Raw genomic sequence first — 281,389 nt, 5'->3', positions numbered from 1 at the left:
GCAGCTGCACATATACACGCTGCCTATGACTGATTGGTGTACAGAGTGCCGGCTTCCTGGCGGGCTGGATTTGAACATGCCCAAGCACATCGCTAGTGGAGAGCAACTTCACACTAAAGTAGTAGTAATTTCACACTTTAGTGTGAACAACTTCACACTAAATTTGCTCTCTGAAGAGCAATCTGCATTTGGATCACTCATTAAACAGGTGGTGTGGAGGAGTTGTATCTTCTCACTGCCTATTTGAGCAGCTAGAATGCTGCAACCCTGTGCATTGCCAATGGTTGCAGAGCAGTCCCATTTAACTTGAAAGGAATAAGGGATATATTTCTGTTGCACAGCATTGTGGCATGTGTACATCCTTGGCTGCTGCCTCTAAAGCCTTTAGGTTAGGTTCACTCGTATGTGGCTGCCATTTTAGTGCGGGAGTCTGGTGATGTTCTGTTCACTAGTTCAGGTGCAGATTTTTACCTGGAATCGTACCTGAACCAGACCCAAAATTGCACAGGACTTTGTTAAAACCGTATCGCGGCCGCCCAAGACATGTGAGAAGGCTGCCGGTTCACTTTATGCAAATTTAATGTAGTTCAAAACGCATCTTCCATGTATGTGAACTGAGCCTTTAGAATATTTTGCCTGATGGGTTTGAATGGATATCTACTATGCAATTAGAGCAGGGGAAGTTGGATTCCCTCTTGACATTATTTGCATGGGGGATGGGTACAAAGTGTAGTGTAGGTTCCTACAAAATGTGTTTTCTGATTTGACTACAAAGCAATCTCTCTGGACCCAACATCTCAATTTCTCCTTTCATCCTTCCAGGACGGCCTACATTTGGTAGATTGTGGCTCCGCCTCACAGGAAACACAACTAATTTGCAGCTGTTTAAAAGGGTCCCACCCATCCTTAGCTCCAGTTCAGTTGTGTTTCCAACCTCACATCGGAACGTTTGTTTTTTTACTAACCTGAGGCAAATAGCTGGCCAAGATGGTACCCCTGGAAGGCAGCTTCAGTCGGCCTAATAGCAGGTTCCTCCCTAGCTGTGTCCTTGAAATAGGAGCTTTCAGGTTGCCAAACATACCAGGTAGTGCGGTTTGCCTTATGGTGAAGGTCCCTCATACCTGAAGTCCTGCTTGTCTCTGCAGGAAGTCTCCTCCATTAGCTCCTCTAAAGCGGTAAGGATTTCGCCGGTGAAAAATTTTCCGCCAAGGAGCGCGCCGCAAGCCTCGCTGTGAAGACCGGACAGCGATGCCTGGGAGAGAGCGCTGCATGGAGGAGACGCCGGGTCCATGTGATGTTCATGGCAGAATCTCCGGCTACGAAGGGGCTGTAAATTGCCCAAAAAGAGACCAAAGCACAACGCATCCCGTAGGGGTATAAGTCGATGCACAGGTGACTGCAGGGACATAAGACCGGGTAAGTGAAATTTACCGGATAATGAGGCCTACTGCTGCATACGATCTAGGATCAGCAAGCCTTTAATTGTTCCCTTAAGGCCCGTACACACGTACCGATCGTCGTCATACAAACGTTCGTCTTTTCTCCCTGGGATGTCGATGTCTGTTGAAAAGTGCAAAGACAGCACAAGAATTTTGTCCGCCGACTTCAGCTGACTGCAGAAGTGATGTCATGTAATGGTTAACTTTCCCTGTGTTTTTTCTTTTCTGAGCATGCCCAGTCTTGCAAATCTGCGGTCTGTCGGCTGATTTCTGTACTGACTGGCGAACAATCGTCCGTTCTGGTGTCGGCATACAAAAATTTTTGTTTGCAAGAAAGACTCTTGTGCGCAGACAGCTGTCGGAGGCACCATACTAACAAGCGTACAATCGGCAGATCTTTCGTCCGCCGACGTTTGTATGACGACGATCGGTACGTGTGTACGGGGCTTTACTGACAGCCCTGTTAACGATCTGTGTCTGGGAGTAGCACATATGTTAAATAAGAGAGCGAGTTAATCACTTTGTTTCTCTCTTTTATTGTTGCAGGTCGTTCCTCGGCCCAGAAGGCCTCTGTCAGAGCCTCCTCTACTTTAATAGCACAAACATGCTGGAAGTGCAGTACTGTGGAGTAGTCTGTTTTAAGCCTTGCACACAAACCCTTTGAGCCATATATGTGTTGATAAATTGGCTGAGAGTATCTGTTTTAATGAAATTTTTCTTAAATCAGTGCAGGAGGGTTGCCTAATCCAGTCCTTGTGGACTACAGCTGCTACTCATCAGAGCTTAACGCTTGTGATCACAGATTAAGATAGTCTGTCTGCTCTGGAATGTATGTCTCTAGAGCAGGACTCTTTCCACTTTTCAGAATCTCAGACATTTCCTCTGCAAACAAGGAATAAACGAGATCCAAGGAAAGACACTAGCCAGCCCAGGTCCTTACTAAGTAAGGAGGGCTCGGGCGGTAACAGATTTAAAGAGAAAAAATGTTCCAAAATAAAGGACAAAAATCTTTTTCCTGGAAACTGTGGTGTACTGGGCTATGCTTGTAAATAAAAAATTGTGGGGTCATGAGCCAAGACCCAACCAGGCTCAACACTTTCAATTTGTATGCAATGGCAGGCCCTTGCACTACATTGAAAAGGGTAAATCTGAAGGAAATCTACCAACAAAAGTTGGATGGTGTGTGTCAGCTTTAGACTGACTGGGTGTGATGATATCTTGCACAGATCCTCTGATTCATTATCTTGATCAGCTGTAGCTGCAAGTTAACCATCCCCACCTAAAGAGGAGTAATCTCCCCTAAATAACTTCCCACGTACGAAGTATTTAGGAAATTAGATCTTTTAAATGCTGGTCACAATAAGGACAGAGCACTTGTTAATAGGAGGCATGAATTGCTAATTCTTATTATGTGGTTACAGCTCTAGCAGACACCTGCTTACTATCTGGCCAAAAAAAATTTTGAATTCAGGAGCTTACTGAGTTTATCTCGGTAATTAAAATCTCACAAGACATCGTAAAGTTTCCTATCCATAGGGGGGGGGTATGATGTCGTACTTAACAGGCTGTTCAGTCAGTTATAGCCTCTGCAAGAACAGCGGCTCTCATGAATACTGCTAGGAGAGCAGTGTGTGCAAAGTTTATGAAGGATATGTCTCTTCCAAGTTAAGACTTTGTGCCTGGCCTGGCAAAGGATCTTTTTTGTGGATCAGGACCTGAAGGATGTCTATCTAGATCCTCAGGGAACAGGTTATCCCAATTTTTTTCCTGCAATGGAAAAACATCTCAACCAGCCCGATGTCCTCCAGATCATTCAGAGAGAATACAGACTGAAGTTTTTCTTCTCAGCCAGTGGCAGAGATAACTGTATCATATCCCTCAAAGAAAACCCCTGTTAAAGGGGATTCAAGAGTGGATGGAGCAGAGGGTAAATACCCCTGTACCGTGAAATCAGGTCTTCAAAGATTTTTTGATTCTCACGCATTGTGGTACAAACCCGCAAGTAGATGCCGTCGTGTTGTATATCCCAGATTTTATGACTACTCTGGATTGAAAAGACGCTTACAGGCAGGTTCCAATTCATCTGGAACTCTAAGCATTCCTAGGATTCGCAGTGGGGACTGCAAATAGGACAGCGTCATCTGCAGGGCCCAATATGGATCCCTTATCTGGGCTATAAGTTGACCCTTTCAAGATCAGCAAAACAGGCAGACACACAAGTGATGTCAGTCCTACAGCCGGCAGGGTGGTGGATAAATGTGGAGAAATCCTCAATAGAACCGGCTCAGGTTCAAGTTTGCCTGGGGTATAAGATAGATTTCAAAGAAACTGTTTTTTTTCCCAGAGGAAAAGTGGTCTCGGCGGTGGAAAATGTCTGTTTTCATCCTCTGTGTTTACAGGAGACAGATCATGAGGATGTTTGGTCGGATTACAGCTTGTATCCCAGCTGTAGAGTGGCCCAACTACACTCACGAGACCTTCAATATTTCCACCTGCTCTCTTGTCTAGGGACTTCTGTCTCTTGTTCAAAAAGTCACCATGGACGCAAGTTCCAAAAGGGGGGGGGAGCTCACCTGGAGGTGGCTCATACCCGGAGTACCTGGGATATCAGGCCTCACCCAACTACAGAGAGCTAAAAATGGTGGAAAAAGCCATAAAAGCTTTCGGAAAGGACATTTTAGAACAAAAGGATATGGTAGGCTTGGATACCCTAGCACAGCCATGGCACGCTAGGCGAGCATATGCCTTTCCTCCTCAAAATCTGATTCCAAGAATCATACAGAGACTCAGTGGATGGCTGCAACTGCGTCTCATAGTGATTGCCCCTTGGGGGCCAAAGAGAACGTGGTTCGCGACTGATATCCCCATCAGTGACAGCTCCTTGGAAACTAACAGAAGTTCCAGATCTGTTAATACAAAGGACTCTTATTTCACCCCAGGCCACAGGTAAAACAGCCTGGGTAGTGAGCGCCAAGTCCTGAAGGAGAAAGGTTGTTCAGACAGAGTCAGTGATGCCCTCCTTTCAAGTAAGCATCCTAGGAGCAGTCCGCCATGTGTTCATCTGGTCCAGTCAAGATACATTCCTAAAACACTATTGTGTGGAAGTACTGTCGCAACAAGACCTTGCCTTTGGCAGAAAGGTTTTACAGGCAGTGTTCCCGCCCTAAGGTAGGCCAGTATGGATTCCTTTATTATCCTCCCAAATGTAGGCCGTCCTGGAAGGATGAAAGGAGAAAACTTACCGTTAGTTCACCGGTAACGGCTTTTCTCTTCAATCCTTCCAGGACGGCCGGCCTACTTCCCGCCCTATGTGGTGGTGAGTTCTAAAAGAATATGTATATATAAATGTATATGTATTTATATGTAGCTGTTTGACTATATTCCTTAAAGTTCGGTTGGAAACTACTTTCCTATTACTGGAGCTAAGGATGGGTGGGACCCTTTTAAACAGCTGCAAATTAGTTGTGTTTCCTGTGAGGCGGAGCCACAATCTCCCAAATGTAGGCCGTCCTGGAAGGATTGAAGAGAAAAGCTGTTACCGGTGAACTAACGGTAAGTTTTCTTTCATGTACCTCCGTGGTACAGATCCGAGCACTGGTGTTGATTTGCTAAAGTCAAATAGATTGTGTAATTTGCAGTTGCACTCTGCAAGGGCATTTGCTGCAGAGCTTAGTAAATGAGATGAAGCTTCACTTTGCAAAGAATACCCAATCACGTGCAAGCAATGATGGAAGGCTGCAGAGCTTCCCCTCATTTACTATGCTCTAGAGAGTGCAACTGCAAAGTGCACAGTCCATTTCCCTTTAGTAAATCAGCCACACGGTATAGGTGTGTGGAGAGTTGGATCTCTGGTAATGTGAACCACTTCCTGCTGCCACCTCCCAGCCCTTTAAGAGCTTCTAAATGCCAGGAGGTAAGCATTTGAGTCTGGCCAGACACATGATCAGAAAGCTCCCGCTCACAAGTATGCAATCGGAAGCTTCCTGGTCCCTGCTGGTAACTGTGCTGGGAGTGCTCTCTCGGCCCAGAAAAGTGTTTACGTATCAGACTCCCCCCCCCCCCCCCCCCCAATACTTGCCTGAGCCCTATCTCTGTCCAGTGATGTCCACGAGTCTCTCGGCCGTCTGAGACTCTCTCTCCTAATTGGCTGAGACACAGCCGTAGTGGCATTGGCCCCCGGGGCTGTCAATCAAAGTCAGCCAAACAGGTGAGAGGGGGTGGGGCCGAACAACAGCTATGTGTCTGAATGGACACATGGAGCTGCAGTTCAGCTCTGGTGCCCCCATAGCAAGCTGGGTCAAAGGGGTGTGTGGAGAGCTGGATCTCTAGTAAAAAGAAAAAATACATACACTAGAGATCAAAATTTGAGAACAACCTACAATTTCCTAAATGTCAAGGTCACTGCTCAGTCCTATCTGAAATGATCTAAACAGGAATAAAAGAGCGGTTTTGTTAGGCATGTATTTTGAAACACCGAATAAAAAAAAAAACTTCAATGAGTTTTGAAAAGAAACATTGATCAAAATTAGAGAACGCTTTTAGATACCTCCCAGTTATTGGTGTTAACTACTCTGGCACCTTATACTAATTTCTTTATCTGACAAACCCTATTTAACTGGCAGCCTATCTTTCCAGTTTTCATTTACTTTGCAAGATGGTGAGCCATTCTAAATGAACTGAAACCTTCCGGCAGCAGGTTGTCCAGATGAAGGCCAAAGCGATGACCCTTTCAGCCATAGCAAGAGAAGTTTGTCATTCTAAATCTGTGATTTTTAGAATATTGCATCTCTGTAAGGTCACAAACTCATTTAAGTCCCCCCAAGAAAGCTGGTTGGCCACGAAAGACAAATGCAGGATAGGAGAGGATAATGTAAAGAATCCTAATGGGCAATCGGTTTAACACTGTAGTTGTGATTGCTTGCCAGTTCGGCGCTGAACAGAGTTAACCACTTGCCGACTGCCTAACGCTGATCTACGTCGGCAGTCAGCCCCTCACAGGCAAAGTGACGTAGGGCTACATCACTAGCTTGTGAGGGTCTAGGGAGCGAGCGCGTGCCCCCGGAGGCGCGCTCCCGCGTGGTCACGGACCCCCCCGCGCGTGTGACCAGCGGACCCGATGTCCGCCGGTCACTCGGCGATCGGCGGGGGGGGGGGGGGGGGAGGAGGGAGAAAGGCAGGCAGCTTGTGTAAACAAGCCACCTGTCATTCTCCTCGGTGTAAAGACACTGATCACACAGATCTACTATGTAGATCCGTTGATCAGTGTCCTTACAGCTCAAGCCACAGCCAATCACAGTAGAAAGCACGCCCCTAGGGACACACACAGCCCCTCCCTCCCAAATAAAGTTAACCCCTTCACTACCAGTGTATTTTTACAGTAACAGTGCACATGTATAGCACTGATTACTGTAGAAATGTCACTGGTAACCCCAAAAGTGTCAAAAATGTCAGTCAAGGGTCCGATCTGTCCGCCCCAATGTCGCAGTACCGCAAAAAAAATCGCAGATCGCCGCCATTATGCGTTAAAAAAAAAAACAACAAAAATGACAAAAATCTTTCCCTTTGTTAGTAAACGCGATAACTTTTGCGCAAACCAATCAAAATACGCTTTTTGCGATTTTTTTTTTTTAACAAACATATGTAGCATAAAACAAATTGGCTGGAAATGTTAAAAAATTTTGATTTTTACATTTTTTTTGGGGGGAATTTCATATAAAAAAATGTGAAAAATATTGCTATTTTTGCAAAATTGACGCTCTTTTTTTGTTTATAGCGTGTGATCAAAAAATCACACAGGGGATCAAATACCACCAAAAGAAAGCTCTGTTTGTGGGAAAAAAAGGACGCCAAATTTGTTTAGGTACAGCGTCGCACGACCGCGCAATTGTCCGTTAAAATTCACGCAGTGCCGAATCGCAAAATACCCCCTGGTCGGAATGGGGGTAAAATCTTCCGGGGCTTAAGTGGTTAAGCTGGATACACACTATACAATTTCCAGTAGATTTTTTCCTTTAGATTTACCAAAACCATATAATGAGGTCAAACCCAAACACTTTCAATTTGTATGCAATCAGGCAGGCCCTTGCACTACATAGTTGAAGGTAAAGGCCCGTACACACGTACCGATCGTCGGCATACAAACGTCGGTGGACGAAGGATCTGCCGATTGTACGCGTGTTAGTATGGTGCCTCCGACAGATGTCTGCGCACAATCCGCGGACAAAAGTCTTTCGTGCAAACATGAAAATATTTGTATGCCGACACCAGAACGGACGATTGTTCGCCTGTCAGTACACAATTCGGCCGACAGACCGCAGATTTGCAAGACTGGGCATGCTCAGAAAATAGAAAACACAGGGAAAGTTAACCATTACATGACATCACTTCTGCAGTCGGCGGACAAAATTCTTGTGCTGTCCTTGTGCTGTCTTTGCACTTTTCAGCAGACACCGACATCCCGGGGAGAAAAGAGGAACATTTGTAAGCCGACCATCGGTACGTGTGTACGGGGCTTAAATCTAAACGAAATCAGCCAACAAAAGTTGTATAGTGTGTATCCAGCTTTAGGATCTGTCTCGCTGTTTAAGAGAATTTGGACTGAAAGCCCACTCTGCAGTGACCAAACCTCTCATTAGCAGAAAGAATCAAAAGGCTAAACTAACCTTTGCCGAGGAGCATGTTGTGTGGACAGAGGGGAGCTTGTCCAAAGTTCACTTTAGTGATATCAAGCAAGTTTAATTTATTTGGGTCCAATGGGAAACATGTTCGTCCTTAAACTGGGGAAAGACTGAACCCAACATGTGTGAAGAAGTCAGTGACAAGAGGAGCTGGAAGCATTATGGTTTGGAGGGTGTTTGCTGCATCAAGAGTTGGCCTCTTATACAGCTACATGGTAGAGTGAATGCTGAAAGGAGAACACAGGTGCCACACTAAGTGAGTACCTTTTCATTGGCTAACTCATAATAAATCTTGATATACTGCACTTAGTGTGGCGCCTGTGTTCCCCTTTCAGCTCGCCACAAGCCCCTTCTACTTGTCATCAGAGCAGCCTACGGAGTGTGGTGGTTTGAGATTTATGCATATGGACTTTTAATACAGCCACCATCATGTTGCTGTTTTTATTAATTTAGCACATGTTTGTATGCCCATTATTGGAGTCTGTGAAGTCTTTTGGACACCCCTTCCCCTGTTGTGCGCCAGGTTCACCCTTTTTTTGGTAGAGTGAATGCAAATGTTTATTAGAACCTTCTTCGACAACTTGCAGTTCCTTCCATGCATGCGTTCATCACCTAATCAGCCAGCAATTTTCTTGCACAGCAAGGCCCCCTGTCACAGCAAAACGGATACACAGCAGTTCTTTGGAGCTGAAAACATTGAAATAATGAAATGGCCAGCCCAAAGTCCTGATCTAAACCCAATAGAAAACCTCTGGAAAGTCCTTGGAGACAAAGTTATGGTCAAGAAACCCACTACAGTCACCAAACTGTGGAAGAGACTGCAAGAAGAGTGGAACAAAATAACACCAGAGCAGTGTGAGAGACTAGTGATGTCCGGTGGCCTCAGATGTGCTGAAGTCATTCAAAGCGAAGGCCTGTGCACTTCCTACGAATTGTTTTAACTTTCAGAATTTTAGTTATAATCTTTCTCCGTGCTACAGTGAGTGCTGTTCTCTAATTTTGATCATTGTGTTTTCTACAAAATAAAGGTGCCTTGGTTATTTTGAAAAACGCTGTTCTTTTAGCATGGTATTGCCACAACAAACATTCCATTGAATGTTGAGCAATGAAGATTACATTATTTCTGAAAAAATCAAGTGTTCATAAATTGTTCCCTAATATTGATTGCTAATTCAAACTCTCAATTGTTTCTTCTTGTTTCTTTAAAAGTCCTGTGCATCTTTAGTCTACATAAATACCTTAAATTCATTCCCAATATCCCAATCTGCATTCATGTATTTTATGCATGCAGCTACAATTTATTTTGCTCTCTCAATATCTCTTTGTAAGCCACCTATTCACATAAGCAGAGAGTGGAAGTGATAAGCCTGAGTGAAAGAGCACATCCCTGACAATTGTTTAGATGAGCATGTCCCTCACTGTGGGCCACTGGGTGGCGCAGACCTTAGCTGAATAACTGTTCAAGATTTAGATCTGATAGAATTGAATTAACTGATAGGCAGACTGTTTAACTAAACTCTGCAATATCCAGTAGCCAGCTCCATCCCCCCGAAACATGCATCTCTAAAGGGTGCCTGGAGATTTGTTTTTTCACCTTTGCAATCAGCAGGAAGCAGGTGTATCATCCCCTCAGCTGGCTGTTATTAAGAGCTGGAAATGTGTAAAAACTGCAGCTACAGGGATAGACAGAAGGTTATGCACACTGATGGGTCACAGGGAATACTCATGGGAAGCTTCCTCATAGATCTACAAAAACACTCCCCAGTCCAGCTGCAAAGCCAGCAGGGTCATCCTTCACCCATCATGGTGGGCATGCCCTATAGTGCCTTTAGGGACTTGACCTCCCCCTTTGGGTGGATTACTGCCCTGGGATCTGTATAGCACCCTGCCAGTAAAATGCACTGTACACTGGAGGTCACTGCCTACAGGATCCAGAGCCGACCAGCAGATGTTACAGGCTGTACCCACTCTTGTATGTGGGGCCTGGGTACAGTCCCTATTGGCCTGCTGGCCATAGTGACCTTACCTGGATAAAGCCTACTTCTGCCTCACTACCATGTGAGCGTAAAGCCTCGTACACACAATCAGATTCCCGTACGATAGAATTCAACTTCAGAAGTCATGTGTTGAATTGTTTTGTATGTATTCTTTCGTTTCTGAGCATGCCTAGACTTGCTCTTACGATTTTTTTCAGACTAATGCCCCGTACACACGTGCAGATTATCTGCAGACTTTTGTCTTCAGATTTACCTTTTCTATGTAGTGCAAGGGCCTGCCGGATTGCATACAAATTGAAAGTGTTTAGGTTTGACCTCATATTATATGGTTTTGGTAAGTCTGCAGATAATCTGATAGTGTGTATGGGGCATAAGTTTCAGGGTTAAATAGCACTTGTGTTCATTTTGACACATAACAAGAAGCAGTAAACCTCTGTATACTGATTCCATTTCATTTCATCATCCTCTAGTTGTGTTAAATGAGTGCGGGGGGCGCGGCAGCGGCGGCGCGGAGTTCCACCTCCCTGAAATTAGTTTTTGCAGGTTGGGATGCCTGGGTTTTATGTAAAGCGAAATCAATGGTAAGTTGTAGATTTCTCTCTCTGCTGGAGATGTGACTGTTCCCAGATGACGCCACTAGATGGCGCTCTCCCCTAACACTTCCCATACTTGCTGCGGTTGGGGCTGTGCATCTCAGACACGTGACTCTGCTAACTTCCCCAGTATAGAGCTGACTGTGCGACGTGCTGTAAAGGAAGTGCTCAGTGACGTCATGGTGGTAAGTTCTCGAGCAGTTCTGCTTCAGAAAGTAATGGCTGCAGTAATGAATGCTGGCAGTGACATTGCACACAATTCTGTCCAGTAAATGTGAGATAGAGCAGACAATGGTGAGCATTGCTCACAGCTTTCAGTATTAGGGTCAGTGTCTGTACACAGCATGGGGGGTTCTGCAGGTTGCAGTGCAGGAAGACAGCCAGACATGCAATGATAGTGGTAGTAGTAATATTAGGTATATAAATTGCATTCAATGTTTTCCCAGCACTTCCCATAATATGTATTCACATCAGTCCCTGCCCTCAGGAGCTTACAATCTAAGGTCCCTATCTTGCATACAAATACTGAGGCCATTTTTACAGGCGACTACCTACGATTATGTCTTTGGAGTGTGGGAGGAAACCTGAATACTTGGAACACCCGTGCAAGTACAGGAAGACCATGCAAACTCCATGCAGATATCTTCCTGGTTGGGATACAAACTGGGGACCACAGATCAGCCCAGCTGTGTTGGGACACAAGTCCGAAACGGTCTGAGCTATCACGCTTGGAAGCTGTCAAAGCCAACAGCCAATCATAGGTGGAGGAGGGATTCCCTGCCTAGCAGCTGCACACATGTAAGTAGTGTGTAAACATGCTAACCACTAAAGCCTCGTACACACGCGTCAAAATTCGCCAGGGAATTTTCGTCCGACGACCGATCTGCCGATTTTCGGCTTGTTAGTATGATAATCCGACAACCGACTCCGACTTTTCGGGCCGAAAAAAATCTGGTGTGCAGGCTATAAAATTGTTGTCCGTTGTCAAAACACGTCCGATTTTCGTGCAGTCAGTACAGATTTTGACAGGGAAAAATCTAATGAGCAAGACTAGGCATGCTCAGAGAAGAAAGAACACAAAGAAAGCAAACCAACACATGGCATCACTTCTGAAGTATAATTTTGTCGGGCGAGAAAATTCGTGTGCAGTCTAGGCACATTCCAACCAACAAAACACCACTCTGGACAAAAGACGGACGACTGGTCGGCGGAAAATCGTTGCGTGTGTACTAGGCTTAAGTCATTAAAGAGGAAGTAAAGTCCAAAAAAAAATCAGAGGAAAAAAAAAGCCCTGTAAAGAGAAAGGCATAATGAGCTAGTATGCATCGCATACTAGCTCATTATGTAGTACTTACCTTAAAACGAAGCCCCCGCCGTGCCGCCACCTCAGCGACAGGACGGCGACATGTCCTGCCGTCCCGCTTCCGGGTTCGCGTCCTCCGGCCATCTGATTGGCCGGAGGCGCGATTACATCACTCCCGCGCATGCGCGCGGGAGCCGCTGTTCACGGCACTGAGCTCTGAAGGAACGGCACGGGTGGCCGTTCCCTCAGAGCGCCTGCGCCGATGACGTCATCGGCAGTTTGCGCTGTAAATATCTCCTAAACGGTGCAAGTTTGGGAGATATTTATAGCACCTATAGGTAAGCCTTAATATAGGCTTACCTATAGGTAAAAGTTATACAAGAGGGTTTACAACCTCTTTAAGCAGATCGGTCCTCACTATATGGGCTTATTCACACAGATGCTGAGACTCATCCGCCATGCTGAGCCGCTTTCAGCTGCATCTGTATCCACCTCAGAGCCGCATGCAGGCAGCCAATAGAAGTGGATGCAGACGCATGGACACAGTTGTATGTCAATATCTGACTTGGGGGCAGGAGCAGGTGCACAGATCTGAACACAGAAACAGGAACATCATAATACCACCGGTGAGCGCAGTTAAAATTTGCTGTGCTTTATTCACTGTCATTCATGTTTATAATACAGCAAAAGTTTAAAGCGGAGTTCCGCCCTCCCAAAAAGAAAAATGTAAAAGTCAGCAGCTACACATACTGTAGGTGCTGACTTTTAATATTGGGACACTTACCTGTCCTGGAGTCCAGCGATGTCGGCACCGCAGCCAATGTTTACATCGGCTGTCGGGTGCTGCCGCCGCCAATGCCGGTCAGTGAAGCCTTGCGGCTTCACGGGCGGGTCCCTACTGCGCATGCGCGAAGAGCGCTGCGCATTTGGATTAGCTCGGTGGCGGGGGAAGGAGGAGGGGGCCAAACTTCAGAGGGACGGCGCCATCTCCCGGAAGTGGGGAAGGGTACCTGTCAAAAACAGGTACCCGTCCCCCCCTCCCCCCTGAAAGGTGCCAAATGTGGCACCGGAGGGGAGGAGGAAGCAAATGAGCGTAAGTTCCACTTTTGGGTGGAACTCTACTTTAAAGTGGAAGTATGGGGCCAAATAAAAAAAATATTACCTATATGATACAGTCTGCCAGTAGCATTAATGCAGCAATGTTCTTTTTTTTTTATTCCCCCTTGTAACATAGTTTTATCCTTTATTGATCCCGCCAGTAAATCTTTTATTTTTTCCACTGTAACAGACCAATCGTTCCAGTTAAAATAGAACTAAAACCATTGCTTTAATAGTTTCAAAAAGCAGGTACATTCCCGGAATCCCAGAAACTTAACTGTCACATTGCTTGTTCTCTCAACCAAACTGTCAAACTATTTAATGGCAGGGTTCATAACTGATCGCATGTGCAGCACCATGAGCGTTGCAGATGAAAGATGGCAGCTTCCTTGGCTGGAAACGATAGGAGGTTTTAGTTCCGCTTCAAAGTGACACTTACCAGGGTTGACCCTAACCATAAATCACTGCAATGGTGCTTCTAATGGTCGGCTTTATTCATATGGTTTATCATTTTTTTCCCATAAGAAAAGGTTGCAGTTATTGCTTTAGGGCCTCAGTGAAATGGACATTTGAGACGTTTGATGTAAAGTGCGTAAATATGTCTGCACCTTGGAGAGACCTCTGCATTGGTTGTGCAGTGTCCGGGAATTTGTAGTGCTTGCAGAAACACACATGGGTGTAAATCCTCGAACAGAGATGTATGTCTGTGTGTTAGTACACGTAAGCATAGCATACACCTGTACAGCCATTCATTACTATGCAGAGTTATAGGCTATGTCTTCCGGTTGTGGAAATACACCTTCAGTTTATGTCTGATGCCTGAAGGTGTCCGTGTCATGGGGCCTTATAGGTTTTGCAAACTGAAATATAAACCTTTAGGGCCAATTTAAGTCTTTCTTTTGCGACAACACAAACGTCATCGCAGTGCACAGCAACATACATGGACACACTGCAGTGTCCTTTATTTTGAATAGCACCCCAACACACTAAGGCAACACACTTGCATTGTGATGTGCTGCAATGCATGGAAACACTACAGTGTATTGCAATGCATTGCAGCAAAAAAATTGTCCAATTTTCCAGGATATTTTGATACAATTGTATTTAGTGGGCTGCCTTAGAGCCCATTCACACAGGGGCGACACGACTTGCCGGGGAGACCTGTGAAGTCGTGGTGCACAGCGTGCACCGTGACCTTGGCGCGACATGCACGGACTTCATATCATTGAAGTCAATGCAAGTCACCTCCAGGTCGCCCCAAAGTAGTACAGGAACCTTTTTCTAAGTCGGAGCGACTTGTGTCGCTCCTATTAGAACGGGTCCTGTGCTAATCTATGGCAGGCGACCCACCGCGACTTGTCAGGCGACCAAGTCGCCTGACAAGTCGCGCTAGTGTGAATGGGGGCTTAATGCAACGCACATTAATGCGTGATTTAACACACAATAATTAGCGCACTTCATAACTGTAAATGTGCCCTTTAAGTAAACCCTTCATGGAAAAAAAACAGAGGTCAGCATTGATCTACTGTACATCTGACAATGCTAGTTGCTTGACTGTTGTGCCAATGCTCTAAATTCAGTACTTTCTGAGTCACTGAGCTGGAACAAGTTTGCAAAAAAGTTGGTAAAAATTCCTTCCAGGATTGGCAATGGTTGCTTTAGCCAACGTTCACATTGGGTTGATTTGACGTGTCAAATCGGAGCCTATTGCCGGCAATGGCACCGTCCGAATCGATGAGACGCTGACTTTGCGGCGCCGCACCGATTCCCAAAAGTAGTTTCTGCACTACTTTTTGCGACATCAGTGGGCGATTTCAATAGACATCTGTGCATGAACCCGCACAGATGTCTGTCTAATTGCCCCCGAAGTTGGATTGAAAATGCCAATTTGAAATCACTCGAACAATTTCAAACCCACCCTCAGTGTGAGCCTACACTTAATGTTTCCCTTATCTTAAGAGGAGATGCAAGTGTGAAACAATGATATATTAACCCCCATCCCACCCACCACTGCCCTAACATGGTTATTAGGCAATGGACTTCCTGATCATGTGACCGCTGTGATTGACTATCCCAGTCATCACATAGTCAGGAACCTGTCCTGCTGACTTCCAATGATGCCTAGATACTGGGAGCTGTCAGTGACAGCTCGTTTACTATACTAGGAACTTGCAGTGAGCATGCTCTCAGCTGCCATGGACACAAATGTGTGGCATGTGGGCATTAGGGCCCACCCGCATTGTCGCAACTTTGGATTGTAAGCTCTACAAGAAGGGCCCTCCTATTCCTTCTGTATTGAACCGTATTGTAGTCGTACTCTCTCTCCCTCTTACATTGTAAGCTCAAATGAGCAGGGCCCTCTGATTCCTACTGAATTGTATTGTAACTGTGTTGTCTGCCACCATGTTGTAAAGCGCTGTGCAAACTGTTTGTGCTATATAAATCCTGTATAATATTAATAATTAAGGTTAAACCGAAACAAAGGGAAAAAACTCTTCCTTCTGCAAGAAGTGTTTTCAAGTGCCCCTTCTACTGTTGTGTCCCAAAATATAAAACAAACTAAAAATCCAGGAAGAGAGAAATTTGATCATGAAGTGAGTTCTCCTCAGTAGAGTTCCTGGGAAGTGCTTGTTAGAATTCTAACTCTCCAGCATCTATCAAAGATGGAAATTGTCTCTCTGCTATGTCTATGCAAATTCCGTCATACTTTCTTTATCTTTCTCCTTCATGTAGAAATTTGCACTACAGCTCAAGGCCAATCTTGAGAACATCACCCGGCTTCGGCCTGTAGGAGATGACTTCCGCTGGTTTCTGAAGGTGAGAGAATACAAGTATTGGTGTCACCTATTTAGAAATGTAATACAGTGCAGTAATACCTTGGTTTGCGAGCATAATTAATTCCAGCAGCATGCTTGTTATCCAAGACACTCGTATATCAAATCAAATTTTCCCATAAGAAATAATGGAAACTCAGATAATTCGTTCCACAACCATTTATTGTTATAAATAAAGATATGCTGCTATCATATCTAAAACACAGTACTGTACAGTATAAGCATGCCATCCCCTCTGTTAAATAACATTATGTGTCTGTACTGTATTTAAAAGATGCTGATCCCTGCTGTATCAGAGCGTCTCCTGGCGCTCACGTGACTCTTCGGCTCTCTACTTCTCTCCTCCCCGGATGATGTCAGCGGGAGTGCTCGGCCCCGCCCACCGGGGAGAGCAGAGAGAAGAGGAGTCACGTGAGCGCCGGGAGACACTCTGATACAGTAGAAGTCAGCATCTTTTATATACAGTACACATGATGTTATGTAACAGAGGGGATGGCATGCTTGTACTGTACGAAACCACTTTAGCATTGTTAAACCACTTTAACATTGTGAGTCTAATACTGCTCGTATATCAAGGCAACATTTTTAAAAAAAATGTTGCTCGTCTTTCAAAACACTCGTAACCAGGTTACTCGCAAACCAAGGTATTACTAAAACTGTATTTCATCAGTGGGCAAAATTCCTTGTTTTAGTATTGAAGTTGCAGGTTTCCTGGCTAGACCAGCACCTTGGAAATGCAGCCTGTCAATTCTTTTAAAATTAGTGAGACTGTGGAAGAGATGTGTTCTCTTGACTCACACCCATGGACACATTTTTTGGTACCCCTACAGCTCATTGAAACAATGCTGCATTACTGAACAGGGATTAAATGTAAAAGCAATTGTCTTATCTATACCTGCACACCTTTGGAATGCTGTAGAGCAGGGGTGTCCAAACTATGGTCCTCCAGCTGTTCAGGAACTACAATTCCCATGAGGCATAGTAAATCTCTGACATCCACAGACATAACTAGGCATGATGGGAATTGTAGTTCCTGAACAGCTGGAGGGCCATAGTTTGGACACCCCTGCTGTAGAGTAAAGCAAGTTATGCCAATTGGAAGATTTCCTTGATATTATTTTTTCTGGGAACAAACCAAAATTTGGGTTTTTCTTTTACTTTCAGTGATAACAGTAAATAAGACAAATAGAGAGGGTGATCTCCCCAATGAGGGCACAAACTACAAATATATAGGCCTGGACAGATTTGGTGGCACCCCTACACCCCTAGAAAAGATTATAAATCATTGGATCTTAGTGATTTTTCAAACTGTTTTCCACAATTAGTCACACGTATCTTGTAATTAGTCATTCAGCCTATTTATTGGAGAAAAGTGAGAGAAAACTGGAGCTTTTTGGTAAATCACATCATCTCTAGGTTCACAGATTAAAAAATGATCTGAAGCCTATTGAACATCTGTAAAAAGAGCCGAAACATGCATCCTGGAGAACCTGAGACAGCTGGAGCAGTTTGCCTAAGAAGAGTCGGCCAAACTACCTGTTTTGTCTCATTAGAAAAATAATGTGTTCCCCCCCCCCCATGTGGAATTGGGACTTTAATGGCAAACAATGCACCAATACAAAGATATAAAATGTAAAAATGTATTTAAACATCTTTAAAAGGATTTTTAGTCAAGAAACCAATCTATACACACATGTAACATAAAAGCAGCTAATCCATACAAACATCTGAGTAATAAAGTAAACATTTGAAGAATGCTGTCTCCATTCTACCCGACGCATTTCAGGTATATAACCTTTCCTCGGGGGTTTTTTTTCGAAGGAGATGCTTACATTCAATGTATTCTACAAGAAAAGGGTTTGACATTGCAGTGATAATCAGTACAGAGCATACACATAGTCAATTTACTCAGATGTTTGTATAGATTAGCTGTTTTTATGTTACTTATGTGTAGGCTTGTGACGGTATCAGATTTTCATGCTGCGATTAATTGATTAAGGTTTTGCCACGGTATACGGTATTATCACGGTATTCTATTATTAAATTTAAATTATTAAATTTCCACCTCACTTCAATTTCATTGCTGAATTTAGGGGCTTTGGTTCACTTATGCACATTATTATATAGTCAGTCAGTACAGACTCTGTGAACCAGGCCTAAAATAGGTCATCAAGCAGTGTCTGGCCTACCTGGTGATGACTGGTCCTGGCGCTCGGCTCCGATCCGATGGCCTGGTCATTAAGAGGGCAAATCCTTGTGGTCAAGAAGTGGTTAAACCTGAAGGAGGTGTTGTTTATAAATTACTTTACTATTGCTTTAGGCCTGGTTCACATGTATGCGGGTTGGTGGTTCACATGTATGCGGGTTGGCGGTTCACATGTATGCGGGTTGGCGGCCCACATTTGCACAGGCATAGCACCCCATTGATTTGAACGGGCTGCTATGCCCTCATTTTCCGCAGAAAAAAGGTGCATGCAGCATTTTTTTTAAATTCAGTGGCCTTGAAATCCATCCTGCTTTTGCACCATGCGACTAACCTGCAGTTCCTGCTCTGACAAGCTTTATGCATTTTTTGTATACGTGGGCACGGCATTTAAAAACAGTTTGCGTGTGCAGCAACGGGAGGTAAGTCGCATTGGTGCAAAAGAAGGATGGATTTCATGGCCACTGCATTTTTTTAAATTCTGCATGCACCTTTTTTCACCCGCATACATGTGAACCAGGCCTAAAGCAATAGTAAAGTCATTAATTGGTTAAACCTGCAGGAGGACCGGTGTTTTTATCTATTTATGACTTTACTATAATTAATATGACTTTACTTCACTATAATAATGTAATGTGGGCTGCTATGCGTGTGTGTGTGTGTGTATATATATATATATACATATATTAGAGCTGCACGATTCTGGCCAAAATGAGAATCACGATTTTTTAGCTTGGAATAAAGATCACGATTCTCTGTGTAACAAAAAAAAAAATTGGGATAACTTTACTGTTACGTTTATTTCTTTTTTTTTTCATTAAAGTCTATTAATTGCGTTTGAAAGACTGCTGCGCAAATACAGTGTGACATAAAATATTACAACAATCGCCATTTTTTTCTGTAGGGTCTCTGCTAAAAAATATATAAAATGTTTGGGGGTTCTAAGTACTTTTCTAGCAAAAAAAAACTGATTTTAACTTGCAAGCAACAAGTGTCAGAAAAAGGTCCAGTCTTTAAGAGGTTAAACTTCCTTTCTCCCTGGCAGAGGGAAGGAAAAGATACAATGTAATCATTTTTGTTTATAGTTACTGGCAGACTTAATGCTGAAAGGCTTAGCTGTGTGAGTGAATGAGTCATCCAGCTCACTGAAATGTATCAATTCACAAGTCAGACCCAGGAGCAGAGAAACTCGGTATTTTAAAAATGCCACAATAACAATACCGTGGCTATGCAATACCGCGATATATCGAATTACCGAAAACCAGAATATGTCTACTTATGTGTATATATTGGTTTCTTGTGTAAAAATCATTTTAAATATGTTTAAATACAGTTTTACATTTATATCTTTTTATCCGTGCCTTGTTTGCCACTAAAGTCCCGATTCCATATGGGGGATACATTTTTTTTTATTGATTATGGGGATGCTGGTAGACAGGCACCTGACTTATTAAGGGTGGAAAACTTCAGCCACAGAGATTGCTTGTTTGCAGTTAGAAAATATAAGGTTGCGCCCCTCGTTTTTGTCCATGCCATTTTCATTTGTTTTATTATTTAAAGTGTTTGTTACCCTAAAAAAAAAAAATTGATTCTGCTCCTTTAAAGCATGTTATGCAGCACAGTGTTTGTGCTGTGTCATTAGGTCCCCTGTATCACCTAAAAAAACAGGCTGATCCACCAGGCTGATCCTGCCAGTTTCTGCCCTCCCCCTGTACACTGACCACGGTGTATCATGGCTGCTGAGATTGTAAGCTCTTTGAGGGTAGGGACTGATGTGAATGTACAATACGGTATACAGTAAAGCACTATGTAAATTGCCGTCTCTATATAAGTTAGTAAAAAAGTAAAATAAAAACTGAGATTTATTATTTCAAACACTGACTGAGGACCGTGTTTTAGTATTTTATTGCTACAAAAGCCCATTTAGGCTGAATCCTATTATTTATTCTTTCATCTGATGCTTGTATACTAAGTAAAAATCCCAGACTCTACCAGACTTGAACCTTACGATTTGTAGATGCAAAAAAATTCCTTTTTTTTTTTCTCTTGTAGCTGAAGTGTGGGAACTGCGGAGAGGTGTCAGACAAATGGCAGTACATAACGCTAATGGTGAGTTATACAGCATATACATGTACTAATAATTGTTTCCGGGACAACTACATACATGGTTACATCTCTACAGATGCAGATGATCTGTCAGTGAGTGCTGGTTACATTCCAAGAATGGGAAAAGAGCACCATCAGCCTCCAACCAATGTGCGGCCATTGTTCACTGAAAGCCAGTATACACTGCTCAAAAAAATTAAACAAACACTTTGAAAACACATCAGATCTCAATGGGGATAAATATCATTCTGGATATCTATACTGATATGGACTGGGTAATGTGTTAGGAAGAAAAGGATGCCACATTGTTTGATGGAACTGAAAATGATCAACCTACAGAGGGCTGAATTCTAAGACACCCCGAAAATCAAAGTGAAAAAATCATGCAGCATGCTAGTCCATTTTGCTGAAGTTTCATTGCAGCAACTCAGCAGTTTGTATGGCCCCCACGTGCTTGTATGCATGCCTAACAATGTCAGGGCATGCTCCTAATGAGACAACCAATGGTGTCCTGGGGTATTTCCTCCCAGATCTGGACCAGGACATCACTGAGCTCCTGAAAAGACTGAGGTGCAACCTGGCGGTGTCACATGGACTGAAACATAATGTCCTAGAAATGTTCTATTGGATTTAGGTCATGCGAGCATGGAGGCCATTCAATGGTATCAATTCCTTCCTCCTCCAGGAACTGGCTGCATACTCTTGCCACATGAGGCCGGGCATTGTCCTGCATCAGGAGGAACCCAGGACCCACTGCACTAGCGTAGGGTCTGACAATGGGTCCAAGGATTTCATCCCGATACCTAATGGCAGTCAGGGTGCCATTGTCTAGCCTGTAGAGGTCTGTGCGTCCCTCCATGGAAATGCCTCCCCAGACCATCACTGACTCACCACCCAACCGGTCATGCTGAACGATGTTACAGACAGCTGAACGGCTTCTCCAGACCCTTTCACGTCTGTCACATGTGCTTAGAGTGAACCTGCTCTCATCTGTAAAAAGCACAGGACGCCAGGGGCGGACCTGCCAATTCTGGTGTTCAATGGCAAATGGCAGTCAAGCTCCACATTGCCAGGCAGTGAGCACAGGGCCCACTAGAGGACATCGAGCCCTTGGGCCACCGTCATGAAGTCTGTTTCTGATTGTTTGGTCGGAGATATTCCTACCAGTGGCCTACTGGCGGTCATTTTGTAGAGCTCTGGCAGTGCTCATCCTGTTCCCCGTTGCACAAAGGAGCAGATACCGGTCCTGCTGATGGGTTAAGGACAATCTTCGGCCCTGTCCAGCTCTCCTAGAGTAACTGCCTGTCTCCTGGAATCTCCTCCATGCTCTTGAGACTGTGCTGGGAGACACAGCAAGCCTTCTGGCAATGGCACGTATTGATGTGCCATCCTGGAGGAGTTGGACTGCCTGTGCAACCTCTATAGGGTCCAGGTATCGCCTCATGCTACCAGTAATGACACTGACCCTAGCCAAAAGGAAAAACTAGTGAAAAACAGAAAAGCTGAGTAGGGGAAAAAAATGTCAGTGGCCTCCACTTGTAAAACCATTCCTGTTTTAGGAGTCATCTCATTGTTGCCCATCTAGTGCACCTGATATTAATTTTATTAACACCAACGCAGCTGAAACTGATTAACAATGCCCTCTGCTACTTAACTGACCAGATCAATATCACAGGGGTTTAATTGACTTGATGCTATACTCTGATTAAAAAATGTTCCTTTAATTTTTTTGAACAGTGTATTTGCATACATGGAGCAGATTTTTTTAAACCTCCTTTACCTTCTGAGGTTGAGCATTCTATAAGGCTAGGTTCACACTAGTCTGCACAATAAAACAGCACTTTTCACAGTGCAGGCTGGTGTAGCGTGGACTCCAACAGGGGGGCGGCGTGTTTTATGTTTCTTTTTTTTTCATCTTTATATGAAGTGTCCCATAGTGACACTTCATTCATCGCACTGCATTTTCAGCTCTTCAACACACTGTGTATTTAACAAACTTTTGCATTTTTTAGCACTTCAAGGCACAGAGAAAACAACTGTTGTATTCTATGTGCCGTAGCAGTGACCTGTGACGATGTGGAAAAATGCATCTCATCACACATAGTGCAAGAAAGCCTTAAATAACCTGCTTTAGTGCATGGAACTGTAGGCACAGTGTACATATGCGGTTATTTAACCACTTTCTGACTGCCAGCAGTACATTACTGCTGGCTGGCAGCAGCCAAAGGCATCACGATGTAACCCATATGTTGCAGTAAACTTCCTGGTTTGGAGGTGGGTGTTTGGGCCACTGTTGATGTGTGCTGTGATTGGACACAGCAAGAGTTTGTCAGCAGGTTACAGCCAACTATTTTGACTGTATACCTGCTGATCAACTGTGGAAAATCACAGCACAGAGATCTGTGTGTTTGTAAACACAACACACAGGTTCTGGCTGGATTTCTACCTGCTATCAGGTACCGTTCAGAACTAAAACCAAGGAGAGACCCAGCCAGATCTGTGAATAAAAGCAACACACATATACTTGCATACACTTGTTAGACACTCAATTACTTAATTGCCCTCCTGATCACCCCTGTCACCCAGCCAGTGTCATTAGTAAAGTGTACAGTATTATCACTGATCGCTGTTTTAGTGTCACTAGCGGCATCAGTGTCAGTTGGTGTCCCTCTCAGCCAGCGTCAGTTAGCTCCAGATTGTCCGCCACACTATCACAGTTACACTATAAGTTGCTGATCGCCACCATTACTAGTATAGTGTTTGTACAGATCAGTATCTTGATCACGATCAGAACTCTACAAGTGTCTCCAGTGGTATTGTTTCCCAAAAATGCAGTGTTAGAAGGATCAGTCCTGATCGCCGCCAGCACTTGCAGCATGTAGCAGAATACATTTTGGCCTAAATATATTTGGAAATTTGATCTATTTTCTACTTTCTGTTATAAAACATCTTTTTGTGACCTTTTTTCGTTTTATATAAAGAGGAATTTTAAAACCCAGTGGTGATCAAATACCAGTGAAAGATAGCTCTGTGTGAAAAAAAAATGTATTTAAATTAATTTAAAATAAATTGAATTTGGGTACATTGTTGCATGACTACACAATTGCCAATTAAAGTAAGTAGCACAGTGCTGAATGGCAAAAAATGCCCTGGTCATGAATGGGCTAAACATTCCGGAGGTCAGTTGTTTAAAATAAAAACAATTGTTGCATTGGGTGCCATGGGTCACAACCAGCATTACTGCATAAATGCATTATTTCTTGTGTTTGTAATTATTTTCTAATGGACGGTCCTGAATGTTGAAGAACTGATTGCATTAGGGTAGATTGTTTCAGAATGCAGCTTGAAGGATGATTTCCTTCTATAGATGGGACCCGATCTGGTTATACCTGCTCTTCTTCCTTCTTGCAGCATGTGAATGTGATTAAAGAATAGGATTTTTATGAGACTTTTACTTGGCTGGTGTTAATGAGACTTTTCTTGTTGTCACCTGCAGGACAGTACCCCTCTGAAAGGAGGCAGAGGTAGTGCCAGCATGGTACAGAAATGTAAGCTGTGCTCCCGGGAAAACTCTATAGGTAAGTCTTCACACACGCTACATCCTGAGAACTGGGAGGAGGGGGATGAGTGTCTTTAAAGGAAGAGAGGGTAAAATGTTATGAGATCATTTTTGAATTATTTTAACATTTAGAAGGAAGGCATTTTGGGAGTTTGTTATTTTTAGAGGGCATCCAGGAACGTATTCACAGATTTTCACTTTTTCCACATTTTGTTATGTTACAGCCTTATTCCAAAATGAATTAAATTCATTATTTTCCTCAAAATTCTACAAACCCCATAATAACGGGAAAGAAGTTTGTTTGAAATCTTTGCAAACTTATTAAAAAACTGAAAAAATAACATGTACGTAAGTATTCACAGCCTTTGCTCAATACTTTGTTGAAGCACCTTTGGCACCAATTACAGCCGCAAGTCTGTCTGAGTATGATGCTACAAGCTTGGCGCATCGGTTTTTGGGCAGTTTCTCCCATTCTTTGCAGGACCTCTCAAGCTCCATCAGGTTGGATGGGGAGCGTCGGTGTACAGCCATTTTCAGATCTTTCCAGAGATGTTCAGTCGAGTTCAATCCAGGCTCTGGCTGGGCCACTCAAGGACATTCACAGAGTTTATCTTGGCTGTGTGTTTAGGGTCGCTGACCTGTTGGAAGATGAACCTTTCCCCTAGTCTGAGGTCCAGAGTGCTCTGGAGCAGGTTTTCATCAAGGATGTCTCTGTACATTGCTGTATTTATTGTTCCGTAGATCCTGACTAGTCTCCCAGTTCCTGTCGCTGAAAAGCATCCCCACATGCTGCCACCACAATGCTTCACTGTAGGGATGGTATTGGCCAGGTGATGAGCGGTGCATGGTTTCCTCCAGACAGGACGCTTGCCATTCAGGCCAAAGAGTTCAATCTTTGTTTCATCAGACCAGAGAATTTTGTTTCTCATTGTCTGAGAGTCCTTCAGGTGCCTTTTGGCAAACTCCAGGTGGGCAGTCATGTGCCTTTTACTGAGGAGTGGCTTCAGTTTGGCCACTCTACCATATAGGCCTGATTGTTGGAGTGCTGCAGAGATGGTTGTTCTTCTGGAAGGTTCTCCTCTCTCCACAGAGGAACCTTGGAGCTCTGTCAGAGGGACCATAGGGTTCTTGGTCACCTCCCTGACTTAGGCCCTTCTCCCCAGATTGCTCAGTTTGGCTGGGCGGCCCGCTCTAGGAAGAGTCCTGGTGGTTCCAAACTTCTTCCATTTATGGATGATGGAGACCACTGTGCTCATTGGGACCTTAAATGCTGCGGAAATGTTTCTGTACCCTTCTCAGATCTGTGTCTCGATACAATCCTGTCTCGTAGTTCTGCAGACCATTCCATGGACTTCATGGCTTGGAATACTTACGTACTTGTGTTTTTTTTTATTTTTTTTGTTTTTTTCTTTTTAATAAGTTTGCAAAGATTTAAAACAAACTTCTTTCACGTTGTCATTATGGGGTATTGTTTGTAGAATTTTGAGGAAAATAATTCATTTAATCCATTTTGAAATAAGGCTGTAACATAACAAAATGTGGAAAAAGTGAAGTGCTGTGAATACTTTCCGGATGCACTATATATACTTGTCTTACAAATTCCTATTATTTTCCCTTTTTTGGCAGTGCAAGTAACATCCTTACTGCTGACTTAAAGCCTACAGTGGTTGTAAAGACTGAAGTTTTTTTTTTTTTTTTATACCTTCAAGCATCCCCCCCCAGTACTTACCTGAGCCTCATCTTGATTCAGCGATGTGCATAAGAGCAGCAGTTCTCCTGGGTCTCTTACTCCTCATTGGCTAAGACAACAGCGGGAGCCATTGGCTCTCACCACTGTCAATAACAGCCAGTGAGCCAATGAGGAGAGAGTAGGGATGTGGCAAAGCTACACATCATGTGTGAATGGACGCACAGAGCAGCGGCTCGGGTGCTATGGGGCACTCAGCAGGAGGGAAGGGTCCAGGAGCGCCACCGGGGGACCCAAGAAGAGGAGGATTGGGGCTGCTCCGTGCAAAACCATTCACAGATCAGGTAAGCATGACATGTTTTACTATTTAAAAAAAAATGTGCCTTTAATAGCACTTTAACTTCAGGAAAACAGAGAAATACACTGATGAAACACCTATTTAGAAGATGTGTTACATGCCCAAAGATTTATATCTAGACCTGAGATTATTCTGTTGAAGTTCAGTAACACTTGTAGGAGAAGCAGCAAGCTGTCGAGCAAATCTCTCTGTCACTCTTTTCTTTGCCCCTATCAGTATGCTCCTTGCACTGCAGAACAACTGATTGGCTCTCTGTGCTGATTCCCCCTCTTACAGTCTGATGTACAAGGACTGCAAGAGGCCGATACCAGGTCAAATGCAGGTACTTGCACTGCTTACATTTAAAAAAAAAAAAAAATTAAACTGAAGTTTAAGGAGAAGTAGGGGCAAAGCTCTTTTGGCCCCCTCCACAGCCCAGCACTCTGACGAGCATTGGAGGGGCAGACAGTCCCCAGGTCTCTGCTCACTGAAGATTGAGAAGTGAGTCTTTGATTGCTCAATTCTCAGTTTAGAGATGGCGGGGGGACAGATGCTGCATCCACCTGGATGTCTGTTTTCAAACCTCATATTTCTTTTTGAAGTCAACAACTACAAAAATCGGGTACTTAGCAGTCTCTGGAGGCAAGCGTTGTCTTCCTGCAGCCAGTTCTTCTTAGCACCATGGGTCCCAATCCCACCATCTTGGATAAGGGAGCTGGCTGTAGCTTCCTGAAGAATCATGGCCGGCTTCTCACTGCAAATGCAGAAGGTTGTGTGATGCTTTGTGGATGGTCCTGCAGTCTCATGGAACATGTGACCTCACATATTCCAGGAGACTACGGGAGGGCTGGGAAAGGGACATCATCCTCATCTAGGCAAGGATTGCAGAAGTGGGAGCAGGTACCAATAAAAATTAGTACTCCCTCTTACAAAAAATAGCGGGAGGGAACGAACCAGCACAACTTCTCTTTATGAAGGTCCACTCAAATGATATGTTATTGGATACAGAGCTGGATTAATTTGTGTCTTTTTTATTTTGTCTAAAGTTCAGCATTTTAATGATCTTTCAGGAGATTGTATTGTCTCTGAACTGACCGATCTGCTCTGAATGAGCGGGATAATAAAGTGTAATTGTTCTGCAGCACTGCCAAGCTAGCAAATTTTGCAAATATGTATTGATAAAACATGGCTGCCCCCTCCCAGTGTGCAAACAGGATATATATACAAATTAAAAGAATAAAATACAAACAATGCACTTTTTTTCTAAAACTTTAATACAGCAGGATAGAGCACGCTTAGCCTTTTCACTTCTGCAATTGCCTTGGTGATCATTTATGAGACCAGCCATTTGAGGGCTTGGAAGTTCCCTTATTAGCTAGTATAAGCACACTGGTAACAGGTACAGTTTTCACCAGGGACATGCCTTGGATTTGTTTCTTTTTTTTTGGGGTGGGAAACCATTCAATCAATGCATTTATTTTCACTTAAAATACGGCTAGTGTAAGTACCTGATTTTGTCTTTACACCAGCCTCCTGAATGTGCTTACACTAAACATGATGACAGAAGGAAAGAGAAGGGGGCAGAGGGATTACCTCATCAGTCTGCTGCTGCTCCCTTCTTCATCCAGTAAACAAGCTAAGGGTGTGTTCTTGATCAAGCTGACTTGCTGCTGCAGTGGTGGTTGAAGATCTGACCTCCTTGTAAGCAGTTCCCATTTGTGTTTCAACTTTGTATTTATAAGCTTGCCTGGTATTCCCCCTAATTTTGGAAATTCCCTTTTTTCCTTTTTTAATGCAGATATACTGAGCACTTCCATGCAGCCGTACAATGTAAGTACCTGAGGGTCAGGATGTTGCTGTCCTCACTCGGTTTGGGATGGGTACCGCTATCTGCTGCTGCTGAACTCTACTCTCATGTTGTTGTGTTTGGGTTTCGCTCAGGCTGAAGACAATGAAAAATTTAAGACTATAGTGGAGTTCGAGTGTCGAGGACTGGAACCTGTAGACTTTCAGCCACAGGTAACTGAAGCAGATACAGAATTCAAAGTATATATTGTTTAAACGTCCCATTTATTAATAACATCCCTGGTGTCAGAACCAAGTTTTTTGGGGGGGGATCTGCACTTAAAAAAAGCAACTTTAAAAATGTGCTTTCTGCTTTGCTTGCTTTGGGATTCTGATCCAAGAGAAGTCCTATTCATTCCAATGTAGGGGGAAAAAGGTTCTGGGAGGAAACCTGTCACATGACGTTGACTGGGCTTCTGTCACAAAGTGTTGTCTGCATTTTCATGCAGAGAACACACCGCAAGACACCAAGCTCTTCATTTTATGAAAAGTAATGCAGGGACAGATTTTTAATTCTGGTCAGCCAGTCTTGTGATTTATAAATTAAAGGCAGACAGCATAACCAAGAAGATCACACTAATTCTAACTGTTTAATAACAGTGCTGCCTGTTTTACCACCATGCACGTTGGACAGAGGTCATGCTACTGATACATTTATCAGTCAGTAGGTTGAATATGGAGAGCTGGCAAGAAGATGCAAAGTTAATACAGGAAATAAAGATGTTACCTGCTTGCCCATGCAGATATTGCAGATATTTTGGCGGGTAAAGCAGTTCACATAACTGTATTTCAACTATGTATTTAAAAAAGGAAATTAATACCTTTCCTTAATTTTCCTTTCCTGGTGCCTATCCATGGCAGCATATGCATGGTTGGTTGCTCCACCCCCGGCCAAACCACAGGACGGTTATAACTTTATAAAAGAGGGCAACTCCTCCCATCCCATTTTTGTAACTAGACTCAAACCAGCCACAAGGATAAGAACAAGGGAGGGGAATATGCTACCATGTATAGGCACCAGGAAAGGAAAATTACAAAAAAGTAAGTATTCAATTTTCCGGTTTCCTGGTGCCTTCATGTCAGCATATACATGGTAAATAACTCGCTACCAGGGAGGGAATGCTGATGAAAAGCAGAAATTTTAATTGACTATTACAAAACGGAGACTAGCCGAATAACAGTCAACCAAAAATCATTCCCAGAAGTCCAGCGCTAGGGGGTGCATGTATATGAAAAGAGAATTGCAGCATTTGGTTCCAGAAGGGTCAATGATAATGACTGTACCACAGTTATTATTTTATTTTTTATTTCAGGTACTTATATAGCGCTGTCAATTTTACGCAGCGCTTTACATATACATTGTACATTCACATCAGTCCCAGCCCTCAAGGAGCTTACAATCTAAGGTCCCTAACTCACATACATACATAGTAGGGCCATTTTTTTTTATACAGGATCCAATTAACCTACCAGCATGTCTTTGGAGTGTGGGAGGAAACCGGAGTACACGGAGGAAACCCACGCAGGCACAGGGAGAACATGCAAACTCCAGGCAGGTAGTATCGTGGCTGGGATTTGAACCAGCGACTCTCTTGCTGCTAGGTGAAAGTGCTAACCACTACACCACTGTTCCAATAAAAATATTTATTTATTAAAAAGAACAGTCAATGTTCTACGGTTCAAAAAGATCATTGCAAAAAACAGAATAAACCATGCAGTATACGTTAAGCAGATTGCGCTCATAGACCATGGGTTTCTCCTCTGCAGAGGCTTACTGTATTCTATGTGTCCAGTACTGTGATGAATGGAGACCAGTGTCTGTCCGGGTGTCACACTGGATCTGGTCCCGTAAATGGGAAGTGAGGGAGCTGATCCCGCTAGTCCTGTGGATGGGAAGTGAGGGGATGGCAAAGCGGGGAGGCCAGCTAGTGGCCGGACATCAGGCTGCGGTGCGCTGGATGTGAAGTCACTAATATAGGGCAGCGCTTAGCTCACAATCCATCAAGGAGGCTAAAGGGGGAACACAAAACAATTGGAGCAAGCTGTAGAGGGCTGTCGTCATAACAATTCATTTCCGGCATGGCCTTTTGTCAAGTCATGTGACAAGACAGTCGAGGGAGTTTAAATAGAAGGCTGGCCTGGAAGTAATATTAATCTTAAAGGCAAAGACCGAAACATGACACGATAAAGGGCCACGCCCGAAACACGTTGTCACGATGATAGTCTTCTGACAGCTTGCTCCATCCGGTTTGTGTTCCACCTTTAGCCTCCTTGATGACTTTTGAGCTCACTCTGTATTGATGACATCACGTCCGGCGCGCCGCTCTCCCTTACCGGCTGCCTAATGTCTGGCCACTAGCTGGTCTCCCCGCTTTGCCATCCCCTCATTTCCCATTTAGGAGACCAGCGCCAGCGTGAAGCCCGAGCAGAGACTGGTCTCCATTCACGGCAGTCTGGGACCTGGATAATAGGATACAGTAAGCCTCTGCAGAGAAGAAACCCATGGTCTATGAGCGCAATCTGCTTAACATATACTGGCTGTCATAGTTTAATATGTTTTTTGCAATGATTTTTTTGCACCTTTGAACAGTGACTGTTCTTTTTAATAAATCTTTTTTAGTCTACATTGGAACTGTGGTGCAGTCATTATCATTGACTATTCTGGAACCAACTGCTGCCATTCTTCTTTTTATATACATGCACCCCCAGCGCTGGACTTCTGAATTACATCCCATTTAGCACCTGTACCTTTTTTGGAGTTAAGACTAGCCAGATCTAGGCTGTAGTGAGCCATAAACATGGAGAACAAGGACCAGCTGGCTGCCTTGCAGACTATTTTTGGGGAGACCTTTGCCAAGACTGCCCATGAGGATGAAATTGGCCGGGGGCGGAGGAATCAACCATGCATATGCTGCAATGTATAGGCACAAGGAAAGCATGTTTGGCATTCCTCTTCAAACTTATGTTTGCTTAAAATGGCTGCTCTACTATTGTTCTGGATTGTGTACATCATCATGATGTGTCTTCCTGTACATTATATAGCAACACACATCAGAAACAAAAGAAAAAAACTTTTTTCTGGAACTTCACTTTGATGCAGGTGGCGGTTCCATTTCTAGGCACAACAAACATTAGCGTCTGAAATGAAAACTGTCTGTGCTGCTCCAGCAATGAATCACATGACTCCATATACGTTTCTATGATGGGTTATGAGATGCAATGGAGAATTATTGGTTGCAAAGGCATTTCGTACTGGATGCCCAACTTCTTTTAGGCATCTTTCATCAGATTGGTCGCTCAGCATGTTGTGCTCTGTTGCATAGACTCATTCACAGGCCAGTGTTGTAAAGAACAGAGGGGGCTGCTTCTGTGCACCTTTAGCTGATCTTCCAGAAAGTGGCCTAATCTCTTTAGTAGATTACTGATTAGTCACTCTTCCATCACCATGTCACACTGATGTAACCAATTATTGTCCATTATGTAAAGTGGGGATTGTGGAAAACAAGTGAGAAATATATTGGCTTACGCAGTTCGGGTGTTAGTTCTGTGACATATGTCACCCCGTGTGTGCTGCATGCCACAGTTAAAGAGTCAGGTAAACAAATCAGCTAAGGATTATAGCAGTTTATCTATAGAGTGTATACATTGCTTGAGAGGCATGGGAAAAATATATCAGGGCAGTGCTGACCAGTTTGTAAGAGAGAGGCTCATATACAGCTTCCAGCCCTCTGACCATTATAGAGATCAGGAAATGCGATATTCTAGACAGGAGCTCCAAGTGTAATAACCCTGATGCTTTTATTCTAGACAGGAGCTCCAAGATATTAACCCTGATGCTTTTATTCTAGACAGGAGCTCCAAGTATATTAACCCTGATGCTTTCCACTATGTGTAGTAGCAGTAATATTTAGTAGGAATTGTATAAGTTGTTAATAATATGTGCTATTCCTTATGCTATCCCATCTAATAGAAACTGTGCACAGAGGATGTTGTAAGCTCGGTATGGCTCTCTATTTCATATCACAGCATTCCTAGATAGCAGCTGTGAAGCTCTGTGTAAAAATCTACTTTACTTTTACAAGTCTGATGTCCATGCATTTAAAAATGGTAATGGATATTTTACCAGTACTTGTGTGTAAATCCATTTCCAAAATAAAACATTAAATATATCCCTTTGCAGCAATTTAAAGGCATTTTTATTTTTTAACTTAGAAGCCAACTAGCACCAATTTGTGTCTCACACATGCAGACCACTACAAAAGTCAACCAAGTAAATATGCCGACGGCATGTCCAGTCTAGCGGACAAGACGGAATGTTATGGGTTTGATGTGCAGCAATATGAGAGCCTATGAAGGGGACATTGTTCTAGAATAAGCATTTTACTGATTATTTTATGTCAGTACATGTTTACTTTATCTTCAGTAAATGCTGTTAAATGGAGAGCACTAGATGATTCTCCATTGAGGAACACAGATTAAGCTTCTCTGGAGATAGCTGCAGTGGTCTGGGCTGGATATCTATTCCAGAAAAGATCGTTCTGTGAAGGGGCGATAACCATTGCTGGGATTTATTTTTACACAGGGATCTTCTGACCTCATATAGTCTAGAGGTCGATTAATAAGGGAAAGCGTACACCTATTTATCCTTGGAAGAAGTGTTTTTCAAGTTTAAAAAAAATAGCAACATTGATTTTTTTTTTTTTTTTTTTGACTAGTCCGTTTTAGGGAAATCTGAAAATAACAGGTGATCTAAATTGATGTGGGACTGTTATTTATTTCATTTTATCAAATGTATTTCACATTTATTTCATTTGAATGCACTAAGATCTGTTTGGAATGAAGTTGTGGATTATTATTATTTCGGTTTAATGCACATTTGCAGGATACTTTTAATTAAAATGATGAAATTTAATTTTTGGGCACTAGGATATTGTTTATTTTTTATTTACATTTATATGAATGAATGATTCACATAATGATGTATATTTAGGAAATGTACAGGGATGTATTTAAATATTAGCAGGGCTGGGTCTATCCTATTTGATCTGGGGGTGCAGTTTAAAAAGTCATGGGCCATAAAGTCAACATTGTGACAGATACAGGGAACAACGAGTCAGAAACCAGAAATAGTGTCTGACAGGGAGTGCAGAGGCAGTGCAGAAGTGAACAGGGAACTCTAGTATGTAGTAAGCTGTCATTAGATTAGGATGATTAAAAAGAACCTGTGCCTCCTTATATCAAGTGTTCCTATCGGAGTCCCTCCTTACATCACTGGACCTTATCAGAGTCCCTCTATGTGCCCATTGGAGTGCCCCCTTGCATCAGGTCTCCATTGGAGTGCCCCCTTGCATCAGGTGTGCCCATTGGAGTGCCCCCTTGCATCAGGTGTCCCCATTGGAGTGCCCCCTTGCATCAGGTCTCCATCGGAGTGCCCCCTTGAATCAGGTGTCCCCATTGGAGTGCCCCTTTGCATTAATTGGCTGCATCAGAATACCTTCTTACAACAACTATCCACACCAGAGTACCCCCTTACATCAACTGTCCCATCAGAATGCCCCCTTAACATCAAAGGTCCCATCAAAGTCCCCCTTACATCACTTGTCCCCATCAGAGTGCCTCATGGATCGGTGGATGCACTCTTAGAGACCTGGAAGGCGCAGTTCTTTACAACACAAGCTTGCATTGAAGCTGTGTTTTGCTGCTAACTCCTCTTGGTGATTTCAGCAACTGAACAAGCATATCGATCATTATCAGGGTAATGTGAAAAATGTTGCATTTCATTTGGACATGAAGGTCCCAGAGTCTGGAGGAAGAGTGGAGAGGCACACAATCCAAGTTGCATGAGGTCCAGTGTGATGTTTTCACAGTCAGGTATGATTTGGGCAGCCATGTTATCTGCTGGTGTTGGTCCACTGTGTTTTATCAAGTCCAAAGTCAGAGCCGCCTTCCACCAGGAAATTCTAGAGCACTTCGTGCTTACCTCTGCTGACCAGCTTTATGGAGATGCCGATTTCATTTTCCAGCAAGACTTGGTAGTTTTGACGGTATGGGCAGGTGCCAATACCTGGTTTATTGATCATGGTATCACTGTGCTTGATTGGTCCGCAAATTCCCCTGACTTAAATCCCATAGAGAATCTGTGGGGTATTATCAAGAGGAAGATGAGAGACACCAGACTCAACAATGCAGACAAACTGAAGGCCATTATCAAAGAAACCTGGGCTTCCATAACACCTCAGCAGTGTCACAGGCTGATCACCTCCATGACACGCCGCATTGATGCAGTAATTCATGCAAAAGGAGCCCCGACCAAGTATTGAGTGCATACTATACTGTACATGGACATATTTTTCAGTAAGCCAACATTTCTGTATTAAAAACCCTTTTTTTATTGGTCTTATGTAATAATCTAATTTTCTGAGATACTGAATTTGGGGTTTTCACTGGCTGTAAGACATAAGCATTTCTTTATTTCAATTTTGAGGATTGTCACTCTGTGTGTAAGGCATTTATATAAAATATACGAGTTTCTCTTTTTGAATTGAATAACTGAAATAAATTTAACTTTTTGATGATATTCTAATTTTATGAGATGCACCTGTATATTGTCCTTTAGCTAGTAGTAGCTAGTCACAATCAAATCAACATGTTCTGTAATGCTAAAGAGGTTTCACGGCTTATCCAAACCATTTATTAAGTTCTCTTATACCTTCACAGACATTGTGCTGTATTTGTCTTTCTACAGGCAGGCTTTGCTGCTGAAGGTGCAGAGACTGGAACACCCTTCAATGAAATTAACTTGCAAGAGAAGGTAGGTGTGTCCTGACCCATTTATCATTATCTAGCCAATGAGGGTATTTAAAAGAAAATGATATTTAGTCATACAGTACCTATTTACCGTGGGTTATATGCTACCTTCTGGTACCTTCGGGTGATTAAACATTGGTCAAAAGAAAGCTGCAGAGACATCTTCTGTATAACCCCTCCCACTATTTCCATAAGTGATGGAACTCTGATCTCTAGTAAGAAAAGATTACCTCTTTTCTAAGGATGATTTTTTTTTGCTCTCTAAGATTCTCCTATCAAGATTCCTGGCTGCACCATAATCACAGAGGCTCCTTCTTCAGCTTCCAGATTGGTTGACTCTTTGGTTGCTTCGAGCACTGGATCCTGCATCGGCGCTCACCCTGCCATGTGGTGGATCATAATGAGTTATCCACAGATTGCCATACAGATACAGGTGACAGAATGGTAGTCTGAGCCCACAGAGCCCTAGTACCCTCTGTTTGAATAGTTGCCTCCAGACCGATCCCTGTCTTCCTCTGGCACTCTGCTGGTCCCTTTGATGCTCAGCCGCCCTCCTACTCATCTAGGAAGGAGTTTTTTGCCGTGTCTGATTTCATGGGCAGAAATTTTGTCCTTTTAGTGGCTGTAGCTAACAGGTCACAAGCGAGCCCTTTCAGTCTCCCTTCCTGGGATAGCCTGACTTTACCTAGGCTACAGACAAATTTGCCCAAGATAGATAAGAAACATTTCTCTTATCCTTCTGAGGAACTTGATCAGGATGAGCAGATGCTTTCGGCTGAAATTTCAACCAAGTTTAGGATACCATTGCTACCCTTATTAATGCCATATGCTCTTCTTTAGCGTTAAAGCAGCCTGCGTCTTCTCACCCCAAGATCTCTCATATGGGGTCTCTACAACTGACCAAACTTGTTAAGACTATCCCAGTCCACCCACTTAAAGGCATTCCTATGTGGTTACTGGCCTCACCCTGAAATGCCCCCCCCTCCTGTAGAGGATGTTATATGACCCAGTGGAGAAAAGGTTAGAGGGCCTCTTTACATACCTTTTTACCTTGGCAGAACCTGTCATGCAGCCTGTGATTGTTTCCATGGCAGTTTGCACTAAGTGCATGGCCTGAAATATCTTAATGGAACCCTCCGTTAACCACCAGCTAGAGCTTTTACCTGTGGCCTTACACTACTGCATGAACAGCTTGGCAGATATGCTTCACCAGATCTCCAGGATGAGTTTCTTTTCTGTCCATATGCGGTGGATTGTTTGGATCAAGAAGATCAGGGGGTTAGAGTACCCCCCCTCCCTTTTCGAAAAAGGAGGCCCGTGCTTTTTCAGGTACTTCTTATCTTGAGGTTAGGAAAAGTTATTTTCTTCTTCCTCAGGCCTTAAGCTCCAAGCCTAGAACAAGGTTTAATTTGATAAGTGGGGGTGTTCCTTCATTATAAAGAGGGCTTGGAGGTTTAGGCCTTCAGAGTTGGAGGATGTCTGTCTGCCTTTAGGGCCTTCTGGTCCCAGGAACTTTGCTTTGTTTGGGTCCAAAGTGTAATTTCTAGGAGCTACAAACTGAAGTTTTGGATTTTGCCTCCTCCCCACCTTCTGCTCCCAACTTTGCTTGCCGGTCTTGGTACGCTGATCTGGTATGGCTGGTTGCCGATGCTCCTTGGAGACTTCCTCTCAGGGAAGATCTGCAGGGCCAAGGTCCAATCTTCCATCCTACTTTACAGTCGCTGGCTTTGACGGCTTGCCTGTTGAACGCCAGGTGCTGAAGGAGAGATTTTTTTTCTGCCTAGTGCCCTTCTCCTGAAGGGGGCAGTATAACCCAATGGTTAAGAAGATTAGGAGCTGTGTCCGTCAATGAACATCAGAGAAATGGATTTTACGGTAAGTCAAAAATCCCATTTTTTTTTTTTTTTTTTTTAATGGTGAACTTTTCCTTTTAAAGAGTAGATAATACTGTACATACACATGACAATAGTGATTGCATTGCTGTCCACATTAAAAGATCTGAACATTGTTTTATTATCCCTTTTAGGACTGGACAGATTATGACGAAAAGGCCAAAGAATCTGTGGGTATCTATGAGGTGACACATCAATTTAAAAAATGTTGAAATCAATGAAATCAGAATATTTGTATATTTAATGTTTACAGTGTGGTCTGCTACAAATGGTTACATGTGAAAAAATCTGAGATATAATAAACAGACCATGTGCCATAGACAGGGGAACAATGACTTGCCAGTACAGAACTTTCCCTTTCCACCCTACAAGGCTCCAGTACAATCTCAAAGGTCACCTGATTCCAAACAGCGGAATGGAGCTGCAGGATCTCCCACTTGTGTATGCGTGGTTAAATGTTGTCAATTTTAAAAGGTTTTGCTTAGAGACTCTGTTGCCAGACCATTGATTTCAATAAAAAAATCTTCCTCTAAGATTATGTGTGTATTTAATGTCATTTATTCCTGTTATTTACCTCAAAATCCTCCCTTGTGAAGATGTCAAAAAGCCTTGCGACTGTTGCTGGGTGCCACCATCTTGGATGTGATGTCAGCAGCCCCAGAGCTGTCACTCAATTGACACTGTTGTCGGAACGGGTGGAGAGTATGTAGACATTTCCAGAAAAAGTGAGCACTGTGACTTGTAATGAGAGGTTGAACAGTGCTAGGGTATGGATAACTCCTGGAGTAATGTTTTCTAGCAAGTTCAAAGACACAATGTAAGTGAATAAAAAATAATTTATTGAAAGCAAAAAGACTGCAGGTAAGCCTTTAAGATATTTGATTTTTTGCATTTATGTGCAATTTCTTTACAATGTACATTGATTGGGAGGGGAGGGGAGGGGTCTTTTTAAAGCCCAACTGCAGGAAGGGAACTCTTTGATTTAGCACAGTTATAATTCCCTGGCTAGTGCAAAGCACAGAAAAACCCTAGCGGACCTTTCATAGTGCCTCTAGAAAGATTGCTGGTCCTGCTGCTGTGCGATCCCATCAAGGGACCACATCAGCCTAATCCTAAAAAGAATCTTGTGTTATATTAGGGAAAAAAAATTTCCTTTTTATTTTATCCACTAAATTATTCCATACAGTTAGACAAAGACATAACTACGGTTTGGGTCTAAAGCCATCCTTTCTCAAGAGAGAGGTTCTTATTAGACCGGAAACATAGGGTTTAAGAGATGGTGATGCATACAGTAAAACCTTGGATTGCGTGCATAGTGTATGTCCTTGTCACGCTGCTTCTATGGGGTACATTATTGGATGAAATAAAGAGGGTTTTTTTTTTTTTTTTTTGTCAAGTTTGTTGAAGTGGTTGACACTGTTGAACCTTATCCATATGGTAATATGTGCAGTTGTCTCATATTCTTTTGAAGATTTGGGAAGGGTAGTGCCAGAAACAGCCAATATTTTCACAAGCAGTTCCAGCAGCTATACAAATTTAGCTAGGAAGGCAGTGAGCTGAATGAAACTAAAAGTTAATTCTGCCTTTTGCAACATGTTACACCTGTTTTTAGGGTGTAACTTATTGTTAAGCATGCACTGCCCCCCCCTCCATGACAGCATGTATGAGTTATTTTCCCCTGCAGTGGCTGTCATTTATGAAATTGTGGGGTTCCCCCTGTACAGTCACAGTGATTTATGAATGAATAAACTACAAGTCTCATCTGCCATCACAGCAGACAGACTTGTAGTTCTTAATGGAATACAAGTGTGCCGTTTACTGCACTCGCATATCATTGAAACTTCCTCCAGCTGGAAGTCTGTACCACGGTACAGGCAGGTAGGTGGAAGCAGAGTCTGCAGGAGCCTATCATTACACCTGCACTCTACTGCGTACAGGTGAAATACTTGTGCAGGCTTCTGTGAAATTAAATAAATGCACCCTTTCCCCCAGTCATCCTCCAGGATTGGCTCCACCGCCTGCAAGAAACACAAGCACACACAAGTTTAAAAAGGTTGCCCCTTCAGTTCTTGTTTTTCCTGCGATCTGCAAACACCAGCACTGGAGGGGACCCAGTTTATCCCTGGATACTTCACTCATCCCCCTGTGCCAAAGCTGATGAGGCAGTCAGTCACAGGTTCCTGGGGTGAAAAAGACAAGAGTGGTTAAAACTTTACAGAACCCCCTGGGCTCTCCATTCCGATGGGGGGGGGGGGGTGTTCAAAGGGAAGTGACCCCCCCCCAAGTGACTGAACACTTTCTCACCCAGTTGGGTTGGCTAATCAATTTTGTGAAATCAAACAGAATTCCCTCTCAGAAAGCTACACTCCTGGGCTACATTATCGATACAACAGCACAAAAGATCCTACTTTCAGAAGAAAAGGTAACTAGACACGGCGCCTTAACTAAGAACCGCAAAACAAGGGACAAGGAGAGCCATCCTGTCCCTTTTTAGGGCTCATGTCTGCCTCAATTCCAGCGGTACAATAGGGCCAACTTCACATGAGGGCCTACAGTGCCAACTGTTAAACAACAGGGACAGAAGCGTGGATTCATTGAAAGAAACGATTCCCAGAGCTGTCAGAAAGTCTTTAACGTGGTGGACAGGAAAAGACACCCTGAAGAAAGGCAAACTATGGCTTCTGCCGACTCAAGTCCGAGTTACCACAGACGAGAGTGTGTCTGGATAGGGGGCTCACATAGGACAACAGGTCAGACAAGGAAATTGGGAACCAGAAATGTCAGAAGTATCCTCCAACTTAAGGGAATTACAGTACTGAGAGTGCTTTATGCGTTCCAGGAGGCAGTAGAAGGGAGCACGTACAGAGTCTGTCGGACAATGTCACTACAGTGACATACATCAACCGACAAGGGGGTACCAGATCAAGGCCCCTTATGAGAACAGTACATGTACTTCTCTCATGGGCAGGTGTTCACTTACCATCACTGTCGGCGGTGTATACACAATACCTTAGCGGTGTACTGAGCCCGAGACAGCTGGACCCGGCAGAATGGGAACTGAACCAGAGAATCTTTTCAATACTTGTCTCAAAGTGGGGCCTTCTGGAAGTTGATCTATTTGCCTCAGCAAACAACAAGAAGGTATTTCTCCCTAAGAAGAGAGGCAGACTCACTGGGGGTAGACTCCCTGGGGTTCCTGTGGTTGTTCAATCTGGGGTACGCCTTTCCCCCGGTACAACTGCTCCCCAGGACAATCAGAAAGACCTGTACGGAAAAGGCAAGGGTGATCCTACTAGCACCCTTTTGGCCGAAAACGTCCTGGTTTACGGCACTAAGGAAGATGGCAGAAAGAGATCCTTGGACCCTACCAAACCAGGACAACCTTCTACTGCAGTCTGGAGCATACTATCCGCAGCTTCAAACTCTGAAGTTAACAGCAAGGATCTTGAAGGGCGCATCTTACTGGGAAAAGGCCTCTCCGCGAAAGTAGTAAAGACACTTCCTCAAAGCAGAAAATCAATTACAAGGAAAATCTGGAAAAAGTACTTAGCAAACATGCGGCCCAAAAACTGCGATTTGTAGGTTGTGGGCAAGGTACTTGACTTTCTTCTCGAAAGGAGCAGAAGCTGGCCTAGCAGTAAGCACTCTCAAAGTACATGCCGCTGCACTTTAAGTTTTTTTTTTGGATACACAGCTTAGAGAAAATGTTCTGGTCAAACGATTCTTCAAGTCCATCTCAAAGAAACAACCGACCGAGAGCATTAAGAAGGCCCCTTGGGACCTTTCCCTGGTTCTCAGGTTTCTAACTCAATCACCTTTCGAGGCACTTTCGGAAACTTCATTGAAAAACCTGACACACAAATCAGCCTTTCTAGTTTCTGTTATGTCAGCTAGACGAGTTAGCGAACTTCAGGCCCTTTCTAGAAAGGAACCTTTCTTCACATTCTGCCCAGACAAACGAGTCCTTAGAACAGACCCGCTGTTTCTCCCCAAAGTTGCCTCAGCATTCTACCGATCACAAGAGGTCATGTAACAATCATTCTACCAAAATCCATCCAACCAAGGAGAGGAAGCGTTCCCGACCTTGGATGTTAGAAGATGTGTCCTCCATTATCTGGATGCAACTAAACCACTTAGGAAAGCTACACACCTTTTCGTTTTGTTTGGCAGCATCCAAAAATTCCATAAGTAGATGGATCAGAACAGCAATAAAAACAGGTTATGGCACCCAAATACAAGCCAGCCCGACAAACCCAAGAGCGTGTTCGACATGCTCAATTGCTACTTCCTGGGCAGAGAAAGCTTGGGCCTCCATTGCGAAAATCTTTCAAGCAGCCATCTGGTCCAGTGATTTCACCTTTGTGAAACACTACAGGATCGATTTGGTCTTTGCCTAAGATCTGACCTTTGGTCGAAAGGTCCTGCAGGCGGTAGTTCCACCCTAGGTATGAATCTTTGGGGTCTCATGTGACCATCCTGGAGGATTTCTGGGGAAAGCTAGAGTTATTACCTGATAACTCCTTTTCCAGGAATCCTCCAGGACGGTAGACCTCCACCCTTACTGATGGAAGATATTAAGCACATATTGCAGAATGTTAGTATTTGACAGCAGGACAATTTTTGTACAACTGAAGGGGAAGCCTAGGGCGGCCTTTTTAAACTTGTGTGTGCTTGTGTTTCCCGCAGGAGGTGGAGCCTAAATTTCTTATGTGACCGTCCTGGAGGATTCCTGGAAAAGTGCATTATTATTTTTTTAAAGATGAGCTTAGTCTTTAATGCTAGAAAGAATACTGGTATGAGTAAAATATCCTGAGTTAAAAACTGGTTATTAGCTTTTCTGGTGAATGTATAACTATACAAAAGTTAATGTATACAATCAGGAGCTGTAGATTTGCCTAATCTTACTAAAACATCTCAAAGTGCAGTAGGTGACATTAGCTAATCACTGGTTACCTATTATGACTTTTCATTTTTCCCCAGTAAAAGTTTCTGCACTCCCTTTGTCTACGCCCTAAAAACTGGCTTAATAAAGTGCAGTTTTCTACTAAAGGAAACCAGACATATATAAGAAGCACATAAGCTGGTATTGCTAAACTCACCTGAAAGAGACTGCTGCCTGGCAGTCATGCTGATCCTCTGATGTCTTTAATACTTTCTAGAGTCACTTTCTCAGCACAAGTATGCACTTTAGAGGCCCTGGCTTCATCTGCTGCATATTTGTTTAGGGTTAGTAAGTCCAAGGGAGTTATTTACTAAAACTGGAGAGTGCAAAATCTAGAGCAACTCTGCATAGAAACCAAACGGAATCCAGGTTTTTTTTGCCAAAGCTTAATTGAACACGTTGAAGTTAAGCCCCGTACACACGTACCGATGGTCGGCATACAAATGTTCCTCTTTTCTCCCCGGGATGTCGGTGTCTGCTGAAAAGTGCAAAGACAGCACAAGGACAGCACAAGAATTTTGTCCGCCGACTGCAGAAGTGATGTCATGTAATGGTTAACTTTCCCTGTGTTTTCTATTTTCTGAGCATGCCCAGTCTTGCAAATCTGCGGTCTGTCGGCCGAATTGTGTACTGACAGGCGAACAATCGTCCGTTCTGGTGTCGGCATACAAAAATGTTCATGTTTGCAAGAAAGACTTTTGTCCGCGGATTGTGCGCAGACATCTGTCGGAGGCACCATACTAACACGCGTACAATCGGCAGATCCTTCGTCCACCGACGTTTGTATGCTGACGATCGGTACGTGTGTACGGGCCTTTAGAAGCGGATTGGTTACTATGCACAGCTGTACCAGATTTTGAGTGCACTGATTTTAGTAAATCTCACACAAAGTATTGGAAAAGACAAATCCGCATGTTTGCAAATTAAAGCAGAGCTTTACCCATAAAAAAATAATGTTCTTTAGCAGGAAACATACATTCCACAATAATAATTATGCTATCAAAATTAGTGTGTGCTTACGTTTCAGATATTCACCTTCTTTTGCAACTCCTTCAGCCTAAATGTAGGGCCAGGTCCTCTCTACCTATTAGCACTATTGGCCGAGTAAATCTTTTCAAAATTATTTTTTTACCAAAATTTCTCTTTCTTTCATCACACCCCTATGCATGTTCTGCACTCCTTTCGCTGTGTGAATGGTTTCTCTGGGCTGGGGGGACGCCTAAACTTTCACAATCTACCTTATATCTACCGATTAATCACAGTGGACTGGCATTGCTTAACCTCCTAATGTACTGCTGGGCAGCTGTCTTAGTTACAGTGCGCTGGTGGTTCTCCTGGCCTAGGGATAACATGGAGGTGATCCTTGAGGCAGCTATACTGGGCTCCTATGCAGAGCTCAGTAACCTTGTATATAGAGAATGAAAGAGGTCTCCCTTAGCTGCACATCTGAATGATCCCTCTGATCAATGTATTAGTGGCAACCTCAGCTTAGACTCCGACCAGGCCAAGCCCCAAACTAGTTTTTCTCCACCCTTCAGAGCTTAGTCATTGGGATCTTCAGTTCCCTATGACTAAGCTCTGAGCCAAAGAGCAAAGCATATTTGGGGCATGGCCTGGTCGGAATCTAGGCTGAGGTTGCCACTAACACATTGATCAGAGGGATCGTCCAGATGTGCAGCTTAGGGAGACCTTTTTCCTACCCCAGTAATTACAGGAGCCGGAACGAGCTCCCTCCCAGTTTGGCACTCAGAACAGTGGACATTGAGAATTTTTTAACCCTTCTGAGAGCCTGAGCGGCTCACACATGGATCTTTTGTGTATAGGACTGATGTCTAACCCATCCCCTTTGAGGACGACCCTGAAGGTTTGGAAGCAAGCCAGGGTTCAATATGGTACAAACACTACTTACTTCCCCTATACTCTGCTCTGGGGCAATCCTACACTTCCTCACCTGTTCACTGTGCTGGATCCTGTTATATGGGCTCAGTATGGAAAAAGGATACTGAGACATATAATGCCTTGGGGTGCTCCTTTATCCCTTGATGAGCCTAAATGTATATACAACATGCCTAATCGGATGTTTTTGCATTTTATGCAGTTGCGTCACACAATTGTGGCTCAATTTTCATCCTCACCTGCTATAGCAACTGACTCTCTAGTAAGAAGTGGATGGAGGACAAAGGTTTAGGCAAGTCCTCCGCTATCAACATACTTTCCATACTCTTTGACCTCTCCTAGAATGGAGTCCCTCTACAACAAATGGCACGCGGGCATTCCATCCCTGTCGAAAGATGACTGGGAGAACAGCCTTCTGCAATGCGTCCATACTATGATCTCTGCCAGAGATTGCTTTATAGAACTGAAAATTATTCATAGAGACTGTATTATACTTCCCAACAACTGGCTGCAATTTATCCTGGCAGAACTGAGACAGGGCCGAGGGTATCACTGCCCACAAGTTCTGGTCTTGTTCAAAGTTACATCCCTTTGGGACGGGAGTATTGGAAACTATCAACACAGTTCGTAACCTGTCTATTCCCATGGACCTGCTGATACTGCTGCTGGGTCTCACTGATCTTGTGGAGGCGTCTAAACATCCCAAGCAGTTTGTTTTCTTCCCACTTTATTATACTAGAAGGGAAATATTGCTACGATGGAAATTGCCAACCCCAGCTATGGTTTCGTTCTGGAAAGCAGCAGTAATGTTGCTCTTTACCTATATAAGCCAAAACTGTCCAACCAAATTAGAAAAAAAATCTGGGCTGGATGGAGGCACAGGGCCTCACTGTTTGAGGTAGAGATACCTCCAGCTGTATACTTGGGTATTTTTTTTGATACCTGAGCACTATATTTTACCTGTACTGCCCCATCTCCTTTCAAATCTTCTCCTTCCTAAAAGAGGGACATGGTTCTGTTGTCTTCAAGGATAACTGAGAACAATATAACTGATAACAGCACAGCAATTTATATGCTCACAAAACTCCTGTTTTTTTTTAACTTATCAAGCAGGGACTAAATAGGTAAATGTTTAAATACAGTTTAATGGGCCAATTAATATAGTAAATACAGGACCAACACCTCAGCCATGATAAAAAAAAAAAAAATCTGACCAGGTGCACAGCAATAGCCAGTTTTAGTCTCAACAAAAGTGAGATGCTCAGTAATGTTTGGCTGTAAGATTTTCAGTGGGAAATGTGATCTCACTATGGACTCAAATAGCCATCATACCATATTTCTAGAATCCATACTGGAAGGAAAGCACTCACAGATTATGTCACTACTAAGAGAAGGCACTTGTGCTTGTAAACTGTATAAGGGAAAACTGGCCGATCCAGCTTGACAGTCTCCCTATAGCATCACCCTGCATATAATTACAATCAATAGATGTCAGGCCCCAAAACTGTGCAAGTTTAGACTGCAGTGAAAATAAACACAACAAAATCATTTAAGGTACAGTGGTTAGTTTTCTCTATTTCTTTGCAGGCTTTTCTTCAAGTACTTTGAATATGTCCTCCAGGGACTGGTGCACACACTGCACAAACTGCTGTACATCACGTGTTGGGTAGGCGGACACATTGCATCCAATCCAGTCATCGTGTACTCCATAGCCTACCCCAAAACCATCAGGGACCACTGGAGCAAAGCCTCCTAGCTGCACCGCTGGGCTTGTTAATGTGCTTGTGGAGAGAACATTGTGGTTGATTCGTGCATACGCTGGATCCTGGTAGAGCTCTGGAAGGGACATTCCTTTGCCAGCAGCAAGGTAACGCAAAGCAAAGAGGTGGCGATCAAATCCTTGACCTGGAAGACACAGGAGACATACAGAAAACCAGTGTTACAATCGGAGGCACTCTCTTACCATTCTGCAAAGTAGTTTAGTTAAAAACATCAGCAGATGACTCCAGAATTTAGCCATCACCTACACACAGTAGAAGTAATATAGTAAACCGGTTATGAGAGAAATCCTGATTAATGCGTATTGCCTGGCTGCTAGACTGGCCTCACTAAAATCTGAATCAACATAATAAGGAGTTGATTCAGTAGTGAACTGTTCTAACTAAGGATACAAGCTGAAACGCGTAAGCCCCGTATTATTTTGTACCACCCTGGATTAATAAAATGTATTAATTGTGGAAGATCGAGCTGCCAGCTTTTCTTTATCTAAATGTTTGCTCGAGTGCTAGGGGGACACTACAAGGCAATGCACGGACCGCTCCCCTCCTCTGGAAATTATTACAGGTGTTTTATACTATATTCAGACTGAGGGACAGTTTTTCTTCAGTTAAAAATTTAAGGTCAGCAGCTACAAAAACTGTAGAGGGAGAAAGAGTGGAACTTTGGGGTGAAGTTCCGCTTCACGTGCATTAACCTACATATTACCACCCACTCCTTGTTAGAAAAGACAGCGTGCACATCTAGTTTCCAACTGAGATCTTCCAGTACAGTTCATACGGGGTTATTTATGGTAAACATACCTGCCCAGCCTCCTCCTTTACATTACATAAGAAGGGAAAGTGATGTAGGATTTTTTTAAAGCAGTTATAAACCGCATCTTTTTTTCAAACTATGCAAGACAATTACATAATCTGTTAGTATGCACGGCATACTAGCACATTATGAAATACTTACCTTAGAACAAAGCCTTCCAGCGGAGCACTGTAACTGCTGAAGGCGCTTCCATCTTCACCCCTTCTTCCTTCCGGTTCGTGTCCTCTGGCCCATCTGATTGGCTGCCCCGCAATGACGTCAATCCCGCACTTGCGGAAGTCACAGACCACAGCTCTGCAGGGATGGCATGGGTATGCCGTCCCTTCAGAGTGCATGTGCCGGTGATTACTGGCTGCATGCATGAAGTCCTCTAAGTGGGAACAAAGGTGTCATCCTAAGTTAGCTGCAAAAGTGGAGGCACTCTTTAAAGCCAGGGGGTCAGCATTTTTCAAGGCAGGAGTTAGACATGGCAGTCTTGATGTTCTCTCAAGTTTCTTTTCACTTGGTAATGTAAATGCAGATAAAGTACCTTTAAAAACTGCCATGGACAGCACTATCGCCACCAAAAATGACTTTATAACGAGACGGAGGAGGCGGCATCAGCAAAAGTGACACATCCAGCTCACTGTAACTCGTACAGTAAGCTTGGGCTGCACTTAGGTCTTAACCAGGTCCCGCCCGGCCTATAGTCAAACGACTGTCGGGTGGGAGCGGTCTTGTTCTGGGTAGATGTCATATGACATCCTCCTATGCTAAGGCACCATCTGTCGCCCACTGTACACAGCGGATAATAGATCATTGTACCGGTGTTCCGTGAGAATTACCTACCCGTGAGAAAAACCTACCCTCGTCACTTCCGGTTGCACGGCAGTGTGTGTAATGCGGCGTTTACATTAAAACAGCTGTGCTGCAATACGAGTCATCTCCGCTCCTGTCCCTGTGACTTCCCTCATCTCGGCAAGTAAATATAAAAGCGGCGGCGGCTGTATGAAAAGATAAATAACTGAGCCGCCAGCTGCTTTTATATTTACTTGCCGAGATGAGGGAAGTCACAGGGACAGGAGCGGAGATGACTCGTATTGCAGCCGAGATGTTTTATGTAACCGCAGTGTGGGTAGGTTTTTTTCACGGAACACAGTGATAAATTTCATACTAGTACGCACTAGTTTGTGTTGCTTGCTGTAACTGGTCACAGTGATCACAAGGTACAGACAGGGCCAATCAGAACCCATCTGTATCATGTGATTAACTGTGTCTAATCACAATAGTAAACACTGAATTAATTGAATTTATTCAGTAGAAATGGTTGTTTAGAAGTGAAATTCATTGTTATAAAGACTCATAGTGAAAAAAAAAATCCTGATTACCTCCCCAGAGTAGTAGTGTTACTATGATACCACTGTTACTCTGGTCACAGTATGGAAAAAAAGTCATATTTTATTACATTTTTTTTTGTTTTCCATACTGTCACCAGTTAGTGTCCCTGATCACCACCACACCAGTCATATAATGTCGCTGTACTGCATGGTGTGAAAATTTTTTTATTTTTTTTTTAATTCCTTTATTTTCCAAAAAAGTGTAACAAATAAATACAACTTCACTCACCATGCCTCTAAATACCTAGGACTGTCTACTTTCCAGAAAAGGGGCATTTGGGGGATATTTGTACTGTCCTGGCATTTTCAGGCCTCAAGAAATTAGATAGGCCGCCAGTACATCAGGATTGATTATTTTTCAGATATATACCATAGTTTGTGGACTCTATAACTTTCCTACAGACTAAATAATATACAGTGCTTTAGGTTATTTTCAAAAAGAAATGTAGTAAAATACATTTTGGCCTAATGAATAAGGAGTATTTTGTTGCAAATATTTTACAACAGAAACAAAGAAAAACATGTTTGATTTTTTTTTTTTAAATTGGGACATTTTTTCATTTATTTAGCAAAAAAAAAAAAAAAAAAAAAAAACTGTGGTAATTAAATACCACCAAAAGAAAGCTCTATTTGTGTGGAAAAAAAACAATTGATGAAAAAAATGTGTTGCATGACCGCGCAGTTGTCATTCAAAGTGTGACAGTGCTGAAAGCTGGCCTGGGCAGGAAGAGGGGGTAAGTGTGCTCGGCAGGGCTTTTTTTCTCCAAGAATAGGTGCAGGTACTCCCCTCTTCTGAGTCACCCCTTGTCTCCACCCCCTACCAACCTTTGAGCGCTGTCCTTTGATTCCAACCTCTACCCATCTGCCCCCCCCCCCCCCTTTTAGAGAATACAGAACCAAGTATCATGTTGTGGTTCTAGGTAATTTGTATGGAATTTGTTAATGATAACTAGAAAAGCAGTAAAATGAATCCCCTGCAATCAGCAACAATAGACCCCCAACAACAATAGCCCCGCAGCAACAATAAAAACAGTAAAATAGATCCCCTGCAATCAGCAACAGTAGCCCCCCAGCAACAATAAATCTTCCCCTGCAACAATCGCCCCCCCCCTCCAATAAATCCTCCCCTGCAACAATAGACCCCCCCCTACAACAATAACCCTCTAGCAACAATAGTTCCCCCTTGCAACAATAAATCCTCCACTGCAACAAAAGCCTCAACCAATAACAAAATGCCCTCCAGCAACAATAGATTCACCTCAGCAACAATAGATCCCGCAGCAGCCAGCATTAATAGGCCCTTCAGCTCACCCCACTGACCCCAGCATCCCTTTGCCATTGCATACATTCAGACTGGAGGTTCCGGAACTGCGTTCCCCCGCGTTCCCGCTGAAAAAAAGCCCTGGTGCTCGGTATTGAATTGGTTCATTTATTTACATATATTCTTAACAAGCAGTAAAATACCTTTAAAACAAGCCATTTTTGTAATGTAATCTGCTTTTAATGTGAGATTATTACTTCTCAAATATTATAAAGACTCTAAAGCTAACAGCTTTGAAACACCTTCTGTGCATTACACTAAAGGGGGGGGGGGGGGAACTGCTAAGGTTGTGTTAGAAAAACAAAAGCTGAGACTGTCAATGCCAACACTAGCAAGTCACAAGGTTAGAGAAGAGCAGCAGGGAACTGATCAGACATTTGTAAACATAACCAAGATATGCACAGGCACCATGATTTGTACAGTGCGCCGGGTTCCCGATCCAGAAAGTAGATGCTGACCCTACGTAATGCATACAGCCATGGTCGCATTAACATTTATTGAGCTTGAAGTCATATAAAAAAAAAAAAAAAACAAAAAAAAAAAAACACCCCACCAGCCCAAAATAATAAATTGTTTTTACTCTCAGTGTTTTAGTCACTGCAGAATATATTAGGAATTGTTAATCTAAACTCTGAACTGAACTCTAATTATTGTGCATTTTTAGTCCATTGGCATTAGATCTTTTCTCTAGCTCAACATTGCTTGGCGAAATTATGAGCTATAGCATATAAACCAAGTCCTAAAGACCTCTCCTATGAATACAATGGCTAAAAATGCATACTAGGTTATGGTTTCAGAGGTTTTAATAAATGAGGTCCAGTATTGCTAGACTTACCCATTGCTGCCTCCTTAGTCAGCTGCCCATGATACTTGGAGCATTCATTGAGCATTTCCCTGAGCTCAGCTGCGTTATGCTTGGAGAGATTCTTCACAAAAGCCTCTGAGCACTTCTTGGTATAAAGGCTAGCTGGTCGGATGGTCTCTGTTCGGCCATGTTTGAAGGCTGCGGTGCTGCATGACTCATAAGTGGCAGTTGTCTGTCCATATTGCCTGAGAAAAGCCATCTGGAACGAGAGCTGAGATATGGCATCAGGACTGAGCTTCTGAGTTTTTAGGAACTCCTTCCCTCCTCTTTTGAACTCCATGGTGGAAATGGTCAGCGAACCCACCAGAGCATCAAACTTCTTTTTAGCGTCAGTTACTGCAGCTTTTAGAGAGTCATCCAGATGAAATGCAAGTTTGTGTACGGCATTAACGGAGTCCACAGCAGCGGGAGTGCTCTCAGGAGATACAGCTGGCTGCTCTGTGCTGTCCTTGAAAACCTCATTTTGAAACCTTAGAACAGCAACTCCATCTCCCCATGAATGCTCAAAATTGATTGCCGCTGTCCCATCCTTCGTCATGATGATGCTGAATGACTTGTCAAACCAGCGATTTGAAGCAGAACCATGCAGCATATTATGTGATAAGTGAATGCGATCTTTAACAGGAAAGTCATCCAGACACAGACAGAACACAGCTGAATCTACTTTATGTAGAGTCTCTTGGTTGCCATTGTCTATCAGCTTCTGCCTTACTATGGCCCACGTGTTCCTATCTTCACTAGTTAGATATCCTAAGGGGAATTCTGGTGCAGGAGTGTTGTCTGACAGGATGTAGTTCAGATGGGCTTTAATTTCTGATGCCTTCACTATGCTTCCATCTTTATCCAGAACATCAAATGCATAGAAGTTTCCATTTCGGAGGACCAATAGGTGTCTTGCCTTTTCATCGCTGACAAGTTCATCCTTGTTCAGTTTTGGTATTCGAGTGGAGTTAAACAGGCGGAAATACTGAGACATGTCTAGCGGGTATGCATTCACCATGTACGCCCCGTACCAGGACAGAGAGGATGGCACAAAGCGGATGAGCTTCCTAAACCTCTGTGTGTCACTTTTGGCCGGATTGAGGTGGAATATTTCTGGCTCCAGGTAACCATCTCTCATAGTTTTTAGGAAACGCATGGCAGACACAGTCATGTTTGTGGCTCTGACAAGCTGGTTGTTAAATTCTGGCTTTGGATCAGGAGTGAAGGACATGAAGGGATTAGAATTAAGCACAATTGGGTCTCTACCACAGAGATACATGTCAAACCATGGAGCTGCAAACCAAGAGAAAATATTAAGTATTATTACGTTTCAAGTTGAGTATTTCTAAAGGAAAACATTCCAGGTATTTATCAATGACAACTCCACTATATTAAGTAAACTTTTCTTCTACAAAAAGTTAAAAAATTTTTGGTACTCTCTAAAAGCAAGCACCAATCTCCTTTCATTTGTCTTCAGCAATTTGGCGACTTGTCAATTGTGTATATGAGTGTTTCTAAACCTTTTTCAGTCAAGGCATCCTTTAAAATTGACAGTCTTAGGGCACGCCACTTTAAAATGTAAAAAAATATTCTAATAGTGTTACATAATGCAGGAAACTATCAACACACATGACACCCAACATTAGAGGTGATTTATTCCTACAAAGCAAATACACTTTTTCATACTAGTACCGACTGGTATGCCAGTGTTTCTCCTCTCCCTCAGTTTCTCTCCATTAACCTTCTTAGCGGTATTCCCGAGCGTGGCTCTGGGTTAAATTTCAGAGCCAAAAGCGGTAACCCTGAGCCACACTCGGGGTACCGCCAGAAGCATCGCTGGATCCTGTAAAAGAGGTTACTTACCTTGTCACAGAGTTCCAGCGATGTATGCGGGCGGTATGCGGCGGCGGATCTTCCTCCCGATCCTCTCCGTGCCCCGGCTTCCGTCTCCTGAGACGTGACGTTCGCAGGGGGGTGGAACCGGCGGCAAATTCAAATGTAAAACACATCAAACACACTGATACCATTCAAAATAAAATAAATTCAGATTACATTGCCCCCCAGTGCCCTTTCCTGCAGTTTTACTGTACTTTATAAATAAGTTAAAGTATGTATGTGTATGTATGTGTGTATATATATATATATATATATATATATGTTTTTTATTATATTATAATTTATGATTTTGTGTTTCAAACTTTATCATACCCAAGATGTTATAAAGAAGAACGCACAGTAAAAAATAAATAAATAGGTAAATAGTTGGTTTGGGCTGCTCATTCTCAAGAATTACATGCAAAATAATGGTACCGCTTTCAGCACCTAAAATCCGAAAGAATCATACCGCCAGGGAGGTTAATCAGCAAATGTGACCCCAGTGTTGATGGAGAGGGGCAGGGGAGGATCAAACAAGGATGCTGTGCAGGTGATCAACACCCTTCTTATCAACACTGATGACATCACTGGTTGTTAGGGTGCCGGTGGCTGGAAGGTTGAAATGGTGCAAAATAAAAACCCGTGGCTTTGAGTAACTAAAAGGAAGGCTTGATCCACCTGCTGGCTTGTATACATTTTTGGGCAATTTTTAGGCATTTTGCCAAGGCACCCTGGTTGAAAAAGGCTTGTCTATGTGATGCAATCTTTCTGTGTATGATACTATATATTGCAGAGACCTTGTCTTATCTATTTCTGTGACTCCGGGGGGAGATTTATTAACCACTTGCCGACGGCCGCACAACTATTTACGCCGGCAGTCAGCCCCTCACAGGCAAAGCGACGTAGGGCTACGTCACTAGCCTGTGAGGGTCTAGGGAGCTCCCGCACGCCGCCGGAGGCAAGCTCCCGCGCGGTCACGGACCCCCCCCCCCGAGCGTGTGCCTGGCGGACCCGATGTCCGCCGGTCACTCGCGATCGTCCGTTAGAGCGGGAGAAAGGAAGGCGGCTAATGTAAACAAGCCACCTGTCATTCTCCCCTGTGTATGAACAGTGATCATACGGTTCTACTATGTAGGACCGTTGATCACTGTTCCTACACCACAAGCCACAGCCAATCACAGTTAGAATCACGCCCCTAGGGACACACATAGCCCCTCCCTCTCAAAAAAAAGTTAACCCCTTCACTGCCAGTGTCATTTTACAGTAACAGTGCATATTTATAGCACTGATTACTGTAGTAATGTCACTGGTAACCCCAAAAGTGTCAAAAATGTCAGTCAAGGGTCCGATCAGTCCGCCGCAATGTCGCAGTCCCGCAAAAAAAAAAAAAAAAAAAAAAAAAAAAAAAAAAAAAAAAAATCGCAGATCACCGCCATTACGCGTTAAAAAAAAAAAAAAAAAGACAAAAATCTTTCCCTTTGTTAGTAAACGCAATAACTTTTGCGCAAACCAATCAAAATACGCTTTTTGCGATTTTTTTTTTACCAAACATATGGTAAAAAAAAAAAAAAAAAAAAAAATTGGCCCAAAATGTTAAAATGATTTTTACTTTTTTTTTGGGGGGGGGGGGGGGAATTTCATATAAAAAAAATTTGAAAAATATTGTTATTTTTGCAAAATTGACGCTCTTTTTTTGTTTATAGCGCAAAAAGTAAAAATCGCACAGGTGATCAAATACCACCAAAAGAAAGCTCTGTTTGTGGAAAAAAAAAAAAGAGGTCAAATTAGTTTAGGTACAGCGTCGCACGACCGCGCAATTGTCCGTTAAAGTCACGCAGTGCCGAATCGCAAAATAGGCCCTGGTCAGGAAGGGGGTAAAATCTTCCGGGCTTAAGTGGTTAAAACTGGTGCAGCTGTGCATAGTAACCAATTGGCTTCTAACTTCAGCTTTTTCAATCAAGCTTTGACAATAAAACATAGAAGATGATTGGTTACCATCAGCCTCACCAGATTCCATCTGCAACAGTTTTAGTTACTCTCCCCCTAATAGGTACAACATTGGTGCATGTCTTTGTCAGCATTGATGTTATTACTTCTAAGCCCATATCAATAGGAAAAAAACACACGCACCAAATGTGGATCTGCCGGGTTTTTAAACATTTTCTGTCCCTCTATGGACTCCTGAAGGTCTACTTTAGAGGATAAGTTCACCTTAAAAGGGGAAAAAAAAAAATACCAGTGTGCTCAACAGCGACATGGTAGTTCAATAAATGCTGCAAGCAGACAGCCACAAAAGGATGGTATTGTAGTTCATTAATTCACAGAACTCTGTGAATGAATAATGCGGTTGTGTGGATGTAGCCCTGCAGGGCCATGCTCTTTTCAAGTAGTGACAGCTGGTACAGAGAACTTCTCCCCGTACTGCTGTCGCACAGAGGGCTTGGATCGCTGAGCCCCTGCAGGAGCAGGAACATGTTACACCCTTAAAAAGGATGCAACATGTTCCCATAGGTGAACTTATCTTTTAAGCTTCAAGTGTGAGCATTCTTCCTTACCCCAGAAGAAATGATAAAATACCTTTTTTCATAAACACCTACCTGAGATGTAACTGGTATGTTTGTTCTGCTTGTCCTGTTGCACCAGTTCCTCATGCAGCTGCTTACCCACCCCGTTTTGAAAGTGCAGTGCCAGTTGTTTCGTCGTCCTGAAAATAAAAACCATGAACCATAATTCCCAGGTGGATATAGAAGTGTCCACTTAAAAACCATATTCGGTATCAGCAACAACTTAAAAAGGTAACTATACTTTTACAATAAATTGCCCCCACTTACAGAAGACAGGTCACTAACCGAAGGTCAAAATACTGTGTGGCCCAATATGGTACTGGGCTGCATCAGATTTATGTTGCCATTTCGTGCACTGGTTGTCAACCTATGAGGTATAGGGGGGTCTGAAATGTTGCACCTGAAAGCTCCCAAAGGCCTGCATATGACAGAAGAATCTCAGACTACAAACTTATTGGAGGGGCTCAACAGAGACTGTGGACACACAGCAGGTGTGACTGGAAACCGAAGGCACATTGAAGGCGATAGTCCGACGGGACTGTAAAGGATTGCACAGTAAAGGCCCGTACACACGTACCGATTGTCGGCCCTAAAGATTCGGCCGACGACCGATCGACCGATTGTAGGCTTGTTAGTATGATGCTTCCGACAGCGCACTTTCGGCCGAACAGAATCTGTCGTGCAAGCATTAAAATTTTTGTAGGCCGACACCAGAACGGCCGATTGTTCGCCAGTCAGTACAGATTTCGGCCAACAGACAGCCGATTTGCAAGACTGGGCATGCTCAGAAAAGAAAAAAAGACAAGGAAAGTTAACCATCACATGACATCACTTCTGCAGTCGGCTGTTGTTGGCCGACAAAATTCGTGTGCAGTCTTTTTGCAGTTTTAAACAGACATGACAGCCCTGGACGAAAGACGGCCGATCGTTCGGCCGACGATCGGTACGTGTGTACGGGGCTTTAGTGTCAAAGGGAACATAGGATTTAGTATTCTGGTAAGGTGGTTTAGAGGATGACTAATATTTCCTCATACCTAAGCTGCTCATCGTCTAAAAGAGGCCGTTGTGCATTCAAGTATCTTTTCACAGTGTCTTCAAGTTTGGGTATTGGCAGTCTGAAAGATATAAATAAAAATTATTAAAGAAGCTTTATAAGAAAAATATAGGCTAATCCCAATAACAAAGAAAGTAAGATTGATTATAGGATTATTAAATACATAAATAACTATAGAACAAATAGTGTAAGTCATTTTTACAATGGTAAAATTTTCTATTGTTTCCACTGTTTTAGGACTTAGGTGGGTTCTCGCAGCTATGATAAGAGGTGTATGTGAACAGCTGTGGCTGCTGAGCCTGTACAAGGCAATGACATCACTGTTGGTCTGTATCTGCACACCCAGTTATGACCAGCTGTTCGGGACAAATGAGCAAGCCTGAATGCAGACCGATATGTCCAGGATTAAATACCTGTCCCTAACCAAAAGTAACCACTGGTTGTGTGGATACATGCGAACAGCATTCTTGTACAGGCGGAGTGGCCTGAAGCTGTTTATATACACCTGTGACCTACAGATTCTTGCCGCTGGAATCCACTGTATGCACATAGTCACCTATGTGAAGGAGGCCTTAAATAAGTATGCTCACCTAGCAGCGATCCAATGCTGCATCTGCCCCTCGCGGCTTCTACGACTGAGAAATAAGCAATCAAAAAACGCTGACCACTCAGTTCTCAGTCTTCAGAGAACCATTGACTCTCAGCTCTGCCCCTCCAGCACTCAAAGCAGGGGGTGGGAGCAGCTGGCTTAGGCTCCCAGCGCCTTGCTGAGAGGACGAGCCAGCTTCAAGTCCAAGCTTCTGGGCGGATCCAGACTATATGGTCGGAATCTTTCCAGAGTCTGGACCGGCTCTGTGACGTCATCACATACTGTGAAAAATGTTGCATTTAATTTGAAATAAAGGTCCCAGAGTCTGGAGGAAGAGTGGAGAGGCACAGAATCCAAGTTGCATGAGGTCCAGTGTAAATTTTCCACAGTCAGTGATGATTTGAGGAGCCATGTCATCTGCTGGTGTTGGTCCAATGTGTTTTATCAAGTCCAAAGTCAGCACAGCCCTCTACCAGGAAATTCTAGAGCACTTCATGCTTCCCTCTGATGACCAGCTTTGAGGGGAGTCTGATTTCATTTTCCAGCAGGACTTGGCACCTGCCCACACTGCCGAAAGTACCAATATCTGGTTTAATGATTATGGTATCACTCTTTTTGATTGGCCAGCAAACTCGTCTGACCCAAACCCCATAGAGAGTCTGTGGGGTATTGTGAAGAGGAAGATGAAAGACACCAGACCCAACAATGCAGATGAGCTGAAGGCCACTATCAAAGCAACTTAAGCTTTCATACCACCTCAGTAGTGCCACAGGCTGATCGCCTCCATGCCACGCCGCACTGATGCAGAAATTCATGCAAAATGAGCCCCAACCAAGTATTGAGTGCATACCATACTGTACATGGACATACTTTTCAGTGAGCCAACATTTCTGTATTCATTTTTTTTTTTTTTTGTAATGGTCTTATGTAATATTCAAATTTTCTGAGATACTGAATTTTGGGTTTTCACTAGCTGTAAGCTATATTCATCAAAATTAAAAGAAACAAATGCTTGAAATTTATCACTGTGTGTAACGCATCTATATAAAATATATGAGTTTCACTTTTTGAACTACTGAAATAACTTAACTTTTTGATGATATTCTAATTTATTGAGATGCACCTGTGGGTTGGGTGCCGGATCTTTGACCAGAATTGCACAATATAACTGTGCAGCAATTAATTGCATGTGCAGATCAGTGTACATTTCAAAGAAGATTGTGAACAGGCAGGTAAGTTTATTTTATAGTGCAACTAGTTAAAGGTGCATTCTACCTAGGACAGTTTTTTATTTTAGATTTCCCCTTTAAGGGCTTGTTCACACTTAGCCCTTGTCGTTCTTCTGGAAAGTAAACCAAGGTGGATAGATATTCATAGGACAGTTAATAGGTACCCGGGGGGGCATATGTCACCTCCTCATCACTTGTTTTAATCCTGAAAAGCCCACATCACTGCATTGCCACCACATGCACTGAACTCAATTGCGGGAAAGCCCCATTCACTTGAATTGGTACCGTCAGTGGCAGTACAACCTGACAAACGTGACAGGGGGTAACATTTTTGCCATGGCCTGTGTATAACCCCATTTGGCTGCCTTTGCATCTTGAATGGGACAGTAAAACTGCAGCTCAATCACCTATTTTATCCCCCCCCCCCCCAGTGTGAATAAGCTCTAAAAGATAATTAGTGTAAAGCTTTTGAAAAACAACATGCCTTCCAAATGCTCATGATTAAGCATTTTAGATCCACTGCACAATGCAAACACCAAAACTAGGACTGACAACGGCACATGTACACCATAGAAACAAGCTTTAGTGCTAAAACACTGATACATGCTCAGCGATTGTCCATATACATACCTAGGCAGACTTTTCTGAAAGTGCATAGTGGGGACAATGCTTTTGTGCAGATACTCAGAGTCACTGCTACCTGCACTGTACCCCCGGAGCAGGACGGATGTTGTGGCAGTTGGTGATGCCCCTTTCCACAGACATGACTTAGTCAGCAAGCGAGCCATGGCAATTGTCTGTCAACAGAAATCTGGAAACCTGGAGGAGACAGAGAGCATATAGTAACCTAGAGGAGGCAGAGACGAGCATATAGTAACCCAAGAGGAGACAGAGAGCATATAGTAGCCTGGAGGGGGCAGAGGGCATATAGTAACCTGGAGGTGGCAGAAAGCATATAGTAACCTGGAGGAGGCAGAGGGCATATAGTAGCCTGGAGGGGGCAGAGAGCATATAGTAGCCTGGAGGGGGCAGAGAGCATATAGTAAACTGGAGGAGGCAGAGAGCATATAGTAACCTGGAAGGGGGCAGAGAGCATATAGTAACCTGGAAGGGGGCAGAGAGCATATAGTAGCCTGGAGGGGGCAGAGAGCATATAGTAACCCGGAGGAGACAGAGAGCATATAGTAACCTGGAGGAGGCAGAGAGCATATAGTAACCTGGAGGAGGCAGAGACGAGCATATAGTAACCCAAGAGGAGACAGAGAGCATATAGTAGCCTGGAGGGGGCAGAGGGCATATAGTAACCTGGAGGGGGCAGAAAGCATATAGTAACCTGGAGGAGGCAGAGGGCATATAGTAGCCTGGAGGGGGCAGAGAGCATATAGTAACCCAAGAGGAGACAGAGAGCATATAGTAGCCTGGAGGGGGCAGAGGGCATATAGTAATCTGGAGGGGGCAGAAAGCATATAGTAAACTGGAGGAGGCAGAGAGCATATAGTAACCTGGAAGGGGGCAGAGAGCATATAGTAGCCTGGAAGGGGGCAGAGAGCATATAGTAGCCTGGAGGAGGCAGAAAGCATATAGTAGCCTGGAGGAGGCAGAAAGCATATAGTAACCTGGAGGAGGCAGAAAGCATATAGTAGCATGGAGGAGGCAGAGAGCATATAGTAGCCTGGAGGAGGCAGAGAGCATATAGTAACCTGGAGGACTGAAAGAAGATCAGAGTAACCATAACTGATAACAGAGGAGCAGAGTACAACACACAATGAGGAGTTTAATCAGTGACACAGACAGCTGAAATACTGTATATGAATTTGTCTTGTTCTAGACACTCGCACTACATATACCACCCAATCTGTCTCCTCTGACAGCCAAATTTCTATTTGATTTAAAACATATCTAAACCCAATTATAGAAATTGCAGAAACTGCAGCTCATTAGTCCTTAGGAGGAGGTGGCTACATTAGTTTTCTTATTTTCAGGATTTTTTTCCTTTAATTTCACCTACCTTCAAAACACTTCCTATCCTGGGGTGACAACCCGCATTGTACTGCATCTGCGAAGAGCAGCATTGTCACCCTAAAACAGGAAAGTATGTTGAAACTACAGAACACTTCTCCTTTCCTCTCCTCATCTCCATATCATAGGAGGGAGGTATTTGTAGTCCTCAGAGAAAATTGGAAAGAATGCTAACTGATGACAGCAGAGGCAGAAAACAGGAAGTTATCAACTCACTGGATTTCTGGCAGTATGAAAAGGTATTTATTTGCATTTGTCAGGCAGTTACAACAAAAGCCTTTCATTTAGTCCCCGTTCACACTGGGGCGACCTGTGAGGCGACCTGGTCGCCTCAGGTCGCCTTCCATAGGGAAGCTGCGGACCCGTTCTAATAGGAGCGACCTCGGAGGTCGCCCCGGGAAGTCGGATCGCCCCAGTGTGAACGGGGCCTTATAGATTTAAAAGAGAAGTGCGGGATCTAAAAAAAAAAAAAAAAAAACAAAGAGAAACACATGTACTCACCTAGGTGGATGCAGCATCTGAGCCCCTGCCACCTCGAAGATCGAGAACTGGGTGATCAAATACCACTGATCGCTCAATTCTCGGTCTTCAGTGAGTAGAGATATGTTGACAGTCACCACCTCTCTGCTCTGCCCCTCCAGCGCTCGCTTTAGCACCAGGCTGTGGAGGGGCGGAACCTGCTAGCTTGGGCTTTTAGCGGTCTGCTGAGAGGCTGAGCCAGCTGCCAGTTAATCATCTGGGTGGATCCCGACAAAGTTAGCATCTCTCCAGAATTTGGACCAGCTCTATGACATCAGTGGACAGCGGGCTTTAGCCTGTTGTCGGCTGAATACGGGTCACAGGAGTGCAGAGCTAAGTGCACTCCTGTGATCCCCAAGGGAAGTATAGCCAAAAAGAGCATTGGCCATACTTCCAGACCAGAAAAGTGTATATAGGAGTTCACTGTTAGAGTATACTTACAGTTTAGGTCACGTATTGTAAGTGGACACCGCACCACAATGACAACATATTTATCATCAGTGCACAACATGAAGGAACAGTCACTGGTTTTGGAGGAGGTCTTTGCCCCTAGAATGTCTTCTAGTTTTCTGAACTCACCAATAGAAACATGGCACTCCCCTTTGAATAACAGATCCAACTCTTTTCTTTTTTGCAGTTGGGCAACATTTAAAGCTAAAAATCCAGGCATGGCAATTTTTTACATAGTTACATTGATCCAGCTTGTATGTGCCATGGCTGTGGAATCACTGTAGTTGGCACTGCTACTCCAATGATTGCCGCTAGGTTCTGTATTTCATGCCAAGTGGCTACCTTGCTGCTTACTGAGGACAGAAGGTTGCTCACTTTGCACAGGTGCCATTCTGATAACTCTGATTGGACAAGGTGGAGATTGTGACATCATCCGACCTTGTATTGTCGTTCTATGGAGGGGCGGATGTCCACTGACACCAGCCACCATTCAATCTCATCCTGTCCACCAAAAACAGATGGATGGTGACCCTATATTCCATCCATCCAGCAGATTGGATGGAAACAGACAGGTGGGCTGTTTCCATCCAATTCCCCCATAGAGGAGAGCAGGACTGTGTCTGTGTGTGCTCTGCATAGCACAGTGGACATGGACTGGTCATCCGCCTGCTCAGTGGGATCAGCGAATAGAGCCTCCGCTGAGCAAGCAGATTCTGCATAGTAGAGGTTGTTCGTTTGAGGGGTTCTAGGCTGGGTTCACACTTGTGCGATCACAGACTTTGCAAGAGATTTGCATTGCTATGCAGATCACATGCGATGTCTGTGTGATACAAATTCAGCCATACAAACTGTATGGCTGAAATCACATCACATTCGCACCAAAATGGCACAGAACCCTTTTTTTGGTCCGCACTGGAATTGGATTGCACGGGCGACGTCAACCTGTGACGAAACACGTAGGGCGGCTCCAGACGTGACGTCACCACGCCCCCACAGCCAGCCACAGATTCTATGTGTGAATGCGGGAAGCCACGGCTTTGTTCCTAGTCATCGGCTCTTGTGATATGCTCATTTGTTACATTGTCCATGTAAGTGCATTTTTAAATAAAAGGTTTTTAACCACTTGCCGACCGCCGCACGCCGATCTACGTCGGCGGTCAGCCCCTCACAGGCAAAGTGACGTAGGGCTACGTCACTAGCTTGTGAGGGTCTAGGGAGCGAGCGCGCGCCGCCGCATGGTCACGGACCCCCCTGCGCGTGTGACCGGCGGACCCGATGTCCGCCGGCCACTCTGCGATCGGCGGGGGAGAGGGAGAAAGTCAGGCAGCTTGTGTAAACAAGCTGCCTGTCATTCTCCCCTCTGTATGAGAGCTGATCATATGGATCTACTATGTAGATCCGTTGATCACTCTGCATACAGCTGAAGCCACAGCCAATCACAGTTAGAATCACGCCCCTAGGGACACACACAGCACCTCCCTCTCAAATATAGTTAACCCCTTCACTACCAGTGTATTTTTACAGTAACAGTGCATATATATAGCACTGATTACTGTAGAAATGTCACTGGTAACCCCAAAAGTGTCAAAAATGTCAGTCAAGGGTCCGATCTGTCCGCCCCAATGTCGCAGTACCGCAAAAAAAAAAAAAAAAAAAAAAAAAAAAAAAAAAAAAAAAAAAAAAAAAAAAAAAATCGCAGATCGCCGCCATTACGCGTTAAAAAAAAAAACAACAAAAATGACAAAAATCTTTCCCTTAGTCAGTAAACGCAATAACTTTTGCGCCAACCAATCAAAATACGCTTTTTGCGATTTTTTTTACCAAACATAGGTAGCATAAAACAAATTGGCCGAAAATGTTAAAAAATTTTGATTTTTACATTTTTTTGGGGGGAATTTCATATAAAAAAAGGGGGAAATATTGCTATTTTTGCAAAATTGACGCTCTTTTTTTGTTTATAGCGCGTGATCAAAAAAAAAAAAAAAAAAAAAAAAAAAAAAAAAAAAAAAATCGCACAGGTGATCAAATACCACCAAAAGAAAGCTCTGTTTGTGGGAAAAAAAGGACGCCAAATTCGTTTAGGTACAGCGTCGCACGACCGCGCAATTGTCCGTTAAAGCCACGCAGTGCCGAATCGCAAAATAGCCCCTGGTCGTTTAGCAGCCAAATCCTCCGGGGCTTAAGTGGTTAATATAAGCAGTATCACGCTATGTGGATTTCTCCTTTTTCCCTGATTATGTGGTCTATATGAGCTTTAGCCGGCACTTCCTGAGGATTGGCTCCATACTGGGGATGTCTGTACAACTCTTTTTGGGTCTGTTGCCGGATATATCCTGAGGAGTGTTTTCATGGCATCCTGTTCATTTGTCCTGCTTCTAAGCGATATATGGTCTCTCCATTAGGTTGGGTGACCATATAGGTCTGGTAAGCAGCCTAATTTCACATCTCAGTCACGGGTGAATTCTTGGCATACTGTGAAGACATATTTTGGATAGAAGGGAGTAAGTTCTGCGCTATGGATATCTAACGGGTATATATCAAAGGTAATTAGGCTGCAGCCTACCCTAAGCTACAATCGAATGACTGTATAAAAGAGTTTAGAAATATGGGTAATTGGCGCTGCCTATCTGGAACACTGTGGTATAAATCACAACGTAATATATGTGGATATGAATAAAAGTGTCTGTGCAAGTGTCAATATGCACAATTAAATAAATAAAACCAACATGTAAAAACAGGAATAAATTGATAAGATCAACATATATAAAATAGATATTATATCCCGGTGATAAAAAGGTGCAATCAAGTGGTATATATGAAACGATTGAACAATATAAAGTGCCAAGTGACCAATAGTGCTAGATCATGTGCAGGAAATAAAAAACAATTGTACTGAGAAAAAGTACAGAAAAATTGCAATAAATAAAATATTGTGCAAAATAGGCTTGTGACGGTATCAGATTTTCATGCTGCGATTAATTGATTAAGGTTTTGCCACGGTATACGGTATTATCACGGTATTCTATTATTAAATTTAAATTATTAAATTTCTACCTCACTTGAATTTCATTGCTGAATTTAGGGGCTTTGGTTCACTTTTGCACATTATTATATAGTCAGTCAGTACAGACTCTGTGAACCAGGCCTAAAATAGGTCATCAAGCAGTGTCTGGCCTAACTGGTGATAACTGGTCCTGGCGCTCGGCTCCGATCCAATGGCCTGGTCATTAAGAGGGCAAAACCTTGTGGTCAAGAAGTGGTTAAACCTGAAGGAGGTGTTGTTTATAAATTACTTTACTATTGCTTTAGGCCTGGTTCACATGTATGCGGGTTGGCGGTTCACATGTATGCGGGTTGGTGGTTCACATGTATGCGGGTTGGTGGTTCACATGTATGCGGGTTGGCGGTTCACATGTATGCGGGTTGGCGGCCCACATTTGCACAGGCATAGCAGCCCATTGATTTGAACGGGCTGCTATGCCCTCATTTTCCGCAGAAAGAAGGTGCATGCAGCATTTTTTTAAAATTCAGTGGCCTTGAAATCCATCCTGCTTTTGCACCATGCGACTAACCTGCAGTTCCTGCTCTGGCAAGCTTTCTGCATTTTTTGTATACGTGGGCACGGCATTTAAAAACAGTTTGCGTGTGCAGCAACAGCAGGTAAGTCGCATGGTGCAAAAGAAGGATGGATTTCATGGCCACTGCATTTTTTTAAATTCTGCATGCACCTTTTTTCAGCTGAAAACGCAGGCATAGCAGCTCAAGCCCATTCACATCAATGGGCTGCTATGCCTGTGCAAATGTGGGCCCCCAACCCGCATACATGTGAACCACCAACCCGCATACATGTGAACCAGGCCTAAAGCAATAGTAAAGTCATTAATAGATAAAAACACAGCTCCTCCTGCAGGTTTAACCACTTCTGGATCGCAAGGATTTGCCCCTTTAAAGACCAGGCCATCGGATCAGAGCGCCAGGACCAGTCATCACCAGGTAGGCCAGACACTGCTTGATGGCTATATAATAATGTAATGTGGGCTGCTATGCGTGTGTGTGTGTGTGTATATATATATATATATATATATATATATATATATATTTATTAGAGCTGCACGATTCTGGCCAAAATGAGAATCACGATTTTTTAGCTTGGAATAAAGATCACGATTCTCTGTGTAACAAAAAAAAAATTGGGATAACTTACTTTTTTTTATTATTCATTAAAGTCTATTAATTGCGTTTGAAAGACTGCTGCGCAAATACAGTGTGACATAAAATATTACAACAATCGCCATTTTTTTCTGTAGGGTCTCTGCTAAAAAAATATATAAAATGTTTGGGGGTTCTAAGTACTTTTCTAGCAAAAAAAAACAACTGATTTTAACTTGCAAGCAACAAGTGTCAGAAAAAGGTCCAGTCTTTAAGAGGTTAAACTTCCTTTCTCCCTGGCAGAGGGAAGGAAAAGATACAATGTAATCATTTTTGTTTATAGTTAGGAGACTTAATGCTGAAAGGCATAGCTGTGTGAGTGAATGAGTCATCCAGCTCACTGAAATGTATCAATTCACAAGTCAGACCCAGGAGCAGAGAAACTCGGTATTTTAAAAATGCCACAATAACAATACCGTGGCTATGCAATACCGCGATATATCGAATTACCGAAAACCGGCATATGTCTAGTGCAAAACGATGAATGATATATAATAACTGTCTGAAAAAAAAAAAAAATAAATGTATATATATATATATATATATATATATATAGTCCTATTAGCCAGAAATAATGACAAATCCGTGAATAAAGTGCAATAATGTGCAAAAAGACAATAATATGGTGACTGGCTAAAAATTAATAAAGTCCTAACAGCCAGTATTAGTGATCAGAAATAGTCCCAAGTACAAAAGAAAGATCCAGGAAAAATCGGTGAATGAATGAAGAAGGATCGGTGAATGGATGCAAAAAGGATTGCAGGTGGCCCCGTGGTGGGCAACTGGCGAGGTGCAGGCGAAACCCACTAGTAAATAACCTACAAACCAGATGTACCCACCCCACACAGGGGTATAGGGCGGGTATTAAGGTGTGGATGGAACTCCTTCCCTTCGCTCCTAACTTCTTGATGGGTCAGTGGGATATTGGAGGCCGTCCCTGGGGGTCCCGGGTGTCACCGAGGAAAAACAGGATCTATAGGTCCTCTCCAATGGGGATGGTGGTATATACAAACTTAGTGGCTAAAGGCTGGCCACTCAGCAGTAGAATATACAGGGCAAAGGAAAAGGCTCGATAGTGTGATACCGTAAAACTAGTCTCATGAAGTCTCATAGTTTTTAGCTTCTAACCTCAGCTTCTTCAATTAAAGGGTAACTCCACTCTTGTGGGGATAAAAAATAGCAAATAAAGAAAAAACAATATAGCGTATAGAATTGCGACACAAATCATATTGTAATTGAATGGTATTAAAAATTAAATCTCCTCTTATATCTGCAGCCAATGTAATTTTCTGAAAATGCAATATGGCTACCTGGAGGTCTTCTGTACACAGATATGTACAGAACCCCCCCCCCCCCCCAAAAAAAAAAAAAATGTCCTGCTTGTGTGATTGGCTCACTGATTTTCCCAGAAGTCTGCCTAAGATACAAGTCAGATTTCTGGCATCCCCTGCAACAAAAATTATTTTTCGGTGGGATACTCCCAATAGGAACATGTCTAAAGGGATGCAGGCCCAGCAGATTTCTTCATTAGAGCCCTGCAGCACAGCTGATTGATAATTATAAAATCACTCCAATTAGATACACTTTCCCACATGGACATGGAGGAACACACAGGGATTTCTTCAGAATAACAAAAAGGTAGAAATCTGCAACAAAGTCTGCCATTCATAGAACGCCTTGTATATTTTTCTCTGATTGGATGAGTCTGAGATAGTGACATCATCCCCCTACCTCTCCACCTCATCCCCCAACCTCTCCCCCTCATCCATTAGAGAACTTCTTTATTCACTGGAAAAAAATAAATAAATAAAATCAATAATTAAAAAAAAAAATAATAATAAAAAAAAAAATAAAAACAATTATATACACACACACACACATATATATATATATATATATATCCTCAAGTTGTAAAGCGCTGCGTAAACTGTCTGCGCTATATAAATACTATAATGTGTATATATATGTGTGTGTGTGTATATATAATTGTTTTTATTTTTTTTTTATTATTATTTTTTTTTTTTTAATTATTGATTTTATTTATTTATTTTTTTCCAGAGAATATATATATATCTCCTCAAGTTGTAAAGCGCTGCATAAACGGTCGGCGCTATATAAATACTATAATGTATATGTATATATATATATATATATATATATATATATATATATATATATATATATACATATACACACACACACACACACACACACACACACACACACACACACACACACACATATATATATATATATATATATATACACACACACACAAGGCAACCTGTGACAGATGGTAGTGCCTAGCTAGCGCCCCCCTGTGTTCACTGCTGCTGTCCCTGTAGTAGCACCAACTACTACAGTGATCCTCCACAGCAGTCCCTCAGATATGGAATATGTACAATATAAATCAGACCTACAGCTCTGCACTGCAATCCCTGGAAACAGTTATTGCATGGTCACAGCTACAGGACAATATCTGATCACTTGGTAAGAATAGGTGTCCTGTGTGCAGCAGCCTGAGGTGCAGACCCATCAATGTGCAGCTCCCTGTCTTCTATTTGTACAGCTGACACTCATAAAACAGGTGTGCGGCACCCTAATTCTTCCGGCAGACCCCCTCTCCCCATCATATGAGACCCTGACAGCTCCCCTCCTACCTGCACACACGTCCTGTGCTGTGCACTGTCCTCGCCCCGCCCCTCCCCTCTGTCCCCTTTACCTTTGTCCTACTTACCTCCCCCTCCCCTTCACCACAGCCCCGCCCCTCTCCTCCTGACAGGCTTCACACTAAGCGCAACGCACAATGCTTTCCCCAGGAGATTTTAATCCAGCTAATTCGTTCCGGGGTGAGGAAATGTTTCCAGAGTTTTCTGGAGACAGTTTATAAAGGCGATTATCTGCCGCCTGTATCTGACTGGAGGAACCATTTGCAGTGTCAGGCATTGTTCATGATCCAACAGAGCACAATCTACATGTATAGAGGAGGATAGCTGCCTGTCCCTTGTTAGTGGCAGTATATGTAGCTGACAATATGGTTCCATCATTCCTCCAAACTTTTTGAGATGGTAACAAGGGACACCTAAGTCACCTAGGCATAGGACACCCCCCCCCCGCCACTCCCCCTTAAGAGAGACCTATAAAAAAAAAAAAATTATTAGTGCTTAACCACTTCAGCTCCGGAAGGTTTTACCCCCTTAATGACCAGGCCATTTTTTGTGATTCTTTTATTTACTTTTATTTTAACAAATAATTGCATGGTCATGCGAGGCTGTACCCAAATACAATTGATGTCCTTATTTTCCCCACAAATAGAGCTTTCTTTTGGTGGTATTTGATCACCTCTGCGGTTTTTAGATTTTGTGCTATAAACAAAAAAAGAGCGACAATTTAAAAAAAAAAAAAAAAGAACGCCATATTTTTTACTTTCTGCTATAAAACATTCCCAATAAAAAAAAAAAAATAAAAAATCAAATCTTTTTATCAGTTTAGGCCAATTTGTATTATGCTACATATTTTTGGTAAAAAAAATCCCAAAAAGCGTATTTTAATTGGTTTGCGCAAAAGTTCTAGCGTTTACAAACTACGGGATAGATTTTTGGAATTTTTATTTCTTTTTTTGTTTTCATTAGTAATGGCGGGGATCAGCGTTTTTTAGCGGGACTGCGACATTGCGGCGGACAGATCGGACCCCTAACTGACATTTTTGACACTTTTTGGGGACCAGTGACATTATTTTTTTTTTTCAATTTTAATCTTTTTTATTAAAGGCATCATTGATAAACAAACATATATTGACAACAATATAATTCCATAATAATGAGAACATTGTAGTCACATCTTATTATCCCAAAAAAAAAAACCTGATGATGCCTTCACCTATTTTATTCCTCATTTACCCCAAAACAAACCATAAAACCAAAAGCAGAACAAGACAAAAAAAAAAAAGTGACATTATTAAAGTAATCAGCGCTATAAATGTGCACTTTTACTGTATAAATGACACTGGCAGGGAAGGGGTTAATACTGGGGGTGATCAAAGGGGTTAAAGTGGAGTTCCAGCCTCAAAACGAAAATTTGACATCCGCTTGCTCTAAGTAACCTGAAAAAGAAGTGGATAATCACAATTTTTTTTTTTGCTTTACTTACCTTGTTTTTGAAGAAAGTATACTCACCTTCCTTCCACTTCCTCCCTCTGCGGCCGCGGCCCGCGCCGTCACTTCCTGCTTGCATTGACTCCTGGGAGCTGAAAGTCATCCCTCCCAGGAGTCAATGCGCTTCCCTGCTAAACAGCTTCTAGGCATGCCCAGAAGTTGTGCAGGGATGACGCGCCTGCACTGGAAGTGACGAGCAGGGCCGGTGCAGGGCATTCTGGGACTCCGACGTCACCGAAGAGGACACGCTGGCTTCAGCTGCCCTCACCTGATATGGCAGCGCTGAAAAAGACATTTTCAAGGTAAGTATTTCTTCTAAAAGGTAAGTGAACCCGGGGACAGTTCAGAGGCTATCATTGCTGAAATGCACTAGCCCTGACTGTCCCGGGGGTATTTTTATTGAAAACATTTTTTTGAGGCCGGAACTCCGCTTTAACCACTTAAGCCCCGGAAGATTTTACCCCCTTCCTGACCAGGGGGTATTTTGCGATTCGGCACTGCGTGACTTTAACGGACAATTGCGCGGTCGTGGCGACGCTGTACCTAAACGAATTTGACATCCTTTTTTTCCCACAAACAGAGCTTTCTTTTGGTGGTATTTGATCACCTGTGCGATTTTTTGATCACGCGCTATAAACAAAAAAAGAGCGTCAATTTTGCAAAAATAACCATATTTTTCACATTTTTTTATATGAAATTCCCCCCAAAAAAAAAGTAAAAATCAAAATTTTTAAAAATTTTCGGCCAATTTGTTTTATGCTACATATGTTTGGTAAAAAAAATCGCAAAAAGCGTATTTTGATTGGTTTGCGCAAAAGTTATCGCGTTTACTAACAAAGGGAAAGATTTTTGTCATTTTTGTTGTTTTTTTTTTTAACGCGTAATGGCGGCGATCTGCGATTTTTTTTTGCGGTACCGCGACATTGGGGCGGACAGATCGGACCCTTGACTGACATTTGTGACACTTTTGGGGTTACCAGTGACATTTCTACAGTAATCAGTGCTATACATATGCACTGTTACTGTAAAAATACACTGGTTGTGAAGGGGTTAACTTTATTTGGGAGGGAGGGGCTGTGTGTATCCCTAGGGGCGTGCTTTCTACTGTGATTGGCTGTGGCTTGAGCTGTAAGGACACTGATCAACGGATCTACATACTAGATCCGTTTTATCAGTGTCTTTACAGCGAGGAGAATGACAGGTGGCTTGTTTACACAAGCTGCCTGACATTCTCCCTCTCCCCCGCCGATCGCTGAGTGACCGGCGGACATCGGGTCCGCTGGTCACACGCGCGGGGGGGTCCGTGACCACGCGGGAGCGGGAGCGCGCCTCTGGGGGCGCGCGCTCGCTCCCTAGACCCTCACAAGCTAGTGACGTAGCCCTACGTCACTTTGCCTGTGAGGGGCTGACTGCCGACGTAGATCAGCGTTAGGCAGTCAGCAAGTGGTTAATGTATGCCTAAATATGCTTACTCACTGTGGGGGGGATGGTTCTGTGACAGGCACAGACAGATCGGGGTTTCAGCTTAGCTGAAACTTCTAATCTCTCCCTGCCTGTCTGACAGAAGACTCGCTTGCTTTGTTTACATAAGCAGGTGGGTCTTCTGTCAGTTTCTCTGACGATCGTGGCCCGCCTCCCGCTAGGTCTAAACACAGCGGAAGCACGGATCCGGCGGCGTGTGCGCCGCCGAGACCTTGTGCACAAAATAACGTAGTACTACGTGATTTTGCGCAGCCGAGCCGCCCTGCCGCAGTTATACTACGGTGGGCGTTTGGCAAGAGGTTACATTTTAAATTATTAAAAGTGCTTTTTTTACCACTACTATTACTTTATATTGGGTTTTGAAATTTACAAATGCAGCAATTTAGAAACTGGTTGAAAAGGTTTAGCTTTGGGAAACACTTTTTGATAGATAGATCAAAAGTGTATTTTATATTCAACTATATAGATCAGAAAACAATACGGGACAAATGAGGAGGACAGAGGGACTTTGCTCCAAATCTGGGACAGTCCCTTGAAATCAGGGACAGCTGGGAACCACGGTTCCATAGTGACTATGCAGCCGCTGCATCCCAATCGACATGAATGGGAGTGTGTGGAGATGCAGAAAACACCTGTGTGTCCCCATGTGGGCAAATCACAGCCCTCACTCAGGGGTACGGTGTAGTACGCCCCAAATTAATAAGGCCTAACATGCACTGCGTATCCATTTTGAATGCACAAGAATGGACGTGTAATATTTTATTCCATTGTGGATGGCGATCCAAACACCTTCCATTCACATGTATACCTCAACATGGTGCTTCCCTTTGCAAAGAATACCCAAAACATGCAAGGAAAAAAAAAAAAGCATTTTTACTTGCACATGATTGAATAATAGAAGTCAGCAGAGCTTCCCCTCATTTACCAACCTCTGGAGCAACTGAACTTGCAGAGTGTATTTGTCTTTAGTAAATGAACCCCTGTGTGTTGAGTTGTGGTACACTGCAGCTGCATGAAGATGCTATTCAATGAATGTCACCACAGTGCACCAACGCATTTAATGTGCCTTACTGCACATTGCATTCACCCTCAATTACCACAGATCAGCTGGTGTGAATGGGCGCTTAGAGTAAAAAAATTGGGTAAGAATAACTTTATTAAATTAATACTGATTATTTGATTGTTATTATTATAACTACAGTAAAACCTTGGATTGCGAGCATAATTTGTTCCGGAAACATGCTTGTAATCCAAAGCACTCTTATATCAAAGCGAATTTCCCCATAAGAAATAATGGAAACTCAGATGATCCGTTCCACAACCATTTATTCATAAGTCTTTCAGTTTATAGTCCATATAAAAAGATTATAGCATTGCGATAGGTTATATAACCATAAAATGTTCATCCACAAATAGCTGCTTCTATAAGGGTATTAGAAGCAAAATCCAGCAGGAGCTACAGGGTATCAAAGAGAAGAGAGGCGCCTCTAAGTGTAGCAATATGGTTCCATTTAATGAAGGTACAACATTTAGCAACTCACATGGTTGATGAATAAAACAGGCACATCTAAGTATGCAGGCATCCGGGGTAAAGCTGTCCACATAGACTATCTTCTGCACCGCCGGCTGCCAGTCTGTAATCCTGACCGGGAAGACCACCCTGCAGTAAAGCGATCTGAAAGCGAGGGGCAGCATGGAAAGGATGATGTAGATGGCGGTGAGGAGGATGATCTATGTGGACAGCTTTACCCCGGATGCCTGCATACTTAGATGTGCCTGTTCCAATCATCAACCATGTGAGTTACTAAATGTTGTACCTTCATTAAATTGAACCATATTGCTACACTTAGAGGCGCCTCTCTTCTCTTTTATACTTAGCTGTGCCTTGAGGCTACTTGTATATCAAGTCAAAATTTATTTAAAAATTTTGCTTGTCTTGCAAAGCGCTCTTATACCAAGTTACTCTCAAACCAAGGTTTTACTGTAGAAGCATAACCACTCACTAAATAATTGTTAGTTTAATTATTTATCCGTATAATTTGTCCTTTTTTAACCTGATTCTTTATTATTTGTAATGCATGGTTTATAAATACTTTTTTTTTTTTTCAAATTCAATGTTTATTGAGGAGGGAAAGGTATACAAGTCAACAAAGGCAGTGAATTAAAATACAGCCGAACATCAAGAAAACAGCGTAACATGAGGCGTAAATCATATAAACATAGCCGTATGCGAGGAATGATAATATACAGTGCATCAGAGTATGTCTCAGGATGGCAGGTTCCCAGAGAGAACCACACCCCTACCGGCATCTGTCACATGGCCAGCATACCGGAGTGTGGAGGGCATCTCACGGGGTCGCCAATCCGAGAAACCACATGAAGGCAGTAGTGTCATGCATACCTTACAGGAACGGGAGAAATTTTCAAAGAAAACAGGTAGAAGAAGGATAGAGCAAAGATCAGGAAGTGCCATATAAATACTTTTTATATATTTTTTTTTTATTTAGAAAGATATGCATTTGAAAACAAGTATATAATGTAAATAGTATACACATAGCAGTTGTTCTGTGGGACAGACTATATAATGTTGTCTTCTTTGAGTTATGTCAGCATGAGAGGAAGATCTCATGCTGTAAATCCAAACTGGACATCAATACATCACGGACATGGACAAAGGTTGACGCGTTTCACGAGTTTACACTCGCCTACTCATAACCACGATATGAGTAAGCGAGTGTAAACTCGTGAAACGCGTCCACCTTTGTCCTTGTCCGTGATGTATTGATGTCCAGTTTGGATTTACAGTTGTGAATAAACTTCACATGTTTACTTACATTGGAGTGAGGTCATCACTTTGTGTTTGAGGATACTGCTAGTGTGTTTTCTGATTTTGGTGGAGTTGGATTAGAACACCTGTCAGTTTGTATTGCTGTCTGTGTCCCCATTAGGGAGATTCACCCTCTCGTTTTGTCCTGCTTACTGTTATCCTCGAAAGTGAAAGCAAAAGAAAATCCCAAATCTTGGATTGACCCCAGTACTGTAATAGAGGGGACATTTTCCAATGGGAACACTAGTTCTGGTGACCCTGGTGACACCCTGGGATTGCCTCTCTTTGGAGAGATTTCATCTCACTTCCTGTTTTCGTTATGTTACAGGAAGTGAAGGGAAATCTCCCCTATGGAAAAGATGGCAAAAAAAAAAAAAAAAAAACCTGACTTGATGTATAACTCTCCCTTAAACTGGCCATACATTATACAATTTTCTTATTTAATTTCCTTTAGCTTTACCTTCAACTATGTAGTTCAAGGACCTGCCTGATTGCATACAAATTGAAAGTGTTTAGGTATGACCTCATATTATATGGTTTTGATAAATTTGAAGGAAAATTGTACAAGAGAATTGTATAATATATGGTCAGTCTTACTCTTTAGTTACACATTAATGTCTCGTAAAGCCATGCTGCTGGAAGTTTTTCGCTCTATGTAGGGTTTTATGTTTATGGAGAGCAGGCTTAATGAACCAAGAAAAATGATTAGGAACCGATTGGATGGTTTTAAGATAAGACTTGGGTGGCTGAATTTAGACTGCCTGTAGCAGATAAAGGATCTCAGGGGTAGTACAGTTTGTTTGATATTACATCTTCTCATCCAGGAGAAACTCAGTTTGGGCCAATGTGTCAGTTAGTTATAAAGGTTGTTATGGGGTGGGGGGTAAAGTAAGCGCAGGGTGTTGTCATAAATTGTCAGGCAGTTGAATGGCCAGGTACCTGATATGGGAAAGGGCCCATTAGTTGACCTTAAGCCTTTGCAAGGCTTTTATGTTACCGCTCAATTCAGGGCCTCAGAGTTTGGGTGAAAGTTGGATAGCTTCCTAAGCTTCGAAAATTCGGCAATAAGGTTAGGGGTTACCATGTCAGGATTACAAATAAAGAGGAGAAGGCCATCTGCATAGTGTCATTATTATTTAAAGCTTTCATTTACATTTATCTAGTAACAGTAACTGCTGTAAATAACTAAATTATTTATTATATAACATATTGTTTGTTGTAAACCTCTTTAATGAAAAATGAACAAAGCTTATCACTCCGTAGTATGTACTTACCTCAATCCAAAGCACCTATTGTGGTTTCTGTCTTCCCTTTGCTATCTGCATTAGTCACTTCTAACACTCTGGAGACAGAGATGTATAGTAACGAAGTAGAACTACTTAAGTACTGTACTTAAGTACCGAAATGCGGTATCTGTACTTTCCTAGAGTAGAATTTTTTTCTCCTACTTCTACTTTTACTTCACTACATTTTTTCGATGATTTCGATACTTCTACTCAAGTATTTTTTTTTTTGTGCTGCATAGTTACTCGTTACTTTTAAAAAAATTACCACTGCCAGGACAGTAGATGGCAGGTTGCATAAAGCTCAAAAAAATGTGTATAATGTCATTTGTAAATCAGCGCATACGAAAATAAAGGCTGTGTATAATAAAAGCTGCTATACCAAATCTTTCCAATAAAAATAAAATATGAAACAAACAAATAAATGGTGCTACAGCGCTTAAAGTGCATCAAGAAACTACTAACAAACACAGGTTAATCATTTGAAATAATAAAAAACAATATGATGTTCAAACGTTTGACTTCTTTCTTTAATAACTACATAACACAGTACTTGTACTTCTACTTTCAGTACTTGAGTAGAATTTTTTTTTCAAAACTACTAGTACTTTTTACTTTTAGTACTTAAGTAGCAACTTTTTTTAAAAAACTACTTGCAATACTTAAGTAAAAAAAATGTCGAATACTTTAGTACTTCTACTTAAGTAACTTTTTCTGTGAGCACTTCCACTTCTACTCAAGTCACTTTTTGATCGAGCACTTGTACTTTTACTCAAGTAGAACTTTCGAGTACTTTATACAAGTCTGTCTGGAGATGGCCACAACCCCCCTCCCACACACAGACAGGGATTGACAGCTTTAGCTGTTCATGTTTCCCTATGAAACTGTGAGAAGAGAGGGGGTGTCAATTCTCTCCATTCAGGTCTAAGATTGCACTCAGCTGTCCTCTCTGTGCTCTGCAGTGTAAGACATCAGATTCCCACCCCCTGCCTGCTGGAGTTTAGAAATAGCCTTTGATCTGTATGTTTTAGAAGGCTGTAAAGCACAGGTGTCAAACCCAAGGCCCATGGGCCGAATGCGGCCACCCAGGCTATTTCACCCCTCGCACCTCTCCTGCAGCTGCAGCACCCCCCTGTCTCAGTAGTTGGCAGCAGAGTGGACAGAAATCCTTTGCCAGATCCAGCGCCTCTCTGCAGCTCCTGAAAGGCTCGTCTTTGCCCACCCTCCCCCCCCCTTCTCAGCAGTCCGAAGCAGAGAGGAGGGCAGAACTCCTCCTACGGATCCTGCCCCACTATGTGCAGCTGCAAAACCACCTTGTCTCTGCCACCCCTGGTCTCAGCGTTCAGTAGACTCTGGAAGCTGACTCCAGCCCTCCTCTGGTCCTCCTCCAGACCCTGTACTTTCTTCCTCCCAGGTCCACCCGCATCGTCTTCCTGGAAGTAGCACAAGGCAAGGGGGTGCTTTGTGATGTAAGGAAGGGTGGGTGACTCTTGACATCTCATATAAGGGTGTAAGGGTGCGTTGGGTGCTCTGGTCATCTAATCTTAAAGATATAACTGGCCCTTTGAGGGCAACCATAATGCAGATGTGGCCTACGATGAAATTGAGTTTGACACCCCTGCTGTAAAGAAAAGAGGGTTGCAGATAAACCGGTACAACTTAAGTATGAGGGTTTGTATCATCTGAGGCTTGCCACTTCACTGGCTATATGTAAGGGTTACAATCACTTTAATTATTACTCCATCCAATGAATAGGAACCTCATTAGAGATCTCTTGCACTTTAAGTTCTATATTTTAAGAACAGCCATTAGTCACCATTTTTGTACACCAATTGTGTGTTCTTTGTATTCCACAGGTGTGGGTTTATAAACAGATGAAAAATGCACAGTGAATGTTGTGGATTTGAATCTGCTTTGCACACTGCCCTTTTTTGCCATATTAGAACATTTCTAAGGTACATAATAATAATAATAATAATATTAGCAATAATAATAATAATAATGTAATAGTCATTGTACAAAACAATAGTTAGCAATTGATAAGAATATTGAATTATCAGTCAGAATGATTTTCCAGCTTGTTGGAAAATCCATTATCTACCAAAAGCCGTTTCCTACAAATGTTATCGGTACAAGCATCTATTCATTGTACAGGTCAGTCTGAAACATATCTTCTACCATCAAGCAAGCAACAGCCAATCAGCTTACAATTATATGAATTACATACAATAAAATACAATGTTTTGTATTTGTTGATATCAAATCTTTTAGAATCCGATGAAAATCATTATATGTACAGTTAGTGGTATAAGGCAGCATAGCCCGTGTGACACATCATCATACAATAAACAGATTTTGGAAGTAAAAGGTTAAAAGTAGAGTTTTATTTTTTTAGAGCTCAGCTGTCTGCAATATGATAGATCTGCTGTGTGTTAGAGCACAATGTGAGCACAATGGTAATTATTAATATAAATATCTGTGCATTTTCTTTTCTTAGTCTTTTGCTTTTCCTGTTTCTAATAAAAATCTGCTTTCCTTTATGTTTCTCTTGTCTTGTATCCTTTATTTTTGTGCAGTCATATTCTTTTCAAATTATCCCGAGCTCCCTAATCTCCTCCCAGGCTCCTAATGATGAAGTCAGTAATAGGATTGGGGGTATTAATTTGGGACAGTAATGCCAGCTGCAGGCTGTGTGGCTTATGGGTGAGGGGTGACCTTGCGGGTTGGCCAGCCTGCGCTAGCTTTGATCTGATCTCTGGGGGAACGTGAGTTGGCTTGTCACAGAGCGGCGGAGTCCCTCTGTGGGACGCTGATCCTCCCCTGGAAGCCATAAGGACACCATGGCAGGGGCCCTGGATGCTGTACTGGCCAGAGCCAAAGATGTGTGCAAAAGGAATGGGCTGCTTATTCTTTCCGTATTGTCTGTTATTGTGGGATGTCTTCTGGGATTCTTCCTCAGGACCAGGAGGCTCAGTGAGCAGGTCAGTATCACACTTTCATAGTTGCGGACGGTCTCATATAACTTCCAGTGTGCAGTGTTTTTGCAGAAGCTTTACATTTACATAATTAGGTATGACATTTTTATTCTACTATATGTCAACACAATCGCTAAAACCTGATGTAAGCTTTAAATCTGCAGTTTTTAGTGAAATAATACCTGGAGATCTTACAATGAAAGTCCTTGTTCAGGCATTTCCTGCTAGAGGGTGACAACATTCTGTTCCTATCCTCCAATTGGGCCCCTGTGTTGCCAAACTTGTAAAATGCAAGTGGCTATTTCAACACAAATTACACAGGCATGGTCCTCTGTTGCCGCTATCAGAAAACCCTTTCTGAGAAATGCCATGCAGCCATCGCTGGATTGCATGTAGACACGAAGTAGCTGCAAAGAAGATGAAGCAGCACTAAGATGCAAAAATATATTTAGGATTTACATCTGCTTTGACTGATATACAGTATACTGTATATATATATATATATATATATATATATATATATATATATATATATACACTATATTACCAAAAGTATTGACACACCTGCCATTACATGCACATGAACTTTATTGGCATCCCAGTCTTAGTCCGTAGGGTTCAACTCTTCTGTGAAGGCCGTCCACAAGGTTTAGGAGTGTGTCCATGGGAATTTTTAACCATTCTTTCAGAAGTGCATTTGTGAGGTCAGGCACTGAGGTGGACGCGATGGCCTGGCTCGCAATCCCTGCTCTTATTCATCTCAAAGGTGTTTTATCGGGTTGAGGTCAGGACTTTGTGCAGGTCAGTCAAGTTCCTCCACCCCAAACTCATTCATCTATGTCTTTATTGACCTTGATTTGGTCCAAATCATTTGGTGGAGAGCAGAGGCCTTCTTGTCCAACATCAGTGCCTGACCTCACAAATGTGCTTCTGGAAGAATGATCAAATATTCCCATAGACACACTCCTAAACCTTGTGGACAGCCTTCCCAGAAGTGTTGAAGCTGTTATACCTGCAAACGGTGGGCCAACTTAATATTGAACTCTACAGATTAACACTGGGATGCCATTAAAGCTTGTGTGCGTGTAAAGGCAGGCGTCCCAATACCTTTGGTAATATAGTGTATTACACAGTATATATGGAGAGTGAGAGATGGTGTTGCACCATGAGATGAAAAAACATACTTGACACTTTTCTGAAATCTGCACTTTTGGGGTCTGGCCTGGCCTGTTTTCTTCATAGCCTATGAGTGGGTTCTACAGCAGCGAATTGAAGGGTTTAGAGCAATACTACAGGTATGGTCTTGCTCCTTATAGTGCATATTATTTAGCCCCGTGTTTTATTAAAAGGGAGAGTATAGTGTATTTTCAGTGCATATATTGAGTTAAAAAAAATTTTAATGTCCCTAAATACATTTTTAAATGACTTTCACATGTTTATAATTCTGCTTTCAAATATTGTTGTTGTTTTTTCTGAATGTACAGATTTCTAGATTAGCCACTAGAGGGACCTCTCAATGCAATTTCTCTTGTACACTATGGGGTTGATTTACAATAGGCTGTTCATTTTGCAAAGGGGTTTTCCTCAGAGCTTAGTGAATGAGGTGAAACCCTGCTGACTCCCATAATCCAATCATATGCAAGCAAAAATACTATTTTTATTATTTTCATGGCACGTGATTAGGCATTCTTTGCAAAGTGAAATTTCACCACATTCATTAAGCTTTGGGGCTTCAAAATGCAATTTCACTTTCAAAGTGTACAAACTATTTGCCTTTAGTAAATCTTTAGTAAATTAATCCCTCTATGGCTAATAGTTTGTGGACATCTTACCATTACACCTATATGAGCTTGTAGGAAATCCCATTGCAAAACCAAGGAAAAGCCTCCACTGTTCTGGGAAGAATTTCTACAAGAATTTTATGTTGTTTGTGGGAATGTGTGTCCATTCATCCAAAAGAGCATTTGTAAAGTCAAGTAATGCTGTTGAACAAGATGTGGTTCGCAACCAGCATTTTAAATTTATTGAAAGGTATTCAATAGGGGTTCAGGTCTCTGTGCAGGCCATTTGAGTTCCTCTACACGAAACTGGTCAAACATGTCTGTATGAACCTGGTTTTGAGCACATGAATGTAATATTCTGGAGAGGTGTTCACATGTTTGGCCATATAGTGTATCGTTGCTGAGATAAGATTTCAACAGTAAATGAAATATTTGCAACGGCTCAGCCAACCCATAGACCTGCATTGTGAGAAAATGCAGTAAATCACAACCATTGTGTAGCACTGTAAAGCAGGAAGCAGAGCCTGCTATGTAATGCACAAATATGGCTACCCCCATGCACAGATGTAATTATAAATTATGCATGGAAACAAGAATATTACTACTTCCCTCTAGGCAGACGCCATATGAAGTCCTGGGGTTTAAGTGGTTATGCTGGGATGATGCCTGCAGCTACAGGCATCTTCCTGGTATCAAACTTTACAGCCAGTGATGCTGTTTTCTGTAGAAGTGATTTGAGTGGCTATGGAGCCACTCGGTCAGTTCTATAGGTGGTGGAAAGAGGTGACCCGCCACCACCACCTTTCCTTGGCTCTCCCATGGAACATCGCCCAGGGAGCCCAGGACTGCACCCACAGGCAGTATCTCCATCAGTGAACAGAGAGAGAGGAACTGACATTGTTCCTCCCTCTCTGTGACCCCAGAAACTGGAAGCGATGAGGGTTGTTTGTTTACCTGCCCATTAACCTGGCCAAGAAAGCAGGCCATCAGACCAATCCCGGGTCTTTCATGGCCCATGTTGTTCATCCCTTATGATAACAATAAAGTTGATAAAACATTTTAAAAGACCAGGGACAGAGTAAAAAAAAAAGTAATAATAAAAAAAAAAAAAAAGAAAAGTGCTCCTGTGCCACCGTGCTCGTGCTGAAATGTAAATGGTAAATCGCACTATTCATGAGGCATCATCCCGAACATCAAAGCATGAGCAATAATTCTAGCACCAGACCTCCTGTGTAACTCTAAGCTGTTAGCTTGTAAAGGCTTTAAAAAAAAAAAAATATTTTATTTAGTGTTTGAAATAGATATATAGATAAAAGTGAGATACAGCAAAAGTGAGTAGAGTTTGTTCAACAGTATCAAAGAATAATAACCAGGATATACAGGTGCATGAATACCATAAGATGCAATAAAAATAGGCAACACAATGCACAAAATATGCAAGCATTCCTGCAAAGTCCTAGTGATAAATTTCTCGCATGAAGCGTGGAGAGAACACTAACACACAGGTTGGATGATTCTCACCAAAATAATAATGTGTAGGAAGAACTATAACCAAAGAAGAGTGTTAATGAGGTTGCAGTTCTGGTGGTAATTACAGGCAGGGCTGTAGATACATTTTTGTTCTGGGGGGGTTCAGCAGTAGGTACTAAGTAAAAGTCTTTTTAAAAAAAAACAAATTGCGCCAAATTAAAAAAAAAATGGAAAAAGGAAAAAACTACGTGTTGCTCATATCACATTCTTAATTCTATTTTCTCAGATACTCTTGAAAATTGAGCCTGATTTCAGTTTTGCCTTCCAGTTCTTATGAACATTGCCCAGTTTGGTTGGCTATTGTCCAGCCTCAAACTGGGTACTGGCTGAAAGAAAAAAAAACTGACAAATCACTGTACTAAAACTCGCTGTGTTAGTATAGCGATCTCCCCAGCTGTGCTATTGTGTTCCCCTCCCCCTCAGCCATTGGACTGCCCACAGGGTGGTGCACTGTAATAGCCAATCTTACTGGGCAGGTGCAAAGGGAACCATCTTGTGGAAGGAAGCACTCCCTGATTTTCTTGTTAACCTGGCATACCAGACAAGAGAAGCGGCATTGTGCATTGTTCATACATACAGAACATACCTCACAACTTCCAAGCTTCCGAGAATGAGGGACATGACATGGAGGAAGTGACTTGCGGCATGCGTAGCTCTATGCAGCAAAAAAGTGGGTGTGGCAAAACATTAGAGTTGGAGGGTCTAAGAGACATGGTTAAACAAAACATGGGCTTCCTTGTACCTATAAAATACATTGAGGCCGGGGCCTCCATAATTGCTGTTGTGTTAGCTTGTTAGGCCCTGACTTTTCACATGTTGCAATTTTCGATCTTTACTGGGGAGATGCAAAGGGCATAATCTTGTGGAAGGAAGCAGCAAAGCACACACTGATTTTTTGTTAAATAGGAATACAGGACAAGAGAAGTTGTACTTTGCAGACACAGCAGAGTCCATACATACAGAAAAAGAGAAGATACTTCTCTTTTTCTGAAAAAAAGAAGAATGCGGTGCACCCGGGAAACACAACAGTATCACAACAGCAATGGAAGACTCAGCCCAGCCTTAGTCGATGTCATTAAGGTCCTGTTCATATGTAGTGATTTGGGATCACGAGCTGGCAGTATTCCCGATATTCTGCCTGCAATTCCAAATCACACTGCAATGCTGGCAAAACGCAGCACGTGTGTTTGTGTTCCATTCATTTTTAGTGGCACCAAAACATGGTGTGGTTTTGGATCCTTGTGTGATAAATCGCTCAACAATCACAGCAAAATCACACCACATTTTGGTGTCACTAAAAATGAATAGAACACAAACACACATGCTGCGTTTTGCCAGCATTGCCGTGCAATTTGGATTGGAATCTGGGTGTGGCAGCGGGCGGAATCACAGGGATATTCTGCCCACAATCCCAAATTGCTACATGTGAACAGTCAGGGCATAACAGGCTAACACAACCGCAATTATAGAAGACTCAGCACCCAGCACCTCAGTCAACAAACTTTGCCAGCAGTTCCCACAATCTCAGATACCTAGTTATAGTATGAATCAATGACAGGAAGAAATTCTGCTCTACAGTTTTAGCCTGAAGAGCACACAAGGGAAAGAGGCACACACACACACACACACACACACACTGGCCACCGCCTTTTTACTGCGGCAATGTGGCTCTGCTGCGCGAATCGACGTAGACCTACGTCGGTCGCGCGCAGGCAGCTAGGGGGGTGAGCCACTCGGCAGCGGGGAAGCCGATGCACGGGTCAGGCGGCTCCGATGAAGAGGCGAAGCCTCGAAACGTGTTAGCTGTCAACTATCTTGACTGTGGACTGTAATTTGATGGAATGTGTCATACGTATCTGATATGCTGGCTTACAACTTATGTTTGTGAGTATTTCTATTTTTACTTGATATTAATAAAGCCCTATTGAGGATGATGTGCTAGGCCAGTGCGCCCTCTTTTTGTTTTTGTTTGTAGCTTGTGGTCGACCACCCAGGTCGTAGTGGGCAGCAAGGCCATGCCATTGAGGATGCCAAGTAGGAGTCCCGTGATAGGAGTGAAGTGGGAGCTCTGTATCTGAGCGCAGGAGTTAGATGCTTTGCATCACAATTTTCTTTTGAAACTTTTGTACCTAGGAGCCTGAGCCTGTGCAGGATACACTGGATATTTTTCAGCCCGGAAAGCCCAGGTGCTGCATACAATCACCCATAGATATGAATGGCTGTACTGGGGCATACACCAGTGCACGAGTAAACACAAGTATAGCGTATGGGCATATGCAATAAATAAACTGAAGAGTTTATTTTGAACAAATCAAGAACACAGTATTTTGTACCATATGGACATGGTTATTTTGGACAGCCAGTGATTATCCAGACTGATGGATCAGAATTATAGATCTTATGGCAGGTAAAACAATCCATGAATTTTTATCTAACCTGTGAATTGAGCTGTCTGCCTATGGTTCTCATTTAAAGGAGAGCACAGCTCCATATACTGCCCCTTGTCCTCTTCTTCAACCCTGTCATATAAAAACCAGATCAGACTTACCCCCCCTCAATCCTGGCACTATACACTGCAGCTAGGCCTCCATCTTCGAGGCCATCCCCTGCAGAACAAAGGGCGAGGGGGGAAATGGAGCTTTAGGTTCCAAATTCTTGAAATACAGAAAGAAGCATCAGAGCATAACTGGATGATGTTAATTTTATTTGTTGATTAAAAAAAGTCATAAAAAAACCAATGCGTTTCGGGGCAACACTACTCCCCGTTCCTCAAGGCTGAATACAGGATAGAAGCAGTGATGTCACAGATTTATCTAAGAACCAGTATTGACTTCTGCACATGGCCTAACAACTTGCCACTGCTGGTCAGGAACTGCTTTCAAGTTTTTAGGCTTTGCTCACACCCTGTGCAGAGAAATTAGTTTTTCTGCATGCGTTCTGCAAGAGCACAGGAAAAAAAAAAACAATTGTTCACTGTGTGCCCTGTTCACACCGCAGCACCGGTATCGCGCGCAGATTTTTCTGCGCAGAAATCTGCAACGTGTATAAAAATTACTGAAACGCACACAGAGATGTATAGTAACTAAGTAGAACTACTTCACTACTGTACTTAAGTACCGAAAGGCGGTATCTGTACTTTCCTGGAGTAGAATTTTTTTCTCCTACTTCCACTTTTACTTCACTACATTTTTTCAATGATTTCAATACTTCTACTCCGATATTTTTTTTTATGCTGCATAGTTACTCGTTACTATTATAAAAATTACCACTGCCAGAACAGTAGATGGCAGGTTTCATGAAGCTCAAAACATGTATTATCAGCGCATACGAAAATAAATGCTACTGTATGTATAAATAAAAGCTGCATTTGAAATAATAAAAAACAATATGATGTTCAAACTTTTGACTTCTTTCTTTAATAACTACATTACACAGTACTTGTACTTTTACTTTCAGTACTTGAGTAGCAATTTTTTTTTCAAAACTACTGGTACTTTTACTTTTAGTACTTGAGTAGCAAAATTAAAAAAAAAACTACTTGCAATACTTAAGTACAAAAAATGTTGAATACTTTAGTACTTCTACTCAAGTCTCTTTTTGATCGAGCACTTCCACTTCTACTCAAGTCACTTTTTGATCGAGCACTTGTACTTTTACTCAAGTATGGGTTTCGAGTACTTTATACAATTCTGAACGCGCATGAAAACTGATGTTTTTCTGTGTGTATGGTGTCAATGGGGCCTTACTGTGGAAAGTTCAATACTCCTTCCAGCAAGAACACTGAGAGAAATAAACTCTGAGAGGGGTTCTAAATGTAGCACCCTCTTCAGAATTTTATAGAAATCAGATTTTTGTAAAAAAAAAAGCTTTATTTTATTTTTATTTTTTTTTGATGTACATACAGTGTATACAATTTTACAGTGAAATCACTTTTTGCAGTTATTTAGCAAATTGCAAGCACAAAAGCCACGCTGTGTGACCCTAATGGACCTTGTGTACCGTTTCTTACAGGAGATTAGTTACTTTCAGTTTCCTGGGGAGCTCCTCATGCGGATGCTGAAAATGCTGATCCTGCCGCTTGTGGTATCAAGGTAATAAGACACATTTCATATTTTATTTAAGGCATTACACTGTATGTTTTTTCCTGCTAAGCTTGGTTTACAATCATTTTATTAGGCAAATTGTTGCGTTTTTTTGCCACGGTGCTTTGTGATTTTGATGCGTTTTGGTGTGTTTGAGCTGCCTTTTCCCAGAGACATGTGACTGGATAAAGCACTTCCTACAGGCGAGTTGCGTTTTTGATACATTTTTGCCTTGGTTTCAATTCATTTCAATAGAGAGGTGCGTTTTTGGTGCATTTTTTTTACTGCAGCAAACATGCATCAAAAACTCAGCAAGCAGGACTTTTAAAAATGCAACTGAAATGCAACGGACCAGTGTAAAAAGCTCCTAGGGATTTAAAGGGATGCAGTTTTCTTCGAATTTTTTTTAAACTGAACAAGTGATCAAAAACAAATTGGTTTGAAAGGGCTCTTAAGCAGCGTCTGCAGGAGCCTGACTTTGTACCTGTGATCCACTAATTGGAGGTGCAATGTTATGCAGACTCCTGTAAAGAAAATTATAAATGCAATTTTTTTTTTGCCTCCAAAAATGTGTGCATTTTGTTTTTTTTTTTCATAAAGGTGAACTTAGGCTTAAAGGATATCATTTTAGTTTTTACAATTTGGTATAACCCCTTGCTGCTGCCCCACAGTGGCCCTTTAAGTGGGTGTTAATGTCTGGGAGGCAGAGATGGCTTTCCGATCATGTGATCACTGGGATTGACTGTCACAGTAGTCACATGATCTTAAGCACATCCCTTTGGCTCTTTATCGCAGCTGGCAGTGACAGCTTTCCAATAACATGATCACTGTGATCGGCCAGCTGTCACTGACAGCTCCTGGTCTCTTTTTTAGAAGAGCAAGGGCAAAGGTCTCAGACTGTGCAGGCCAGTAAGTGGAGCATACAAAATTAGATAACATGTAAAAAAGTTTATTTTAAACAGAATAAAAGAAACATAAATAAACTAGGCGCTAGAACATCTTCATTCTATAAAACCCCCATAGAGTTATGCATGGGAATTTGAAACCAATAATGGAGCACTATGAGTGTGAGGTCTTCCAATGCCAACGCGTTTCGCAGATTGCTTCATCAGGGCTGCAAAGACTACATAGTACTCATCTATGGGGAAAGGCAACATCATTATAATCATGTATAGATAACAATGTTCTTACTTCATTTCATATTGAGTTATATATTAAGACTATTGTCAGACGCAAAAACACAACCCACCTCCAATGACAACCCCACATGCACATAACTCTCCCTGGGTGGGCGCCGGGACGACAAGAGAGACTTCAGATAGGGGACAACCAACCTATTACGTTAAAGAATAACTGTTAGATCAAAAAATATTCAGTGTGAAAGGGCCCTTAGGCAGTGTGTGCAGGAGCCTAACTTTGTACCCGTGATCCACTAATTGGAGGTGCAATGCTATGCATGCTCCTGTAAAAAAATTGTAAATGCAAATTTTTTTTACCTCCAAAAATGTTTGCATATTTTTTTTTTTTTTCATAATGGTGAACCTATCCTTTAAACATATCATTTCAGTTTTTACAAATTGCTATAACCCTTTGCTGATGCCCCACAGTGGCCCTTTAAGTGGGTGTTAATGCCTGGGAGGCAGAGATGGCTTTCCGATCATAATTGTATGTGTGTAGGTGGTCCCTGCGCTATCAGAGGTAATTTGGGTCCCTTCCTACTGCTGCACCACTAGACTGGTACCAGAAACCAGTTAGTAGAAATTTAAATATGGGGGTGTGTGGCGCGCTTCAGAAGTGGAGAAAATTTAAATAAAGTAATTATGTTGATTAAAATATATAAGTGGTGAAAATGTGCTATTATTCCACAATTCCTTATCCTTGTGATTTATAAATAAAAATAAAACTTCAATCAAACCGACATATAAATAATTCAATAAAATCTGTAGAGTATTAAGCCAGGTAATTCAAACTATAAGGTGCTGGGTGCTTTCAATCTTCAAAAAAATCATCATATCAATAAATGTCTATAAAACTCATTAAATTAATAAAGTGCAGATTTGAGTGAATGTCTGTTTTTTCTTTCCACCACAAACAATTATAATGATAAATCCAACTGTGTATCTTCAACTTATATCACAAAGTGCTTCTGTGCAAAATAAAGTGCAGTGACTTGTTCCTCCACCAGGTGTCACCTCTAGGTGTTCTAAACTCTCACCTTCATGGAGTATATAAATCGCCTGAATGTATGTATTTGTCCCCCGGTTGGGTGGTTGTTAGCCTGGGTTTACTGTCTGCAGAGTCCTACTCGTGGTCCCGGGATCCTTCTCAGGGTTCGTATCAGGGTGCTTTAGTCCTCGGGTATCCTAATCTCCTAGCGCGACCTCAGGGCTCATTAAACATAGAGGGCCATCATGGTGTAGTAATTTAAAACCACTTTATTCATAGATAAAATCATTACACTTACAATTTTCCAGCTTGTTATGGGCGTAATACAAGTCAGAGTAGCGTTGGGAGTACTTGGCTCCGGTCCGTAACGTCACTTCCGGTTATTTTTGGCGGCTCTTCCTACGCGTTACGTCACGTCACGTGACTTCCTCAGGGAGTGGCCTAATAGCGGATGTGACGTTTATTTATATTCGTCGGGCCGGAAGTGTTGCGTCGGCCATTTTAAAGGAACTTGTATTATAGTTCCGGCGGATGTGAACCATCCGCCATATTGCTCAATGTTCCCGGACTTGATTGTATTAATTATTTTACCTTTGTTTACCCCGGAAGTGAGGTTATAGGCTATGTTGACTAAAACAATCTACTTGCATACATCAAAAAGTGGATATTTAGTCGTTTTGATCTTGCTAATTGTTAAAATAGTTCTTAAGATACATACAGGAGAGATTACTTATATTGGAAAAGAATATTTATATATATATATATATATATATATATATATATATATATATATATATATTATTATAGCGTTATTATACTCCCCTCTCCTATATATTTAAATATTTAATGAGCTTAAGAGTATTATTGCGAAGCATTTCATATTGAAAATAAGAAGATGCTGCAAAAATCAGAGTATGGATAAATATATATTCTTTTCCAATATAAGTAATCTCTCCTGTATGTATCTTAAGAACTATTTTAACAATTAGCAAGATCAAAACGACTAAATATCCACTTTTTGATGTATGCAAGTAGATTGTTTTAGTCAACATAGCCTATAACCTCACTTCCGGGGTAAACAAAGGTAAAATAATTAATACAATCAAGTCCGGGAACATTGAGCAATATGGCGGATGGTTCACACCCGCCGGAACTATAATACAAGTTCCTTTAAAATGGCCGACGCAACACTTCCGGCCCGACGAATATAAATAAACGTCACATCCGCTATTAGGCCACTCCCTGAGGAAGTCACGTGACGTGACGTAACGCGTAGGAGGAGCCGCCAAAAATAACCGGAAGTGACGTTACGGACCGGAGCCAAGTACTCCCAACGCTACTCTGACTTGTATTACGCCCATAACAAGCTGGAAAATTGTAAGTGTAATGATTTTATCTATGAATAAAGTGGTTTTAAATTACTACACCATGATGGCCCTCTATGTTTAATGAGCCCTGAGGTCGCGCTAGGAGATTAGGATACCCGAGGACTAAAGCACCCTGATACGAACCCTGAGAAGGATCCCGGGACCACGAGTAGGACTCTGCAGACAGTAAACCCAGGCTAACAACCACCCAACCGGGGGACAAATACATACATTCAGGCGATTTATATACTCCATGAAGGTGAGAGTTTAGAACACCTAGAGGTGACACCTGGTGGAGGAACAAGTCACTGCACTTTATTTTGCACAGAAGCACTTTGTGATATAAGTTGAAGATACACAGTTGGATTTATCATTATAATTGTTTGTGGTGGAAAGAAAAAACGGACATTCACTCAAATCTGCACTTTATTAATTTAATGAGTTTTATAGACATTTATTGATATGATGATTTTTTTGAAGATTGAAAGCACCCAGCACCTTATAGTTTGAATTACCTGGCTTAACACTCTACAGATTTTATTGAATTATTTATATGTCGGTTTGATTGAAGTTTTATTTTTATTTATAAATCACAAGGATAAGGAATTGTGGAATAATAGCACATTTTCACCACTTATATATTTTAATCAACATAATTACTTTATTTAAATTTTCTCCACTTCTGAAGCGCGCCACACACCCCCATATTTAAATTTCCGATCATAAGATCACTGGGATTGACTGTCACAGCAGTCACGTGATCTTGAGCACATCTCTTTGGCTCTTTATAGCAGAGACCAGGAGCTGGCAGTGACAGCTTTCCAATAACATGATCACTGTGATCAACCAGCTGTCACTGACAGTTCCTGGTCTCTGTTTGTGAGGGGAGTCAGAGGAATGGGGTCCATCTATGGTGACCAATGTGATGAAGACCTGTGATGAAGTGATTGGAAAGCCAGACTCTATTGTCCAGAGGAGATATACTTCTGGTTGCGTTGGATGTCTGTTCCCCCCCGCTGCACTCCCTGGTCTCTTCTACCGGCTTTTGTGTCCTATAGTGATGAGGACCAGAATTCAACACCCGTGGAAGATGCAGAACATTTTTCAATAGGATTATTTCTCTAAAACAATGGATTTTGTTGATGTGACTAGAGAAAGTATTAAACATTTTCTTTGCAGTGAAGCATTTGTTTGTGCTTGTTCAAAAAAGCAAGAGTTGCTTGAAAAAAACTTTATGAGCCACTATCCTGAAACAAGTATACAAATCAGGACTCCTGACTCTTCTCTGACTTCACTGGCTGCATTTACAGGTGCATCTCATAAAATTAAAATATCATCAAAAAGTTCATTTATTTCTGGAATCTAATTCAAAAAGTGAAACTAATAAATGTTATATATATGCATTACGCACATAGTGATATATTTCAAGCATTTCTTTCTTTTAATTTTGATGATTATGGCTTACAGCTAGTGAAAACATAAAAGTCAGTATCTCAGAAAATTTGATTATTACATAAGACCAATACAAAAAAAAAGGATTTTTAATACAGAAATGTTGGCTTACTGAAACGTATGTCCATGTACAGTATAGTATGCACTCAATACTTGGTCGGGGCTCATTTTGCATTAATTACTGCAGCCTTTTTCAACCAAGGTGCCTCAAGGTTTCTTTTTGTCTAAAAACGTTTATTGAAAGTGTTTCGGTACAAAAAATACAATGCATAATAAAACATCCATACATCGTATATATAATCTTGTTATATAAATATGAAAATATAAAAACAAAAAACAAAAAAGTAAGCCCCGGTTCACACTAGGGTGACCTGTGAGGCGACCTGGTCGCCTCACAGGTCGCCGCAGGTCGCCTCCCATAGGAAAGCTGCGGACCCGTTCTAATAGGAGCGACACAAGTCGCTCTGACCTAGAAAAAGGGTCCGGAGCTTCTTTGGGGTGACCAGGAGGCGACCGCCATAGACTTCAATGTTATGAAGTCCGTGGCGGCCGCTCCGAGGTCGCGGCGCGCTGCTCGCACCGCGATCTCGGAGGTCGCCCCTGAAAGTAGCGTCGCTCCTATGTGAACCGGCGCTTAAGGTTCTCTTCTTCTTTTAGAAAAACCAACTGTAATATCATCGGTGATAGCAAAATATTTAAGTATATCAATGTCAATAGAACTCAGTAATGGACAAACTGTGTATTGAGGTAAAGGTTAATGCTAAGATATAGTATTAGGAATTGACTGGAGGTGCATCAATTTGTGAAGCTTTGTATATGAGCCAAGGTTTATACTTAAGGTCATATATGTGTTTGGTGTTAGAAATGGAGTGTTGTAAATACTCCATATGTCTTATTTCCTCAATTCTACTAAGAACTTGTGGTAAGGGGACAACATTTTTTTTCCAGTGTAGAGCAATTGTCCAGTGAGCAGCAACACAGATAGTGTGGATAAGTTGTTGGAACTGTGAACTGACACACTTCCACTGCATATTTTTCCAGAACGTACAAGATACGCCTCAAGGTTTCTTAAGGGGTGCCATGGCAAAATGCCTAAAAATTTATCAAAAATTGTAAAGAAGCCAGCAGGTTGATCAAGCCAGCCTTTTAGTAACACAAAGCCACGGGTTTTCATTATGCCCTATCAAGATTTTCTAGACACTGGCATCCTAACAACCAATGATGTCATCAGTTAATAAGGAGGATATCTGTTGCCTTGACAGCATCCTTGTTTGACTCTCCTGTACCCCTCTCCCTCAGCAATGGGGGTGACATTAGCTGACTGACGGAGAGAAATTGAGGTAGAAGAGAAACATTGGAATACTAGGCAGTACCAGTGTACAAAAGTGTATTTTCTTTGAAAGAATAAATTACCTCAAATGTTGGTCATCCTACGTTTGGATGTTGCTGCATTGTGTAAAGTTATTAGGATAGTTTTTTACATTTTAGAATGGGGTGCCTCAAGACTGTCTATAATTTTAAAGGGTGCCTTAAGAGTGTCTATAATTCTAAAGGGTGCTTCAACTGAAAAAAGTTTGAGAAACACTGAAATACTGTATCAATGCGGCGTGGCATGGAGCTGATCAGCCTGTGGCACTGCTGAGACGTTATGGAAGCCCAGGTTTCTTTGATAGTGGCTTTCAGAATAACTGCATTGTTGGGTCTGGTGTCTCCCATCTTTCTCTTGATAATACCCCACAGATTCTCTATGGGGTTTAGGTCAGGCGAAATTGCTGGTCAATCAAGTGTCACAGTGATGATCATGAAAGCAGGTATTGGTAGTTTTGGCAGCGTGGGCAGGTGCCAAGTCCTGCTGGAAAATGAAATCAGCATCTCCATAAAGCTGGTCAGCAGAGGGAAGCATGAAGTGCTCTAGAATTTCCTGGTAGAGGGCTGTGCTGACTTTGGACTTGATAAAACACAGTGGACCAACACCAGCAGATGACATGGTTGGGAAGCCATGTCATCTGCTGGTGTTGGTCCACTGTGTTTTATCAAGTATCATTACTGACTGAGGAGACTTTACACTGGACCTTATGCAACTTGGATTCTGAGCCTCTCCACTCTTCCTCCAGACTCTGGGACCTTGATTTCTAAATGAAATGCAAATTTTTCCACAGTCATTGATGATTTGAGGAGCCATGTCATCTGCTGGTGTTGGTCCACTGTGTTTCAGTCCAAAGTCAGCACAGTCCTCTAACAGGAAATTCTAGAGCACTTTATGCTTCCTTCTGACCAGCTTTATGGGGATGCTGATTTCATTTTCCAGCAGGACTTGGCACCTGCCCACACTGCCAATAGTACCAATACCTGGTTTAATGATTATGGTATCACTATGCTTGATTGGCCAGCAAACCTACCTGACATAGACCGCATAGAGAATCTGTTAGGTATTGTCAAGAGAAAGTTGAGAGTCACAAGACCCAACAATGCAGATGCAAAGCAACCTGGGCTTTCATAACATCTCAGCAGTGCCACAGGCTGATCGCCTCCATGCCACGCCGCATTGATGCAGTAATTCATAAAAAAGGAGCCCCAACCAGGTATTGAGTGCATACCATACTGTACATGGACATACTTTTCAGTAAGTCAACATTTTTGTATTAAAAATAATTATTTTTATTGGTCTCATGTAATATTCTAATTTTCTGAGATACTGAATTTTGTGTTTTCACTAGATGTAAGCCATAATCATTAAAATTAAAAGAAAGAAATGCTTGAAATATATCACTTTGTGTGTAACGTGTCTATATAAAATACATGAGTTTAACTTTTTGAATTAAATTACTGAAATAAATTACCTTTTTGACCATATTCTAATTTTATGAGATGCACCTGTATATTCTAAGCCAGGGTCTCAAAAAAGATTGAAGCCAGAGACAACCTTCATAGCTCCCAATTGTCCCTTATTTGGAACAAGTTGCCTTTTTCTTTCCTCCTCATTTGCCCCTCATTTTTGTCTGATCTAAAAAGTTGTAAATAAAATGCACCTTTTTTTTTTCAAATAGTGTATCCTAGTTTCTAAATCTTTCATCCAATTTCTAAATTGCTGCATTTCTAAATTTAAAAAGCTAGTATAAAGGAATAGTCATGGTAAAAAAAAACACCTGTGGGTTTACCTAATAATTTTTCGTATAATTCTCCTTAAAGGGAGCATGGCAGGTGTGTGTCCTATGCCTACATACTTATGCTAATATATGTCACTTGTTTCCATCTTAAAAATTTGGGAGGTATGAGCCAGGCACATAGCTTTTTAAGAACCAGCAATAGCAGTCGTTGTATTTCTCTCAGTACAGGCTGCCTTTAATTGCACATTCTCTGTGAACATACTGTATGTATAGTCTTTCTACCTAAAACTAAAAGGAACATTTTGGCCAGAGCTGGACTTTAAAAAGTAAAACAAAAATAATAAGAAAAATGATTCACTATCTATTATTTGTCTCAATTTCTTCTACGTTTGAAACCATGCTGGGTGAGCTACTAATGCAAGAATGTTTAATGTCTTTCAGATTTTGGAATAGTAGGTTTACAAAAACTGATTTATTGCCCCGGTTGCTGCTTGCGCAAATCCGTTTCTGTCTTGTGCTAAATTAACACTAGTGATTTATACAAACAGATTATTTTCATCCTTGTGTTTCGCAATATAACGTCAATGAGGTAATAAAGCTTTCCTAAACAAAAAGGACTTGGCTGGTGATGATTTCTCTATTGGGCTAAATACCTTTGTTACTGGAAAAAACAAACTCATGTGGGGTTCTTATGCTCTAAAGAACTTGATAATTCATATTTTGGATTTGATAATTATGTAAAAGTTGTTATAAAAAAAAAAAAAAAAAAATATATATATATATATATATATATATATATATATATATAGAGGATAGGTCAACACCATCTAAACAATAATTGTAAACCGTGATCCATTACTACATGCAGGTGTTAAAGCTGAAGGCAGATAAAAAGGACATAAATTACCGCAGCTCTGTATTTTTATCAATTTTTTTATTTTTATGTAAATGCAAGTAACTAAGTTTCACTTATTGCAGTGCTTGTACAGTAGAACTCAGACTGAGGGAGCAGCTAAAATAACTAGCCAGACGTGCTTCAGCAATAAAAAATCAGGTCTTCTGTTCTTCCACACAACCCGCTGGTGCCACCCGAACAAACTGTAGCAGTCACAGCCATATTTTTTACTGGCAACCTCTTCCTCTCACTCACGGAGCCTCATGTCCCGCAGACCCGCACACAAGGCTTAGGCGGCTCCGCTCGGCTCCCTTGCCGGGGGGTAAGGGAGACAAGCTGAGCAGCCGAAGCCTCGTGTGCATGTCTGTGGGATAGTAGAAAGCCAAGCCAGGAGTGGGGCTGTCAGTGCTGTTTGGACTTCAGTGGATTAAAGGGACCACCTGACGTGGAGAGAGACTGTCACTGAGACTCAGGAGGGGATGTATGGTGTCGGTGAGGTGTTATCATCATCTGTGTTGCTGCAATTTCATGCGTGTGCCTGTTCTAATTTCTTGCACTCCTGAGTCCCGTCCCTGAGCTACCTACTTACTATATCAAAAATAAAATACGAAATATGTTTTTTGCCTTAATATTTACCTTAAATCACAATGCCAATTGCATATTGTACTTGTTCATAGCCTAAATCCTGAAATTTGCACTTTTTATAATTTTGTAACTTTTGGAAATTCCAGTAAAAACTTGGCTGTGCCAGTAAATTTTGGGTGTTGTGTCAGTAAATTTCACTTTGGTAGGTTGGCAAATTTGGACTGAAGAGATAGAAATATAAATCCTTTGGCAGCTAAAACAGTTCTCTTTTATCAGCTATAAGTATCATGAATTAGGTTATAAAATTGTCACCCGCTGGTACCGCATGCCGTTCACATTACTTGCCATTTATCCCTTGTCACCAAAGACATGCTGGAGTTGTGGTTTATCCAGTGGTGTATTTTGGTTTTGTGCTGCCCTAGGCAAGACTAAAATTGGGCGCCCCCCCTCCCCCCACCTATGTAACTTTGCCCCACTCCTTTTTTAATAGATGTGGCTCCCTCCAAAACTGAAGGACTACCAGTCCCAGCACGAACCCCTGAGATCTCACGAGAGAGGGGGTGGGTGAGGGAGAGAGAGAGGAGGGGGTGTGGGTGAGGGGGGATGAAAGAGAGGGGGTTGAGAGAGCGAGAAAGGGGGGATGAGAGAGACAGAGAGAGGAGAGGTGATAGAGAGAGGGAGAAGAGGGGTGAGAGAGAGAGGGAGGGTGAGAGAGAAGAGGGGTGAGAAAGAGAGAGAAGAGGGGTGAGAGAGAGGAGGGGTGAGAGAGAGAGAGGGAGAGGGGGTGAGAGAGAGAGGTGTGGTGAGAGAGAGAGGGGGGATGAGAGTGAGAGAGAGGGGGTTGAGAGAGAGGGGGGAATGAGAGAGGTGGCTTTAGCAACCAGTGGCCAATAGAGTCTCAGGTGGAGGGGGGGGGGGCGGCTTCTTTGCTGCCCCCCTGCAAAGTGCCGCCCTAGGCCTGGGCCTTGTTGGTCTAGGCCAAAATACAGCACTGGGTTTATCACAAGGAGATATGCTCAGAGTCCATATTCTTTGTTCCTGTCCAGGTCTACAGACCCTTGCATGTCACAGGTCCGTATATACTCCATAGTTCATGGATTAACAATCACTTGACAGCCCACAAAAACATTAGTGCGCCATCTGGTTAAAATAAGAATAAACTCTGGTTTAAAAAAAAAAAAAAATGATATTCAAGTATGTATTCCTAACTCAAAATAACCTTCAGCTTCTCTCAGCCACCTCCAAATCTCCAAATTCCTTTTTTTGCTGCTGTGATCAGACTTACTGTTAGAGGGTGGCTGCATTCATTCTCCATGATCCCACTCTGTTTAGAAACGTAGCCACACTCTCTTGCTAATTCTCGAGATAGGGACTATGGGATTTGTAGTGTACATAGAGCAGTGCACATGACCGCAACTAATGTGCACATAAGGACATAATGATGAGGCAGAAAAACACCGTAAGAAACAATTTCATGAAAAATGCATTACAAAATTGAGTAGTGGATGTGCATGAATAATTTTTGGAGAATAAGGATGATGTTTAGTGCCACTTTCCTGCAGCTCACTCTTCCCGAATTCCAATGTGGAAATCTCCCTTCTCCACCATTGCTACAACAGTGGTTCCGCCGAATTAAAGACATCAGATGCATGGGAAGATTTGATGCACTTTGTGAAGCGGCTGTATGTAGTAATAGCAATAGTACATGGTTTTACTGGATCGCATGCTCCTGCACAGAGAAATTGAAACAAGTTCTGGCTGGTTAAAATCAATTACCTTGGTCCTTGACTAGTCTCCTTACCCCTCTTCAGGCCTGACAGTCTGTCCTTTGACTTTGACTTACCTTGTAGGTTGGAGCCTGTGCCTTCTGCCTGGCACATCTCTTCCCAATCCTTCTTTACCCTCCTATTTATGCTTGAATCCATTACACACACCTTGGTTTTGCCATTGAAATTGTTGTATGTGGACTGTGTATGTCCAATGTTGTTGAGGAAAAAGAAATCTTAAATAATGAATGTATAAAAAGCAGCCCCCTTATATGCATTGTATGTATGCATTCAGTTGTTTGCCTTGAGTTCAGCTTTACAGTCTAATCAATCATAATTTTAGTGTTTTGGAACCGGCTGTTACCTCCTATACATTAATTTTGATAATGCTAACTGGCAGATGGCATGATCTGTTGTATAATAATAAGATGGGATAGGGAAATAGGATGCAGGAATAAAGAGAGTCAGGGATGTGTTACTTTGACTCAGGCATAATCTAGGCAGCACAACATGCATGGACCACAGGCCTAACAAATTTAGCATTCATTTTTGGTCAGATTGAAGGAAAATGGGGTCCTAGACTTGGCATTATTATTATTATGATGATGAAGATGATAATCATCTTAAAGTATTTATATAGCACTAGCAGTTTGTTCAGCACTTAAAGTTATTGTAAAGTCTCTTTTTGTTCCTATAAAATAGCAAACATATTATACTTACCTGCTCTGTGCAGTTGGTTTTGCACAGAGCTGCCTAGACCCTCTTCTTCCTAGGTCCCTCTTCTGTGATCCTGGCCCTTCCCTCCTATTGGGTGCCCCAACAGCAAGCAGCTTGCTATGGGGGCACCCAAGCCGAGTCACAGCTTCCTATGTCCATTCAAACACAGAGCCCTGACCCGGAACTGCGGCCTGGGGGCCAGATGCAGCCCTTTGCTTGCTTTTATCTGACCCTTGGGGCATTATTCCTCCCTCTGATATGAGACACTATTCTGCCAACTGACATAAAAAATGGGTCACCATTTCTCCTACTGACACCAACAATTGGGCAATATTCCTACCAATGATACCAACGATGGGGCACTATTCCTCCCACTGACACCAGTGATGGGGCACTCTTCCTCCCACTGACACCAACAATTGGGAACTTTTCCTACCAAAAATACCAACAATGGGGCCCTATTCCTCCCACTGACACCAGCGATGAGGCACACTTCCTCCCACTGATACCAACAATGGGGCACTATTCACCCCACTGATACCAACAATGGGGCACTATTCACCCCACTGATACCAATGATGGGGCACTCTTTCACCCAATGATACCAGCAATGGGAAACTATTTCTCTCCTAATGCCAAATGGGGTCGCTTACATCCACTGATGCCAAGAAAAGTTCCACTCCCCCTGACCACAGCCTGGCCCCTCTAAAGTCTGAAGGACAATAAACTGGTCCTTTATTTAGAAAGTTTGGAGACCCCTGACCTAGATGTACACCATATTGCACATGGGTGACTCAGTGTACATCCTTGGTGGGCCTTGGTGCTGGGATAAATGCACGCCCGTGTGCATGTACAGAAGTAATATCACGTTGGCCAATCAAGATGCCCATCCTAGAAGACAGAGTGAAGATGTCAGCACCAATGAGGAATCTCACACATTATGGATCACTGGAGAGGAGATACACCTTGCAGACTTTAGTTCCACTTTAGTTTTGTTCTGGCCTCTCCTCTTTTAGGATGTAAGGTCCATTTCTGTCATTGTAGATGCTTTTACTTCTTTTGTCACAGATATGCACAGATTTAGATGAGAATCTAGTTACCAAATAAGAAGAAATACTGCTAAAACAAAGAAAGCAGCCAAGTGGACCATGCACAGAACAACAGAGGTTCTCCTCTCATTAGGTTAGGGGGTGTTCCTCGATAAGATATATGCAGACAAAAGCAATCTCATAGTGTGATACATTTAAAAACATTTATTAAGGATAAAAAAATTTGTAGGAACACTCACATTATGACAGTAGCATACAAGCATGTAAATGTAAAATCCTGTGCTTCACTGTGCAGCTGGCAAATTCCTAGCCGCCCAGCACAGATCGCGATGCAGCAAGCAAGGCTGACATCACTCGACTCCTCCTACGTGTTACGTCACTGGTCATGTGATGTCTTCTAAATAAATGATAAAGCAATGCACTGGGAGATACTGCAATGCAAAGGTGTAAAGTGAGCCTCAATGAAATTGCTGAGAATAATGAGTAGCAATTTGGTCAGGCTAAACCACCACACCTGCTGTAGCTGTTCTTCTTGACTTAGCGTTCTCTGTATTGTTGCAATTGAGAGTGTGAAATTGAGAACTTTAAAGGGACCAGACTCGCCTATATTTAGGCATTGGACTCAAGGTAGTCCTGAGATTAGAAATCCCTGCTGGTCCTCAAAAACCCTCTACAACAGGGGTCTCCAAACTATGGCCCTTCAGTTGTTCAGGAACTACAATTCCCATCATGCTTAGTCATGTCTGTGAATGTCAGAGTTTTACAATGCCTCATTGGACATGTAGTTACGCAACAGCTGGAGGGCCGTAGTTTGGAGATCCCTGCTCTACAACATCATTCTGAAACTTTTTAGATTTTGGAACCCTTAAACTAATGCTACCCCTTAACTCCTGCTAAACAATTGCTGCATCTACAGCTCACTGTACTTTAGTGTGATGGTCAAGGAAAAGAAAGTTCCTTATACTTTTGGTCAGTTGGAATAATTTCTCAAAGCTAAAAAGATCATTGGATTCACTGGCAACTTAGTGGCAGAAAGTTTTCCTTACTCAAGGAATCACTAGCAACATCCGGAGAAACCCTGGTTAAGAAAGTTTTCTCTACAGTATCAAGGTTTCCCTTCATTTTTAGTAGGTAGAGTAGCCTTTTTCAACCAAGGTTCCATGGAACCCTAGGATTCCCCCAAAAGTTGCTAGGGGTTTCTTGAGCACTGAACAATCTCTACCTCCCAGATATGTAACCACTAACCCCAATGATCTTTTAGCTATCTACATAAGTTAACATTCGTCCCACTAAGCACCAATGTAAAATAATCATCCCACTGACCACCATAATAATGTACTGTGAAGTGTAGATATAATAATAATTGGCATGGTTTCTCTGAAACATGAAGGTTACTTTAAGCGTTCCTCCATCATAAAAAGGGTGAGAAAGGCTGGGGAAGAATGAAACAAACTAAATATAGCTGCATGTATTTGTTTTAAACAGAGTCATCCAGTAGAGGGCAGCAGGACAATAATGTGCAGGGAAACAGTGCTAAAGTTGAACTTCTCACAAAACTGTTTTGCAAAAAATGGAATATGCATGTAAACTTGAGATCCCATAATGTAAATGTAATTTTCACTTATTTTTAGCGAAGGTGCCCGGTTTTATCTCATAAAGCTTAGAGGCAGCATCTTCAGAGCTGTTTGGTTGTGTTATGTCTCATTTAACAGCTGTACAAGCTTCTTATTGATGTTTAAATCTAGCCCTAAATATCTCAAATAAGTCATTCACTAGGTATCGATGGCACAGAATGATCTAATTTTGAATGACTGAAGGACAAGGTCATTCTGCACCGGTGATATCCATTAAAGGACTCATTCAGGGAGAAATGTAAACATCAACAATGTAAAGGCAGCAGCGGCACACAATGACCTTGGCTTTCAATCATTTAGAATGACTGAAGTGCAAGATCATTTTGCACCTGAGCTGCTGCCTACACATTGCTTATGTTTACATCTACCCCTGACCTTGAATTCACAAGGCAGAGGTGGCGGCGCACATGGCAATGTCCATTTGCGCCGTGTGCATGTACACGTTTGCATGTGACCAGCGTAAAATATGGTCAGAAATGGGACCATGGGCACAGACTTTAATTGTTTTGGTTTGTGCAGCTAAATGTTAAATGTTAAAAAAAATGGAGCTTTGCAGCGTTCACATCCATATACATTACGAATCTCAATGCTGCATATTATACACCCATGTGAATAAGCCCTTGTAAAATTTGCAGCCCAAAATTCTATACTGGTCAGACTCTCCCTGAGGATATCATTGGGCGAGACCAGGAACCTGGGAAAACTTGGCCTATGTTTAACAGTTCATCGTGGTCCACAGTGTTCACCTTTACATCAGAATTATCCTTTACATCAAGGCCCGCAGAGTTACCCCTTGCAAAGTAAGGGGGAATCCTGCAGATTCTAATGTAAGGAGGAACTCTGTAGACTTTTTTGTAAGGGGGGAAGGTCTGGTGACCAGAGAAGCCCTTACATCAGAGTTCCCCTTTACATCATGGTCTGCAGGCTTCTCCTTTACGTCAGGGTCCACAGTATTCCCCTTTACATCAGGGTCTGCAGAGTTCCCCCTTACACTGTAACAGTGAACTATGTGGACTCTGAAATAAAGAAGAAATTTGTGGACTGTGATGTAAAGGGTAACTCTGTGGACTCTGATGTAAGGGGGAACTCTGTGGACTGTGATGTAAAGGAAAGCTCCGAGGACCATAGACCCTCTTGGATCAAAGTTTCCCTTTACATCAGAGTCTGCAGTATTGTTCTTTACATCAGAGTCCTCAGAGTTCTCCTCCACATCAGGGTCCACAGTGTTCCTTTTTACATCAGAGTCCGCAGAGTTCCCCCTTGCACTGTAAAGGGAAATCCTGCAGACTCTAATGTAAGGAGGAACCCTATGCTGAGTTATATTAACCTGACCTTCATATAAAAGGAAAAAAAATTTTTGGAGAGGGTTATAACCCCTGTTCGGTTTATTTTTTCGCCATTTGTTTTCCATTTCGGAGATTTTCCTTCACTTCCTGTCCTGTAGCCAAACAGGAAGTGAGAGGAAATCCCTGCAAATTAAGAGAATTCCTTCAGGATCACCAAGGTGTATAAAATGACAGCGGAAGTACAATATATATGATAGGCACCTGGAAGACCTTCACGTACCACTAGTTATTTTCAATGGCAGAAATCTCAACTCTAAATAATTGAACATTATTCAAACCCCTTACTACCTGTCAAGTCTCACTAATTAGATTTAAGGGCCAGATTGGAAAAGGCTAGAACTCCAAATTCAGGGCCGCAGATTAGAAAAAAAAAGAGCCTTAGGGACATATTAGTGACATAGCAATTGGAGCATGGAACCACAGCATACTTCGTAGAGATTTCACCCCAACCGGGTGTGTCAAAGACTGAAAATTCTACATTTATCTTTTAGTTGTACAATCATAATACTTGCACAGAGGTCCAGGTAAGTATTATGATTGTACTACTAAAGGTTGCCTTTTTAATACCTTTTTATTTCTTTACATTTTTTTCTAGTGACCCATTGTTGCCTTAAATATTAAGCACATATATTATGTTTGACGATTCATAACAGTTAGTTCAATGAGATAACTAAAGCTGCTTGAAAACAGGGATGCCTGGGTACAAGCTCTCATTCTGCTTTCCCAGGAATGTTACAGCTGGACAGCAAACAAATACTGTAGCTATCTACATACATAGATGAAATTCATAGTCCATCCAGTTCTGAGATTTACACAGTTCTCTCACACCACACAGCCATAAATGTGTTGCAGTTCAGTAACACCTACTGACTTGACAGTGAGAAGAGAAGCAGCAGAAGAGCTATTCTCCCTGTCTGTAGGGCAGGTAAAGGTGACGGGATGGTCGTCATGTCCACCATGTTTCCCTCCTCGTTGGGTGCCATGCAAGGGTCAAATGAGAGGCCTTCCCGGGATGGGTTCTTTTAGGCTACACTAGGCACTTTGTATAGGGTCAGTGATGTGCACATGGGGTACCATTAGTGCACATGGGCTACCATTACTTGAGCTATGCTCATGACCCAGTTGATGGCAAACATGAACGAACTCTAGTAAACTCTCTCAATATATTTAGTATCATTACAGTTACTTTTGCATTTAGGAGGGACACGCTGAGCCAATGCCCTCTCCACCTGTCCAGCTCATCACTGCTACCTCCGGACTCCATGTGTGCACTTCACTCTACTTAACTCTTTCTCTTCCATACCTGTGTACAGGCTGAGGACCTCTGCGGTACAGATCTGCTCTCCATGCTTTGGGAGCGGGATGGCTGCTGAAGAAGTGCCAACAACATCTCGCTTGCTGCAAGAGGCTATCTCACCTGCCACATGTGCACGCTTAATGGCAGGTTGCAAGAAAAAACTTTGTTACCCTTGGTAACCACTTGCATCTTCACACTGTATTAACTCTTGTACTGACATCTTCATACCCCAATGTGTTTAGTGACCCACACTGTAACTATATGTGCCGGTTACTTACATTGCACCCCTTTAGTAATTTCAGACCAGGCAAAGGCGAAGATTCAAAAAAGCTTTACTGAAGAATAAATCAACATGATGACAGTCACAGGTAGCAGTTTGGAATAAAGTGCAGACATTCCCCTAACATACCTAGTTCCTAACTCAGGCTTGTGGCTGCCCCAACATACCTGCTTAGGTTAAGTCCTAATTGGATGAGTACATAGTGGGTTAAGCTCCAATTTCGGCAATTCTCTGGTCCTCCAGACTCTGATGACAGCATGGCAGCTTTCCATCCCTTGCATTTCCGTACCCCATGTGATTCCAGCCATCCCTTATTCTCTTTCCTTTTTAGGTTCAGGCTTTCTGTTCCGGGTGCAGACCCCCCATTCCTTTTATATCACACAGAACCAGTGGGCGGGACCCAGAAAAGCCCGCCAAACAGAAAACTCAGGAGCACACTTAACTCATAGCTTCCCGACTGGAGCAGTGTAAATGGGAAGCCCGAACTTCAACCTGCCTATACTGTCACTCTGCTCTCTTCCTACCAACTTGCACAGCTATTTGGCTTTACGTGGTGTGCATCTCCCTACCCAATTCTGAGCACTGCTGTACAGGGACTGTAAGAGGCTGATACCATATCAAATCCCCGAAATGTACACTGCTTGAATTAAAAAAAAAATTAAATATGTATTAAGGAATCCAAAGCTGTGCTGATTTGTGTGTTTTCTATCTGCCTAGAGTTTCAGCTTTAAGATTTCTTACACATTCATTTTTAACCCAAAGTATAGTTCATGATTTGTTGATCCTTTCTGCAGGCTAGTCAGAATGGTTAGATATATAGCAGTCTGGATATAATAAAGGAACTTCCGAAGATGTTGCTGCTGATGAATTACGTAATATTCCCCTTTACTGAACCCCAAGTAATGACATTTTATGAAATATGTCAGGTTATGACTGTCTCCAAAAACATTACATGCCTTTGTGGCTGGCCTCTGTCCCAGGGATCTAAGAAATCATTTTGTACAGGTTCATCTCTGTGCTTGTCATTATGATAGATTTGGCTGCTGCAGTGTATTTTATTCATTTCCGCTTCTCTACCTGATATTAAAAATAATAGAGTAACAGGCAATGGAAAGGAAACTGCAATGCCAAGTTTTTGTTCTGGACTCCTTTGTGTTATTACCAAAGAACCATGATCTCATCAGCCCAGGAAGATCTAACAATATGATTACATTTTTTTTTCTTCCAAGGTAGCTTAGTTAAGCTATCACTTGTATACATATATATATATATATATATATACTGAGTTAGAAGTCTTCTTTTAACTTTCTTTTTTATTTGGGGGCGTATTGGGTGCTTTGACCTGAAGTTTGCCATTAAAGTCAATTTAAGAAATTTTCACTAACACCTTAAATCCCAGAACAATTATTTATTGTCAACACTAGGAACAGAGCAATGGCTTAGTGACAGCTGAATACATACAATTACTTTGTTTAACCGCTTGCCGACCGTCGCAAGTACATTTACTGCGGCAGTCAGCCCCTCCTTGGCAAAGCGACGTAGTACTACGTCGCTTGCCCAGGAGCCTGTAGGGGGCGAGCGCGCGCCGCCGGAGGCGCTCTCCCGCCCCCGCTCGTTCACGGCCATCCCTGCGCGAGTGACCGGCGGCTCCGATGTCCGCCGGCCACTGGCAATCTCCCGCTGGAGAGGGCGAAAGGCAGGCGGCTGATGTAAACAAAGCCGCCTGTCATTCTCCCTGGTGTAACAGCAGAGACTATACGATCCTGCTATGTAGGATCGTATGTCTCTGTGGTTACATCAAAAGCCATGCCCCTTGACAGTTAGAAGCACGCCCCTAGGGACACACTTAACCCCTGGATCTCTAATAAAGTTAACCCCTTCCCTGCCAGTGTCATTATTACAGTAACAGTGCATATTTATAGCACTGATTACTGTAGTAATGTCACTGGTACCCCCAAAAGTGTCAAAAATGTTAGTCAGGGGTCCGATCTGTCCGCCGCAATGTCGCAGTCCCGCAAAAAAAATTGCAGATCGCCGCCATTACTAGTTAAAAAAAAAACAATAAAAATGACATAAATCTTTCCCTTAGTTAGTAAACGCAATAACTTTTGCGCAAACCAATCAAAATACGCTTATTGCGATTTTTTTTAACCAAAAATATGTAGCAAAAAACAAATTGGCCTAAAATGTTAAAAAGTTTAGATTTTTACATTTTTTTTGGGGAATTTCCCATTCACAATCAAAATTGACGCTCTTTTTTTGTTTATAGCGCAAAAAATTAAAATTGCACAGGTAAGCAAATACCACCAAAAGAAAGCTCTGTTTGTGAGAAATAAAGGACATCAATTTCATTTGGGTACAGCGTCGCACGGCCGCGCAATTGTCTGTTAAAATCACGCAGTGCCCAATCGCAAAATAGGCCCTGGTCTTTGAGCAGCCAAATCCTCCGGGGCTTAAGTGGTTAAGGACCAATATAATGACAAATATTGTATTCTTGTAACTGTATATGGTTAATACCTGTAATAATCATAGTTTTCTTCACTTTTTCATGCAGACTAAGCTGTTCTGCAAAAGCGTCTCCCAGAAACATAATTTCCTGCATGTGTGATTGGCTCACTGATTTTCCCAGAAGTCTGCACTAAGATACAAGCCGGATTTCAGGCATCCTCTGCAACAAAAATGTAATTTTCAGTGAGATACTCCTAGTAGAAAATCACATTTAAAGGGATGCAGGCCCAGCATCTTTCTTCATTAGTGCCCTGCAGCTGCTGCAGCTGATTGATAATTATGAAACCACACCCATTAGATTCACTTTCCCACATGGACACAGACAAACAGACAGGGATTTCTTCAAAATAACAAAAGGTAGGAATCTGCAACAAAATGTGTTAAAACCCTTGCAATGTACATAGATCACCCAGGGGTTAATGTTTTTTCTCAATAAAAGTGGAGTTACTCTTTAATGCTTACACACACGGTAGCTACCACCCAGTGTGTTCATTGAAGCACGCATAATTCACAGCATCCACTGTTGCAATTCCAACCTTTGAAAAATTGTTTATTCTACTCATTGCCACATGCAGACAGAAATGTAACAGAGTTTTACAATATGGTAGCCGCTTTGACAGATATGCAGCTTTACGATTTTTAAATATAGTTTTAGTGAAAAGAAGGTAAAACAGTGCAAGAAAAAAAAAATATATCACTAAATAAAGTTGCCTGGTTTTTGTTTCCATTCAGAGTCTTATTCACTTGCAGAGTAAGTCCAGTCTGATGTAGCAGAGTCACTAACCCTCAAAAACCCTTGGTAGCTTCAGTGTAAAATGAGAGTTCAGAGATGCGAATGCAGCTATATTTTCTGCTCCCTAGAGAGGGTGTTACAGAATTAACACTCCCAATCTCAATGGTCTATTGGGTGTGCTAAAGGGAGCTAGAAAGTGTTTTATTATGCTCCAGCAGACAAACCTTTACTGCCAACTACCATAAATGCCAGTATTTATTTAGCAGAATTAAATTACAGTTCATTAGAGCTTAAATATAATATGGATCTTATGCACACATCTCTTAGGGGGGCTAATGCATTTTATTATTTGTCTGGACCTTGTAAAATAGATGTGTCTGATTTCTACCCAATTTGTAAATTTTAATACAATAAAGTAGAACTATAGGCAAAACCTTTTTCATTTTGAATAGAGACTAAGGGAGGGTTATTATCCCTGTCCAATTTTTTTGCCATCTGTATCCCATTGGGAAGATTTACCTTCACTTACTATCCCATAGCCAAAACAGGAAGTGAAAGGAAATCCCTGCAAATTAAGGGACTCTATTGGGGCCTCCCAGGTCACCAGAAGTAGTGTCCTCATTGGGAGATGTTCCCTCTGTTACAGTTCTGGGGACAACCCAAAATCTGGCATTTTCATTTACTCTCACTTTTGAAGGTAATGGCAAACATGACAAATAGAGAGAATGAATACTGTATCCCTAATGGGGGCAGAGGTAGAAATAAAAAACAGTTCTTTATTTGATATATGCTTTCGACTTTATTTGCTGTGGATAACATATGTACTGCTCCTTATATTAGAGCGATTTTGTCCAAACAATTGAAAGATGTAATCAAAAAAGATAGAAATAAAAAAAAACAGGCGTTCTAATCAATCTCCACTCTGTTCAAAGCTTAAAGCAAAATATTTTGCGTTTAGTTATATTATATAAGGGCTCGGCAAAAACAGGGGGGGCTACAGGAAAGAAGGGGAACTCGGGGGTTCCACCCTCCCAAGGAGGGGCCCACGTCCACCTCAAAACCCTCCAGGGGTAGAGGGAGGACAGCTACTCACCATACCATGAGCCAGGTGGGCACCGCTCCAGACAGATCCTCCTCTCCACCGAAATGGGGGGCTGTCGGCTCTCTAATTCTGGAATGTATGTCACTGGTCACGCTATCATTATTCATTGGCTACAGGTGGCTACAGACTTTAGAATCGCTGCATTTGAAAACAAGATCCAATTGTTCCACAATTTCTTCTGGTAGAGCTTTGGCCACAAACAGGAACACAAAGGTTGTACAGGTGCTCCTGCTAAGTCTATAGAATTTGAAAGGAGAAGTTGCAGACCAACATGATGCAGAATTTCTCATCACCAGCTTATCTCTGTAGAAAAAGATAGCTATAGGACAAGGCTTTCTAATCTGTTCAATCGCTTTCTCCCCAGAGATCTATTAGGCAGGATTGTCTTCAGTTTACTCACAATCATGAGATCATCATTATCTGATTTGATTTTATAGAGAATCAGTTATCTCATATCCTTAGCAGTGTGTTTCACCTTTTTGTGGGGTCCCTCTAGTGACTCATGGAGTATTTGGAGCACATTTCCCCCACCTGATCCCCTCTCTGAGGCTGCGGGGCCCTCCGGGTCCCAACCAACCATCCTTGCACTGACGGCAGTCCTGGAGTTCCTTGTGTCCCGGGTGGAAGCCGCTTGCAGGTGATGCCTATCTTCACATTCCAATATGTGCCAGTCACCAGCGTTTTTTCTGGCAGAGGAGCATTTTCAGTTTGTGGCGTTACCCTTTTGGTCCTGCCTCTGCTCCTCGGGACTTCACAAAAGTGTTGGCTCCAGTGCTAGCCTTGCTATGCCAATGGTAGATCGCGGTACTGGGCTACTTGGATGATCTCCTTCTACGAGTGGAGTCTCCCTCTGTTCTGGTGGAGAAGCTGGAGATCACTGTATGAACTCTGCGGGAGTTCGGCTGGATTCATAAGTCTGCCCTGGTTCTGTCCACAAAGCTGGACTATTTGGGCCTGACTCTGGACTCGGCCGTAGCCAGAGTGCTCCTTCTTCTCGACAAACTCCAGAAATTGCAGACCGAAGTTCTCCTCCTGTTGTCCAACAAATGGTCATCCCTCTGGACCTGCATACGGGTGCTGGGTCTGATGGTATCTACCTTTAAGGTGGTCCTGTTGGCCAGAATCTTCATTGGCAGGGAACTTGTATGGAACTGTGCAAAGTGGGACAAGAATCCGCAGTCTCTGGACAATCAGATCCGGCTGAGTCGGGAACAAAGGAGTCCCTGATATGGTGGCTTCATTCTCTGGTGCTTCGGCTGGGAAAATCCTTCCTCCCCTTGTATTGGACAGTGGTCACCACGGATGCCAGCCTGTCTGGCTGGATAGGCATCCCCGGTGGGCATTCTGCTCAGGGGATCTGGACGCTGTAAGAGTCTAGACTACCGATCAATGTCCTGGAACTCCGAGCATTCAGACTGTGTCTGGATCATTGGACGGATCGTCTTTAGGGATGCCCAGTGCGCATTCAATTAGACAATGCCATGACCGTGGCTTATGTCAAACACCAAGGGGGCACAAGAAGTGCCCTGGTGGCTCTGGAGGTAGCTGGCATTCTAAGAGTGCAGAACAGTTTGTTCCAGCTCACTCCACCGTACTCGTTCCCCGGGTGGAAAATTGGCAGGCAGATTACCTCAGTCTGCAGGCATTGGACCATGGGGAGTGGTCCCTTCACCCGGAGGTGTTTCAGCAGCTGTGTCTCCGGTGGGGCACCCCCGAAGTGGAGAGGTTTGTGGCTCGGTCAAGGGATCCACATGCACTGGTGGCCCCATGGGGTCAGTGTCGTCTGATCTACGCCTTCCCTCCTCTCAAACTTCTGACCAGACTCCTACGCAGGATCGAGGCAGAAGGGATTCTGGTCATCTTAGTGGCCCTGAACTGGCCTCCCTGGGCTTGGTACGCCGATCTGGTGTGGCTGGTCGCTGAAGTTCCTTGGAAGCTTCCTCTCAGGGGCGATCTGATGTCCCAAGGACCGATCTTTCATCCTGCTTTACAGTCGTTGGCTTTGACGGCTTGGCTGTTGAACGCCAGCTGCTAAAGGATAGAGGTTTGTCTAAGTCGGTGATTCCTACATTGTTAAAAGCTAGGAAATGGTTTGAGGAAGATCTACCATCGTACGTGGAGGATGTACATTGCGTGGTGTGAGTCTTTTGGGGTTCATCCTCGCTCCTTCTTGGTGGTTCGGATCTTAACCTTCCTTCAACGGGGGAGTTGAACAGAAATTGGTCTTGAGTACCATCAAGGGCCAGGTATCGACCTTGGTGGTCTTTTTCCAACGACCTTTGGCCACACACTCCCTGGTGCGTACTTTTCTTTTGGGTGTTCGACATTTGGTTCCTCCAGTGCAGGCTCCATTGCTGCCTTGGGATCTTAATTTGGTGCTTTCAGCTCTACAGGAGCCTCCCTTTGAAAATATTCAGGAGCTTACGCTGTCCCAGAAGGTGGCCTTTTTGATGGCTATCACCTCCACGCACAGGGTGTCGGAACTGGCAGCGTTATCCTGTTGTTCGCCTTATCTGGTGATTCGCAAGAATAAGGTGGTGCTTCGCCCCTGTCCGTCATTCCTTCCTAAGGTGGTCTCTGCCTTTTATTTGTGAATTGAGACATTGTGTTGGCTTTCCTGTGTCCCAGGCCTAAACATCCAAAGGAAATTGCCTTGCAGCCTTTGATGTGGTCCGGGCAATTAGGGTGTACCGGGCAGCTATGGAGTCTTTCAGGAAGTCAGCCTCTCTATTTGTGCTCATGGATGGACCTCACACAGGGTTGTCCACTTCCTCTGTGACCATTTCCAGATGGATAAGACAGACAGTGGTTCAGGCCTATTCCATCAGGGGTCAGGTTCCTCATTTCCCTGACAAGGCATACTCTACTAGGGCACTTAGTGCCTCCTGTGCCTTCCGTCACCATTGCGTCAGTGACGCAGGTTTGCAAGGCGGTCACCTGATCGTCGGTGCACATTTTTACAAAGTTTTATAAAGTGGATGTGTTGGCATCTTCGAATGCTTCCTTTGGCTGCAAGGTTTTGCAGGCTGCTGTTTAAAAAGACCTGATCCTCTTTGAGGGTGTATTGTTTTTTTTCAGGTGGGCTCCAGTTGTTTTGGTTGAGCCCCTGCTGCCTGGTTGGCTGTTTATCCTTGGGAATTTTGTTTCCCACCCCTCATGTTTAACACTGCTTTGGGACGTCCCAATAGTCAAGAATGACAGGAGCTGTGTCCATCAATGAACGAAAGAGAAAATGGGATTTTTGATTTACCGTAAAATCCATTTCTCTGATGTTCATTGATGGACACAGCACCCACCCCTCTGTGGAGTTATAATTCTCCTGACACTGCTTGTAACAAAACTGAGTAATTATAGCAGGGAGAGGGAGTATACCCCCTGGGACTGCCCATTGGTGTAGCCAGAAGTTTTTTCTGCCTAGTGTCCTACTCCTGTAGGGGGCAGTATAACCCAATGTTCAAGAATGACAGGAGCTGTGTTAGTCAATGAACATCAGAGAAATGGATTTTATGATAAGTCAAAAATCCAATTTTTCCATTATTATAGAGCTTGGCTGTAGTTCTTTTCTCGATGAAGTGGGCAATGACCCGTGAAAGGCGTCAAAGCAACACATCACCCAACCTTGGCAGGGATGATGAGGAAACTACTATACAATGTTTAATACAGTCTTTTGTACATGTGCATATTTTTTGCATCAATACAGTATATGAGTGTTCTCTCACTGTCATATGCTTTTAATCTTTGTCCAGTAAACATTTGATATTTTATTATATTCGAGGTGGTACCGTTAAAGTCCTTCATTTAGTTTCTAGGTTTTTGTTTTTTTTAAAGAAAATCAAGAGATGACTTCCAGTGTGTTTTGGGGGTCATACACAAATCCCTCTTCATTTGGGAAAGATTTAATACTTCATAAGGTGTAGTTAGAAGCTTAGAAAGTTACTATACGTTGCTGGTAGCCAGGCTCTTGATTTTTGTTGTGATAAATAAAAATGTATATCTGTATCAATCTCACAGCTTGGCACTCTAAACTTTCAATCCATACAAAATTATACACACTGGCCTGGGTTACAGACATGCTCTATTCCACAGACAGCACAGCATTTTCAAAAAGTATTAGTTGTAAATTGGTAACCCACTGCAACCTAATTCAATTTTTTAATTTTAAAGACTTCTGTAAGAAGGGCATCATCTTTCATCACAACACATGGCACACATTCCACACAGCAAGTGTTATATGGCAAGACATCTAAAATGCTCTACTGAAAATATTTGAGGCATATCCATTTAACACTTGCCAAACTCTAAATAAGGAAAACACAGATCCCTCACACAAATGCACTTAGAAGGAACATTGTGAAGTGCAAGTATTGTTCCAGTTTCCTGTGTTAGCATGTAATCAAAACCTTATGGTGTGCATTTTACAGTTATTTTCCACTCAGAGAGGCAAATTGAGGCTTTCAGAGCTTCATATACAATTCTAAACAACTGTATACTTGAAAAATGAACAAACAATTATTGCAGATTTTATTGGCTTATTGTCCAGGGGAGAGAGGTATAGGGTTTACAAGATACCCCAAACCGCTACTAGTATTTCCTCTGCTCAAATAACTTAATCTCCTCTCAAAAACCAGTAGTCATACCTCCCAACTGTCCCTGATTTGGAGGGACTGTACCTCATTGGGAACCAAATCTCTCGTGCATCCTCCGTTTTCCCTCATTTTGGCCACGTGTCCAAACACGTGCTACACTAAACCTTCCACACAAATGTTTTTATTATTACATTAGTGTTTTTTAAAAATACTATAAAGTAAACATAATGGCACAAAAAAGCATTTTTGGGTTTAACCAGGGGCGTAACTACAGGGGTTGCAGGGGTTGCGATTGCTACCGGGCCCCATGCTCCAGGGGACCCAGTAGCAAACCAGTGGGTGAACTTCCAGGATTGCAAAAGTCACACTTGCGACCGAGCCCTGGCATTGCACCACTGTGGGGAGGCCCCAAGATTGCAGGAAGGGAGCCCACTGCAGAACTTGTGAAAGGATCCTGCTGCGGGACCGTAATAAAAGGCCATGCAACGAGAGTAAAGAGCCCCAGGATTAGTGGGAAGAGCCCTGGGCTTGAAGGGAAGGGCCCCGGCCAGGGATCTGGGGGGGCCCTTCATGTTTTCTTGCATCGGGGCCCTGAAGGCTCTAGTTACGCCTCTGGGTTTAACCATTCATTTTTTGCTTATTAATTCTTCATGGACCCTGTAATCGTGGGTGTGGCAAGGAATGTGTCCTGTGTTAAAGGGTATCCCTTATTGCCATGTCAGAAAGTTGGGAGGTATGCCAGTAATGTGTCTTTACACTGAGACCAGCAATCTTCAATTGTGTTCCTTTAAGTTTAGCAGTTGACTAAGGATAATTGTCTGAAGGTGCTCACCTTAATAGCCACCTTCCTTTTTTCCAGGCCCTAGCATAGGCCCCTTTCTCAGTCCTGGGGACATGGCTTTGGAAATCTACAGGCAGCAGGTCTGGGAAGCTAAGGGCCTCTGGATTCTTTTCACCTTCCCCGGGTGGAAGGCCTGGGAGGCAATCATTGGGCCTTCAACACGACATCTTTTCCAAGCATAGTATGAGAGCGAAGGATCCTTCTAAAAGGGTTCCCTGGATATATACAGTATCTCCTTCCCCAATCCACATCTCTGGCAATCAACCTCTTAGTGATTAGCCAGGCTAAAATAAATAACCATAACCCATAATTTTCTAAAGCCCGTACACATGAGCCGAAAGCTGGGCGACATCGGCAGGTTCAATAAAAACCGGCTGACATTTGGGCCATTTAGCCGGCTTCTGTCGGACGAGCATGCTGGAAAACCAGCAGCCGACTAGCTCCTGATCAGCTAATAGCACTGATCGGAGGGCTTTGGCAGGGGGTGGCAACCCCCCCACCTGTCAGAGCACAACAGCTCAGCGGGGGAGATCGCTGTACTAACATCGGATCATTAGTACATCGGCCCTGACTGCAGCTGACAGTTTTTTTTTTTCGTTCAACTGAACAAAACTCATAGTGTGTACCAGGCTTTACTCTATTCACTGGAGAACACTCCCAAGGAGCAGGCAGAAGTAAACAATGCCCTAGGTTTAGTGGAAATGCAATGTATGCAGAAAGGTAATTAAATTAAAGGCTGGCTACAGTCTAGCGAAGACATCAATTTTACTTAGAGGCACTTCAACTTTGGCAGGCCCGTTACATATATACAGTATCTTACAAAAGTGAGTACACCCCTCACATTATTGTAAATATTTTACATTTTTTACCTTTATATATTATACCTTTTCATATGATAACACTGAAGAAAGGACACTTTGCTGCAATGTAAAGTAGTGAGTGTGAAGCTTGTATAACAGTGTAAATTTGCTGTCCCCTCAAAATAACTCAACACACAGCCATTAATGTCTAAACCCCTGGCAACAAAAGTGAGTACACCCCTAAGGTAAAATGTCCAAATTGGGCCCAATTAGCCATTTTCCCTCCCCGGTGTCATGTGACTCATTAGTGTTACAAGGTCTCAGGTGTGAACGGGGAACAGATCTGTTATCGCTCTCACTCTCTCAGACTTGTCACTTGAAGTTCAACATGGCACCTCATGGTAAAGAACTCTGACAAGTGTGTGTTGCCTACAGTCAAGCATGGTGGTGGAAGTGTCACCATGCTGCTGGCACTGGGGAGCTACAGTTCATTGAGGGAACCATGAATGCCAACATGTACTGTGACATACTGAAGCAGAGCATGATCCCCTCCCTTTGGAGACTGGGCCACAGGGCAGTATTCCAAGATGATAACGACCCCAAACACACGACCAAGACAACCACTGCCTTGCTAAAGAATCTGAGGGTAAAGACGATGGACTGGCCAAGCATGTCTCCAGACCTAAACCCTATTGAGCATCTGTGGGGCATCCTCAAACGGAAGCTGGAGGAGCACAAGGTCTGTAACATCCACCAGCTCCGTGATGTCGTCATGGAGGAGTGGCAGAGGACTCCATTGGCAACCTGTGAAGCTCTGGGGAACTCCATGCCCAAGAGGGTTAGAGCAGTGCTGGAAAAGAATGGTGGCCACACAAAATATTCACACTTTGGGCCCAATTTTAACTTAGGGGTGTACTCACTTTTTTGCCAGCGGTTTAAACATTAATGGCTGTGTGTTGAGTTATTTTGAGAGGACAGCAAATTTACACTGTTATACAAGCTGTACACTCACTACTTTACATTGTAGCAAAGTGTCATTTCTTCAGTGTTGTCACATGAAAAGATATAATAAAATATTTACAAAAATGTGAGGAGTGTACACTCACCAAGCAATTTATTATGAGCGCCTGTACAGGGCCTCAGTCATGCAATTTTATAATTAGCTATGTGGCAGCAGAACAATGCATACAATCATGCAGATACAGGGCAGTAGCTTCATATAATATTCACATCAAACACTAGAATGGGGAAAAAATGTTGAAGGTTGAATTATTGTTTTAGTAATTGTTGATGTTCTAATATTTTCACTTACAGCATTATCTAGAGTTTACATGGTGCAAAAAAAAAAAAGAAAAGAAAAGAAAACCCAGTGATCAGTGACTGTGAAAAAAGCTTTGTTTATGAGAGAGGTCAGAGAAAAATGGTCAGTCTAGAATGAGCTGACAGAAAGGCTTTGGGTAACTAAAATCCTTCTAGAAGCCTCTACTTACAACTGTGATGAGCAGAAAATCATTTCACAATGCACAACATGTTGAACTTTGAGGTGGATAAGCCCCAACAGCAGAATACCATGTTGAGTTTTACGCCTGTTGGCCAAGAATAGAAAGTTGAGACTGCAGAGGTAACAGGTTCTCCAAAACAGGACAGTTGAATGGTAGTAGGGTGATGTACTCGCGCCTAGGAGTTGAAATGTATTAAATGGGGAGCAGCAAGTAATAAGAATCACTGTCTATTGGAAGATAGTGATCTCAAAAATAGTAAGCAAAGGTAAGATACTGCGCTACCCCTATATAAGTGATAAAAAACTTTTGTTGTGCAACTAGTCAGTGTATGTACACGTGTGAACATGGAACCAATACTGCTGTGCTAAGTTGCCATACTTGCTGATATTGATATAAAATAAATAATAAACAATAATATAGAATGAATAGCGAAAAAAATTCCTAAAGTGCACTTGCTAATATATAAATTAATGTTGCTGATAAAGTGCTAGTGAATAAATAAATAAATATTTTGCAATAACATACGAACATGCATTCCAATACAAAAGTCCATATAGTGAATCGTAGATGAAAATGGTGCAAAGCCGTGCTCAGAAGAAAGTCTCTTATAGTGAAATTGGAATCGAGTGTGCCGGTGATCCTTGAATGCTAACACTCTGTGCCAGAAAAAGGTAAGGTAGCCCACTTACCAGACGATGTGGATTCTTATGGCGTACGCCGATAAGAATCTAAAACGCTTAATCTGCTGCTCCTGTGATATGGATGGACGGATGGACGGTCTTGTTATGGATGCGGATGTATACTCAGTATGGAAGAAAAAAGGAAAAAAGGCTCCTCATAGTGTAGAAGGTTTATAACCTTTATTCAAAAATTATTTTAAATTATTTTAAAAACCACATCAATCTTCATAAAAAAACATCCGTAAATGTCCATAAAACCCCAAACGACACTGCAGCTAAAAACTTGTAAGAACTTGGACACTCCAAATAAAATCACTCCAAATGCAAAAACATGCGTGACACATCAAACAGGGTTTGACCGATGAAAACCACTCAGGTCAAAAGATAAAAGCCATCGCTAGTGAGCTCCTGTATTGCCTTGCGGCTATGAGAAAGAACAGGACGCTGGCTCTCTCCGCTCGTGTGCGCCGTTCCCGGAAGTGTGGGTTCCGGCGTGCGGTCCAGCTGCTGGCTCAAAGCGAGGCAACGTGCGTGCCAACTTGACGCGTTTCGTCAGAATGTGACGTCTTCGGAAGTGACCACTTCCGAAGACGTCACATTCTGACGAAAGTGACGACTTCCGAAGACGTCACATTCTGACGAAACGCGTCAAGTTGGCACGCACGTTGCCTCGCTTTGAGCCAGCAGCTGGACCGCACGCCGGAACCCACACTTCCGGGAACCGCGCACACGAGCGGAGAGAGCCAGCGTCCTGTTCTTTCTCATAGCCGCAAGGCAATACAGGAGCTCACTAGCGATGGCTTTTATCTTTTGACCTGAGTGGTTTTCATCGGTCAAACCCTGTTTGATGTGTCACGCATGTTTTTGCATTTGGAGTGATTTTATTTGGAGTGTCCAAGTTCTTACAAGTTTTTAGCTGCAGTGTCGTTTGGGGTTTTATGGACATTTACGGATGTTTTTTTATGAAGATTGATGTGGTTTTTAAAATAATTTAAAATAATTTTTGAATAAAGGTTATAAACCTTCTACACTATGAGGAGCCTTTTTTCCTTTTTTCTTCCATACTGAGTATACATCCGCATCCATAACAAGACCGTCCATCCGTCCATCCATATCACAGGAGCAGCAGATTAAGCGTTTTAGATTCTTATTGGCGTACGCCATAAGAATCCACATCGTCTGGTAAGTGGGCTACCTTACCTTTTTCTGGCACAGAGTGTTAGCATTCAAGGATCACCGGCACACTCGATTCCAATTTCACTATAAGAGACTTTCTTCTGAGCACGGCTTTGCACCATTTTCATCTACGATTCACTATATGGACTTTTGTATTGGAATGCATGTTCATATGTTATTGCAAAATATTTATTTATTTATTCACTAGCACTTTATCAGCAACATTAATTTATATATTAGCACGTGCACTTTAGGAATTTTTTTTCGCTATTCATTCTATATTATTGTTTATTATTTATTTTATATCAATATCATCAAGTATGGCAACTTAGCACAGCAGTATTGGTTCCATGTTCACACGTGTACATACACTGACTAGTTGCACAACAAAAGTTTTTTATCACTTATATAGGGGTAGTGCAGTATCTTACCTTTGCTTACTAGGACAGTTGAATACTGTAAGAATGTATGGCTACACAACACAAGCAGACTGGGCGCTAAAAGTCTGTCTCCCCATCATAGTGTCATAATGATAGCTGAAGTACAAGAGTTGGTAATGGGAACAAAAAAGCAGGACAGCCTCAAAGTGTCCTTAGGGATGATGGGAAAAAAGATTATACACAACCAAGCCACCACCACGTTCTCCTGTGAATTTGACAAAGGGGTGTGCCCCCGAAAACATGTGGTTCTGGCAAACGGCTGCACTTCCTGTTTGTTCGGCTTGCGGTTAGGGGATCAGCTGTTCCAGCCACTCTTTTTCTGGTGACCTGTGCTTCTTTCCTATTCAGCCACTGTGGGCAGCTTTCTCACACAGGATCTGCCCTCCATCCAGATCTCCTGATATACACAGGTTTCCCCTTGTCATCAGGGCCCTCCGGCAAACCTCTGCTGCTGCAGGTTAGGATGTTCCACATTCAGCTCTGGCTTCTTACTGGTTTTATTGCTGCTTCATTGTTGGAATAAACTGTGTTTTATCTGACTTCTGGCTACTTATGTTACTAGGCTCTGGACTTCCAATCATCTCTATCATTAACCCCACACATACAGTATGGCCCATGGACAATTCACATTCTGGTACATGATAGCATGAGCGCTTGGCGGGGGTTTGGTTTTGTATACTGTAAAAATGTAGCCTGTTCTGATGAATCTCAATTTATGCTGTGACACAAAAATGGTAGGCTATGACTACGATTGGGTAGGTGTTGGCACCAAAATGTTTAAGTCCCCACCCTGCTTCTTCTTGGATAGGACAACCACCCAACTATTGTTGAGAAAACTCTCTGCCATATTGTGGCATACTGCCGGCCTGCTCACAACATCCCCAGCCAGAGGCCCTAATATGCAGAATAATGGAAAGTCCACAAACAAATGCATCTCCAGCACTTTATTGCAAGTTCACGTAACTTGCCGCAACATATCAAATTTGACCAGAATTTAAAAAGTAACGTTTGTGTAATGTAGAATCCGTGTCAAAAGAATTAAGGCTGTTTAAAGATTAAAATAAGGCCATACCCAGTATTAGCATTATGTCCCTAATACATTTCCTGCAGTGTATGTGTTTATTGACCAGCTGTTTCTTGTTTGAGTGCAACTTGCTAGAAAAAAACGGAAACTCTGCAATGGGTAACAAGAATAGCTCTTCCTTCAGACACCTGTGCACAATGTCTCTAGTGTCAGACAGGCCGTGAAGCTGCAATACTAGATTAGAGGATCCCTTGGTGGGCTCCGACTCTAGAGGGCCTGTAAAACAAGCCTAACAAACAAAATAAAGAAAATCTTATATATAGTTATATTATATTATATTATAGTAGCTTATTTGGGCCAGTTCATTGAATTGTAGAATGGTGAGCATTTGTGTGTAAATTTATTGGGCCTTTAACCACTTGCCGACTGCCGCACGACTATTTACGTCGGCAGTCAGCCCCTCACAGGCAAAGTGACGTAGATCTACGTCGCTAGCCTGTGAGGGTCTAGGGAGCAAGCGCGCCCCCGGAGGCGCGCTCCCGCGTGGTCACGGATGTCCGCCGGTCACTCGGCGATCCTCGCTGCAGAGGGAGAAAGTCAGGCGGCTAGTGTAAACAAGCCGCCTGTCATTCTCCCCTGTGTAGAAACAGTGATCACACGGTTCTACTATGTAGGACCGTTGATCATTGTTCCTACAGCTCAAGCCACAGCCAATCACAGTTAGAATCACGCCCCTAGGGACACACACAGCCCCTCCCTCTCAAAAAAAACCCTTCACTGCCAGTGTAATTTTACAGTAACAGTGCATATGTATAGCACTGATTACTGTAGAAATGTCACTGGTAACCCCAAAAGTGTCAAAAATGTCAGTCAAGGGTCCGATCTGTCCGCCGAAATTTCGCAGTACCGCAAAAAAAATCGCAGATTGCCGCCATTACGCGTTAAAAAAAACCAACAAAAATGACAAAAATCTTTCCCTTTGTTAGTAAACGCGATAACTTTTGCGCAAACCAATCAAAATACGCTTTTTGCGATTAAAACAAATTGGCCGAAAATTTTTAAAAATTTTGATTTTTACATTTTTTATTTTGGGAATTTCATATAAAAAAATGTGAAAAATATTGCTATTTTTGCAAAATTTACACTCTTTTTTTGTTTATAGCGCATGATCAAAAAATCGCACAGGTGATCAAATACCACCAAAAGAAAGCTCTGTTTGTGGGAAAAAAAGGACGTCAAATTTGTTTAGGTACAGCATCGCACGACCGCGCAATTGTCCGTTAAAGTCACGCAGTGCCGAATCGCAAAATAGGCCCTGGTTAGGAAGGGGGGTAAAATCTTCCGGGGCTTAAGTGGTTAATAAAAAATAAAAGTATCTTTTAATTCATAAAGGGAGTGCAGTTGCAGATGGTTGGCCTTCAGTTGTGAAAACCTACAGTTTATTGTCAATTTGAGAGAAGGATTTTATAAACACTCTTAGCAGAAGAGATGAGTGATGACAGGTCTGGCCAAGATCTTGGTGAAGAAATAAAGGGAAGAGCGATCTTGTATAAAAACTCAAGGATTAACTGCTAATTGATGTAAGAAACGATGTGCCATTAAAGCGGACCTATATTCAAATGCTAGCAAAACCTTTTATTATAACAAGACTATCTTGCTGGCATGAGTAAATAGGAGTGTAACTAAACACAAAAAAGAACACAAATGTAATATATATTGCAGCCGTTTATATGGCTGCTACCAGGGCCGCCCCTACCATGGGTCCCGCTGGGTTCACTGGACCCAGGCAGCACTTTGAGAGGGGCAGCAAACTGACACCCAAGATTTTTTTTTCAGCAGTTTTGTGTGTGACAACTTCCCCACGGGCTGCTCCCCTGCCCTTTAAAAAGGCTGCCCTCAACACACATACTCATAGTTGCCGGGCGCGAAGGTTCTCACACACAGTCTAACACCAGCTGAAGAGCATGCAGAACTCAGATGTGTGTGCTGCAGGGGCAGGGTACCCACGGAAGACAGAGAGCAAAGATCCCTTTCCCACGGGCTCCGCCAGCAGCCAATGTTCGAGCGTGGCTTGCATTTCTATTGGGTGAAACTGGAAGAGTAGATGCGGCTGGTCTTGTGCCCAGCCTGCCTTCTTCTGCTCTTCTGCTCACGCCCTTTGATGGGCTTGATTTTGTTTTTTTTTTGGGAGGGGGGGGGCAGCGTTTCTATCTTGGACCCAGGCAGCACAATGTCTTGGGCCAGCCCTGGCTGATACGTTCATTTTCTTTTTTAAACTAAGTACATTTTCTGCAAAATATAGAGAATTCTAGTGTCTTTGTATCTTCATCACTGAAACTAATATATCAAACAATGTTATCAGCCTTCCCAGTGTTCTTCTGTAAACTACAGAAGACCTCTACCCTGTATTATAGAGATTAGGAGATAGGGAAGTGTTCTGTATTCATGACATATCTCCTGCCTTAGGGTGACAATACTATTTCTCCAAACATTCAATATGATAGAAAGCGTGTTACATGCAGAACTAACTACATCCAAGGGCCCGTAAGGTGGAATATTTTACGTATTTATTTTTGAGGTTATAAAAGCTAAAAGTACTGAAATAAATTTCATGAAGTAAATGCTGCTCCATTTTCCTTTTAGTGTTAGTCATATACAGTATCTGAAAGCCTAGGCTCTTGATTATGTCATTTCTGTTGAAGGACTTATCTAATAATAATGCATAAACTGTGAAACTGTGTAAAAAAGATCTGTATACTTACCTATTTTCAGTTTGTTCTGGCCTGGTCACGTTATCCCCAGTTTTAGTGATCGGTGCCTGCAGGGGAGAGGAGGGAGCACTCGACAATGTCTGGGAATCCCACGAGCCATGATGCCACATAGCCCTCCAGGTCCCAGCTGTTGTCTGTGCTCCCTTCTGTCCCCTGCAGATCACTGATCGGACTGGATTAAAATAGTTAAATATACAGATGTTTTTTTTTAACAGGTTAGGCAGAATCCTGCCTGGTCGCATCTGTGCATTGACTGGACAGGAGGTTGTAAAGGACTTGTCAAAAATTGTGTGTGTATTTACTATAATTTTTTTTTTTTGGTGAATGAGTCCCTCTCACCTGCAGACTCCCACAACCCCAGAGACAGGGTTGTTGGAAAGGCCCTTGTCCTCATCAACACCAGGACAAGTGCTTTGCTAAGGGGTTCCCTCATGGCAAGGTACCCCACACATATTAAATGCATGTGACTTGGTATGATTAGTACAAGTACCCTTGGTACGTGCTTCTCTCCCACTTTTCCTAGCCAGCCAGGCTGCATGCTTAGATAAGAGTCTAGTATAAATTTTGGAAGACCCCCACACAACTTTTTTCTTATTTTTTGAATGGGGTCCCCTTTAAAATCGATAACAGGCCTGAAGGGGGGTATCCTCTGTGCCATTATATTTACACTATCCATTGGGGCCACGCACAAGCCCTATCTGTGACTTCTGTGTCCACTGGACACTATGGATTACAGATCGGTGTACCGAGCTGCTGTAATTGACCCCACTACCATGTGATCAGCGTGACCAATCAACGATAACATGAAAAGTAGTAAACATTGCCTAATACTGTATGTACTACTGTAATCTCTGTGATTGGTCATGGCCGCCACATGGTACAGGACCAATCACAGCAGCCCTGTACCATGGTATAGCTGTGGCCAATCACAGCTATAACAGTAGTAAACAATGCCATTTTGAATGGATGCCAAACACAGTGTAAAGGGCAGGAGCGCAAAGGAGTGTTTCACTTATTGTTTTATTGACAGAGTAAATGATTGCTTATACAGTGATCATCACTGTAGCAATCAATCAACATAAAAAAAAAATCCAGATTGCCCCTTCTCTGCTTTCCCACGAGCAGTATAGTTTTACTATGGTAATACTGCACTGCTCTGGAGACAGTATATATAATAAAAAAAGATAAAAAAAATTGTAAACAAAAATTTAAAAAAAAGATTTTTTTACATACTGTCAAAAACAATTGCTGTGTTACTATTGTGTCATCATACTGCTTTTGCTGTGATCATGCACAGTGGCTGGCTGCACTGATTTTACTGTATGTCAGTGCCACCAGCCATTGTCTCTGATCACCGCCACAACAGTACAAGGTCACCAAATCTGTGCTGCCTGACAGTATCCCTAATCACCACCATACCAGTCAATATCTCTAATCACCACCACCCACTCACAGTGTCCCTAGTCACTGCCGCACCACTCACAGTGCCCCTGATCACCGCCAAACCAGTCATTTTGTGCCTGATTACCACCACACAAGTTACAGTGTCCCAGATCCCTACCACACCGGTTACAGTGTCCCTGATAACTGCCACACCAGGTACAGCATCTCTGGTCACTGCCACATGAGTCACAGTCTCCCTGATCACCGCTTCACCAGTCATATTGTCCCTAATTATTGCCACACCAGTTACAGTGTTCCTAGTCATTGCCACTATTATGTTTATGTCATGTCTTGTGATTGTGTTTACAGATACGTGTGACTAAGTGTTATTAATTTTCTATTTTTGAATAAAGTTTCTCTTTTTTACCTTCTACACTGCGTAGGTATCACCTTATCTTGGGAATGGTTACTTCCATTCCATTTGGTTTTTGATGGTTCTGCCCCATAGGTTCCCCACACCCCCTCCGGGGTGAGTCGTTGAATTATTACCCCCACCAACCAGTTCTGTGACTGGGACCCTTTTACATATTCCTAATCATTGCCACACCAGTCATATTGTCCCAGATAACTGTCACACCAGTTACAGTGCCCCTGATCACTGCCACACCTGTCCCATTGTCACCAGACCAGTGTATGCCAGCAACAGTATTTCTTATCACTGCAACATTTGTCACAGTGTCACCACACAAGTGTAAGCCAGCAACGGTGTCTCTGATTAATGCCACACCAGCCCCGGTGTCACCACGCCATGACAGTAGTTCCCAATGTCAACAGACCAGTGTAAGCCAGCAACAGTGTTGCTGATCACCGATACGCAAGTCCCACTGCCACCTGACCAGTGCAGCCTGCAACAGTGTTCCTGATCACCAGTGAAATGTTGCCTCTGCCTGCTACTAACTCTGGCCTGCTTATTGACCACTTTTCTGCCTACTGCCTGGACTGATCCTTTGATTTTTTGCTGACCACGTGCCTGTCTGTGGCCTGAACTGACCCATTTGCACATCTCATTGACTACCTTCCTGCGAGACACCAGTCCCAGCCATCTCCTGGCTGCACTTCTAGAACAAGAGGAACTCTTTTGTTCTTTCTTTTTTCATTCTCTTGTACTTCCTGGTCAGAGAAAATGGTATTCCTGGGGGCAGCCACCTACCAGTAGACTAAGCTTGCTTGATTTTTAGGAATTGGGATCACTGTAGGTGATGTTACATCAAGCTATATTCCCTGACCACTTGTACAGAGGCGATCATTAAAGTACATTGATTGTGACACAATTGGTTGATTTGTGTGATAAATAAGATACAATGTCCGGTACATAATCAGTCCAGACAGTGAAAAGTCCCCAAACATGTGGTATCGCCATACTCGGGAGGAATAGTAGAATGTGTTTTTTGCGGTTGTAATTGCTGTGTGTGAGAAATATCTTAATACAATGACAAATTTGTGATTAAAAAAAAAAAATTAAGTCTTCAACAGACTCACCATGCTTCTTAAAAAATACCTTGGGGTGTTTACTGTCCAAAATGTGGTCATTTTGAGGGTGTTTCCACTGTGTTGATGCTCCAGGGCCTCCAAAAATGTGTTAGGTAGTCAGGAAATTTGATGTGTAATTTTGTGCCCTGAAACGCCTAAAGGCACTTCTTGACTTTTGGACCTTTATGTGTAGCTAGGTTGTGAAAAAGTCTCACATACAGTATGTGGGGTCGCCAACACAAAATATGTTTTGGGGTGTAAATCTACTGCCAGATAAACACTCCTATCATTTTCTTGAGTATATTAAAAATAACTCTGTGGTATGTGTATCGGAGGCATATGAAATTTAAAAAGTATTTTTCGTAAAATCCCTATTTTTATCATGTTAATGCGTCCCATCCAGGATATTGGTTTATTCGAGTTTTTCCCTAATTCTGTTTAAATTTCATTTAATAATGGTATATAATTTATTTGATATAGATCCTTCCATTTTGATGTTAATTTTACTCCTAGGTATTTTAAATTTTCCTGCCACTTAAATGATAATTCTTCCTGTAAGCTTTTCCCTTCTTTCTTATCTATGTTTATCTATGTTTATATTTACAATTTCTGATTTTTGGGGGTTTATTTTAAAATTTGATAAGTCTCCGTAATATTTCAGAAGTTTGCTTATGTTTGGTAAGGTTGTTCTAGGACTGGAGACATAAATTAGGATATCATCAGCATATGCTGCCACTTTGTGTTCTTCTACTCCAATTCTCAATCCCCTAATATCTGTACAGTTCCTAATGATTGCCAGTAAGGGCTCTAGTCAGGGCGGGCCCTACCATGGGTCCCGCTGTGTCCATTGGACCCAGACAGAACTTTGCCAGGGGCAGCAATTTGAATCCCAAGATTTTTTTCCAGCAGTTTTGTGTATCATCAGTTTGCGGGGCGTTACGGGAGGCATTTTCCCATCTCATACTGCCGCCCGTAGTGCAAACTGATGAGTATGAGGAGGCGGAGAGCCTCCGGGGAACATCCCTCACGTAATCGTGGTGTGCGCAATGACGTCACACATAAGCACACTCCATCTCACGCTCTGCAGGCTGGATCTTCTGGGGCAGTGGGTGTGGCAGACACAAGAGTGACAGGGGTGACAGGGAGACAGACTGTGGGTGTTTGTTGGACCGGTCCGGTGGTGAGTTATGGTAAAAGATAACAGTATATATAATATTTTCAAAATGTTATATATAATGGATGTGGGGGCCTTTTGGTGGGCCTGATTTTGTTTTGGGGGACAGCATTTAAATTTTGGACCCAGGCAGCACATTGTCTTGGGCCAGCCCTGGCTATAGTGTCAGAATGAACAATAGGGGTGATAAAGGGCATCCCTGTCCCATACCATTTCTCAACTCAGAAGCTTATGAGAATGTCCCATTTATCTTCACTGCTACCATTGGCTTTTTATATAACATTATAACCCATTAAATCATTTTTGGTCCAATACCTAACTCTTCCAATGTTGCTATCATAAAACTCCAGTCCACTCTGTCAAGCGTTTTTTTTGCGTCTACTGACAAGAGAAGAGCTGGAGGCCCTTCTTTTTTCGCTTTTTGTATAAGTAGCATAGGTCTTACCCCATTATCTCTCCCTTCCCTCTCTGGCACAAACCAAACTTGATCCGTATGTATCCATTCTGACATTAGACCCTTTAACCTTGTGGCTAGTATTTTAGCATATATATTTATGTTTACATTTAACAATATCGGTCTATACCTAGAACATTGCGTGGGGTCTTTATCTACCTTAGGTATTACTGTAATATAAGGGGTGTAATTCTAAGTATGCCTATGATTCGTGTTAAAATATCTTATTCATTGACAACTTTTTTGACAAAAAAAAACAAACTTTAATTTTCTTTGCTGCATTTTCCAAAAAATTTTAGCAGCAAATGACAATTCTAAAAGACTCACTATGCCTTTCAGAAAATACTTTGGAGTGTTTGTTTTCCAAAATTTGGTCTTTTGTGGTTGTCTCCACTGTCCTGATGCTGCAGGGCCTCCAAAAATATAATCAGTAGTCAGGAAATTAGACATGTAATTTATGCTTCTTGAAAGCCCAAAGGCACTCCTTGGGTTTTGGGCCCCTCTGTGCATCTAGGCTGTAACAAAATGTTCACATATTTGGTATTCCTATACTCAGGAGGCTTAGCAAAATTTGTTTTTGAGTGTAATTATAAGTATGCCTCTACTGGGTGTGAAAAGTAACTTTGTTAAAACTATAACTTTGTAAAAAAAAAAAAAAACATTTTTTTTTTAAATCACTTAATTTTCCAAAAATGTGTTCCAAAAAAAATGACAACTTCAAAAACCTCACCATGCCTCTTACGAAATACCTAGGACAGTCTACTTTCCAAAAATGGATAATTTCAGGGGTAATTATACTCTTCTGGCATTTTAGGGAATCAAGAAATGAGAGGCAATCAGTATATCAGAATTTATCAGTTTTCAAAAATATACTATATACCATAGCTTGTAGACTCTATGATTTTCATAATTTTCACACAGACTAAATAATATACACTGATTTTAATTATTTTTACCAAAGAAATTATGCAGAATACATTTTGGCCGAAAATTACGAAGAACAATTTTTTTTGCAAAATTGCATAGCAGAAACTAAGAAAAATATATATTTCTTTTTCAAAAATGTTTTTTTTATTCTGTTTTGTTTATACTGTATGGAAAAAAAAAAAAAAAACAGTGGTGATTAAATACTACCTAAAAGCTCTATCTGTCAAAAAAAAGTTACAGTGTGAATATTTATCATGCTCCAGCCAATCCCTTGAAGGAGGCATCCAGAAGGTGGCAAATGTTTGGGAGGCCTGAGCAGAGAGTTCTTTCCTCTCCAACAAGGGTTCCATTTCTTTTGAGGCTGCTGACCCTGGAGGCAGCCTCACTGGGCAAAGGATTGCAGTCTGGGCCTCAGCAGCTGCTGGGCTGAGGGCCTGGAGAAGATTGCCAAAGGGTTATACTTTATGGAGGGCACTATCTTGAAGTCCGGGTATGGAGAAGGATCTTTTTATCTCCCTCACTATGAGGGTCTACCTGTGGATGCTGGGTGGCAGACAGCTCCTGGGACACTGTGAGTAAAGACCTTGCGGTGTACTATTAGTTGTGCAAGTGCCAGAAGTTGCTTTATAGACTGCTTCTGTAGGATCCAAGATAAACTTCCCATACCATGTTACCTCCAGGAAAAACTGCTATTAGAAGATTAGTGGGAAATTTGCCCTTTCATTATTGCTATTGATCGTTTTGGAGTATCCTTGAACCTAAACCCCTCTCCTTCTTTAGCAATAAATACTAAAAAGACATACCGTAGACTAGGCCTGAATTGTCAGTGTTTCATACCTACCCAAGTTTTTGAGATAGAAATGGGGGACACCTATTACCAAAAGTATGTAGGTATCGGACACACCCCCTGCCACATCCCTTTAAGGGAGAAATACTCACAAAAAATGTTTGGTTAAACCTGCAAGTGCTTTTCTTACCACTACTTTGCCTTTATACTGGCTTTTAAAATTTACAAATGCAGCAATTTAGAAATTGTATGAAAGGTGTAGCACTGGTAAACACTTTTTGATAAATAAATAGTGCATTTTATATACAACTATATAGATCAGACCAAAATGAGGGACAAATTCGGAGGAAAGAGGGACGGAGGGACTTTGATGTAAATCAGGGACAGTCCCTTGAAATCGTGAACAGTTGGGAGCTTTGGTGTTTGTATTACTGGCAGCCAATGTACTGCATTAGGAGACCTGGGTATATTCTCTGCGACCCCTTCAGGTCAGGGTAAGCGCTACAGGAAAAAGGCTCCACAATGTAAATCGTTCATCAATCACATCATCCGGCGTAGAAGATCCACTTCACAATGAACAATGTCCAAAAAAGAGAAAAAACTGCTTCCCACTGACATATCCAAAATCATCGCTGGAATTCCATTAAATGACATTTCCCAATCCCCACTGCCACAGTGTAAACAAAGAGACGGGGTCTCCTGGGTGACATCATTGAGCACATGTGAACATAACTAAATTTGGTCAGTAATGTCCCAAGGATCATATATTTTAAAGGGGGCTTCCAGATACCAATAAGCTCCCCCCTTACCCTGCAGACCCCCCACAACCACTGGGCCAGGCTTATGAGGTAGAGGCCCTTGTCCCCACAAACATACAAGGCACCCCCCAAGTTGAAGGCATCATGTGGTCTGGCATGGTTCAGGAGGAAGGCGCAAACCCCTCCATTTCCTGGAGGTTAGCCCCAGAGATGTATAGTAACAAAGTAGAACTACTTAAGTACTGTACTTAAGTACCGAAATGCGGTATCTGTACTTTCCTAGAGTATAATTTTTTTCTCCTACTTCTACTTTTACTTCACTACATTTTTTCGATGATTTCGATACTTCTACTCAAGTATTTTTTTTTTTGTGCTGCATAGTTACTCATTACTTTTAAAAAAATTACCACTGCCAGAACAGTAGATGGCAGGTTGCATAAAGCTCAAAAAAATGTGTATAATGTCATGTGTAAATCAGCGCATACGAAAATAAAGGCTGTGTATAATAAAAGCTGTTATACCAAATCTTTCCAATAAAAAGAAAATATGAAACAAACAAATAAATGGTGCTACAGCGCTTAAAGTGCATCAAGAAACTACTAACAAACACAGGTTAATCATTTGAATAAATCATTTGAAATAATAAAAAACAATATGATGTTCAAACTTTTGACTTCTTTCTTTAATAACTACATAACACAGTACTTGTACTTCTACTTTCAGTACTTGAGTAGAAATTTTTTTTCAAAACTACTGGTACTTTTTACTTTTAGTACTTAAGTAGCAAATTTTTTGAAAAAACTACTTGCAATACTTAAGTAAAAAAAATGTTGAATACTTTAGTACTTCTACTTAAGTAACTTTTTCTGCGAGCACTTCCACTTCTACTCAAGTCACTTTTTGATCGAGCACTTGTACTTTTACTCAAGTAGAACATTCGAGTACTTTATACAAGTCTGGTTAGCCCACACTTTCTTCTTCTTTTTTTTGCTTGGGATTCTCCCTTCAAAACCATACCAATCTGGGGGGGGGGGGGGGGCTACACTGTTTTTCTTAAGGGGTCTCCCTTAAAATCCATACAAGACCTGAAAGGCTCTCTGGCCCAATGTTCTAATGCTTTTTTTCTTCTAAGATTGAATCCTAGGGAATGTTACATTCACCCAGCAAAAGGCAACAAATAGAAAATGACAATAAAGATATATTACAAACATTATGGTTATTTTCTGTTACTTTTACGTGAATGATGAGACATTCGCGAAGCAGTTGTTTTATTCATAGACATCTTTATGTGAAAAAGGTTTTCAGGCCTCTGCTTTATTGTCACCACCAACATACAACACATGGACAATTTGCTGTGTCTCTCAGTATTGAAGAATATGATTTTTCTGTATCGTCCATACCAGGAGATCTAGTAGCTAATGGAATTTCCAGAATATCACCAAGCCTTGATTTATGTGAATCCATATGCACATCATTAGACCATGGAATTCTTAATTACAGCACTTAAACAAGCCCTGGGCAATAGGCGTACTCCTTCTTCCAGCACGGAAAGGTTCCTTGCCACATTTTTCCCTAACATTCTACACATGAGACAATCTTTTTACAAAACAACTTAAAGAAACTTATAAAAAAAAAAACATACCGCAGACATTTTTCCAGCACTGAAAGAGCTTTTAAATCCTGAATGAATTTGCGAGCGGTTGAGTTTGTGCAGACTCATGATTCACAGCGCCCAAAACTGCAAACGATGGGAAAATGTGTTACACATGGGATGTATCTGTAATGAGAAACAATTGTACGGTTCCAAGGAGTCTGCTGCAATCCCTTCAGCCTCTGCTAGCATCTCACATTAAATCGAGCTTACTTTATAACACCCAGGAGATGGCTGTAAAGTGTGTCTATGGCAGCATGCAGAAGTTTTATGAGACAGTCAATGTTTCTGTGTGATGTTCATATAAAGTTGTCTCGGCTTGTTGGCAGAGCTTTTTTTTTATATACAATAAAAACACAGTAAAATACAGTATAATATACAGTAAAAGAGCTACAGTTCTGTACTATATACTGTACTGTAATAAGATACCAGATGACATACGCACTAGGGTCCCATTGACACCTGTAGTCCTAGATTAGCTGCACCTATTCTGTGCCACCATTTCCGTCCAGCTAGATGAGATGTTCTAATCCTTTAAACCTCACTCACAGTAATAATTTCTGGTCTGTGACAGTTCACGGACCAATAACTAGCAGATACATTTATCTTTTCTTGTTAGAGGGTTAAGCAAGCAGGAGCAGGCAAATTGCTGAAGGGTCATAATCTATGACATGCAAGAATAATGCTAATAAATTATAAAAAAGAAAATTTCCGCGCTAGTGTAACAACAAAGTGAGTGACTATGAATGAAATACAAGCAGCTGGCACAAAATCAACTAACAGTGATCCATAAATACAATATATCCAAAAAGTGCAGCGCTAGAAATAAGTGAAAAATTATAAATGGTAATAGAACTCCAAAATCATAAAAGAGAAAGGGTAGTGTCCAAATTAATGAATACAGTCCCAAAAACTGGTGCAAATAGTATAAATCCACATGCAGGATATTCAAAGAAAACTCTTTCCGGTGACACCAAGGAAAAGTGTAAGAAGGGGACACCTCTGTGCATGGGTATGGCAAGCAGCTTACCAGAACTCCGTCACTACTCAATTCAATGAGACAGCCTCTCCCAGCTAGTAGTTAAACCAGTGTGGTCAGTGGATGTCAAACTCAGGCACTTCAGAACTTCGTGGCTACTCTCAATAGGACAGCCTCTCCCGGCGAGTTGTTATACCGATATGGCTAATAGATGTCAGGCTTGGGTGCTTCTCAATTACTCCATCAAGCATAAATGAATATGTAGAAAGAAATAGAGGCCCATAGCGTAATCCCGTAATATATAGGCAATATTTATTGAAAAGAACTACTTACAAATTGAAGATATGCAACAGGCATGAAAATTGGGCTGATCATGGATGAAATCGTGGCGTCCCGCAAGTCTCCAAAACAGCGTGGAACAATCAAAACAGCCAGCTCCGTAAGGGGGCGTGTGGACTTTGCGTCTGGAGTCGCCAACGTTTCATAATCAAAAGACCTTGTCTGGGCGTCTTGAAGTCACAGCTTGAAGTTCAGTTGATTCCTGCTAAATTGTACAGATTTTCAGCCATGAGTGGCCATGTCAGCACCACCCAACTCAAAAACAGTTAATTGAAAAATTAACTGAGCTGGGTGGAAAGTTCTTGATCAAGTAACCACTGCATCCAGTCAGCCAGTCAGAATAGCCAGCAGTGCAGATTCCTCCATCCACACTGTTTAGCGTGCATGGGGTGATTAAGTGATCTTTTTCTGTGTACAAAGCTAGGTCCATAAAGTCATGTTTTGATGAGTTTGGTGTTGAGGAAGTCAAGTGGCCTGCAAAGAGTGCTGATTTCCACCGAACTAAACATCTTTGGAATTAATTGGAACACTGACTGTGAGCCAGGTCTTGTTGTCCAACATTAGTGGTTGAACTTGAAAATGCTCCTTTGGTTCGCCACATCTCCCAACTAATGACGGAAAGAGTCATACCGGATGATCCGGCATTCTTTTTGCTTCATTGCTCGGGCATGGCCCCGAAACAATATAAACGCTCTGTGTTGCGACACCTTCTGGATGCGGCGAAATCATGCATTAGTTTATGCTGGAAGAGCTCGACCCCCCCGACGGTTTCCCTCTGGTTGCGGAGGGTGAAATGGATTAATGATCTGGAGGACCTGGTATTTACTGCACGCGGTAGGAAAGAGCAATACACTAAAACGTGGGCTTGCTGGAATGAATACATACTTTCTGATGAAGGCCAGACCTTGAGTGAGCCTCCCCAGCTGTAGCAGTTCTGCTTGGCTTTGGGGTCACCCGTGCGGGATGAATTTCCATACATACCTCTCTTTTTGTCAACCCCCTTCCTCCCCCTTTCTCCCCCCTCCCACTTTTTTCTTCCTGACTTACCTTTCTTACTAGCCTCCCTATCATACCCACACTTGGCGCTCCTTCTACATCTACCCTCAATACCTTCTATGCCCCTTCCCTTCCCCTTCTTCCCATTCTGTACTCTTTTACCTCCCCCCTTACGCCTACGTTACTCCACTGACCGAATGGCCTTTGGCCATGCAAGTGGTCCCTGCTTTGCTTTTAGCGTTCCCGTATACTGGGCTAACCTTACTTGTCATATGCTCTGTTGCTCAGCAGGCCACTTTGATTTCGGTCATTCTCTTAAAGCATGATAAGCTTACATGCACAATGTTTTCCTTGTTTAATTTGATGTGGAGACTATGTCTCTTGCACTTGCTGGTGATCTTGTCAGTTACTCTGTTTTACTTTTTTCGTTTAGAGCCCATTCACATTAGCGCGACTTGTCAGGCGACTTGTCAGCCTGACAAGTCGCGCTCGGTCGCGGTCCATTGATTAGCACAGGACCCGTTCTAATAGGAGCGACACAAGTCGCTCCGACTTAGAAAAAGGGTCCTGTACTACTTTGGGGCGACCTGGAGGCGACTTGCATAGACTTCCATTATGTGAAGTCTCTGCAAGTCGCGCCGAAGTCGCGGTGCACAGCGGTGCACGCGACTTCACAGGTCGCCCCCCAAAGTCGTGTCGCGCTAGTCTGAATGGGCTCTTACCGGTGTTTCACTGCACTTTACACATTGTTTATGTTTTCTAAAACACACTAAAATAAAGAATTTGAAAAAAGAAAATGCTCCTTTGGCTGAAAAAGGGAAACTCCCACAGAGACACCACAAAATCTTGTGAAAAGCCCTCCTAGAAGACTTGTAGCTGTTATAGCCAGAAAGGAGTGCAACTCCATATTCAAGAGACTGCAAAGAGAATTTCTCTCAGGCACAATGATGGATTGAGATCAATAAGTATAAAGGGGGGGAGGGGGGGCTGGGGCAGTGAGGGTAGCTGCACACAGATGGTTATTTACCCTAATACAGAGAATGCATAAAGGTAAAAACCTTTTGCCTTTAGAACCACTTTAACACCCATAATATTGGAACAGGATTTCCAACAAGCTTTTATAGATATAATTATCAGGTGTCCACAAACTTTTAAAAACAAAAGGAGAGAGGGAAGCACATTGATGTAGTGCAATAAAATCCCTTTTTGAAGTTAAAAGAATATATCCAGTTGTATTTACATGTCTAATGAATAGGGCATATGTACATTGCCATATAGGGGAGAGATTACTACCACCAGCTAGTGCGATGTCGGCATAGTCCTCCAACTTCGGGTTCCTGTTAGACCTGGAAAAATGGCGCACAATCATACCTGTGGATACTCCGTGCTGGGGCTCTCCACTGATAGCGACTGGAGCCCAGCTGTTCCCCTGTAACCAGACATTGTGGGGGCAACTCCATATAAATGCTTTTGATATTGGAATGGGATTTCCAAGGTGTAGTTATCATGTATCCACAAACTTTGAGCCATATAGAGTATCTATATTTAAACTAGAATAACCCCTAAAACCAGGGGCGTCCGATCTGCGACCCAAGACGGCTATGAAGGTGGCCCAACCCAATATTGTTACCTTACCTAAACATTATTATTTTTTTCGGAATTTTTAAAAAAAATTAATTTACACTTAGCGAACATATGTGGCTGAAGAAAAAAATGTCTCTTTACGGTATTCCTGTCTGAACACACAGTATCAGCTTGATATTCACTTCTTTGTGGACTTTGTTTCAATTCGGGTTTTTGCATTTTAACTTATTTATTTATTGCACATTACACATTGCACATTTTCATTTGGCACTTTTGTATGGTTATGAAATACCATACATATTTATGTATTGAACACAATATGTTTATTGCACGTTGCACTTTATTGTGTGACATTATATATATATTTTCTATGTAAACTTGTTTATACAGTACATGAGGTACACTCATTTGAGCGCGGCACTTTTTTCCCCTTTTAGTGTCTCTTTACATGCCTTTTTTTAATCTTTCCAAAGAAAAAGATTCTGCTTTTCACAATCACTCCTTATTCATGTCATCAGCTTTCGGCAGCACCTATATTTGTGAGCGACTATTTTTAAGGATGAAGCACCTGAAGGACAAAATTAAAAACAAAATATCTGATGAGCACCTTGAGAATTCATTGAGAATTTATCAAAAACATTGTCAAAAAAGGCACTATTTTATTTTAGTTGCCTTCTTTTACATTTATATAATAAAAAGTAATACAAAAAAAATTAAGTTTTATTACTCAGTTAGGTACATTATCTATATCAGTGATTGTTAACTTTGATCTGCCTAACTTTTTCTGCTCATCAGTTATCCTTATTCAAAAAAAGGTGCGTACAAGAGCGAAGCCCGTATATGCACTAGCAGCGCTAAACACAGTCCTTATAATAAGGGCAGCGAATATATAGCTATATAGTTAGCAAGTCGATTTCTCCTATATATTGTTTATCAAAGTTCATAAAGTTCATAAAGGTTGAGTCATGCAGAACCAGGGGTGAAGAGAAAATGTTATATCCTGATGGAACTAGATAAACATGGTGCTGTATAAAGACAGAAAATCTTCTTTGTCGTTCTTATAACAGCCACCAAGATCCTCCACCACACCGCTGTGCTCCCCCCTATGTAGTGAACACGTACCCTTAACACTTGGGTAAAGCGCTTTGTTTACATCAGTGATCCTCCACTCTATAATGGCGATCCACCTTAGTCCTCAGCTCCAGCTGGTAGAATAGTAATCAGCGCCTCCTCCTCTCCTGCAGTCTCTCGCTCGCCGGCTGCCACATCTCCGCACTGCTCGCCCTTCTCACACCGTCCGCGGAATGCGCAACCCCTAAGGGTGGATCGCCATTATAGAGTGGAGGATCACTGATGTAAACAAAGCGCTACTGTGTATTTTAGCTAAATACAAGGTGACTGCATTGTTTACAGGCAAGCCCCATGATTGTACAAAAAGTAATTTCTGGTACTGTATCTTATCCTTAGTCCTTCAGATTGTGTTCTTGGTACAATTTTCCTATTGTATTTTAGCTGGGCGATCTGCTATTCCTTTTTTTTTTTTTTCCTTTAAATTTCTGATGATTAATGACTAACAACTCGTGTTAAATAACATGATGTTTTCAAAGTCCATATCTATTGAAATACAATTTTGTTACTGGCTGTTACCTTGCCTTCATGAACAAAAAATGCCATTCTGCAATTCTTCTGCCAAGTACTGGAAAAGAAGAGTAGGAAAAAAAGATTAAAAAAAAATAAAAGAAAAAAGAAACTCAGTTTGGGTTGTCAGCACCAAAATGTAATGTGCTGCTGTGCTGAAGTCTTCTGTCACACCGCAAATGTTACTGGTTCTGATTTATTTTCATTTTTTTTGTATCCGAACGCACCCACTAGAATCAAATTTATTCTTTAACTTTTTCATGTAATTTCAAAAGATATTTTCTGTCTTTTTAACCACTTAAGCCCCGGATTTGGCTGCTAAAAGACCAGGGGGTTTTTTGCGATTTTTTACTGCGTGACTTTAACGGACAATTGCGTATCTAAACGAATTTGATGTCCTTTTTTTCCCACAAACAGAGCTTTCTTTTGGTGGTATTTGATCACCTGTGCGATTTTTTGATCATGCGCTATAAACAAAAAAAGAGCGTAAATTTTGCAAAAATAATATTTTTTATATGAAATTCCCCAAAAAAAAAATGTAAAAATCAAAATTTTTTAACATTTTCGGCCAATTTGTTTTATGCTACATATGTTTGGTAAAAAAAATCGCAAAAAGCGTATTTTGATTGGTTTGCGCAAAAGTTATCGCGTTTACTAACAAAGGGAAAGATTTTTGTCATTTTTGGTGTTTTTTTTTTTAACGCATAATGGCGGCAATCTGCGATTTTTTTTGCGGGACTGCGACATTGCGGTGGACAGATCGGACCCTTGACTGACATTTTTGACACTTTTGGGGTTACCAGTGACATTACTGCAGTAATCAGTGCTATACATATGCACTGTTACTGCAAAAATGACACTGGCAGGGAAGGGGTTAACTGTATTGGAGAGGGAGGGGTTAAGTGTGTCCTAGGGGCGTGATTCTAACTGTAAAGGGACATGGCTATTGGTGTAAAAACAGAGATCAACGGTCCTACATAGTAGAACCGTCTGATCTTCATTTTTACACCAGGGAGAATGACAGGCGGCTTGTTTACATAAGCCGTCCGCCTTTCTCCCTTCACCGGAGCGATCGTGAGTGACCGGCGGACGATCGGGTCCGCCGGTCACACGCACTGACTTGTCAGTGAACGAGCCGGGGCGGGCGCGCGCCTTGGCGGATGCGCGCCCGCCCGCAATTGGCTCACAAGTCAGTGACAGGCGAGTGACGTACCCCTACGTCACTCTGCCTGGCCGTGGCTGACCGCCGCAGTATATAGTCGTGCGGCGGTCGGCAACCGGTTAAATCAGCAGCTTTAATTAAAATAATATCTAGTGATCCTGAGATGAAGGTTCTTGTTTAGGCACTGTCTGTTATGGAGTGACAACTATCCCCCAGGTATTCTCCTGCATGGTCACTCTATGACGTGTTCATGAGGCTGAGGCTGCAGCTTTGGTCCATCAATGTTGCTAGCATTTTAAGCCTGTTCAGAGCAATAATGTGCAGCTAAGGGAGTGAATATATGTAGATAGAAAGTGGCTGAAAGATGCTGAAGATGATCAGCAGAACTGGGATGAAATAGAAAGTATATTTTAAAGATACAAAATGACGGCAGCTGTTTATGACACAGGTTTACATTTACTTTAATTATAATCATAAGGAAGCAGAGTGTGTGTTCAGTATTCACAGGTTGTCAAAGAACCAACATCCCTTTGTTAGGGATGAGGTTCAGGTTTGTTGCTACCATGGGTTCGAGGCAAGCCCTGCATGTTTGAGGTGAATTTATAGTCAAATACAGTACTGTGCAAATGTTTTAGGCAGGTGTGCTGTAGAATAAGAAATGCTGTAAGGTAAAAATACTTCACAGCATTTCTTATTCTACAGCACACCTGCCTACTTTTATTTTTTAATTGTTTATTTGTATCAATGTACAAAATGCATAGTGAGCGAACAGAAGAAAAATCGAAATCCAATCAATATTTAGTGTGCCTACCCTTTGGCTTCAACCAGCATCAATTTTTACACTTGCAAACTTTGTACACTTACACAAAGTCAGAGATTTTGTAAGATTAGAGTCAGCTGTATGATAAATAAATTATACCACTCAGGTGCTAGTGATCATCAATTTCATATGTAGGTTGAAACAGTCATTAACTGAAACAAAAACAGCTGTGTAGAAGGCTTACAACTGGATGAGGAACAGCCATACTCTGCTACTAAGGTAAGGTTGTGGAAGACAGCTTCATGTCACAGGTCATACGCCATGGCAAAACCAAGCACAGCAACAAGACACAAAGTAGTTAAACTGCATCAGCAAGGTCTCTCCCAGACAAAGATTTCAAAGCAGACTGGGGTTTCAAGATATACTCAAGCACAAAGAAAAGGGGAAACGTTGAGGACCATAGAAGCCGTGGTTGGCCAAGGAAACTTAAAGTACAACTAAAGGCAGCATGCTCATTTTAAAGCAGAGTTCCACCCGAAAGTGGAACTTTCGCTTAAAGGCCTCCTGCCCCCTGACATGCCACATTTATCATGTAATTTTTTTAGGGGGGGGGGGGGGGTTGTGGGCATTGGCGGCGGGTGCTCAAAATTTTTTTTGGGGGGGGGGGGGGGCGCAAACAGAAAAAATCGAATAGGCATTGCTTTGCAGCAAAAAACGCGGCAAAAAATTGCATGACTTTGAGGTCACAAAAGTGTGAAAGGGCTTTCAGTAATCAAAGTATAGTGTGCCCCCATGAATGTAGAGTTACTACAGCGTGCCCCCATTCAATGCAGAGTTACTACAGCGTGCCCCCATTCAATGCAGAGTTACTACAGCGTGCCCCCATTCAATGCAGAGTTACCACAGCATGCCCCCATATAATGCAGTGACCAGCATGCCCCCATCATTGCAGTGACGAGCGTGCCGTGCCCCCATCAATGCAGTGACCAGCGTGCCGTGCCCCCATCAATGCAGTGGCCAGCGTGCCGTGCCCCCATCAATGCAGTGACCAGCTTGCCGTGCCCCCTTCAATGCAGTGAACAGCTTGCCGTGCCCCCTTCAATGCAGTGACCAGCTTGCCGTGCCCCCATCAATGCAGTGACCAGCTTGCCGTGTCCCCTTCAATGCAGTGACCAGCTTGCCGTGCCCCCTTCAGTGCAGTGACCAGCTTGCCGTGCCCCCATCAATGCAGTGACTAGCTTGCTGTGCCCCCTTCAATGCAGTGACCAGCTTGCCGTGCCCCCATCAATGCAGTGACCAGCTTGCCGTGCCCCCTTCAATGCAGTGACCAGCTTGCCGTGCCCCCTTCAATGCAGTGACCAGCTTGCCGTGCCCCCATCAATGCAGTGACCAGCGTGCCGTGCCCCCATCAATGCAGAGACCAGCGTGCGTGCGTGCCCCCTTCAGTGCAGTGTGGGCCCCCCCGAGACCAGTGCACTTACCTGGAGCCCTGGAGCAGCCGCTGCGGCGGCTTCTCTTCACTCCCAGTGGTGGCTGATCCTCACTGTGTCCCCCGTCTCCTCCAGTCCCCCTGCCTCCTCCTCGGCCAATGGCATGGGGTTTGCCTTGCGGCCAATCAGGAATGCGCTTCCTGATTGGCCAGGAGGAGGATCGGTGTGACAATAGCAAATTTTCATTCGCTATTGTCACACAATGGGTGGGCTTGGGGCGCACTGCTCTGCGCCCCGGCTCCACCCTTTGCATCACCCTATTAGAGCCTCTGGCTCTAATGAGGTGATTTAAAAAAAAAACCCATTAAGCTCCATGCGTCCAGCGCCCTGCATGCAGATTAGGGGGGCGGACGCATGGATGGGGGGCGGCGCCCCTGCGCCCTCAATACACCGGCCACCACTGGTTGTGGGTACCTAGATTTGACAGGCACTCCTCTCCCCCTCCCTCCCTGCAATCTTCTGGGAGACGCCCAGAAGTTTGCCCATCTACTCCGGACGCGCAGCGCAACTCATCCATGTGCAGTGCGCACCTGGCTGTGAAGCCGCAAGCTGTCACAAGTCAGGTGCCCACACTAGTGATGCCGGTGCCGCGGGGAGAAGAGGGAGAGAACCGAGGCTCCCGCCAACCGCATTGCTGGATTGTGGGACAGGTGAGTGTGTTTATTAAAAGTCAGCAGCTACATATTTTGTATCTGCTGACTTTTATTAAACATAAAAACTGGTGGAACTGCGCTTTGTTAAACCCTTATATAAACACCTTAAAGTTACACATGGTAATAAATAAAGCAAATGAGATTATGATTTTCCTACCATCTAGATGAAATTGTGATCTCTAATCACCTCAACCATTAAGCTTTATAATGCTAGAGGTGGTAGAAGGAGTTCAGCAGAGCTATCACGTAATTCCTTTCACTGTGCTAGCTTCTGAATCTCCAACAGAAAACTACAGTTCCCATTACTCCTTATGCCTTGTATCATGCCCAGTCTATTTTACATAACACACGCCCATCTATCAATCAATAGCTGAGTGATTGTTATGTAAACAGAGTCAGCATGATCTCAGGTATGTGACTCTCAGAAGCCAAGCAGATGTGAACAGGCTCTATAGAGATAGGCGGGAGTGGGCGGCACTTAGGCGGAGAATTGGCAGGACATAGGCGAGAGTGGGCAGGGCATCACAGGCCGATCGTGAGGGGGAGTGTGCGGAGCCTTGGCAGGACTTTTTTTAAAGATTGAGATGCCGGTGCTATAACACAAAAGGGGACAACGGAGGGAATAAGGAGAAAGAGGAAGCAGCGTTGTCTCCTGATTACAGGAAATGCACACGAGAGCTTTCAGCTGCAGGGGGGAAAAGGTAAATATGTGAATATCCTTATTGTTTTTTGAAAAACAACCAGTTTACCAGATTACAGATTTACATCACATATTGATTTTTTCATTTTGACCATAGTTCTTCTTTATGCAGCAGATGAAAAACACATCATGCTTACTTCCCTTCAATATCAGAAGATGTCCAACAGTGCCATCAGCACAGAACTGGTGGAAACCAGTGGGTACATCCATCTACTCTCCGGAGAAGTCTGCCCAGAAGTGGTTTTCATGAAAGAATTGTGGTCAAAAAGCCATACCTCCAATGTGGAAACAAGGCGAAGCAACTCAACTATGCACAAAAACATTGGAACTTGGGTTAAGAAAAATGGCACCAGGTGCTTGTAAGATCCTGGCACTCTCAGTGCCTTTCTATCTCCTCACTTCCGGGTTGCGTTCCACCACTCAGGTAGGTGGAATGCATATAGGTGTGTATTCCTTTAACAGTGCTGACGTCATCATCAGGCGCCGCACTGAGCGGCTATTTCAACTGACAGTCTGCACTCACACATTGTTCGTGCAACCGCTCCTGATAGATGCCTAACCTGACGCTGCCGAATCTTCCAGTGACATACCCCATACCTGGATTGACCGGAGCTCCGATACCTTGTCCTATACTTGCTTACTTCTCGCTATTGATAAGTACCCCACAGGGGACCCCCTCTTATCAACAACGTTTGCTATCTAATACCTGCAGTATTGAACTGTTACTAGCTCTAGTATATCTTGCTCCCTAGTATCTATCACCTGCATTACTAAACTAGATTGCTAGCTCTTGTGCTTACTGCGTACAACCTGTATTACTGAACTAGTTTGCTAGCTCTTGTACATACTGCTCACCACTACCTAAAACCTGCATTGCTGAACTTGCTTGTACATCTTGCCTGCTATTACCTACCACCTGTTGAGTGTACTAGATTGCTAGCTCTTGTCATTGCTACCTATCATCAACTACTATCACTCCCCAAAAGCCTATCCGATTCTCACATCGGTTACCAGCCTATCCGATTCTCACATCGGTTACCAGCCTATCCGATTCTCACATCGGTTACCAGCCTATCCGATTCTCACATCGGTTACCAGCCTAGCTGATTCTCACATCAGTTACCAGCCCTATCCGATTCTCACATCGGCTACTAGCTATATCTGATTCTCGCATCAGTTACCAAACTACCTCCACACACCTACAAAGAGACTAACATACCTGTGTAATTATTACTTCTACCTATCATCATCTACTATCACTTCTCAAAGCCTATACCTTCAGTGTATCATTCCACTGCTACTTGCATAACTATTTATCACTCTTATAAACATCACTAACTGAGTGTGTGTATATGTGCATACTGAATCAGGCTGAACCACTGTGATGAGTCAAGAGAGTTGGATCAGGTGATTTAACATATCTCTACAAGACTACTGAGTGGAATTCTGCAGCTGTAGATCCAGCCCCATTGAACAAACAACCCAGAGCGTTACAGTGCTCTGGACTGATGACTCAAAATTTTAAATATTCGGCTGTAGCTGGAGAGCGGTACAATATTGAGTGTCTGCAGGCAACAGTAAAGCATGGTGGAGGTTCCTTGCAAGTTTGAGGCTGCATTTCTGCAAATGGAGTTGGAGATTTGGTCAGGAAGGATCAATGGTGTCCCCAATGCTGAGAAATAGAGGCAGATACTTATCCATCCAGCCATACCATCAGGAAGGTGTGTGATTGGCCCTAAATTTATTCTGCAGCAGGACAATGACCACAAACATACAGCCAATGTTATTAAGAACTATCTTTAGGACAAGGAGTCCTGGATTTGATGTTTTGGCCCCACAAGTTAGTTCTCCAAGATGTTTGGAATAACCTACCTGTCGAGTTCCTTCAAAAACTGTGTGCAAATGTAACTAGAAGAACAGATGCTGTTTTTAAAACAAAGGGTGGTCACATCAAATATTGATTTGATTTGGATTTCTTCTCTGTTCATTTACTTTCCATTTTGTTAATTGATAAAATAAACTATTAACACTTCTATTTCTGAAATCCTTTTTAATTGACAGCATTTTTGATACCTGTTTAATACTTTTTCACAGAAGTGCAACTGGACTGTAATTCATGGAACCGTAATGCACTGCCTGCCATTTTATTTCATGTTTATCATTTTTTATTGCATTGGGGTTTAATGTTTTAGGGTTTACTTTTTGGAGGAAAGGTATGTAGCACCCTCATGTGTACAGAATAGGAAAATGTAGACAGGTGAGCTGGGGTTAATTGGTGTTGTGCTATTCATAGCTCCAAAGGGCAAGGTTCTGTTTCCTCCCCCTGGCTTCTGGACTGGCTAGGGGGTTGTTTGTAACTCAGAGGATGGAGGATAAGAGGTAAGGCCTGAGCCTCCTCCAATCCCTGGGTGGGTACAGCCCAGAAGGTGGGGATATAGGCCATGAATAATCTGGAGCCTGGGAGAAGGAAAGCAGAGTGCAGGATCCAGTTGCCTGGAGGGGACCGCTGTGCTGGGGGGGGGGGGCTCTGCCCCTGAGCAGAAGGCAGAGAAAGAAAACCAGAGAGAGAGAGAGAGGGGGGTCTGAAGCAGCTAAAGCCCCCCACCCTTTCAGCCTCAGCTAGACGTAACTAAAGCCATCCTGGAAGCCAAGGAGATCTGTGCAGCAGTCACTTGAGCTTCAGGATTCATGAAAGGGACTTAGTGAGTAACTTCAACCACTGCACCCCTGAGCTGGATAGAGGAAGAGCAACAAGGTGCAATACCCTGCTTTCTCCCTACAAAGGGATTGCTTAGTGCCAAATAATACCTCTTGTTTGGAGATTTAAGAAACAGCCATGTGCATTAGCATTTTCTACAGAAGCAGTGCCTGCACTCAGGGTTTGGAACTTTTTGCTACTAGTTGAACTGATCCATCAATCCTACGGAAGGACAGAGTAATGATTTTTAGCAGCCAGAGACAGTATCATGTCCTCAGTTTGTATTCAAGTTACAGTTTTGGGCATCCCATGCTTTCCCCTACCTATCAAAGTTCATCGTCAATAAACTAAAAACAAAACAGTGCTGAAAAATTCTGGTTGCCTAGCTGCGTGAGTAAGGGAGGATGCCAAAATTCCAGCGTCCCTTACGGGGGTAGCGCTACATATTTACATTTTATAACAGAATATTTTTACATTCTGTTGCATGATGGACTTTTTTATTTCAGGTTGCACATCATTGCTCACACAGGCAAAACTGCCCTTTGTTCACAGCATGTCACTGCGTACCTATGCAGTAAGTGATGTGCACCAAAGCCCCCCATACTGAACCCCCTTTATCCTTTATTTAAAACATTTTCAGGCAGGCATAAAGTGAGAGGCAGAGGTTCTGCACATGGACGCATTAGGGGGAACATCTGCCTTTTCTATCACAGTGTAGGTGTGCTGTACAGCTACAGCATGTGCAGGAGTTAGTTGAGTGGCCAACAATGCCTTCCTCTGCTTCCTCCTCCCAGGTAAAGAGCAACCAGTTGCCAGCAAATGCTTCAAATTTGCCCTGTTCCTCCTCCTCCTCTTCTTCCAATCCTGCCTAGCCCCAAAAACTGGTAATGAGGAGTTGGTGGAATTTTTTGGTCATGCGATCACTGACTTGCTGTAGGATAGTGGTATTAGTCATGCACAAATATTCCTTCGTTAAGATATTAAGTATGAGGATAGCTCCATAATTTTAAAAGCAGGTGTTATTAGACAGGAAGGATCAAGAGGCAGTGATGATCTAGCATCTGGAGTTTACTGCAGATTGGGCTGATGAGGTGACAGACTGGAGAGGAGTAAAATTCTGAGGGAGAGGCAGAACAGCAGTGAGGGAGGATTTTGTCCAGAGGCAGAAGACTGGAGAAAGAGCAGCTATCCTAATTCCTCTAGTAGCACTGCCCCACAGGTACAGGCCCCTGCTACCCTCAGGGCCAGTCCACAGATCTCTGCAGTGTGGGCTTTTTTTAATGCATCGGCTGCCAAGAGACTCAGTGTGGTCTTCAGCCTCTGCCTACAGCATATCAACCATGGTAAACGTTTTAACTATATGGGTACCACGTGTATGAGAAAACAAATGATTCTGCTTTGTGAAAGTTGCACCTCAATGAGACAATTTGCCAATAAAAGAATTCTTACTAACTTTCAGAATCTATCCCCCTCCAAAACCTTCTCTCAACATTCATTAACCTTTGGCCTCTAGCGACAGGGAGGAAAGTCTCACGAGAGATTTCAGAGGCTTGGCATATGACACTTTAAGCAAGAAAGATTGTCTTGGGCCACACAGAGGAGGGTCAAGCAAATGCAGAATTCCCCTACATCCACCCTGCTGTCTCCAGCAGCATCCTTCCCAAGGCAGGAACCTCTTGTCGTATTTGCTCACAGTGACAGGATCCTCTCTAATGACCAATGTGCCTCAAATCCTTTGTTTCCTGAATGGGGGAGCACAGGTGGCAGCAGCAGCAGCTGCCTCATATCCCCTTCTTATATTGCAAGCTAGCACACTGTTTACACACTGTCCAGCCACTGATTAATATGAGAGGCTATTGTCTCTCAGATAATATACTCTAATAATATGCCTTCCTTGTCTCTTTCTAATTGCTGCCTATTCAAGTGCTATACGCTAGTAAATTTCTACCAAACACATAGCTGTTTAACCTGTTAAAAAACACATACCTACATTTTCAATGTTTATGGATGAAGGGTTGGAAGGAGTTTTAGAGAAAGTGGATTTCTAGTTAGAAGTGTTTATGTTCACGCTTGTCTAGCACTGTGAAAAAATATTCTTACAAACTAAGCTTTTAAGCTGTTTTGCCACTGGCCAATTTGTACAAAATTAAAAGTATTAGCTTTACCTCTTGATGATAAAAATCAGGTGTCGCAGCCATAATGACCTAAAAATGCTTTTTGAAATGAATTAATTTGGGGCGCTACTGCTTTATTTAGGCCAAGCTAAATGTAAAGGTTAAAATCAATTACATATCAAAAATATGTGATGCCAAAATAAATTTCAGTGATTCCATCTGTGAAAAGCGTACGATTCTTTAATATCACATACAGTGTAAAGGTATTTAATTCACATTAAAAGGATCCTCTTCCTGCTGTGTGGAATTTTATAAAAATGTTTTGCTTTGTTAAATGCTCCATTTATCAGTGCCCAGCAATTTGTTCCCTTTTTGACAACATTTTGCCTATTAACCCTCCAAGTGGCCAGAATTTTACAGTAGGTTTCGCCCCCAATAGACTATATTTGGATTTACTGCTAAGTTCGGGTTTCATGAATTTTATACAGGATTTGACAAATCCCCGGTGAATAAAAGGCCTTTGGGCTTTGGGTTGTGTTGATGACATCAAACTGTTATTGATTTGAGATGTTTCTATGATAATTTAGTGTTAATTGTCATGTGCATTTCACGTACAGTATACCTCCTCCTGACCTGCATTCAACCTTCTTTAAACAGGATTTGTGTTCCCATAAACATGTATGCGAATTCAAAACCTCACTTTAGCAAAAAGAAAATATCATACTACATTTGTAATTGAAACCACATTGTTTTATTATCTCATAAACAAAAATTACATTTAAACTTTCTTTCAATGCAATATTTCATCATTACATTAAAATGATCTAATTTGTAACCATCTAAGAAGCTAATATTAGTATTTTACACTGAGGTTTGTTTCTTTTCATGTCATTTTTGAATTAACAGCACTCTTTATCAAGAGATTGATGAAGGAAAAACTAAAGATAAAAATCCAATTTTCCTAGCACCATGAAGCACCTAGTTGCCAAATTACCTCACCGGGGGCCACAGGGTACAGTATGGAAGACACAGGCCTACTGTCAATACAAACCACAGATTTCAGGTTTGGGGAAAAAAAACTTGTCTAACAGAAAAGTACAAATGACCAGTGGCTAGACCAGCCTTTCTTAACATTTTCAACCCAGAGGAACCCTTGAAATAATTTCTGGTCTCAGGGAACACCTGCTAAAAATGTTTATATCTACAACTAATAATACATTAGAGTTAAGGTCAGTGAGTAAAATACTCCTTACATTAGTATAAATTGGAAGAATTACCCCCTTATAGATAACTACAAAGATCAATGGTGTCAGTGGGAACTTATCGGGGAGTCAGAAATTGTTCATTGCTCAAGGAACCCCTAGCAACCTCTGACGGAACCCTAGTTGGGAAACCCTGTGCTAGACCAACAGTGGTAGAGCAAAAGTCCTTTGTTTGCCTCTGGTTTCAAATATTTCCAATGAACTGAACTGGTTACAAGCAATGCAGATAGAGAATACCAGGAGATAGGAGCAGAAATGCAACAATTTTTTCCAATATCAAGTATATATCTTAAGGCTGCTGGTAAATGTCATGAAGGAATTGAAGGAATTATAGGTGCTGCCATTATTGATCATCACTGCTAAAAATGCTAGTTGCCTAGCTTTCATGCTGATGCATTGACTACAGTATAGTCAGAATAACTGACCTGGAATGAGTAAAGAAAAAACAAGTATAAAGATAGGAAATTCTAACACTCTTCTGACACACTTTTACACATACTTATTCCACGTATGTGACAAAGTATTGACACCACATACTGGCAGGCAACAATTATTTTTTTGAAGTAAACCAGCACTAGCAACATCCATACTTCTCTTGTGACAGTATCACTTTAAATGGAAACTATATGGGACAGGTAACACTTGGGGCCTGGGAATGTAAAACCCACTTGATCAAATGCATGTAAGGAGGTCAGCTGCAGGTTGTTTGTGTTATGAGTATGGTCATGGATGTTAAAGTGTATCTATATTCAAATTTTTGTGTTTTTAGATTTGGCTGAGTAGGGAAATCCTAAAATGCATGTCTTTTTTTTTTTTTTTTTTGCTGTCTATATCACATTGATAAGATATTTCTTTACTTGCTTCTCCAGAAACACAACAGTGTGGGATAACCCCCTATTAAAATCTTTCTGTCATGGTCAGGAGTCAGGCTAGGAGGCCACTAGCTATTTCAGTAGAAAGACTCCCACCGGCCAGCTGGATAAGTACACAAGCAGGTCACACTGGTGGATGCCATGGGCTCATCCGAGATGCAGGGTCTAAGCACTAATCGGTGTTCACTAGAGCTTCTGAAGGTGCAGATGATTTTGCTGCATGTTAGTACCAGGTCTCTGTCCTCAGGATCACCCCACCAGGAGGTGAGTAAACCAGGGTCCAGTGGCAAATATAGCAAGTAGGGATAAAGCAGAAGCGTAGTCAGTAAACACACCAATGTCGGTAACAAATGGTTGCAGGTTGGTATCAAGCAAAAGCATAGTTGAGGAACAAGCTAAAGGTCATTAACAAATGGTAGTGGAGATAAGGACAGCTGTAAGTATTCAAGGGAGCAAGATATCGGCTAGAGAGAGCACAATAATCTGGCAAACAACATTGCTTAAATAGGAAGTTTATGGGATGAACAAGGAGTTTAAGGTTCATCAGAAATAAGGTACAAGGCAAGATTATCCATGGAATCAGAGAGCATGTTGTCCAGCACAGGTGTTGGGTTAAAATCCCGGACCTGGTACAGATGTCCCCATCAAAATATTTCCCCTCTATTGTTTATATTCAGGAACAACCTTAATATTTTGTATATCCTTTAATTAACACTGACAATAGCAGTAAGATCAAAAAAAGAGAGTGGATTTCCCAAGAAGGAAAAACTGATAGAGGTTCTTGTCCTTCCCTATCCTATCAAAAAAGCTAAACATTTTTTGCCTGTTTATACACTTTATTTCACCAAAAGGAGGTAACAAGTTACATGTTTTAAAATAGACATAATAAAGCCTTTTTTCTTTGTCTTCTGTAACCAGAAAGGCACTGTGATAGCTGTTAGTCCTGCTGGTTGATTTCTAGAAACGATCCCTGAAGATGTGATGTACTCTAATCCGGCTCTATCAAAGCATTACCGCAAGCATCCTGTTTATGTGGATTTGTTTTCATGGTCCTGACATGTCACGTAGCACAGTGCCAGGACATATGTACTGTTAAATTTATGTAACACATCATCTGCATTTTGGTTGCATTTATCAAAAGTTTAGGGTGATTTAATATGTTATTTTTTACAGTTCCAGAAACTACTAGAGCAGTGGTTCTCAACTCCTGTCCTCAGGACCCACTAACAGGCCAGATTTTAAGTATTACCTTGGGGAAATGCAGACTAGAGTACTGCAATCATTGAGCAGCAAATGATATCACCTGTGATGTATTTCAGTTATCTTGCAAACCTGACCTGTTAGTGGGTCCTGAGGACAGAAGTTGAGAACCTCTGTACTAGAGTGCTTACACTACTGCCTACTGCATTATAGCTAATATGGATATGGAGATGGGGCTGACTGTCATAGGAAATAAATATTCTTCTCAGCGCCATCGTGCATCAAACACAGGGTTCCCCTGGCTACAAAGCTAAGTTTCATCAAATAGTAACCATGGCAAATGTGTTTATTGTTGTAGATTCCAACATAGAAAAAAAGATGACATCTTAGACTTTTAAAGCCCAACTCCAGAAAATTTGAAAATGATTCCTTGCAAGGCAGGCACAGCTCATATAGTCCAGGGGAGAGGAGAACACTATAACTTACCAGATTCTCTGCTCCCCGGTAGATGACGCTTCCCCATGCTCCAGTAGTGGACTGTCCTTCAACATCCTCACAACCAATGCCCTCAACATCCTCACAACCAATGCCCTCAACATCCTCACAACCAATGCAGGGCTATAGACCTTAGACTGCTGTAGTGTAAGGGAGAAGATCCTACAAGGACTGCTCTAGCAGTGCATAGGATCAGGTAAGTAAATATACAAGTCTGCTAGGCCTAAATGAGCAATTTCCCAGAGTAGGGCTTTAAGGCACCACACAAGTTAAAATTATAATATGTATATAATATAATATTGGTTCGTATGGTGCCTAAGAATTCAGAGATGCCATCTTTAACTTCCGCAACTGTACAAATTACATAAAAGGATATGTTAATTGTTGTAAAAATGAGGTTGTCATGGTCCATGGTAAACGTACATGGCCCATGTTTCCAGATATTTATATATCTGAAGGCACAATAAGGCATTGATCTTGCATCAATATCTCATATATCAATGATCTCAGACTCTGAAGACTTCCAAGCCCACGTGTCTAATTCGTCAATTATAAACTGCAGATGTCGCTGGCTCGGTGTAAATAAGCACATGCCAACTAACACAGGAAACAACAAAGGAAAACAGAAAAGAAAATACATTTATAATCTTGAGTACACAGTGTTGTTTGTAAGTCACTAAAGCAAAGCAAATGATTGTATTACAGAAATTATGATATGAAAACATTCCTCTGGCAAATACACAAAGTTCAAATGACTCAAATCTGAATTTAACCTCACTTTCCTATTACGGAATGTTGCACTAATGTGCTCATTTCCAGGTAACTTTTCTTAAAAATGTTTTTTGTCCCTGACATATTCAACAGTGCTTTACAGGGCACATCAAACAATCACATCTGCCCACATCTGTCCCCAAATTGGCAGATGAAGTCACAATGCAAAGCTTCCTGGGAATGGCTCAACAGCACTCATCCCAAACCTATTTTATTCTGGGAAGTTCCCATCCCACTGCCAGGACACAGCATTGTATACTATATATATAGCTCAGGCTACATACAGTTAATACAGCGCACCTGTTAGTGCAGTAAATAGTTTGCTGGTTATTTTTTTTTTTTTTCTCATAGAATAAACCTGATGTGGGACAACGTGCAAGAGGCACTGTCCAGGGTCACAGAGTAAAGTAGTAAATCGCCCAGAGGGCATGCCCTGGGGTCATGCCCTGGGGTCACGCAGGGTTTGAGATATGTGTCAGGTTTCTTTGGTCCAGGCACATGTGAGATTTTCTGCTTTGTGTAAGGTATTCCCTGGAGTCATCCTGAGTGTATGAAGAAGGTGGAAGGGCTTTCTTCTCTGAAGATTAGTGCCTCTAAGTATAAGAAAACCAGACAGCTTCTGTTATAATCCACGTGATTTGGGATCAGTGTCCAGATGGCTTTTTGCATGTGATTTGTGATTTTTTCCACATCCAAGTGTAGAAACAGAGCACTGCATTGTTTGCAAACAGGTGCAAGGAAAACATTACAAATCTTTCACCCCCAGGTCTAATTATGAATTCTCTGTCAGTTTCCCCAGATATATGGGCTTGCAGTGGCATATTTCCTCTAACGTCACACTATAGATAGAAATGCATAATTCCCAAGGAAAGTCACAAATTCTGAAGAACTGGTATTGTTTAATAGTTAGTTCTTAAAATGCTTAAAAATTTAAATCCTCCATCTGTACTGGATTCCAAGAAACCTCACCTAAAATGTACAAGAAATCTATCCTTTGCCATCTCCTGCATCCACCTGAAATGGAGAGGCCCCTCTCCTCCCTTGATAATCCTGTGATTATGTAGAGTAGAAAAATGGAGGGCATCATTATTCCCTGGCAAAACAGACACAACGCATACCAAACAAGATGGTTTTACTGGACTGACTTCACACTCTCAGAGAGGGCAGAGGGCAAACCCTACTTCAAGAAGACTTTTGATCCACTTATCTGCACTCTAGGGCTCACCCTCACCTGAGGAATACATGGCCCCTTCTTCCAAATGTTCTCCCCAACCATTATTCCTTTCTCTACCACCACTCTTGTTGTTCCCCCTACCTTCCCTTTTCCCCTCCAACACTACCCCTTCTGCCACACCTCCCACTTTCTGCCATTCCCTATCCCAATTCCCCATAATAGGCTTCCCACATAATCCTCCCACACCAAACCTTTTACACCTTCCCCACAAAACCTCCCTAAACTTGACAGAAAATTAACAAAATGACCCAGAACTTTGTTCCCCTTTACCAATTTCAGATAGATACAGTTATTCCAAGAAACCTTACCTAAAATGTACAAGAAATCTATCCTTTGCCATCTCCTGCATCCACCTGAAATGGAGAGGCCCCTCTCCTCCCTTGATAATCCTGTGACTACGTAGAGTAGAAAAATGGAGGGCCTCATTATTCCCTGCCAAAACAGACACAACGCATACCAAACAAGATGGTTTTACTGGACTGACTTCACACTCTCAGAGAGGGCAGAGGACAAAACCCTACTTTAAGAAGACTTCTGATCCACTTGTCTGCACTCTAGGGGGCTCATCTGAGGAATACATGGCCCCTTCTTCCCAATTTTATCCCCACCCGTTCTTCCTTTATCGACCACCACTCTTGTTGTTCCCCCTACCTTCCCTTTTCCCCTCCAACACTACACCTTCTCCCACACCTCCCACTTTCTGCCATTCCCTATCCCAATTCCCCATAATAGGCTTCCTACATAACCCTCCCACCCCAAACCTTTTACACCTTCCCCACAAAACCTCCCTACACTTTACAGAAAATGAACACATTGACCCAGAACTTTGTTCCCCTTTACCAATTTCAGATAGATACAGTTATGAAACAATATACTAAATAGGAATCGACCAATTATCGGCAAGGCTGATATATAAAGGGCCGATATTGACTTTTGCTGATATATCTGTATCAGCCCCGGAACTGGCCGATATTGCCGATATTCGAAATATTGCTCATGTAAGGGTAAAATGATGTCACATAACATAATTACATATACAAATGTTATTGAATATGCCACTCACATATGTACAAATTAAAGATATAAGCAATGAAGTGATGTCATGACATCACTTCTGGGTACTGGCCCCAGATTAAAAAAAATGACAGCATTCAAAACAGCCAAACTTGGCATTTTGAATGCTTTTAAGTGCAGAGGAGGGGTTTGGGGTCTTTTGACCCCCAGATCCCTCCACAAGAGTACCTGTCAAGTAAAAAAAAACAACTTTTTTTTAAATGTATGAAAATATCGGCCAATATCGGCCGATACCGATATGCAATGGCATCGGTATCGGCAACGAAAAACCTATATCGGTCGATCATTAATACTAACTATATTTTATACTTTACCTTAGTACATCCATGAACTGTTTTGTGTGCTGTGTTAATGTACTTGCTCCGCGTCAAAAAGGTAAAAGAATTAAAAATATGAAATACATTGGCAAGCTCATCAAATATATACAAATAGACTTGTAGTAGTTGTAGGAGATATTCACTTAGTGGGTTTAGGTGGTGTTTGGGCAGATAAAGGAAGTCCTGATGTCTAGGTTATCTCATCTCCTTCATACTGCTCTGCTATTCTGAAGGTGCCTATGGCTATAACTTTATTAGACTGATGTCCAAATGACCAGATTTTATAATGACATCATATCTCTAAGCAACTTCAAATGGTCCTTGACAAATGGTTTCAGGGAAGAAAGTGATGGGAAAGTTACACCCCTTGCCTCATCACTATTGTCTACTCTGCACTAAATAGCACCAGGAGAGCTGGTTGCATCTCCCTCTTGGATGTAACTTAACAAAAACACTTGTGTGATCCAAGATTTCCTGTTTATGGCTGAAGTAGGGCCAGAAGATATCTGAAGATAGTCAGATCATGCTACCATATCCAGCTTTTATCTATTCTATACATCTATGGCCAGCCTAATGAGAACCTGTGAATATAGACATGTTGGAGCTAAAAATGTGCAGACGTCTATCCTCATCCAACAATAAACTCCCAGCCTGCTTGCTTTTTCCAAACCAATGATTCACTAGATAGTAAGGCCTGGATCAGAATAAGAGTTTCACTTAAAACATGCAAATTGTTCAGACATATTTCTTAGCACCTACTGGACGACGACTTGACGAGCTCCCCCAGTTACCAGCACATGGTTACCTTGAGATATAGTTCATTGATCCCTCCTTGCTCCTGCTGGCTCGTCACACAATAAACAGTCTAGGGGTGTTGGTTTTTTATGTTTATTTGGAACTTGGATAGGAAAAGGAAATAGTGGGATACTCCTATTCGAACTATATACATCAGCTGAGGACATCTATCTCTAGACCTCATAGGTTGATTGAAAAAAGCTGGGCTACTTGATCCACACCACCACAAGTGTGAAAAGGGTTAAGTCTCTTGCTCTTCACTTCCTAGCAAGCAACTTAATGGATAACAACTTATCTTCAGGACACTCTCACCAGCATCCCCTTTGAACCGACACCTGTCCACTGACTATTCTAGGTGCAGGGGTGGCCCCCCTCAGGTCAGGCCCCTTGACACGAGATTTTGTACTCACTGTACTGCAGAGCCAGATCCTCCAGTGTCTCCCCTCTCAATCAGCCCCTCTGGACCGCTGGGTTCAGTTCTCACCGCTACTCTCCAGGCCCTCAGGGACGACCCTCCTGAGGCCTCGTGACACCTCCACAGAGAAGGAGGTGGCCGCCCCCTCCCTTTGGGACTCCACTATCCAGATGAAAGACCCCGAGCACATGTGCTCCTGGCTTTTATACAGTATTCCAGCATGCACCGAGGCACTTTTCCTCTGCCAAATCACCAGGGCTATATCAAAAGCCTGTGCACCCATTTGTCAGGTTTCCCCCCACTGTCCAACATGCCTCCCTATTGGACCAGTGTGAAACACTCTCCAGACAGTTGCACCCTGAGCACAATGAACAGACCTCACTAACAGATCCTGCTCTTTGGTAGGCAGAGAACAATATACGTAGATTTACCTGCAGCCCTTCTGGTAAGCAGACAGAGCTCAAAACTATACTTTCTCACTAGCTCCTACCAAGGAGGGTGCTAAAAGTTTTGAACAGCTATTGACAATTTATAAAGACTTTCTGCCTTTTTTCACACCACATTTTGCCAGTTTTTTTTCACAATAGTTTTATCTTTTTCTCATAATCTTTCTTTGGCATTGCAGTTTTTTATGTCAAACTTAAAAAATGGATAAAAGGCATTCAGTTTTTTTCCCCCTGTATTTTAATAACAAGTGTACAGATGAAATTGTTACTTCTTCTCTTTTGGGAGGTTCAACAACCATCCCAATTGTTACAAAAAAGTGAAAGCAATGTGTGGGTCTGTAAAAGCCCCATAGGGCACTAATATATAATTTAAATTGAAAAGATAGACAAAACTTTTTCTTTAAATTCTATAAATTTGAGAGAGGTTATGATCTTTATGTGACTTTATTGCCATCTATTTCTCTGTTGAAGAGATTTTCTCTTACTTCCTATGTTGGTGACTTGTGCTACTAGGAAAGGTAACATTATTATTATTATACAGGATTTTTATAGCACCAACAGTTTGCACAGCGCTTTACAACATGAGGACAGACAGTACAGTTACAATACAATTCAATACAGGAGGAATCAGAGGGTCCTGTTCGTTTGAGCTTACAATCTAGAAGGGAGAGTCAAGTGAGACAAAAGGTAATAACTGTGGGGGATGAGCTGATGGTGAAAATGAAAATACAGTTGTTAGGTGTGGGTAGGATAGACTTCTCTGAAGAGAAGGGTTTTCAGGGATCGTCTAAAGGCTAACAGAGTAGGAGCTAGTTAGACAGATAGGGGTAGGAAGTTCCATAGGATTGGAGAGGCTCTAGAAAAATCCTGGAGGTGAGCATGGGAGGAGGTCACGAGGTAGCTAGAGAGCAGGAGGTCTGAGAGGAACGAAGAAAATGATTAGGTTGGTATTTAGAGACTAGGCTAGTGATGTAGCTGGGGGCTAAGTTGTGGATGGCTTTGTAAGTTGTTGTTACTATTTTGAATTGAATTTGTTGGGTGAGCGGAAGCCAGTGGAGGGATTGACTGAGAGGAGTAGCGGACACTGAGCGATTGGTAAGGTGGATGAGTCTGGCAGCAGCATTCATGATGGATTGAAGGGAGGATAGTCTATGTAAAGGTAAGCCAATGAGAAGGGAGTTGCAGTAGTTGAGACGAGAGATGACCAGGGAGTGAACTAGGAGCTTTGTTGTGTCTTTGGTTAGAAAGGGGCGTATTTTGGAGATGTTGCTGAGATTGAGGCGACAAAATTTGGACAGTGATTTGACATGGGGCTTAAAGGAGAGTTCAGAGTCCAGGACTACACTTAGGACCTTGGCATGCGGTGATGGGTTGATAGTTGTGCCATAGATTTTGACAGAGAGATCAGGGGAAGGGGGTGGAGGAAAAATGATAACATTGTAACATGAAAACATTTTTCCACTTGGGATGGAAATAGTAAAAAACTGTCAGGGTTCCAACCCATCAACCCTGTATCCAAAATGAAAATAGTCCCACTTTGAGTGCTTTACGTCAGTACTTCAGAGGTTCATAGATGTCTGCTAATTTTTTATCCAAACACTGATTTTGTGATATTGGGATCATTACTTGGTCTGCATCCCACAGTGCAAAGCCTGGTTTCTATTGAAAGGCCACTGGACATTAGCATGTGAGACGAGGGGAGAAATAGCCCCATATTTCAATTTTCATAGTTAATATTTGTATATATAGTAGTTTAGGGTCACTATGGAGGGCAGTTATAATAAAGATCTTGAGGAATGTACTGGCATCCTACAGCACCTGAATGTTTTTCATGATTCAGTAAAGCTGTATTAAAGTTGTTGTAAACCTCTGACATGAAATATGAACAAAGCATATTCCACTATAGTGTGTACTTGTCTTTATCCAGAGAACTAAAGCTCGCCACGTATAGACTGGAATTTGGCTGGCTCATCAGGGCCCCAGACGAGATTCGATCCATCTATGGGCAGGCTGATTGTACCCAAGTCAATCTATCAATTGACTTGGGTACAACTAGCCTGTCAGATTTTTTACATGGAATTACTGCCGTTGGCTATAGCTAGCAGTAATTATTAAGATCTGCTGGCCGGGAGGACTCTTCACCCCCTTCCTCCGGCAGAACACATTAGCACTGCAGGAGGCATTCCCCAATCAACACTGACTGACTGATGGGGGAATTGAGCTAATTTTCTTGACTTCCATCTCACTGGCTTAGCTCTGTTCTAGTGTGCTGTGTGAAGTGGAGGGGGTGTCCCTTCCCTGCAGTCAGCACCCAGAGCTCTTCTCACTGAGATCTGAAGAGTGTAACTTCAGCTCACTGCCCCCTGCTTTCTGAAAGCTCAGACAAGCTGTATCAATTCTGTACTCTGAATGTCTGTTAGGAGAGAAAGGGCAGTAGAAAAACATGTGCAACTTTTATAGGAGGATTTGTTTCATCTCTATGCTGAGGCCAGTCACTTCCCTATGTGTAAGAGTTTACAACCACTTTAAACTGCAGTAATTTTTTGTATGATTCCCCAAGTGGCTTATGCCATAATGTGCTAGTACCCACCACATGTTAGTAAATTAATAAATTATGGCTTACCTGCCAAAGAAACCTTCCAGCACTTTGCTCTCACTGCTCCAGCAGGTCCCCGGCACTTCAGTTATCACCTGGTCTTCCTTTCAGGTTCCTCTCTCCATCGGCTTGAATTGTTGGGACACAATGACGTCACTCCCAGCAATGGGCACAGGAAAGCCATCACCACGGAACAGAGTGGGTGCTGTAAATGTGATCTGAGCTTTACATATGTGATTCATATTACAATATCACTGACAGGCCGGGGGAGGCATTTATGACAGAAGAGACTACTGGGGACTCTTCTCTTATAAAAACTCTGCCTGTCAACGTTTTTTTAAAAAAAGACTTTAATACGGCTTTGGAGAAAAACTCTGGTCTAACTAAAAACTACAAGAAAACAACAAGAGAAGGGCGCACAGTCCTTGTGCATTACCACTTAAAAGTTTATTAAAATCAAAGAAGGGTAGCGTACAATATACTCACAAACGTAGCATATGAACAAGCATATAGGAAATGGGCACCGCTCGCTTCCAGGACACTTCTCTACTGCTGGATAGCGTGATGGCGTCCTCAAAACCTGATGTGGCTTACGCGTTTCGAGAGAGGACCCTCTTCCTCAGAGCCAAAATCGGCACTAACTAAAAACGACAGATCCTGATTGTAGAATAACTTAGATCTAAATATAATGGAATATTTTTTTTTAGCAGTTTATAAAACGTATACTATCAGGGCTGCTAGCATGCTGATTGCCCCGTTCTGCAAACCAGCCAATCAGAATAATGTTGTGCCTGCTTTAATCTATTTGGGAGTAATTCTTAAAGGAAAAGAAGGAACGCTTCTATGGGTTCAGGAGACAAGAACTTTTTTTGATACTGATTAAGACCTGCTTCGTAATAAAGGACTGGTGGCCACACGTAGTCCTGAATGTTTTATTTCTTTTCACCCTTACATAAACATTGATTGTTATTGAGTGATATAATATTCTGAAGAAAAATATAATGCATATAATAAAGACTTGATTTTGATCAAATCTCTCTTTGTATCTTCAGCTTGATGTCGGGGTTGGCCGCTCTTGATGCCAAAACGTCCAGCCGTCTGGGCATTATCACAATTGCCTACTACCTGTGGACCACCTTTGTGGCGGTGATCGTGGGGATAATCATGGTATCCATCATCCATCCAGGGGGTGCAGCGCAAAAGGAGAACACAGAACATAACGGGAAGCCGGTCATGAGCTCAGCGGACGCTCTGCTGGACCTGATCCGGTAACTGAGCAGCAAGTGGCTGAGTTATAATGTAACACTCAGCAGATTCCTCCAGGTTTGTCAGAGGTTGTGCAACGAGGAGTTTTTAGTGATGAGCAGTAGGAAATGACGCAAAACATTTTTGATTTTGCTTTCTAATAATTTATTATACTATGCACATTTCTCTATCCTATGTATTTATAACAGAATTGGTAAAATTTGCAACTTGTACTTAAAATAAGTTTTAACCCTAAAGCTGGTCATACAGATAACAATGCAGGTGGTATTCAATATATAACAGTTGTTACAATGAAAGATGCATCATGGGACTATTTCTGAGATTTACAATTGAGCCCTGAGTTCTGAGAGCCCTACCATACAGCACAGCCAGGTGATGACACTGGGGGTTATTTACCAAAACTGCATGGTGCAAAATATGGTGCAGCTGTGCAAAGAAACCTATCAGCTTCCAGGTTTTATTGTCAAAGCTTAAAGTGGAGTTCCACCCATTTTAGTAACTTTAGATGTATGTAATCCCCTTTAAAACTACTTTTACCAATGGAAACTTTTTTTTTTTTTTGCTAGTAAATACCTTATTTTCTTCTTTATTCATCCTCTCCTCACTTCCGGGTCCGGCCGCCTATGTAATCCAAGTTATTAAAAATGGGTGGAACCCCACTTTAAAGTAGAGTTCCACCCGTTTTTGTGTTTATTAAAAGTCAGCAGCTACAAAAAGTGTAGCTGCTGACTTTTAATAAACACACACTCACCTGTCCCACGATCCAGCAATGCGGCCGGCGGGAGCCTCGGTTCTCTCCCTCTTCACCCCGCAGTGCCGGCATCTCTAGTGTGGGCACCCGGCTGTGACAGCTTGCGGCTTCACAGCTGGGTGCGCACTGCGCATGTGCAAGTCGCGCTGCACATCCTGAGTGGATGGGCAATCTTCTGGTACCTGTGATGTGTCCCAGAAGATTGCAGGGAGATAGGGAGGGAGGGAGGGGGAGAGCAAATTGGGAGCGGGTACCAGTCAAATCTAGGTACCTGCTCCCCCCCCCCCCCAAAAAATGACATGCCAAATGTGGCGTGTCAGGGGGGTCAGGAGGCCTTAAAGCGAAAGTTCAATTTTTGGATGGAACTCTGCTTTAATTGAACAAGCTGCAGTGAGAAGCTGATTGGTTACTACGCATAACTGCGCCAGATTTTGAGCGCACCAGTCTTAGTAAATCTCCCCCAACGTGTCAGGGAAAGACTACAGAGGTGACCACCTACCTCCCCTTTCCTTTTCACTTGCTGATTGGACAATGAGGACATTCTGATGAGTGAGCAATGAGTTTATCTCTCTACTCACTGTGCTCTTTCCTCCTATCAGCATGATCTTAGTCAGGCCATTTGCATGCAGCACACCTGACTGACTCCCAGTCCTGCCTCTGCTTCTCCCACTTTGATTTCTGTGGTGAAGGGGATACCTTGTCCAATTGAAGAATTTTATGCCAGGTGCAATTATAATAATAAAGCTGCATTAATCTGTGTCTTTTGTATTTGCCTGGAGTTCAGCTTGAAATTTTAGTTCAGGTCCACATTAAGACATTATTTTCATATCTAAAACAGTGCAAAATCCTACTGGCTAGATCTGTAACTAAATCACCTGAATTCAGTCTTAATGAAAATAAATATTTCTACATGTATTTCCACATGTTGTAATTAAGCTGTCTACCATTATTGCTGTGACCCTTCATGAATACAATGCCTTGAAAAAGTATTCATACCCCTTGAAAGTTTCCACATTTTGTCATGTTACAACCAAAAACGTAAATGTATTTTATTGGGATTTTATGTGGTAGACCAACACAAAGTGGCGCATAATTGTGAAGTGGAAGAAAAATTATAAATAGTTTTCAACATTTTTTACAAATAAATATGTGAAAAGTGTGGCTTGCATTTATATTCAGCCCCCCTGAGTCAATACTTTGTAGAACCACTTTTTGCTGCAATTAGAGCTGCAAGTCTTTATGGGTATGTCTCTATCAGCTTTGCACATCTAGAGACATTCTGCCCATTCTTCTTTGCAAAATAGATTAAGCTCCATCTGATTGGATAGGGATCGTCTGTGAATAGTAATTTTCAATTTTAGGTCTGAACTTTGTCTGGGCCATTTCTAACACATGAATTTGCTTTGGTCTAAAGTTTCTAAACCATTCCATTGTGGCTCTGGCTGTATGTTTAGGGTCATTGTCCTGCTGAAAAATTAACCTTCGCCTCAGTCTTACGTCTTTTGCAGACTCTAACAGGTTTTCTTCTAAGATTGCCCTGTATTTGGCTCCATCCATCTTCCCATCAACTCTGACCAGGTTCCCTGTCCCTGCTGAAGAAAAGCATCCCCACAACATGATGCTGCCACCACCATGTTTTAGGGTGGGGATGGTGTGTTCAGGGTGATGTGCAGTATTAGTTTTCCGCCACACATAGCATTTTGCTTTTAGCCCAAGAAGTTTACTTTTGGTCCCATCTGACCAGAGAACCTTCTTCCACATGTTTGCTTTCTCCCCCACATGGCTTCTCTCAAACTACAAATGGGAATTTTTATGGCTTTCTTTCAACAATGTTTTTCTTCTTGCAAATCTTCTATAAAGGCCAGATTTGTGGAGTGCACGACTAATAGTTGTCCTGTGGACAGATTCTCCCACCTGAGCTGTGGATCTCTGCAGCTCCACCAGAGTTACCACGGGCCCCTTGGCTACTTCTCTGATTAATGCTCTCCTTGCCCGGCCTGTCGGTTTAGGTGGACGGCCATTTCTTGGTAGGTTTGCATTTGTGCCATACTCTTTCCATTTTTTAATGATGGATTGAACAGCGCTCCGTGAGATGTTCAAAGCTTGGGATAATTTTTTTTATAACCTAACCCTGCTTTAAACTTTTCCACAACGTTATCCCTGACCTGTCTGGTGTGTTCCTTGGTCTTCATAATGCTGTTTGTTCACTAAGGTTCTCTCTAACAAACCTCTGAGGGCTTTACAAACCATCTGTATTTATAGTAAAAATAAATTACACACAGGTGGACTCTATTTACTAATTAGGTGACTTCTGAAGGCAATTGGTTCCACTATATTTTAGTTAGGGGTATCAGAGTAAAGGGGGCTGAATACAAATGCACACCACAGTTTTCAGATATTTATTCATAAAAAAATCTGAAAACCATTTATCATTTTCCTTCCACTTCACAATTATGTGCCATTTTGTGTTGGTCTATCACAGAAAATCCCAATAATATACGTTATGTTTTTGGTTGTAACATAACAAAATGTGGAAAATTTCAAGTGGTATGAATACTTTTTCAAGGCACTGTACATTGACAGTATTAAGGGAAAGCTCCCTGTTTCTTCTTTGCTCCAGAAAATGAGCAGCAGTATTCTCACAATTTACAAATAGACATAATGAGATTTGCATCCTCTTAATCTCGACTATAAACTATCTGATTTCCATTATGTTCAAATTCCTTATCATTGGTTCACATATATCCAGTATGTGGCATAAATACGTGACTGAATTTACGCTAGGGAGAAACTGACCTTATAACAATGCGTGCGATTATGTTGGAAGCATTCCCAGTGTAATTTCACTACTTGATAGTGAGTTATAGGAATCAAAATACAGTAATCCCCCACAACCCGAATGACAATCTGTCTGACGGTCATGTGACCTTGTCTTTCTAGAGCAAGCTGAAACTGACCTAAATGCTGCTAATTACACCTAAAATTGCATTTTAAGGACACATACTGATTGGCCTTGTGTCCGTCCAATTTTTAATCATCCCACCTCTAAAAGGGATAGCGAGCTACTACAGCCAGCTACTAGAATGTTTGCTCTTCTAATCTTTGCTCTTCTAATTCTATCTATTGCACAGTACAGCTGTGATAAGACCACAAACTTCACCCAGCATTGCTGTCACCTCTCTCCCAGTGACTAATCCCTTGGTTGCTATGGGAAAAGGAAACACTCTCTCCCTCTCCAACCACCATGCTTGCTCTTATTCTCCTGTGGTACCTCATACATCTCTTGTGACTCTAGGCTGGGTACCTAGGTGACATGAAAAACAAGAAGATCCTGCGCTAAGTAAAAATAATATAAACAGAAAATGATATGGTGAAGCAGCTGAAACACTTGATCTATATAAATCAAAACTTATGGAAAACAAATAGTGCAGCACTATCATGAAAATTGAAACATATGTATAAACATATATATAGTGAGTATCAAAATGACCCAATAATTGGTGCAAATCCAAATCAACAAAGTGACCAAAAAGTGCAGACATAATCAATATTCAATGTGCATATAAAGTGAAAAAAGTCCAAAAAATCCAAAGGCATATATGCAAGATCCAAAGTGAGTGGTGAAAAGGGAGATGTTGAATTCCCAAGAGGAAAAATAACTGGAAAAACACCCATGACAAATCTCCTGTAATGGCTGCTTACCAGAAGAATCGGCCCCCAAGTTAATGGTCAGGCCACATACACTGGGATTTATATCTGAAACACTCCTCTTAGTATTATCCTTAAGTGGGGCAATCAATCTCTCCCAGGTCAGGTTAAGCACGGTCCGAGTACATGTAAGCCACATATATGGGAAAGGAGACACGAAGACCCATTGTGTAAACCAGTAAAGATAAACAGTTTGATTTATTAAAGGTTGCACTTACATCCAGTAGGTAAAGAAATTGCATCAATACAGCATGTAGAATCTGCGGCGTCCCACGTGTAGTATACAAGCCAGGCTTTAAGGGGCGTGGTAGTTGAGCGTCAGATACCGCCCGACCGGTTTCGTCATACGTGACGTCGTCCGGGGCGTGGTGGGTACCTAGGTGCCCTGTGCAGTGGGTCAGATCCCAAGAGTAGGGAACCATCCACTAGAGGAGGTGCCAAGCACTTACCCCCCCCCCCCCCTCTACTACCAGAGTAACCAATACCTTAACCATGTCACCCATCTCCTGGCTGATTAGTCCTCTTGCAGTGACACAAATACTGCAGTCCTTAGCAATAGCACAGCTTCCTCTAAATAGCACTCTGTGTGTTAGATCCATGTGTATCTTCTCCTAACTCAGTCCCTTTGTTGTGTTTCAAGCCCTGTTCTTTTGATATGCTGTACATGTACCCCTTTAGGAGACTTCAGACCAGGCAAAGTAAGTAAACTACAAGATCCTTTACCAAGATAGTTACTGGTAACAGTACAGTTCTCAAGAAGCATTCTCAACACAGTTCCTATACAGAGCTCTTATATATCCCATAAAATGTGCATACCTTATGCAGAAGGCAAGACCATAAGGAAAGAATCCATTAAGGAAATAATCCACAAGAGGCAATACCAGTTCCTTAGAGTCCATGGTTGGCAACAATCTGTAAAGGCAGCAAGCCCATGGTTAGCAGCTACATGTCCATAGGGTCGCCAGCTTTTGGGACCCTCCCCCACCAGAAGCTCCGATTAGGTTCCCATCAGCCCCCCAAAGAGGGTGATCACTCCAGCACCCAGTTATAGCTTGGCAGTATTTCCCCAGGGCTCTCCCAGGGGATTGGAGCCAGTCCCTTTTATCTGGGTTAACTGGTAGGGGGCAATAACCTGTCTGAAATTGGTGGAAAAAACATGACCCTTTACAGCCTGGTTACTTCCTGCAGACATGTCACCCTAAGGACACAGTGAAACAGCAAGACATTGTAACATGTGATACCTGGTTGGCTCCGAGGAAATGAGCACAGCCAGGAAAAACAAGTGCTTATACAGGAAAACATGTTAAACCCTTTGTAGACAGCTGCCTACACCCCTGCTGGACTATTACTTTCTGACTCCTGGCACCACCAGCTGTCAGAATACCCAAATTCAATTGAATGCAGGTGCTCGATAGGTGCCAACAATATTCCAACAGGCTCATTTGACAAAAGTCAAATAAATAGCTGGCTTTGTCAAACAAAGCGGTGCTGGCATGCACTACACTGCTCACAATCTGCTTAGCCGGCACGAAGGTTCCAAAATTCAAGCATTGTATGGCCAGCTTAAGTCTACAGGATACAATAAAGAGGTGGGGAGTCAATTTAGAGTTTACATGGGGAGGCCCGGAGCAAGAGAGGTGACGAGAGGAAGAGGCAGAGAAGCCCACACAGGAATTGGAAGGGGCATAAAATCATGAGAGGCAGGAGATGCTATTATATCCCTTTAAAAGAAAGGTATGCAAAGCACACCACTGAATGAGCAGGTTAGACCCAGAAATAATTTACTAGCAAAACCAAAGGATCAAAAAACAACAGATATACTACCAACATACTGGGTATCAAAATATAATTTTATTGTTAGCAAATTGGATTAAGATGTATACATAGCAACCCTAACCTATAAAAAATGTTTAAAGCAGAATTCCAGCTAAAACCTAACAAATTCTAAAAATGCTCCCTCCTCCCTCCCAACATCTATTCTGATTAACCTAAAGAAAGATCTGTATACTTACCTATTTTTAGGCTGCTCTGGTCCAGTCATGTGATCTCCCCTGTGTCAGCAGCCTCGGGTGCAGAAGAGAGCACTCAACAATGGCTGGGAATGCCTTGGAGCAGAGATGTCACCCATAAGCTTACTATGGCCCATCCATTGTCGGCACTCCCTCCTATCCCCTGCAGCTGCTGTTGACTGATGCAGGGGAGCAGGATCACATGGAGCGGCCTGAAAATAGGTAAGTATATAGATCGTTATTACACAGGTTAGTCAGAATAGGTTACTTAGATTTTTCTCAGAATTTAAATTTAACCACTTGCTGCCCAACATACATATTTAAACCTCCTCCTGGGCAGCAAGCTATTATACCAGAATCATGGCTGCAGCTGCAAGTGTTCACCTTCCTATAAAATGATGTTGTTCAAGTACAGCGCCAACTAAGTCAAAATTCTAAATGTAAATTGAACCAAAGTCCATAAAGTCCGTCTGAGGAAAATACATCAGGTGTAGAAGGATATACTTCTATAATCCAACAGCAAACGTGCAGAGAAGTTCCTGACAGTCACCACGTGCAAAAAGAGATATATGGTTGTCTCCTTACCAGAAATTTAGACCCCCTGTTAAGGAAGGTCCACCAGGCATGAGGTATACTGGACATCAGGAAAAAAAAAACGCACTAAATCCTCCTCCAATCCACACGGGATAGACAGAACCTTGGACTTGGGTAGCTTCATATACCCCGGATGTAAACCATAGATGTTCCTCCAAGAATACAAAAGGGGGCGCACATAGTGAAGTATGCACAGGTTTATTGGTTAAAAAAATAGTAAAACACTCACATGGTAACAGCTTGATACAGGCATGTAAACATTAAGATGAAGGCCGCGGCTGTAAGCGTGTCTGCATGGGGGCTGACGTGTCTGGCGCGTTTCGTCCTGCTAAGGTGTTGTCAAAGGTGAAAGGCCTTCCTATAAAAGTGATCACTTTTACAGTGCTGCAAAGCCCCTATAGATCCTGTTTGATTTGTGTCCTAATCAAACAGAATCTGTGTTTAATCAGCTGCTCTAAAGGGCAGGGGAATGATCAGGGGTCTAATAGAGCCCATGTACAAAAGATAAATGACTCCTGCGCTTGAGGGGTTATCTTGCTGCCACTCTCAACAGGTCGTGGTAACCCAAACAGACTTTTAAAAGGAACAGACAGAGGGTGCACCAGCCTAGGGCATTATCTTTAAAACAATTTATTAAAATAAAATAGCATACACATTGTACTCACAAAACAAGTTGGAACATGGGCAAACATGTGCAATCAAGGACCAGAAGACTCTCCACTGGGCTTCCTCTGCTGATGCAGGCCGTGGTGGGATGTGGACCCCCAAAGAACGGCTTACGCGTTTCGGGGTGTCCCCCTGTCATCAGAGCTAATTTTTGGGGGAGGGGGGACACCCCAAAATGCGTAAGCTGGTCTTTGGAGGTCCACATCCCACCACGACCTGCATCAGCAGAGGAAGCCCAGTGCAGAGTCTTGGTGGTCCTTGATTGCACATGTTTGCCCATGTTCCAATTTGTTTTGTGAGTACAATGTGTATGCTATTTTATTTTAATAAATTGTTTTAAAGATAATGCCCTAGGCTGGTGCACCCTCTGTCTGTTCTAGAGTCTAATAGAGCCCTGCTGTCTTCATAAAGAGTACCTGTCACTGCCCAAAGCCATCACAAGGGAGCTTTTTCACTCCTTTGTGATGGCAATAAAGTTAACTGAAAAAGTAAAACAAAAATGTAAATACAATAATTTAAAAACCTGCATTTAAGTCCAGAAAGCACGCTTATATAAACAGTGATTGTACCACACATGTAAGGTATCACCACGAATGTCGGAGTAATAGTAATAATTCTAGGGCCATGGCTCACATTTAATTATAAACTGATAACCTGTAATGGCTTTTAAATCATCACCTATGGACAATTTTAGGTACTGTAGTTTGGCGCCACATCACAGGCATGCGCAATTTTAAATCTTGACCTGTTTGGTATCTAATTACTCAACGCACCATCATATTTTATATTTGATCTTTTTTTTTATTTTCTTTGAGAATAAACTAAAGTTAAATAAAGGACCAGACCTCTCATACATAAATCATTTTATTTTTTTAGAAAAAAAACAGGTATTAAATTGTGTTTATGTGCACTAAAATTCTTTTGCGTGTATTTATTCCTGCATATTTGCATTTGGTAAATGGTTGTGCAAATATCGCGTGACAACAGCAACAGTTTTTTCTCCAGGGCCTCTGCTTTCAGAAAATATATGATGTTTGGGGGTTCTAGGTAATTTTCCAGTAAACAAAATGCAGATTTTAACATGTATGTACATTTTAAAAAAAATGCCCCAGTAGGCATGCAATTAATATGCCCCAAAAGCAGGAGCACCCCTATGTAACATGGTATAAATCATATGTATATCAATGTTCATACATACATATTATGAAAAAATCTAAATCAATGGTCAAAAAATGTAATACAGTATCTGCTGTGAAGAAATGTAATAATGCCAAATAAAATTAAACCTTCAGTTTAAAGCAGGTAAATACTTTCCAAATGCATGAAAACAAAAGGTGTTCAATGTGACACTATATGTTGAGTAGAAAAGTCTGTTCCCTGCCGGCATGCTGCAGAGTTAGACTCTTGCTCTTTGTGGGGAAGCAGTGGTCTCTCTACGGAGGTCCAACATGCCCCCTGCTGAGATACCTTGCCAGATTTCTATTGCTGTCTGTGTCCCAATTAAAGAGAATAACCCTCACTATTTGTCCTGGTGACTGTTAAATTAAAATAAAATCACAAATTTTGAGTGGTCACCAGAACAGGAATAGAGGGCAAATTTTCCACTATTTCTGGTGACCCTGGAGAGAACCAGGGATTTCCCTCACTTTGGAGGGATTTCCTCTCACTTCCTGTTGTGGGTATGGGACAGGAAGTGAGGGGAAATCTCTTCAATGGGACACAACCTGAAAGTGGCTGTAACCCACCCTTACACTATACAAAATGAGAAAAAAAAAGTCAAAACATTACATCTGGCTCCCTAATTTCATATAAAATTTTATACACTGCTCAAAAAAATTAAAGAAACTCTTTGAAAACACATCAGATCTCAATGGGGAAAAATCTCATGCTGGATATCTATACTGATATGGACTGGGTAATGTGTTAGGAATGAAAGGATGCCACATCGTTTGATGGAAATGAAAATTATCACCCTACAGATGGCTAAATTTAAAGACAGCCCAAAAATCACAGTGAAAAAATGATGCAGCAGGCTTGTCCATTTTGCTGATATTTCATTGCAGGAACTCAGAATGGCACTCAGTACTTTTTATGACCCCCCATGTGCTTGTATGCATGCCTGACAATGTCGGGGGATGCTCCTGATGAGAGGACGGATGGTGTCCTGGGGTATTTCCTCCCAGATCTGGAGCAGGGCATCATTGAGCTCCTGAGCAGATTGAGATGCAACCTGGTGGCATCTGATAGGCCAAAACATAATGTCCCAGAGATGGTCCATTGGATTTCGGTCAGGTGATCGTGGGGGCCATTCAATGGTATCAATGCCTTTATCCTCCAGGAACTGGCTGCATACTCTTGCCACATAAGGCCGGGGCATTGTCATGCACCAGGAGGAACCCAGGACCCACTGCACCAATGCAGGGTCTGACAATGGGTCCAAGGATTTCATCCCAATTCCTAATGGCAGTCAGGGTGCCATTGTCTAGCCTGTAGAGGTCTGTGCGTCCCTCCATGGATATGCCTACCCAGACCATCACTGACCCACCACCAAACTGGTCATGCTGAATGATGTTACAGGCAGCATAACGTTCCTCACGGCTTCTCCAGACCTTTTCATATCTGTTACATGTGCTCAGGGTGAACCTGCTCTAATCTGTGATAAGCACAGGGTGCCAGTAGCGGACCTGCCAATTCCGGTGTTCAATGGCAAATGCCAATCGAGCTCCACAGTGCCGGGCATTGGGCACAGGGCTCACTAGAGGACAATGAGTCCTTGGGCCACTCTCATGAAGTCTGTTTCTTATTGTTTGGTCAGAGACATTCACACCAGTGGCCCACTGGAGGTCATTTTGTAGGGCTCTGGCAGTGCTCATCCTGATCCTCCTTGCACAAAGGAGCAAATACCAGTCCTGCTAATGGGTTAAGAACCTTCTATGGCCCTGTCCAGCTCTTCATGAGTAACTGCTTGTCTCCAGGAATCTCCTCCATGCTCTTGAAACTGTGCTGGGAGACACAATGGCATGTATTGATGTGCCATCCTGGAGGAGTTGGACTGTCTGTGAAACCTCTATAGGGTCACTGACCCTAGTCAAATGCAAAACTAGTGAAAAACAGTCAGAAAAGATGAGTAGGGGAAGAAAAAGCAGTGGCCTCCACCTGTAAAACCATTCCTGTTTTGGAGGTTGTCTCAATGTTGCCCATCTAGTGCACCTGTTAATTAAATTAACACCAAAGCAGCTGGAACTGGTTAATAACCCCCTCTGCTACTTAACTGACCAGATCAATATCACAGGAGTTTAATTGACTTGATGCTATGCTCTGATTAAAAAGTGTTCCTTTAATTGTTTTGAGCAGTGAATTTCCCCGGTTTGTTACAGCTTTAGGGAATGCATGAACAAGGACAAAATGGACTGTTCATTAGTTGACAATGCAATTTTCATGCCGTCTTTTAATTTATATAACAACATAGTGGAGAAGTGAAGGTTTATTATTTTGATCATTAATCACAGACAGAACCAACATGATTTTAACCACTTTACCACCGGAGGATTTTGCTGTCTTACGTCTGGGCCACTTTTTGTGATTCGGCACTGTGCGACTTTAACTGACAATTGCGCGGTCGTGCGACGCCGTACCCAAATTTACGTCCTTTTTTTCCTACAAACAGAGCTTTCTTTTGGTGGTATTTGATCACCTGTGCGATTTTTACTTTTTGCGCTATAAACAAAAAAAGAGCGTAAATTTTGAAAAAAAAAAACAATATTTTTCACATTTTTTTATATGAAATTCCCCCCAAAAAAATGTAAAAATCAAAATTTTTTTAAATTTTTGGCCAATTTGTTTTCTGCTACCTATGTTTGGTAAAAAAAAAAATCACAATAAGCGTATTTTGATTGGTTTGCGCAAAAGTTATTGCGTTTACTAACTAAGGGAAAGATTTCTGTCATTTTTGGTGTTTTTTTTTTAACGAGTAATGGCGGCGATCTGCAATTTTTTTTGTGGGACTGCGACTGTGACTGAATACAGCGGGAGCGCGCCTCCGGCGGCGCGCGCGCGCCGCCTAGAAGGGGGAGGGTCTGCCGACGTAGGTCTACGTCGTCAGACCTACAAGAGCCACTTTGCCGCAGTAGTATCAACGTGAGCAGCGGTAAAGTGGTTAAAGTGGCTCCAGAATTTGCAGCTACCTCATCTGCCATTTTTTTTTTAACATGGACTTCTCATTAACTGACATCACCCTTGAGCTTTTAGTCCAAAGATCTACAGCTTCCATGTTCTTCTGATCTGTAAATGAGCACAGGGCAGCATAATATTAGTACTTTATTTACTGTTGTACTTAATAACAGCTCCAAAGTACACATCATGGGACACAAGCATAATTTCTTCAAGACAGCAAGAAGCTAACCAACAATATACAATAATCATTTATTAACCACTTCTGGACTGCACCATAGCAGTTTTACTGCTACAGGGTGGGCCTCCTGTACAGCATCAAGTATATATACATGTTTCTGCACTTCTGCCTACAGGGGGCATGCACGTGCCACCACTGGGCCGCTTCTTTTGGGATTAATCTCAGCATAAGCCGATCTGCAGGTGCCAGGGGCTGGATGTCTGCTGGCACCCCTCGATCATCAGGCAGAGACTCAGAACCGGACTCTGCCTATGTAAACAAGGCAGATCTCCATTCTGACAGGGGGGTGGGGGGATGGATTTTGTGTCCTTGCAAATTAAGGAATAAAATCTATCACTTCCCCTAGTAAAAGCAGCACATTTTTAGCGCTAAAAATAAAAAACACAGCGGTGATCAAATACCACCAACAGAAAGCTCTATTTATAAAAAAAAAAAATGAAAAATTTTATTTGGGTACAGCGTTGCATGACCACGCAGTTGTTAGTAGTAACGCAGTGTCGTATCGCAAAAAATGGCCTGGTCATGAAGGGGGAGTAAATCTTACGGAGGCCAAGTAGATGTCGTCTCTGATTGCATTTTTTTCCATTTTCTTTTATTTAGGAACATGTTTCCTTCAAATCTTGTGGAGGCAACTTTCAAGCAGGTCAGTGTGACTATTTATTTCTCATTTCTTGGTATATTTTGCTACAAACTGCTAGTGATGGGTCAAAAGTGTTCATTTTACATTTTGGATAAAGTTAACTTTTTGTTGGGCTGCCTATCAGATCTGTGTATAAATAGAGAGTTTTTTTTTTTTTTTGGGATGGTGCATGTGATCAGCACAGGGCCAATCAGTACTGTCCAGACAGAGGGTCAGGGGTCCTGCAGCCTCATAGGAAAGTCAGAGGAGAATGAAAACTTCTCCTACAAGCTTTAACCAGTGCTCGGCCAGACACTGATAGAAGTCACAAGACTGCCATATACAGGTGGTCCCCGGGTTATAAACATCCGACTTACAAACGACTTCTACTTACAAACGGAGGGGGACAACAGGAAGTGAGGAGAAATCTTCCCCTAGGAAGGGAATTTCACTTCTGTAAGAGTTCTCATGGAAAAAAGGAGTCTCCACTAAAGCTTTATCACTAATCATTGTTTCCACAACAACCCAAAATTTTTCAAAATTCAGTTGTCATAGGGATAGAAAGTGAGGTGAAATCTTCTGAACAGGGGTAGAGACATCAAAACAAATGTTACAGGGGTGTTAAGCCTTTCCTAAAAAGGATTCTTTTGGCTGGAGCTACACTTAAAAAATGTACCTGTTCTGACTTACGAACAAATTCAACTTAAGGACAAACCTACAGTCCTTATCTAGTTTGTAACCTGGGGACCACCTGCCCTGTACTCAGTGGTGGCTGGTGCTCCATGGGCTGGGGGGTGGCAGACGGACCACACCAGCTTCAGCCTGCACACCTACCCCCCCCCGGTCGCCTGCTCACTCACCCTGGTCAGGCAGCGACAGCTTCCCCCTCAGTCTCCTCCTTGGGCTTCCCCTGCGTCTCCTCCCTCCTCCTCCTCCCTGGCAAATAGCATGGCTTCTCCTTTCAGCCAATCGGGAAACGGGTCTCAGGACCCACTTACTGATTGGCCACGAGGAGAATCATTGTGGCAATAGCTAATATTCATTCGCTATTGTCACATAACCGGGTGGGCTCAGGGCGCAGTGCTCTGCGCCCAAAGCCCACCCATTTTTGAAGCCTATTAGAGCCTCTGGCTCAAATCACGTGCTTAAAAAAAAAAAAAAACCCCATTGGAATCCATACATCCGGCGCCCCACATGTAGATTAGGGGGTCAGAAGCATGGATGGGGGGGGGGGGGGCGGCGCCCCTGTGCCCCCAATGGACGGGCCGCCACTGCCTGTACTGCTGAGATATACTGATAAGAAAAGATATTTAGTAGTTTATATTTACTAAAATAATTGCACTTCAATGTTCTGTGTACTGTGAGAGACCAGATATGGTGAATGCAGGCTCCTGGGTTTGGTAACATTTTAAAAAGTCATATTGTGGCCACAAACGGGTTAATATCTATCATATGGAATCTTAAATACATAAAGAAAACGTATTATAACACACAATATGTTTCCATTACTCTTTTTTTTTTTAGTACCGAACCAAGAATGTGCCTATAGTAAAAAGTGGGAAGACAACCTCTTCGGATAGTATAACGCACAGAATCCTCATCTATGGAATCCAGGACGAGAATGGATCACATATACAGAACTTTGCTCTGGATATCACCCCCTCTCCTGATGTGATCTACAAGTCCGAGCCGGGAACTAGCGAGGGAATGAATGTACTGGGCATTGTCATATTTTCAGCCACCATGGGTAGGACATACCGGTATTCAAAAAATATTCTCCTGACAGGAGACATTAAATATAGTAATATGTATTGTATACATTACATACAGTATATAGAATTATAGATTATTTGTAGATAAAAAGCCCAAAAAAGAAAGTTAAATCTGCATTTAAAAGACATAAAACATAACCACCATGCTATTTAGAATAAACAAAAATACAAAATATTGAAGCAGTGTTTAAGATGTGGTGGCTGCAAATGCTTTGTATCGGCGCTAATACCGGTATCGGTGCAACCCTAAAATATACCATTCGTCTATAAAAGGGGATTCCAGGCAAATAGCTAAATACACAATTTATCTGCCAAAGGATTCTTTAAAGTGATTGTAAAATCTCGTGTTTTTTTTTTTTTTTTTAAATAACAAACATGTTATACTTACCTGGTCTGTGCAGTTGGTTTTGCACAGAGCAGCCTGGATCCTCCTCTTCTCAGGTCCCTCTTCAGTGCTCCTGGTCCCTCCCTCTTGTCGAGTGCCCCCACAGCTACCAGCTTGCCATGGGGGCACCCGAGCCGAGCTGAAGCTCCTTGTGTCAATGGAGCTGCTGTTTGGCCTTGCCCCCTCTTTCTCCTGATTGGCTAGCTGACTTTGACAGCAGAGGGAGCCAATGGCACAGCTGCTGTGTCTCAGCCAATCAGGAGGGAGAGTCCCGGACGGCTGAGGGACTAGTGGACAACGCTGGACAGAGATGGGGCTCAGGTAAGTATTAGGGGGGCTGAGGGCGGCCTCTGCACACAGAAGGCTTTTTATCTTAATGCATAGAATGTATTAAGATAATAAACCTTCTGCGTGTACAACTCCTTCTTTAACTTGACTCATCCAATTTTGTGATTATCATACTGTATGTGTCACACTGCACAGCAAGGTGACATATGTATTTCGTGGTTTACCAAACTAGTTTCCAGTCACCTCATTGGAGAATAGAACATCCTCACCTGTGTCAACTGAACAGGTTGTTGAAAGTATTAAAGCTAACCCAGGAAACATTATAAAGATTGTTCTGGCTTTGCTGTATGGCAGTGATCTGTGAATTTTTCTAAATAGAATTACAAATCCTGTGGCAGGGAAAATGGTAAATATATACTGTATGCATTGACGTCCGCAGAACTTTTTCTGGGGGGCATCATTATAAGGTCAGCCATGCTCCGCACCTTTTCAACAATGTCATAAAGGGGAGGGGCTTATTTATTATCAGATAAAGCACAGGCTTTCAAAGGTTTGAGAAACCTGATGCAAAAGCAAAGCTGACCCTCTCTGTTTTGGGTTTGTGCAGGCGGCGCATGCATGCACATGACGTCAGTACGTGCTGTGACGTCACGTGCCGTGCCTCTGTGCACGGGGCCACAAATCTCCTCAATTTCCTTTCCCCAGGCTCCCCCTCTCCTGGAATGATAGCACCGGGGCCTGGGGCTGAGGACAGCTGATGTCAGTCACTGTGCAAGCCGTGACTCGCGATTATTTATTTATAAAGGGGAACAATAATCTGCCCTTTACCAGTTTTCTGAGCGCTGATCGCCGCTCACGTAACCCACCACCTCTCTCCTCCTCTCGGCCCCTCCTGCTCTCCTCCTCCTACCCTCCCCTCCCGACTGATGTCAGCGGGGAATCCTCTGCCCCATCTGCTGCAGGCAGCTGTCAGACAGGGAGAGGAGAGAGCTGGCGGGTCACGTGAGCGGTGATGAAAACTGGTAAAGAACGGCTTATTTTTTAAAACACATACACAGACACAGGGGCACAGGATTATTAAACAGACCAGACAGAATAGTAAAAAAGTGGCTTAACAACCACTTTAAAGGGGAAGTTGAGATTCCGGGGGGGCACTTACCCCCCCCCCCCCTTGCCCCCCCATGCGGACGCCCATGACTGTATGTATTTCAACTGGGTAAGTACCTTTTCCCCTTTACTTTAGGTTTACTTTAAAGTTGCTTTAGAAATAGGTAATGATTTCTCACTTAAATGCCACATGATCATTATAAGAAAGATTACAGAATACATAATGCTGCACATGCTTATGCCTTACTTGTCTGCCAAAGTCAGAACCTTAAATAGAAATGGTTTTATGACTTTACCATTGCAGTGTATTTATTGTATTAAAATTACATCAGATATAACCTTTTGTTGTTGATTTCAAAATAATCTCATTCCGTGACACTTCATATCCTTTTTTAGGTATAACATTATGTAAAGTAGAAATATTTAAAAAAAAATAAACCCTTAGGATATACTAAGTTTATAAGTCCCATGTGTTCCGAACTTTCCAACACAGTCTTCTGCTTAGAATCCGTAATTGAGGAAAATTACTTTTGGAATAGAGGTTCCAGGTGCCTGGATTAACATAATTACTGGGAATAGGCTGGAATGTTTAGTATATTTACAGTGGAAGAACCACAGCAGCCATAATAGTCTATTGGGGCCCAATGCAGGTTCCTCATCTGTTTTATAGTCACGCAGCTCATGTGCTCTTTAATCCCAATTCTTAGCAGTTTTAACTAAAAATACAATGGAAACATGAGGATACCTTCAATAAAAACATATCATCAGCAGAGATATATGTAAATGTTAACATTTTATATCGAAGTCAAGCTTAGTTCTTCTTCCCTCTGTTTCCATGTTAGTCCATTATTGTGACAACTAGCCACGTTGTGAAATAGCAAGGTGTAAGAGGGGACGAGCAAGGCTCAACTTTTAAATTAAAATTTGAGATTTGCATAGAATTTCAGCTGACTAAATCTCTGTAGCTGCTCATCGTTTTGAAATGCATATTTCATTGCATCCCTCTGTCCTATGAGAGCATTTGAGTAGCCATTGAAGCACTATTTTTGGAAAAGGAACAGGTTAGCATGGCCTAGCCCTCAAGTCAGGGAAGCCAACCCCCTAGTAGCAAACTAAAACAGACTTGCTTTAAATGTTAACAGTTCACTTTATCTGATATATACTCTATATATTGTCTATATTTTCCAGCAGGATTTGTGAACCTGTGCTTAGAATGGGTTAGGACAAAATATTTAAAAAATATACTTTTTCCCTTTTAATCATGCATTTTCTGTATTGCATGCATTTTATGTGGGTAAATTCAGCATAAGAACTGAAAGCAGAAAAGGTGCAAGGACTGCTAATAGGAGTCACAAAACGTACAGGTCAGAGTTGGCTCAGTTTGAACCTGTTAAGGCCCGTACACACGATACGAAAATCGGAAGTAAAATTTTGTCCGACGAACGAGCTAACGATTTTCGGATTGTTAGTATGGTGCTTTCGACAGCTGATTACGAATTTTCGGATGGTAAAATCTGGATGTGTAGGCTATAAAATTTTTATCGTACGTCAACACAACGTCCGATCTTCGTTAAATTAGTACAGTTTTCGTCCGAAAAAAATGTAAGAGCAAGACTAGGCATGCTCAGAAACGAAAGAACACATACAAAACAATTTAACACATGACATCTCTACTGGAGTTGAATTCTGTTGTATGGGAATTTTCGTATGAAAGTAACCTCTTCATTTTCCATATGAGACTAGCATGCAACAAAAATCGGACACAAGATTGTTCGATAATCTGATCGTGTGTACGAGGCTTGAAGACAGGTTCAACTTCTAGATTTTTTTCCTGCAACCCCCACACAGCACCGTGTGGGATCCCCATTGTCTGTTTAAATGCTGAGTAGACACACCTTATTCATATTCTGTAGGCCTCTCAATGGGTTGCTGAGAAAATCAGTATTTGCTCAGGATGGGGATCCCAGCAAGTTCCCAAGGACATTGGAGAAAAAGATTGGCACCTTACTGGTGGCTGCACTTGTATATTCTATTCTCATATTTTGAATAAAAAATTGCACCTTTTGGTTGCAGGGGACAATAGGAAATGTGGGCAACCAAAAGAGTAAGCACAGAGGTGGTATTATGGGAGCATGATGGTTACATAATAAATAAATAAATCAATTATGGATATTTGGTGAAATTATTAGAACAGCTTGTCAAATTATCTTTGTCCTTTAGGTATAATGCTGGGCCGCATGGGGACAAGCGGAGTTCCTCTTGTCAGCTTCTGTCAGTGCTTAAATGAGTGTGTTATGAAGATTGTAGCTGTTTCTGTTTGGTGAGTCTGATGGTCTTTTTATCTGTATAAGGATGGGTACATAATAGGATTAATTCCCAAATAGGATACTATCTGTACAAATCATCTCCTTGTGTGTGTGTTTATTTCTCCCACAATCAAAACATGTTGCTGTTTCTGTTTGAATAGCATTCTTTTGAATTGTCTATAGCACATGTGCCAAACACAAAGCCCGCGGGCCGAATGCGGCCCTCCAGGCCAATTTTTATGTTGCCCTCGCACCCAGGACTTTTTTTCAGCTGAAATGTGGTGGAAACTCTCACAGATCCCTGCCTGCCCAGCACTCATGGCAGGGACAAGATAGATTTAGATGGCAGGTGCAGTGTGGGATGGGCAATCACAAGGTAAGCTGCACTGTGATCCCCATATGTGTTCAGCTGCACAGATTCCAACCAATTATCTTCCTACAAGTGAGAGAGAGGGGCAGAGCCACCTACACTGCCAGGAGATATTAGAGCCTGGCCAGGTAGGTGAGATGCAAGGAAACTTTTTTTTGGAGGGGGGGGGGGGGGTGTGTGCATAGGTGGGGGATGGGGGAGAATGGTGCAGATGGGGATGGAAGTGAGAGGTGGACAGTCAAGAGAATTGAACCCTGCACATTGAGCATAGCACACCCCTGCACTCTATATGTAGTGCACTCCTCAACCCTGCACTCTGTACACAGCGCACCCCTAAACTCTGCACTCTGTACACAGCGTACCCCTGAACTCTGCACTCTGTACATAGGGAACCCCTGAAAGCCACACCTAATGCACTCCTGGTATTTATTGCCCCTTTAAGATACTCCCACTTAGTGCAATATGGCCACAGCCACTGCTCGATGCAGTTCGTCAGGGGAAGGCGTGGTTGAGCTCCTGTACCTTTTCTCTCAAACAAAAATCCCTGGGTAGATTTATAAGTCTTACAGATACAATCGGTCCTTTGAGGGCATCCATAATGCTGATGTGGCCCTCAATGAAATTTAAATTGACACTCCTATGTCTATAGTGTATCAGGCTCACTCAATTGTCAGGTCCTTGGAGGTAGAGTCACTTTTCCAAACAGGGCGCTGTTTGCTCTGATGTGATCATGCTGTAGATGGTGGGTGACTGTGTACTATATAGTGTGTATGCAACCAGTGATCAATCTGTAGGACCTAGCTTGCACAGTATGAGAGAAAGTATAAGGCCATTAGCGCTTTAACCAGAGGGGCAATGATTCTATCAAAGGAGATACAGGGAATCAACAGGACACCAATCTTTGTAGCAATTCAACATTTTTACTGAAGATTCAAGGAGGAGACCAACATATTTTGGGAATCTGCCTCCTTTTATTTCACGGCTTAACGGTGACTTTGATGTGAGAACACATCCACAGGGAAGCTAGAAAATAGCATAGTAGATAGAAGATGATTAGTGTTGTAGGCTAAAAGGCACTTGCATCTAGAGCAGGGGTATTGAATTAAAATTCATAGAGGTCCAATCAGTAAAATTTTCATTCAGGAGAGGTCCGAACCACATTTTTGTGTGATGATTTAAATCCTTCACATCACTTCACAACCCACTCCTCCTATATCACAATCCTGTTCTTACTTCAGTCCCCCACACATCACAGTTTCCCCTTCACACTAGCCCCAGTTCACACACATGTGGCTCTGCGTGGTGCAGGTGGCATTTGAACGGGCTGCTGTGTCTGCATTTTCTGCTAGGAAAAAGTCCTGGCACCTTTTTAACCACTTTAATACAGGGCACTTCCCTCCCTTCCCGCCCAGGCCAATTTTCCCCTTTTAGCGCTGTTGCATTTTGAATGACAATTGCGCGGTCATGCAACACTGTACCTTCACCAAATTTATGTCATTTTCCCCCCACAAATAGAGCTTTCTTTTGGTGGTATTTGATCACCTCTGCGATTTTTACTTTTTGCTAAACAAATAAAAAAAGACCGAAAAGTTTAAAAAAAAAAAAAAAAAATTTTGTTTATGTTATACAATTTTGTAAATAAATAATTTTTTTCCTGCACTGATGAGCACTGATGAGACTGCACTGACAGGCACTGATGAGGAGGCACTGATGGGGTGGCACTGATGGGGTGGCACTGATAGGTGGCACTGATAGGCGGCACTGATATGCGGCACTGATAGGCACTGATATGTGGCACTGATAGGTAGCACAGATATGCAGCATTGGTGGGCACTGATAGGCGGCACTGCTGGGCACTGATAGGCGGCATTGATGGACACTGATAGGTGGCACTGATGGGCATTGATAGGTGGCACTGACGGGCACTAATGGGCACTGATAGGCGGCACTGGTGGGCACTGATGGGCACTGATGGGCGGCACTGATCGGCACTGACAGGCGGCACTGATGGGCACTAATGGGCACTGATAGGCGGCACTGGTGGGCAATAATGGGCACTGGTGGGCGACACTAAAGGATGGCAGTGATGGGCACTTGTGGGCAGCACTGATAGGGAGGACACTGGTGGGCATCACTGATGGGGAGGGCAATGGGGGGCTCCCTGAGCCCTGATTGCCATCCCTGGTGGCCATAGTGGGCATCCCTGGGGTCATAGTGGGCATCCCTGGGGTCATAGTGGGCATCCCTGGTGGATCTAGTGGCATCCCCCCCCCGAGGGTCTGCACTGGTAATCAATGATCTGATTACCAGTGCCGACCCCCCCCCCTGTCAGGGGAGCCGCCGATCGGCGCTCCTTTACTCGTGCCTGTCAGGCACGAACTAAGGAAAGCCGATCAACGGCTGTTCCTATTTACTATGTGACCAGCCGTGATTGGACACGGCTGATCACATGGTAAAGAGCCTCCGTCAGAGGCTCTTTACCGAGATCGGAGATGCAGGGTGTCAGACTGACACCTCGCATCACCGATCGCCGCTCTGCGCGCCCCCGGGGGGCGCCCAGAGCGGAGTTATCCTGCCGCCGTCATATGACGTCCGGTCAGGATAACTCAACCACATTCCCGCCGTCAATCTGTAATAGGGCGGGCGGGAAGTGGTTAAAAAATGCAGCCGCATTGAAACTGCATATGTAGTGGCTTTGCAAGAAACCGCAGTATGTATTTCAGTGCGTTTAAGAGTTAATGGTACCCCCGCACATTTTCTGTTTAGCCTCACATTTTGTGTGTGGCTGTATGCAAGTGTGGGAACGCGTGCTATATACACACACTCTTGCACCTGCATATGTAAATGTAGCATTAGTGTCCTCAGTTCCTTCACATGCCCCCCACAGCACTGCCCCCCTTTACATATCCCCCAAACACAGCACTGCCCCCTTCATGTCCCTCCACAGCACTGCCCCTTCACATCTCCCCCCACAGCGCTGCCCCCCTTCACATCCTTGCCCCCATAACACTGCCCCCCTTCATATCCTTTCCCCCACAACACTGCCACCCTTCACATCCCCCCACAGCACTGCCATCCTTTACATCACCCCCCATACACATAGCACTGCCTCCCTTTACATCCACCACCGCAACGCACTAACTTCCATTACATCTCCCCCTCTTCACATCTCCTTCCCGCAGCACTGCCTCCAATCACATCTCCCCCTTCCCAAAGCACCGCCCCTTCCCGCCCCCAACATCACTGCTCCCCTTCAAATCCCCCCTACAACCCTGTTCTTCTTTACATCGACCCCCCCCCCACACACACACACACAGCACTGCCCCCCTTCACATCCACCCTCCCACAGCACTGCCCCCATCACAACCCTCCCACAGCACTGCCCCCCATTAGAACCCCCCGCCTACAGCACTGCCCCTTTCACAGCCATGTCCTTTGTCCCCCTTCACTCTCCTACCATACATAGAGAGGGAGGCAGAACTATTCTGGACTGAGGACGCAAGACACAGCAGCACTGGATGGAGAGCAGGCGCTGCTGTAGCTAACTTTGCATATTAACAAGCTGGGGATTGGTTGCTAGAACCACCCCCTGCATCCTAGCAACTAATCACCTACTGGTTAACTTGAAAAGTTAACTCAGGCAGCTTCCAATCCAGTGCTGCACTGCTGCTCACACCTCTTGCTCTCCGCTCTGCTGACAGAGGCAGAGGCTCGGGGGAAAAAAAACGATTCCTAAATGGTGCAATCGTGGCGGTCTTGACAAGACAGTGGCTCAATCTGGACCACCATTTAGTGATCTCTGATCTAGAGTTAACAGGGGGTATGGAAGAGGCAGCGCTTTTGGGACAGATTACTTTCCTCTTTTTAGTAGCAACTGTTTAGTTGGCTTGCTAAAATAGAAGCTATATCCTAGTGGGTTAAAATTTATCAACTTAGAGACTTTCAAAAGTTTTATATGCAAGATATTTCTTAAGTCAAGCAAGTTAAGTAAAGCTGTGCAACAATACTAGTGTTGTACATCAATCTTTGCTAGCAAGCCTGTTCACAGGTCACTGTACACACCAATAACTGTGTGCTAGTCGTAAAGTACTATACCTGTCATGTAGTACACTACATAACTGAAAGTTTGTAGACTAGACAGCTGATCATCACACCTATATAAGCTTGTTGGACATCTGATTCCAAAACCATGGGCATTATTATGATGTTTCTCACTTTTGTGTCTGTTTCAGCCTTTTCTAAGAAGGTTTTCCACAATATTTTGGAGTCTGTCGGGGGGCATTAGTGCCCATTCAAACAAGAGCATTTGTGTTAATCGCCAAGGTGTTCAGCTGGGTTGAGGTCAGGGCTCTGTGCAGGCCACTCAAGTTCCTTCACACTAAACTCATCCAACCATGTCTTTATGGAGCTGGCTTTGTGCACAGGGGCATAGTCATGCTGGAACAGAAATGGGCTTTCCCAAACTGTTGCCATAAAATTTGAATTGCACAAATGTCTAAAATGTCTTTGTATTCCGTAGCATTAGCTGTGCCTTTCACTGGGGCATCTTAATGCACTGATTTGAAAGTGTTTCCACATCTGTTTGGCCATTAAGTGTAGATCAAAGAATGAATCAGTAGTGTAAGTGCTAAAAATTAGTGGCCAACTAACACAGTGAGTCCTTTATATCCTGCAGGTACTTTCCATTTGGAATTGTCTTCCTTATTGCAGGCAAGATTCTGGAGATGGATGACCCTACAGCTATTGGAAAGAAGCTTGGATTTTACGCCATCACTGTGGTGTGTGGCCTTGTGGTACATGGTCTTTTCATCCTCCCTCTTATGTACTTGCTTATCACCAAGAAGAACCCAATTGTCTTTATTCGAGGGGTGCTGCAGGCTCTGCTTATAGCATTAGCCACATCCTCCAGGTAATTCTTGCTGGGATTATTATTGATTAATATTCATAAGTTACATATGAAATGTTTTATACTGGTAAAAATTGTTGTTGCACTGATTTAGTGTACTTGGTGACAATGCCCCTGGTAGACCAGTAATCCTTGATTTATCTCTGTCTGATTTATTTTCCACTGTGGGAAGCATACATAGCAGATACTCAAAAATGAAATCGAATACTGTCATGTTACTGTACTGACCATTGTGATACTTGCTTCTTTGAAAAGAATGTATAAAAATATCAATGCCAACTAAATCTATATGATTTATTACATAAAGTAAAACCTGGAAACCTTTTTGACATTGTTCATTGTTGTACCTTTTCAGTTCTGCCACTCTGCCAATCACATTCAAGTGTCTGCTAGAGAACAATCACATAGACAGACGGATTGCCAGATTTGTGCTGCCTGTGGGAGCCACCATCAATATGGATGGGACAGCTCTGTATGAAGCAGTGGCGGCTATCTTTATAGCACAAGTCAACAACTATGAGCTGGATTTTGGTCAGATCATTACCATCAGGTGAGTTAGAATAGTTGTCACCAGAACAAGAAGTGAGGATCAATGGGGACTCTTCTGTTCTGATGACAGCTGTCTAAGAGGGTAATTACCCTCACTTTAAAGATATTTCCTCTCATTTTCTGTGGAATCTCTGGGACAAGAAGTGAAGGGAAATCTCCCAAGTAGGACACAGCCAAAAGTAAACTGACAGGGGTTTTATCTTTTTCCTACTCTATACAAGCCCTAGAGCTAAGCTTTACCATCTGTTCAACCATGTGATTTGACATCTTAAAAGGCTATCCAGTGTATAGCCACTCTTCTGCCTCTAGGATGTCATAACTGAGTAGCTCTAAACAACGAGAAAGCTCAGCTCTGAGACATAATGTTTTCAAGGGTGTCAGATACTGGGCTTCATATTTACTGTTCTCTGTTTTTCTTAGTGATTCCAACAGTACTTGATATAAAACAATATCATGGCTTTCGATTAGTCTTGATTTATTTGTTTCACTAATATCTTTAATTTATTATTATTAGATTTAGCGATGCCTTCAACGTACTATTGTTAGAATTGCATGGTGGCAGTTTACAAGGTTGGTTCACTTCAATTAGCCAAATGTGAGACCTGATAGTTTATAAACTGGTTCAGTGTAATCTGTGACTTCTAGAGCATTGGTCCCCAAACTGTGACATACAGGCTGAATGCTGCACCTTGCTTATCTTTTTTCAGTCTTTGAGGCACTGCTCCTCCCACTGACATAATGTGCCACTTTTCCTCCCACTGACACCATTGATTGGGCACTATTTCCTCTGTTGTCACCAATGGTGCGGCACTATTCCTCCCACTGATAATAACAATAGAGCACTATTCTTTCTGTAGCGCTACCTCCAGAGGAGCAACTTGAAAGAGTTTGTTTGGGTTCCCTGTTCTTTGCCTCGGCCCCTCTGACACCAGTTTAAGCAGTGAGATCTTGCTATACTATTAAGAACATAGAGATGAATACCCTGCATCCAAGTATAACTCAGTACCAGGAAGTAGACACCAGACCAGATAGTTAAAATGGAACTTAATATATTGTTATGGGTTGAGGTAAATGGCAGCATCATAAATGAGTAAATGGAGAATGCAGTTAATCATAATTCGCTACACAATATGATCACTTACTTGTAGCAGGTTGGTATGGAGTTCTGGGTAGTAGGATCTTTACCTGGTAACCTATAAATCCGCACAAAGCAATAGCATGAAAGACAACAACTACGATGGTGATTGATGTTGTTATAACTTTCCTGCAACCAGTATACTATGCTGTTATTGTGCACTGTAGAAATAACTGAGACCCTGGTCTTACTGTAAAAGTCTCCCCCTACTTGTGGCAGCATATGAAGTCCTAATAAAGCAGCTATTTAACAAGATGGTCCTTTGCCCTAGTTCTTTAGTCAGCTAGCGTTAGAGCCCAGGCTTTACAGTGGTGCACATAAGTACAGTCCCGGTAAAGTCTGAATGCAGTGGTAAAGGCCGCTAGTCAAATGTCCAGTCTCTATTTGCACAGTCCCTAATAGCAGCCAAAAGGTCTATGGCAGCAGTGCTCTCCCACCAGTGCCAGCGCTATGGCAGCAACTGTCCCACTATTCGGATGTTCTCTAGATCTGCCTGCAATGACTCTGGTCCTCATCTCACAGGTATATGTTGCTCCGGTCTCTCTGCATAAAAAGTCAAGCTCCCACCAATACCACAACCCTTGGCCTTTGCACGCTCCGATCTGCTTTTCTTTCTGCTCCCCACCACACAGAAACCTGATCTCTGGCTCAGGTCATGGGATTGTGTCAGTTGGGCGCACACCGAGAAAGGCAGGTGTGCTCACTCTGATCTCCACTCAGTCTGAGAAATATAGCCTTTCCTCCCCCTTCCCATTGTCTCCTTGTGAGTACTGTAGTTTAATGGTCCAAAGGATTCAACAGTATAGCTCCCATTCAGGACTTTACCTTGCACAGTCCAATGCGGCCAGCATACAAGCCTATGGCATTCCTTTGGCTTGTCTGCCCATCCTGCTGGTGAGGGGCAGACAGTGTTGCTCGATCCAGTATGTTAGTTTAATGAGGGCATAGAGAGCAGCTGCAGGACTGTGTTCTAATTAGCTCTCTATTTATCCAAGCACCTGGCTACACTTTCAATAAAGCCAGTGATGGGGCATACATCCTCCTACAACTGACCACAGGTGCTAGGTCTTTTCTTTACTCCCACTGATCACCAACCCTGGTGCTTTTTTTTTTTTACTCCCATTGATCACTGACCATAAGGCATTGTATACTTCCACAGACACCGGGGCATTTTCTACACCCACTGATTTCAATCTGCCCCCTAAAGTGTGAAGGACAGTGAACTGACCCTTTGTTTGAAAAGTTTGGGGACCCCTTTGGAGGGTCAAATTCTGGTGGCAAATGTATCTTTACAGATTCACCACACTATTCAGACCCTGGGCCACCTAATTTGTTAAAACAAAGGAAACCCGTAATGAGAAAAACATAGCGGAACAACTGACATTTCTGCATTACATGCTTATGCTCAGGCAATACCCCTTGCTTGTTCTCTGTTCCAGTATTTTGATTTATTTTAAATGGAAATTCAGCGTGACTTCTAAATTTTCAACATGGATAACCATTTTGGTTCATCTGACCCTCTGCAGTTGAGGGTGAAAATAGTTGCACAGCCCAAAGTGCCTGTCTACAAGTAGCTATACAATTATATAATTAGATTGCTATAGTGCTGTATTGTTCTTATGGTCTGAAAAAAGATGTACATCATTATTTACATTACACATTTGTTCTCTGTCTTCCAGTATCACAGCTACAGCAGCCAGTATAGGGGCAGCAGGGATACCCCAAGCTGGACTGGTGACCATGGTCATTGTGCTCACCTCTGTTGGCCTACCCACTGATGACATCACTCTAATCATTGCAGTTGACTGGGCACTGTGAGTATAATGTATTTAAATGCACTATTCATGTTCCCTAGTAAATTCTTCTCTATCTAGAGTATGCCTTGTTTTCACAACTGAGACTATTCCACTGTTCTGCAGTTAATTAGAAGTATTCACTTTCCATTTTACATGTTGTTTCTTTTTTATAAGGTATAAAATGTAAAAACATACCAAGTCATACAAACTCAATCTTTATTAAAAGTGTTATTTACTCAAGGTTGAGCTTTAATAGTGAGCTTTAGACTGGGTTCACACTGTGTGTGGAGTGGCTCACAACATCCCTGTTCACTGTTTCAGGTCCTGAAATGGACCAAAAGACGCACAGAATCTGCAAACCGCTCTGCAGCTGTGTGACTCGGCTCCAGTGAGAGCCAGTCACAGTCTCCTGACGTGCAAATTGGATGCAAGGAAACCCGCATCGGATTCGCACCAGTGTGAATCCAGCCCTTAATCTTTGAAAATAGCTTGATAAGTTAATACATTAGTGTAGGGGAATACAATTTTTATTCAAGGATAACATTCAGATATCGTAGTTATTTATGTATTTAAATTGCAGTGCTGTACTTTTGATACATTTATCTTGATAGATGGGAAAAACACATATCAGTGTTAGCTGCAACCAGGGGGTAATTTCACAAAAATTTAAATTTTGAATTCAATTCAGTTTTTTGGAGAAATCACTTAAGGGCATTCCGGCACAGGTTGCATAGAGAATTATCGAAATAATAATTATATCAGCATTATTTATTTTTGCTGTAAGAGCAATATTTTGGTAGATTTTTTTACCAGGACAAGATCTAAACATAGCAAGAATGACAGCCGATTTATGAGCTTAACAATAGGTATTTGGGAAACATACTGTATCTCCTCCCCGAAAATAAACAAAAACAAAAAAAAAACACTTGTCATTGCACGATTTGGTGCCTAGCTCAATAGCATCCTTTAGGCCTATTGTCCGGTTACCCACTGCCAACCCCCATGTATCCTTTTTGCATACTGCTAGTCACATCCCCCTTTTCCCATTAGACAGTGCTTAAGCCTTGCCATTGGTCACTCAGAAACCAAGCACTGCATTGTAGGAAGTCAAGGGATCAGCCAGATGTTCTCCTGTACCAACAAAAACCCAACAGCAATGTGGAATGGAGCAGTGGGCTATGGTTCTACTAGTGAGCTAAAGTAACTCTGTAAAAAGGTGGCATATGTTCCAATGCCAATTTCCTGCAAAGGAAGGGGGTTTAGGGCTTTTTCGTTACCTCCCTGGCAGGTGGTGAGTCAAATCTTAGCTTTTTTGAAGACTACTATCTAAGTCACTACAGGACACTACAGTGATGTAGAGGTTGGAAGGAGGAAACACAGCAGCCATTGAAGAACACACTATTTGACACATCTGAAAGTGGCAAATTAGAATGGTGCCCCAAGCTCTTCAAAAGAAAAAAAATTCCACTGACCACCTGCCAGAGAGGTGAGAATAAACTGCCTTCTATTACAGGATATCTTTGGTGAAACATTTTCCATCCCCTGACAGAGTTGCTATAAGGCACCAGAGAATGCCTAGTACACAGCGGGCATAGAAGGTGTTGGGTTTTGTGGTTGGAGACAGACCACAGACAGACACAGTACATCTTTGACCCCAAATAATGGCCAATCAGATCACTTGTTATTAGACCATGGAAGAGGTAGATGCAGATTTACTTCCTGCAAAGTCCCTGGCTCGCTTCAGATTTTCTAACCTGTCCAATTGTTTTCTTACTTAAGACCAGTTATGTGGGACTAGTATTTATCAGAACTGACTGTAGACCTTTACAACAGTGGGGGAAATTTTACATATAATATAAATCAAGCTTATCAATCTCAAATGATACTGAGTACCATGTATGAAAACCTAAAACGTGGCCACATTACTTCCACTGGGGGCCACACTTTAAGAATAAAAATACTGTTACAGCTCTTCAGTGTTCTAACAGAACAATTTTAAAGCATTTTTGTTAAATGTAGTTTGAAAACTTCAAAACTTTTGTCTTACATGTTAGCAACTTTTAAGTTACAAATCTGTAAAATGGGAATTGGAAGCATCACCATAATGAACTATGGAAAAGACTGAAACCTTATACAGTTTAATTCCTTCGATTGGTTGGGGCCACGAGGGAGGACTAAATGTGTTGCAAACAGCCCCCCCCCCCCAAAAAAAATTTGTTTTCATGTTTGAAATAGACAATCCAACCCCATAAAATCTTAAAATAAAATGTAAAAAAACAGCCAACCTGTTACACATTAAGCAAACCCAGTCATTAGACAAACTAATTTCAACAAAAATCCCCCCATAAGATTATACACGCATTAACACTTTTTAGGTATGATTATTTATCTATAAAAGCCTCCGTTATGTATACATCCAAAAACCCGAATTCTCCTGTTGGGCATCGCAATATTGAATGCGATGTCAGCAGCCCCACCAGACTCAGAGCTGCCACTACAGTGGCACTCTATACCATAGAGGGAGGTGGGGGAAGGGAAGGGGAGCTGGATCAGCACAGACAGTAATTAGACTCTCCCAGAAGAGGAAAGGACTATGACATGCAAGGATACAAAGAGAAATAGTTAGAACCGCTGTCAGATTTTTAATGGTATTTGCATCCCTACTTGGAAGATTCATCCCTCTATTGGTCCTGGTGACCATTGTTTCTGGCACAGAAAGTGTTCGAAGAATATCTGTTCAGGTGACAGCTGTCTAAAAGAGGATACCCCCACTTTGGAGAGAGATACTGTATCTTCTTAGTTCCTCCTGTGTCTCTGGGACAGGAAGTGAAAGCAAATCTTTTTGACAGGACACAGAAAAAAAATAATAGTTTCAGAAGGGTCTTAACCATTCCCTACTTTATGCATACCTGAAAAATCCAAGTTTAAATTTTTAGGATCTTAAGACCTCAAGCACACTGGGCCTAAATAAACGCCAGTTCCCTTTGCAGAAAAAAAAAAAACGTTCATATACAGCTGTTTGGTAAAGGAGCTTAGGGGTTTTTTATTGTTTTTCCTGCCAGAAAGCTCCAATCCAAAACACAAACCAGAAGGGCTTTTTTTTTCCCGTCTCTAAACGCTGAGCCTAAAATATGCCTCTAATCGTCCTAATGTGCATAGACACATAGGATAACATTGAGCTGCTTCTACAGGCAAAACTGTAGAAGTAGCGATTTTTAAGTCAGTAAGTCAGTGTGCATGGAGCCTAAGGCTCGGTTCACACTACGTCGCTCCGACTTAGGGGGCGACCTGTGAAGTCGCGTGCACCGTGACTTCGGTGCGACTTGCACAGACTTCATAAAATGAATGTCTATGCAAGTCGCCTCCAGGTGGCCCCGAAGTAGTACAGGGCCCTTTTTCTAAGTCAGAGCGACTTGTGTCGCTCCTATTAGAACGGGTCCTGTACCGCACAATGGGATCGTGACGGACCGCGACTTGTCAGGTTGACAAGTCGCGGTCCAAGTTGGACTAGTGTGAATGCGGTCTTACTGGTGTAATAGTGGTATTGTTAGTTTAGGATCTGACAGGTTTACTTTAGGAAGTAAAAAAACTTCTGCAGTGTTACAGTGTGCTACATACTGGGGCCAATTTACATAGGAATCAGTTATCCTACCAGTATGTCTACTTGGAGAAAACCCACACAAGCACGGGGAGACCACTATGACCTGGTCTATCTAGAAACAGAGATTTGCTCTAGAATGATTGTAAAGTCTCGTTAAAAAAAATAAATAAATAAATAATAATGGATGGCTGGCTGTCTGGCACCCTGTCTGTGGGTGGCTGGCACCCTGTGGTGGGTGGTTGGCTGTCTGGCATCCTGTGGTGGGTGTCTGACTGTCTGGCACCCTGTGGTGGGTGGCTGGCAGTGTGCATGGAGCCTAAGGCTCGGTTCACACTACGTCGCTCCGACTTAGGGGGCGACCTGTGAAGTCGCGTGCACCGTGACTTCGGTGCGACTTGCACAGACTTCATAAAATGAATGTCTATGCAAGTCGCCTCCAGGTGGCCCCGAAGTAGTACAGGGCCCTTTTTCTAAGTCAGAGCGACTTGTGTCGCTCCTATTAGAACGGGTCCTGTACCGCACAATGGGATCGTGACGGACCGCGACTTGTCAGGTTGACAAGTCGCGGTCCAAGTTGGACTAGTGTGAATGCGGTCTTACTGGTGTAATAGTGGTATTGTTAGTTTAGGATCTGACAGGTTTACTTTAGGAAGTAAAAAAACTTCTGCAGTGTTACAGTGTGCTACATACTGGGGCCAATTTACATAGGAATCAGTTATCCTACCAGTATGTCTACTTGGAGAAAACCCACACAAGCACGGGGAGACCACTATGACCTGGTCTATCTAGAAACAGAGATTTGCTCTAGAATGATTGTAAAGTCTCGTTAAAAAAAATAAATAAATAATAACAAACATGTTAAGCTTACCTCCTCTATGCAGTTGGTTTTGCACAGAGCAGCTTGGCTCCTCATGTCCCTCGTTCCTGCTCCTGGCCCCTCCCTCCTATCGAGGGTCCCCACAGCAAACAGCTTGCTATGGGGGTACCCGAGCCGAGCTGCAGCTCTGTGAATCCATTTAAACACGGAGCTGCTGTTTGGCCCTGCCCTTCTCTCTCCATATTGGCTCACTAACTTTCATTGACAGCCATGGGAGCCAATGGCACCAAGGCTGTATCTCAGACAATCAGGAGGGAGAGTCCCAGGACGGCCAAGGGACTCATGGACAACGCTAAACAGAGAGGGGGCACAGGTAAGTATTAGGGGTGTTTGGGGGGTTGCTACACCCAGAAGGCTTTTTATCCTAATGCATAGAATGCATTAAGATAAAAAACCTGACTTTACAACTCCTTCAAGAAGTATCCTCCAAGCTGCATTCAAGAGCAGACGCCTCTTTTTAATGCAGTTGTCCAATTACATGAACAAATGTGTAAAAAGGTAATTATTTAAAGTATAACTAAAGGGAAAACTTTTTTTTTTGTTTTGAATAGAGTGGAGAGGGATTAGAACGCTTGTCAGTTTTTATTTGTGCCTCCGTTAAGGAGATTCACCCTCTCTATTTGTCCAGTTTACCATTGAAAGTGAAAGTAAAAGAAAATCCCAAATTTTGCATTGTCCCCAGAAAAGTAATAGAGGGGAAATCTTCCAATGGGGTCACTAGTTCTGGTGACCTGGGGGTCCCAAAGGAATTCCTTTAATTTGTAGGGATTTCCTCTCACTTTCTGTTTGGCTATGGGGAAATTTCTGCAAAGGGGACACTGATGGCGAAAAGAAATCTGACAGGGGTTAAACCCCCCTCTACGCTATCCAAAATGGAAAAAAACATTTTTTCCTATAGTTCTACTTTAATACACGTCTATGCAACAGTCATCTGCTTTTTCATGCATAGCTGCATATGTTCTTGTGTAAATAGAAAAATGCAGCATCCATTTAGCTTGCATTTGAGATTAGTTTGAGACGTTAATGAATTCCTTCACAGATGCATTGGACTTGCAGTTGACCTCCTTCCCAGCTGCTTCATGCTTTGGCATTCACATTGACTTGTATGAAAAGAAAAACAGTTCCTACTGCAATCAGCTATAGCTATGGCTATTGGTCTACCGGTAATCTTGGTAATCTCCTGTGTTAAAAGGATATAGCATTTAACACAATAGGTCTATGAATAGCATTACGTTTCATTCTTTAAATTATAGAATTCTCTGTTACTTTGTACAATTCTTTCCCTTATTTCTCCCAAACCAGGATTCACATCTTTTTCAGACTTTGGCTTTCATCTATAAATTCTTGCCAATTTAAAAGAATAGTTTTAAATAGGGATAGACCGATATGGTTTTTTCAGGGCCGATACCGATATTTTGGTCACAACGTGCCGATATTTTGTACATTTAAAGTTTTGAAAAATAAAGACAATTTTTGACACAAATCTGGTACTGAACATGTTAATTTTTGTTTAATGCTTAATGGCTGGCTTGCTGGCACCCTGTGGTTGTTGGCTGGCTGTCTGGCACCTGTGGTGGGTGGCTGGCTGTCTGGCACCCTGTGGTGGATGGCTGGCACCCTGTGGTGGGTGGCTGGCTGGCTGGCACCTTGTGGTGGGTGGCTAGCTGTCTGGCACCCTGTGGTAGGTGGGTGGCTGGCAAAGGGACTGTGGGTGGCTGGTTGGTACAGGGCCTGTGGGCAGTTGGCTGGTACAGTGCATGTGGCTGGCTGGTACAGGGCCTGTGGGTGGCTGGCTGTCTGGCACCCTGTCTGTGGATGGCTGGCTGTCTGGCACCCTGTCTGTGGGTGGCTGGCACCCTGTGGTGGGTGGTTGGCTGTCTGGCATCCTGTGGTGGGTGTCTGACTGTCTGGCACCCTGTGGTGGGTGGCTGGCTGGCACCCTGTGGTGGGTGGGTGGCTGATACGGGGGCTGTGGGTGGCTGACTGGTACAGGGCCTGTGGATGTGGGTGGGTGGCTGGCAGGCACCGGGCTGCTGTGGGTGGGTGTATGGCTGTGATACACTCCCGCGAGACTAGTCCCGACTCCAGACGAGGCTGTCCAAGGCGAGGGAGGAAGAAGGCAGAATGACGTCACAAAAATATCTGCAATATTGGCCAGTTCCGGGGGCCAATACACATATATCGGGGAAAGTGCATATCGGCTCCCGATATATCGGCCTTGCCGATATAATCGGTCTATCCCTAGTTTTAAACAAGAGACTGACAGCTTAAAAATTAAGTGAGGGAGACTGAACACTACCAAAAGATCAGACTAGTGATAAACTGGGAGAACAGGATTTGGAGAATAACCACCAGTATTGTATTTTTTACCTATCTAGAGACAGATTCCGGACCATGATTAATGTGCTTGGAGATGCATTAGCAGCGGGGATCATGGCACATATCTGCAGGAAAGATTTTGCAAAGCAGAGTGATGAGGTAAAGGTAAAAATTGTACCAATTTCTTCTTACGGTAAGGTATAGCTAGATGTTGTGTAGCAATTTAAAGAAACAATGTCATTGGGAGAAAGATGGCAAATAGTTGCAGATATGAAGCGCAGGGGACCTAGCAAGGGTTTGTAAGCCGGTCCTGTGTGACAATGTCTCTTTACATTTTAATGCCTTAGCTTTGTCTGATGTACAGTATAAAGAACTATGTTACCTTTATATGTTAATATAAACTCTAGGCAAATATGATAAAAACACCATTTAATCCAGTTATTTATTGTAAAATCATGACATTTTTTTAGAATCCCCTGCACACATGCAATCAGGCTAGAAGAACGGGTCAGCCCTCTATTGCTTTGCCTGTGAATAGGAAGTAATTAAAAATGACATCTGCATTTGCTGCTGTGCTGTTGTATACCTTTATTGTCCAATCACAGATGGGGGGTGGGGGGCTCCTTGACCAGGCTGTATTGTCCAGAAGCAATGTGGTCTGCAGAGAGGTCCAGTACCTGGCTGCAGAGTCTTGTAGTGGCTTCTAAACTGAAGGACGGGCTTAACAGAATTCCAAATTCTGTGGCAAGTAAAACTGTTCACATACAGTATCTCATAAAAGTGAGTACACCCCTCACATTTTTGTAAATATTTTAATATATCTTTTAATGTGACAACACTGAAGAAATTACACTTTGCTACAATGTAAAGTAGTGAGTACAGTTTGTATAACAGAGTAAATTTGCTGTCCCCTCAAAATAACTCAACACACAGCCATTAACATCTAAGCCGCTGACAACAAAAGTGAGTACACTCCTAAGTCAAAATGTCCAAATTGGGCCCAAAGTGTCAATATTTTGTGTGGCCACCATTATTTTCCAGCACTGCCTTAACCCTCTTGGGCATGGAGTTCACCAGAGCTTCACATTTTACCACTGGAGTCCTCTTCCACTCCTCCATGATGACATCACAGAGATGGTGGATGTTAGAGGCCTTGCGCTTCTCCCCCTTTCATTTGAGGATGCCCCACAGATGCTCAATAGGGTTTAGGTCTGGAGACATGCTTGGCCAGTCCATTACCTTTGCTCTCAGCTTGTTTAGCAAGGCAGTGGTCGTCTTGGAGGTGTGTTTGGAGTTGTTATCATGTTGGAATATTGCCCTGTGGCCCAGTCTCTGAAGGGAGGGGATCATTCTCTGATTCAGTATGTCACAGTACGTGTTGGCATTCATGGTTCCCTCTAAGAACTGTAGCTCCCCAGTGCTGGCAGCACTCATGCAGCCCCAGACCATGACACTCCCACCACCATGCTTAACTGTAGGCAAGACACACTTGTCTTTGTACTCCTTTGTACTCCTCACCTGGTTGCCGCCACACACGCTTGACCTCATTGGACATTTTTGCTGCCAGCGGTTTAGCCATTAATGGCTGTGTGTTGAGTTATTTTGAGGGGACAGCAAATTTACACTGTTATACAAGCTGTACAATCACTACTTTACATTGTAGCAAAATGTAATTTCTGCAGTGTTGTCACATGAAAAGATATAATAAAATATTTACAAAAATTCAGCTTTTTATTATCCTCACATTCCCCTGTCAGTGATCCTCTGGCTTGGCTTGCTACCTTACCCCATGGAAACTATCTTGGATGTGTCCTAATTTTATTCTATGTTTTCCTTTTACTATGTATTTAAATATTTCACAAATACATTTTTCATATAATGAACACCCTTGGCACTGGTGGCATGACGCATTGTGAATTTTGTACAGAGAGAGCACAGCAGCAGAGGTTTTCTTCCAAACTATCTCTCTGATGGAAATTCTAGAAGGCCTAATCTGAACAGTAAAGAAAGCAGATGGAGGGATATGAGTCACTCTTCTGACTTGGCTTCTTACACACTGGATGGGCTCCGTTGATGTCTACCTGCTCAGCAGGGAGTCTGTCCGCTAATCCCCACCTAGTTTATACAGAGCAGACACAGACACAGCCCACTGTCATCTATGTCTGTTTACACCTGACTGCCATCTGATCCTCCAGATGGATGGGGATCCTTCTGGCGGATCAGATTGCAGTCAGGTGTAAACGGATAGGCAGTCTGTATACATCTAGCTGCCCATAGAGGACAGCGGGTTGTGTCTGCATCCGCACTGCAAAGACTTAGCGGATTGGATGCCGGAGGGTAGCAATGAACAAATGTCCGTTGACACCTGCCACTCTATAAAGGGGACTGGAGGGCCAGATCGGGTCCGCCTAAAAAACTGACAGGTAAACCCAATCAGTCCACCCATGTGAAAGGGCCCCTATTCAGTTTTGTGTGTTGTAGCTGGAGGTCTACAAACAATGGACATTTTTTGAACAGGGCAGCTAAGAAAAAACAGGTAATCTTGTGAAAAGGAAGTGGAGTGGAGCTTACAATCTGTACACAGTCATAAAGAGGCACTCACACACACTTGGGCTGATATGGCTAAAATAAAATGAACCATTATCAATTTTAATGTGTTAAAGGAAACTGGAACAGCCAGAGGAAACTCCCACAGACACAGGAAAAACTCATATACTACATGCAGATAGTGTGAACCCAGGACCTTGGTGTTCCATGCTTCCTTATGTTTTTAAGCATATACCATAATTCATAATAAATGCTTCAGTCTAAATGTTCTCACCTTGTGCTTTTGCAGAAGTAACGTGTTTTACAGGCACGCTCACTAGCCTAAATTCACAAAGCCATATTCATATACTTGTGATCTGTATTTTAATATATAATCATTTTTGATAAGAGAGATTCCGTTCATAAAAATAAGCCATTGCATTGGCATAAAATACATTTTTTTTTCTACATTAAATACATTTTAACTGTTGCAACCTTTATTATCTCAAGAAGTGTTATTGTATGATTACTTGTATTATACTTTTATGAATTGAGGTTAATCCAGGAAGACATAGGCTAATAAATAAAGGGATCCCATTTTTACAGTTTTTTCTTTCTGTCTGTGGCGCTCCTCTGTTTTCTCTTTCGTACTTATCTTCCTATTACCATTGCATATTATTTATATCCTTGTATATAAATCCTTCTCTTTGTGTTTATATTTTTCACTCTCTCCCCACCATCTGTGGCTTTGCTTTTATTTCCTCACGTCTGGGACTATTTTTACTGATCTTTCAAGCAGTTGTGAGTTAGAACGGAAATCTGGAAATTCTTTGACTTTGGGCGTCTCTGACAGGAAATCAAGATATATTTCTATTAACCTCTTTATGCAGCAAAAATCTTTCGGCTTCATTCTTTAGTGTTCCAAATAAAACATATAGTAAGACCACAGGATTCCAAGCAGTGAAGATTCATAAGAGAAGGTTTTCTACAGTTTGATCAGAGGAACTTTTGTTTCTACAAGCCCTCTCCATCCATAGTGGACAGTCCCTACCCAAGTATTTATGGTAGGGGAAGTTCTTCAGTTGGGTTGGATATTTCCCATGCAATTGCTATTGTTTTTCTCTGAGGCCAGAGCAGGGAATGTCTGCTAAATGCTTCCTCTCTTTTCGATAGGTGGAAGAATGCATATTTGCCCACTGAGAATGTGTATGTTTATGCCATGATCAATAGTTTTAGTGATTGCTTGGTGGCTGGGTCTTAACTTTCCTAATAATTAACCACTAGGTCCCACTCAGCGCAGCCCAAAGGGGATTCAGACAACCCTATCTGGATACTTTTGGGTTTCATATACCCTACAAGCAATGTTCCAATGAGCCTTTAGAGTTTTGCTGAACATAGAGGAAGGTATCTCAGTAGGAACTTGTCATTTTAGGATGCTTTGTATTCTTTCTAGCAAAACTGTCCTAGAACATACAAAGCAACAGGGGAAGGAGTATGCCACACAGGGTATAGCTGCACTGATACCCTGTATCAGTGCAGCTGTAAGTCCTCTTACAGCTGCACTGATACAGGGTGATCTCTCTCTTGGTATTCAAGAATTATTTTTGGGCGAACTCATCATTTAAGGAAACCTGCCAGAAATTACCTAGGGCGTTGCCAAGTGGAATGAATGAGTTAATTTAAATATTTATTTAAAGGAGAAGTATGGCCAATGCTTTTCTTGCTCTACTTCTCCTATGGATCACAGAAGTGCAGTTTATTCTGCATTAATTGTTTTGTTTTTTTTAATCCCCAGCTTTTCTTTTAACTGCTGTTTCATGTTTATCAGCCCTATCACAAATATTGAAAACCAGAATTTCTATGCACTACTGAGCTCCTTTGTAGCAAGTTAATCAAAGTAGACAAATCTCTCATGGGTATCTTGTTTTTTCCTACAAACATTTACTTACCATCAGATCAGTTTAGAAAAGTCCTCCTAAATCATAAAAGAATGTTGTGAATTTCCATCACCTGAAACATCTAAGCTTTTCAGTGGCCATTTACTACAGAGTTCATCAATACTACTGTACTTGGTCCATCTTTTTCTTTGTTTCACCCTGAAGAAAATACTCAAGAAAGTGAACCAAATCCTATACTTTATCATCATTCTTTTCCAATATAGGAATGACAGGAACAAAAGGGTCAGAATGACTTTTGTTTCATACACCTGGATTGATTTCAGCCAGATCGGGCAATTCTCATCATGTCTGTGGGTAATGGCAGACAACTTGTGCAGATTGCTAATTCTCCCAAACATGATTGTAATTTTTTTTTGCTGAGAGAAGGCTGGTTGTGCTTACCTAGGCCTACTGGGTAGTCCTAGACATGTGAGGGTAATCAGTTCCCATAAAGGACACCAGAGGTAGCTGCTAAAGACTTCTTACAGAATATGATCACCCAAAACAAATTGTTCATTAGCTAGGATCCCAAGAGGAGGATCAACCTACCATGTTCTGTAGACTTTTTGGAAACATCAAGGTAATCAAATCCTGCTATAGTCCAACTAAATTTTCAGTGTGAGTTAGAACATTTTTTTTTAAAATCAGGCATCTCTGATCTGAAATTAAGATAAGATCGTCAAGGATGGTGCATCTGTAACTACTGAGTTGTCTACAGCTAAGAAGGAAAAACATGGGGGCTGATCTACTTGCATATAAACACTATTGGCCTAATGCCACTATGAAAAAAACTCTCCCACAGCCTTCTCCCCACCCTTTTGCCCCATGAATAAAACCACCTCATCTTTTCCTGATAGGCCAGCAAAGAGTTTGTGCTGCCAGGAACCCCACTATCCCAGTTGCCTCCCTTCAGTGCCATGATTATCTTGTTTACACCCCACTCAATACAGTTGGATGACACTGGAATTGTTTTTGAGCCACTGTATGTTTGTAATTTTTTTCATTAAAGTAGCTTGTAATTGAAAGCTGAACTCTATGCAAACAACCAAAGACATTGATGAAATAAACACATCGTGTCCCTCCCCTGCCTGTAATTGGATGGTGAAAGAAGAAGCAGCACCTTAATGATCACATATCTCTATTACCTTCCTACTAGCATGTTTCTTCTTAGCAAGAGCTTTGCAGCACAACCAGTTGGCTCCTGGTGCTGCCCCTTTATCTCCCCAGCTAAGCTCCGTTGCACAGGGACTGCGAGAGGCCAATATCTAGTCAAATACTTACACTCTTTGCATTTTCAATTTCAAACAACACTTTTAAGAGCATATACTGTAAGTTAGCCACAGAGATGCATTTATTTGGGTTTTTTTAGATCTGCCCATGCGGTTAAGTTTCATGGCCTTTTGGATTTATATAAAAATAAAAAACTAATTTATTTAGTGTGTATATATATATATATATATATATATATATATATATATATATATATATATAAGCATATGTGAAATGTAAGAGTCACAGATGAATGCCTTAATTTCTTAGAGCTTTTTTATGTGTTATTCAGGTTCCTCTGATTTGTGAAACGAAGCCAATAAGTATCCACCAGATCATGGCTTACCAGCGGAATGGTTGTGTTAAGAGCCGGAGTGCCCCCCACCTCTCCCACACAGCACCGGAGTTCCATCAAGTCCAGGTGGACCCCGAGCCAGAACTTCCCGAGTCACCAGAGCAGTGCACAGATAAAGATCACTGTACGATAGAGATCAGTGAGCTAGAGACTAATGTATGAAGGAGCTTGTGCTGTATAATAAAGCTGAGCTGATCCCACACCAGTGCCCTCATAATACTGCTGTGGAGGTGAAAGTAGGAAGAGACTGATGCTTTGCCTCATAAAGGTGACACCAACAGCAAAAAAAAAAAAACAACTGCTTCTCAAGGGACAGTTCTCATCAACTCACAACTCGCCTAACAGCCAACTTTTGTGGAATGACCTCACTATTACATCTGTTTGTGCAAGATGTGTGCTGGCACTTGTAATGTTCCTACCCTCTGTGGCTATTGGTAATCAATACTCATATAATACTGATTGCCTCCAAAAAGGCCTAAAAAAGCCTTTCAGAGAGCAAAGTTGCATCAACTGTACAGTTATAAAGACATAAAGATGCTGTGAACTAATTTAATTAAAAATAAAAAAAATAAAGTTCTGCAGATGTGATATATGTGTGTGCAGGTTAGCTAACTAGCTGTTAATTCCTCGGTGCCTACAATACTCCTAATGTATAGCTGTGACACCAGTGTGTATTGTTTGTTGTATAAAGAGCTCACTGAACTTCCCTTAGATCCCCACTCCTATTGAAGATGCACATTATATGATCAGACCCAAGAGATTGTTTCAGGGCTTATGTGTAAGGCCTCTTTCACACGGGCGCTCCGTATGTCCGTATATCACCCCATCCGTTTGCGGGTGATATACGGACATAATGCATGTCAATGGGATTGCGGATGTCAGCGGATGACGATCCGCTGACATACGATTTTCATCCTTTCAGTTCTGTTCCGTTTTTTGGAACAGAACAGAACCCTATTTTTCTTCCGTTTAAAAAACGGAACGGATGCAACATCTGATGTCAGCGTTGTCATCCACTGACATCCGCAATCCCCATAGACATACATTATGTCCGCATATCATCCGCAAACGGATGGGATGATATGCGGACATACGGAGCGGATGAAACAAGCGTCATCCGTGTCCGTGAAAAAAAAAAAGTGCCGGAGCGGAGAAAAAAAAAACAGAGCGGCCGTGTGAAAGAGGCCTTAGACACCAAAAAGACCAAGTAAACAAAGCTTTGGTTGAAATTAGGCAAATGCCAACTTCATGCAGACTGAATTTTTGTATTAAATTTTTTTTAGTATATTCTAAATGTTCACTTGAATTGGGGATTTTCTTTTCAGCTGTATATAAATCTCATCTTTTTATTTATACAAATAAAAAAATAAAATAAAAAAGTAATCAATGATGTGCAAAATATACAGTAATTCATCTGTGTTGTACCATTTGATTGACATTGGTTTGGAATTTAAAAAGAACTTGCAATTAAAGAAAATGTTTAATATATATCTCACAACTAAATCCAGGAGCAAATAAGTTATATATAATAGCATATTGCCAGTCCTTAGATGTGGTGGCTAGTTTTTTTTTTTTTTTAAGGCTTTTTTCCTACATTTTCACCTGTTGATCCTGCCAAGAACACACTTCAGTCAACTGTACTTTTGTCTGTGAAGGAGCAGCATTGTCACCCTAGGTCATGACTTTGGACTACAAAGAGGTCTCCAGGCCACGTGTTCAATGTGTTTCACTCTGCTCATGGAGCTTAGTCATGATAAGCAGACCGGGTTGAGTGAAACGCGTTGGAAGCGTAGCCTGGTTGGAGCCTGGGCTGACGCTGTCATACACCTTCTTACAGGGTTTTGCAGAGATGTGCGACTTCTAGGACTTTTCCCTTTTCCATTAGATGTCTAGAGATGGGACGAGCTCTGGCCTTGTCTGCACTGCAAGCGGGTGCTACATAAGAGGACCCGGTGGAGTCTTGAGTGGCCCCTGTCAATTTAGTTTGGGTCACATTTTACTGGCCTTTCTTAGTTTTTTATTTGGCCTCAACGTGAAACCAATAGAATTGTGAGACTGTAATCTGTGTGAGCACCAACAGACAATCGCCTTTTCCACTTAACAAAGAGGAGTAACAATGACTAAGATCTAAAAGATGGAAAACTCTACTCAGAATGATTTCGGAAAGAAATAAAATCTAAGAATACATTTTCAAAATAAAATTTCAATTAATTTAAGACATAAATACGCTACAGCATCAATCAGTGAGCCCCGTTTATTGTCGCTGGCAACTGTAACAAGTTAAAAAATAATACCTAAATAAGTGTCGTTATGTTTGCCAATGTCCAGGGACCAATTATTAGGTGAAGTTAGTGATGACAATCTGAGAACAATCATGACTTTGGTTTTATTTAATATTTTTATAGATAATAAAATTGTTTGAAAATAAAAGTGTAACTTTTTTATTCAATTTGCAACAATACATACTTTATAGGAAGATGTGCACTGTCACAACTATATATAATTTGCCAGCCACAAGATTTCTAATGAGAGTATTATCCTGATCGTTTCGCCTGTGTCTGGAGGTAACTTGAGGACCACCAGTATGTGGTGGCTTTTTTACCAGTGTGAGGCTTTATGTTTCTGAAGTGTTGATCATTTTACACTGCTAGGAAATTACAGCTGATTTTTTGGTGTCATTAGTCATTACAGCACACAATACTGGACATTTTATCCCCAGTGATGTTGGCACAAGCACTAACGGACATCCAGTTTGATGACTTTTAGGTTACATGTGGCTATGGCATTTTTTTTTGGTGGAGAAAGCTAAGACCCCGGTTAATATTTTTTGGTGTTTGTGACGCCACTGAGCAGATTCACCTTTCTATTTATCCCGGTGATCATTGTGACTGAAAAAGTGATAGAAATCCAAAAATGTTAGAATTATTACCACAGCAAGAGGTGAGGGTAAATCATCCAACGGTGACAAGTGTCTGTGTGACAACTGTCTAAGATGGAAATTCAAAGACAGACAGAGGCGCCTCTAAGTGTATACTTTATGCAACAGGTTTAATGAATAAAATTCACGTTAGTAAGCATATATTCATGCCCATAAAACAAGGTTCCAGTGTGGAGAAGTGTACATCATCCGGTCATGGACATCCGTCCTGCTGGAGCCGCAATCCTTTCGCCGTGGCCGGCTTGTACGGCAAGGTTAGAACCAGGAAGTAGGCTCTGTGTATTTGCTTTAAAGCGAGGCTTGGGGGATAGTCGAACCTGGATGATGTCATCTGCATGCGACGCGTTTCCGAGTGTGCTTGCTGCCTGGGGGGAGGGCAGCCGCGCTCCTTCTTCACAGCAATTAGAACCAGGATTTCGGCTCCAGCAGGACGGATGTCCATGACCGGATGATGTACACTTCTCCACACTGGAACCTTGTTTTATGGGCATGAATATATGCTTACTAACGTGAGTGCATAATTTTATTCATTAAACCTGTTGCATAAAGTCTACACTTAGAGGCGCCTCTGTCTGTCTTTGTTTTAGCCCTGTGGAACCCCTGGCTTTTGGTTTCTGGATGGCTGCCCTACATGGTGGACTTTTTCTCCCCCTGTGCCATTAATGACTTTTAACTCCATGGACTTTTGGTTCGATATGTGATCAAGCGCCTATTTAAGATGGAAATTCGTCTCACTTTTGCCTCTCTTTTCCTGCGGCATCTCTGAACAAGAAGTGAGGAGAGCAGGGCCACTGATAGGGCAGTACAGCCAGCCCTCCTGTACTGGGCCCGGGCAACATCAGCTTTAAAGGGTGGCCCAGGCACCTGGTAGGCAGGAGGGCCGGCTGTACTGTTTTATTGCAGCCACCATTCCTCTTCTGCTTCCCAAGCTTCTCCTCCTCTTTCTCCCTCTGGCTGCACTGCAGGGGGATTGGTTCTAGCACATGTGCTCCTTTCCATCTGCTGTCTGGGTCCCTCATTTGCCCCTTTCCCGCAGCACTTCCGGCTTCCCTCCTATCACCTCTTGCCTGCAGCTACTGCGGGCACAAAGGAAAAAAAATTCAGGATAGAGAGTGGGGAAAGGGGCTGGCAAATATGTCATTTACTGGCCCCTTCCTTTTTCTGAATGAACACAGTGAGCGATCAGTACCAATCACTCCTTTGTCTATTGATCACTGAAGCAAAGTAAACTGTATTTACTATGCTTCAGTTTGTGAATGAGCAGAAAGCCTCAGAGCGTTTCCTATTCGTTAATCTGTGCTGCTGAGGCTGCAAAGAAAGGCGCTGATAAATTTATGTCCTCAGTCACTTTCGGCAGGGAAAGGGAGGTCCTGTCAGTAGGCTGCATGGGGCCCCGTGATTTCTAACAGCAGCCCCGGAGAGGACATCTACTGAAAACACAGACCGCTTCCCTACTCTCCCCCCCCCCCCCCCCCAAAAAAAAAAGGTTATGGTTATACATACAATTTAATGTATAAGTTACCTAATTTTTTAAGAGAAAATTGTGTGATTGTCGGACCTAAGTGAAGGAAAACAGGGAAATAAAATAACAAAATGACATGCCATTGCCACCAAACTGCTGTTAGAAAAATTACATTTTTATTTTTGCTCTGCGTTTCATAAATGACCACCAAAGAACCTTACGATGGAGTGTACAAAGGACAGAAAGCATCTCTTTCCAGGGTGGAGACAAGTGACTGGGTAAGGCTTCATTTTGTCAGGAGGGTCCCGTCATCTCCCCCTTTCTGATGATTCACATGCGGCGCATTTTATTTTACAAATATTTTCCGCTATAAAGTTTTCTCAGAAAACAAATTAGATTACCAAACAATGAGGTTGTTCCAGCACTGTAAGCGTCACGCTAATAATGTCATAGCTTTTCAGGGCAGGTCATTCAGGGACAGACAGGAAACAGCTGATGGCTGAATGACAGGAGGGTTTGCTGTGAAAGTAACACCAACACATATATACATTCAATGGACACTTTATTAGGTGCAACCAGTCACTAACACAAATGACACATAACACATCCAACCTTGAAGAGGAAGGGCTGTAGCAGCAGAGCTCCATGCCAAGTTCTGTCCCTCGCAGGCTAAGAACATGTAAAGGAGGCTACATTGAGATCACTAAAACTAAAGACTGAGGTATTATAAAATTGTTGCCTGAATTTCTTATGAAGATAAATCTATGAAAAAGAAATATATATATATATATATATATATATATATATATATATATATATATATATATATATATATATATATATATATATATATATATATATATATATATATACACTATATTGCCGAACGTTTTGGGGCGCCTGCCTTTGCGTAACACATGAACTTTAATGGCATCCCAGTCTTAGTCCATAGGGTTCAATATTGAGTTGGCCCACCCTATAATTCTTCTGGGAAGGCTGTCCACAGGGTTTAGGAGTGTGTCTATGGCAGTGGTCCTCAACCCTGGCCCTCAGGGTCCACTAACTGGCCAGGTTTGCAGGATAACTGATATAAATCCCAGGTGATATCATTTGCTACTCAGTGATTGCAGTACTCTAGTCTGCATCTCTCCAAGGTAATACTTAAAATCTGACCTGTTAGTGGGCCCTGAGGACCGAAGTTGAGGACCACTGGTCTATGGGAATCTTTGACCATTCTTTCAGAAGTGCATTTGTGAGGACAGGCAATGGTGAAGCATGGCTCACAGTCTGCACTCAAATTCACCCCAAAGGTCAGTCAAGTTCCAAAAGTATTGGGCCACCCCTCCAAATCATTTGGCGGAGGGGGGGGGGGATTATCGTGTGGGTTTTTTTTTTTTAGGGGTTGGGCTTGGCTCCAGTTCCAGTGAGGGGAACTCTTACGGGATCAGCATACCAAGACCTTTTGGACAATTTCATGCTCCCAACTTTGGGGATGGCCCCTTCCTGTTCCAACATGACTGCACAGCAGTGCACAAAGCAAGCTACATAAGGACATGGATGAGTGAGTTTGGAGGAACTTGGCTGGCCTGCCTTAAACCGATAGAATACTTTTTGGATGAATTTGAGCGTAGACTGCAAACCAAGCCTTCTAGTCCAATATCAGTGCCTGACCTTTGCCTGATCAGTGCCCAAATGTACTTCTGGAAGAATGGTCAAACATTCCCATAGACACACTCCTAAACCTTGTTGACAGCCTTCCAAGAAGAGTTGAAGCTGTTATAGCTGCAAAAGGTGGGCTAACACAATATTGAACCTTACGGTCAACGGCTGGGATGCCATTAAATTTCATGTGCTTGTAAAGGCAGATGTCCCAATACTTTAGGCAATATTGTGTGTGTATATATATATATATATATATATATATATATATATATATATATATATATATATATATATATATAAATATATATATATATATATATATATACACATACAGGGCCGCTGTTAGAAATCATGGGGCCCCTCCTGATGGGCCCCCCCAACCCTGCCCCCCCCCCCCCCCTTGGGGTTAGAGGAAAAGCAGCGCAGACTTCATCTGCCTACACCTCAAAAATTGAAAAAAAGTTAAACATTGTAAATCAATGACCAACAGTGAAAAAAACACTACTAAGGGGTATACTAAGGGATTTCCTAACTAAAGGGAAATGGAAAGAATAGAGGTTTGCAAGTCTCTGTCAAACCCCCTCCCATTGGCCAGTGAGTTGGTATACGTTGGGGCCCAAATTTCCAGAGTTGGAGCGCTCAACTTGCGTCAGTCCCACAAAACCAGGCATAGGTACCCAAAATGTATTCCAAACAGGTAATACTATTCCCTTAAATAGTGGGCAGTGGCCTCATACAACCTAATTATTTGAGGACTCACCGATATGTCTGGACTCAGTGACTTCAACTGTGACACAACTTGGTGATGACCTCTTAGCAAACCAGGGGGCAGCACCGGATTTACAAATGGTGATCACCCACGGACCTGAAGTTGTCAGTGGCCGAGCCTCTCCGCATTTCCAGCCCCATAAAGACTTATCCAGTAGACAGCCTACTTCACCTTGTTCTCTACACTGTCCTCCACACAACTGCATCAAGCCCAGGAACTCTTTGATTTTTCCTCCTTTGCAAATCCCTGATCTGCTGGGACCTGTAGTTCCAAAACAGCTCTGCATCACCAGGCCCAGTCTCTCTGGGGACTACATTTCCCACAAGTCCTTGCTCCTCCCAGCAGGCTTTGTCCTCTCCCAGGGTGCACAGCATTCGATTAGAGCTTCCTCTGCTGTCTCTCTCTCCTCTCTGCACACACTGCTCTTTTTGTTGGCATTGGCTGCAGCATCAGTGACAGCCTGGTCTACACACACAAACACACACAGAAACAATTATTCCACTGTTGTAATTAGCCCACCGAACATGACTCATTCATGCCACAGCTGCTCTACAATGGCATGTCAAACACCCTCTAAAGAGCTACCCACTGCAGATTTCCCTGCAGAGGGCACCAGTGTTTAAACGAGCCCTAAGGGTATTGGAGAGGTGGAAATAAACCCATGTGAAGTGGCAGGAAAGCAGACCGCACAAGGCTGACATGTCCATTCCTGCCCCCTGGGACTTTGTCATTTAAAAGGACATTCTGATTTGCATGTAGGCAGGTTCAGTTTCTCCACTGTAGGTGTCACTATCCACAGCGGCACTGCAGATGGAGAGGAGGTCAGGAGGAACATGGTTCCTCTATGGTTTCCTGAGTCACTGGGGAAGCGATCAGATTGAATGCTGCTGCCGAATGTAACTCTGGCGTCCATATTGGGTCAGGCAGAGCCTTTCTAAGATCATGGCTCACAGGTTCTGTGTACTTTTGATGAGTTGGTAGAGTACGGACAGGTACTCCACTTGTAGGGGACAGTACTAGCGCTGTGGATAAGTTCCCAACGAGGAGGGAAAGCATAGGGTTGCATCTCTTCTGGACACTTTCCTGATTGGACACGAGACGGCCAGGCCACATTCTGTCCCTCTCAACAGAACAGTTGCTGTCAGTCCAGCTGGAATCTGCTCCTTTATAATATCTAATAAAGTGAGTGCACCCTGCTGGGTAGCTTGCCCACTGTGCTTGCTGTGAATCGTTGCTATATTACTGCAATGCAAGTTTAACGTTGCACCTGACTGTGTGAATTATTGGCGCCCACACGCTGCAACCCCTCCACCTACCACAAGTTCTATCGCCAGGGGGTAAAAATTCCACATTTCTATTGCTATTATCCTCTGCCTATACATGTCCTAAGTTATAGTCATATGTGATTGTATTCTTCTTGTGTTCTGCTGTTGATAATTGTTCAAACTATTGGTGCTAATTTAATGATTATGGCATCCACAAGCATGCTGGTATTAGCGCTATGTGGATGTTTATGCACACTGAACAGACACCCTAGTGTTGGCCCTAATTTCTAGGAATATTAGCACTTGGCTGAAAGTACAAATCTTACCCAAAGATTGGCTGACCGGGGGTGTCAGCAGATGTTGCATACGATTATATCCTCATCTGACAGTAATTTGTTGGACTGGATAATGGCCAGCTTATATTTTGCAGGGATCTTTACACTTTCTAAAAGTGGCAGGTGGTTTATCTTGAGCATGAAAGACAAATATTCCAGGTACTGTAGCAGGTGGTTTATCTTGAGCATGAAAGACAAATGTTCCAGGTACTGTATATACAGCTTCTTGATCTTTATTTGCAGTTCCATTATGTTTTAGAACCTATGATTATCACACATCCTTTCTTTGCCAACTTAAAGCTGAATTCCATGCAGATACAACTTAATGCAGCTCTGTATTCCTAAATGTGTTATTACATGTTCTTTTTAAATGCAGCTAGTATAAATACCTAAATTTGACTTTATATCAACAACTTGCATTCCCCAGGATAGCAGCATTCAGATTGGGAGAGAGGGGCAGCACTGCATGTAAATTTTCTGGTATGGACATGCTGATAGGTGAAGAGAGTAGATTTTTCAGTTGGATGACTTTATAGGGTTGGTTTACAAAAGGCAAACAGACAGCACTCTGCAAGTCCATTTGCTCCAGAGCTTAGTAAATGAACAAAAGCTCTGCTGACTACCATCATCCAATCACATGCAAGCAAAAATGCATTTTTTTTTGGTTATTTTCCTTGCATGTGATTGGGTGAGCTTTTCCTAATTTACTAAGCTTTGGAGCAACTGCACTTTGCAAAGTTACATAGTTACATAGTAGTTAAGGTTGAATAAAGACAATAGTCCATCCAGTTCAACCTGTGTAGGCACGCGTGGACGTAATCATTTCCCATACCCCTGAATGTTCTGATCCTTGAGATGTACTTCCAAGAGTCTTTTGAAAGTAGCCATACTCCCCGCAGTTACTACCTTTTGTGGCAGAGAATTCCACAGTCTTGTAGCCCTAACAGTAAAGAACCCCCTGCGAAGCCTGAGGTTAAAACGCTTCTCCCCTAATCGCATTGTATGACCTCGTGTCCTCATGCAATCCTTGCTACTGAATCGTTTTTTTTTCTATTATTGCAGTATTAAGTGCACAGTCGATTTGCCTTTAGTAAATCAACCCCTATCTGTCTGCTGATGCTCTTCATGGTTCAGTCAGCAGGTTGAGACTGGGATGATATCACTACTGTAATCCTTAAAGTTCCACTCTGGGAAACTTAAAAAGTCTCCCTTGCAGTGGCGCTGCACCTGCACCTCAAGGGGCGAATGCTTTTTTATACTTGGGGGGAGTAAAAGCACTTTAACTTATCTGATCCTCCATTCCCCAGATAGATGGTGCTCCCCCATGGACCCTGTATTAGTCTTAATGACGCCAGGACCTTAGACATGGGGGAGCATGGGGGAGAAGCAACACCATGGATCAGGCAACAAAATCCTGTTTTTTGTGCCCCCCTAGACCTAAATAAGGAGTTAACCTTTGCTGTGCAGAGGCAGCCCCGCTGCAAGGAAGAATTTTCAGTTAGTGACATCTACCTGGCTGTACTGTCTGATGGGACTGAATAGACAGAAACACAAATCCTTTTACAATATTGTCCATATATGTACAGTATTTCATTTGTGTATTTAGGCGTTTGCCTGGAATTCAGCTTCAAGGAATTTTCACTTCCTTTGTTAAAATGTAATTTATAAAATAGTAATAAAGATATTTTTGTAAAAAAAAAAAAAAAACATACACAAGTGCTTCGGCTGAGGTATAATGTCCAATTTTAGTCCTGGTCAATGAAGTTAAAGGAAAAAACAGAGCATAGTAACCATACTTACCTATCCATTCTACATTTTGTTTGATAACCACATAAATCTGTGTGTTGTTTTACTGGCCAAGCATTGTTAGAGGCAAAATAACTATAAAAAATAATTTATGTAATGCTTGGAAGTAATAGGTCTCTACCATGTAATATAATATCTGAAATGAAAAGACCTTGATATTACAGACTGGAAGATCACCTTGTCTATTGATTTACTTCTTAACATGTACAGTAATATAATATAAAAATATAACAAAAGCCAGCTTTTGCAAGATCCATAAAGATCACATTTCTTATGTAGATTCAATCTGATCCCTCTTTTGGAATGGCCCAGGGCAACCACTGTGCACACAATGAAGGCAGAGGGTGCGAGTCACACTAGATAGGTCATTGGAGTGAGGATGGTGTTGTATGGAAGTCTTCATCTGTTCACTAGACATCTGAAAAAGAAGAAACTTTGTTACAGAAGAAAACAAAAAAACAAAATGAGCGTTGGTAAGCCATTTTAAATAAGCAACCATCTCCTTGCTAGCTTAGTCTGGGGGCATAAATCCCCTTTATTTTTGGTATGAAGACTTGCAGATACCTTGTCTTTTATTAAGGCTCTACTGTAAAATCTACAGGGTTCACACTGGTTTAGTAAAAGGCTTGTTGGCTCATTATAGCCTAATATAATGTGTCTGGTTATAATTTTTTATGAAACGTACATGAAGTACAGGTTTTATCTTTTTCTGTCTTCCTCTTCTTCTTCCTCTTCATCTTCATCGTTTTCTGTTTCTTCTTCCTTTTTCTGCTTGGTCACCTTTGGTAAGGCTAAATGACTTTCAATGTCTAGAACTTGCAATTTATCGAGTCCATGGAATGTACTTTCTTTTACGGCTTCAGGAGTTAGCAAGTTAAACCTAAGAAAGACAGAATAAAAAAAAAATCACAATGTTGTGTATTAGGATGTAAAGATATTCCGTTTGATACACAATTATGAATTTTTTATGTATATATCATCATATATCAGAACAAAGATGTATTTAGTTTTTAAAATTTTTATATGTCAGCTCTTTTATACATTGAATATATGTCCTTATCATATTAGAAAATGTCATCATGTATTGTTTAATCATGAAGTTTTAATACATTTGAAACCATTTGTACTTTATATATGATTACTTTTTAGTGACCTGCCTCATTTAAAGTCCCATAACTATTGCACCTTTTCTTTGTTTAGACAATTAAGGATGGAGGCATGCCGCTATGGATGCTTCAGATCACAATTATTTTCCGTGAGCTTTCCTAAATGTTTATTTTCGCTCCTAAGGCCTCATGTACACTGGGTGTTTAACAAAAGCACATTGTCTATCTCAGCTGCCAACAGCCTGTAGAACTCTATCAGAGGCTGAAGGCTGCTTTGACTGGATAGGGCTGAATGGTTCACTAAGTGGTACTAACCTATGCACCCAGGAATGATTGCCTAGAGCGTAAGGCATTCATCCCTGGGTTCATACTGCCCTAAATCTTAGTATCACTCTGTGCATTTTCCAGCCCTTTCAAGCTGCAGCATTTAACCTCTCGTTAGACTTTTACAGGCTGCTAGCAGTGGGGTTGGATGGTGCACCTGTGCCTTACGCTTGCACAAAAACGCTGGGATTTGCTGCTCAGGGGCTAAATTGCCAGCATGCATGAAGCCTTGTGTTATGTTATGATCGAGGCACCCCTGTTAGGCCGCATGCACACTGTGCATTTAGCTCTAGTGCACAGGGCTCTGGGGTTTAGCTTCTGGTGCTGAGAGCATAGCTGTGCTGTCCAGCCACACTTCCAGCAGCCTGTCAAACTCTATGAGAGGCTGACAGCTGCTGCGGCTAAACGGGGCTGGATGGTGCACCTAACAGTATGAACATTTAGGGCAGTATGTGCACAGGGACCAATGCCTGGAACTCAGACATCTCTGCATTTCAGGCATTGGTGTTTGAGTGCATACTGCCCTAAACATAAGCAGGGCTAGCTGCACCATCCAGCCCCGTTTAGCCGTAACAGCATAAAGTTTGACAGGCTACTGCCAGCAGGGCTGGATGGCGCAGCTGTGCTCTCAGCCTGAAGCTAAATGCCAGAGCCTTATGCACCAAAGCCAGTGTGCAGGGGATCTTGGATAGAAGTCAGTGACCATACTTTTTCCACAGCAGTAAAGTAATAGAGTGTGATGACTGATCAGCCCATAGCCTGCAGATGAAAACATTACAACATTCTTATTTGATGCTTTCTTGTTATCACAGCACAATGCAGCCAATTAGAACCTGACTGGCTCACTGTGCTATCCTACCCTCTTCCAACACAAAGTGGAGCGAACAAGAAAAGGAAAAAATACTGAAATTAGCTGAGGGCACTGCTATAGACATAAGTACGAAGGAAATGTAAGATAAGTGTCTATCAAGATGGTATATAACACCTGCCAAGGCACATAAATACCAACCAGGAAAGCTATGTTGCAGAGGATGTGGGTCAAGAAGAACAATGGCACATAAATGGTGGGAATGCCCAAAAATACGGAAATTTTGGAAGGAAATTATGGTATGGATCCAAGAAATAATAGGAGTAAACATGCCCAAAAACCCTGAAACGTATCTATTACATAGCACTAGACTTACAATTAAGCAATATAAAAAGTTGGTGATACCACATTTAATAAATGCAGCAAAATATTTAATCCCAAAAATGTGGCAGGTAGCTGAAACTCCCGCCTTAAGAGACTGGGTTAGAAAAATAGAACACGTCTATAATATGGAAGAACTGTATTATATGGGCGATAATAAAATTGAAATATTTGCTAACATATGGACAGGGTGGAAAGAGTTTAAAGGCACAAAGAGATATTTGGAATTAATAGGGGTTTGAACGGAGGACAGAAGGAAGAAAAGGAGAGATAAGGAGGTTTTTTATAGGTGTAAGAAAGAGGGGGGGGACCGAGGGAAAGGGGGGAGATGGAGGGGAATCAGGGAGAAAAGTAAATGTAAGAGTATTATGTATATTTTTTATGAATAGATGTATTTTGTATAATGTGAAAATTAATAAACTTTATATAATATAATGCATGTCCCTCCACTGTGAAGACTCTCATAATTTACAAGAGTTAGGACTGCAGAAATATCAGGGTGCCTTGGAGTGGCTCTTCAGCTTATGCATGTATTTGCAAATTTGTGCAAACTAAGCCCCTGTTTTTAACGCACTGTTAGACAGGATAATTTGGTTGGTATAAGACTGGTTGGCGAGTTTAGCTGGGAATTTCCTTTAGTTTTGTTTTGCATGTGTTGCCCTTCCATGTGCTCCTTGATGTGAAGGCCAGTTATAGGTAGGGGCAGGGGCCATTTGTTTGTTACTGATTATAGGAAGCTAGCATAAAAACATATTGAGGAGCTCATTCTAGCTGCACAACAGCTGTATTTTCCCATAACATGACTGGATTAAACATATTTCTTTTTTATATTTTCCTTGCATTCAATTTTAAAATATACAAAATATTACATGGCAGCATATATACAATATTAGTGTTGGTTCTGTTACCTAAGGAAGATCCCTTTTATATTAGGGGTGGATTCAAAGGCACTGTCAGACAATGCAGCAATCCTGTTGCTCTGTAGGTACAGGTACTCAAGGCTCTCCGGTAAGTCCGATGGAACATAAGAAAGCTGATTCGTTGACAAATCAAGCAGCTGCAAGACACGTGGTAAGCATGTATCAGCCTTAGCTACATTTTCGACTTCAGATAAGAAATAATTCTAGATTAACTGTTTTTACATCTGGATCCTCTATACACTGTACAAATGAAAGGAAAATTCAGAAATTTTAGTTCTAGATGAGCAATAGTGCTCTACTCCAAAGACAGAGGCTCCAAAGGACAATTTTCCTACACCTAGGTGTCAAAGGTTTTTCAGCTGGGTCTCCAAGTTTTTATTTCTATATTATGAGGAATCTGTTGCATCAGTGTCAGACCATTATTTGACTTTTAACCCTTTCATGACCAGGGGTTATTGAAACCTGGATACCAAGGCCAAATTTAGCAGTTTCGGAATGCATTGGATAAACTCACAATACCCCTGTGACTGTTTTGATTACCAAATAACTATATTACTTTATATTAACCTTCTACTACCCATGTAATGCACTTGTGTAGTGGCAAAGAGGGTGGCTTTAATGCCCACATAACATAAATATTCTTCCATGGATAGCCAAGGTCTGTCTTGAGAGTGTGTTCCCAGTACAGAGACTGAATTGTCATAGACAGCTCTCGGTCTCTTGTTATGATTGGGAGCAAGCAGGACCGGCTCCTGATCATGTGGCCACTGCAAAAGCCAATTACAACAGTCACATGATGGGTCAGTCCATCTAGGCCCCTGCACCTATAGATCCACATGAAGGGACACCGGGGCTGGATGGCAAGTGGTTATTAATGAGTGGTTTTAAAAATACAGCAGCACCCTCAGGATGTGACCAATAATCACATACTGTTTGTACATTAGGAGAAACCTGATGACCGAGCTGCCTTACCTGGAGACTGCTGAGCTCTGCCCAGGCCCCTGTATAAATAGAGCTGATCTTAAGTTTATTGAAGCTTAGGTACAGTTCTTTCAGCTTTGACATCCCAGCCAGTGTGTCTTGTGGAATGGAGCTAATTTCATTTTCTTTCAATTTAAGGATCTCCAAATTTTTTGGAAGTCCAAATGGAACAGATTTTAATATATTGCCTGACATGTCCAACGTTTTTAGAAGCCTCAGTTTACGGAACGCCTCCTTATGGACTGAGCTACTCATAATCTTGTTATAGCTCAGATTAAGGTCCTCAATAAAATAAGTGGTGTTAAAGTCATCCTTGGAAATGCCAGTGATTTGGTTGTGAAGAAGCATCAGTGTCTTGACCCTGCGAGGAAGTCCTCCAGGTACCTTCTCCAACAAGTTGTTGTACATGTGAAGAGTATGCAGCTTCTTTAAACCCTGAAAAGCTGATGGATGAATGCCCCGAGCCCTCAGCCTGTTGTTATGAAGCAAAAGATACTCCAGGTTTTTAATTTGTGTTAAAACATCAACCGCTATTGACCGAATGTTATTTTTTTCCAAATGAAGTATGACAATATTACGGGGTAGCCCACTGGGAATGTGAGAAAGGCTATTGCTTGATAGATCTAGGTACTCAAGTCTGGTCAGCTTCCTAAAAAAGAGAAAGATTTAAAGGGTAAAAAAAGAGCGTATATCACTACAAGCAAAGATCAGCTTGTGCTAAGTACAAGGTTAGTTGGAGCAGATAATTTCATATTTTAAATAGGTATATGTGAACTTTGAAAGGAGCTGGCTGTTTATTCCTAAATTAGGTAGGCACACAACCTTTAGTGCCTATAGTATCTCCTTTGGGATCACTCAACATTTCCTTGTTTTATTGGTCTTGACTTTTAATACTAAGGGCTCATTTATAACAGGGAGCAGTTCCTCCATACTTTGTGGCAATTTGCGGCCCATTTAAAAAATGCAGGCCATGGTATGCAGTCTGCACTGTCCTACAGAGTTATCCAGTCTCTCTCTGATTGGAGAAGAGTCAGTCATATGACTTTGACAGGTCCCACTTTTTTTTCTCATATATTTTTTATTGTGCTTCTATTGCTTTAGAATCCAAAATACATAAATGGACAGGCTGCACCATTGTTGCCTGTTTTAGCTTTCCTCTTTCACTTGTCTGTTCATTGGAAAATCAAAAAGCACTGTGATCATGCCAACTGACCCCCGATCTAGATCCATCTTCAATCACGTTGCCCGCCTCACCCCAGGACCCGAAAAAAGAAAAAAGAATCTCCCGCTGTCTGCCTGCTCCTTCGTCTGATATGATGTCCCGGGGGGAGGGGGGGACAGGACATTGTTTTTTTTAATAAAGGACTCATCAAAAACTTGTGACTCACTTCTTACACTTTTTTGGTGAATGGGTAGGTGAATGGGTAGGGGTACTATGTACCTCATATTTATTCACATGGGGGGGTCAGGATCTGGGGTCCCCCTTTTTCTACATTTTGATAAGCTCCCTGCTGTCAGACCCCCCCAACCACCGGCCAGGGTTGTGGGGAAGAAGCCCCTGTCCCCATCAACATGGGAACGAGGTGATTTAGGGTGGGGGGCCCCTAAGCACCCCCCATGTTGGGGGCATGTGGCCTGGTGTGGTTCGGGGGGATGTTCACTTGTGTCCTCCCTTTCCTGACCTGACCTTTCCTGACCTGCCAGGCTACATGCTTGGATAGGGGTCTGGTCTTGGATTTTGGGGGGACCCCATGCCGTTTTTTATTTGCTTTATTTTCTTTTTTTACATTCAGCTGTCAGTGGGGAACCCCGCTGACAGCTGATGACTCATCGGTTGATAATGACGCGGTGGCTGGCATTCCGACCTGCTCCTTAACAACAAGCTATTCACAGTAGAGAAAAAAAAAACGCAAAATGCATGAAAACTGCATACAAAAACGCATAAATGTGGGTTTAAAAATGCAAAGTGCACCACAAAACAACCGCAACTGCATAGATGTGAACCTAGGGTTAAAAATCACATAAAAATTATACTTTGTCTTCTTCTTTGATCCCATTGCATTTTTTCAAAATGGCAAATTTTGCTGTAATCTCCCAATTTTTGACAAAATTTCAGAAACAATAAAATGGTGGTTGCAGCACAGCATTTCTGAAAAAATCCATATTAAAAATACAGCCAATAAAAAAGCACATTCTGGAAGTAACAGGATTGTCTCCTGAAGGCCAAGAAGTCACTGCTCTGCTGCACTCACTTTTCAGAGGGGGGGGGGGTAGAAACTGCCGTCAGGGTAAAAGAGGGCTAATACCAGTCCAGAGACTGCCGAATTGGATATTTGACCACTGTATGAACTTTTGCTGTTAAAAAATATTCATCAAGCAAAACACTTCTGGGCATGTCATATGCTAATCCTCCGTTGCAATCTGTGGTTCAACTGTATCTGTCATCTCCTTCCTACATCACTCCTAGGTAGAGGCTTGTGTGTTAAATTACAGAGCAAAACAGAGGATGGGGCTTCCTACATGTCACTTATGCCTAATTTTTATCCAAGGATGTCTTGTATTCATCACTTTAGAAATTTACAATTTTTCTGTTGAAGAGTGATTGTTATTGTCTCACCCAAATGTCTCATTGTTCATCCCGTCATTTGTCAGGAGATTGTGCTGCAGGTAGAGCTCCCGCAAACCAAATAGATGACTAAATGCTCCTTCTGGAATCTTTTCCAGCTTATTGTTCTGCAAGATAGAAGAATATTATACTTTGGTTGTGTGTTACATACTAATTGAACATTAGGAATTAGTGGAGATGGTTCCCAGGTTAGGGAGATTCACCCACTCTATTTGTCCTGTTTAATGTTATCACAGAATGTGAAAGAGAAAGAAAATTCCAAATTTTAGGTTGTCCCCAGAACAATAATAGAGTGAAAATATTCCAATGAGGACACTAGTTCTGGTGATCCTGGTGACAACCAAAGATTCCCTCCCTTTGAAGGGATGTCTTTTCACCTACTATTTTGGCTATGGGACAGAAAGTGAAGGGAAATCTCCCCTGATTAGGATGTCCCTCTTCTCTCCTCAGTTGTCCTTCTTTTTGTTATAAATTTACACCTAAATAAAAAAATGCAATTTTTGACTACCAAAAATGCTAACCTACACTAAACCTAAACACCCAATATTAAAGAAAAGCAATGGTGAGAAAAAAACCTTGTTAAAGTTAGTTTTATGCATTAATTTTTTATGGTTCCGATAAATTGGGGTGTGGCAGGGGTGTGCCCTTTGCATCCAAATTTTATGCTAAAATGTGTCCCTCTTTCTCAGCTCATAAAGCTGGAAGGAATGGTCTAGTACAGTGATAGTGAACCTTGGCACCCCAGATGTTTTGGAACTACATTTCCCATGATGCTCAACTACACTGCCGAGTGCATGAGCATCATGGGAAATATAGTTCTAAAACATCTGGGGTGCCAAGGTTCACCAACACCGGATTAGTATGTGTACTTTCTCTATAAGGCTGCCAAACACACAATGTTGTATTGCTGACCATAACTTTCTTTCTCAATAATGTCCGCACTCCCAATTTTTTGCACAGGCGAAACAGGGACAGAAATTAAGGGAAAAAAGTTAAAGACAAATATTTTACCTCTTCCATACTTAATCTAAAACAAAAAAATATATTTTTGGCTGGAGTTTGGCTTTAAGATTGGTCAGATTTCTTCATATACTGTACAGTATAGGCTTACTAAACATACTCACGGTGCAAGTCTACAATTTGTCAATTTTGGAACATTTGAACTTTTCAGTTTTCCAACAGGATTGTGCTGAATTAGTGTACCTTCAAATGCAGCTTGTATAATGCAGCAGGCAGGTTCCTGGGAACGTACTTAAGGAAGTTGCTTGACATGATAAGGATCTCAACGTTGTTTGATTGGTTGAACACATTGTCAGGTAGACCAGCGTCTGTCAGTTTATTGTTGTGCAGATACACTGACCTGGTGAGAGAGACCATGCCATCATTTTCAAGGCCATTCTGATACACAATACATTACAAAGGTCTACTTTTTTTGTTCTTATGAGATTCTCCATTAGCCCATCTAAAATGTTGAATGGCAAAGAGACATTCCAAGACAGCAATTTTAGAACAGAGGAGAGGTAGGAGAAATGGCCCACCGGAAATGCCAAAATATGCAGTGGTTTGCAGGATTTAAACCTTTAGAGAGTTGAAATGGTCCCTTCGAAAACGATATTTTAGTGATTGGGTTTAAATAAAGTCCATATTCAAGTGGATGTATAATGTAGGTAATTCATATTAAATACCTACTGTAGATATAAAGGGCACAATAAAAAGTTGTCTTAACCTCTTCAAAATGAACTAGAATGCCTGTTTTTTGTGTATGTACAGTATGTATCATAAAGAAATAGATCTTTAGTGAAAATGTTTAATAGGAGCCTGTGAACAACTTAAAATATTGCAGAAAAAGCATAGAAAATCAAATTCTTTTCCATAAAGGAGTTTTTTTCACTTGCAATTAGACGGTCCATTTAGTTCTGAATAAATATTCGGACAAATTTTTCGTTATTTGGAGATTCAGATATATCCGAATCCCTGAATTACAGTACAAACAATTTTTACTAAATTCTCGGAATAACAAAACTAAATTTGTCCAATTTTTGGAATTCGTCCGAATTTCCGAAATTCAATTTAAAATTTGACTCGAATTTTACATCGAACTTGATTCAAACTCGAACTGTAAACATATTGTTTAAATCAAAGACTGTGTGTGTTATTGGCATACCATTTCAAAATAATGCGTTTTTTGTTTAGCCAAAGGTGATTAAGAGCCGGTTCATAGGGGCGACCCGACTTGCCGGGGCGACCTGTGAAGTCGCGGTGCACATCGCGCACCGGGACCTCTGAGCGACATGCACGGACTTCATATCATTGAAGTCAATGCAGGTCGCTCCAGGTCGCCCCAAAGTAGTACAGGACCCTTTTTCTAAGTCCGAGCGACTTCGCTCCTATTAGAACGGGTCCTGTGCTAATCTATGGCAGGCGACCCACGGCGACTTGTCAGGCGACCAGGTCGCCTGACAAGTCGCCCCAGTGTGAACCAGCTCTTAATGAGTCATTGTAAACATTTGTTGAAGATTTTTCTATTGTTCATTTCACTTTGCAAGTGTAAAATTGATAAAAAAGAAACCAGTAAAATATAAATATTTAAAGCATTTATACTTGACATTATTTTTTCTCAGCTGGCTAAAACTTCTGCACAGTATTGTACATAGTAAAATGTTTAAAGAAAGATACTCCCCCCGTGGTGCCATTTGAGCTCTTGAAAGCCAAACTGACCTGGATCATGTTAAACGAACGGATGGTGGCAATTTTGAATGATAGGATGCGAATGTTTGATAAAACTTGGGACCCCTGGATAAGGTACCTGGCGGGCCCCTCATAGCCTTGGACGAGTTGTTGCTGGGGCAATTTCCCCCGGTGGGGTGGACGGGGCCTGGGTGTCGACCCTCGACCCTCTACTTTTTCAATAGCCGCTGATGTTTCTTCCCTTTCTCTCACTCTTCCATTCCTGCTGCCCTCCCCCGCTGTTTCCTCCTTTTCCCCCAGTCTGATCCCCCCCCCTTCTTTTTTTTTTTTTTTTTTTTTTTTTTTTTTTTCTTCTTCTCTTTCTTTCTTTTTCTTTTTCTCTTTTTTCCTGGTATTTTCTGACAGTGCATGGACGACAGGCTGTGCCCCCCACTAGTGGAGGGCTTGGTATTGGGGCCGGGGTTGGGGGTCGTCCCCCCCAGAAGGGCGCAGTAAGTTCCCGTAGGGGCGCCATTGGGGGGTCGGACCCGGACCGTCGGTCCTGTGGTGTGTAATGGCGGGGGCACTGTCTGTCCATGTGTCGCTATGCTTCCACACTGATGGTTGGATGCCTAACTTCAGTTTACATTTTAGGTTACAGTCTTATTGACTACTCATTTTTGATTTTGTGTTTTATTTTGCATTGGCACCATTGTATCTCCTGTTTTCTGAGATATTTACTGTATACATAAGAAGTAATTGAGCCATGTTGGCTCCTTGTGCACTGTTAAAACTTTCTTTCCAAAACTTCAATAAAAACATTGAAACATAAAGAAAGATACTCATTTTTTAATTAGAACACTTTGCATATTTTGAATAAACGTATTAATAATACAAACAAAATCAATGCGTATAAATAAAAATCTAAAATTTTTGAATCTAACGTTTCGAATTGGGAAAAAAAACGGTAAATTTGAAGAAAATTTGAAAAATACATAGAACCAATTCTGAATACAAATTCCAAATACGAATCCCGAATACGAATTGAACAAATCAACCAAATTTAACAAAACTAAAAACCTAGACTAACGAATCTAAACGAAACAAAACACATTTTTTTCATCATGCACATGTCTACTTGCAATGTGCCTGTCACGCTCTGGAGTCAGGTTTAGAGGCAGGTAGCTATAGCAGTGCAGCAGCACCCACCCACAAGTGGGACAGGTATACAAGCAGGTCACCCTGATTGAAGACTTGGGATAACCTAAGGTGTGGGTGTAAGTACTAACTGGCATTCACCAGAGCTCCTGATGGTGGAGATGGGTTTTGCTGCTTGTTAGTACCAGGTCCCAGTCCTCAGGATCGCTCCACCAGGAGGTGAGGAGGCTGGGGTTCAGTAGCGGATAAAGCAAGTCACAATGTAACCTCAAATCAATGTGTTCATAATTATAAAATCACAATAGTTACATAAAGCAAAACTGCATAGTTGTGGGTCCCCATGACTGTTTTCTCTAACAAACTATGAGTACGGTCCCAGAGTATTTCCAGCTAAATTTCTCTTCTTGGTTATGGATATGTGTCAATTCTGTCAGATTTTTACTGCTATCCAGAGCTCTCCCCTCATTTCCCCTCTCAGAGATTTCCCCTCATTTCCTGTCCTGTTGGCAACATTTTACCAGACAGGAAACGAAAATAACTCTCCAGCTACAACACTGAGAGAAATATTTTTTTAAGTAGAGTAGGGGAAGGATAGAACACCTGTCAGGTTTAATTATTGTCTGTGATCCTGTGTAGATTTTCTCTCACTTCCTGCTTGGGGAAATCATTATCAACAGGACAGGAAGTGAGGATAAATCTCTTCATAGAAGCCCCAGACTGCAGTAAAAATAAACTCAGCAGAGGTTCTTATCTTTACCCATTCTATCCCAAACTAGAAAAAAAAATGGAAAATTGTATCAAATATTTACCGTAATTCTTTTTTTCTGGCACCAATCCATGGCAGAATACATGTGTTAGTGGCCGCGTCTACTTCCGCCCACAGGACCAGTGCATGGCTATAAAGAGTTGACGCACACAGAACCATTCCCTGTACATCGTTAGGAATGAACTAGGTGGGTTTAGTATGCTGCCATGGATTGGCACCAGAAAGGAAAATTGCGGTTAAGTATTTGATACAATTTTCCATTTTCCTTGTGCCAACATGACAGCATACATGTGGTAGACCAATACCTAGCTAACAGGGTGCCAATCAAATCCTATCTTATAAGAAAGTAGATATGCTACTGCCTTATCGCAAAAGTCTGCTGTAGTGAGGACCATAAAAGGACCTATTTTGTTTGCTGTCCTGCCTCTCGTGTGGGTTTACATCTCCGCCTAGGATGCCCATGATGCTGCTGGTCAAATGTGCAGCAGAAACTTTAGGTGGCTGCAGCCAAGCCATATAGTGGGCTATTTGAATTGTCTTTAAGAACCGCAAGGAAATTGTGCACTGGTGCCTTCTGTCCATGTTGGTTTCTAAGGATATAGATATAGCTGTTCTGGCTACCTAAACAACTGCCCAGCAATAGGCAAATCACCTGTCCATAGACCAAATCAACCTGTCCGCTGAGGAACAAAGACCTGTAAAGGTCTGTGGTGAAACTAGGCCAAAGGAATTGCCTTACATGAGGCTAAACTTAGTTCTAGGCCTCTCATACAAAAGTGGAGAGCCAGATGGCTTCTTGTCCAGAGAGCTTGCATTTGAGAGCAGAGTATGTGAAGTTATCAATAAGGAAAAGCACTCTGTCCTGAGCTGTCAGCGGGACCATTCAGATATTCCCAAGGCAAGTCAGTTCCAGTGACGAGAATGTTTCACGGAGGCAATAAAGCTAGTACTGGGTACGGCATCCTAGTACATGAGGTGCTGATGAGAGGACAAGGGGCAGAACCCCAGATTATTAGTGCATGAGCCCTATAGCATGGCACAGAAATTGCTGAAGGGATGGGAACATTAATTTTCTTTGATGCCCACAAAAGCCAGAAAGTCTCCCAGGTAAGCAATGCAAATTCTGTATAGTTCTATGGAAAACTTGCATCTGAACCCAGTCCCTTAGAGCTTCAAGTTTCAGAACAGGTAATGTCCACCATGGGCTTTAGAACTGTGAACTGTTTGTCACCAGAACTAAGGCAAAACCCCTTGACCTGAAAACAGATCTGCTGTTAGAAACCACAGGGTCCTATAAAGCCACCCTGACAGGGCATCAACACTTTAAAGCTATGCACTGATCCTGTGTTCCTGCTGACATGTTGGTGCCAGGAAAATACGTTTTGAGCTTAGCATATTTTAGAGGGGAACAGAAAAATATTTTCTGGCCATTTAAGGCAATGAAAATAATTTTAGGGTGCTTGTTTATATACATTTAAAAATGTAAAACGAAGTGCAGGAAGGAATTATTTTCTCCCATGGAAGTAAATTGATATGTTTTTTTTGTTGCCTTTCCTTACTCAATAGACTTTTGTTTTTTCAAGTTAAGGAATGAATTCACTAACTATAAATCAATACTGTATAAATCACTTTAAGTTTGTCTTATGTATATGTACACACACCTACACAGGTTGAACTAGATGGACTATTGTCTTTATTCAACCTCAACTACTATGTAATCATATATATAGCCATTTTACATTCCTTGTTTCTCACCGTAGATTTGGTTTATGCCCAAAAGTCATGCCGTAGATTTTAGTTATATAATTGGCTGCAAAGTCCGCACTCATCAGTGAGCTTGGGAGGAAGCGGGGTGCCAGAGTAAGCTAAAAATAAAAAGAGGTAATAGTTACAAAAAGTTTTAAAAATAAGCAAGCATTCTAATTTTTGTATATTCACTCTTCACTGGAAAAAATCATTGTCCTGTATTCATTCATGGTTAATTCTGAAATTTTGATTATTATATTTTTGGGTGTATATATATATTTTAATATGGGAACAGGACATGGCTTCCCTAGGTACATGATGATTTAAACAGGCTACAAGTGCAGTCAGATCCTTATACACTCAGTGCTTACAAGCTGTAAAGTAAGGGACAAATCCAGGCCCCACTGCTGCTAACTGTAAAATTCAGCCTGGAACTCCTTTTGGCCAAACACAACGCGGGTTGGAAGAGGGACTTGTTGGAAGGCACTGCAGTAACAAAAAATGCAATGCTCATCCCAACCAAAGATCTGGCCTCAATTTCTGCATCCATGTGGAGCCAGGCGTCTGAATTGTTAATTCACTAGAAAACCTCACACTCTTAGCTTTCTGTAACTCTGCTCATCCTTTACAACCTCAGCACAGAACTGAAGGCTCACAATATATTGAGTAGAAAGGGTTACATTATCATTTCCCTTAGAGAGAATCTATCACTGGAAAATGAATTTCAAATAAACTCTTCCCATATAATTATCTGTGCATTTAGTGTACTTTATGCATATTATTCACCCGTACAAGCTTGAGATTGCTGCTGGGCTCTGCCATCATGGATATCATGTACATAGTATTCCTCTTTGCTTCTCTGTCAGCATAATAATGTAGGGAGGCCAGTGCTGGACAAAGTCCCCAGGGGCCCGAGGCAAAGATAAATGGGCACAGGGGGCACATTTGGACAGTAGCATTGTCAGTCTGGTTTGAGGGGATAGTTGGATGTACTAGCAGATTTAAAGTGATACTAAAGTCTGTTTTTTTTTGTTTTTTTTTATGATTTTGTGTTTAAACTTTATCATACCCGAGATGTTATAAAGAAGAACGCACAGTAAAAAAAAAATCATATGTAAATAGTTAGTTTGGGCTGTTCGTCCTTAAGAATTACATGCAAAATAATGGTACCGCTTTCAGCACCTAAAACAATCATACCGCCAGGGAGGTTAAACAAAGTACCGTATAGGACATGCAATTGGAGTACCAACTTCATAAACAGTGGGCATTATATAATATTTTTAAAACTCTTTTATCACACAATTTCTGAGAGTCAGTAAATCTCAACAACAGCTTTTTACAGACATAAAAGTGCAAAGAAATATGGAAGAAAACAACAAAAAAAAGTATAAACTCAAATAACAAGCGAAAGTCATGGAGTGTGCAATACCTCTGCCAGGCATATCTGTAAGATTCTGGTACCTCCGGTACCCTTAATCACCACTTTCTCTGTAATGCGTCCCACCTTTTTCTTCAGGTGGTACGCATATACCTTTAAGAACGATGATGTCACTGCTGAGCGCCGCAGAGCGGCTATTTCAACCGCCGGCGGTCTCACTCACATTGTTCGTTCAACCGCATGGTTGGTTCGATCAAGCCATGCCTGAAGCAGCCATACCTGATGTTACTCGCTCATGTATCTCGCTACCTGGACTTGTTTCACTCACTGATCTTGTATCTCGCTACCCGATCACTCTTGGAATACTGCTTCTACTTATGGCTATCTCACCCTGCTTTCCTGCCTTGTTATCCACATGCTTTCAAGCCTGTCTCTCGATCGGAACCTCCAGCTATTCCCTTTACCTGGAGCAGACCGGAACCTCGCTACTGATCCCTGTATCTCGCTACCGGATCATTCCTTATCTACTGGACCTCTCTAAACTACTAACATTACAAGTGATAAGTACCCCGCAGGGGAACCCTCCATAACCTTATTGCACTATCTACCTATGCACATTAAGGACTGTTACTACCTATCCATACTATCCTATCATCTGCACTGTTACATAGATTGCTAGCTCTTGAGCCTACTACCATCTATCATCTGCACTGCTGCATAGATTGCTAGCTCTCCTGTCTACTACTATCTATCCTTGCACTGGGTTAGTCTATCCTGTATTTGTCATCTGCTGTCCTCACCACCTGTTAGCATACTCGATACTAACCTATCTGCATTCCTAAATACCATCTTGAACTCTCCTATACAAAACCTATCAAGTGATTACCATCCTTGTCACTGTTCACACCTGTCCCTTCAGCACATCACCTTCATACTATCATATACATCCTATCACTCCAGGAACATCTCATAGAGGTGTACATTTAATAAACAGAGAAAAGCCGTGATCCTGAGGATCACGACTGATCTCTGATGAGTTACCGTTTAGTTTGCTGAGATGAGGAGCAGAGAACATGTTCTTCTCTTCTCATCACAGTACATGACCGTTTCTGTCACAAACGGCCAGTTTAGAAAAGGGAGATCTGAAGATCACACAGCCGTTATTCTGAAATATCTCCATTCCAGATTCCCCAGCTCAGAGGTGGAGAATCAGGGGGAGAAGCTGTGTGATCAGAGGAAGAAGACTTCTTTCTTCCGATATATCAGCACCAGTGGGTTCAAAATTAAAAAATAAAAATATATATATATATATGTATATATGGTATGTATGTATGGGTGTATATATATATATATATATATATATATATACATATACTATATATATATATATATATATATATATATATATATATATACTGTATGTACTGGTGTATATATATAATGTATGTACATATGTATATACACTGTATGTATATATGTATGTATACTGTATATGTGTGTGTGTGTGTGTGTGTGTATAGATCGATAGATATTCAGTAAGTTTTCATGTGTCAGAACATGTCATTACGAGTGCTTTTAAACTTTGGTTTCACTTTTAAAACTTGGCGGCACTGTAATCTCACAAAATCTCGTGAGATTACAGGCAGTCCACCCAGTTATACAGGGATCACGGCCGTTTTCAGAGAAAAAAATTCTCCTCTGATCACCCTTTGGGAATTGAAGTTCTCGACCTTCTAAACTGGGTGCCAGAGTTGATAATTTTTCTCTGAGAATTGCCGAGAAGTGAACTGAGAGAAAACTTCTCAGTTTACTAAACGTACACCTGAGTGTGTATATATCTGTATGTTGAAGCTGACAGGCCCACGGTGATGAGTCCTGGAGAGTTGGATCTGGTATTCAACACATCTCTACATGACTACTGAGTGGAGATTTTGCAGCTGCAAATCCAGCCTATAATAAAAACGCAGGAGCGTTACAATATCATTCAGAAGCATAAAAAAGAAGGCATTCATATTGGATCAAGTGAACCGGTAATAGTAATGTTCACTGCCCACTTTATTATTTATTAGCCCTAGGACCTCAGAACATACCCATTGGCACTCATACGTTCCTCTGGTTAGAGTTGTAAAAATCAAGTGAGTTGTGGGGTGGGCAACCCCAGGGGTGTGTAACCAGTTTTGCCAAATATTCCTAAATTTTTTGGATGCCTTCCTACGCTGATAGGTATTCTACTTTCGAATAAGTATCATATTGACTTGTTAAAACCATTGCTGACACAGAGATTGGGTTATAACCAATAACATGCTAACAGCTTTCTGGCTAAATAGAGCAGTCTAATAGGAGCTACCTAGGTGGGGGGGGGGGGGGGGCAGGGGGGGGAGTACAGTTCTTCTTCCAAGCCACCAAGTAGACAAGTTAGCGGGTCTATATTCAGTTGTACTTGATATACTTTATTAATCCTTAATCACATCCTGCCAGTATTGCATTAGTTTGGGACATTTCAATAACATATATATTAAGTTCCCCGGATGAGCCTGGCATTTAGGGCATAATGGGGAGTTCCTCCTGCCCCAGGTATGCAGCTGCACTGGAGTTCTATAAGTGCGATCGAGAATCAATAGGTGTGACAATTTTTGGGCAGATGATACTGAGACCAAAGGACTAGCAACCAATATCTGCTCCAAGCTGTCTCCATCAATTGGTCCAATACATTTTTCCCACTTCTCTCTACAGGACTAAAGATCAGGGGCAGGGGCAGTGAGTCCTGAGGCAGCCAAACGCAGGACTGAACATCTACCTTGGAGTCTAATAACATTACAGAGTTGTAAATACTTATAATAGCAATTCCATAATAAGGGAAACTCTGAGTTGTAAAGGTACCTAGCCCTAGTGTCTATCCAGGAGGAATAGTTCAAATGTTTTCCCAACTCGTCATAAAATCTATTACACCAAATAGTTGTTCATGTGAGAAAGCCTTCAAGGCCAACCATGTCTAGTTGCAACCCGGGGCTTCAGGGAAATTGAAGTGCAACTGTAGGGCAATTAGACAGAGCAGCGGGAAAGCCCATCTCCATCTTCCACTTTAAGTTTTAGAGCATGGAATTGATAGAGCCCCTGCCATTTTTTTTCTGTCTGTGTTAAAATTCCTAGCACAGCCTGATTTCCAAGGAATTTCCAAGAAATTGAAAGTGAATCTGCCCAAAGTGAGGAGTGAGAGTTATTACCCCTTTGAATAGTTGTCACTGTATCCCGACAAAGGTTCTTCACCTTTCCTACTCTTTCTAAAAAAGGCCATATGTTTTCTAAGTATGCTCTTCTGCTTTTGTAATGTGACGTGCTGGTGAACAAACAACTGGTTTGGGAAATAGGAAGAAGTGAAATTTAAATTGCTGACATGTTCTATTCTAAGCCATAAGGGAAACTGCCAATATCTCATCAACCAGGACTCAACACATTATAAAAATTGTCATGTGATGCCAATTTAAACTGAACTTGTAATAGAGGTATGCCAGGAAAACTAAGATTGGCAGTGTACAGGAACTCCCCAGTCTGATGTGTCCCAGAGTACTGGACCCCCCAGAAAATCCTATGCATATATCAAGAAAGGGAGCAGTGTACTTTTGTGTCCCCTTTGCATAGATTTCCTTTTCACCGGGAAAGAAAGATTGGGAAATCTTCCTGATGAATTTTCACAGAGCTCCAGCAGTGGACAGGGAGGTAGGTGATACTGTTCAAGTTGGAGCAGAAACTTGCTGTACAGTTTAAATTTTACTCTGCCTGCCATATACCTGCCAAGACCCACTAGATAGGAGAATAAAAAAAAGAGCAGGAAAAAAAAAGACAAGTATAGAAAAAAAAAAAAGTAAGAAAAAAAAAGAGAAAAGAATAAATATAATGGACACAAAAAGAACGTGTAGAAAAAAATATTTACCATAACATTTAACAAGCCAAAACTAGTCTAATTAATATTGTTCTTTCACATGCCTGAGTATGTACCTAGGCAGGAAAAACACTTTTGGCTCCTGGGGCCTGAGGGCTGCTAAGTAAGTGCCTCAGACTGACCCCATGCCACATATTGACACATAGGAGGTGAGCAGAAGTTTTTCTAGTGGGAGCACAGGCAGTAAAAAAACCCGCCATGTATACTATACACTATAACTCAACAAATGGACTGTTACCACACACCAAATGGATACAAATTGGCATTTTTAGTATCATAAACAATGGACGGCCTAATTACATACATAGTAAGTGGCAGTGGCGGCTGGTGCTCAAAATTTTTGGGTCCAGGTTGGACCAATCACAGGACGCAATCGTGAATGGGAGTGTTCGGGGCGCATCTCTCTCTGCGACCCGAGGACACTCTAAAAGGCTGCCAATCAGCGCAAAAGAGAAGAGGCACATGATGCCAAAGTCCCCACCCCTCCCATAGCCAGCAATGTGCCTGGCGCCCCGTTGGCATCTTAAAGGTACAGTTTTTTTTTATGCTGAATTTTACTGTGACTAGCCTTGGGGAGGCAGCGCCCATGCGCCCCCTATTGACCAGTCGCCACTGGTAAGTGGAGGCCTATATTAGTACAACCATTCACGTATATGAGTTTTTGGTAAATATTGGACACAAGGTGTGTATCAGTAGGATTAGGCAATACAAGTGCTTAGACAATACACTTGGGTACGAGTGAAAGTCATCATGAACACTACATAATCCCCTTAGCAAAGACCTTAAGCCTAAAGAGACAATATATAATAGCCCAAACACTATGCAAGAGTTTTTTCTGCAAATACAATAGTGATTTCAAACTTAGACACCATACATGAATCAATAAAAACAAAATATGTAATGTTATAGGGACCTACAGTCGAATGATTTTGGCTACCCTATTATTTTGGGCTAAAAAAACATCCTTGCAGGCACTTCTGGAAAATTATCTTTCAAACAGTGGTTTGTAATAGTGATTATATTTTAAATATTATGAAATCCTTAAGTACGAATGAGGTGTGCAAATTCCTACTAATGAATGTTTTTAAGGTTATTTGTGGCTTTGTTGGAGAGATTTACTCTTTTTCCCTTACCCAGCAACAGTCTAAGAGCTCTTTCATACAGGCAACTGAGCCCCCCTGCCTCATTGCCCACCAAATTCCAACATTACAGCTTGACAGGGTTGTATGCATGCCATGGCCGTAAAGTTTTGGTTTGTGGCTATGGCATATATTTAACTTGGGCTGCAGAGTTTGACAGGTGGCATTGCCTATCAAACTCATTGGGATCAATGGGACTGAACAACAACCAAACACTTGGCTCGTAGTTGCGGCGCAGTCCCACAAAGTAAAACTGACGTTCAGCAACATGAAAAAGTGAAAACAATCACAAAAAAACAGGCATCAGGAGGTGGCTGCAGCAAAATCTGCTATACAGCCCTCTGAAAAGCAATTCACCATGGATCACTTTTCAGAGGGTGGTAAGCTTACTGCATGCCCTAAAGCTGAATTCCAGGAGTTCAGCTCCTTTGTAAAAAATGAAGGCACGCTATGAGTTAAGTCCAACGAGGATCATAACACCTCCTGGGCTTAGTGCTATTATTTTTATATGGTAGTTTTATAGTACTCCTGGAAGACAGCTATTGCTGTAGTTTCGGGAGACTGACTGTGCTATTTCTGACCTCTGCTACTTGAACAGAAGAGTTGCTGCAGGTTCTATTCCTGCCATTGCCCTCCTCTTGCCCAATCACAGAAGCCTTGATATTATGTGAAAACATTCACAAAATACAAAGGCTTCTGTAGATGGGTAAAAGGGAGGGAAGGGGTGCATAGCTGCTCTAGATGTTTCTCTCCTCTGAGATCCTGGATTGCCTCTTCGGCAGAGCAATAAAACTGTCAAATGTACATGGCAGAAAGAAGCCCAGGAAATTTCATGCATCACCCTGGACTTAACTCATAGTGAACTTTTCTTTTTAAAAAGTAGCTGAATTGCTGGAATTCAACTTTGAAAAGCCTGTCAGCTTTAAACTTGCTTTTATACATTTCAAAAACATGCACTATAGAGGATTGTGTGCAATATTAAAGATATAGATTTGATACCTCCATCCCAGTATATTTAACAACTATAGCATAAATGGACTCTGAACCTCACAGTTTTGCATTTGACGTCACCCAGCTTCGCCCTGCACGTTACGCCACGGGTCCAGTGACTTCAGAAAAGTCAACACAAATTTTTTCTGTAATGTTATTATTCATCTATGTTTGGGTAAATATATAATTCAAGAAATAGTGGTACATTTGTACTTTATTCGCTTGATACATACAAAATGCTTTGGCTTGTTTTGCTTTTGTTGGTTTTTCTTTTTATGTAAGGCAGCGCAGCATCTGATTTTCCTATCGATCTATAATAAGTGCTAGCAGTGATTGATAATAGTTATCACGGTAAGTGGGTAGTGCAGGAGTATACATATCATTTTATTTTCAGCAATAAACCCTTGCAGTGCGGTCTCTATATCTTCTCCACTCTATCCATGACTTAAAAAATTTTTGACTGCCTTTGGGCTTCAGTGTTTTCACCAAACACCACATTGTGTTCCGGAGCATTCAGGCTATACTGATGTAAGTAAAAAATGTGTAACAAGTAGGTTAGCCAGTCAGTTTTTCTATTATAACACACAGCACAACTATTCCAAAACCAATAAAGGCTTTGGGCTGTCATTTTATATGCATGCTCATTGTTTCCATTTTGTTTCCAAGAACATGCACGGTGCCAGGTCTGGGTTGTAACAGCACATTTTAAGAGGGTTAAAGCTCGCTAATTCAGTTAATATTGCCAAGCTGCAAAGCCAGCCAGTTCTCATGGAAATGAGCCCAGTGCTTTTTCTTACTAAAAATGTCCACCCGTGGCTTGCTCAGGTTCACACTTCTTCTGCTCTCAAAAACTTCAGTCAAAGGGAATGTATTAAAACCGCTGCCATGTCAATGTACTGCCAATCTGGAAAACACGTACCTCTTTTATCCCATTTAACGTATTTTAAAAATAAATTGTGATGGTTTTCTTTCATTTAGGACCAGCACACTGCATGGGGTCTGTTGGTTCAGGAAAATCAGGCATTTACACATGTGCGGGCGCCATATTTGTCAGATCTTCAGGTACTTTGCTCTTTGAAATTGTGTAGCACATTTTTTTTTTTTTTTAATAAATTTTATGTATAGTTTTCCAATACAAATATATCAGTAATATAAAACACATCTAAATAAAGAACACAGACTCAAATATAAACCCCTAAATAAGACAATCCCAATTCCCCCACACAGGATAATCCTCACCATTTCTCCCCACTTAACCTGTATCGGATATTTACACCTTAAAGAGATTGTAAAAGTAAAAATAACAAACATCTCTATACTTACCTGCTCTGTGCAAGTGGCCCTGAACCTCCTCTTTCTGGGTCCCCCGCCGACGCTCTTGGCCCTCCTATCTGTTCAGTGCCCCCGTGGGAAGCCACTTCCCATAGGGGCACTCGTGCGAGCTCACTACTGAGCCCCTCTGCTGCGTCCTTTGACACAGACAGCAGGACTCAGCTCAGAACCCCCCCCCCCCCCGCTCCCTCGTCATTGGCTTTGATTGACAGCACTGGGAGCCAGATGGCTTTTCAGAGGGCGTTGACAGGCAGCGAGGCGGTAATTATGTTGCATAAATACGCAGCCGTAGAAGAATATTTATGTTGTATAAATACGCAGTAATAGAAGAACAATCAACCCAGGAGAAATACAATATATATGAAATACATACTGTATTTAGAAACCGGTAAATGAACTAAAAACATTCAATACATTTCTTCAATACATCACAGTTTACAAAATAGTTTACCACCTAATATACAAAGGGAGATAATCCCAATCTGACAAACCTTAACTAAACCTTATCTCTTTCCCAGAAAACATGAGTGGGCTGTACTCTTGGGCGCATATACAATTCATGGGGCCATATAGTAAAATCTTATAAGGATCCCTGAGTGACCCCTCAGCTTGTCATGTCAGTTGGGACAATAGTGTAAATATACTATATCTAAATTCAGGACAGGCAGCAGAAAAGCTAATACCATAGTCAGTACACTACTAGGAACCGTTGCTGTGGACAGAAGTTGTCAGCAAAGATCAGCAGTGCAGGGAATTAACTTTTAACATTAAGGACTGAACAGGGTGTAACAGCGTATTGAGCCCTTTCCCCTTGTATACAACTGCTCATAGACATCAATTACAGGATGCCACTGTACATGGGTAACTGCCGGTACTGGCATAAACATGCACACACACTGACAGACAAACTTGGATGGAGAATACGGCTTTTTCAGGATTACAGACCTCAAATATCATCACTTTCTAACTGAGAAGACATTCTGAGATTTTTCAACCAATGGAATACTATTCTATGCCTACAGGGTTAATATCACAGTTATGGCTAGGATGACCAAAGGCTCTAAAGGAAATAAATCCACTCACTGATAGAGGAGATGCAAAGGAGGCCTGTGAATGGCAACATCGTGACCCCAAAGCATTATACTGTGTTTCCAATGTCAGCTCTTCTGGAATGAAGACATCAAAAATGCTCCTTAGTGCGTCATCTCTTTCCCAACCTTTGGGCCCCATAGGAGCCTCTTAGACTGCTATGACTTGAGTTACACCACTGGTTATGTGTGGACTCAAAAGGCCTTACTACATATAAACCGTTGCACTTATTGTCCTCCTCCATGATGTTTAGGAACCTGTTCTATTAATTGACCTTTCAGTTTATAAGAATGCTGACTTTTTATTGGAACATACATGATAACTGTACCACCACACACTGGATTCAATTCCATTGTAAGGTTAATGAGAAACAGGCTTCAGCTCAAATCCCTGCCCATCAGCTATGCACCTCTGACATGTTTCACCAACATTGGGTTTAGGGCCAGTTCAACCCAGAACGTGGTTTAGAAAACCCAAGTTCCATGCGCATTTCCCGCACCATCTTCAAGACTCACTGCAGTTGCAATCTGCAGCGGGTGTCAATGTTAACCTAATGACACCCAAAAGGCAAGTCACAAACACAGTGCATTTGCCTGCACTTGATTGCATGGTACAGTAGTACCATGTGATCTGGTACCTGTGCATTTATAAAGTAGCACATGCACTACTTTTGGTGTGGTCCGGCACAATTTCAGCTAATTAAAATTAATGGGCTGATATTGCACTGCACCCGGATTGCATGAGAATTTCACAGGAACACACAGAGCGTTTCCTGTGCGATCCATGGTGTGAACTGGTCCTAAATCATAGAGGTGAGCATGTCCTGTGGCAATGGGATTATAGGAAAAATCTTTTGCCTGGTGCACTTTGTTGATATTGAGCTGATAAGCAGCAGGATCTATAGCTTTTTATTCACGTGTGCTGTCTATAATCATTACATTTTAGTTGGCTTGATATGTATGTGCGAATTTTATTATTATTATACAGGATTTATATAGCGCAAACTGTTGGCCCTATATCAATCCTGTATTATAATAATAATAAAGAGGTACATTGGTAAACGCTGACTCACAAGTCCCCCCCTCCCTGCACAATATGTTAAGGATGCTTAACCGATCATTATAAAATAATAATACTTTATCCAAATTCTAATTATCCAAAGTATTATACTTTGGATAGGTTTTAAGCTCTGTAATGGTGTATGACTAAATAATGGTAAATAAAACATTTCTTCAAAAAAGGGAGTAAAAAAAAGAGTAAAAAAAGATAAAAATAAGAAATGATAAAAAAATAACAACAAAAACTTTACTGAATGTCATTTTAAATGATAAAAAAAACCCACATAGGGGTTTACTTGAATGGGCTGTCCTATGTCTGATTGTTACTCATAAGATGCCCCAGGAACCAAACTTTGGTCCAAAGACAGAAGCGATTTTAAATTTGAATTTTGTTGCATGGCAAAATTGCCCTGCCTTTGAGGTGTTATTCAGGATGAATGGCCCCAAAAGGTGCGTTACATGTTTTACCGCAATTACAAATTGCCCAGATGTGAACTCAGTGTGCATATAATCCCTTTGCCACAGGACATGCTTACCTCTACGATTAAGCCCAATGTGAGTGAAACATGTCAGAGGGGCGTGACTGATGGGCACAGATTTAAGCTGAAGCCTGTCTTTCATTTACCTTACACTGGAGTTGAATACAGTGTGCGGCAGTACTTGTATGCTTTATTGTAAACCAATACTTTATACCTGTGCATTTCTACTCAATTTTCTATCAACTGCTGTACTAGGCCCCTATAAGTGTCTCAAGCCAATATAAATCCACTATACAGTGCTATATCACTTGTGACCTGCAGTTATTTTCATATAAATAATTAATAAACAAAATTCATAAACAGATATTCTGCAATTAAGTGCTCAGTGCTTGATATACTGTACATTGCTATCAGTAAAGAAATACATAAATAAGTGCTTCAATTCATTCAATGTATTAAGTGCTCATTGTATCCAACTTCATCAACGCTTGTTATCAACTGTATATAAAAAATGCTCCCGAAACACACTATGCCTCTTGTCCACCAGTATTCCTCCTCTGTGTCACCAATCCAAACCACCGAGAACCCTGAAAGGGGTCCTGCTCCGTTAAACTCCTCCACCACTCTTGTTCAGCATAGATCACAATGCTCACAATTCAGCTCGGCCACAGGAAGAGATAGAAAATGCCCACATAGCATAAAATCCTTTTTAATCTTAAAAACGTACATAGCATGAAATCAAATGCACTCACAATAAATTGTGCTGCTTCCCAGCACCCAGATAGATTGCTTATTCCAGTCCTGCGCTGGCTCCACTGTTCTCCCATGTGAGCATGGCACATCCATGCTGGATGACACCTGTTATCTCCACCCCTACACGTTTCGTCGTACGATGTCTTCAGGGATCAATACAGGCGCTGCACATTCTGCTACACTTATAATATCTTTAACTTTTTATTACCTTTATTTAATTTTAAAACTTTGCACTTTTCTCTTTTTTACTGCGTTAGCCAGCTTGTATTTCTCATCTACTCTCTTCCTACTTAGACCATTCTCTATTTTTGACTCTATTTACAACAATACCCTAATAGCTTTCTTAAAACCATCCAATAAAACTATTAATAATGTGAAATCAAACAATTAAAATCTATGTCAATATTTAATCTATTTGGGACCAAAGCACATAGTTCGTGTATCTATTTAGTTTCATTTTGAGACACTTTTTTTTAATATCTGAACCCCTTTAGTGTCCCACCACTTTATTTATTCTGTAAAAACCTAGCCCACTGGAATCCTTGTTATGTACTTCTTTAAAATGACATAAGGATAAGAAAGAGTTAAAGATGGTATAAGTGTAAAGGAATGAATGGCATCTGTATTGCTCCCTGAAGATGTCATAGGACAACGCTAAAGGTCACTGATGTCATCCCGGATGGAAGTGCTGTGCTTGCATGGGAAAACAGTGGAGCCGACACTGGACTGGAATAAGGGATCAACCTAGATGCTAGGATGCAGCACAATTTATTGTGAGTGCATTTGATTTTATGCTATGCGGATTTTAGAAGTAAAAAAGATTTTATGTAATCTAGGCATTTTCTATCTTTTTCTGTGGCCAATCTGAATTGTGAGCATTGTGATTTAAGCTGAACAAGAGTGGTGGAGCTTAAAGGAGCAGGATTCCTTTTAAGAAAAGCGCTACTTGACCCCTTTTTTTGGTGAAACCTGGGAGTCTGATACTTCAGCATTGGAGTGCTGCTGATTTGTTATGGCAACCGGTTTGTTATTATTGGGTACTTTTTAATTTTATGTTATTTAAAAATTTCTAATTTTATGTTAGACCAATGCTTTGAAAAGTGCCCTTAAATGGCTGAACAGTCTTTCTGGTAACTTTGAAACACCCAACAGCAGCTAATTTGATTTTCAGATTTTAACTGAGTTGGCCTTTAAGACCACTACCTTTTGTCTGACTGTTTATAATTGAAACAGGTAAAAAAGTCAGTATACCTTGTGGCATTCATAGGAAAAATAGGTCTCATATTAACAATTTTTTTTATTTGAGAACTTTTAATACCTTATTGTTGGCTAAGTAGAGATAACTGAGATTTTCCAGCTGTTCAAATAGGTCATCAGGAATTCCTTAGGGAAAGAAAAAGGAAGTGTAATTATTAGGACAATAGCCATTTAAATGTGATTTCTATTACATGAACTTATGATATGGTGCAGAGGCGTAACTAGAACCTTCAGGGCCCCGGTGCAAGAAACCATGAAGGGCCCCCTGGCCGGGGCCCTTCCCTTCAAGCCTGGGGCTCTTCCCACTGATCCTGGGGCCCTTTACTCTCGTTGCGGGTCCCTTTATTACGGTCCCACAACGAGACCCTTTCACAAGTTCTGCAGTGGGCCCCCTTCCTGCCATCTTGTGGCCTCCCCAGGAGAGGGGTGGGAGCACAGTGGGGGGGGGGGGACCAGGGGAGCACACAGGGGCCCAGAGACAGCAGAACACAAGTGAACTGGATAGGAGGAGTGGCGGGGGCAGCATACAGAGGAAACAATCTCCTCCATTTTCCTCCTGCAGCTACAGAAGGAAAAAGGAGGACAGTGATTTCTCTACATGCTGCCCCCACCGCCCCTCCTATCCAGGTGTACAGGGGAGCCGCACAGGCCCCCGGAGCATGGGGCCCGGTTGCAATTGCAACCCCTGCAACCCCTATAGTTACGCCCCTGATATGGTGTCTTAAAGAAAACCAGTGCTAAGAGTAATATGCAGGCTGCCATTGCTGAACTCTTGGAAGTGGAAAAACAAGTTACCTGGAAGCCATGCTAATCTTATGGCTTCAACACGTCCTAAATCATTGACTAATACACCCATACACACGATCCGAAAATCGGACAAAAAATAACGCTTGTGAAAAGATCGGACGATAATCTGATCGTTAGTACACAGCTTACGAGAGGCGATCACGACAGTTCGCCTGATATTATCCGGTCGTGCAAGCATAAAAATTGTGATCGTATTATAACACATCGTACGATAATCGTATTATCAGTATGTTATTTGTCCGAAAAAAATGGTGAGCAGTAGACAGCGCATGAGCAGTAGACATCATTTCCCCTCACACGCTACGGCGTGGTTACGCTTTTGAATCATCGTCCGAGAAAATTAGTATTGTAAGTAACCTCTCCCATTTGCGAATATAATTGAGAGTTCCTAGCAACCAAACAAAAACGGACAGAGCGTCGTCCGATTTTCGGATCGTGTGTACTGGGCATTGGGCTTGGTTCACACCTATGCAGTTTGCTTTTGATCAGTTTCCGCAGTGCTTTTTGTGGACACGTTTTTGACACATTTTTCACGCGTTTTTTGATGTGTTTTGTGTTTTGCATTTTTAATGCTTTTTAAAATGTTTTGCCCAATTTGTTGTTGGATGAATGAAAAACTAAAATTGTAGCAAGATCACGGCAAAAACGGACTACATGCTTTTCTGCAGCTTCTCCAATGAGGTCTATTGAACCAAAAAATGCACCGTTTTGCTTTTTAAAAAGTCTCTGACCCTTTCCAATAACACAGCAGCTGAACAAAGCACATGGGAAACCATGTTAAATGGACTGTAGTGCTTTTATGCAAAAAGCAATAATAATTGTATAGCTGAGCATAAGAAGCATCTATCATTTGATTTGCCACTGTAAATTTGTTCTATGGGTATGGCAAAAAATGATTTGAAGCCAGAGGGTCTGCAGGAAGCATAACAGGCAAATAAACAGCAAAGGTTTGCATAGAATCTGAGTGGGTCAGGAAGAGCGCAGCTATCATTGTAGTAGCACCAACTACTACAGTGATTTCCACATTCAACGGTGGCCCCCCAGGTATAACCTATGCATTCGAAAAGCAAACCCTCATATATAGGATAGGAGTTCAGCTTTATTGAGATACAACCATGCATGCCAAATATCTTTACTGTATCTTTTTCATAACTTTCCAGATCTGTTGTAGGGTAGGTACTTTATAACCACACGCATACAGTATAGTAAGTGTTCAAACTTGTGCTCTTATAATTTCAGTTTTTTTTTTTTTTTTTTTTTACTTTTCTTACCTCTAGAAGTCAAGCGATTGTTCTGCAAGTTGAGGGTCTCTAATTTATAAAGTCTGCTCAGATCCTCAGGAGGAATTTCTTCTATTTGGTTATTCTATATAACTTACAAGAAAGAAAGTCAGCACAAAGCATAGGAGTGCAGGGTGAGTGCAAACATACAAATATGAGAATTATTTAAATAAAAAGATCATGTATTAGATTTTTTTAAAGAGACCCTGTCTCCAGACCATTCATTTCAATGAAATCTTCCCAAAGGTTTATACATGCATTTAACGTATTTTGGACATTTATTTTAACCTGTAAAAGTGTATCTTGTGTAGACTTCCAAAATCCCTGAGACTGCTGCTGGGCACCAATATCTTGGATTGGATCTCAGCAGCCCCAGCAGACCTGAAGTTGCCTCTTGAGTAATGCTGGCCATACACCTGCCGAAAAATCGTTCGAAAATCTATCATTTGGTCCAATCATCCATTTTTCGTCCAGTTAATGGGCACAAATAGAAAATAGTTTTCAACTTTTCAGAGCCGAAAAATACATGGAACAGTTTTGAAAATCTGCCGGCTGAACGATAAACGAACGATAAATTGAAAGGTTAATGTGTTTCTCGGCCGACCTGTTTGCACTAGATATATGTGACAAACTGAATTCATTTATATCCATTGAACGATTTATCTTTCGAAATTCGGTCATTACATGATGGCACGATCGTCTGCTCTCATGGCTGAGTTTTCCATTTTTCGAAAATGAGTTTGTCCGATATTTCAGCTAGTGTATGGCCAGCTTAACACTGTATAGTATTTTCCTTTATTCCTCCCCAGCAGCTGTATAAATGTTTACATAGGGAGGGGAAGGGAGGGGCAGAGGAGCTGGGCCCATATCGAAAGTACTTAAACAATCCCATAGGAGGAATAGGCTATGTGGTGTAAAAAGGGAGGAGGCTGTGCTAGGGAATGTTCAAAAGTACATTGCTTTAGAAAAAAAAAAAAAAATGACATAAGTGATAAAGACTGCAAGTAATATACTTGATTTTCCTGTGTTTTTAATTGGAACTTTTAAGGTGGGGACAGGGTTTATTTATGGAAGAGCGCACACTAAAATAGAAAGAATAGTTTGGAGCTTCAGTAAAAGTTTGAGCAATAGAAAGGAAGGCACATACACACAGAAAAATGATTCAAACCAGCCTTTTTCAATATGGGTGCCCAGGCACCCTGGGGTGCCTTGAGGGTTCTTCAGGGGTGCCTTGGCAAAATGACTACTAATTGTCCAAAAATGTATACAAGCCGGCAGGCGGATCAAGCCTTCCTTATAGTTACAAAGCCAAAGGTTTTTATTGTGCTCCATTTCAACCTTCCACCCACCAGCATCCTAACAACCAGTGATGTCATCAGTGTTGATAAGAAGGGTGTTGATCACCTGCATAGCATCCTTGATTGACCCTCCCCTGCCCCTCTCCAATACTGGGGTCACATTATGTGAGTGATGGAGAGAAACTGAGGGAGATGAGAAACACTGGAATACTAGTCGGTACCAGTGTGCAAAAGTGTATTTGCTTTGGAAGAATAAATCAACTCCAATGCTGGGTGTCCTACATGTGTCAATGCTACCGCATTATGTAAAACTATTAAAATAGTGTTTTACATTTTAGAATGGGGTGCCTTGAGACTGTCCATAACTTTAAAGGGTGCCTTCACTGAACAAACGTTGAGAAATACTGATCTAAAGAAACAAGACAATATAATTTTAAGACTTCACTGTACTAAAGATAGTGATCTAGCAATTATAAAAATTCTCAGTACAATCTGAATCCCATTTACAGTTCCTAGTATTTTCCAGTGAATAAAAAAAAAAACATGGACAAATACATTTCTCACGGATATAAACAACATGTAATAATTATGGTATAATATGCTGGAAGAATTAAAACGTATATGCTATACAGACTGCATGACTGTTCACTGTTCAGACCTGCAGAGATAGGTGATTTGTCAATTCTGGAAGGTCTATGGGAAACTCCTTCAGATCCACTCCAGCACAGTCCACTACCCCCTCCTGCGTGCAGGTACAATCCTTGGGACACAGCGGTGATTTGGAGGTTGGTTTTATGTCCTGCAGTACGCTCTCTGATAGGTTATCATAGTCTTCTTCTTCCTCTTCCTCTTGTCCATGGCTTCCATTAGAGGAGACCAACAGCAGCGTAAAGAATAGAGTAGGAACACAGGGCCACATTTCCCTACATTTAAGGTGGAAAAACAATAGATCATTTTTATATGGGCCAACTGGAAATAAGTGCAGTAATATATAAATGACAAAAAGTTAAGTAATAAACATTAGAATAGTGAATTACACTGGCTTTGATCCTGTGGTATGATCATGTTTGTGTCTTTCTGTACCTCTTGGCCATTCTGGAAACCTGTATTCCACCCTGAACTTTGCTATCTTTTGTTTATTAATGTGGTCTGTCATGTGTTCTCCACACCTCCGTCTCATGTGGTCTTTTACCTGTAATGCCTCATGGACACTGCTGCTGTTAAACTTACTTTTTTGTGAGTTTGGGCGCTTTTTTTAACTGCCTTTGAACTCCCCTCTATGTTATCCTATGTGTGCACACTTGGACGTTTTTAGCTGTTTATCAGCAGGGGAGTTTATGGGCTGTTGTCTGAACACCCCAAAATCACCTTCAAGAGCAGTACTTTTAAACACAAAAAACACTGAACGCTAAAAAATGTTCATAAACACACATAAACTCTAGGCAAATTTAGCACTTAAAAGTTTGTTTATTTTAATAGGCAGAATAAATTAAAATTCTGGCCAATGAAATAAAGAAAATCCCAAACTCCAAACATTGTTAAACTCTGATAAACTCACCTAAACTGTTTTGAAAAAAAGCAGCTTAGATGAGTTTATAACACTGATTTTCTCCGGTCAGGATAAACAGCGTTTACAAGAAACCAGTGTGCATGAGGCCTAGCTGTCGAAAAGGCCCTTCTTCCACCAGTTAGAACAGGTATATCATCTGGGTTTGGTTTGAATGTACAGTACATGAGTAGTCTTTGCTGACATGACCTCCCAGCCCCTATTTACCTCTGTATTTGGACCTTGCTCTTCTGACCTTGTATTATGGCTAACATATCTTGCATTGTCTTTGGCTTCTACTTCTGCGTGAGAATCTAGATCTTTTTACTTTTGTACTTTTGTACTTTTGCCTCTGATGACAAATCTACCTAGTTGTTTATCTTCATTTTACTGGCCTAATCCTGACCACAACTCTGATGCATGATTGGTACCCTGCCTGATCATTTCCTTGCTGTCAAGTCATTTGTGAGGGTCAAGTAATGGGAGTTTGCTGCAGCTAAATTCAACCCCAACCAAGAATCACCTGCAGCTAGGGTCGCAACTTGTCTAGGTTTCGCATCATGTGACCGGGTTTCACTCCGCCTGAAACCCAGCCACATTATTCAGACTGGACTGTCCCTTCACCCTACACCAAGTTCCCTGGTGTATTCCACGACTCCCCCTCTCCAGCCTGGCTCTCTTCCAGGGCTGTAGCGGGAGCTGATCTGCATTGAGCTTGCCTCCTGCAGCCATCACATCCCAAAATGAGGAGAGCAGTGCCCAGGCTGGCACAGCTCTGCCACCACGGGGATGCCTTGGACAGACAGAGCCCCTTCACTCTGACACCACAGTCTGTCTATGACTGCTGCTGCTCCTGCCCAGAGTGATCCCGCTGGAGGAGGACGACTACCCCAACCTGTAACCGGGCTGGATTAGTTGGTGGAAGACAAGGACACCTGCAAGGCTGGTGAGAGGGAAGAACCTGGGAGGAGCAGGAGGAAGAACATTTCTTAATACTGGAAGCTTAGTGTACATTCCACCCTAAATGTGTGTGTGTGTGTGTGTGTGTGTGTGTGTGTGTGTGTGTGTACGGGTGGCAGGACATAGATTTTTTAACTATGCCTGTTTAAGCCTCTCCCATTGTTATCACAAATTGGCCAGACCCCTTGTTCGCCGCGGATACAAGCACTGCATTTAATACCTTATTTTTAATACCTTATTTAGGCCACCTAAAGGCGTTCCAGACCTTTTACAATTCTATAGTGTATACTACAACAACAAAAATAAATTCCCATGCACCACTAAAGTGTTCGGGTTTGGCTTGAAGAAAAGGTGGCAACCCTACCTGCAGCGCTGATGAGCATTGATCAAGAGCTATCACCACCACCTGCTGCTACCAGAAAGCATTCATTCACCATCTGCACTGATCCTGAACCTACATTCCAGTTTCAAAATCTTCTGTCCTCATTCTGGACCTCAACTGTAATCCTTGCTTGACTACACCAGCCATTTATCTCCACCACAGATCTTGTGATCAGTGCTGTATCTTGGCCTAGGCCAACAAGGCCCAGGCCTAGGGCAGCACTTTGCAGGGGGGCAACAAAAAAGCTGCACCCTGCACTATAAAAAAACAGCCTCCTCCCGGCTCCTGTACGAAAAGGGTGCCCGCTGGCTTGCGCTACACTTTTAGTATAGTGCCAGTCTTATGGGGCAAATTGGGCCAGAGGGCAGGGTCCAGGAGGCAAATCAGTCTGGCACCCCCATAAAGCAGTTACACTACTACCAGGTGAGGACATTCGGACAGGCCACAGGCTGGTGAAATAATCCTATGATTACAATCAGTGGAAGCAAACACAAGTACAAATATCTTAAAAGAAAGGAGAAATCTTACTAATCCAGTGACATAAGGCTGCACTGATGGCCACTGATGAGGTGGCACTAAAAAGCTGCACTGATAAGGCAGCACTGATATGCTGCACTGATGGGCACTGATAGTCTGCGCTGATGGCCACTGATGAGGCGGCACTAATAAGCTGCACTTATAGATTGCACTGGTGGCCACTGATGGGGCTGTACTGATGGCCATCGATGAGGCCGCAATGATATGCTGCACTGATGGGCATGACTGTGGTTGTGGTCTGTAGTTTACAGATGATAGGGCGGGTAACAGGAAGGGGTGTGGCCTTTACAGGAAGGTGTGGATCATATTTAAATGAGGGGGTGCCCAAGTTTAGTACAAAACCTAAATACACCACTGCTTGTGATGTCGCTGGACCAAAAAGATGATGGAGTGAAGTTTTCTAAAGTTGCCTGATATGTCTCTGTCCAGCAGGGCTTATGTACACATTAGGTGACCCATAAGGAAACTTTGAATAGTTTAATTGTTTTCTTCCTATGTCGCCTGCGGCAAAAGAAGCTTAGCCCCGCCATGAGGATCTACTGCCTGGTGCCAAAAGAATGACACCGATTTTAGAGAAGAAGACTTGTAATCTAGGATAGGTGGGTTTGTCAAAGGTAAAAGAGAAACCCCAACTAAAACCTTGCTTAATCTGGGCTGTAATGGGGCAAGGTTTAATTACTAAGTAGGAATTTACTGCTGCAACATAAAACATCTGTGTGTTACACCCACCCTCTAGTGAAGTCTCTGTAGGAAAATAATGTTAATCCAGGTTGTTGACAATGGTCAGCTAAAAAGCCAAGCCAAACATATGATGGTAATTTGTACAGTGCAGTTTCACAATAAAGCTGAACTGTAGGTGAAGATTAAAGGCACAACCCTATGCAGCTCTGTAATAATTAATAAATCAGTAAATGTATTTTTGTCATAATGCAAGCAGTGTAAGTTGGCCTGGTATCTGTCACCTGCAATTCACTGTAGAGCAGAGTTTAGACAGGACAAGAGAGAAGCAGCACACGGAGCCAATGGGTTGTAAAAGTAGTAGTGTGAGAAGTATGCTGATAGGAGGACAGAGTGATGGAGAGATGAGCTCATTGGTGCTGATTCTTCTTTCCCTGTTCAATCTTAAAGCGGAGTTCCACCCAAAAGTGGAACTTCCACTTTAAGTGCCCACCCAAAAGTAGAACTTCCGCTTTAAGTGCTCCTGACCCCCTGACATGCCACATTTGGCATGTCATTTTATTGGGGGGGGGGTACCTGGTCTTGACAGATATGTGCTCCTACTTTCGCTCGGACCGCCTAGTCAGCATGAGCGGAAGTTCTCCTCTCCCTCCCTGCAATCTTCTGGAACATATCACAGGTCCCAGAATATTGCCTGGCCACTAAGGTATTGCAACGCGACTCGCGCATGTGCAGTGCGCACCCGGCTGTGAAGCCGCAAGCTGTCACGGCCGGGTGCCCACACTTGTAATGCTGGCGCTGTTGGGAGAAGAGGGAGAGTACCGAGGCTCCTGCAGGCCGCATCGCTGGATCATGGGACAGGTGAGTGTGTAATTATTAAAAGTCAGCAGGTACACTTTTTGTAGCTGCTGACTTTTAATAAACACAATACAGCTGGAACTCAACTTTAAAGAGGTTGTAAACCCCCCCTTAATGACTTTTGCCTATAGGTAAGCCTATAATAAGGCTTACCTATTGGTACTGTAAATACTTGCACCATTTAGGAGATATTTACATTGCATGCAGCCAATGACGTCATCGGCGCATGCGCTCTGAAGGAACGGCCACCCGTGCCGTTCCTTCAGAGCCCTGTGCCGTGAACGGCGGCTCCAGCGCGCATACATGGGAGTGATGTCATTGCGCCTCTGGCCAATCAGATAGCCGGAGGACGTGAACCCGGAAGCAAGACGGCCGAACATGTCTGCCGTGTTACCGGTGAGCAGACGGCACTGCGGGGGCTTCGTTCTAAGGTAAGTATTTCATAATGAGCTGGTATGCGATGCATGCTAGCTCATTATGCCTTTGTCTTTCAGGTTTTTCTTTTTTTAATTTTTATTTTCTGAGGTTTACAACCTCTTTAATCACTTCAGCTCCAGAAGTTTTTACCCCCTTAATGACCAGGCCATTGTTTTCGATTCTGCACTACGTTACTTTAACGACAAATTGCGCGGTCGTGCCATGCTGTACCCAAATACAATGGATTTCCTTTTTTTTGCCACAAATAGAACTTTCTTTTGGTGGTATTTGATCATCTCTGCGGTTTTTAGATTTTGCGCTCTAAACAAAAAAAGAGCAACAATTTTGAAAAAAAAACGCCATATTTTTTACTTTCTGCTATAAAACATTCCCAATGAAAAAAATCGAAAAAAATCAAATTTTTTTATCAGTTTAGGCCAATTTGTATTCTGCTACATATTTTTGGTATAAAAAATCCCAAACAGCGTATTTTAATTGGTTTGCGCAAAAGTTATAGCGTTTACAAACTACGGGATAGATTTATGGAATTTTTATTTATTTTTTTGTTTTTATTAGTAATGGCGGCGATCAGCCTTTTTTAGCGGGACTGCGACATTGCAGCGGACAGATCGGGCCCCTACCTAATATTTTTGACACTTTTTGGGGACCAGTGACATTAATACAGTAATCAGTGCTAAATAATATTCACTGTTACTATATAAATGACACTGGCAGGGAAGGGGTTAACACCGGGGGTGATCAAAAGGGTTTATGTATGCCTAACTGTGATTACTAACTGTGGGGGGGTTTCAACTTCAGCTGAAACTTCTGATCTCTCCCTGCCTATCTGGCAGAAGACTTGCCTGCTTTGTTTACATAAGCAAGCGGGTCTTCTGTCAGTTTCTCTGAAGATTGCGAGAGGCCAGCGGCAATCGCCGCCACTCCTCCCGCGGGCCTGCCTCCTGCTGTGTCTAATCACGCGCGCGCCGCTGAGACCTCGTGCACGAAATCACGTAGTACTACGTGATTTTGCGCAGCTAAGGCGCCCTGCCGCAGTACTACTGGTCGGCAAGAGGTTAATATGAAAACGGGGAGAGGATCTGTAAGTGAAAGTGAAACTGTATCAAGATCTAGTCCCCGCCCCTGCCAGACAGGGCAGTGCTGTGTGGAACAATTATGTAAATATTAGGAATGGATGGACAGCAATACAAATCCTTTGGCAATTAAACAGCTCCCATATACAGTATGAATTGCATCTGTGTATTTAGCTGTTTGCCTTGAGTTTGGACAGTAACAGTCACCCTTAAATTTTTTATTTTTTTACCTACAGTTACAGATCCAATTATAATTAAAAATATAATTATAATCAACAGGTCAAATCCCAGAAAATGTAAAGAAGAATGGTAGTTTCTATCAGTCACAGATGCAGTATATCCACGTATGTTGCTATGATTTCGTTCGAATATTCCCAGCTGTTTTACTAATCACAATTTCTAACTTTCTTGGCAACAGTTCAGGAGGAAAAGTAGAAAAAAAAATTGGCTAGCAGTGCTTCACATTGTCCTGATGTTTGACAGACTCAGTGTGTGAGCTGTGCTGGTGGCTCCACCGCATGCTGCGACCTCTAAGAGACATGAAAAATACACCAACTATTCAGATTTCTGCATATCTTTGTCACTGCACTATAATCACAGTGACAGATCGGAAAACAACAAGCAAGTTAATGAGGTCCCTAAGAGAATGAACAGCATGTCGGAAAGAATCCTAGTATGAACCAGTGTGGAATTACACAACGGTGCTTTGATGTATTTTAAATTAAATAATTAAAGTTTTTATTTAAAGCAGAAGTCCACTCTAATACCTTAACCACTTAAGCCCCGGAAGATTATACCCCCTTCCTGACCAGGGGGTTTTTTGCGATTTTTTACTGCGTGAGTTTAACGGACAATTGCGCGGTCGTGCGACGCTGTACCTAAACGAATTTGACGTCCTTTTTTTCCCACAAACAGAGCTTTCTTTTGGTGGTATTTGATCACCTGTGCGATTTTTTTGATCATGCGCTATAAACAAAAAAAAGCGTAAATTTTGCAAAAAAAACAATATTTTTCACATTTTTTTATATGAAATTCCAAAAAAAAAAAAAATGTAAAAATCAAAATTTTTTAACATTTTCAGCCAATTTGTTTTATGCTACATATGTTTGGTAAAAAAAATCGCAAAAAGCGTATTTTGATTGGTTTGCGCAAAAGTTATCGCGTTTACTAACAAAGGGAAAGATTTTTGTCATTTTTGGTGTTTTTTTTTTTAACGAGTAATGGCGGGGATCTGCGATTTTTTTTGCGGGACTGCGGACAGATTTCGGCGGACAGATCAGACCCTTGACTGACATTTTTGACACTTTTGGGGTTACCAGTGACATTACTGCAGTAATCAGTGCTATACATATGCACTGTTACTGCAAAAATTACACTGGCAGGGAATGGGTTAACTGTATTGGAGAGGGAGGGGTTAAGTGTGTCCTAGGGGCGTGCTTCTAACTGTAAAGGGACATGACTACTGGTGTAAAAACAGAGATCAACTGTCCTACATAGTAGAACCGTCTGATCTCCATTTTTACACCAGGGAGAATGACAGGCGGCTTGTTTACATTAGCCGCCTGCCTTTCTCCCTTCACCGGAGCGATCGTGAGTGACCGGCAGACAATCGGGTCCGCCGGTCACACGCACTGACTTGTAAGTGAACGAGCCGGGGCGGGCGTGCGCCCGCCCGCTATTGACTCACAAGTCAGTGACAGGCGAGTGACGTACCCCTACATCACTCTGCCTGGCCGGGGCTGACCGCCGCAGTAAATGTACGTGCGGCGGTTGGCAACCGGTTAAAGAGGTTGTAAACCCAATTTTTTTTTCTCACCCTGAAAGAAAAACACATAATGAGCTAGTATGCATCGCATACTAGCTCATTATGAAACACTTACCTTCAGAACGAGCCGCCCGCTTACCTCTATGACGGGCAGGTCTAGGCATGTCTGTCTAAGAAAGACCGACAACCTTATCAGGAAGTGAAAGACAGCTTAGCCAATTCAGATAAAGGGAAATAGTGTTGTCGCTGAAGAACAGGAACAAGAAGCTGTTTGTCTAGATTAGATAAGACTTTCTAAGCAACACAAGCAGTTAGCCAGAAAATGAATAATATCAAAGATAAAGAAATTTAACATACTACAAGGAGTGCAGAATTATTAGGCAAATTAGTATTTTGACCACATCATCCTCTTTATGCATGTTGTCTTACTCCAAGCTGTATAGGCTCGAAAGCCTACTACCAATTAAGCATATTAGGTGATGTGCATCTCTGTAATGAGAAGGGGTGTGGTCTAATGACATCAACACCCTATATCAGGTGTGCATAATTATTAGGCAACTTCCTTTCCTTGGGCAAAATGGGTCAAAAGAAGGACTTGACAGGCTCAGAAAAGTCAAAAATAGTGAGATATCTTGCAGAGGGATGCAGCACTCTTAAAATTGCAAAGCTTCTGAAGCATGATCATCGAACAATCAAGCATTTCATTCAAAATAGTCAACAGGGTCGCAAGAAGCGTGTGGAAAAACCAAGGTGCAAAATAACAGCCCATGAACTGAGAAAAGTCAAGCGTGCAGCTGCCAAGATGCCACTTGCCACCAGTTTGGCCATATTTCAGAGCTGCAACATCACTGGAGTGCCCAAAAGCACAAGGTGTGCAATACTCAGAGACATGGCCAAGGTAAGAAAGGCTGAAAGACGACCACCACTGAACAAGACACACAAGCTGAAACGTCAAGACTGGGCCAAGAAATATCTCAAGACTGATTTTTCAAAGGTTTTATGGACTGATGAAATGAGAGTGAGTCTTGATGGGCCAGATGGATGGGCCCGTGGCTGGATTGGTAAAGGGCAGAGAGCTCCAGTCCGACTCAGACACCAGCAAGGTGGAGGTGGAGTACTGGTTTGGGCTGGTATCATCAAAGATGAGCTTATGGGGCCTTTTCGGGTTGAGGATGGAGTCAAGCTCAACTCCCAGTCCTACTGCCAGTTTCTGGAAGACACCTTCTTCAAGCAGTGGTACAGGAAGAAGTCTGCATCCTTCAAGAAAAACATGATTTTCATGCAGGACAATGCTCCATCACACGCGTCCAAGTACTCCACAGTGTGGCTGGCAAGAAAGGGTATAAAAGAAGAAAAGCTAATGACATGGCCTCCTTGTTCACCTGATCTGAACCCCATTGAGAACCTGTGGTCCATCATCAAATGTGAGATTTACAAGGAGGGAAAACAGTACACCTCTCTGAACAGTGTCTGGGAGGCTGTGGTTGCTGCTGCACGCAATGTTGATGGTGAACAGATCAAAACACTGACAGAATTCATGGATGGCAGGCTTTTGAGTGTCCTTGCAAAGAAAGGTGGCTATATTGGTCACTGATTTTTTTTTGTTTTGTTTTTGAATGTCAGAAATGTATATTTGTGAATGTTGAGATGTTATATTGGTTTCACTGGTAAAATAAAAAATTGAAATGGGTATACTGTATATTTGATTTTTGTTAAGTTGCCTAAAAATGATGCACAGTAATAATCACCTACACACACAGATATCCCCCTAAAATAGCTAAAACTAAAAACAAACTAAAAACTACTTCCAAAAATAGTCAGCTTTGATATTAATGAGTTTTTTGGGTTCACTGAGAACATGGTTGTTGTTCAATAATAAAATTAATCCTCAAAAATACTCATTTGCCTAATAATTCTGCACTCCCTGTATTAACAGGAAAAATGTAATTTTTGACTGGAGTTTCCCTTTGAAGTCAGTGGGTATCTTAAAAAAATACAGATGACATCCGCATTAAGAAAAGTACATATTCCCATCGCACACCTTCCTGGATATGGGCACATCTGTTGTGGGTGCTGCAGCAATCACCAGCTGGACACTGGATCTCTCACAGATCCACACATGGATCTTGCAAAGCAGTCTGAAGAAGCTTTTTATTGCAAAAGGATCACATCAGGAAAAGTGCCATGTTTCGGAATCATGCAGGACCCCTTCGTCAGACATCCACATTAACACAAGCTTCCCAGACACAATGCTAAATAAAACCATAGATAATGCTATTTCCTTGGTTGCAGGAAAGAAAATCGCTCAATTCCCCCATCAACACAGACAAAATGCTTGTCTTTAGATAAACCTCAATATTTAAGTGAGCTGTTTTGTCTCAGTACAGCCAATGTTTTCCTTTGAGAAAGCTTCCAGATATAAAATTAACAGTTCCTAAATCAGTAAGAAATCCTACTTTGAAACAATTTTGGTGATTCCTCGTTATCAGAACTGGAGAACAAATTGGAAAACAATGTTCTAAATAACTTTTAGTATTCTCAGCACCTAGGAGCAAGCATACCTGTTGAAACCACTAACTTCTGGAGATCTTTTGAACCTACTCCCATTGCTTTGGGACTTTCTGTTAAGGTAATCCCATTGACAACTAAAATAATCCTGTAGGAGGAAGGGGGGAATGAGAGAGTCCCACAAAACAATGGGGTCTCTCAACCTCTCGAAAAAATTGGGACTTTAGAGGCTAATAATAGGTGCTGATCTTTCCATCAAGATCAGCACCTACTATTAGCCTCTAAAGTCCCAATTTTTTTCCCCTCTTCATTCCCCTCTTCCTCCTACTCAATTGTATTTACAGGGATGTGGCAATAGTAGGATATAGAGTATCTCTCATTCTTTTTTATAACTAAAATAATCCAATGGCCAATTATCTTCTCTTCTGGTGCCATTTGTCACCGGGACAAACAGATAGAGCAGGAGATATATAAAAAAAACCTGACAGGTATTCATTACTTTCCCACTCTAACCCAATTTTAATATTTACTTAAAGCGGTAGTATAGTCATTTTGTTGACTTTTATCTACAGATAAGCCTATAATGAGGGATACCTGTAGGTACAATTAATATCTCCTAAACCTGCACTGTTTAGGAGATATTTGCACTGCATGCAGCCGCTGACGCTAGCGGCACATGCGCTCTGAAGGTCCGGCGGACCTTCAGAGTTCCTTGCTGGGAAGTTGCCGGAAAGTTAATCACCCGCTCCCATGTGCGGGAGTGACGTCATCGCGGCTCCGGCCACTCGCAGCCCTGGAGCTTCCGAACCCGGAAGAGACGCTGCGGGATCAGGTCCGCTCCCACAGCGGTGTCCGGGGGTCCGTGTCGGGGCTTCGTTTTAAGGTAAGTATTTCACAATGAGCTAGTATGCGATGCATACTAGCTCATTATGCCTTTGTCTTGCAGGGTTTGTTTTTTTTTTTTGTTTTTTTTTGAGTATACAACCGCTTTAAAAGTAGCATTTTGTAAATGTGTTTCAAAGATGAACTCCAGGCACAAATTAATGCAACTCTGTATTAAATGTATTGTTAATGCAATCAGTATAAGTACGTGCTTTTGACCTGACATCATCCTTTTGATATCCAAATCCAGAAGAGCTCAGAATGGGAGAAGGACAAGTAGCACAAAGAGCCAATCAGTTGTGCTGCAGTGCTCATATGCTAACAAGCATGCTGTTGGCAGGAGAGAGCAGAGGGACAGAGAGCTGATACCATCAGTCTGTTGCTTCTCCTTTTATTGTCAAGTCCCAGGCTGGGGGAGGGACAAAACTTGTAAATGTATCTGAACGGCAGCAGAGAAAAATCATATCTCCAATGACAGAGATGTGTGCTGTTATATAGTTAGTCAGGTTGAAAAAAGACACAAGTCCATCTGTGTGCTGTGTGGCAGAGTTGTGTAAATCTCAGGACTGGATGGACAGAAATACAAATCTTTTGATAGGTAGGGCAGTTCCTTTATGTGTATATAATTTCCATTTTTAGCTGTTTGCCTGGAGTTCATCCTCAATGTAGCCACTATGGTCCTTTGGGACAGCTTCCAGCTTTAAGATTTATGGTTCCCAAATCAGAGAGCAATCCTATTTTAAAACAATCTTGGTGATCCCTAAGGACCAGAACTGGAAAACAAATTGGAAAATTCCGCTCTGTATAACTGTGATTCGAAGGAACTAAAAGTAAGCGGCCCTGTAGAAGACACTAACTCCTGGAGATCTTTTTAACCTGTGGCCGTGGCATTGGGTCACTCTGAAAACAAAGATGGGTCATCTTCAACTACGGTTGATTAGAACTGTGAAATCTGGAGCAGATGTTCAGCTATTGCTCATAACAACGTGTATACGTATTTAGTTTCACTTTAAAACTCTTGGCTGGTAAACTACGGTCAACACATCACAATCTGCTTCTAAAATTATGCTGCTGCAAGATTTAGGTTGGTTTTACTTTACCATCTTGGCATTATATGAAGACATTGCCCTTGTCTCTTTACATATGGTGATACCATCTTGGCATTATATAAAGACATTGCCTTTGTCTCCTTACATATGGTGATACCATCTTGGCATTATATAAAGACATTGCCTTTGTCTCTTTATATATGGTGATACCATCTTGGCATTATATAAAGACTTTGCCCTTGTCTCTTTACATATGGTGATACCATCTTGGCATTATATAAAGACTTTGCCCTTGTCTCTTTACATATGGTAATACCATCTTGGCATTATATAAAGACATTGCCCTTGTCTCTTTACATATGGTGATACCATCTTGGCATTATATAAAGACATTGCCCTTGTCTCTTTACATATGGTGATGCCATCTTGGCATTATATAAAGACATTGCCCTTGTCTCTTTACATATGGTGATGCCATCTTGGCATTATATAAAGACTTTGCCCTTGTCTCTTTGCATATGGTGATACCATCTTGGCATTATATAAAGACTTTGCCCTTGTCTCTTTACATATGGTAATACCATCTTGGCATTATATAAAGACATTGCCCTTGTCTCTTTACATATGGTGATACCATCTTGGCATTATATAAAGACATTGCCCTTGTCTCTTTACATATGGTGATACCATCTTGGCATTATATAAAGACATTGCCTTTGTCTCTTTACATATGGTGATACCATCTTGGCATTATATAAAGACTTTGCCCTTGTCTCTTTACATATGGTAATACCATCTTGGCATTATATAAAGACATTGCCCTTGTCTCTTTACATATGGTGATACCATCTTGGCATTATATAAAGACATTGCCCTTGTCTCTTTACATATGGTGATACCATCTTGGCATTATATAAAGACATTGCCCTTGTCTCTTTACATATGGTAATACCATCTTGGCATTATATAAAGACATTGCCCTTGTCTCTTTACATATGGTGATACCATCTTGGCATTATATAAAGACATTGCCCTTGTCTCTTTACATATGGTGATACCATCTTGGCATTATATAAAGACATTGCCTTTGTCTCTTTACATATGGTGATACCATCTTGGCATTATATAAAGACATTGCCCTTGTCTCTTTACATATGGTGATACCATCTTGGCATTATATAAAGACATTGCCTTTGTCTCTTTACATATGGTGATACCATCTTGGCATTATATAAAGGCATTGCCTTTGTCTCCTTACATATGGTGATACCATCTTGGCATTATATAAAGGCATTGCCTTTGTCTCCTTACATATGGTGATACCATCTTGGCATCATATAAAGACATTACTTTTGTCTCCTTACATATGGTGATACTTCTGTCTCATGGAATCAGCCTGATCCTAATCATTCTTTCATATGCTGCAGGATGGAATATCGGATTGATTATGAAGCTCAACTGTAATCTTTGTTTAAAAGAGGAAATCAGTACTTCTGCCTGCCAGATTAGCTAACAGTCCATGCACAATTTACAACATTAGATAAGAATTAGAACATTAGGTTTTACGTACGTTAGTTGAAAGTGGATGGATTCTAGGGATGAAAATAACCCTTAAAATTAACAATATGCAATCAGAAAACCACAGTTCTCTATTCTCCTCTTATTTATATGTATTATTAATACTTGATGTATACATTGCCTGTTTAATATATATTTACCCTATATATCATCATCTATTCAAATCACATACAAACTGCAATAAAACTGTTATGACATGTCATGAATAAGAAAATACAATGTTAAGCTTGGTTATTATCTGCAAATGTATATTACCTATATATATGTTTGTAATTGGACTAGCAATTATGGTTGAATTTATGCTGGAATCACCTGTTACTCTCTAGTGTAAAGGAACGCACACATGCATATGCTCGGTTCCCCATTAACACTCTACTAACTGATCAACTTTCTTCTAACTCCCCTTCCTCTGCGAGCCCCCCTTTTATTCTCCACATCCCCCTCTCCCCTTATCATTGTCTCCTATATACCACTCCCCCTACCCCCTCACCTTGCAGAGACAGAGATGCAGGAGCATTCAAAGAATCACTTTATGCCATTTCAAGGAGCCTTCTAATTGCAGCCTCCCAGTAAACAGGCTCCAGCCCAGATGTGGGATGGGGGAACGTCCTGCCTTCCCTGGCAGATGTAAAGGGTTTATGGAAATGTCATGAAGCCTGCAAGGGGGAGGAGGGGAGTCCAGCGTCAAAGCCAGATCCACTCATTACTGATTTTGGATGTGATTTTATACAAGGGGAGATCTGAAGGATGTAACGTTGAACAGGGCCTCATATTTCTGTGTTCATCCAAAGCTGTTTCCCAATACATCAGCATAATATGTACGAAAATCTAGATTTCACCAATCTGTTCTGTGTTTGGGAATAATGGCAAAGGCCTGGAGATTATAATGCACCTGTTCAAGGGAATGTCATGACAGGATAACTTTAAATGTGGATGCATGTTTTATAGTTTTATGTCCTTTAAAGTGGACATTTCCCCCTCAACAGAAATAAAATCATGTTGCAAGTGTTGCATGCTGATATCAAATCATCTTAGAGGCTATAGTGGAAAAAAGGGATTTGGTTGTTATATACATTTACCTACATTTACCTACTTCTTTGGTCGACCATGACGAGGCCTGTTCTGAGTGGAACCTGTTAAACCACTGTATGGTCTTGGCCACTGCTGCAGCTCAGTTTCAGGGTCTTGGTAATCTTCTTATAGCCTAGGCCATCTTTATGTAGAGCAACAATTCTTTTTTTTCAGATCCTCAGAGAGTTCTTTGCCATGAGGTGCCATGTTAAACTTCCAGTGACCAGTATGAGAGAGTGAGAGCGATAACACCAAATTTAGCACACCTGCTCCCCATTCACACCTGAGACCTTGTAACACTAACGAGTGACATGACACCAGGGAGGGAAAAGGGCTAATTGGGCCCAATTTGGACATTTTCACTTAGGGGTGTACTCACTTTTGTTGCCAGTGGTTTAGACATTAATGGCTGTGTGCTGAGTTATTTTGAGGGGACAGTAAATTTACACTGTTATACAAGCTGTACGCTCACTACTTTACATTGTAGCAAAGTGTCATTTCTTTAGTGTTGTCACATGAAAAGATATAATAAAATATTTACAAACATGTGAGGGGTGTACTCACTATTGTGAGATACTGTGTATATATACAGTATATATATATACATATATATATATATATATATATATATATATACACACAGTATCTCATATATATATAGCACCCTCTTGTGTGCTAGGAGTGTAGATAGTTTTTTTTTTTATTTAGAGTAGATACATTTGTGCAGGCTGTCTGTGTTTTTCCTTGGTTGGGCAGAGATCCAGAGAGAGCTGGATCTCACAGGCAGCATCACTGAGACCTCCCACCTACTTCTCGAACTTACTGGAAACTTCCAGAAGAATGGGAGGGGAGGTAAGGTGGAGCTGCCTTGAGTATTCTGAGGGCCCTGACCAATATCAACCTTGGTTGGCAGGAGGCAGGCCCCCTCAAATACTCTGGGTCAGCCCAGCTGGGGAGGAGTATGTTCGGGTGGAAGCTGGAGATTGAGTGTTAGGCTGTCGGTGGCCTTTGAGGAAGCTCCACAGTCTCGGGGGGGGGGGGGGGTGACCTTGGGCCTGGCCTCGGGTGCGGACAGGACCCTCTCAAGACACATGGAGTCATCCTGGCCAGGAGGCACGGGAGCAACAAGAGGACAACTGGAGAACACTGTCAGGTAAATCTCCAGGAGGAATAGCCAAGAGGGCTGGTGAGTGTCACACAGTCAGGGGGACTAGGAGGCACACCTGAGAGGACTGGGATGGGTGCAGAACCAGTCAGGAGGACTGTGGTGGAACAGGCAGTGGAAAGTGGCAGCTTCAGCCAGGTGGTACTGGGAGTAGTAGCTACAGATAGGATAGCTAGTACTAAAGACCTCCATTTCTTTGTTACACCATAGGGGCTCACTGCCCCTGCCTGCAAGGGGCATTTGCCCAGACTTAGCAGAGATTATGCTGGGTCTGAAACCTGTGCTAGCTGGTCCTGGGAATAATAGTCTGCAAGCAAGTGTGTGCTGGAGGTAGAATATATATACAGGAGTGTATAAATTTAAAGTCCCTACCAAGTTTCAATGATTAAATTGGCATCCCATATGCACCCTTCCCCATCCAAGTTCAATTCCCCTAATAAAACAAAACAAACAAAGCTGCAAGCACTGCTTCTTGTCTCTGAGTAAGGCCCCTTTCACACTTATGCAACGCGATTTTACGACGCAATTTTGACGCGATTTTGCATGCGATTTTGCAGTCCAAAATCGCGGGACAAGTCGCACTAATGTGAAAGGGGCCTAACTGGAAATTCATGTGCCTGGCTGTGCAGGGTGGGAGACGGCCACATTTACCAGCGACCCCTACGGAGTAGCGCTATATATAGAACATTGTACCTCCTGGTTTCTAGAGGCACTGGCAATGTAGCCAGGGCCTCAAAGATACCTCCTAATGCCTCCATTTATTTCCCTTTACTGAGATGATGTCTAATGTCACATGGGAAAGGGGGTGGGTTAGAACTTCAAGAAGTAAGGAGAGATTAAATAATCTGCTTTTCCTTGAATGGCAAGAGGAGATAGGAAAAGAAAAGACGGATCATAGGCAGCAAGTATACAGTGAACATTTCAATTAATTAAAAAACACAAAAAGTCCTTATTGGCAAAAAATTGGTCATGACCCTTTGTTAATGGTTTAAAACAGTAATTTACATTTTTTTTTTAAATAAATATCAAAATAAAACGAATTTACCCATTCAAAATCCAACCCAGTCACTACAACTCGAATTGTATCAATTTATAACTGGGTTTACAAGACCCAGCTGTCATCAGAACCCCTGGACTGTGGCCATTTCAATGCATGTTTGTAAGTCAGTATTTAATATATCAAGACTAATAGAATCCATTTGTTTTGTAAAGCCCGGATATTCCCCCCTCCAACTCTGAATGCCTCAAAAACAAGTAATTAACTAAAGGCATCATTTTCTGCACAGCTCTGTTTACTATTTTCCTGATCTTTACAAAAGTCTTCAAAAGAGGGGAATAAGACCAATTAAGACTGGGGATCATTTCCAAAAAAAGATGACTGTACCAGGAAAAACAATGACTGTAATGTTAAAAATGATATCAAGTGGTCAATATCAATCCCTAAAAGCTTAATTTTTTAAGATTTATCAAAAGATGTGTATGATGTTGACGATAATTTATCATCCATTTGATCGTTTAATGAATCCCCTTCAAGAAAAGACAGATGATGAATTATTCTATATGAATTATTTTCTTTTTTGGGAACTACAACTAAGGGGGATATTCTAAAATTAATAAAAGTAGGTGTATAAAAAAAAACAGCAATTCTGCCTTTGTCTAACTCTTTTGAAAACCTTTCTTTAACTATACACATACACTATTTACAGAATTTAAATTCTTAGCAATTGTGCAACCAGTACCATCAAAACTTGCTATGGGAAAACCTTCACTAAAACCGCTAACAACTGAGCCATCTGCCCATTTGGGTACTGTCGAAGCCATGGCAAAATTCTGTCCAGCTTCACTGTGGATCGCACCTTTGAGAAGAAGCTCCTTCCCTTGGTGCTGATTTTTTATAGCCAGTTTTTTAAACTTTTGGTACTGGGTGAAATCCTGAACAAGAAGTACATTTGTGCCTATACTTGCAAGAGTTTGGCCACTTACATTGCCTATCAGTAACAAGAAAACAAATGCCCTTTTTGCAGCCGGATGGCACATTTACAACAGCATTAATAGGTTCATGAAAGAAAGGAAAAGGAGGCGCAAACACCTAGTGCATTACCCGTGGTACTGTTTAAAATAATTTAATAAAATGCTGAATGCATATTTACAAACATGAAGAATAGAAATCGTGTTACAAATTCCCGTCACACGTATCTCTGAGGAAGGGAGCCTGACTCCCGAAGCGCTTTAGCGGTCGCAATTTCCAGGACATGTTCCAACATACGTGTGACGGGAATTTGTAACACGATTTCTATTCTTCATGTTTGTATGTATGTTTCAGCATTTTATTAAATCATTTTAAACAGTCCCACGGGTAATGCACTAGGTGTTTGCGCCTCCTTTTCCTTTCTTTCATGCACCCGTTTTGGAGTCCCCTGCCTGAGGAGACCCGCACGCCAGTCTTCCTCTGTCGAGTGAGTGCTTGGCTGAAAGCATTAATAGGTTGTTTAACAGCTTGCTGACCATATAACTTACATATACAGTGGCAAGGTGGGTCTCCTGCGCAGAATCATGTACCTAGTACGTGATCCTGCACTTCCAGGTCAAGGCTGCCGGCAATCTGCTCACGCTGTAATTATACGCAGCGGGAGTTGATCTGCGGGTATTGCGGACTCGTTGTCCGCTGGCACCTGCCAATCATTAGGCATAGAGCCGGAACGGCAGTCTGCCTATGTATACAAGGCATAGGGTTGTTCTATCAATAGGGAAGGCATTGATCCTGTGTTTCTGCAAAGCAGGAACATGGATCAATGCCTTCCTCTAGTCAAAGCACCTCCCACACAGTACACAAGCACTGGCTAGGCACACAGTTAACCTTTTGATCTCCCCTGATGTTAACCCCTTCCCAGCCAGTATCATTAGTAAAATGACAGTGCATATTTTTTAGAATGGATCACTGTATTAGTGTCACTGGTCCCCAAAAAGTGTCAAAAGTGTCAGTTAGTGTCCAATTTGTCCGCCGTAATATTGCAATCCCACTATAAGTCGCTGATCACCGCCATTACTAGTAAAAATAAATAAACTAAAATTCAATAAACATATCCATAGTTTGTAGATGCTATTTAAATTTTGCGCAAACCAATCAATATATGCTTGGGATTTTTTTGACTAACAATATATAGCAGAATACGTATTGACCTAAATTGATGAAGAAATTTGATTTTTTAAATTTTTTTATTGGATGTGTTTTATAGCAGAAAGTAAAAAAATGTATTTTATTTTTTTTATAATGCAAAAAGTAAAAAATGTAGAGGTGATCAAATTCCACCAAAAGAAAGCTCTATTTGTGGTGAGGAAAGAACATACATTGTTGAACAATTGTCAGGTAAAATAACGCAGTGCTGTATCGCAAAATATGGCCAGGTCATGAAGGGGGGTACATTTTCTTGAGGTCAAATTTAAAGATTGACAATCTTTGAGGCAGAAATAAATTAAAAAAAAAAAGCCTGAGACCCACGTCTTTTGGCTCCATTCACATATAGGCGTTTTGGATTGCGGGCAGAATTGCCACAATTCTGGCCGCGATCCTGAACCATTGCAAGTCCTTGCGATTCCCGTGACTTTCAATGGCATCCCAAACGCGGCACGATTTTGCAGCGATTATCGTCCAACGAATCGCAGTAAAATCGCGCAAACAGAGACGTGGGACACCTGTTGCCCAAAAGAAGTACAAGAACTTCTTTTGGGCGACAGGCCTCCCGCGATTCTGTTTGCGCGATTTTACCGTGGAGTCTTTGTGTCAGGATTCTGCCTCCTCATCTGCCTTGCGCTCGTGGCCCTCTGATTCCTCCCGTATTCATTTGTATTGTAACTGTACTGTCTGCCCTCATGTAGTAAAGTGCTTTGCAAACTGTTAGTCCTAAATAAATCCTGTATATTAATATTAATAATAATAATAATGTCATAACTCTTGAGCTTTTGGGTAGTCAGCATCTCTTCGAAGCTTCGGAGCTAGGTACTCTCATTCAGGATCACTTGTTCCCTCCAACAAAAAGAAGTCCCCCCTCTGGAGCCAAGACAAGTTCCTCTCTTTGTAGCCAAACTTTCTCCTCTAGGCAGACTATAGGGGACAGTTCAACACAATCAATAACTCGGGGCCTCTGCACCCCCAAAGCGTGCAGAGTCCACTTCAGCCAGTGGGGTGCCCCTCTCCTAAGGAAGGGGCTGTCTATTAACTTTCTGACCCCTTCCCTTTGTTTCTTGTCCCTCTATTTTCTTGTGTCTCCACGTATTCCTAGAGATCTTCTATGACTCACAACTGTGGTCTGGGACCAGTCTATAGGAAGGTTCAATTATGCAGCGGGCCCTAATACAGGGACCCTGAAGCTTAGAAGGACGAACCATACAGCCATAAATATACCCCTCTGATGGAACCTCTGTCACCAGTCACCACTGATTTCTCTCTTTAGCTGTCTTCTTACTCTCCATCACCTGGTTAACATGAAGGTTTACACGTCATTCCCTGTTCTCATTCATTTCAGGAGCATTCTCTCACTCTCTCCTCCTATAATAATTCAGACCAGTTGGTTCACTTTAAATGTTTGTTACCCTAAAAAAAATATATTGATCCTGTTCCTTTAAAGCATATTACACAGCACAATGCTTGAGCTGTGTAATTTGGCCCCCTGTAACACCTAAAAAACCAGGCTGATCCTGCCGGTTTCTACCCTGCCCCCTGTACACTGACCCTGGTGTATCATGGCTCCTGAGCCCTGACACCGTGGTCAGTGTATGTTCCTCTGTCATCTGCAGCTCTGCTCTCTGCTCTCCTGTGTCTCCTCTGTCCTCCTGCCCCCTCCCCTCCCTGCCTGTTAGCTCAGTGTCACGGCCGCCCGCCCCTCCTGCTGCTCAAACAACTGTTGATATATTATATAATCCTGTTTGTCTCCTATGCCTGTGTACCTCTGTCTCTGTGTTTTATTTTAAAAAAAAATGCTGTATATACCTGATTGCAGTGTGCTGCTTGGTGATCACGTGACCAGCTGGCGCTCTCTCTCCCTCTCTACTCCTCTTCTACCGAGTGACGTTAGCAGGGGAATCTCGGCCCTGCCCTCTGCAGCTGTCAGACGGGGAGAGGAGAGAGCCAGTCAGTCATGTGATCGCCGAGCAGCAGACTGCAATCAGGTATACTGTATACAGCATTTTTTATTTTTTTTTATAAAACACAGAGACAGAGGCACACAGGCTTAGGAGACAAACAGGATTATACAAAGTCCTGCAAGTGGCTTAACAACCACTTTAACCAGCAACTTCTTTTACTGAAGAATTAGCTGTCATACAGTATTTGGTAGATTCAATAAAGTTATACAGAACAGTACAATTTCCAATCACAATGCAATTTCAATTAATTTCCCAACAAATGCTGTATTTAGGCTGTACTATGTTTATCTCATCTTTAGGTTGCACTAGTTTCCACTCAGTAGTAGTTTGGCTCCACTTAGTCCTATTTCAGAGTCCCACAAAGGGGTTACCCTACTCTTGATGCAATACTACATCTCTACTTGTATGGTCTTTTCAACTCCCACAGCCAACAACCAACCACCAACGACTGGCCCAACCCCATAGCCCTCTATATATATATATATATATATATATATACCACCACTGTGGGAAGTATCACTAACCAAAAATGCTGACACCATAGCAAATTAACCCATGCATAACCAGACATTTTAGTTTGGGGTATTTTAAAAAACAAACATACATACTTACCTCAGTTCTGCAGCATCGCTCTGATTCTTCATCTGTCCCCCTACTAGCTATATGAGGGAGAAATGAGCAATCACATGACCACTGATCACTTGATCTTGATCGAAGTAGAGAGCAATGACTGTCAGTCATCACCCTCTGCTCTGCCCCTCCACTACTCACTAGTGCCAGGCTAGAGAGGGGGCAGGGAAAGCTGGATTTGACTCTCAGTCGCACACTGAGAGCCGGAGCCAGCTGTCAATCAGGCTGTTGGGTGGATCCTGACAATGGATCTTCCCGAGCCAGGAGCGTTTCGGTGATGCCAGGGGACTTTAGCCTCCTTTCAGCTGATTCTGGGTCACAGGAGAGCAAAAGTAAGTGCACTCCTGTGACCTAGTAGAGAGGTATGGCCAAAAAAAGCTTTGGCTATACTTCTCTTTTATTCTGTAAATACAGAGCATAGTAAAGGCAGAAAGACATCTATCTATCTATCTATCTATCTATCTATCTATCTATCTATCTATCTATCTATCTATCTATCTATCTATCTATCTATCTATCTATCTATCTATCTATCTATCTATCTATCTATCTATCTATCTATTCTGTCTCTTTCTCTCTAATCTAGCCATTGATCTTTATCTAATGTATAACAATTGTTCTATTTTTCTAGTATACTGCAGCAATGGAGGAGGAACCAAATCCTTAGGGTCTCAAGGCAGCTGCATGGACATCATCAGCAGTCAAGACAGGCCAGCAGCCCGGTTGCCCCGAGATGTCTTCTCTGAGCCAAATGACCCTTGCAAAATGATATGTTGCTGTATCCACATATGCTGGCAGGTCTTTCCGATGAGCATGAAATTGCCATTAACCACTTGCCATCTGCCCCATAGTAGATTTACTATATACATTTATATAGGTGATTCTGCACTTTTGCCTGCAGGGGGCATGTGGCGCCGTCACCGGCTTGCTTCTGATGTGATTAATCACAGCAGAAGCTGATCTGCGGGTGCCTGGCACTGGATGTCCTCTGGCACCTGCCGATCGTTGGTAAAACACACAAAACTGAGATCTGCCCATGTAAACAAGGCAGATCTCTGTTCTGACTGGGGGGAAGGGATGGATTTTGTGTTCCTGCAAAGCAGGGACAAAAACCATCACTTCCCCTAGTAAAAGCACCTAATACAGTACACAAAAACAATGGCTAGGCACACAGCTAACCCTTTAATCGCTCCTGATGTTAACCCCTTCCCAGCCAGTGTCATTAGTACAGTGACAGTGCATATTTTTAGCACGGATTACTGTATTAGTGTCACTGGTTCCCGCAAAGTGATAAAAGTGTCAGTTAGTGTCTGATTGTCGGCTGCAATATCGCAGTCCCGCTATAAGTCGCTGATCACAGCCTGATCACAGCCATTTACTAGCCAATATATGCTTAGTGGGGTTCTACCTATAGCATGTAGCAGAATACATATTGGCCCTTTTTATAATTTTTTTTATTGGATATGTTTTATAGCAGAAAGTAAAAAATATATATTTTCAAAATTGTCTGTCTTTTTTGTTTATAGGGCCAAAAATTAAAAAATGCAGTGGCAATCAAATACCACCAAAAGAAAGCTCTATTTGTGGGAAAAAAATGACAAATTTTATTTGGGCACAGTGTTCCATGACCACACAATTGTCAGTTAAAGTAATGCAGTGCCATATCACAAATGATGGCCTGATCATGAAGGGAGGTAAATCATCCGGAGGTCAAGTGGATAATTTATCTTGTGGCTTCCAGGTCCACTCAACAGAGAGATCTTCCCCCTCCATAGGTGATCCACACCATAGCCACTGCCTCATCTTGCACTGCTTATCCCCAGGCACCCCCCTGCATCCCTACCCACCTTGCTCCCCTTTCTCCTTCATACCCTCATCCACACTACACTACCTTTTCTTTAGACCCAAGCCCCCTGTGACACAATCACGGGTCCCTGTTGGTCTTTCCCTGCTCTACGCCCCCTCACCCATTTCCTCAATTAATTCAATCTTTAAAGTTTATATAAATAAAACTGATTCCGTCCACAGTCAGCACACAGCTGTGACAAGCGTATCTTTCTGCCCCAGCTGTTTGAGGAAGAACTTTGGGGACAATCTTCTACAATTCCATTCTGAAGTGATTTTAAAATTTCAAACGACATTTAAACAGTTTATCCAAGCTGTAAAAGTACAAACAGTTTGATTGTACTGTGACGGTTAGAACACCATAGCTTGTTAACTTTTACAGAGTAGAAAAATGTTTAAAAGTCATACGAAATATAAAATGACTTAAAGCAACAGGGTGCATAGTAAACAGAGATGACATGGGTGTTATGGATGAGCATTATGAACTCAAAAGTACTAAACTAAAGCAGAATAGACATATTTGTCTCCTTTGTTTACTAAGCAGCTTTAAGCAATTTATATTTTGTATATTTGTATGACTTCTAAATAGTTCACCCATGCAGTAACAGTTAGACCACTATAGTGTTTTATATTTTACAGAAAAATATTTGATTTGAAAAGAGTTGGGTGTCTCTAGACCAGGCATGTCCCCTGTTCCCCTTAACCCATCTACTACTGCAACTCCCTTCTCATAGGCTTACCTTTACATAGCCTGTCCCTCCTTCAGTCCATCATGAATGCCAGGCTCTACCATCTTACCAACCGCTCAGTGTCTGCTACTCCTCTCTGCCAATCCCTCCACTGGCTTCCACTCACCCAATGAATTAAATTCAACAACAACCTACAAAGCCATCCACAACTTGACCCCCAGCTACATCACTAGCCTAGTCTCTAAATACCAACCTAATTGTTTTCTTCCTTCCTCCCAAGACCTCCTGCTCTCTACCTCCCTCCGCGCCTCCTCCCATGCTCGCCTCCAGGACCTTTTCAGAGCCTCTCCCATCCTATGGAACTCCTTGCCCCAATCAGTATGATTATTTCCTACTCTGTTTGCTTTTAGATTATCTTTGAAAACCTTCCTCTTCAGAGAAGCCTATCCTGCCCACACCTCACAACTGTACTTTTATTTTCTCCATCAGCTCATCCCCCACAGTTATTACCATTTGTATCACTTCTACCCCGCTTTTGTATTGTAGGCTTAAGGCCCCGTTCACATAGGGGCGATCCGACTTCGGGAGGCGACCTCCGAGGTCGCGGTGCGAGCAGCCACGGACTTTATAACATTGAAGTCTATGGCGATCGCCTCCGGGTCGCCTCAAAGAAGCTCCGGACCCTTTTTCGACTTGTGTCGCTCCTATTAGAACGGGTCCATAGCATAGCTGTATGGGAGGCGACCTACGGCGACCTGTGAGACGACCAGGTCGCCTCACAGGTCGCCTCAGTGTGAACCGGGACTTAACGAGCAGGACCCTCTAAATCCTCCTGCATTGAACTGTATTGTAACTTTACTGTCTGCCCTCATGTAAAGTGCTGTGCAAACTGTTCACACTATTTAAATCCTGTATAATAATATTATTAATAATAATAATATTAACCCATCCCTTGGCTGAGGAATTCCTGTAAAATTCCATATGAGATCACCCTATCTTAGGTATCATTTATAGAATCGCTCTCAAGTTCTACCCAACAAAGTTCTCGGAAACCCAGATTTCCCCAGTGCTTCTTGGTGCCAAGGTATGCCTGTTTGTGATGGCTTAAAGTGGAGTTCCACCCTTAAAAGTAATTTTCCCCATCTGCTTGCTCTCTGTCACCTGAAAAATAAATGGATAATCACAATTTTTTTTTTCTTTACTTACCTTGTTTTAGAAGAAAATATACTCACCTTACTTCCTCTTCCTCTCTCTTCGGCCGTGGCCCGCGCCGTCACTTCCTGCTTGCATTGATTCCTGGGAGCTGAACGCCATCGCTCCTAGGAATCAATGCGCCTGCACCGGTGCAGGCATGTCATTCACTGCTAAACAGCTTCTGGGCATGCCCAGAAGCTAATCAGGAATGACGTGCCTGCACCGGAGAAGACGAGCGGGACCGGTGCAGGGCATTCTGGGACGAAGAGGACACAGAAGAGGACGCCGAAGAGGACGCTCTGGCTTCAGCTGCCCACACCTGAGATGGCAGCGCTGGACAAGACATTTTCAAGGTAAGTATTTCTTCTAAAAGGTAACCGACCCGGGACAGTACAGAGGCTAGCCATTGTGGAATGCACTAGCCCTGACTGTCCCAGGGGTATTTTTATTAAAAAATACTTTCCGAGGGTGGAACTCCGCTTTAATCAGTTCAGACTTCTAGGAAGATGGGAGATGGAAATTGGTCTCTCCTATCCAGGTTATGCTTTCTCCCTCTCTCCCGATCTGACAGGCTTACCAGATTAGACATCACCTACTCTCTATCCTTTGCTCACCGTCCACTAATCTCTTGCATACATCTTTTGAACATGAATGCACTTCTGCTGCTCCTATTAGACATGGCCTCTCTGTACCCTATACAGCATTGACATCCCCTCTAGAGAATCAAGTTCTTCCCTTCCTCATTGAATTGGAAAAAGATTTGGATTTACACCTGACATCTGAACAAAGAGAGTATATCTTTTTTTTTTTTTTTTTTTTTTACACACAGGTCCTCCATCTCTTCTAGGTTACAAGAAATCGGTTTGAATCTTATAGCTCAGTGGTATAGGGTCCCAGAAAGGCTACAAAGCATATTCCAAACTGTCAGCCCCAAATGCTCGAGATGTAGCCTGGCCAGGGGCTTGATATTTTACATTTTTTGGTCGCGTTCGCTAATCCAACCTTTATGGCGGCAAGTATGTGCCCTGATCCACAACCTTACTGATCTCTAGAACCGACCCCAGATGCATGCCCCCTGCACGCCAGCCCATTGTCCAAATGTAAGTATCAGCACTCTCTGATGAGACATCTCATCAATGCAGTCATGGCTTGTATATCAGTGCTCTAGAAGTCCCCTTCCCCTATGGTGCAACAATGGATAAAGTTGGTGAATGTCATAATGCGCATGGAGGACCTCACCTCATCCCTGAGGAGAGAAGAAGCCCGCTTCCTAAAGACTTGGTTCTACTAGACTCAGTTTACCTTCACTGAGAGATACCTTGAGCTTCTTGCTCTCAGTTCCGAGTGATCAGAATTGTAATGAGTTTGCGAAGGACTGTTAGTTATCTTGAACCCTCCTCGATCCCACCCCCTCCTACTTCCTTCCCCCCACCATTTTCTTTCTTTTCTCTCCATCACATTCCCCAGTCTCCTCTTTTCTCCTGCACTTCTTGACTTTCTCTTCAGTTTTTAAGAAATATATAAAACCTTTTTGATGTTAATTAGGATCTCCGCTCCCGTCTGCAACAACAGCCCTTGTTGGCATTCATATTCAGCCTTTCCATATTGAAATCTTATAAGTCGCCCGGGTTGTCAGTTAACTTAACAATTTACTTAACGCCTTTTATTGCTGATTTGGTTCTCTGATAACATACCTCCATCCGTGGTGTACCCCACCATTTTAGATATTCCCTGCTTTTTTGGGGTCTAACCAGTTACACTAATGTCTGTAATCTGAATCTTTGTTATGCCATTTTGTTTTTTCATTTTTGTACACTTTGTCACTGAAGATAAAGAATTAAAAAAAAAAAAACAGATTTGATTTGAATAAAAATATATGCAAGGGAGCACCCCGGGATTTAAAATAAAGCAAAAGAAAAATGGATAAAGACTTCTTTAGGGAGATAGATCGCTGCATGGGCTCCTTTCTATGGCATGGAGCTGCCCCCCACTTAGCTAAATCCACACTTCAGCTGCCGGTCAGATGTGGAGGACTGGCCCTGCCTAACTTCCAAACATACTTTTGAGCTGCTAGCTTAGTGTCTGTCCATTGGTGGTTTACAAAGCCAAGGGCTAATGCAGCAGACTGTCTGGAAGCAGATACACTGGGCTCACTAATAGAACTCAAACTTAGTATATCGCGGACACAGAGCTTATGACTTTCTTCCACATCCTACCAGTGCAACACTTAGAGGAAGCGCTTCCTACGTCCGAATCAATAGTCTCCCTATACTCCACTATGGGGGAATCCCTCACTGATACACCTTAGATCCATCCCAGACCCACAAATCTGGGCCCAATTTGGTGTTAGGATGCTCAGAGATGTAATGCCAAGGGGTACCCTATTGTCTTTTGTTGATTTGTTTCACCAATATAACATCCTTAGCTGGATGCTTTTCCGATACTTTCAATTGTGTCATGCAGCTCAATTACAGTTCCCTAACCCATCTTCTTTAATGAAAGGCCGATTGAAGACCTTCCTGCTCAGGAGGAGCTTATAAAAACCCCTCTCAGTGCTGTACAGGCGGTACCCGGGTTACAAAAATCTGACTTAAAAACAACTCCTACTTACAAACGGAGAGAGACAACAGGAAGTAAGGAGAAATCTAACCCTAGGAAGGGAAATTCACCCCTGTAAGAGTTCTCATTGGAAAAAGGAGTCTCCACTGAAGCTTTATCATTAATCCTTGTTTCCACAACAACCCAAAATTTTCAAAATCCAGTTGTCATAGGGACAGAAAGTGTGTGAGATGAAATCTTCTGAACAGGGGTAGAGACAGAAAGGCAAATGGTACAGGGGTGTTAACCCTTCTCTTTGCTATCCAAAAAACATAAAATTTATTATTTGGGCTGGAGCAACACTTAAAAAATGTACCTATTCCGACTTGAACAAATTCGACTTAAGAACAAACCTACAGTCCCCTATCTTGTTTGTAACCCGGGGACCGCCTGTATTCAACCCTCCTATGTGTAGATTCTCCCAAGATAGGGAAACTCTGGGAATGATAGAGTATGGATATTTCTGCTTTAGACAGAGAGACATGGAAGGAATGCTTTAAAAGCAACTCTAAACTGGTCATCTCATCTAGGGATAAGTTGCTCCAAACTAAATTTCTACATGGGGTATACTATACGCCTCAAAGACTGCATTCATTTACCCACCGATCTAGATCTCCAGATTGTACCCATTGTCACTCTTCAGACGGCTCTTTCTTCCACATATTCTGGACTTGTCCAAGGGTTGCCCGGTTCTGGATGGATGTACTTTATCTCATTAATATCCGTCTACAGCTGTCCCTCCCGATGACGTCTGAACTGGCTTTACTAGGTATTCATGAGGATAAGCAGCGGCCAAGATGTATGAAACTCTTGATCTCATTCCTATTGTTTTGTGCTAAAAAAAATTGGATTTCCCCCTCTCCCCCTTCCCTTGCATCATGGGAATCTTCTCTGGATAAAGCATTACCCATGTACAAATTAACCTACCTCAGTAGGAATTTCCCTGGGAAATTCGATAAGATTTGGCAGCCACGAATGTCCCTATGAACCTTACTGTAATATCCTGGATGTTTTCTAAGACGCTTGTACATTATTTTTTTCCTCTACAGTCCTCCGCTCTACCAGCTGAGCTATCGAAGGAACTGTGTACATTATATACCTTTCTTGAGAGTGGAATTATTTTTGCCTTTATTTTACTTTGATTTCATCAGTGATGTAACTGTGGATGTACGATTGTGTACCTTGCCTTTTGGTTGTTTTTTACTGTACATATTATTTTTACAATAAAAGTAATCCTGGTTTAAAAAAATAAATGGATAAAGAATTTTACATGCTTAAATGCAAATACATATTTACACATGTTGGCAGGCGCCAACTGTTTACTGCAGTTCAGTGTGCGTGTTAATGCCTTGGAGCATTGGGGTTAACTGAGCTCAGTGATGTGTCAGTTAGAGGCTAGGTTATGTCATAACAAGTAAGGAGGCTCCATAGATGCTATGATGTAGAGATACGACATTGGATGCAATTCAGCCAAAATGGGACCTAGAGACAGGGCAAAGTGAGGCACTGATAGGGAAGGTGATCAAGCTAAAGGGGTGTGCACCATTGTACCAGCTAAACTAGTTTACCAGCTAAACCGTTGCTATGGCCTACACTACCTCAGAGAGACTGTTACTGTGAGCAATGTGATTTCCGTGAACTTTTACCGTAACTGTTGAATACGTGCCTGGAGATGTTGGATATTGAACTGTGTGAGATCTATGTTCAACTACCATTAAGAAATACTCCAGTAAACAAGTCGAATGCCTGATGAAGGGGTTCTGCATGGCTCTGAAACGTCACTATTATAACTATGATGTGATTGCTCAATAAAGCTTTGGGCCAGTTTTGGAGATTCTTGGTGTGCTGGTGACATACTTCTTGCACCATACCGTTGGAGTCACAGAAATGTTTGTAGTTTTGGATTATCTTTGCTAGGTTGAAACATCCACCATCTTCTAATATTTTTTTTTAGGACTCTATTGGCATGAATTCCTTACAGTACTGTGTTAGCTTGAACCTGACCTGGCTTAAAAAGTACCTAAAATGATAGGAGTATTGTTCTTATCTTGTCTTCAGATTAATTCCTGTAAAGCCTCTTGGATTCTAGATCCTTGACTTCTTTAAAAGTTAGGAGGTTGGGGGGGGGGGGGGGGCGGGTTCAGGGAAGTCGTCCCTGCCTGAAGAGGACAGTGATTATTGGTAGCAGCTATTTTCCCTGAAAATAAGAGTTGCCAGCATTTAAAATTAATAAAAATAGCATGGGGTCTCCTTCAGGTCTAGTATGTATTTTAAAGGAAAATCCACACCAAAAAAAAAAAAAAAACTGCGTGGGATACCCCACAAACTCTATACCAGACCCTTATCTGCGCATGCAGCCTGGAAGACCCCCTCCCCCATCCTTCTGAACCATACTAGGCCAAATGCCCTCAACATGGGGGCGGTGCTTTGGGGGAGGGGGTACCACAATCCTGGGCAGTGGTTGTGGGGGTCTACGCTGGGGGATCTTATCGGAATCTGGAGGCCCCCTTTAATAAGGTGGCTCACAGATCCCTGCCCCCTTGCCTTGTGTGAATGCTTATGGGGTACATAGTACCCCTACTCAATCACTAAAAAAAAAAGTGCAAAGTACAAAGAAATAAAGGGTGGGGCCACCCAATGATGTCACCGGGGCCCCAACCCTTATGACATCATCGACCCAGCATGCCCTGGTCAGTGATGTCTTAAGAGGGTGAGGTTTCCCCCCATGTTGACGGCATGTGGCCTGTTATGGTTTAGGAGCAGAGGGGTGCTCGCTCACTCCCCACCCCTTTCCTTGCCTGCCAGGCTGCCTGCTCAGATAAGGGTTTGGTGTGGATTTTGAGGGTTCACTCGCAATTTTTTTTTAAATTCTGCTGTGGGTTTCCCCTTAAAATCCATACCAGACCCAAAGGGGACCCCCACGCTATTTTTAAAAAAACTTTAAATGTTGGTCTGGTATGGATTTTAGGTGTTCCCACGCAATTTAAAAACAACATTTTGGCATGGGGTTCCCCTTAAAATCCATACCAGAGCAAAAGGGCTGTTTTTTTTATTTTTTATATTTAAAAAGCTGGAAATTCTTTTGTTTACATTCTGCTGTCAGCGGGGACAGCCCACTGCTTAACACCAATGCTATTTACTAGTTGTTAAGGAAGCCGACGGGTGCTGCCTCCTTAATAAGCAGCGCAAATTGAATATATTCCTTGAGGAAAACATGGCTAGACCACAACTTATTCAACAAATGTATTTATTTATTTGGTTTAGTGGATTGACTATAGAGTCAGTTTATGCGGTATTTACCATACGTTTTTTACTAGTGCAATAAATACCACATAAATTTGACAGTGTATTGACAATAATTTAAGGGGTCGTTTTGTAACTGCTGAATTATCATTGAATGGCATTATAAAATCATCAGTGGGTATTGTACTGACATCTAGTGCTAAAGTGGGTGAAATACAATATAGATAGGAAGCATTTTTCTTGGAGAAGGAAAATCTTGGAAGGGGATCCCTTGTATATAGTGGCAATGATTATGATGACAAACGTCCTATTCCTGAGGAAGTCATTGATGGTGAAACACGGTAATTAACTTTGATTTATTACCATGTTGTCTGAACAATCGCCACTGATGTCAGAAGACCAGCGGCAGCTTTGAAAGCATACTATTGTTTTGGTGTTTTGCTGTTTTTACAACTTTTAATAAAGTGATCACATATGGTTTTACTCTGTGGAAGCCTTTTCTGATTTTTATTAACCTGTGAGATGTTATCTGAAGGAGGGCAGTACCTCTTGTTCTTCCTCTCCAAACTAAGCACTGCAAGCGTGATTTCTGTAACTGATCCAATTGTGGCAAAATCAGGGCTGCTGTTTTAAATCACGGGGCCCCATACAGAATACCCAACAGGGGTCCTCCCTCAAAATAAAAAATTAAATAAGTAAATATCAAAATTATTTTTTTCACTAAAAATACTCAAAAAATGTTTAGTGAACACAAACATAAATGACAACATTTCTGCTAAATCAACATACTTCTGACTACTGCACTCTGTACCTAGACTCAAGTTTGAAGTCCCTCCCACTGCTAGTGTAAATATTCCACAACCCAACCCCTCCCACCATTCCCTCCCCTGTTCCATCCTCATTCTAATGAAATTTTAAAGTTCACAGGTCTGGTAATGAGATGGTATATAGGTATACAGTGAGGGAAAAAAATTGGATTTTTGTACTTACCGTAAAATCCATTTCTCTGAGTTCATCGACAGACACAGCGCTCCATGAATCATAACTACTGGGTTATATTGCCTCCTCCAGAAGTAGGACTAGGCAGAACAAAAAACACCTGGCTATGCCCATGGGCCGTCCTCGGCTTGGTATATAACCCCCCCTCTCTGCTCTAGGTAGTCAGTTTAGTATAAAAGAAGAAAATGGTCACACACCACCACGGAATCCAATGAAGAAAAGTACCTTTATTCACATAAGTGGTACAAGGTACAGCAGGGTAGGACAGTAGACGCGTTTCACAGGACTGCTATTTGCTTGTTCACTAAAGGTAGTTTTCTTCTTTTATGCTTCTCCTGGTAGCGAGCCGAGGTTCAGCACCCACCTTGAATCATGGACTTTGACTAGCCTGAGCGGTGTTTATCTCTCTTCATTTGTCAGTTTAGTAGCAAGCAGTATTAGAAGTATCAGAACTCCATAGAGGGGTGGGTGCTGTGTCCGTCGATGAACTCAGAGAAATGGATTTTAGGGTAAGTACAAAAATCCCATTTTCTCTTTCATTCATCGACGGACACAGCGATCCATAAATCAAAACTACTGGGATGTCCAAAAGCAGTGCCAAAAGGAAAATGAGGGGTGGGGAAAATAACCCAAGGCTAAGCATAAGAGCCCTTAACTAGGACACAGGAGCCGTAACCAGGTCATAGGAGCCCCGTCTGAAAAATAAAAGTGTAAAGAAAAACACCCCTCAAGAGGGAACAGCCCCTCTTAAACAGCAGCCTGCAAAAATCTGCAGCCAAAAGAAGCATCCGCAGATGCCAAAGTATCTACCCTATATAATTTTGTAAAGGCATGCACAGACGACCAAGTGGCCGCCTTGCAAACTTGCGATATTGATGCCTGATGACAGAGTAGAATGCGCCGTGACAGGGAAAGGTGGAACCTGACCTTTAATGGAATAGGCCTGAGTCACCGTCTGTCTGATCCATCTGGAGATGGTAGCCGAAGAAACTGCCAGCCCTTTTCTTAGTCCGTCCGTAACCACAAAAAAACAAGTCTGACCTCTGAAAGGACGCAATAACTGGCAGATACACCTGAATCGCACGAACCACATCCAAGGTATGCAAAGCAAATTCCTTGGGATGAGCTGGCTTGGGACACAAGGAAGGCAACACAATATCCTCATTCAAATGGAAGTCAGAGACAACTTTGGGGAGGAATGATGGACAGGGACGAATAACCACTTTATCCCTATGGACCACTAAATAGGGACTGCGACAGCATAATGCCACCAATTCCGATACCCTGTGGGCCGAGGTAATGGCCACCAAGAATGTCACCTTCTGGGATAACGTAGGCAAGGGAATCTCCTGAATATTCTCAAATGGAGGTTTCTGGAGAACCGGAAGTATCTAATTTAAATCCTATGGTGGCAAAAGAGACCGTACAGGTGGAGCCACATGTCGAACTCCCTGAATGAAGATATGAACTAAAGAGTGCGTGGCTAGGAGTCGCTGAAAGAAGATTGTCAGGGCAGACACCTGGCCCTTGATGGTACTCAAGGCCAACTTCTGCTCAACGCCCTGTTGAAGAAAGGTTAAGATTCGAGCCACAGTAAAGGAGGATTTACGAGGATGAGAGCCAATTGACACCAAAAAATGTACGCTTTCCACTTACGATGGTATATTTTCCTGGAAGACGACTTCCTCGCTTTCACCATAGTAGGGATCACTGATCCAGACAGACTCCTATCCCTCAGTACCTGGATTTCAATCGCTAAGCCATTAAAACCAGGGGCTGTAAAGCAGAATGGTAGATCAGCCCTTGGGTTAGCTGGTCTTCTCTGAGAGGAAGCCCCAAAGGGACGTTTATGGCCACCAGACTGGAAGATCCTCCCTCCTGATTTCTCGCAGGAATTGTGGAAGAAGCCTGAGCCGAGGCGGATACTGGCCTTACTGAGGCTCTTGGACGCATCTGCCGGAGGAACCGTAATCTCGCACCGAACCTCAATATTCTCCTGTGGAGCCGAACGTGCTAAAGGAGCTGCATATAGGACTGTGTATTCAAAACGGTCTTGAAGGTGGATACCACCAGATTCAGAACCTGTATGCAAAATAGGATAGAGAACCATCCGTGTGACAGACGGCCTGTGGTTGGTTCCTGAGGTTTGTTCAGAGGACCACCCTGGTCAGAATTAGAATCAGACCTAGGTAAATCAATTTCCTGGACACTGCATTCTCTGGCCTGGGACCCCTACCAGACTCCAGGTCCAGACAGGGGGGTAAGGGAGTGGGGGAAGCCCAGCTCACTAAGGGATTTTTAAGGATGGGAGAAGGGTACCAGCAGGCAGGTCCGACCGTCCCTGGAGGTTACCCGCTTTCACTCCAAAAAAAATGCCAAAAGGGGAGACTGTACTTACCCTTCCATGGTGTGGGTAACGCTCCAGACAGAATCCTCGCCACCGAAGTAGGGGAGCTATCGGCCAAGGGATCGCCGCAATTTAGACCCAAGACCTGTCGTATGCGACCCTGGGGCAACCTCTGTTCGTGAGGCTATGTCGCAGCCGACCTAGAGCGTAACTGTGGTCTGCACATGCTTGCTGGCTGGGCTTGGGGGACCACTGGATCTAGATTATCCAACTCATCAGTTGAGAAAAAAACAAAAAAGATGTAAGGAAGGAGAATAAAAATTGCTAGGACCAGAGATCTCAGCCGGGAATCTAGGTCCTTATTTCTGACTAGAAAGATTAAAACTGAATATGTAGAGCGGGGGAGGGGGGGGGGTTATATACCAAGCTTAGGATGGCCTGTGGGTGTAGCCAGGTGTTCTTTTTTTTCTGCCTAGTCCAAGACATCCTTGGACAGCTCTTTGGTCTTGGCCATGGTGGAGAGATTGGAATCTGATTGCTTCTGTGGACAGGTGTCTTTTATACAAGTAACAAGCTGAGATTAGGAGCACTCCCTTTAAGAGGGTGCTCCTAATCTCAGCTTGTTACCTGTATAGAAGACACCTGGGAGCCAGAAATCTTACGGATTGATAGGGGATCAAATACTTTTTTCACTCATTAAAATGCATTATTCTGGAATTTTTGTTGTTATTCTGTCTCTCACTGTTAAAATAAACTTACCATTAAAATGATAGACTGATCATTTGTCAGTGGGCAAACGTACAAAATCAGCAGGGGATCAAATACTTTTTTCGCTCACTGTATACAGGTGGGGGTTGAAGTGGTTAAAAATAGTGTTGATTTTTAATTTTTCTTTTTAAGAAAAGGGACAATCTCTCCAAAATTCCAGGTGTCCTCCAGACTCTCACTGTATCCTCCTGTCCTTCATTCCCTTTAGCCATCCAGAAGGTAGAGTGGAGTAATGATCCTGCTACAACCTCTCCCCCCCGACATCCTCCGGCTGACATTCCCTCCCCGGTCTGCTGATTGCAGTGTGGATACACAGCAGCTAAGGATATATAGAGATATACTGAGGACAGCCGATATGGGAATCAGATATGGGCAGGACAGGGAACCAGTGTTGACAGGGGACAAATTAAAGAAATTATGCCCTGTGTGGCTCTCCCTCCAGCAGCTAAAAGCTGGTGGTAGGGAGGGGGGACAATAACTGGCTTTCAGCTGCTGCAAAGAGCCACACAGGGGATTGTTCTGTAACTTCTGCGCTGATCCTCCTCCTTGTCCTGCCCACATCCCATTTCCCCTGCTGCCAAGATCTGCTACAGGGGGACCTGGTGGTACCCCCTTATCAGCAGCCTGGGGCAAGATAGCTGTAACTTAAGGTCTCAGTAGAATTAGCAGTGACTCTATCCAAATTACATCTTGCAGCTCGCAGAAAGCTTTAATCCAAAAACTTGTGCAGATCATAAAAGATGAACACTAGATAGGTTTAAAAAACAAAACAAAAACATAGTTTATCTTGCTACAGCAGACTACAGTACATGTGATGAATGGAGGCTAAAGCATGAAGAAGGGTGGTACAAACCACACAGAGCATTCCCTAGCTACAGAGTGAGGAAGGGACAAAATTATTAAAACCCACACAAACAACGAATAAAAAAAACAAAAAAAAAAAAAACACAGTGGTAATTGAATATGACCAAACAAAAGCTCTATTGGTGTGAAAAAAAATTGGAAAAAATGTAATTTATGTACAGTGTTGCATGACCGAACAAAGTAGCACAGTGCTGAATAGCAAAAAACAATTGCCTGGTTGTGAAGGGTGTCAAGTGGTTAAAGATGGTGCCAAAAGGTATTGATTGACCTGATTGTCTTTTCAGTGTCTCAGATCCTAAGTCTGTTTGGAGCCTCCCTGGACGACTTTATTAAAGGGGTATTAACCACTTAAGCCCCGGAAGATTTTACCCCCATTCCGACCAGGGGGTATTTTGCGATTCGGCACTGCGTGACTTTAACGGACAATTGCGCGGTCGTGCGACGCTGTACCTAAACGAATTTGGCGTCCTTTTTTTCCCACAAACAGAGCTTTCTTTTGGTGGTATTTGATCACCTGTGCGATTTTTTGATCACGCGCTATAAACAAAAAAAGAGCGTCAATTTTGCAAAAATAGCAATATTTTTCACATTTTTTTATATGAAATTCCCCAAAAAAAAAATTTAAAAATCAAATTTTTTTTACTTTTTCGGCCAATTTGTTTTATGCTACCTATGTTTGGTAAAAAAAAAAAATCGCAAAAAGCGTATTTTGATTGGTTTGCGCAAAAGTTATCGCGTTTACTAACAAAGGGAAAGATTTCTGTCATTTTTGTTTTTTTTTTTAACGTGTAATGGCGGCGATCTGCGATTTTTTTTGCGGTACTGCGACATTGGGGCGGACAGATCGGACCCTTGACTGACATTTTTGACACTTTTGGGGTTACCAGTGACATTTCTACAGTAATCAGTGCTATATATATGCACTGTTACTGTAAAAATACACTGGTAGTGAAGGGGTTAACTTTATTTGGGAGGGAGGGGCTGTGTGTATCCCTAGGGGCGTGCTTTCTACTGTGATTGGCTGGGGCTTGAGCTGTATGGACACTGATCAACGGATCTACATACTAGATCCGAGTGATCAGTATCCTAACAGCAAGGAGAATGACAGGTGGCTTGTTTACACAAGCTGCCTGACATTCTCCCTCTCCCCCGCCGATCGCCGAGTGACCGGCGGACATCGGGTCCGCCGGTCACACGCGCGGGGGGGGGGGGGGGGGGTCCGTGACCACGCGGGAGCGGGAGCGCGCCTCCGGGGGCGCGCGCTCGCTCCCTAGACCCTCACAAGCTAGTGACGTAGCCCTACGTCACTTTGCCTGTGAGGGGCTGACTGCCGACGTAGATCGGCGTTAGGCAGTCGGCAAGTGGTTAAACCCAAAACCAAAAATGTTACATTTTTGCTGCTTACCAATCAGATGTGGTGGCTGTATTCGTTTTTTTTTAAGCTTTTTCCTCCTCTGATTTCATCTGATGATCGTGCCAGTAACACACTTCCCGTATAAGGGTGCCTACACTCTGGATGGATGAGCAACAGATACCTTTGGACAGGAGCATTGCCAGACTAGGGGAGGGCAGTGGTAGATGTACTAGAAGATTTAGATACACTAACAGATTGAAGAAAAAACATCAGACTTAAGCAGTGATAGCAAATGGTTTTGTCGCTTTTATGATAGAGGTTTTATATGTATAAATAAAAGCTGTTCATTATAAGCACCACTGTCAGTGGTAAATGGTTTCTCAACTCTCTAACTGCTAAATTATTAATATACATATATATAAATATATATTTATATAGCGCCAACAGTTTGTGCAGTGCTTTACAACATGAGGACAGACAGTAGAGTTACCATACAATTCAATACAGGAGGAATCAGAGAGCCCTGCTCGTTAGAACTTACAATCTAGAAGGGAGGGTCAAGTAATACAAAAAGTAATCACTGTGGGGAATTAGCTGATGGAGAAAATAAAATTACCATTGTTAGGTTGGGGTAGTATAGGCTTCTCTGAAAAGGAGGGTTTTCAGGGATAGTCTAAAAGCAAACAGTAGTTAGGAGATAATTGAACAGATTGGGGTAGGGAGTTACATAGGATGGGAGAGGCTTGGGAAAGTCCTGGGAGGCGGTGACGAGGGAGCTAGAGAGCAGGTGGTCTTGGGAGGAACAAAGAACAATTTGGTTGGTATTTTGAGACTAGGCTAGTGATGTAGCTGGGGGTCAAATTGTGGATTGCAGGATCTATAAATGTGCAGGACAGCTTGTTCTTTTGATAAACCAAAAAGACTTTCTAGCTGGATTACCAGGTAAAAATAAAGGAAAGAAAGCCTATAAAAGAAGCAGCCACTACAGCAAAGAATTGGTAAGCTGCAATATAAGGTTTCCTTTTTGTTTAATGCCGCTTTAGGCCTAGTTCACACCTATACGTTTTGTTGATGCTTTTGTCAAAAAAAGCACTAAAGTACAGTCCATTTAACATGGTTTCCTATGGGACACACTCACATCTATGCTTTTTCAGCTGCTGCATTTTTTGGAAAGGGTCAGGGACTTTTTTTGAATGCAAAACGGTGCATGTTTCGTTCAATAGACTTTAATGGAGAAGCTGCAAAAAAGCATATAGTGCATGCATGCAGTTTTTAATCTGCCCAACAACAAATTGGCCCAAAAAGAAAAAAAAAAAAAAAAAAAAAAAAAAAGCATAAAAAAATGCAAAAACACATACAAAAAGCACTGCAGAAACAGATCAAAAGCAAACTGCATAGGTGTGAACCAGGCCTTAAGGATGTCACAGGAGGGAAGAGCACTCATTTACCACAATAAGAAACGCTGGGCTTCAGCTTAGTGGAGCTTCCACCACGAATGATAAAAAAAACTGCCTATGCAAACATGTCAGAGCTTTTATATTCAAGAGGAACCCATTTATAGTAAACTTCATGTAGATGTAAGCAAAAACAAACGCAAAGACATTTTATTAGTATTTTTTTAATCAAAAGTCATTATTAGAGAAAAAGTAAAACTAGAGAAACATTCTGTTATTATCGAGTCCTGCGGGACGCCGTGCATGAATCCAGAAACCGAGCGGGATTTCAGGGCAAAGGCTCACTTCTGTGATCAATGGAATTAGTTCAATTATTTATGCACTCTATTTGCTTCAGATGTCATTCAGATCCATTAGTGTTGGTGAGAGATGAGCAGAATACAGTGAGTAGATGAAGTCAAGCGATTACAGGGTGATCCCTCCATACAACCCCTATCATTTCTAGAGAGGCCAGCAATGCTCACAATTTATCAGTTATACAGAAGAGAGGAACATACAGGTGGATTAGGACCTTGTACCATAGCAGGTACCGGCCCCTCCAGAAATAAAAGGAGAAGATGGTTCTTCACTTCTCAGCTGCATGACAGCAGCAGATGGTGTTGCTCCCAAATTAGTCCATCTGATTAGCTCTTGATACCATTGAACTTCAGCTCTGTGGTTCACATTTATCTGGTAGTGGTTTATCATTTTACAGCTTGGCTTTCACTGGCTGCAGTTGTAGGCTCTGCAGTTTCATGGCGAGCCCCATATTTCCGGTGATTTTCAGCTTGCCCTGGAAGAAAGCCTGAGAGACGAGCATTGGATTAGCAGAGTTCCATTAAAGTTTTAAAGAACTGCATGCGCCAAAATGCCCCAAGCAATATATTTAGAGGAAGAGAAATTCAACTGCGATCATTTTTTTAATGGGCCCTTAGGAGGTTTATGCCATAATGGGGGAGATTTACTAAAACTGGTACACAAAGAATCTGGTGCAGCTGTGCAAGGTAACCAATCAGCTTCCATATTTTAGGCCTGGTTCACACATATGCAGGTTGCAGTTTGCGCATTCCAGGTGCACTTTGCGTTTTAAAATACAGTAATCCCCCGCTCCATCGCGGTTCAGTTTTTGCGGTCCCGGTAATTTGCGGATTTTACTATATAAATCATTAAAAATGAAATATTTTTGTGTTTTTCATAGCTCTTGCTATGTCTCTTAGTATCTTTTATGTGTATAAATGAGTTTCTATTGTTTTAAAAGTGTGTTTAAAGACCTTAAAATGCTTCTACACGTACAGTGACAGTAAAATAAACATGCCTACAATGCATTTTAATAGGGTTTTTCTATTTCGCGGAATTTCACTTTTCGCGGCTGGGTCCGGAACGTAACCCCCGCAATGAAGGGGGGTTTACTGTACATGTTTTTGATCTATTGAAGTCTATGGAACAAAAAAACTGAAAAAAGTCCCTGGTCCTTTCCATAAAAAGCGCAGATATGAACGTGACCCATAGAAAAACCATATTAAATGGACTGTAGTGCATTTCTGCAAAACTGAAAATGCACTAAAAAAAAAAAATGCATAGGTGTGAACCAGACCTTATTAATTGAACAAGCTGAAGTTAGAAGCGGATTGGTTACTTTGCACCAGATTATGTGTGCACCAGTTTTAGTAAATCTCCCCAATGTATTAGTATGAATTGACTTAAGCCCCGTACACACGTACCGATTGTCGGCCGAACGATCGGCCGTCTTTTGTCCAGGGCTGTCGTGTCTGTTGAAAAGTGCAAAAGACTGCACACGAATTTTGTCAGCCAACAACAGCCGACTGCAGAAGTGATGTCATGTGATGGTTAACTTTCCGTGTGTTTTTTCTTTTCTGAGCAAGCCCAGTCTTGCAAATCTGCTGTCTGTCGGCTGAATTCTGTACTGACTGGCGAACAATTGGCCGTTCTGGTGACGGCCAACAAAAATTTTAAAGCATGCACATCAGATTCTATTCGGCCGAAAGTGCGCTGTCGGCTGTCGGAAGCATCATACTAACAAGCCTACAATCGGCCGATCGGCCGTCGGCCGAATATTTACGGCCGACAATCGGTAGGTGTGTACGGGGCATTACCTGTCAAACGAGCCCTCCAGTGCTGGACTGTCACTGCTCCAGCTGGGTATTTCCATCTTCCCCTGGTCTTTATTATGGGCTTTTTTTTTTTTTTTTTTTTTTTTTAAACAAGCAGCGTTTATTGGAAAAACCAAATACATGGGCTCGCTTGAATTTGCGAATTGCTGGTCCCATATGATGTCACTCCCATGCGCAGGAGTGACTTCATCATGGCACAGAACGAGTACTGTAAAAGTGGAGGCCAGGAGAGACCCGTCAGCGCTTTTTCAAATGTTGTCTTTCCTCACAGCTGTCTGCTGTGGGCAGAGTGGAGCAGAAAAATACAACATGTCTGCATTTTTCTGCACAGCTTCAAAGGTCTCTCTGCGACCCTGCGTTTAAATGCACAGTAGCTGCTGTCCATAGAAATGAATACAAAGTATTTTGTGACATTTCATTTAAGTTTAGAAGGGAAAAAAAAAAGGGAAACAGCGCCTTTCATTAAAAAAACAAAAAGGCACCCCTCCCCCCTTTGCTGGCAGCGTCGATCACTACCCGCAGAAAAAAAAAATGTTTCCTGTCATTCAGTAACCGCCTAAAGGCTCTTTCACACGGACATTCCCGTATGTCCGTATATCACCCCATCCGTTTGCGGGTGATATACGGACATAATGCATGTCAATGGGATTGCGGATGTCAGCGGATAACCATCCGCTGACATCCGATTTGTGTCCTTTCAGTTCTGTTCTGTTTTTTGGAACGGAAAAGAACCCTATTTTTCCTCCGTTAAAAAAACGGAACTGATGCAAAATCGGATGTCAGCGGTGTCATCCGCTGACATCCGCAATCCCCATAGACCATACATTATGTCCGTATATAATACCCAAATGGATGGGATGATATGCGGACATACGGACCGGATGACACAAGTGTCATCCGTGTCCGTAAAAAAAAAAAAAAAGTGCCGCAGCAGACAAAAAAAAAAATGGAGCGGCCGTGTGAAAGAGGCCTAAGGGTTCAAACAAGGAATTTGTTTAGGAAAATTCTATACAACAAAATATGAAAACATACTTAAAAAGGCCAGAGAAATTGTCAGGTTTATGGAAGCATTTAATTCTCTTTTATTTACAGTGCATCCCGAAAGAATTCACAACACTTCAGCCTTATTCCAAAATGGATTCAATTAATTATTTTCCTCAAAGTTCAAAATTCCAAAGTTATTTTCCTCAAAGTTCCAAATTTCAAAGTTCCTAATTCCAAAATGGATTCAATGAATTATTTTCCTCAAAGCTCTACAAACAATACCCCATAATGACAACGTGAAAGAAGTTTGAAATCTTTGCAAATTTTGGAGTCCACCTGTGGTAAATTCAGTTGATTGGACATGATTTGGAAAGGCACACACCTGTCTACATAAAGGTCCCACAGTTGCATATCTGACCACAAACCAAGCCATGAAGTCCAAGGAATGGTCTGTAGACCTCCGAGACAGGATTGTATCGAGGCACAGATCTGGGGAAGGGTACAGAAACATTTCTGCAGCACTGAAGGTCCCAATGAGCAAAGTGGCCTCCATCATCTGTAAATGGAAGAAGTTTTGAACCAAGACTCTTCCTAGAGCGGGCCGCCCAGCCAAACTGAGCGACTGGAGGAGAAGGGCCATAGTCAGGGAGGTGACAAAGAACCTGATGGTCACTCTGACAGAGCTCCAGTGTTTCTTTGTGGAGAGAGGAGAACCTTCCAGAAGTACAACCATCTCTGCAGCACTCCACCAATCAGGCCTGTATGGTAGAGTGGCCAGACGGAAGCCGCTTCTCAGTAAAAGGCATATGACAGCCCGCCTGGTGTTTGCCAAAATGAACCTGAAGGACTCTCAGACCATGAGAAAAAAAATTCTCTGGTCTGATGAAACTAAGATTGAACTCTTTGGCCTTAATGGCAAGCGTCATGTCTGGAGAAAACCAGGCACCGCTCATCACCTGAGCATCCCTACAGTGAAGCATGGTGGTGGCAGCATCATGCTGTGGGGATGTTTTTCAGCAGCAGGAACTGGAAGACTAGTCAGGGAAAGATGAATGCAGCAATGTACAGAGACGTCCTTGATAAAAATCTGCTCCAGAGCATTCTGGACCTTAGACTGTCTAACAGGACAATGACCCTAAGTACACAGCCAAGATAACAAAGGAGTGGCTACGGGACAACTCTGTAAATGTCCTTGAGTGTCCCAGCCAGAGCCAAGACTTGAACCCAATTGAACATCTCTGGAGAGATCTGAAAATGGCTGTGCACCGACACTCCCCATCCAACCTAATGGAGATCGAGATGTCCTGCAAAGAGGAATGGGAGAAACGGCCCAAAAATAGGTGTGCCAAGCTTGTAGCATCATACTCAACAAGACTTGAGACTGTAATTGGTGCCAAAGGTGCTTGAGCAAAGCCTGTGAATACTTGGGTACATGTGATATTTATTTTGTTTATTATTATTTTAAATAACTTTGCAAAGATTTCAAAACAAACTTCTTTCACATTGTCATTATGGGGAATTGTTTGTAGAATTTTTAGGAAAATAATAAATGTAATCCATTTTGGAATAAGGCTGTAACATAAC

The 281,389-nt window shown here is 42.3% G+C and overlaps 5 protein-coding genes and 1 long non-coding RNA gene across 7 annotated transcripts in view; 3 read left to right on the top strand and 3 right to left on the bottom strand.

Annotated features, from left to right (window-relative positions):
* The first annotated feature begins 10,781 nt into the window (after positions 1–10,781).
* Positions 10,782–36,614, top strand: CZIB (CXXC motif containing zinc binding protein). Its single transcript, XM_082266031.1, has 8 exons — positions 10,782–10,891; positions 15,841–15,924; positions 20,197–20,253; positions 23,747–23,828; positions 27,632–27,663; positions 27,775–27,852; positions 34,424–34,489; positions 36,512–36,614. Exons 1-8 carry the CDS (start codon positions 10,886–10,888, stop codon positions 36,587–36,589), a joined length of 483 nt encoding a protein of 160 aa, XP_082122157.1. The 5' UTR covers positions 10,782–10,885; the 3' UTR covers positions 36,590–36,614.
* Positions 36,615–44,680: 8,066 nt separating this feature from the next.
* CPT2 (carnitine palmitoyltransferase 2) lies at positions 44,681–66,567 on the bottom strand. The gene is made up of 6 exons (XM_082265545.1): positions 66,520–66,567; positions 57,293–57,481; positions 54,825–54,905; positions 53,824–53,930; positions 49,340–50,644; positions 44,681–45,120 (listed from the first exon to the last, which is right to left on the bottom strand). Exons 2-6 carry the CDS (start codon positions 57,448–57,450, stop codon positions 44,789–44,791), a joined length of 1,983 nt encoding a protein of 660 aa, XP_082121671.1. The 5' UTR covers positions 57,451–57,481; positions 66,520–66,567; the 3' UTR covers positions 44,681–44,788.
* A 9,836-nt stretch (positions 66,568–76,403) lies between these two features.
* On the top strand, positions 76,404–196,745 carry SLC1A7 (solute carrier family 1 member 7). 2 transcript variants are annotated; one of them, XM_082266029.1, is made up of 11 exons: positions 76,404–76,586; positions 83,903–83,982; positions 156,104–156,319; positions 169,057–169,099; positions 170,600–170,822; positions 174,848–174,947; positions 179,979–180,212; positions 180,565–180,759; positions 183,573–183,707; positions 190,546–190,645; positions 196,511–196,745. In XM_082266029.1, the coding sequence occupies exons 1-11, from the start codon at positions 76,446–76,448 to the stop codon at positions 196,733–196,735; spliced, it is 1,692 nt and encodes a 563-aa protein (XP_082122155.1). In that variant the 5' UTR covers positions 76,404–76,445; the 3' UTR covers positions 196,736–196,745. The 2 variants fall into 2 exon arrangements, with proteins under 2 accessions (XP_082122155.1, XP_082122154.1); XM_082266028.1 differs by having other exon boundaries at positions 190,546–190,651.
* A 4,449-nt stretch (positions 196,746–201,194) lies between these two features.
* LOC309561146 lies at positions 201,195–205,462 on the top strand. The gene is made up of 3 exons (XR_014225547.1): positions 201,195–201,694; positions 204,795–205,163; positions 205,212–205,462. It is a non-coding gene; the product is annotated as an uncharacterized lncRNA (long non-coding RNA).
* A 975-nt stretch (positions 205,463–206,437) lies between these two features.
* Positions 206,438–251,990, bottom strand: PODN (podocan). The gene is made up of 11 exons (XM_082264751.1): positions 251,838–251,990; positions 237,752–238,016; positions 235,787–235,880; positions 233,770–233,834; positions 220,303–220,412; positions 215,160–215,316; positions 213,948–214,063; positions 211,322–211,979; positions 210,338–210,486; positions 207,496–207,690; positions 206,438–207,228 (listed from the first exon to the last, which is right to left on the bottom strand). Exons 2-10 carry the CDS (start codon positions 238,010–238,012, stop codon positions 207,510–207,512), a joined length of 1,791 nt encoding a protein of 596 aa, XP_082120877.1. The 5' UTR covers positions 238,013–238,016; positions 251,838–251,990; the 3' UTR covers positions 206,438–207,228; positions 207,496–207,509.
* Positions 251,991–277,395: 25,405 nt separating this feature from the next.
* The window catches only part of SCP2 (sterol carrier protein 2), a 73,570-nt gene continuing 69,576 nt past the window's right edge, over positions 277,396–281,389 (bottom strand). Inside the window, exon 16 of the mRNA XM_082266407.1 lies at positions 277,396–277,494. Coding sequence (XP_082122533.1) covers positions 277,399–277,494 — 96 coding nt within the window. The 3' untranslated portion in view covers positions 277,396–277,398. The remainder of the gene's footprint in view (positions 277,495–281,389) is intronic.

This window comes from Pelophylax lessonae, assembly GCF_965119305.1.
Source record: "Pelophylax lessonae genome assembly, chromosome: 8".
Lineage (NCBI taxonomy): Eukaryota > Metazoa > Chordata > Amphibia > Anura > Ranidae > Pelophylax > Pelophylax lessonae.
Note: the sequence above shows the minus strand (reverse complement) of the source record. Positions and strands in the feature narration are given on the sequence as shown.

Coding starts and splice junctions, on each gene's coding strand:
- CZIB (XM_082266031.1), top strand. Junction 23,829..27,631: donor CTCCCGGGAAAACTCTATAG/GTAAGTCTTCAC, acceptor TTTTTAATGCAG/ATATACTGAGCACTTCCATG. Junction 27,853..34,423: donor CTGTAGACTTTCAGCCACAG/GTAACTGAAGCA, acceptor GTCTTTCTACAG/GCAGGCTTTGCTGCTGAAGG.
- CPT2 (XM_082265545.1), bottom strand. CDS start 57,450: ATGGCTCGCTTGCTGACTAAGTCATGTCTGTGGAAAGGGGCATCACCA. Junction 50,645..53,823: donor ACATACCAGTTACATCTCAG/GTAGGTGTTTAT, acceptor CTTGGTTTGCAG/CTCCATGGTTTGACATGTAT. Junction 45,121..49,339: donor GACTAAGGAGGCAGCAATGG/GTAAGTCTAGCA, acceptor TGTGTCTTCCAG/GTCAAGGATTTGATCGCCAC.
- SLC1A7 (XM_082266028.1), top strand. CDS start 76,446: ATGGCAGGGGCCCTGGATGCTGTACTGGCCAGAGCCAAAGATGTGTGC. Junction 169,100..170,599: donor TGGAGGCAACTTTCAAGCAG/GTCAGTGTGACT, acceptor TTTTTTTTTTAG/TACCGAACCAAGAATGTGCC. Junction 180,213..180,564: donor GCATTAGCCACATCCTCCAG/GTAATTCTTGCT, acceptor GTACCTTTTCAG/TTCTGCCACTCTGCCAATCA.
- PODN (XM_082264751.1), bottom strand. CDS start 238,012: ATGTGGCCCTGTGTTCCTACTCTATTCTTTACGCTGCTGTTGGTCTCC. Junction 233,835..235,786: donor CAATCGCTTGACTTCTAGAG/GTAAGAAAAGTA, acceptor TCTTTCCCTAAG/GAATTCCTGATGACCTATTT. Junction 207,691..210,337: donor ATAAAAGGGATCTTCCTTAG/GTAACAGAACCA, acceptor TGTCTTTCTTAG/GTTTAACTTGCTAACTCCTG.